This window comes from Lathamus discolor, chromosome 19 (genome assembly GCF_037157495.1).
Source record: "Lathamus discolor isolate bLatDis1 chromosome 19, bLatDis1.hap1, whole genome shotgun sequence".
Lineage (NCBI taxonomy): Eukaryota > Metazoa > Chordata > Aves > Psittaciformes > Psittacidae > Lathamus > Lathamus discolor.
The window spans coordinates 4,045,614-4,318,084 of record NC_088902.1 but is presented as its reverse complement, the minus strand read 5'-3'; the positions used below and the strand labels follow the sequence as shown (position 1 = coordinate 4,318,084).

Sequence of the window (272,471 nt, the reverse complement as noted above, 5' to 3'; positions counted from 1 at the left end):
TCCCCCGTCCTGAAGATGTGGTCCTTAAGGGGCACCCAGGTCCTAGAAGGGGCTCCCAGAAGGGCAGACTGGCAGAGCAGCAAGGTTCATGCATGGTGCAGTGCCTGTGCTGCTGCTTGATGGCCCTTCATGGCCCTTCACATCCCAGGGCAGAGAGGGGCTGGAGGTTCCCCTGCAGCCCCTGACCCACAGCCAGGCACGGAGGGAGCTGAGACAAGCCAGGAATGTGCTTCCCAGCAGCCTGAGACTGGGAAACTCTGGCTTGGAGCTGGTGCTCCCGGGAGCCCTGTGGCAAAGGTGATGGCCAGGGCTGAACCTCTGCAGGGCCCTCAGGAAAGCCAAGGTTTGGGAGCTGGTGTGGGATGTCCCTGCATGGCTTTGAGACAGGGCACCCGGGTCTCACAGCCACCAGCCTAGGGACAAGCAGAGCACCTCACGGTGAGGAAGACCCTGGGAGCAGGATCATAGGATCATGGAATGGTTTGGGTTGGAAGGGACCTTGAAGCTCCTGCAGCTCCAGCCCCTGCCACGGGCAGGGACCCCTTCCACTGGAGCAGCTTGCTCCAAGCCCCTGTGTCCAACCTGGCCTTGAGCACTGCCAGGGATGGGGCAGCCACAGCTTCTCTGGGCACCCTGTGCCAGCGCCTCAGCACCCTCACAGGGAAGAGCTTCTGCCTAAGAGCTCAGCTCAGTCTCCCCTCGGGCAGGTTCAAGCCATTCCCCTTGGCCTGTCCCTACAGGCCCTTGTCCCAAGCCCCTCTCCAGGTTTCCTGCAGCCCCTTTAGGCACTGGAGCTGCTCTAAGGTCTCCCCTTCAGGAGCCTTCCCATGCAATGGGACATTCCAGGTAACGGGAGCTCTGTCCTCCCCCTGCCTTTCAGCAAAAGAAATAAAACCACGAAAACCGAGCGGGAGGTACAAAAAACCCAACGAAACAGCAGTTTATTCATTTTACCTTCCCATGTGCACAGGAGGAAACCGCACGCACCTACTGAGTGCCTGCCTGGGCCGGCATCCCCCTGCTGCGGCTGACACAGAGCCCGTCTGTGCCTCCGCCACATCACTTCAGTCCAGCTGAGCATCACCACCTTGCACAATGCACGCTCTCCCAGGGGAACAGCTTAGTCATGAAAAAATACATCTGTACATTCATTCTGTGCTTTTTTTGGGGTGGTTTTTTTTTTTTGTCTTACATAAATTAGAAGCTACTTTTGGGGGAAAAGGCCTGGTTCTAGATACAGGCAGCCAGGAGGGAAGTGCAGAGTGGTCCTGGTGCCTGTCCCAAGTCCTCTCTGCCCTGAGGGCAAGCCATGGCCAGGTGAAGCTCCACAGTGTTCCCATCTTCTCTCGGCGGGTGCCCCACTGAGAAGCTGCAGCACAGGGGGGCCTCACCCACCCCACATGGAGCAAGGACAACGGTGGGCACCATCGCCATGGAGCGAGCAGGGACGAGGGAGAGCCCTGGGGATGGGATGAGGTCAGTCTGATCGCAGGGGAGGTGGTGCTGCTCTGCCTGGGCAGGAGGTGGGTGACAGCAGGAGAGCTGCTGGAGTCTCACTGTGGTGCCTGCTGCTTCTTGAACGTCTCCTGATTGCATTTGTCCAGGCTTGGGAGCAGCCAAAGTCGCTGCGAGTCCGGTTTTAGAGGTGTGAATCCAGCGAGGGATGCTTACAGTAACCTACCCCAGCCGGAACACCAGCGCTGGGCACCCCAGTGCCGACAGTCACCAGCAGGCACAAGCCTGCGCACCAAGGGTCACAGTTTCACCCCTGCATGGGGCAGCAGCTTCCAGATACAGCTGCAGGCAAAGGCTCCTGCCAAGGAGCCCAGCTTGGGGCTGGCCCTTGGGGCTTGTCAGCCCCCACAGCTTATCCAGGCCTCCTACAGCTCCTTGCTCCTGTTGAGCACCTCCTCCTCCTTCCAGCCGCTGGAGTTCTTCCCGAACTTGTACACCAGCCGTCGCCCATCCACCCGCTCCAGGATCTCCCGTTTGTAGTAATACCTGCAGGAGATGGAGGTGGAATCAGGGCTCTGGATGCAGCCTCACGTGCTCCGGGGGGGTCCAGGCTGAGGCCAGGTTTCCCCCAGGGCCAGGGGCAGGCACTCACCGCATGGCTCTGCTCAGTTTCTCATAGGTCATGCTGCTGTTCTTCTTCTTCTGACCCCAGAGCTGAGCCACCGCTTCCGAGCGCAGGAACTTGAAGATGCCCTCCTGCCGGTCCTCCCACTTCATCAGCCCCTCGTTCAGCTCCGGGTGGATCAGGATGTCCCGGATGAACTCCCACAGGTGGGTACCTCTTGGGGCTGGAAGAGGAGAGCAAGGTGTAGAGGAGGGGAGATCCTGCGGGGCCCTGTACCTTGGGGCTCCCTAAACCCCCTGCCAAGAGCCAGTGGACATTGCCCTTCCTCCCAACTCCCCCCCCCGCCCCATCATTGAGCCAAACTAGGGGGTCCACCTACAGTGCTTGCTCTTTCGGCTCTCCAGGCAGTCCCTGCTCTCCTTGCTGAGCTTTCGGGGCCGTCCCCGTTTCCTCTTGCCGTGTTTGCTGTCCCCTTTCTTGCTCGCTGCAAAGCCATCTGCGCACATAGAGAAAGGGACACGTTCGCCCACACAGAGCCCGCTGGGCATGGAGATGTCCTCCTCAGGGGCAGAAGCACAGGGGAGAGCTGGTTGGGGGAGAGATAAGGGGCTGCACACCCTGTTCAGCCCAAGAAACCATCCCCCTGAGAAGGTACCCCCACTCCCTCCAGCCCCATCCCACCATGCTTAAGGCTGCATGCTGTTCATTCACCAAACCACCTCCAGTATTCCAGGTACCACTGCCAGCTGGGATCAGTCAGGAGCAGAGCTTTCAGTGCCCAGGATCAATAGGGGAAGCCTTCACCCACCACTTCCCCTTCCCACCAAGCTCGCTGCTGCCCTGGTTACCCCAGCTCTGCCCCGGTTACCCCAGCTCTACCCCAGAGCCTGCACCATCAGTGTTTGATGCAGAGAAAGAGACCCTGGGTGCACAGAAAACCAGCCCCTTCCCTCCTTCCCAGTGTGAGGAGGGGCATTCAGGCGCTGTCCCTACAACCACTGGCAGATGGGATGTGCCCTGCTGGAAGAGCCCAGGAGGAAGCCGGCCCCGCAGCTCAATAACTCACCATCAGGGAAGAGCTTTGCTTCTGTGGGGTCAAGATCAAGGTCACTTCCACCGGAGTCCTGGGAGTTGGGGCTGTGGGACATGATGGGTCCTGCCAGGCAAAGGAACAACAGCTCACGTCCACCAGCTGCTGGCATCTGGGGGTGCTTCTCCCTGCCCAGGCCCCTGCAGCCAGCCTGGTACGAGAGCCAAGGCTGCCTTTGGCGGTAGGGGCAGTTCTCCACTCATCTTCCAGACCAGCACAAGCAAAGGGAACTCTTCCCTGGGCACAACTGACCTGAGACATCGGAGCTGCCTGGGGACATGGCATCAGGCAAGCAGGTGAAGTCTGCGCATAGGAAAGGGTTTGTGGGCTTCACGTCCTCCAGGGAGTCCTTGGCACAGGGATTTCCCAGCTCTGGAAGGGGCGGAGAAGGGAAGAAGGGGTTTAGCCCTGCCTGCACCGGCATCCTGGTCCCTGGGGAAAAGGCTTGGTGGGGGCCGCTCTCTTACCCAGGTGGCTGCCGTCCAGGAAGGGCTCTTTGGAAGTGGCATCCTCTTTTTCCAGTAAGTCAATGATCCAGTTCAGCTCGTCGGAGGCTGCAGAGGTGGGGTCTGGGATTAGCGATGCCGATTGCGTACGGGGCGAGTGGTGCTTACTGGGAGCTAAGCCCAGCCCTGCCTGGACTCTCATTTGTGCACCCACATCCCCCTGCGCAGCCTCCCCAGGGCAGCAGTGCCCAAGGGGGACAAGGTCCGGGGCTGGCGGGGGGGGGGTCTCAGCCTCACGCTTCCGGCTGGGTACGAAGGGGACGTTGGGGCACTCACTGATCTCATGCAGGCGGTCATAGAGCTCGTCCCCCAGGGGCCCGAAGATGAGGCGCATCTGGTCCCTGGTGCAGTGGCAGAGCGCGTGCCCGTCCATGTTGCAGCAGGAGAAGTCGATGGAGCTGGCATCGTACTTGTTCTTCTCCACATGGTAGCTGATCCATTCCAGCACCTGCACCTTGGTCCAGAAGTACGGGAGCTCACTGAACCACTCCGGTTTGTCTGCAAAGGATGGAAGGGGCAGGGCTCAGGTGCCAGCGCTGTGTGCCCAGCACGGGCTGCAGTTGGGCACCGGGTCCAATCCTGTGCTGATCACGCAGGGTCCACAGGCCCTGTGCTTGGAGGGTTACGGGACTGACAGGCACCTAGCGCCTGGGTTATCTTGCTGTGCCCTGCTCCTGTCCCTGTGTTGGGAGACAACAGCCAGCTCCCCCCATCCCTGGTTTTGATGCCATTGATCCTATCAGGTCCTTGCTGGGATGCGCCCTGCTCAGCTGCAGTGTTCCCCATGCCATCCCCAGGGCCATCCCATGACAGTCCCACTGGAAGAGTAGGATCCCTTATACCAGGGCTGTACTTCCAAACTGCTCTCCGGGTGAGTGCTGTCACCCTTGGTCCCTGGGATGCGCTGGGGGGTGAAGGCAATGATTCATTCACCTCCCATATGCATCTGATGCGCTCCAAGCACCTGCACCTTATGCCACCTAGGGTCTCCTACAGCAGCCTTTTACCCCACACACCCCTGAGGAAACTGAGGGATGGTGGAAACGACCTGCAAGGACCTTCCAATGCTCTTCCAAGGCTCCCTGCAGCCTCCCATGCCGGCTCCCCTGCGCAACCACCACCACTTCCCGGGTCCTACCTGTGCTCTGTGCCAGGGGCTGGCTGGTGGGGAGGCTCAGCCCCAGGGTGCTGTCCTCCCCAAGGTGTCCCAGCATGTCCAAGGTTGGCGGCATCTCATCCGGCTGGTACATGGCGCTGATGTAGTTGGACAAGATGTTGCTGAGCTCGCAAGATCCTGCCATCAGGCTCTGTACCGAGAGATGACAGTGAGCCCTGGGGAGGCAGCAGGACCCAAGGCACGGCGCTGGGTGAGTCCCGGCTCTCCCTCCCTCCACCCATCGTCATCTCTCAGGTCACTTCAGCAGAAGCACCCGCCCAGCACCTTGTGGCCAGGGTAGCGGCTGAGTCACCACCACCCCGGGGCCAGGAGCAAGGGAGGCCGAGCCAGAGCAAAGCAGGGACCCAGGACATGGGGTCACTGCAGCTGCAGAACGGCCCTGTCCCAGCCTGGCCACAGCAGCCCTGCTGGCAGGCAGCGTAAAGAGGCATTCCCGCAGGGAATGGTGCTGCGCAGCCCCTCCACGGGGATGGGTGCTGTGGGGCACGCAGCCATTGAGAGCGCCCAGCACCCTGCAGGGACTCCTGCGCCAGCAGCTCCAGTCCTCAACAAGCGGCACATCCCAGTAACTCTGCAGCCAGAAGGGGACCGAGCCCCTGCCTAAGCACTCGTTGGAAGAGCCAAATCTTGCTGTTTGCTTGTCAAAACTGAGGGGCCGGGGGGGCCCCCTCCAGGTTGCCTTCTTGCTGGCCCCGCAGAAGGGCTGGCAGCCGCGGTGGGACAACGAGCGTGCATTGAGATAACACCAAGTGCATCCCCCGGCGAGAAGAAAGATGCGCAAGGAAGGGAAGCAAAACCCATCCCAGGCTGGGGGGACATCGTCAGGCCCCGGACGAACGAGCTTTGGTACCTTCCGCGACGGCAATCCCGGGAGCAGCAGCTAATCCAGAGAGCAGCGAGGGAGGAGAGCGCGCCCTGCCCAGCCGCTAGGCACTGCTCATGGGCCGGGGGAGCCGGGTGCCGATGGGCAAGCCCTGCCCTCATCTCCTCTTTTATAGCACGGGCGGCGTAAGGATCCGGCGGCCCGAGGGGAATTCCAGCCCGAAACGTTCGTGCTGCCGGATCCAGGTGATTTGCATAACACGAAGCGCCGGGTCCCAGCCCAGCGCTGCCTTGCCGGGAAATCTGGGCTGGCCAGTTTAATCATTGCCAGAGCCGCGGCCCTGCCGCTGCCCAGGGTTTCACCCCCACGGGCGCTGCGGGCGGTTGGCTTCGCTGCTGGTTGTTTTCCTGCAGCACCAGGTTCCATGGGCTCCCGCTGCCAAGCAAAACAGAGCCGGCGGGGCCGGAGCAAGCCCCGGGGGCTGCGCTCCCTTCCCTGGGGCGCAAAGGCAGGAACGGCGCCCCTGGGTGCGGACAGAGCGGGGGCTCGCAGGGGGGCCTTGGCACAGTCGCATTCTCCCCAAAAGGGAGGACTCAGTGGCCAAGCCAGGCGCATCCCGGGAGCAGGGCTCAGGTGGGGTTAGGTCTGCACGGGAATGGAGCAGAGACCAGGTAGGCGGGGGTAGTGCTGCTCCCTGTGTTAGGATGGGTCAGGTTTTGCCACTGCAGAGCTGACAGCCCGTTCCCTGCCGTTTCACAGCCAGGGGCACCCACCAGGGGCACAGGCCAAGGGGCAAGGCAGGGTTGTGGGATGCATTTGGGGAATTATCCTCTGGCGGCGCTTGCCCCTCTGAGTCTTGGGCAGGGGCTGCGTTCATGCTGGTTTTAGCCCTGGGCTGGCAAAGAAGCCCGAGGCCAAGCCAAGCCAATAACTTGGCACCGGTTTCCCTGGTGCTGGTACTTTGCCAAACCAGCTACATCCATGCCACACACGGGCTGGTGCAAACCTAGGGGAGCAGGGCAGACCCTGCCATCACACAGCCACCCACCCTCATCACTTAAGGGTCTTTCCCAACCTAGTTGATTCTACAATTCAAACCGGTGCCTGGAAGCAAACCATCTCGTGCTGACAAGGCACTGACAGACTGTCGCAAACATGGATGCTCCACTTTGACCCATGGGTCAGCCAGGGCAGGATGGTTCTGTGCCCTGTGTCACCCCGGCCTGCCATGCGCGCCATGGCCCTGGGGCTGGCAGGGCCAGCGTACCAGCCAGGAGGCACCGGGTCACGCCAGCTCATCACCCGCCCCAGCTTCATTCCTCTGTGGCACAGTCACGAGTGCTGGGTGCTGCCAGGCCCTTTTGTTTCCTGGGCACAGCATCCCACAGCACACAGGGACATCCCCATGCCCATGAGCAGCCACTGCCATGGGGCAAGCCAAGACCACCAGGGAAAACACCAGCACCAGGCAGACACAGAGCCTTAAGGCTGTGTTCAGCTGGGAGCTGAGCCCAGGGCTCCACTGAGCCTGAGGACCTGGCTGGGCTTCCAGTGCTTGGGATTAGAAACCTGCCCCTGGGGAAGCTTTTTCCATGCCCTGTGTCTCTGGAGCAGAATGGGGCACCACAGCCCCTGAGCCACAGCCCCAGGGGTGATGGGGAGGCTGTGTAGCATTGAGGAGTCTCCTGCCCAAGCACCCATAACTCCCCCTGCACCCGGGGGGATCTGATCGGGTCCCTGTTGGGGCCCTCTGGCATGGGCTGCATCAGGCATTCCCTTTCCCCCATCTCCCTCGCTGCAGGCCTACAGGAGGTGCTGCAGTCAGTCCATGCACTCGGGCTATGCCAGCAACAGCAGAGGTGCCCTCGGTGGGTGACACCTCCTAACTCCTTACATGTGCCTGATGTGCTGGAGGCCCTCTGGGTCTTCCTGGGGCTCAGCCCATCCTCTTCCTTCCCCTTGTGCTTCGGAGCCAGGAGCTCAGTGGACCTGGGCAATTCTCCCCAGCACCCTGCTGACCTGGAGAAACAGCCTTCCTGCCCCTGATGGATGTGCCACAACCCAGGCCCAATAACGGGCCATGGGGAGATCATGGTGGGGAACACTCCCTTGATATGCTGAGAGCACAGGAGAGCAGAAGCCTCCCTTAGTGTGTCCCCAGAGCCACAGGCAGCAGCAAGCTGGTGGATGGTGCCCATGGGATGCTCTGCTGCCATGGAGCACCCACAGCACCGAGGGGCCAAGGGCAACTCCTCCTTGAGCCTGAGGATGGGTGACAGGCACTGCCATGGCCTTATTGCCAGAGCCAGTGGCTCCCAAGGTTGTGTCCCTGCTGTCCCCTTGCTGCTGGGCCAAGCTCCCAGGGCACCTTCAGGGATGTGGGGAACATGGCACTGGGTGCTGCTAGCCCAGGCCTGGCATCCTGCTGCAGCAAGAAAGAGGTGGTCATGAGTTTGGAGTGAGTTGGTGACACAAGGGCCGGCAAGGGAAGGTGCAGGTACTTTGGTGCGGTGTATGGCTGATTCACCGGGATGCTGCTCGTGTCACCTACCCCGCCAGCAGTAATTTGGCCCATGACACCAGCACAGTTGTTGCCCCACAGAGCCTGTTTGCCCAGGCAGTACCGTGGTGTGGCTGCCGGTCACACCAAGTGAGCCATGGCACAGGCTGAGGGTGCTGCAGGACCCTGTGCCAGGCACTGCCAGCCCTGCAGAGACACTGTCAGGGCCAGGCCTGCAGCATCCTCAGGATGAGCACTACAAGGTGGGTGTTGAGACCAGGGCCTGGGCCCCAGCTTTCACCCTGTGGTGTCAGCAGGGTGTGGGGTGCCCCATGTGGGGCTGAGGCTTGTGCCAGGAGGAACCGCGTCTGCGGTGGTCGATGCGGGCACAGCCCACGGCTCTGCTGCTCTGTCCAACCAGCACAACCAGCGGTGGTTGGACGGCAAAGAGAAAGGGGGGGGTGCTGGGGCTGTGGAGCAGGGGGTACAGCTCAGCTCCCTGCGGTACCTAGGGCAGGTTGGGTGCCTCCTGTCTTGGGGGTGCCAGCACCGGTCCCTGCTGGGTGCCCAGCGCACACCGCACGGTGCCGGCTCCGGCCCCGCTCCGCGTCCCCCAGCCCGAGGTCCGGCGGCTCCGCCGAGCCCTGCGGTCCGCGGTCGGCACTGCCGCCTACCGGCTGCCTTCGGAACGGCAGGGCCCGGCCCCCCGTGCCCCCGGAGCCAGCCCGGCTGGGTCTGTGCTTCCTCCAGCTCAGCCTTCAAGTACCCCCCAGTGCAATCGCATCTGCCCCGACTGCCTGGAGCCGCCGTGGGTGGAAGGATGCAGGGCACCCTCTCCCAACACGTCGGTTCACACAAGCCTGGAGCATTGTGTGCAGTTCTGGTGTCCTCAACGTAAAAAGGACATGGAACTGTTGGAACAAGTCCAGAGGAGGCCACGAGGATGCTCAGGGGCTGGAGCAGCTCCCGTATGAAGACAGGCTGAGAACATTGGGGCTGCTCAGCCTGGAGAAGAGAAGCTGCATGGAGACCTCAGAGCAGCTTCCAGTACTTGAAGGGGGCTATAGGGATGCTGGGGAGGGACTCTTCATGAGGGACTGCAGTGACAGGACAAGGGGTAATGGGTTCAAACTGAAACAGGGGAAGTTTAGATTGGATCTAAGGAGGAAATTCTTTCCTGTTAGGGTGGTGAGGCACTGGAATGGGTTGCCCAGGGAGGTTGTGAGTGCTCCATCCCTGGCGGTGTTCAAGGCCAGGTTGGATGAAGCCTTGGGTGGGATGGTTTAGTGTGAGGTGTCCCTGTCCATGGCAGGGGGGTTGGAACTGGATGATCTTGAGGTCCTTTCCAACCCTAACTATTCTATGATTCTATGTGATCAGCAGTTCCTGGCCGTGCTCTTCCCCTCTTCAAAGCCATCTTTGCCATTTCATCTCAGAACGTTTTACTTGCGAAGGCAAAAGAAGCAAGGAACAAACACAGCCATTGAACAAGCCATGTACATCATGAGACCGAAATAACTTACACTATTTACAGGAACACATCGAGGTATAAAGTACATGTACATGCCTTGTCCTCTGACATACCCAGGCTGCTGGGCTGGGCTGCATGACCCAGCAGAGACAAAAAACACACCTTCACAAGAGCTGACCTCTAGAGAACAGCTCTGAGCAAGCGAGGCACCTGCTGTTTGCAAACATGGGCAACGACAGGGGGTGATGGAACTGGTGACATGGTGCTGCACTGCCTGTGCCCTCCCCAGCACTGGGCTGGATGGTGCTGGGTGGTCCCAGGACATGTGGACCATGGCAGGTACGAGGGCAGAGCTGTTACAAGTGAGGGGACCAACCTCTGGGGACAGAAGGAAGGTGCAGGGCTTGCTTCTTTGGGGGTCTCCCTCCCATTTCCAGCTGGGGCACCAGCTCCTCTTCCCTCCCCAGGACAGTGAATGGGGCTCAGGGAGGGTGTTGCAGAATAGAGCAAAGCTCCTGTGAGCTTGCTTTCAGCAAGCCGGAGCCCTGTGCTCTGCAGGGGTTGTACCAGGACCAGCGTGGGACACGGGGAGGACTGGGACAGGGGCACTGGGAGAGCACCCTGGGGAGCAGGCACCGGTTCTGCAGCACCAAGGCAGCAGCTGAGGCCTAGGGAGGAAGAGCGGAGGGGACAGACCCCGGAGCCCAGCTCCTCACAGCTGGCCGGGCTGGGAGATGCAGCACCCGCGTGTCCTTTTGTGCCACAAGAGCTGCGAGTGGCAGGGACGGGGCAGTGCCCAGGCTGCCTGGGGGGCTCAGAGTGGTCTGGGGACCCTCGTGTGCAAAGCTCAGCTCTGAGCAGGAGCTGGCCCCTGAGTGCTGGAGTGGGGAGACCCATGGGGCAGGAGTCAGGGGACAGGAGCGGCGCGCAGTGATTTGAGGACGGGAAGGACCTCCCTGGACCGCAGGTATCAGAACACCCTCGGCACAAGCCAAGGCACTTCAGGGTGAAGCAAAACCAGGTGCACGGTGTGAAGGCAGCTCCAAATGGCCCCTTTCCAAACCCCATTGTGCCAGGGGAGGAGGGTGCAGCTCTGTGCCAGCTCCCCAGCCCCGAGTAAGCGATAATCTGGGGGCTCCAGGGGTACCCTGGTTTATGTTCAGTGTCTGGAACAGGACCTAGGTTCAACTCTGTGAGAGCAGGAGCAGGAATACAGGCTGAGCTGAGCCTTTCAGAGGTCTTTTCCCACCCCTCCAAGGGATAAGATGGACCGATTCCGGGCTGCCAGTCAGCTCAATAATAACGTCCAAAATGCCAAGCCTCAGTCCAAGCATCCCACCAGCAACGGGAGCAAAATCACAGCGGGGTTATCCCGGTGCAAAGGTGAAAGCTGGGAGCAGAGGGGAGAGCAGGATGCTGGTCCTGCTGCACTGGCTGGGAGGAGGCAGAGCACAGTGCGCAGCGCGCGGCTCGGGGTCCTGGTTTAAGCCCAGGCGGTAAAGCCGAACCACGCAGTCTACGACTCCCCCCCCCCCGGCCTTTCTTCCCCCCGCTCCCAGAGGGATGGGGGGGAGAATGGAAAGGATGTAACTCCCACAGGTTGAGATAAGAGCAGCCCCGTAACTACGGTATAACACAAATCACTGCTGCTGCCACCAATAATGATGATAAAGGAAACAACAAAGGAAGATAATACAATACCACCCGCGGACTGATACCGATACCCAGCCTGACCCAGCAGAGAACTAACTCTTCCAGGTAACTCTCCGTTACACCCCGGGCATGCCGTGCTGTGCTATGGAATACCCCTCTGGCTAGCTTGGGTCAGGTGTCCTGTCTCTGCTTCGTCCCGGCCTCCCCTTCTCCCTGGCAGAGCATGAGGCTCACAAAGTCCTTGGTCAGAGTAAACATCACCGAGCAGTGACTAAAACCATCGGGGTTATCAGCGCTGTTCCCAGGCTGAAAGCCAAAAACACAGCGCTGAACCGGCTACTGAGAAGGAGAAAAACCGACTGCTACTGCTGAACCCGGGACACTCAGAATCACAGAATCCCAAGGGTTGGAAGGGACCTCAAAAGATCATCTAGTCCAACCCCCCTGCAAGAGCAGGGTAACCTACAGTACATCACACAGGAACTTGTCCAGGCGGGCCTTGAATATCTCCAGTGTAGGAGACTCCACAACCCCCCTGGGCAACCTGTTCCAGTGCTCTGTCACTCTTACAGTAAAGAAGTTCTTCCTGATGTTAACGTGGAACTTCCTATGTTCCAGTTTACACCCATTGCCCCTTGTCCTAGCACTGGATATCACTGAAAAAAGCCTAGCTCCATCATCCTGACACCTACCCTTTACATATTTGTAAACATTGATGAGGTCACCCCTCAGTCTCCTCTTCTCCAAGCTGAAGAGACCCAGCTCCCTCAGCCTCTCCTCATAAGGGAGGTGTTCCACTCCCTTAATCATCTTTGTGGCTCTGCGCTGGACTCCTTCAAGCAATTCCCTGTCCTTCTTGAACAGAGGGGCCCAGAACTGGACGCAATATTCCAGATGCGGCCTCACCAAGGCTGAGTAGAGGGGGAGGAGAACCTCTCTTGACCTACTAACCACTCCCTTTCTAATGCACCCTAAGATGCCATTTGCCTTCTTGGCCACAAGAGCACATTGCTGGCTCATGGTCATCCTCCTATCCACCAGGACCCCCAGGTCCCTTTCCCCTTCACTACTTTCCAGCAGGTCACCCCCCAACCTGTGCTGGTACATGGGGTTGTTCTTCCCCAGATGCAAGACTCTACACTTGCCCTTGTTGAATTCCATCAAGTTTCTCCCCGCCCAACTCTCCAGCCTGTCCAGGTCTCGCTGAATGGCAGCACAGTCCTCTGGTGTGTCAGCCACTCCTCCCAGTTTTGTGTCATCAGCAAACTTGCTGAGGGTGCACTCAGTTCCCTCATCCAGGTCATTGATGAAAATATTAAACAGCACCGGTCCCAGCACCGACCCCTGAGGAACTCCACTAGTCACAGACCTCCAGCTAGATTCTGCGCCATTGACCACAACTCTCTGCCTTCTTCCTTTCAACCAGTTCTCGATCCACCTCACTACTTGATCGTCAAGCCCACACTTCCTTAGCTTATCTATGAGGATGCTGTGGGAGACAGTATCAAATGCCTTACTGAAATCAAGAAAAACTACATCTACCGCTCTACCATCATCCCTCCACCTAGTCACTTCCTCATAGAAGGCTATAAGGTTGGTCATACATGACTTCCCCCTCATAAAACCATGTTGGCTGTTCTTAATGACCCCCTCATCCTTGATATGCCTAGTGATGGAGTCAAGAATAAGTTGTCCCATCACCTTTCCAGGGATGGAGGTAAGGCTGACCGGTCTATAATTACCCGGGTCCTCCTTCTTGCCCTTCTTATAGACTGGGGTGACCTTTGCCATCCGCCAATCCTCAGGCACCTCTCCCGTCTCACACGGCCATGCAGTCAGCTGCAGGTGAGGATGTGTGGTCCAAGGACGAATTCAAGTGTGAAAACTCTAACAAGAGAAGGAAGAACTACCAGCACACACCCCCCGCAGCATCCCCAGAATGAAACGCAGTGATAAGAGCAAACAGCTTGCATCGTGGGGTAGCTAAACCTGAAAAACACACAAGAAACGCATGGGAAATGCCAGCCCACAGAGATGCTAAGACGTACACACACAGAGATAGGACCACAGTCACTCCTCCCTCTCTGAACCCATCTGAAGGCGACAGAAGCCTTGAAGCCCCTTAACATGCTGGTGGATAGAGCAATAAAATTGCTCAGCATCATCCCTGATTGACCGCTCAGTCCCGGGAAATTGAGACGTCTGAGATGCGAAGGCAGAAAAGCTGCTGCTGGGCATCACCTACAGAGGACACCAGCGCAGCCCCATCAGCGGGGCAATTCCCCTAAACCTCCATCTGTGCAGTGCACCTTGGGGAAGGGTTACAGTTAGGGTTAAGGGCTAGGATTAGGTTAGGGATAGAGTTAGGAGTTAGGGTAAGGGTTAGGGAGGTCTAAGGGGGACCCCGTACAGACTTGGGGAGTCAAGGGGGAGCCCAATACAGACGTAGGAGGGTTAAGGGGGGACCTACTGCAGAATCGTGGGGTTCAGGGGTGGACCATGCCCTTCCCAGGCCTGAGGAACCCCAATGCAGACTGGGGGTCCCCCCCCAGGACACGGGTGACCCCCGTGGAGCCTGGTGGGGGCCGCAGCCCCCCCCCCCAGGTAAGCAGCGGAGCCGTGCTGGGGCCCACTTTGGTAGTTGCCCCTTTAAGAGCAGCCGGGGCTCGGCCCTCGCGGAAGGGGCGTGGCCAGGAGGGCGCGGGAAGGGGGCGTTTTCCCGCGGTGGGGGGGTTGGGGGGGGGCACGGGAGGAGCGAGTGCGGCCATGGCGGTGTTGGGGTACTGGGACATCCGCGGGGTGAGCGCCGTGGGGGGGCTCTGGGGGTCCCCTGGGTCTTAAAGGGGGGCCCTCATGCACTTAGAGGGGGGCTCTGGGGGTTCCTCCTGTTCCTGGGGGGGGCCCATGCTCTTGCAGTGGGACTGTGGGGGTCCTCGTGCACTTAATGGGGGGCTCTGGGGGTCCCTCTGCTATTAGAGGGGGGCTGTGGTGGGACCCTTGAACTTGGCAGGAGGGGTGCAAGGGATCCCCTGAGTTACAAGGGGGGCCCCATGCACTTGGAGGGGTGCTCTGGGGTTCCTTCTGCTCCTGGAGGGGATTGTGGGAGTCCCCCTGCTCTTGGAGGGGGTTTTGGGGGTCCCCCTGGTTTTCTTGGTGGGGGCTCTGTGGTTCCCTTTGCTTATGGGGGGCTTCTAATGCACTTGGGGGGGCTCTGGGGTCCGCATGGTTTTGCAGGATGGGCTCTGGGGCTCCTCATGCACTTAGGGGGGGTCTCTGGGGGGGGTTGCAGCTCTCCCCCATCTGTGCCTCAGTTTCCCCATGCTGGGGGTGTATGGGGGGGGTCTCACTGATCGCTGCCCCCCCCCCCCCCCAGCTGGCCCACGCCATCCGCCTGCTGCTGGAGTACACAGAGACCCCCTACGAGGACAAGCTCTACAGCTGCGGGGAAGGTGAGGGGGGTCCGGGGGGGGCCCCATGTCAGCCTCAGGCCTTTGGGGGTACATGGGGCTACCCAACACCCCCAAACCCCTCCATGTCCTTGCAGCTCCTGACTATGACAAGAGCCAGTGGATCAATGAGAAGGAGAAACTGGGCCTGGACTTCCCCAATGTAGGTGGTGTTGCTGGGGGGGGGGGGGGGGATGGTTGGGGGGTGTTTTGGGGGGATGTGGCCTCATGTCCCAGTGCCCCCCCAGCTCCCCTACTTCATCGATGGGAAAGTGAAGCTGACGCAGAGCAACGCCATCCTGCGCTACATCGCCCGCAAGCACAAGATGTGTGAGTGCAGGGATGGGGTGGGGTTGGCTTGGTCTTAGACTTGGGTTGGGTTGGACTTGGATTTGGGTTGGGTTGGGCTTGGATTGGGATTGACTTGGAGAGGGGTTGGGCTTGGACTTGGATTTGGGGCTGGCCTTGGAGCTGGGATTGGGCTTGGATTGGGTTGGACTCGGTTGGGTTGAACTTGGAGTGGGGCTGGGCTTGGATTGGGATTGACGTGGAGAGGGGATGGGCTTGGCCTTGGAGTTGGGTTTGAGTTGGGCTTGATGTTGGGTTTGGGTTGGGGGCCCCCGTGCAGCACTCATGTCCCCGTCCCCCCCCATAGGCGGTGAGACGGAGGAGGAGATCCTGCGCGTGGACATGCTGGAGAACCAGGTCATGGATTTCCGCATGAGCCTGGTCATGGTCTGCTACAACCCCGACTTCGTGAGTGTCCCCGTGGTGCTGGGTGCCCCCCGGCGGGGTCCCCGTGTGGGGCAGGGGTCTCTGTCCCCTGCGGGCTCCTCTCCACCGCTGTCTCCTGCAGGAGAAGCTCAAGCCGGGTTACCTGGAGCAGCTCCCGGGGAAGCTGAAGCTCTTCTCCGGCTTCCTGGGGGACAGGAAGTGGTTTGCGGGCGAGAAGGTACGGCCGGGCCCCCGGGGGTGGCCGTGGGCTCAGGGGGTGGGGGGGGCTCTGTCCCCATGCCGGCCCTCACCGCATCCCCGTGGTCCCCAGCTCACCTTCGTGGACTTCCTCATGTTCGATGTGCTGGACCAGAACCGCATCTTCGAGCCCAAGTGCCTGGAGCCCTTCAAGAACCTCAAGGACTTCATGGAGCGCTTTGGGGTGAGCGGGGACACCCCGGGCATCGCCTTTCCCCCCTGGGGGAAGGACCCTGAGGGCACCCATGGGTTGGGGGTGCCCCACTGGGATGTGTTCCTGATGTTGCCTTTGTTTCCCCCCCCTCCATAGGCCCTGGAGAAGGTGGCTGCCTACATGAAGTCCAGCCGCTTCCTGAAGATGCCCATCAACAACAAGATGGCCAAGTGGGGCAACAAGAAGGAGTAGGGGCTCAGTGTGGGGCTAGGAGGGGGGGTCCAGCACCTCTCCCAGCACCTTCATCAGGGGGCAGGGGGGGCAGTGCTGACTTGAGGTCCTCCAACACAATAAAGTGCTTTAGTTGTGGCACCCTGAGCCCCCCAAGTGCTGTGGTGTTAGGATGGGGTGGCTGGGGGGGGGGGCTTGTACCCCCATTGTGGGGGTGAGTGGGGACATCCCTGCCCCATGGCCACTGTCACCCCCTTTGCGTGGGGGGGGGGGGGCAGAAGCTCAGCCCCATGGGGCTCTGGGGTTCCTCATGTGCTTAGTTGGGGGTCCTTATGCACTTAGAGGGGGGCTCTGGGGTTCCTCTGGCTCCTGGAGGGGGGGCTATAAGGGTTTCCATGCACTTAACAAGGGCCCTGGGGGTCCTCATGCCCCCACTTTGGGCATTGCTTGGTGGGTGCTGCCCATGATGGGGACCCAGAGGTGTCCCTTGGGTGCTGCTGTGCCCCCCCCCCCCGCCCTGCATGGTGCCCCCCAGCACACCCCACTGCCGTCACCCTTTTTATTTCCCATAGCAGGGACATTACACTTTGTGGGGTGCCCCCCCCCGCCCTCCACTTCCCTTGTGGGGGGGGCCAAGAACCTGATGGCGCAGCGGGGGTGTCCCAGCAGCTTTGTGTCATTGCGGGGGGACCTCTCCCCCAAAGGAGATGGGGGGGGACACCCCTGGGTGGGGGGAGTTGGGGTGCCCCCCTCGAGCCCCCCCCCAGTCCTGCAGTGCCTGTGGGGCTCCATCTTGGGGGTGCTCGGGGTCCATGGGAGGTCAGTCAGTGGGACCCATCTGCGGGGAAGGGGTTAGTGGGTGCTGGGGGCTATGGGGGGTGCAGGGGTTTATGGGGGGTGCAGGGGGGCTGTGGGGGGTGCAGGGGGCTTTAGGGGGTGCAGGGGGGCTATGGCGGGGGCGGGGGGCTATGGAGGTGCAGGAGGCTATGGGGGGTGCTGGGGGCTATGGGGGGTGCAGGGGTTTATGGGGGGTGCAGGGGGGCTATGGCGGGGGCAGGGGGTTATGGGGGTGCAGGGGGCTATGGAGGGTGCATTGGGTTATGGGGAGTGCAGAGGGTTATGGGGGTGCAGGGGCTATGGGGAGTGCAGGGGTTTATGGGGGTGCAGGGGGCTATGGGGGTGCAGGGGGGTGCAGGGGGCCTATGGGTGGTCAGGGGGTTATGGAGGTGCAGGGGCTATGGGGAGTGCAGGGGTTTATGGGGGTGCAGGGGGCTATGGGGGTGCAGGGGGGCTATGGAGAGTGCATTGGGTTATGGGGGGTGCTGGGGGCTATGGGGGTGCAGGGGGGTGCAGGGGCCTATGGGGGGTCAGGGGGTTATGGGGGTGCAGGGGCTATGGGGAGTGCAGGGGTTTATGGGGGTGCAGGGGGCTATGGGGGTGCAGGGGGGCTATGGAGGGTGCATTGGGTTATGGGGGTGCATTGGGCTATGGGGGTGCAGGGGTTATGGGGGTGCAGGGGGCTATGGGGGTGCAGGGGGTTATGGGGGTGCAGGGGTTATGGGGATGCAGGGGGGCTATGGCGGGTGCATTGGGCTATGGGGGTGCATTGGGCTATGGGGGTGCAGGGGTTATGGGGGTGCAGGGGCTATGGGGGTGCAGGGGCTATGGGGGTGCAGGGGGCTATGGGGGTGCAGGGGGTTATGGGGGTGCAGGGGTTATGGGGATGCAGGGGGGCTATGGCGGGTGCATTGGGCTATGGGGGTGCATTGGGCTATGGGGGTGCAGGGGTTATGGGGGTGCAGGGGTTATGGGGGTGCAGGGGCTATGGGGGTGCAGGGGGCTATGGGGAGTGCAGGGGTTTATGGGGGTGCAGGGGGCTATGGGGGTGCAGGGGGGCTATGGAGGGTGCATTGGGTTATGGGGGTGCAGGGGTTATGGGGGGGTCTCTCACCCCCAGCGCCGCGCGGGCCGGGGACAGCTTGAAGAGGAGGCGCCGCCACTCCTCGGGGCAGACGGCGCGGAGCTCGGCAGCGCTCATGGTCAGCAGCTGCTGCCCCCGCAGCGCCCCCAGGCACCGAACCGTGCTGCGGGGGGGGGGGATGGAAGGAAAGGGGGAGGGATGGGGGGGGGATGGAAGGAAGGAGACAGGGATGGACATGTGGAGACATAGGGATGGGGGGATGCAGAGGGAAGGGGTGAGCAGAGCCTGGCTCCCCACAATGGAGCCCCCAGGTTGGTTGTTGGGTGTTGGGGGGGGGGGGGGGGGGCAAGGCTCCACCTACATCCGGGAGAAGCCCTTGTCCTGCAGCCAGGCCGTCACCTCGGCGGGGGGGGAGTCGGGGTGCAGGCGGGGGACGCTGGTCTGGAGCGGGGGACACGGGGTGAGACCCCTGCGCCCCGTCCTGGAGCTGGGAGGGGAACGGGGGGCACCCACCTGGCTGTGCCCCCCCCAGAGGGGCTCCAGGATGTTGCTGGGGACGAAGCCCTTGTCCCCCCGGCCGTCCTGCACCAGCCACCACCTCCTCTGCTGGTCCAGGACCTGGGGTGCACGGTGACCATGGGGGACCCTTCCAGCCCCCATCATGCAGGGCGGGGGTCTCCAGTCCACCCTCCCCAGCAGCACCCATGGTGGGACCCCCCCCCTTGGTTCCTACCTGCAGCGTGTCCCCCATCCTGACGCTCAGCTCCTGCGGGTTCCTGCTCTGGAACTCATAGAGGGCTCGGACCAGCCCCTGCCCAGGGGAGGGGGCCCTGCAGAAGGATGGGGAGGGACCATGAGCACCCATCCAGGGGCTGGATGATGCCCTCAGCACCCTCAGCACCACTTACGCTTGGCCAGGATTGTCCCTGCGGCCGGTGTCCGGTGACGGTGTGTTGAGCAGGGAGAAGGGCGAGTGTGGGGTGTGAGATGGGGGCACTGAGGCCTGGTCCCCTCTGCGCTGTATCTGCTCCATGGCGGGGGGCAGCCACCCATCCGAGAAGACAGGGATGTAGCGGGGCACCAGCTCGCTATCGGGGTACTCTGCCCTGCAGCGGGCACAGGGGGGAGCCAAGTGAGTGCCGTGACCCCCAAACCAAGGCTGGACCCCCCCAAACCTCGGTGCTGGTGGCGCTGGACCCCACCTTGTCCTGTTCCAGGCTATGCCCAGGCTCTTCCATGTGCGGAAGTTGTCCTGGTCCAGGCTCCTCTCCAGCAGCTCCATCGCTTCGGGCACCAGCAGCGGCGACTCCACCGATGGGGCCAGGCTGGGGCTGGGGCAATGGGCGAGGACCTGCGGGGATGGGGCTGGAGCAGCACCCCCAGGGTGGGGGGGGGGGACACACCAATCCCCACCCTGCACACCCCTTTGGGGGGGGGGTGTTGGGTCCCTCTTTTGGGGGGGCACTCACAAAGGAGAGGGTGGTGAAGATGAGACTGAGCAGGTCCCGGGGGTCCGGCTCCTGCACGTGCTGGTGGGTCCGTCCCTGCATGGAGGGGGTGAGGGTGATCCCATAGAGCTCCAGCCCCATAGAATCCCCATTAAGGACACATCAGGGATGCCCACACGCCGTGGGGGTCACATCCAGCCCCATGGGACCTACCAAGAGGTTAAGGGTGTATTTCACCTTCTGGAAGAAGTCCGTGTAGTCACTTGTGGAGGGCAGGGCTGGAGGAGAAAGAAAAGGGGGGCTGGAACCGGGAGGGACCCCCGCAGGCCGCCCCACTGCAAGCCCTTCCTCATCACCTTTGTTCTTCTTCTTCTTCTTCTTCTTCAGTTCGGCGGTGCTGTCCATGCCCAGGGCTGCCCTCACCCGGTTCACAAAGAGCTCCAGGTCGCCCAGCACATGGTTGAGAACCTCCTATGGGAACAGGATGAGACCCGGTGGGTGCTGTGGGGCAACACTGGGGTGTCCCCATTGGAGGGGGCTGGAGGTGGGAGATGGGACTTACAACATCCCGGTCCACCTCGGACATGACCTGGCTCGAGGGGGTGGTCCATGGGGTGTTCTGGGTGTCCACCAGCCCTGGGTGAGAGCAGAGGGTCCCAGCTCTGCCCCCCATCACCTCCATTCCCCCCATGGGGATACGGAGGCACTGCAGAGCACACACACTCCCCCCCCCCCCCCCCCCAACTCACCGTGGTCCAGCCTGTGCTGGTCGGACACGAGGGCATCAGGCTGGGGGGGCTCTGACCGTCGCTCTGGGGCCAGGGGGGGACCCTGTGCATACGGGGGGGTTCGGCTGCTCCTGGGCAAGGAGGGATGGGAAAGGGGGAGCTGAGGGGGGGCTGAGGGGAGATGGAGCCCAGGGATGGGATACAGGGCGGCGGAGAGGGTATGGGGTGATGGGGGGTGCTGTGTCCATGGGGATGAGGGTAGATGGAACCCATGGATGGGATACAGGGGTGTGAGGGGGCATGGGGGTCACAGGGGGGGCTGTGTCCATGGGGATGGGGTGGGAAGGGGACTGAGTCCATAGGGATGTGGGGCGGGGATATGAGCCAGGAGCTGGGGTACCAAGGCAAAAGCGGGGGTTCACCCCCAGGAGGGTGGAGGGGTTCAGCACCCTTTGAGCTTATCCCCCCTCCCCATGGAGACCCCCATGTGGGGGTCAGCTTTGGGGGCACAGGGAGGGGGTGAACACCCCCGTGCCCCCCTTACCTGTGCCCATAGAGGCTCCTCTGCTCCCCCTTGCACTGCTTCACCAGCCTCTCCAGGCTGCTCTTCAGCTCCTCTGCCTGCCACAGAGCCAGCACCATCAACCCCAGCGCAGCCCGGGGCTACCCCCCCCTTAACCCCCGCCCCATGGGGGGGTCCCAGGGCTCACCCCCGTTCGGTCGCACTGGAAGAACAGGACGCTGGTGCCGGGGGGGCTCTGCTCCTGCACGGTGATGGCCAGCACGGAGCTGTAGCTGCCGATGGCCGGCGCGGCCGAGCAGCCCTGAACGCTGCCCAGTGCGTAGACATCCAGCTCCTCCTGCGGGGGGGAATGGGGTGCTCAGCCCCCCCCCCCCCCCCAGAATGGCCACTGGGGCCAAGGGGGTGCAGGGGCTATAGGGGTGCGATGGGGGATAATGGGGGTGGCAGGGTTAGGGGGGTATAACTGGGGAGACAGGAGGCTTTTGGGATGCTGAGTGTTCGGGGAGTGGCTGGGGAGAGGGGGTGGGTTGGAGGGGTGAGGGGGGGGGATGCAAGGGTTGAATAGGGTGTTAGGGACGTTGGGGGACAAATATGGGGGTATCAGAGATATGGGGATGCCAGAGCTGGGGGAGCATCGGATTTAGGGGGCAGAAAGGGTCAGAGTGGGTGTCAAGGCCCACAGGAGGTGGGTGCTAGGTTGGGGGTGCTGAAAGGCTGATGTGGGTGCTGGGGTGAAGGCGGGTACCGCGGTTAATGGGGTGCGATGGCAGCAGCAGGCGTTGGGGCCAAGGGTGTGCAAAGGGCCATTGGGGGGGGGATGCTGTGGTTATGGGGGTGCCAGAGCTGCTGGGGGACACCCGGATTTATGGGGGTGCTGAGTGCGGGGAGGTGCTGTGGCCAAGCTGGGTGCCCTGGCCATGGGGGGGGGGCCCATCTCCGGGGCTGCCCTGTGCTGGGGGTACCTTGCTCTCCACATCCCTCAGCACCAGCTGCTGGTCCTTGACCTGCAGGATGAGATCCTGCCCCCAGACCCGGCCCTGCGCCTCCAGCGCCCGCAGCCGCGCAACGCAGTCAGCGGCGCTGAGCAGGTCCCCGTCCAGCCGCGCCGTCAGCAGGTGCTGGGTGTGGGGGGGGCACGGCAATGGGGGTCAGTGGGGGGCAGCCGCCACCACCCCAGGGGCGGTTTGAGGGGGGTTTGGGGGGCTCACACCTCGACGTGGTGCTGGAAATCGCTCTGGGGCTTGAGCAGGGTCTGGCCGTAGTCCTTGCGCTGGTCTGCAGGGAGGTGTGGGGTGAGCGGTGGGGACAGCTTGGGGCCGGGGGGGGGGGGTTTGGGTGCTGCCCGCACTCACTGTAGATGCTTTTCCCCGTGGGGCGGGCGAAGCTGTTGGAGTGGCGCAGGGGGGAGCTCTCGTCGTGGTCCCTCCTGGATGGGACCGATGGAACTTTGTGCCCCACAGCGCGGTCCCCTCTGCCCCACAGCCCCCGGGGGGGGTCCCCAAGGCTGGGGTACCCGCACCCTCTGGGTACTCACCGCATCGGGGGCCTGCTCCAGCCCCCACCAAAGGGGTCTCCCATCCTGTGGGGGGCAGCGAGGGCCGCTCGATCCTGCCGCGGGGTCCTGAGCTGGGCATGGTCCCCGCGTCACCCCGAGCGTGTCCCCAGCCGCCTGCACCCCCCTCAGGACGGTGGCATCACCCCAGGCCCCCCATGGCCCCGTTCCCGTCCCCATGGGGTTCACGCAGCGCCCGGGGCCATTCCCCCCCCCCCCCCCCCCCCGTGCCCCTCGGTGGGGTCCCGGTCTCGGGGTGCCCGCGCTCACCCCAATCCCGGTGCCTCCGGGATCCGCGCTGGGAATTGCGCCCGGGAGCGTGGCACGGCGCTGACGTCGGCACCGCACCCGCGTGCTCTTTGCCCCCCGGCATCTGCCTCAAGGCAAAGGGCGGGGACAAAGGGGGGGCACAACCGGGGGGTGCAGCCGCCGCCACCCCGCTCCCCGCGGCCCCGCTGCCCGGCCCAGGGCTGCAGCTCCAGGAGCACCCAGGGGGTGGCATTAGGGAGGGTGCCCCCCCCCCGCCAACAGCCGGGCTGTGCCCCCACCCCGGGGATGAGCCTTGGTGACGTCCTGGGTGGCAGCACCCAGCCCCATGCCATAGCACCCAACTTTGTCCCATAGCACCCAACCCTGTCCCATAGCACCCAGCCCCGTGCCATAGCACCCAACCCTGTCCCATAGCACCCAACCCTGTCCCATAACACCCAGCCCCGTGCCATAGCACCCAACTTTGTCCCATAGCACCCAACCCTGTCCCATAGCACCCAGCCCCGTGCCATAGCACCCAACTTTGTCCCATAGCACCCAACCCTGTCCCATAACACCCAGCCCCGTGCCATAGCACCCAACTTTGTCCCATAGCACCCAACCCTGTCCCATAGCACCCAGCCCCGTCCCATAGCACCCAACCCTGTCCCATAGCACCCAACCCCGTGCCATAGCACCCAACCCCGTGCCATAGCACCAATCCCGTCCCATAGCACCCAACTCTGTCCCATAGCACCCAACTCTGTCCCATAGCACCCAGCCCCGTGCCATAGCACCCAGCCCCGTGCCATAGCACCCAACTTTGTCCCATAGCACCCAACCCTGTCCCATAGCACCCAACCCCGTGCCATAGCACCCAACCCCGTCCCATAGCACCAATCCCGTCCCATAGCACCCAACTCTGTCCCATAGCACCCAACTCTGTCCCATAGCACCCAACCCCGTCCCATAGCACCAATCCCGTCCCATAGCACCCAACTCTGTCCCATAGCACCCAACTCTGTCCCATAGCACCCAACCCCGTCCCATAGCACCAATCCCGTCCCATAGCACCCAACTCTGTCCCATAGCACCAACCCTGTCCCATAGTACCAATCCCGTCCCATAGCACCCAATCTTGTCCCATAGCTCCAATCCCATCCCATAGCACCAACCCCATCCCATAGCACCAATCCTGTCCCATAGCACCCAACCCCCTCCCATAGCACCCAACCTCATCCCATAGCACCCAGCCCTGCCCCATAGAGCTCTCTGCCCATGCCCAGCAGTAACCCTGGGCTCGTCCCAAAAGCTGGGTGCTGCTGATGGGATCATTCCGTGTTGTTGACCATGGCACCACAGACTGGGTTGGGTTGAAGGGTCCAGTTCCAACCCCCAGCCATGGGCGGTCACTCCCAGCCCTGGGTGTCCGCCCCTTCTCCATCCCCCTGCAGGGTCCATCTCTTGACACCCCCATGAGCATCAGGGACCTCTCTGCCCCTGGTCTGTTCCCCCTGGGGGACATGGGAGGGTTGTCACTGGCCTGGGGTCACATCCATGGGTCTGTCCTGCCCCAGCCCGATGTTCTGCGCTTTTAGGTTCATTTGGAGCCTTCTGGCTTCTCTGTGTTGGTCCTGAGGCCGCTTGGAGGGGTTGTGATAGTGGAGCTGGACTGTGAGCGCCGTGTCCCTAAGGGAGATGCAGGGTCCTGTCTGTGCCCCCCCGGTCCCCACAGGCCACCACCCCCGGCCTGACCCATCTCTCCATGTTCTTCCCAGACAAACCGGCTCCATCTCCGGGGGCCCCCTTCATCCTGCCCCTTTGGGGGTGTTTGGGGACCATCGGTGACCAGGCACGAGCAAAACCAGGGGATAAAGTGGGGGGGTGTGCTGGAAATGTCCATTAGGAGCCGGAAAGGGCGTGCAGGGGTTGGAGTCCTGCCTCAGTTCCCCCATTGCCCGCACGAACAGGGTGAAGTGGCCACCTGCGGCCACCAGGGGTCAGTAGGTACCCAGATGTGCAGCCCTCCCCCCGTAAGGCCCCAGATGTGCGGGGTCCCAGATGTGCCCGGTGCCGTCCCTGGTCCTGCTGCCACCGCTGACCCCAGCGTGGTCCCTGGCGCTGGGGACCTCTGGGCCAGCCTTATGGGAGCGGACACACACAAGTGGCTGCTGCTTTGTGGGTGTCCCATGGGACCCCATGGGAGGTTTGGGGTTACAGCACCCCCCAGTAGATACACTGCTGGGGAAGGGAACTGGGGGGGTCCCCTGACGTGGTCCTCCTGTTTCCCCCTTAGGGAGAGGGCACCCTGCCTGTGTGTTGGGGGGAGGTTTGGGGAGGTTCTCATCCTGCTCTGGAAGGGGTTTAAATCGCCTTTGGCATCCATTTAGGGTGCTGAGCGGCTGGAGGGTGCTGCTTCCCAGTTCACCCAGTGCCATCCCACCACCACGGGGTGCAGAGCTCCCTATGGGGAGCCATGGGGCAGGGAGCCGGGGTGCCGCGGCATCCCCAGCTCGGTGACACTCTGGATCCTTCCCGGTGACGGTCCCCAGCGCTGGGCGGGGGGGGGGCTTAAAGGAGCTGCGAGGAGAAAGCAAAGTCCCTGTGACCCCCATTAACACAAGTGAGCCCCAAACTGTGCACCCCGGGGTGCCCGCAGCACCCAATCCGTGTCCCAGGGGGACCCCGGCGCCCATTGCTCGGGCCCGGCCGTGCCTCAGTTTCCCCACCCGCATCCCGCTGCCTCCCCAGGCGTGGCCGCGGCGCTGGGGCTGCGTCAGGCTCCAGGAATCCGGCTCCTTCCCGGCTCTTTACGGCCCCCGCGGGGGTGGGAGGGCTGGATCCCACCCCCGGCAGCACCCGGGCCCATGAGCACCATTGCGCAGGGACAGGGGGCTCAGCCCACCCCTTCCCAGCTCCTCCCAGTCACCGCACTGGGTAGGCTGGGAACGGCGGCAGGGACATTGCACAGAGCCCCGGCTGCGTTTCTGTCCCACTCGATTCCCAGGCAGAGGTGACACCTCCATGTGCCCCCCACCCCCCCAGGCCCGGGTGTCCCCTCACCCTTCTACAGGCTCTGGAAGTCCTCAGGGGCCACCAACCCTCGGGAAGAGCCAGGAAGGGGCTCGGAGCCTTTCCCACCCCTCCAGCCCCAGAGTGATGCTGAACCCATTTCAGGTTTAGCCAACCCCAGCATCAAAATGGGCTATATCAGTGAGTGGATCCCAAAATGCTGTTCTGGGGAGGGAAATGGCCCCATCCTGCACCCCCTTTGGTGCTTTAGTGGGGAGGACACAGCTGGATGCCCTTCACCATTCATCTATCCATCCACCCATTCCTCCATCCCTCCATCCATCCATCCCTCCATTCATCCATCCACTCTTCCATCCGTCCGTGCACCCATCCCTCTCTCCCTCCCTCCATCCCTCCCTCCCTCCCTCCATCCATCCATCTATCCACCCATCCATCCATCCACCCATCCCTCCCTCCCTCCATTCATCCACCCATTCATCCACCCATCCATCCACCCATCCCTCCATCCATCCATCCCTCCATTCATCCATCCACCTGTCAGTCCATCCACCCATCCCTCCCTCCATCCATCCATCCATCTGTCCATCCGTCCATCCATCCATCCATGCCTCCATCCATCCATCCCTCCCTCCATCCACCCATCCCTCCATATGTCCATCCATCCATCCATCCATCCACCCATCCACCCATCCATCCATCCATCCCTCTCTCCATCCCTCTGTCCCTCCCTCCCTCCATCCATCCCTGCACCGGGGATGCAGGACCAGCTCCTACCCCAGGCCCACGGTGCAGCTCTGGGGGTCCCTGGCAGCACAGGGGACGCGTGGCTCCCCGTGGTGCTGCTCAGAGCGCTTGTGGCTCCGGGTGCTGGGAGCCGGCCAAGGGCACAAACCACCCCACGTCACCGCGGCCACCTACTGCTGGGGACGGGTTAACCCCCTGGGGCTGGGAGAGTGTTGGATCAGCCTCCCTGGGCTGAAGGAACGGCATGGCATGGCATGTTACGGCATGTTACGGCATGGAATAGCACAGCACCAGGGTTGGGATGTCTCTCTTGGTGATGCCCAAATCCACAAGCTGATGTCCCATCTATCTCAGCTGCTGTTTTGGGGTGACCCAGGGGAAGAGATGGAGGGGTGCTGGGTGGTGTCCTGCTGTCACCTGCCTGCCTGTGTCCCCCTTGGTCCATGGGCATCCTGCCATGGCACATCCCATCCCTGCCTGTGGTTTTAGATCCGTCTCCACTGAATAGGTGGGTGCCTGGAGGATGCTCCTGTGGGTGCTCGACCTGGGTCACATCCTGGCATGGTCACTGCAGGGGGACACCACAGAGCCATGCCCAGGGCCACCTCTGGGTCCCTTTGCTGTGGGGGCCGCGTTTCACCCTTCACCATTCCCAGAGGTCCCGGCTCGGTGCTGCCACCAAACCTCTTCCTTCCCTGGGAATTTCCTTGGAGTCACCCCAAGAGAGGCACCGGTCAGGGTCCCACCCCCCGCCTGGTGCCAGCAGCTCCATGGCACAGCCTGGTCCTTGCTGTTCTGGTTCATCCTGGTTTCAGGACTGCTGAATCCCATCTCTTCAGAGGAACAGGAAGCAATCTCTGGGGCTTTCTGAGCCCTGCAGTGACATCCATGGAGGATTTCCAGAAGCAGCACCCCAGGAGCTTCCTCCTTGGCTTTTAACCTGCTCCCTTCTCCCATTGCTGGAGGGCCTTGAGCTGTCATCACATCCACAGGCAGGGCAGGAGCCCCGAGACGCACATCTCATGGAATCATGGAATGGTTTGGGCTGGAAGGGAAGAGCTTGTGCCTAAGAGCTCATCTCAGCCTCCCCTCGGGCAGGTTCAAGCCATTGCCCTTGGCCTGTCCCTGCATCCCTTGTCCAAAGCCCCTCTCCAGGTTTCTCGCAGGTGGTGGGGAATGGCCACAATCCTGCAAAGCTCAGCTCCTTTTGCTGGTGGCCACCCCTGGATGTGCTCTGCTCCCCCCACGTCTCATCCTGGCAGCAGAGCCCGGCCACATCCTTGGGGAATTCCAGAGGCGCTGGGAGCTGGGAGCTGGAAGGGCCCCGGGAGCACATGGGTTTAATTAGAGGTGACGGGAGCCGGCAAGGAGCAGGTTGCAGCCTGTGTGGGGTGGGACATCCCGGGAAGCGCCGGAGCTGCTGCTTGGGCTTTCCCATGCTCCCGGTGCCAGGAGATGTGGCTGGGGATGGGAGAGGGCAGGGACCTCCAAAGTCATCCCTGCCTGTGGATGTGTCCCTATCCAGGGTGGGGAATTCATCCCTGCTGTGCAGTGCAGGGAAGCCTGGGCAGCCTGGGGACCACAAGGAGAGCTTGGAATGGGGTTTATCCTGCTCCGCTTTGGGCATTTGGGATGAATTCCCCCATGCGAAGAGCTGGAGTCTCCATTGCCCTGGTGCAGCCCTTCCATCCTGCTTCCCACCCTTTCCCTCCTCATCCTCAGTGCTCAAACCGTGGATGGACCTAACCCAAAAGCTTCCCACCGTGCCCTGCCAGAGCAGCACCCTCTCTAGCAGCAGGATCTGGCCCTTGGAGCTTCTCTTCATCCCTAAAACCCCACAAATCCAGGGGTGAGCAGAGCCCAGCCACCAAATCCCTTGTGCTGGGAGGCTGAGGGACCCAAGTGGGGCTTGGCACAGCAGCAAAGGGAGTTTGGGAAAGCTCAGGAGCCCCAGCTCTTCCCTGGAGGAAAAGGAGGGGAGTTTCTTTCCGGGATGGAGCTGACTGGGGACCAAACCCATCACTGTCAATGATGCTGAGATTTGCCATTAGATATGGAACCTGGGACCACGATGGAGAAGATGAAGAGGGAAGCGGACGGGCTCAAGTTGCTCAACCCCTGTTGTTCCCAGGGATGTTCACCCTTATCTGTGCAGGGATGTGCTGAAAGCAGCCGGGGAGGGGCCCATGGGGTGATGGCAGCGCATGATGCTGAGCTGGGGCAGATGTGGAGCCTGCAGCCAAAAAAGGCAGCAGTTTCCTTGGGTGATGAGTCAATGCCCAGGGAGGCCTCATGGGTGCTGGGATTGATCTGCTCGGGGGGGACCCCACTGGAGTCCCCGGCATAAGGACATGGAACAAGGAGCAAGTCCAGAGGAGGCCACGAGGATGCTCAGGGGCTGGAGCACCTCCTGTATGGAGCCAGGCTGAGAACACTGGGGCTGCTCAGCCTGGAGGAAGCCGAGTGGAGACCTCAGAGCAGCTTCCAGTGTCTGAAGGGGGCTACAGGGATGTTGGAGAGGGGCTCTTCATCAGGGACTGCAGCGACAGGACAAGGGGTGATGGGTTCAGACTGAAACAGGGGAAGTTCAGGTTGGATCTAAGGCAGAAGCTGTTCCCTGTGAGGGTGCTGAGGCGCTGGCACAGGGTGCCCAGAGAAGCTGTGGCTGCCCCATCCCTGGCAGTGCTCAAGGCCAGGTTGGACACAGGGGCTTGGAGCAAGCTGCTCCACTGGAAGGGGTCCCTGCCCGTGGCAGGGGTTGGAGCTGGAGGAGCTTTAAGCTCCCTTCAACCCAAACCATTCCATGGCCCGACGTAGCGGTGATGGGCACAGGGCGTGCTGCTGGGCACGGGCTCTGGCTGCGTTGTTTGATGGAAAAACCCCAGGGGAAGTTGTGAAAGGGCAGCAGTGAGGGGCTGGGGCAGAGGGGCCAAGGGCTGGGTGCGAAAGCCAAGGCAGGAGGTTCCCTGGGCCCTGCGGGAGGTGGGTTCCTCCTCACGTCACCGGATGTGTCCTCAGTGGTGTCTTGGGTTCTTCCTAGCCTGGGGTGGGAACTGGGTGAAAGGTGGTTGAAAAGGGAGAACTGGAGCAGGGTCATGAGGCTCTTGAAGCAAAACCGCACCTCCTGCTCGCTCCTGCCTTCAGGTGGCATCTCCCACACTTGCCCATGGTAGTCATGGGATGGGGTCCAAGTGCCCCAAGTCCCCATCACCACCACTTCCAGACCAACAGAGTCAGGACTTACTGGGACACAAACGGGGCTTTCCTGCAAAAGACACCTGTTTTCCTACTAGGAAATCCCTTTCCATCAATAAACACTTGAATGGAAATCGATTGCCCTTCACTTTTTCGGCTCTTGTGGGAAGCCGCCCAGGGAGTAGAAACCGTTGACTTGCCCATCCCATTCAACCTCCTTCTGCATCCTATTCAACGCAGTTCTGCTGGACCCCGGGAGGAATGGGTGGCCTGGGTGACATGGAGGTGTCCAAGACCATTTGCTGGCCAGCAAGAGGTAGAGCAGCTCCTAAAATTGCTGTGGAAGCTTTTGGAGTGGAGCATCCACACCTCTTCAGCTCTCTGGTCTCTTCCTAGCTGCAAGCTCCAGGCAGTATCTTCAGGATGAATCCAGCCAAAAGCTGGTGCCTTTGGAAGGTGTCTGCTGGCTGTGCCACCAATGGACATGGCAAAGGCAAAGGGATAGCGAAGCCAGGTGATTCACTGGTGGTTTTGGTATTAACTCATCCCTATGGGTCCCCAGGTCCCTCCTCAGCAAGGGCTGGAGATGGGAAGGCCTCTTACAGGGTACGAGGGAGCAGAGCATCTCTGAGCCACCTCTGCTGCTGGCAGATGGGGATGTCAATGGAGGAAGCTCTTGTCCCTGCCAGTGAGGGCTGGAATCTCTGCTTGGAAACATCAGCCTCCATTTCCATAAAGCCAAACAACAAAGCAGCCGGATTCTGCCTTCCCAGGGACATCGAGGGGAAAGCCCTGCTCTGTGGTGGCTCAGCCCCCAAAGGGGCACTCTGCAGGGTTCCATCCTCACCCTCACCCTCACCACCACCCTCACCATCACCCTCACCCTCACCCTCACCATCACCCTCACCATCACCCTCACCATCACCCTCACCCTCACCCTCACCATCACCCTCACCCTCACCATCACCATCACCCTCACTATCACCCTCACCATCACCCTCACGAGGAGTTTGGGGCTATTTGCTTTGGTTATTTACGGCTTTCCCCTTTTGTTTTCACTTTCAAGCAGCATCTTGTTGCTTGGGCAGGACCAGGATACACCCAGCCCCGGCATGCGGAAGAGCTGGAATAGGATTGAGGGTCCTGGATGACCTCCTGGGGTGCTCAGCACCCACCAGCATCCACATTGGGCCCCACACAAGAGACAGAGGCTCGGGAGGATGCGTTTGAGCAGGAGCCTGGGGTGCTGGAGGGGTTAAAGCTCAGCTCCCGGGAAGAGCCGGCTCCTTTCCAGCCTGAGTAAGCCCAAGGTCCTGCCAAACCCCGTCACCAAGGGCCGTTGGGGGGGGTTTGGGGCTGTAAACAGCTTCACACAACCCACGGGGCCGGCACCACGCTCAGCCCAGAGCTCCATAACGTTCATTAACCACGAGCTGGCCCCAGCCCCGGCCATGGAGGAGGCACCAGCGGCCCCGGTGCTGCTTTGGGGTCAGGTCTGGCACAGCCCCGGGGGGGGGATGCTGGGAGCTGTGGCCGCGGTGAGGAGCAGGAGCAGCGCCAGGCCAACCCATGGTGGTCACCACGAGCTGCCTGCGCTGGGCCACCCACCCGCCCCACCGCGCTGGGGGCATGGAGAGCAACCGGTTGCATCGCTCCAGAGGGGAAGGGATGCTCCACGTAGGATGGGCACAATGAGGAGCGATGGAGGGGGCATGGAGAGCAACCGGTTGCATCGCTCCAGAGGGGAAGGGATGCTCCACGTAGGATGGGCACAATGAGGAGCGATGGAGGGGGCATGGAGAGCAACCGGTTGCATCGCTCCAGAGGGGAAGGGATGCTCCACGTAGGATGGGCACAATGAGGAGCGATGGAGGGGGATGGAGGGGTTAAATTCCTCCTGGAAAGAGGCGGCTCTTTTCCAGCCTGAGTAAGCCCATCACCCTGCCAAGATCCTGCTGAAGGCCAGCACGGGGTTGTTTCGACTCAGGAGCGCTGCTCGATGCTTAATGCACCCACTGCAGGGGCATGGAGCACGGAATGCATCGCAGCAGAACCTGCCCTTAAGCTGGTGATGCCAGCACCCCAAAGTCCTGCAGGATCTGGCCTGGAAGAACACCCATCCCTGGCTGCAGCTCCGTGGCTCCATCCAGCAGCTCTGGCACAAGCTGCACTGTCATTATTTACAAAGGGGGGGGGGGGGGGGGGAAGTTTCGCCTTTGCTTCCCTTTATTTTGAAGTGTATTTGCCTTTATTTTGGATTTCTGACTCATCCCTCTCTGTTGCCGGGAGGAAACCAGGATACAAAGTGCCCCAGATAGCATCTGTATCAACTAAACCAAACCCTGCCCTGAATGCTCAGGGAGCGAAGTGAAGCAGTGGCTCTGCAGGGCTCTGGATCACCCCCCCCCCCCCATCCCATTCCTATGGAGGAAGGAAACTCAAATATTCCTCTTTTTTCCCCAAGCACAGCAGGTTTCTGGCTCTGATGCCCGTGGGGTGCTCCATAGGGATGCAGCACCCATACAGTGATGCCAAAACAGGGCATGAGGGGAGTTGGGGGGGATGCTCTGGAAGGGATGGGTGTCCTGGAGGGGAGGGTGTCACATGATGGGGATGCCCAGTTAATACTGGTGCTTGAGAGATGAGCTGGTCCTATTAATATGGGTGCCTGGTTCATAAGGGTGCCCCAGAGATGCTGCAGCCCCTGAAATCAGGGTGCCTTGAGGTGAGGGTGCCTCAGAGGTGACGTTGCCCTAGTACTGTGGGTGCTCTATTACTAAGGGTACCATGGGAGTAGGGATGCCCTGAGGATGAGGATGCTCAAGTGATGAGGGTGACCCATTATGGGTCCCTTTAAGATGAGGGCACGCTCATCTCTTGAGCACCCTCATCACTGCGGCGGGACTACGGGTCCCAACGTGGCTGCCCCATTAATCAGGGTGCCCCATTAATGAAGGTGCCCTATTAATGTGGGTGCCCCATTGCTAAGGGTGCCATAGATCAAGGATGCCCTGGAGATGAGGGTGCATGAGAAACGGGAGTGCCCCATTAAGGGTGCCTTGGAGATGAGGGTGTCCCATTAATGAGGGTGCCCCGTTAATGAGGGTGCCCAGGAGATGAGGGCTCCGAGTGCTTTTCCTTCCTGGAGAGGTTCTGATGAGTCTCTCCTCTCATGGTGGGTCAGGCAATGGGATGTTCCCTTGTTCCTTGTCCCTCCACCTTTGGGTGACTCAGCACCCAATCCCGTCTGGAATGTGTGGAGATCAGGGGAAAGCATCCCGAGAGCAGCACCCTGGGGATGTGTGGGGTGAGCAGCGCCTCCAGAAGCCCCGTCATCCCTGAGCCCATCACCATCCCCGTCCCCTGAGTCCATCCATCATCCCCGTCATCACTGAGTTCATCCCGCTGCTCAGCTCTGCAGCGAACCCGGATCTGCTTTTCCCTTTCCAAGGGGAAAACCACTTGGCTGATGCTGGGCTGATGCTCGGCCGCATCCTGCTCGGCTGCCTGCGCAGGGTGAGCCCTGAGAGCTGATAGAAACCAGCTGCCAAGTGTTGGTCCTGATATCAGGGAGGAGAAATTTCGCTCCCTGGATTAGCAGAAAGGTTCTGGAGGGATGGAGGAAGCTCGTTTGGCTCTTATCCCAATCCCAATCCATCGTCTTCTGCAATAGCAGCTCGGGTCCTGCTCGCTTCCTGTGCTGGGTGCTGTGCAAAGAGGAGCCAGCAGCTGGCAGGGGTTGAGCTTTATCTCTTCTTACATCCACCTCCTGGAGGAGATCCTGGTGCTGATGCTCCTGACCAGACCCAGCCTTTCCAGCAGCTTGGGGTAACTGAGGGGTCCCTGCTCCCAGTCCTGTCCAGGTCCTTGTGGCAGCCAGGGGGGATTTTGGCATCCTGGGGATGAAGGTGGGCTCCATCCCAGCGCTGTGCCGCTCTCTCCTTCTTTTCAATGGACATTCCCCCTCCTGCATCTTCCGATGGCTCCGGCATCAGCCCTGGGATGAGGATCCAGCCCTCCTTGTGTCAAGCCCTTGGGGACATCACCACGGGGGTGGGATGTGGAAACCACAAACGGTTCGGATGTGCTCATTACCCCAAACCTCACTTCCCCTGCCCTCGTTTCCCAACCCCAGCTCCAGTTTGCCTCTACATGCACCCAGGGTGTGCACTGGGTGCTGGTGGCTGGGGTGCAGCACCCATAGGTGCAGGGTGACGACCCCATCCACTGCTCAGGGTGGCCTTCAGGGGGTGGCTGTGCCCCTGTGCTGAGGCAGGCGTGGGTTTGGGGAGCAGCTCCAACACGGATGGGAGCAATGTCCCGGTGTCCATCCCCATGGCTTGGGATGCATGGGTCACTGGTGCTGTGGGTCCTTAGGAAAAGCTTGGGGAAAGGTTATTCTTGAAGAGAAAATAGGAACAGACAGATTTCCTCTTTTCCTTCCTCGTCGGAGGCACGTGGGGGTGAGCTCATGGAGCGCCTGCATCCCGCAGGACATGATTCCAGCTCCGCGTAATCCCATCCCCAGGGCCACGGCCAGGCTGGCCTTGGCAGGCTCTGGGCGAGTGATGGGGGAGGTTTCTCCTGCCTCTGCCCCCCTCCATCTCCACTTTCCTCTTGGTCAAGCCACCACATCCTGAGCCAGCCCTCGGGCTGTTTCCGTCGCTCCCGCCGGCTTTCCCGGAGTGGCTTTGGCATCCCAGAGGCCAATGTGGCTTTGCATGGAAAATCAGCCCCAGATGTGGCTGAGCTGCTGCCGCTGCAGGGCCATGAGCAGGGATGGGGAGGCCCAGGGAGGGCTTGGGGACATGGGGACAGCAGATGGGACATGAGAGCTGGAGGGGTTTATCCCACCCATTGGGGTCCTCTCTGCAGCCGGGTGCTCCCCAGGGATGGGAGATGGGGGCACCCTTGGGGACCATCACCGGGCCATGGAGGCTGAGCAAAGCCCTGGTACTGGGTCTGTGTGTAAGAGCCTGGCTTGGCCCTGCAGCCTGTGGCTCAGGTGCCCATGGGGCTGATCCTCTGCCGATTCCCATTCTGGGGCTGTTTCCTGGGAAGCGGGATCAGTTGCCAGCAGGAGGAAAGTCCCCATCACTGTGCCACCACCCTGCTGGCATTGCCACCAGGAGCTGTGCCCTGTCCTCTGCCAATGGCACAGCCATACCCGGGGTTCATCGTGGATTTTAACAGATAAAGGATGCTTGGGGACCCCTGGGGACACCACGGCCAAGGTCCCTGGACCTGCCCCTGTTTGGTGGAGGGCTCTGGGGCAGGAACCACACGTTAATCAAAAGAGGATGGAAAAACTCTTGTGGTTGCTTGGAATTGAAGCCTGGCAATGAGCAGACCACAGCAGCCTCCAGATGCGACAGCAGTGGCTGCGGGATGGAATTCCACTGGATTAGACTTAATTATGAGCCCTGATGGGGGGGTGACAGCAGCAGGCTGGATCTGCAGCGTCGCCAGGCTGGGGAAGCAGCGTGAAGCCCCTTCCCCATGGATCAGATGGAGTTTGAGGATGGATCAGCCCCAAAGCTCATGCTCAGGTGTCCTTGTTGAGCTGGGACTTGCCTGGCTCATCCCAGCCCCTAAATTTAAGCCTTTCCTTGGGGATCCTTGGTCTATCCCAATGCTTGGGGTGGGAGGAATCACGCCAGCTCACTCCACGTCTTGCAGACGCTCAGCATCTCAACCCTTGTCCTGCATCCTCCCCATGTGAAGACACGAAAGACGACCCAAACTCAGGGGCCAGGTGAGGGACCCCCATAGCATCACCCGCTCTCCATGGCCACAACCAGCCTCGGAGGTTCCTTATCATGGTTTCCTGCTCCGCAGCCTCCCGGGGCACCGTTTCCACCCGCGCCGTTGCGACACCGCGTTGCTCCACAGGGCTCTGCCGGGGCCACGGGGCCGGTTTTCCCGCAGGCCGGAGGGACGATGGGTGGAGATGCAGCGGCTCCTGCCAAGATGCATCAGCCTCTGTGCTCCTGCCGGGGGATGGAGGCTGTTTGTGCTGTCCCGGCGATGATACAATGCTCTTGGCGGAGGTGCTGACCCGGCGCCCGGGCACACGCGGTGCTATCGGCCTGGAGGAGGGGGCGCAGGGGTACCCAAAGCATCTTCTTCTCCAGGCATGAGCCACAGCCCCAGAACTGCTGTAGGACCCCATTTCTGACCGGTTTGCTGCTGTAGGACCCCATTTCTGACCAGTTTGTTGTTGTAGGACCCCATTTTGACCAGTTTGCTGCTGTAGAACCCCATTTCTGACCAGTTTGCTGCTGTAGGACCCCATTTTGACCAGTTTGCTGCTGTAGGACCCCATTTCTGACCAGTTTGTTTGTAGGACCCCATTTTGACCAGTTTGCTGCTGTAGGACCCTATTTTGACCAGTTTGCTGCTGTAGGACCCCATTTCTGACCAGTTTGCTGCTGTAGGACCCCATTTCTGACCAGTTTGTTGTTGTAGGACCCCATTTTGACCAGTTTGCTGCTGTAGGACCCCATTTCTGACCAGTTTGCTGCTGTAGGACCCCATTTCTGACCAGTTTGTTGTTGTAGGACCCCATTTTGACCAGTTTGCTGCTGTAGGACCCTATTTTGACCAGTTTGCTGCTGTAGGACCCCATTTCTGACCAGTTTTACTGCTTGCCTGCAAGAGCACCCCACTTTCCAGCCCTTCTCAACACCCTCCCCTCACATCCACAGTCCGGATGATGCTCCCCAGAGCGGGATGGGATGTCTGGTCCCTGGTTGAGCAGGGAATGGGGTCACCTGCTGGAAGGACCATTGGTTTTCGTGGGAAGAGCAGCAAATGCATCAAAGTTGGAGTCTCCAAGCACGTGCAATCAGCTGGAGAAAGTTCACCCCACTGCTGGGGAGCGCTCGGCTCTGCTCTGGGGTGGAGGTTGCGATGGATGGGGAAGAGGGTGAAGGTGTCAGGATGGGAAATGTCCCCTGGGTGGGAAGCTGAGGCTGTTGGAGCACCTCATCCAGCTGCGAGGGACATGGGAAAGGCCGGATTTAGCATTAGCGTTGGGAAGGGAGCGTGGGAGAGATGGGAGCAGGCTGTGCTCACCGGGAGATGCCAGCGTGATAGAGTCATGGAATCATGGAATGGTTTGGGTTGGAGGGGCCTTAAAGCTCCTGAGTTCCAACCCCTGCCATGGGCAGGGACCCCTTCCACTGGAGCAGCTTGCTCCAAGCCCCTGTGTCCAACCTGGCCTTGAGCACTGCCAGGGATGGGGCAGCCACAGCTTCTCTGGGCACCCTGTGCCAGCGCCTCAGCACCCTCACAGGGAACAGCTTCTGCCTAAGAGCTCAGCTCAGTCTCCCCTCTGGCAGCTCATTCTGGCTCTGCTCGGTCCTGGCGCGTCCCCTCTCGTGCTGCCGGACCCGGGCTGCTCTCGCAGTGTTTGTAACTCATTTATTCGGTTGCCCAGAGCCCAAAAGATGCTTTTAATAAACCCGGGTAGATTCCAGAGCGTTCCCAAGTGCAGAGCTTGGCTGGAGGAGTGCGAGTGAGGCTGCAGAGCTTGTTGCAACACCCCCAAACTCCCCTTCATCCCCTCATCTCCTCCCCCCTCCTCCCCCCCCCCCCCCCCCCAACCCTCGTAGTGTGTCCAAATCTCTTGTTTTCAGCCCCAAATGAGCTGCTCTGCCCCTAGCACCGGGCTGCCAGCACAGCGGAGCCCGCAGCACACGTGTGCACCAGCATCAACACACACGGCCCTGGCAGCTCCAAACTGAAATGAATCCCTGTGATGGGAATGGGATGGATCCAGTTGTGGAGCCACAGGGAGCTCTCACGGCCAAGGCTCCTTAGGGCTAAATCATGTCCGGTTTCCTTCAACCTGCCGTTGGCATCCCGCTATCCCTGGATAAAGGATGCTCCCGGAGCTCATCCCGGAGCTACAGGCAGGAGGGAGAAGCAGCTTCATGGTGCTAAACCCCTCTGCTGCTAATGAAAAACAGGCTCTGTGCAGCCAAACAGCTGATCCGTGGCCGTGGAGCTGAGTAATGCCTCGAATTCCTGGCAGGAGCTGCTTCCTTTCGGGAGGCGAGGGCTTCTTCCCCGGTCAGCAGGGCCCATGTGTCTCCTCTGAACCCCAATCTGGGACGGGTTGTGACCCCACTGTTTCTTGGGGATGGGAGCTGGCATCAGGGAATAGGATTATGGAGTTCTACATGCTGCATGGGTGGGTGGTGGTTTGTCCATGTGCTTATCCAGCGCATCTCATAGGTGTTTGTCTTGGTCTCCCTCCACCTGCAGTGAGGAAGATGATGGAGGTTGAGCCCCATTGTGCCTGCAGCACCCAGGGACCGGTTGTCGTCAGCCGGGTGTCACTTTGGCTCTCAGGGGTGTCCCTTCGGGTGGGCAGATGCAAAGAGGGAGCTCAGCAGCTCCAGGGCTGGATCCTGCACCGGGGTGAGCTGCTGCCGGGCCCCTCCTTCCCGGGTGGCACGTGGGGACCCGGGATGCAGCCGTGTGTGTCCGCAGTGGAGAGCGGGGCCAGTCGCTGATGTAAACCCTGCACTGCAGATAAACAACCAGCCCCGAGGGGAGGACAAACGGCTCCTCTGTTCCCGTGCGGGGCGGCTCCGGACCCAACCCGGAGCATCTCCATCACTTGGGGTTGGGGGCTCAAAACAGGCCCCTCCAGCCCCATGTTTGTGGGGGCTGCCCCATCAGCCTGGGGATGGAGCTGGGGAGCGGGGGGGGGGGGGGCACCCAATCTGGGGGGGGTAAACAGGGGATTTGGCACCTGGACACGTGCTGAGGTCAGGGATGATGCTGGCTCCATCCATCGCACAGCCGCAGGCCACGGAGGGGGTTTCGCAAGAGCAAGGGGTTGGCAGCAGCTTGTGCCCAGCCCTGGTGACAGCCAGAGACCCCCCAGCCCTCCCCAGGGGGGTGTCACCGGTGTCCCCATCCCAGGGCACTGAGGCCAGGCTTCTCTGGAGCGCTCCCAAGCCCTTTGCCCATTCCACCCCTGATCCTGGTTCTGATCCCCGCTAGTGCCTGGCTGCTCCAGGCGCAGCCCCTGGAACCTCCATGGATCAGCTCCATGCAGGTTGTGCTGGATGGTGGTAGGGTTGCACCATGAAGCACTGTGCCACGAGCACTGGCTGGCGCTGAGCTCCCTGTGTGGGGCTGAGCACGGGAGGGGGCACACTGGGAGCTGTAAATCTTCCCCATCACCCTGGTTCAGGGTATACAGTGGGTGCTGGGGTGCCCTGGGCACCCATGGATGCAGTGCACTGCAGTGTGGGCACATGGAGAGCAGCAGCTACTGCTGCCCCCCTGAACCTGCTGTAGGTGGGGGACTGCTGGTGGCACCCCCATGCCCCCAGACTCGATGGGTGCCGTCGGGCAGGCTCCCGGGAAGGATTTTGGCTCCGGCTCCAGCTCCGACCGCATTCCTCGGTGGAGGGAGGAGTGGAGCTGGAGCCTGGCATGACTCAACCCCGGCCACATGGCTGGGGACACGGCGGTGACCCATGGGGGGCACAACCCGTCCTTTGTCCCCCTGCCACTGGCATGGGTGACCCCTCCTTGGGCCAAGGGGTGAGCTTTGTCCTTGCCCTGGGACCCCTCTGTGTGAGCTGGGGGTGCCATGGTCCCTGCGAGCCCCCGTGGTGGAGGACGGCCGGATTCTGGGTTAGGATAACCCTAAAATGGGGCTTTCTCTGTGGACACCAGACGCATCCTGATGCTGTGGTTTCCTCACCCCAGCCAACAGCCATTGAATCCGGCCAGTGCTCCCCTTCGCATGGGTGCCAAGCCCATGGGGGACCCTAAATATGGGGATGCTCAGGAGAGTCCCAGTGTGGAGCCGGCAGCACGGGAGTGATGGAGAGGAGGAAGCGGGAGGGGGGGGGGGGGCGGTCACTGCGGGATGAAGGCTCCAGCCTCATCCTGCCGCCTGCTCCTGGTGCCGAGTCGCAGCGCTGGCAGCGCCGCCCGCATTCCGCTGCTCCGCAAGGGACCGGCTCGGGACATTCCCACGGGGATTTCCAGGCCGGGCACGCACCGGATCGTGCTGGTGCCGGGCGGGGGGGGAGCCGCGGTCCCGGCTCTGCCGCAGTGCTCCGGGGGGCAGACCCCGGCCCCGCGGTGAATCACAAGGCAGCAGCTGCAGGAGCTGCAGGAGCTGATTCAGAGCTCGCGGCGCTTTCTGCTGCAGAGAACTTTCTCCAAGAGGCCGCTCGCAGCCCGAGGCCGCGCAGCCGGGGGGGATCTGGGTGTGCTGCGGGTTCCCCCCCGCTGCGGTGCTCACTGGCCTGAAAACCACCCCCCTCAAATGGGGCACTGGGTTGGAATGTGCTCGTGCTCCCATTGGGGATGGGGAGAGGGGGCATTGCTGGAGCTGACGGACCAGTGGCACCTCTGGATCCCTGAGCAGGAGAGTCGAGGTCCAGGGATGCTCTAACCCCATCTAGGGATGCTCTAACCTCATCTAGGGATGCTCTAACCTCATCTAGGGATGCTCTAACCTCATCTAGGATGCTCTAACCTCGTCCTGGGATGATCTAAACTTGTCCTGGGATGCTCTAACCTTCTCCAGGGATGCTCTAACCTCATCAAGGGGTGCTCTAACCTTCTCCAGGGATGCTCTAACCTCATCAAGGGATGCTCTAACCTCATCCAGGATGCTCTAACCTCATCCAGGATGCTCTAACGTCGGATAAGGAGGAGATGCCACTGCAAGTGGGATGGTCCTGGTGGCTGGCCCAGGCCTTTCAGAGACGGAAGCATCCTGCATCCCTCTACCTGCATCCCTGCATAGGGCCAGCAGACATGGAGACCATCGCCCCGCCAGGATGTCCAGGAGCCTCTATGGCCTCATCCTGCCTTTCTCTGTCAGGGTGACAGCCACAGGTCTTGCAGATGGTCTTGCGGGACAGCAGCTCCCAGACGGTACTGGGGCTGTGACACTGCCACTGGTCCCAGTTTGTGACTGGGAGAGGCACAGCCAGGTTGTCCCCACCCCAAGTGCTGCCTGCCCAGCTTTCCCTGGCTGTGGTGCGGGCACTGTCACACGTCACCTCTCCATGCCTCTACTTGTGCCCCGTGACTCAGGGATTTGGGCAGGTTTGGGAAGGGAGGAGGGGCAAAAGCCATTTCCCTGCCAACAAAAAGCAGAGGCAGCTGCTGCTTGTCACATAGGGGTGAATTATTAATGCGGGCAGGACAGCGTCCCGTGTCCCGGCATCCCTCTGTCCCCCTCCGCGTGTCCCATGACTTGAGACGTGACACTTTTCCGGTCACTTACAAGGAGGAGGAGGAGGAGGAGTGAGCAGGAGATAAGGAGCGTGGTCCTCAGCCGGAATCAAAGGGCCCCACGCGCTGGCACGGGGTCCCCGTGAGTCACCCCTGGGGCTGGCGTCACCCGCTGTGTCCCGTGGGTGCCCACCCCGGGGTCCTCCCACTGCCAAAGCTCCCGGGACGGAGCGCTGTGGGACATGAAGATAATCCCTTGGAACTGGAGGGGGAAAAGGGGTTATTTTGTGAGTACATTTCCTTTTTAACCCCAGCACCCTTCCTCCCCCCGTCCCCATCATTGCCAGCATCGATGTTTATCTGTGTGCAGCTGCCCACGGGTGATAAGGACAGGCAGCACTCTCGTTGCTGCAGGTGTGATGCTGTTTTGGGGCTGTCACTACTGCCCCATCGCCGCATGGCTCCCAGCTCTTCCCACACCCCAAATCTCCATCATTCCCCCGCCAGGTCCCCAATCCCTCTGCTCAGCTCCGGGTTAGCTCAGCTCCAAGAAGAACCCTCAGCAGCTTCTGAGCCCCATCAGCGTTTCCGGCCCTGGGGAGCTGATGTTGCTGCTTCCTCGAAGCTCGGATGTGGTGGCTGCCACCGCCACGCGGCCCCGTGTCACTGCCCCCTCGCCACATCCAGTGGGGTTTGCAGCGTGGTTTGCCGTCAGGGTGACAAACACTTTGTCACCTCGTGGCCCCTGACGGGTTCCAGTTGCCTGCAAGCATGGGCAGCAAGTGGGGAAACCCCCAGGGCAGTGGATGCAGCCCTGCGCTTCCTTGCACATGGATCCATCCGTGCACCCGTGGAGCCCTTCGTGCACACCTGTGTAAATGGAGCTGCTTGTGCACACGTGGATCCATCTGTGCACGTGTGTGCATGTCTGTTCATGCATGCCCACACTAATGAACCTGCTTGAGCACATGCACACATGAATCCATCCGTGAACATGTGGTTTCATCCATGCACATGTGTGTGCACATGTCTGCTCATGCATGTCCCACACTAATGAAGCTGCTTGTGCACATGTGATTTGATCCACGCACATGGTTTCATCCACATGAAACCATGGATGCACATGTGGTTTCACCCATGCATATGCGAATCCATCCATGCACACATGGATCCACCCATGCACACGTGGATCTATCCATGCACATGTGGTTTCATCCATGCCCACATGGATCCATACATGCACTCGTGGATCTATCCATGCATATATGTGTGCACAGACCTGTTCATGCACACCCATGTAAATGGAGCTGCTTGTACACACATGGATCTGTCCATGCACACATATCCTTTGTGCACACCCATGCAGGCTTTATGTGTAGTTTACACACGTGTGCACACTGGAAAGGTGTTTGTGTGCACACACACAGTGAGGATGTGTGTGCATGCGCGCACATGTGCTGTCACGTGTTTGTGTGCATGTGTGCATGTACCCACGTGTGTGCACGCCCCAGTGCTGTGCATGCATACATGTGCTTGTGTGTGTGCTCACCCATAGGTACATGTGCCCAGGGGTGACCATACACATACACGTGCGCATACACATACACATGCACATATGTGCAAGACCAGGGGTTAATGTATGTATGTGTGGCGTGTGTGTGCATGGGTACCTGTGCCCAGAGGTGAGCACACACATGTGCAAGACCCAGGGCTGTGCATGTGTGCACATGGGTACACATGTCCAGGGGTGACCATACATGTACGAACATGTGCAAACCCCATGCGCATGCATGTGCATATGGCGCAGTGCAGCTATGGAGTGGGCGGGGCGCACTGTCGAGACGAGCCGAACCGAACCGAGCCGAGCCGAGCCGAGCCGATCCGAGGCGATCCGATTGCGACCGACCAGATCCGAAAGGAGCCAAATTGATCCGAGAAGAGGCCGACCCGATCCGAGGAGGGGACGAACTAAGCCGAGGTGAACCCGATCCGATCCGAGGAGGGGACGAACTAAGCCGAGGAGAACACGATCCGATCCGAATGGGGCCGACCCGATCCGAGTAGCGATCGACACGACCGGAGAGGGGCCGATCCGATCCGAGGAGGGGCCGATCCGATCCGAGGAGGGGCCGATCCGATCCGAGCGGGGCCGAGCGGGGCCGAGCGCCAGCCCATTCTCATAAACCACATGCTGCCGCGGCGCTATAAAGGGGAGCGCGGCGGCGGTGGTGGCTCAGCCCGGCCCCGCTCGGCCCCGCCGCCGCCTCGCCCGCTCCGCCCGGCCCCGCCGCAGCCCCGGCCCCACGGCAGCCCCCATGCCCCGCCTCGGAGCCAAGGTACGGCGGCCCCTCCCGTTATCCCGGCGCGGCGCCCGCTGCCGCCGGTGCGGGGTCCCCTCGTAACCCGGTCACGCCGCGGGACAGGGCAGAGCTCCGTGTCGGGAGCCGGAGCTCCCGGCGGGGGGATGCTCCAGCCCCGCCTCGGTTCATGGACCCGCGGGGTGAGGCTCCAGCCTCCTCCCGGTTCTCGGTTCCAGCCCCGGCTCCCGGAGCCGAGGGGTGAAGCCGCGGGTGCTCGGTTCCAGCCCGGTCTCGCTTCCCGGAGCCGGCGGGGGGAGGCCCCGGCTCCAGCCCGTCCCGTCCCGGCGGGGTGAGGCTCCGGCTAGCCGTGGCCGTGTCTCGGCGGTGGCATCTGGCAGCTTCACAAGAGGGGAGGATTTTGGACAACTTCCAAGGGAAATTCCCCCCCTCCATCACCCAGGCACCCTCTCAGTGCCGGTGCACCGGAGGGGGGCACACATCATCCCCCCACCCCGGGGGTCTGCTCCATCCCCACCTCGGGGGTCTTCATCCCGGGACAAGCCCCCGTTGCCCACCGTGATCCCGCCACGATTTGGGGCCTCCCCGCTTCGTTGCAGGGGGATTGGGAGGGGAATTTGGGGCGACGCCAGAGCTGCTGCATGGAAAGAGCCCGGCGGGTGCAGGCTCTGGAAGCTGGGGGGGTCCGGAGGGTGGGAAGAGGATTTTTGGGGATGGGTGGGTCGGTGCGTCAGGCGGCTCCCCGGAGCCGGGGTGGAGGAGAAGATGTGCAGGGGAGCTGGAGAAATGGTGTGGGAGAGCGGGATGAGGGCTGGATGGGGAATGTGGAAGTGGCTGAGAGCCACAGCCAGGCTTGTGCTCGCCAGGCTCCGGCCACGCAGCCCCTGCGCTGGGCACTGGGAAATTCCCTGCTGACCTGACGCTCCTAAAAATAGCAGGATAGGGATGGGAATGGGGCTGGAGGTTCATGGTGGGGTTATCCTGCTGGATCAGGGTCAAGTCCATCACAAAGGGGAGGGGGGGTGGGAAAGGGGGGTTAACGCCGCTCCAAGCCTTTGCTCTGCTATGCTCAGGTGTGCCTGCTCCGCTGCACCCTGCTCTCCTCCCTCCTCATCCTCCTGCTCTGCAGCATCCATGAGACGGAGCAGAACAGATACTGCCAGCAGATCATCACTGAGAGGCACCTGGCTGAGCTGGAGGAGCTGGTGAGTGGCCTCCTTGCACCCTGCCAAGGGATGGGGCACAAACCAGCCCTTATTTTGGGCAAATCTGCTGGTTTTCACCTCCGGCATCAAAATGATGGTACCCAGGAGCTGAGCATCCCTGGGCACGAGGGATAAGCGGATGCTGGGAGGGGGGGTGATTGTGCAGTTGTGCCTTGAGCACGGGCAGCTGTGGAAAAGTGCTGGTGGGATAAACGGAAGATGATGGGGAAGAAGCAGGAACGTGGCTGGGAACGGGGCTGGATGAGGCAGGAGCGATGGGGAAGCAGCGGAGGGGACGGGTGTTTTCCCGGCGGCTGCGCAGGGGTTAAGCGGAGGAATCCGGCTGCATTCCTGAGTCCAGCTGCTTGCCTGGAAGCTGGGCTGGCAACAGGGCTGTGGGTGGGTGGCAGGCAGCGAGGGGGGCCGCTGGCCAGGCGATGGATGGAGCCAGCCAGGCTGTGGCCATGGGTGCCTTTGGCGATGGGTGCCTTCCACCCTGCGTGGTCCATAGGGGCAGTGCTGGATGCTCACACCCATCCCACAGGGACACGGCTCCTCCTGGCCCCATCCCGGCTGCTGGGGCCGTATCTTGTGCTGGCCCTTGGCTCACCTCCGAGTGTGGGAATCATGCGGATGTTCAGGGGAGAGCCGGGAATCGGGGGCACGCAGGGATTTAACTCGTTGTCGCAGATTAAATTCCACTGTGCAGCGAGTGGGGTCCTTTACCCCGAGCCTGTAACCGCTGTGTCCGGGCTTGGTTTCACCTCTTCCTCTTCAGGCACTGAGCTGTAGTGCCAGGAGATGGCAGATAACGGCTTCTTCCTCTGCCCAAATTGTCCCTAGGGGGGGAGCCTTTGCTTTGTAATCCCATGGGATTGGAAGTGGATGCGTGCTTGCAGGGAGAAAGGGGATGGAGCAGGTTTGAATGGAACGGGTGGTTTTGCTGCTGGGGATTGCAGCCCCCTCCTCTTCCTGCTGGTGGAGGAGCCATCCCCTTGCTCCAGCCCCTACAGGATAATGGAGCAATTGTTTCCGGGCTGATATTCCAGGCTGGAATATCGGCCCGGAGATAGGGAGCTTGTGTTGGACCCCCTCATTGGAAAGGGTCATGGCATGGGGGGGGTTCCCCGCTGTGGTGTGATTCCCATGGGATGTGTGACCTCCTGCGTGGTGGGATGCTCTTTTGCAGCCTGACTTTAGCAGCGGGAGAATGAAGCAGGGCTCTGCTGGGATGCTGGGAGGAAGAGGAAGAGGAGGAGGAGGAAGAGAAGCAGGGTGGGAGGAGGAAGGCGTCCCTGCTACAGGGAGTCTGCTTATCCCTGTATGCAGGGATAAGCACCCAATGTGGTCACATCCTGCTCTGTCTTGCCAGGCTGACACCCAGATGCAGCACCCGGGCAGAGTCTCCTTCAAGTTCATCAACAAGATGCAGCTGGTGAGTGGCTCCTTGCTGGGGACACAAGGGGACAGGGACCAGGGCTGGCTGGTGCACAGGGGGGGCCTGGGTCCCCTGTCTCCCCTGTCCCCTCTCTCTTGTCCCCTTTTGTGGATGGCAGCCCAGGAGGGACCCATCCTGCCTGTAGGCAGCTATTGAGTCTCAGCTTGGGCAGCCTGCAGGGCATTTTGTGCCTCCGTGCCTCAGTTTCCCCAAGGTAGAGCAGGATGGGAGGTGCTGCTCTGCCCATCCCAGAACCAGTCTCACTTTGTGTGTGTGTGTGTGGGGGGTCTGTGTCCTCACAGAATGACTCCGTTTGCTACGTGAAAGCAGCTTTCCCTCTGCTGGGCAAGATCCTGGAGCGCACGGAGTTCAAGGAGAACTCCTCCAATGCCAAGAAGATGCAGATGGTGCGCAGGATGTACAGCCGCATCGACGAGAGCGTCGACCCCTGCATCAGGGAGGAGGATGAAGAGGAGAGGAAGGTGCGGTGTCCCATGTCAGATCCACGGGGGAATGGTCCGAGCCCTCATCCTTGGGTGAAAGGCTCGCTTGGGCAAAGCCTTGGGTGATGTGGTCAGTGTGAGGTGTCCCTGCCCATGGCAGGGGACTGGAACTGGATGGTCTTGAGGTCCTTTCCAACCCAAACCATCCTATGGTTCTCTAAATGGGGTGTCCAGAGCATCCTGGGGTGGGTGCATGGGCACAGGAAGCCATGGTTGGGGGGTCAAACCCTGCCCTGGGTGCAGTGTGGAACCCCGTGGTGGTGCCACCGGGTGCTCTGCATGGTAGCGGAGCTGATGCTGAGCACGGCTTCTTCCTTCAGCTCTCCCAGATGTGCTTCGAGGAGTTCACCACCTCCCCATACGAGATGCTGGTGCTGGTCAAGCACTTCTTCCAGGACATCAACCAGCTCCTGCAGAACCAGGAGACCTTCGAGCGGGATTGCAGCCAGGTCTACCGCAGGGCCTGCCTGGCACCCAGGAAAGCTGCAGCCTCCCCAGGTGAGCTCTGAGGCTTTGCCTCTGCCTGGTGCTGGGCTGGGGGGGCTCGGGCTCACCTGCATGGGGCAGCTTCACAGCCGCGTGTCCCCGTCCATGGGCACACGCGGGCGCCGTGGGCTCGTGTCTGCGTTGGTCCTGTCTCCGTCACCGTCCCCAAGGGGTGGTCTTGGTGTGTCCATGTTGAGCCAGGCTTGGGAGAAGGGGCTGGCAGCCCTTTGGAGGTGGGATTTGGGCTGAATCCTGCTGGAAACAAGATGCTGAGGGGTGTAAGGAAGCATCTCCATCGGCTTGGCTGGAGGCATCGGGCTTGGCTCCGTCTCAAAGCCCCAGTGCATGGGATGAGTGTTAACACGGAGGATGGAGGCGCTGGGACTCCTCTGCCACCGACGTGCTGCATGACCTCGGCTGTGTCACTCCGACTGCCCCGTGCCTCAGTTTCCCTTGACCAAGCCTTCAGGGAGAGTGTTTTGGGGTGGAAGAGCCCCTTGTTGCTGTCGTGTGTCTGCATGCCCGTGGAGGAGGTGCCTTGCTGTGTGCTGGAGCTGTGCCGTGTCCCTGACATTAAACGTGGCTGGCGGTCATGGATAACCCACTGCCATCGGCTCGGGGCACCCGGAGATGTGGGTTTGCTTCCTCCTGCCTGGTGCTTGTCATCTCTGTGCTGCCCCATCGTTCCCTGCCTGCTCCCTGCCTGCTCCCTGCCTCACCTTTGCTCTCCTGGCTCTGTTTTGGGTGGCTGTTTGACCTGATTCCCCACGGGGAGGGACGGGGACGCTGCCCCCGACCTTGGATCTGCTGGCTGGGCCCCTCTTGGAGGCTGGTGACCCCACGGCCGTCTCTTCTCTCTGCTTCTTTCAGGTGTGGGGACAGATCCTGACTGCAATTGCCTGTCCCCTGCCCTCCCTCCTGCCACCCAGCCCTCCCTCTCCGCTGCCACCCATGCCAGCAGCGAGGAGGCACCCGCTAGCACCCGGCTCCCTTACAGCCTCCTCCATGCCACCCTCACTGACTTAGACGCCCCATCACAGCCCCCCAGTAACGCGGACGGCGGCTCGGGGACCGGGGAGGTCCTGGCTGCCGGGGTAGGTGATGCTGCGTCGGTGCCATCCGTTGGGATGCAGCAGCCAGCTCCAGCCGACAGCACCGAAGCCATCCTGGATGCAGCCGGGACCATTGGCCTGGCAGCGTTGGACGTCCCCATCCTGCGTGGGGACAGAGAGCTGGTGGAAGGTGGCACCGGGACAGCGGCCGGTCCCCCCCTGCCGCGTCCAGCCCAGCAACAGGGAGCCTCCATCCTCCTCGGGACCAGCACCCCCAGCAGCGGCGGAGCCAGGATGGAGCCCATTCCCCAGCTCCGCTTCACCAGGATGGCCCCGGGGCTGCGGGACCGAGCTGCGGGGGGCCCCGGGGCGCGGGGCTGGGGGCTGAGCCGGCGGCAGGAGCCCCGGGATGGAGGCGCCGGGCCCAGCTTTGACTCTGGCTTTGTTCTGAGCACAGAGCAGCGCAGGAAGGAGCCGCCCGCCAGGGAGGGCCATCGGGAGCCCCTCGTCTACATGACGGTGGCCAGCGCGGTGGCCGTGCTGCTGGCCATGGGGGGGCTGCTCTTCTACAAGTACAGACCCAGGGTAAGGACCCCGCTGCGCCCCAGCAGCATCTCCTGCCTCGGTGACCCCACTTGGCTCTTGTTCTTTGTGGGCTGAGCCCCGCTTTCCTCATCCTGTCAAGATGGGTTCACACCAGTGGTGCTCCGGGGGGTGGGAGGGCGTTGTGTGGGTGCAATGAGAGCCCCCCCTCCATTGCAGCCCGTTCCCCATGGCTCATCTCCCCATTCCCCTTCCTTTCATTCAGGTCCTGGAGCGGCCACTGGAAGATGGAGACCGTGACCCCGAGGAGCCAGAGAGGAGGTGGGTGCGATGCCATCCTGCTTGGGGGGGGGGACTTTGGGGGCCCCTACCCTGCCCTAACACCCCCCCTCGGCATTCCCTTGCAGGGCACTGCAGGGAGCAAGGGAATGTCCAGACCTGGAGACTCAGGACCTCTGAGGTGAGCAGGGGCTGGATGGGACCTTGCTGAGCTCCACTCCAAGCCCATAGGGATGGCATCGAGCCCCTGGATCATCCCCAGTCTCGGCCATGGACAGGGAATTTTGGTTGCAGGCAGGGGATGGATGGGGATGGGAAGACCGGGAGAGTCCCAGGTCCGCGCCCCACTGCTGCCAGCTGTGGTTTTGCAGCCCATTAATCCATTACCAGCACTTCCTTAATATATAGAGTGTATTTCTTCCTGTGGTTTTGATGTGCTTCTCCCCACGCCGCCTTCCCTGGCTCCCACTCATCATTCCCTTCCTTCCCGCAGGGCCCGAGGCGGGATGTGAAGCTGCTCGGGGGCTGGATCCGGATGCTCCTTGCTGTGTGCAGGAAGGGTCGGCGCGCACTGGCCCCGCTGCGGTCCTGCCATGATGCTGACGCTCCCTCTTCCCTCGCCCCAGAGACTGCACAAACCTCCCTGGCAGGGACAAAAGGATGGGGGGGATGTGCCCCGAGCGGGACTCCCGGGCTCCGAAGGGATTCAGGATGGTGGCGGTGGCTGATGTGACGCCGCGGTGCTGAGCAGGACGCTGGAGGTGCTGGATGTGGGATGATGATGAGGATGGATCCTGCTTGGACATGGCCAGCGCTGGCTGAAGATGGAGGGGATCAGCTCCATGAATCTTCTCCCACCCCAGCATGGCGAGGCTTGGAGCATCATCCGTCACTTCATCCTGCCTTTCCCAAGGCTTCATCTGGAGCATCCTGGATGCTGGGGGGTGGCAGTCACCTGGACCCCCTCCAAGCTGCACAAGCCCAACTCGCAACTGCAACCCTCACACTGTGAATATTTAAAGCCCACCAGTGCCCGTGTCCCTGCATGGGGATGGGTTTGGGGGTGATGCTTGGCACCGTCCTGCTCCTCATCCTCCTGCCGCCGGAGCTCTGGCTCCGGTCCCGGTCCCGAGCTGGCCTCGGTGTGCTGCGAGGGGTTTATTTGTAATAGAGCAAATCAAAGTCTTTTATCCCACAGGAATATTTGAGAGGGGGCCCCTCCTGCCCCCTTGCAGGGTTCTTGCTGCGAGCTGGCCTCGCCTCCGACTGGATTTCCTCTTGTGACTGCGCTTTAAAGAAGGGAAATGGGGCTTGGGAATGACTTGGATCAATGGGGATGCATGGGATGGAGATGCCCAAGTTGGGGAGTGAGGGGCTTTTTGGCTCAGCCCCACTTCCTGGCTTTGGGAATAGCCCGGTTTGGGGTGCACCAGTCTTGGTGGTACCCAAACCAGTGGGGTTGGGCCGCATCCTGCATCCCTCTGGCCCCAAATGTGAAGCGTGGCCCGCGCTGCTCTTGGGTTTTGAAGTATTATTTTTATATGATGGAAGAAAACGTGGACAAAACCAAACTGTTTTTAAAGAAAGCATTACTATTAATTGTGGTTTATATATATATATATATATATATATGTATGTATGTATGTATGTGTGTGTATTTATGACTGCCAGAAGGAGGGGGTTCCAGTGCAAGGGACTTGGTGTAAATCGGGAGCAAAGCCCTGACTGCAGCAAGGAGGCTGTTGGTGGAAGCACTGATTTGCACCATGGGGAAACGGGGGGGGGATCTTGCCTTTAACCTGTTGTTGGATTTATTTTTGCCTTTTTATTTTCTCCTGGTTTTGATACGAGGAAATGTTGGAATATTTTATACAAAGTCATTTAAAGAAGTTTATTTAAAGAAAAGCATAGAAAGCAGCTTGTATATTTAATATTATTAATAATAAAAGGTGACGTGGAACGCTGTGTGAGTGGGGGAGCTGATGGGGGGGTGCAGTTTTGGGGCCCCTCATGGGGGGATGGCGCTAAAGGGAGGATGATGGGGTCCCCATGCCTTGGAATGTGTGGGAAGGGGGGATGGAGACCCTTCATTCCCACTCCAGGATGCTCCTGGGCTTGATCCAGCATCCAGGGTTGTGTCTCCTCTTGTGCTCTGTACCTAGGGGTACTTTGGTGTCTTGCAATGGGGAATCCATAGGGAAAGCTCCTGGAGCAGAGGGCTGGATGTGGCCAGCAGTGGGATAAGGGCTTGGGGTCACGCTCCCGCTTTCCTGTTGATCCAGGCAGGAGTTCATGGCCACCGGCATCAGGGCAGAGGGATGCATCCGGCTTTCCTGCCCCAGCCCACCCGCATCCTGCTGGCATTGGGGTGCTCCTGCCATGGGCTCCCCTTTCCCGATGTTGGGGCCCCCCAAAACCTCTTGTGGGCAGTTGGGAAGCAGCTGCTTAAAGCAAACACACCCTCAGCAGCGCTTCCTGAGAACACTTCACTTGAGAGGCAGTGCTGGAAGAGGCATTTCCGCCGGGAATGGGGGAGCCCTGCATCCCACCCCCTTTGCATGCACCCAGCATCTCCGGCGGGGGGATACCATAGAATGAGGGGCTTTCGACACCATCATGAGCCCCTGCCACGGTGTTGGGGTGCAGGGTTAACCCCACCGCATCGCTCCCATGGGATGGATGGGAAGGGCAGGATGGGACCCGGGAGCATTTTGTGGGTGCTGGGGCTGAGCTGTGTTTGCTGACAAACAGGATTCCTCGAGGGGAGCTGACTCAGCCCAGCCCTTCCTCTCCCCAGCAACAGCCGGGGGTTTCCCAGCTCCACATCCCCTTCCCAGGGAAGTGGGACCTATATATATCCCACTGGATTCAGGCCACGATCATTATGGTTGGATTTGGGGGGGGGGGGGGGGGGTGTATTTAAGGTCAGATGCTGCTCTTAGCAGTGGGCACAGGGCCCAGGCTTGGGGGCAGCTCCAGGTGGAAGCACAAGGGAGGGTGTTAACTCTGGAGCTGAATGATGGCTCCAGTGGAGCAGAGCTGGGAATGTCCCTGGGATATAAGGAGCAGTGATTCCCACCCATCCAAGTGTACCCCACAAACCCTCATTCTTGCCCTCCTCTGGCTGCTTCAAACAGCTTAAACCTGTGGAAGAACATGGACAATGGAGGAAAATAGGAAAACCCCATCTTGTTGCCCTAAGGTTCGGACCAGGAAGGTCCCTTTGCTTCTCATGTCCCCACATGGTGGCCTCTTCCCACCTCCTATTATGGGGGGGAGGGGGAGTAGAGAGGTTGCTCCCTGCCTTAACCAGCCCCCCTGCAATGTGGGGGGTAAAACCGGCTCTCAACCCCCCCTCATCAGAGACCCCATAGCCAGGGGAAGACCTGGAGCCTTATCCCTGTCCCCTCACTGGAGTTGGGTGCGGCGCAGAGGGTGGGGGCACCCTCGGTTGCCGCCTGGGGTCCAAAATGGGTGTTTGTGCCTTTAAATCTGCCAGGATGGGGTGAAAAAGGGTGATTTTGGTGCCGGGGCGGGGGGAGACGGGACACAGCAATGAGTGACTCCAGGACCTGCTCGGAGTGGGAGTGTGCAGCACGGGTGCCACGGGTGCCACAGATGGGGGGCACCCCCCATCCCCAAAGCCAGGGGGTCCCCCCCATCCCCAGTGCTTGCAGCATCGAGGGGTTGGGACCTCCCAGCTTCATCCCACTGCCCTGAGACCCCCCCCAAGCACCCCAAGAGGGTTCAGCCCACCCTAGGAAACGTCCGTCCCCCCCCCCCCCGGGCACCGCAGAGCTGCTGACGGGGCAGAAGTGCCCGGAAAGGGCCCCGGGGCCGCGGTTCGCGGGGCACAGCGAGTCCGGGACAGGGTTTGGCTGGAGGAGGTTGGTGGCCAGAGGCTGCTTTGCGGCCAGACGTAGTGATTTTGGTTAAAACCCGTTATCTGCGCCCCCCCTCCCCCCTCCCCGTGGGGTTTAACCCAAATGCTGACGTTTTCCCAGCTTGTATTTGAAGGGAATTCTACTGGGAAAGCAAAGGACAAGCAGGATCCGGACCGTCCGTGGTTGTCCTTTAGGGGTTTGGGGAGCAGGACGGGGTCAGGGCGCCCTGCGGGCAGGGTTGCTGCCTTCCTGCCTGTCCTGGCACAGGGACACAAGCCCATCCCAAAGCCCATTTGGGACATGAGGATGATGCTCGGAGAGGACAGATGGAGACATCTCAGTGGGGACAGATGCATGGGCTGGACAGACGGACACCCATCGGTGCCAGGAGCTGTGCCTGCTCCCTGCCTGCTCCCTGCCTGCATCCTGCCTGCACCCTGCCTGCTCCCCGCCTGCACCCTGCCTGCCCCCTACCTGCTCCCTACCTGCTCCCCACCTGTACCCCGCCTGTACTCTGCCTGCACCCTGCCTGCTCCCTACCTGCTCCCTACCTGCTCCTTTCCTGCTCCCTACCTGCTCCTTTCCTGCTCCCTACCTGCTCCTTTCCTGCTCCCTACCTGCTCCCTTCCTGCACCCTGCCTGCTCTCTGCCTGCACCCTGCCTGCTCCCTGCCTGCACCCTCTCTGCACTCTGCCTGCTGCCTACCTGCTCCCTACCTGCTCCCTGCCTGCACCCTGCCTGCACCCTGCCTTCTCCCTACCTGCACCCTGCCTGCACCCTTATGCTGCTGGAGGTGTGCTGGTGCTTTGAGGGTCCCCGCTGGGTGCAGCATCCCATGGAGTTGGGGTGGGGTCCCTGCCTCAAGCAGAGGGGCTGGTGTAGACCCCACGGTGGGGACCCCAGTGATGCTGATGCTGATGACGAGGAGGGGAGGAAGGCAGCCCTGCCCATGCCCAGCGCTCCAACCAGGAGCCGGGCTGGGTGGTTCCTGGAGCTCAGCTCCTGCCGCCATCCCGCCTGAGCTGGTTTTTCCTGCTGATTTCTCCATTTTCTGGAATTTTTACTTTCTTTTTTTCCGCCCCCCCTAGGATTTATTCCTCTTTCGTTGCATTATATTTTTTTTTCCACAGTTATTTTTACTTTCTTTCCTCGGAATTCCTTTCCTCTGATTTTCCTAGAAATCCTCCTCCTTTCGCTTTATGTGCCCTGGTTTGGCGCTGTTTTGATTTATTCCCTGCTTTTCCCACGGCTCCTCCTCCTCCTCCTCCCCCTCCCCCTCCCCCTCCTCCTCCTCCTCCTCCTCCTCCTCCTCCCCCCCCCCCGTCCCCCCTGTCCTCCACCGCCAGGGGGCGCCACGGAGCCTCGCCCTCTTCTCCCGTCGCCGCCGTGTGGCCTCACTTGCCCGGCGGGTGCGTGCTGACGTAGGGGCGCGCTGACGTCACGGCATCACGCCCCTGAAAACCGAGAGCGGCGGCCGCAGTCCTCGCCGCAGCGCGTTACCGGAGCGAGCCGAGCCGAGCCGAGCCGAAGCGCTCCGCCTGCCCGCCGTGCCCCGTTTCGCCCGGTACCGCGGGCGGCCGCGGCCCGCTCCGCCGCTGCCGCCTCCTTGCCCTCAGGATGTCGGTGCTGGAGCCCGCCGGCGGCGAGGAGGTGAAGCAGGCCAAGGAGGTGAAGGACGCCGAGAAGTATTCCTTCATGGCCACCGTCACCAAGGCCCCCAAGAAGGTACCGGCACCGGCACCGGTGGGAGCAGCCGCCGGTTTGGGGCTTGCAGCGGCGCTGGCAAGAGCAGCCCCATAGGGATGGGGGGGGGGTGGGAAAGCATGAGCGGGTCCGGTTTGGGGGTGACTGGGAAGGGGGGGGCTGTCCCCGTTCGGTGGGGGTTGGTACCGGCACGGTAGGACCGGATGGGGACCCCCCCCGCAACGTCCCGGTTCAGAGGGGCTGGGGCCAGGCCTGGCCCGGCGGAGGGTGCGGAGTGGAAGGGGGGGGTTTGGCTCTGGTGTGGGGGTGCCCGGGGGTCAGGGTGACCCCGGCAAGGGCACGGGGAGGTGGGGTCGGGGGGACCCGTCCCGGCGGTGGCTGCGCTCTGCGGTGGGGACGTGGAGGTGCTGCTGTGGGGGACTGAAGGGCAGCAGGAGGAAAGTGGGAGCTGGGAGCCCCCTTTGGGGTCTATGGGAGATGCTGATGGGAGCCCGTTTGGGTTGGGGATGCGCTCTCCTGAGTCACCTCTGCACCCTTTCAGCCTCGAAGAGCTCCCAGGAGCATCAAAGATGCTGCGCCCCACGGTGCTTGTGTAACCCTATGGGGTGCAATGGGGGAGCACTGGCTGTGGCAGGGTGCAGGACCCCCACTAACGTGGGTGAGTGCTCCTGGCTTGGTGTGGACCTGCAGGGCTTGGTAACTGCTTGGCACTGCTGCTGCCCTGGTCCTGGCAGTGGGGTGCGTTTGTGCTCCCAGTGCTGCACAGATCCTGCTGCGGCCGGAGGTTCCGCTGTGCTGAGCATCGCGTTCCCTCCGGGGCTGCAGCCGCTGCCTCCTTGGTGGAAGCAAAGGCAAAGCAGTCACAGTGGATGGGAACGTTCCGTTCCCTGGCGGAGCATCTCTCTTGTGGGGATGAAGGGAGCACCTGACCCCCATGGCTGGGTTGGGGGCATCTCTCCTCGCCCAGGCTCACGGCTGCTGCCAGGGAGCAGGAGCTGGATGTTCTCCCTGTGCCCCTGCCCTGTTTATCCAGGCTCTGGACATAGCCCGGAGGGAGGAGCAGAGGAATGTGAAGCTGGGATCTGCCTCATCCACTTGTGCTCAGCCCAGTTCAAACTCAGGGCCTGGTTTTACCTTTTCCTTACTGGTGTCTTCCTCAGAGCTCCCAGTGCGAGGCTGCAGCCTCAGCTGAGACGGGAGCGCAAACTTCACACCCTGGAGTATCTTATGGGGCCCAGATCTGTGTCCTGAACCCAGCTGGGATGTGTTTCTAGGTGGGAATCGGTCCAGCACCCTCAGAGGCAAAGTTTCCTCGTGGTTTTGGGGTTACTGGAGGCTTTATCGCCTTGAATTTGGTGCTATAAACGCAGGCAGGTCGCACACATGAGGAGCCTCAGACTCCGCAGCCTTTCCTGGCTGGGGGATGATGTTAAAGGTGCCCCAAGCAGCACAAGAGCTTGGGGCTCACAACAGCTGAAGCAGAGAGATGCTGGGGAGCTGTGATGTGGCTGAGGTCAAGGACAAAGTGCTTCTGGCCACTGTTCCTGCCTGGCTAGTTCCTGTGAATAGGCTGGGTAATAGCAGAGGCGTTGGCAGGAGGATAAAAGGAGGAGGAAGGGAGAATTCCCCTCCCGAGATAAGGTGTTGAGTGCCCCCAGCTCCCATCCCTTCAAAGCAGGATCCCGATTAAGCCATTAAAACTCCCGTTTTGATGCAAGTCAAAGTGACTTTTGTGCTCTCAGCGTGCTCCGAGGCCAGTGAAGAAGATGGCTGAGAGAGATGATTTTACAGCATCAAGGTAGCAGCAGCAGCTCCTGCCCTGGCTAAAAAGGCTTCTTGAACTTTGCTGATGCAGTTTGCATTTGGAGATGGGGAAGGTGGGAATGTGGCCAAGCTTAGTGCAGGCTCCATCTCCTCTGTGTGGCTGCTGCTCAATGGCTTTCCAAAGAGGAGCCCTCATTCATGCTGGTGCCTGGGGAAAGTGCCAGTGTGCAGTGGCAGAGCCGCCGTGTCCCGTGCCCAGCTCGGACCTCAGGGAGCATCTTGGATGTAGCTGGAGGCACGTTGGTGCATCGGGAGCACCCGGAGCGAGCCTGAGCGGCACAGCCATCCCAAGGGATTGCTGGCATCTTCGTGTCCTCTCTGGTCAGGGGCTTGGGTGAGGTGGAAAAGTGAGACAGCAAGAGGTAAGAGATGAAGAGATGAAATATGATCAACTCTGGGGTTAAGCAGGAGCTGCTGCAGTTGGGGTGGACGGAGCTGGAGCCTGTCTGCAGGAATGGGGTGGATTTGCCCTCAGGAACCAGGGTTCCCTGCTCTGCTCAAGCTCCTTTGTGGTCCGGGCAAGGTGATTCTTTGGAAGGGAGTGGGGTAAAGGCGGAGGCTGAGTGATGCTGAGCTCTCTCCTTCCTCCAGTGCGTGCCTCGGTGGTGCTTGGGTTAAGTGAATAGGGCAGTGGGAATGATGGGAGAGCTCAAGGGCCCGTTGTGCTCTTCCAGCTCCTCATGTGCCCTCACCTCTGCATCTGGGCATCCTTCCGCCTCCTTGGAGACTGGGTGCCCTTGGCAGCAGTTGCTTTCCTGATCCGTGTCAGTGCTGGAGCCTTCAACTCGGAGCTGAGCCGTGGGTGCCCTTGAGTGGGAAGGACCTAAAGCGGGTGCTGTCCCTGTCTGTCACTTCACCCGATCCCGTTGTGCCCTTGTCTCGTGGGGCTGCTGAGGTGCCTGGTGGGCTCCTGGGTGCTGGCAGACAGACAGACGGATGCTCTGCACACAGATCTGCTTACTCATGCAGCATGCCTGGAGCGAGAAATGGGCACAAGCCTTGACTTTGTTTTTGGGTGCGGAGCTACTCAGCACCTCCGTGCCCCCGGGAGCCTGGAGCCCGCAGGGGGTGTGTTTGAGTTGGTGTTGTGTCCCTGCGGATGCTGGCTCCGGAGGGATCCTGCCGAGGCTGCGTGGCAGGGAATGCTAATGCACAGTGCTGCAGCTCTGCAGGGGTAGGAGCCGTGCGCTGTTGGCATGGGGGTGGCAGGAGATGGGAGAGGGGGATGGAGCCCGTGGGGGGCTGGATGCCTTCTCCAGAGCATCCTTGCTGCTGCTGTGTGGTGCAGTCGCCTGCAGAGCTGCTCTCCTGCAGCCGGAGCAGTGTCTGACCTTGCTGCATCCCGCTGCTTCCCTGCCCTGCCACAGCCTCTTCCCAGAGCCCGGGTTTCTGCCCTGTTTTCCTCAGTCCCAAGGCATGTCTGGTCCCTGCAGCTCTGCCAGGCTGGGTGCGAACACCTCGCTCTGCAGGGGGGTGACACTGTCCTTGTACTAACAGAGCTCCTTGGTTTTCTTCTCTCTTCAAATTCATCCCTTCACCCATAAATCCTCCCCTTCCTCTGTGCTTGCCCGGGCCAGTGGCCACCAGCCACCTCCTCCCCTGCTTCCTGAGCCAGGTACCCTGCACCCAACTGTCCTTGCTTCCTTGCCCAGATCCTCTGTTCCTTTGCTTTCTCCCTCTCCTCCCGCTGTGGTTTTCCCTTCTCATGGTGAGATGCCCGGGCTGGGATGAGTCGAACGGCTCATCCCGCTTCATATGGACTGCCTGGGATGAGTCTGGCCTTTTTGGGGTGCAGGAAACCCTAAGCAGTGAACATGTTGTGGTTAGATGGTCACAAGCTGAGCTGGTCATACCTTGCCCCATGGGGAGAGCAGAAATGACTTCTTGGGGCTTGGAGCAGTTGGGGCACTGCCGGGGCTGTGTTAACAGCAGGGATTTCTGTTATAAGTCACTTTGGGGTCCATCCCATCACTGTGGCTTCCTGGAGGATCTCATGGCTGTCTGGTTGTCCTTGGCACCCAGTGCTGCTGCAAGGCCAGAAGATGCTTCATTAAGTTGCTGGACTGGAGAGCAGAAGAAAGGAGGCTTTGGGCTCTGACAGACTCAAGTCCTCACCATCCGTGCTGAGCCGTGTGGCTTTGGCTTCTCCATTCTCCCCCTCCTGCAGTCCCGTGAGGTAGGCTGGGTTTCCACTCCGCTCTGAAGGTGGGATGGATGTTCATTCTCCTCAGCCTCCAGAAGCAGCTCCTGTCATCTTTTGATGGTGTCGGTGTGGGGGCACCCATGTGAGCAGCGCCGCTTCTCCTGCGAGCCCCGTTGTGCTGGGTGCTGCCTCCTCCCCACGGGAGCAGCCAGGTCTGCAGCGTGGGAAGCGTGCTGGCAGCACAAGTGTTTGCTTTAGGCCTTTCCCCAAATGCAGCTTCTCTTTCTCCGCTGCGGCTCCAGCCTAGCACAATACTTCCTTTGGGACCTGGATGGTTTTCCCCCTGCTTTCCCGGCTGTGCTCCCTGCTTGGGATAGTTTTGCTCTGGAAAGCAGCTCTTTAAGGTCAAGTTGGAGTTGATCCTTCTGGATAAACAACTGCAGGGCTTTGCAGGTGAGGATCCTGCCCATGCTGTTCCTCTGAGGAGTGGGTGAGTGCCTTGGGCCGGGGTGTTTGAGCAGGGGAAGGGGTTTGCTGGTGCCTGGTTGTGTCTGTTATCATCAGGAGTTTGCAGAGGGTTGGTGCATTTCCTGCTGAGCCCTTTGATCAGGGCTGCTTATCTGGGGACTCTGACTCACCTTCACTCACCAGATGGTGGTGACATTCGAGGTGACGGTCCCCGGCCGGCTGCTGGCTCCAGGGAGCTGCAGGGAGCAAAGGACCTTGTGGGAATGCTTCTGCAGAGCGCACGGCCCCAGTGCTCGGCAGTACCATGGCTTGGATCTGTCACAGAATTCAAGAGTGGTTTGGGTTGAAGGGACCTCAAAGCTCCTCCAGCTCCAACCCCTGCCCCGGGCAGGGACCCCTTCCACTGGAGCAGCTTGCTCCAAGCCCCTGTGTCCAACCTGGCCTTGAGCACTGCCAGGGATGGGGCAGCCACAGCTTCTCTGGGCACCCTGTGCCAGCGCCTCAGCACCCTCACAGGGAAGAGCTTCTGCCCAAGAGCTCAGCTCAGTCTCCCCTCGGGCAGGTTAAAGCCATTCCCCTTGGCCTGTCCCTACAGGCCCTTGTCCCAAGCCCCTCTCCAGGTTCCCTGCAGCCCCTTTAGGCACTGGAGCTGCTCTCAGGTCTCCCCTTCAGGAGCCTTCTCTGACTCTAAAGTGGGGCTGGGAGCTGCTGGGGTGTCCCACCAAGGAGAAGCCTCTTGTTACCACCTCAGCAGGGTCTGCTGGAGCCTCTTAGCAAAGCCCTGGGGCACCCTGCTCAATGTTCCAAAGAGAAAGCTGCCTCTTGGGGTGTGTTTTGAGCCCATGGGAAAGCAGGATGTAGACGCTGGGGCTATTCATGCCTTGGGGAGGCTGCCCCGAGTGCCCTGTGTCACATTGAGCTGCTTGAACTGTGCATTTTAATTACACTTTGGGATCAATACGGTGGCCTTGGTAACAGGCTTATTGCTGCTGCAGAATCTGTTTACTTCAGGTTGGTGACAGCCAAAAGAACTGAGGTGGCCGAGGACATGATGTTCCAGCTCGTCAAAGAGGCGGCATTGTAATTGGGGTGAGCTCGGAGGTGGGTCCAGCTTCCCCTTGGCTGCCTCCTCTGGACCTGGAGTTCTCTGGCGGAGGAGCTGCCTTGATTGCAGAGCCCTGGGTTGGGTGGGGGCTGTAGGGACCTGGTTTATCTGCAAGGCGTGGGCATAGGGAGTGGGGAGCAGCCTGGAAAGGAGGTTCCTTGGGGCTTTGCCCTGCTGAAACGCGTGGTTTGGTTTCCTCCTGCCTGCCCTGGGGTGAGGCTCGACCCGCGCCTGCTGTTCTGTGCCTCTCCTCCTTTTGCCACTCTGCAGGGAGCCCATTCTTGCACCGTGGCGAGAGGCGCGTGTCCAGCCTGGAGTGAGCGCACCGGGGCCACCCCTGTTGACCTTGGAGCTGTCAGCCCCTCGTGGGCAGCACAGCCCACGTCTCCCTGCATTAACCAAGCCCTTCTCCAAACATCCTCCGAGCTCACCATTCCCACAGGGATGTCACTTCTTATCCCTCCTGCTCCATTTGAAACAAAGGGGCTGAACTGAGTCAACCCTGTTTGCAGGAAGGGGTTGGCTTTGCTCTGGCATGAGGAGGGTGATGTTTGTCCATCCCAGGAGTGATTCCTCTGAGGCCTGAGCAGTGAAGAGCCTAAACTGGAGCCCGGGGGTTCTCTCCTGCCTTGCCTTTAAGCAGACACATCAAAATCAAGGTGTTTTCCAGGGCCGCAGTGTGTTGGTGAATGAGAAATGGGCAGCTCCAGGTGACTGGAGATACCATTGTGAGGGGTTTGTGGGGGTCAGAGGGGGCATGGGGAGGATGTAATTCCGGTTTTCGTATTGCAGGGCTGCATTGCTGACAGGCTGCTCCTGTTTAGGCACTGGTCCTGCCGGGCATCTTCCCTTAGAGCTGGAACATCGGGATGGAGGGGCTGGTCCTGCTGTGGTTGTGAACATCAGTTCTGGGGGAGAAAAGGTGGCAAAAGGGGTCCTCAGGGTGCCAGGTAGATGGATTCCTGCCCCAAAACACAGGGGCTGCTGCAGTATCAGGCTTGGGGGTTTCAGACTGAGGCCTTTTGTGGCTGACCCTGGCTCCAGACCCATGTGGTGGAGCGGAATGAGCCCTGCCAGCTCCTCCAGGCCTCTTGTAGAGCCGTGGCTGTGGAGCAGCTTTCTAAGGGAGTTCAGATCAATGTTCCTGGAGGCTGCTTCCCCATCACCTGTGGCACTACCACGTTCCATGGGCTTCCCGCTCCGGCTCGGACCCTCGGTTTGCCCACAAGCCACTGCCAATGATGTAACCCCCAGTCCTGCCCATGCAACGCTCCCAGCGAGGTAATTCCTGTCAATACTCATTATCCTATTCCCATGAATCCGGAGGTGGGAAGTCTGGGATGTCTTTAAACAGGGTGTTTGAAGGTGGGATGTGATGCTTGCCCGTGCAGGCCTTGTGGGGTTATCCTAAGAGTTCACCACCATTAAGGATCCCAGGTAATCCCAGGGACTGGGCTTCTGCTGGTCCTTCAGTGAAGGAGATGCCTCTCTGTGTTAAAGCAGGAGTGAGCCTTTGCCTCAATGCCTGCAGTCCAAGGACGCGATTCCTTATCTGCTGGCAGGGAGCTTTCCCCACACCTTTGGCCTCAAGGTGTTCCTAAGGCAGTTGTTACTCCCCGTTACTGTTTAACAGCTGGGCACTCAAAATCCCATTTATTCCCCTTAATCCCACCTCCTGTTTGTTTTTCCTATGACTGGCATTTACAGCGCTTCCCATGATGACTGAACTCTTGCTGTGATTTCCAGCCTATTCACACTTGGAATGGGAATGAGCCCATTTCTTTCCTGGTGCTGCTTTTGTGCCGAGCTTTGGGATTGGTGTGGAAGTTCCTAATTCTCCTCCTGGCCTCACAGGGACTTCGGCTTGCGCCATTTCCCCAGGGCTTTACCCCGGCACTGCCAGTGGAGGATGGAGGCTGCAATCAGGGCTTGGCTGCTTTCCTGTGCCAGGACCGCAGTGCCCTCTATTTCCTTGTCAGGAGCAGTGTGAAGGATTCCAGGCCTGAGCTGCTGAGGTTCCTGCTCAGGGAGGTGTTGGGGAAAGAGCCAGGTGGGTCCCTGCCTCTCCTGGGAGAAAACCCTGCCCTGGGAGCTGCAGGCACAGAGCCAAGCAGTGGGCTCCAACCCACAGAGCAGAGCAGCGCCCTCAGGCTGCTCTTCCCAGCCCCAGTGCTGGGCTGCACCCCCAGAGTGGGCACAGGGCAGGGAGGGGATCCTGCCCCTCTGCTGTGCTCTGAGGAACCCCCCCTGCAGCCCTGATCCAGCTCTGGGGCAGCAGCACAAGAGGGACGTGGAGCTGCTGGACCGAGGGCAGAGGAGGCCACGGAGATGCTGCGAGGGCTGGAGCAGCTCTGCTCTGGAGCCAGGCTGAGAGAGCTGGGCTGGGGCAGCCTGGAGAAGAGAAGGCTCCTGAAGGGGAGACCTGAGAGCAGCTCCAGTGCCTGAAGGGGCTGCAGGGAACCTGGAGAGGGGCTTGGGACAAGGGCCTGTAGGGACAGGCCAAGGGGAATGGCTTGAACCTGCCCGAGGGGAGGCTGAGATGAGCTCTTAGGCAGAAGCTGTTCCCTGTGAGGGTGCTGAGGCGCTGGCACAGGGTGCCCAGAGAAGCTGTGGCTGCCCCATCCCTGGCAGTGCTCAAGGCCAGGTTGGACACAGGGGCTTGGAGCAAGCTGCTCCAGTGGAAGGGGTCCCTGCCTGTGGCAGGGGTTGGAGCTGGAGGAGCTGGACCCTGCCAACACAAACCAGGCTGGGATTCTAAAGGTTTGGGTTGGGGGATCCATCAGAAGTTCTGCTCTTCCCAAGGTCTCCCCTGGAGCAGAAGCAGGTCCTGCTCCTCTATGTAACTTTAGCCAGGGCTGTGCCACATCCAGCCATGTTCACCCTCTCTGGCATCCCTGCAGCATGGTGGGCCTGAGGCCATGGGCATTCCTAACTCACCTTGGGAGGGGGGAAAATGGGATTGGTTTAGGAATCACATCACCAAATCCACCTCAAGCCGCTCCCCTTGCTGGTGCTTCAGGGGTGCGGATGGTGAGTGGTCTGGGTGGAAGCCTTGGGAATCCCGGTGTTCTGAGTACCTGATTTTACCATTCCTTCAGTCCTTATGGAATGCTGTGGTCCAGAAATATCTTTCCAGGGCTGGGTAACCTCATGGGGACAGGAACCTGAAAACGCCACCCTGAAATCCCTGCGTGCTACAGGATCATAGAGCAGGAGCCGTGTCCCCTGGAGGGCTGGGGGCTGCGGCAGGATCCCTGCCCTGTGTCTAGACACTGTCCTGTGGGAATGGGGCTTGGCTTTCCCAGCCTGGCAGCAGGACGGGGGGGTCTGAGGACACCAAGTCCTCTGAACAAACCCAGTGCCTGGTAGCGGTGGGACTGGTGCCAGCGCTGGGGCCAGGCAGCAGGAACCTGCGGTGAGCAGGATTGGGATGGCTTCATCCCTCATCCCGAGGGCTTCGCCGTGGCAGGAGGCTGTGGGGAGCTCAGGAAGCCCTCCAGCGCCCGGGGGCTTGTGGAAGCGCTGAGGAGGTGGCACAAGCAAAGCTTCTTGTTGACCTAGAACAGGAGAAAAGGCTCCTGTTGGTTACCTCCGTGGGGGCCCTGGGCTGCCTCTTCCGCACTGGTTGCCAAGAGGGGAATTCAGCCACCTCGGCCTTTAGGAACAGCCAAGCTCAGGGTGCAGCACCCAGCGCCCTGCACGAAAGCAGCCCAAGCTCCCTGGGCGGCCCAGGCCTGCAGGTGATGACCCCCCCATCTCTGAAGGTGCCTGGCTCCAGGTCTGCAGAGCTCGGCCTCCAACCCCTCCCCAGCCGGTTTGGGCTCCAAGTCTGGCTGAGCTTCCAGGAATGACAGGGAAAGGGTGAGCCTAAAAGATGGGATAGACGAGGGCTGTGCCAGCGGCGTGGCACCTCTTACCCTGGGGGATGCGCAGAGCCTGCTTTGGGACCCCATTCCCAGCCCATTCCAGGCTTGAAGCGGGCTTCTTTCATGCTGTTGTGGCTGTGCCATCCCTCGTGCTGTCCCTAAGGGCAAATAATCATCAGAAAGGGTTTACAGGTACCCTATAGAATAGGTGGGAGCTCACTGAGGGTGGCTGCTCAGCTTTAAGGTGGTTTTGGGATGCACCAGGCAGTGCAGCCAAGCAAGATGGATAATACAGGTCTGAGTGTCCTCATTTGACCCTTTTCATGGGGTATGGGGCTGTATCAGCAAGGATGATGCTCCCTCCCATCCTGCCCACCCCGACCCAGCACTGGGAGGGGTGCTTTGAGCCCCGCTGTTGGGAAATGTCGTATCCGCATGGGAGTGGGTACGGACACACCGGGTTTCGCAAGGGGAGAAAATGTACTTCAGGCTTGGCAGGTATGGTGGGAGTGGGCAGGGAGCAGCGTTGCTGTGTGAGAGCTTGGCAGGAGATGTCGGATCCGGGTGTTTTCCTGTGGGATATCTCCCAGAAAACCCATTCGGTACCAAGCGAGGAGCTGCTTGTTTGACACGGGGCTGACCCAGGACCCTGGTCCCGTCTCCGCCTGGAAGGAGATGCTGATGCTGGCGAGCACCCCATTCCTGTTGCTCTGCAGAGGAGCGGGTGCTGCCTTCCTTTACCTCCTTGCTCAGGAATTGCTGCACTGGGAAAATATTTTCCTTGCTCTCAAACCCTCGTGCTCCACCCGATTGGAAAAGCTGCTTCCAGCAGGAAAAAGGCCGGGATGTGTTCGGTCCCGGTCCCAGTTACCCCTCACCCGCAGCTGGGGATCCCGTTCCTTGATTTCTATGACAAGCTGAAATCCCCCTAATCCCAGGGGATTTTCTCCCTTGCCTTAATGCAGCTCCGGAGCCCAGCACGTGGATGGGAACGCGGCCCACGGGCACCCACGTCGGTCACTTCGCACCCGCATCCTCCCTCCTCTTCCTCTCGGCTGCTTGCCGGATGCTCTGCTCATTTCCCAGGCTTGCAGGGGTTTGGTGTGTGAAGAATTCCTTGGATTTGGAAGCGGCTTGCAGTGGGTGATGATAATTTTAGACAGGGCAGATTGTGCTAAGCTCTGGAGTTCAGCTCAGCTCTGCTAAAGCCACACAGGGGATTACTGTGGTTAATTCAGCACTTGGCTTCTTTAGCAGTGATTTTTATCTCCCCCCCTCTTCAGATTCGAATCCCGCATTTCTGGAACTGCTGTTTCTCCTAAAAAGTGGAGGTCTGGAGCTGGCTCTGGGATAGCCCCTGAAGGGGATGATGGTGTCTGCTCTGTCTTGGTTGTCTTGATGGTGTGGATGCAGCATCTCTCCATTCGCAGCCTCTCCTTCCCATCACATCCCAGACCAGGTTTGCTCCATGAGGCCATCCAGATAGATGCTGTAAGCCAGGACAGACCCCCCTGGGTGGAGCAGCGAAACCTGGGTTAGCTGTTGGATTCACCTCTTCCCTGGAAACCTTTCCCTGGGATGGAGCCAATTCCTCAGCTGACACTTCAAGCTGGTTTAATGCCAGCAGCTGCTTTATGGGGCGTGTTTATGGTACCCTCTGCTTTGATGTGCTGCCAGAGGAAGAGGTGGGTGCAAAGGGTTGGGAATCCTGTATATTGAAATGACTTCTCTTTGTTTCTGCCTTCCCAGAGGTGCCTCTGACCCAGCACCCTGGGGATGCTGCTGCACCCTGAGGATGGTGCCTCCTAGAGCTGCTTCTGCGCCTCTGGGCTCTTGGTACCCTCTGGTTCCTCCTTCTGCACCCAACCACCTGCACCAGGTGCAAATGCAAACTTGCAAACTCCATTTAGCATTCCCATTCCTTCTGTTAATGCTTTAGTGGGATTCAAGCTCCCCATAGCCTGGCCCAGAACCCTGCCCCGTGTGCTGGGCTGCACCCCCAGAGCGTGAGCAGCAGCTCAGGGAGGGGATCCTGCCCCTCTGCTGTGCTCTGGGGAGACCCCCCCTGCAGCCCTGATCCAGCTCTGGGGCAGCAGCACAAGAGGGACGTGGAGCTGTTGGAGCGAGGCCAGGGGAGGCCATGGAGCTGCTGCGAGGGCTGGAGCAGCTCTGCTCTGGAGCCAGGCTGAGAGAGCTGGGCTGGGGCAGCCTGGAGAAGAGAAGGCTCCTGAAGGGGAGACCTGAGAGCAGCTCCAGTGCCTAAAGGGGCTGCAGGGAACCTGGAGAGGGGCTTGGGACAAGGGCCTGTAGGGACAGGCCAAGGGGAATGGCTTGAACCTGCCCAAGGGGAGACTGAGCTGAGCTCTTAGGCAGAAGCTGTTCCCTGTGAGGGTGCTGAGGCGCTGGCACAGGGTGCCCAGAGAAGCTGTGGCTGCCCCATCCCTGGCAGTGCTCAAGGCCAGGTTGGACACAGGGGCTTGGAGCAAGCTGCTCTATGGAAGGTGTCCCTGCCCGTGGCAGGGGTTGGACCTGAATGAGCTTTATGGTCCCTTCAATCCAAAGCAGTCTGGGAATCTATGGATTTGCACCAGAATGGCAGGGATGTCTGCTGGCTGTCTGGTTTGGGAAGCAGATATCCTGCTGTCATGTGTCCAGTACGGAGGAGATGGGTAAAAACCTTTCATCAGCATCACCCACAGAAATGCCTGGGATGTTTGGGTGAGCTGATGGATTTGAACTGGTGCTCGCCATTCCTGGAGGGGATGCTGGAATCGCTGCCATCACCCCCCATCACCCCAGATGTCTTCCTTGGGCTGAGCAGTGCCTTTCATGTCCCTGTTTCCCCTCCCGAGTGGTACCAACGCTGCTTTTAGCCCATCAGCTGGGTTTCTTCAGGAACCACGGCTCCATTCGCAGGCACACAAGTGCTGCAGCCACCCCAGCCTGCGCAGATCCCTCCTTTCTGGCCTGCATCATCTCAACTGCCTCGTTTCATTCCTCTCCCCTTGAAGGCTGCTTCCCACATCAAAGCTTTTGGGATGCTTGTGGCAGGGAAAACCCCTTCTGGAGGCCACTGGGGCTGTCTCTTTCCATCAGCTTCATTTCCCGAGGTCTCTTGGCTCCATGGGGGGGCTTTGTGAATCCCACTCCCCGCAATGACATCTCACCCCTGGGAAGTGGCGGAGTTAAATCCTGCAGGGATGTGATCAGAGGGAAGAGACCATGCTGGGGCCCTTTGTCAGGGTCTCCTGCATAGCAGCGGGATGGGGAGGGGGGCATCAGCCTGGGTTCCCTGCTGCTTTTCCCTGGTTCTCTTTCATCTCCAGCATCCTTCTCTTGCAGGAGCAGCACTGAGGTGCTTTGCTGGCTGCGCACAGGGCTTGAGGCAGCAGCTGAGCAGTTTGGGGCTGTTTTCCCCCTTCCTTTCAGCTCAGTGCACTTGAATTTGATGTGCTGGTGGTGGGTGCTGGAGCCTTGAGTTGCCTCTGGCTGAGGGAGGAAAGGGGGGGGGCTGGTTTCGGGCTTCTCTTACAATGGAAACATCTGTAATGCAGAGGAGCCTGAAAGCCAGCGCAAAGTCAATTGCTGCTTGTTGGAATGTTCTCTCTTGCCCAGTTTTTTTCCCCTCCCTGCTTTTAGTGTGCATTTTGGAAGGCTCCAGCGTGTTTTTAACCTGTGGGATGCTCCCTGGCCACAGCCTGGAAGCATCGGGGCTGGGAGGTTCTGCTGGGAACACCCCAGCTTCCCTGCTGCTCAGCTGCGGGCAGGATTCCATCAGGATCAGGTGGAGCAGGGGCTCTGCTTGCCCAGGCTGGAAGCGTGTTTGTGTCTCACCTCCTTGGAGGAGCCCCAGGGAGGCAGAGGTGGGCTCCAAGGGTGCTGGAAGCTTCGCTGGGTGCTCTCCTCATCCTCAGGTGTCGAATCTGCTTTACATGTTGGTGAGAAATGATCAGCCAGAGGAAGGGGCTTCAGCTGTGGCATCTGGAGCCACGGATCTGCTCCTTGTTGCATTGGGGATGCTCATTCCCGTGGCTCCAGCAGGGAGCGTGGATTAGAGGGACCCGGAGGTCCATGTAGCCTGGCAAGGGGATGTGCCACAAGGAGCATCTGCTGATTGAGCTCTTCTCTTCCTTTGCCCCTCTCAGCAAATCCAGTTTGCAGATGACATGCAGGAGTTCACCAAGTTCCCAACCAAGACGGGCCGGCGCTCCCTGTCCCGCTCCATCTCCCAGTCTTCCACTGACAGCTACAGCTCTGGTAGGTGCCAGGCTCCTGGTCCATGTTGGTCCTCTCCCAAATCCAGCGCTGGTGCTGCTCACACCATGTCAGGATGCTCCATGCTGTTGCGTTATACTGGGATGTGGAGGGGATGATTCGGGGGGCTCCTGAAGCTCAGGCGTGGATTACCAGGTGATTACAAGGCCAGGATGGAGCAACCTGCTCTAGTGGAAGGTTGGAATTGGATGAGCTTTAAGGTCCCTTCCAACCCAAAGCATTCCATGATTCTTGGATAACCCTGTTACCTCTGGGTTGTCCTAGAGAACCGGAGTGCAAAATCCCTGCTGGACATTTGCTTTCCTTAGGAGATGTGTGGTTTGAGCCACAAGTGTGGGAGCTGGGAAGTGAAGCAGCAGGAAGCTGAGGGGTAGGAGGTCCCCAGCTCCTGAGACTTGGGGTAACCCTGTTCCTCTCCTGCCTTTAGCTGCCTCCTACACGGACAGCTCTGATGATGAGGTGTCCCCCCGAGAGAAGCAGCAAACCAACTCCAAAGGCAGCAGCAACTTCTGCGTGAAGAACATCAAACAGGCAGAGTTTGGGCGCCGGGAGATCGAGATCGCTGAGCAAGGTACAAGAGGAGCTTGGAGGTTGTGGGTTTGGGTGCTGTGCTCTCTGGAGAGCAGGGGCTGAGCCAGGGCCATTCCCATACCTCATGCTGCAGCCTCAGCTCTCCTGCCTTCCCCCCCTGCCCCACATCAGCAGATATGAGGGGAAGAGCTGGCTGGGACACCACAAGCGATGTGTGGCATCCATTTCCTCACAGCAGCAGAGCTCGTGCTGGGTTTAATGTTCTGGTGGCTTTGAACAGAAACCTCGAGGGGCAAAGATCTTGCAACACCTTCTGAGACACGAAAACCAAGAGTCCCAGCCCCTTCCCCTGGGGCTTGTGGGGAGCTGAGTTTCCATTTCCAGTGGGTGATTGGGTAACTTTGCTGTCGGCTGCTTTTAGACACAAGCTGCCAAAGCCATAGAAGGGGAAGATAATCCAGGCACAACCAGAGCTGCTCTTCTGAGAAGGCTCCTTAAGGGGAGACGTTAGAGCAGCTTCAGTGCCTAAAGGGGCTGCAGGAAAGCTGGAGAGGGGCTTGGGACAAGGGCCTATAGGGACAGGCCAAGGGGAATGGCTTGAACCTGCCCGAGGGGAGACTGAGCTGAGCTCTTAGGCAAAAGCTGTTCCCTGCGAGGGTGCTGAGGCGCTGGCACAGGGTGCCCAGAGAAGCTGTGGCTGCCCCATCCCTGGCAGTGCTCAAGGCCAGGTTGGACACAGGGGCTTAGAGCAAGCTGCTCCAGTGGAAGGGGTCCCTGCCCGTGGCAGGGGCTGGAGCTGGAGGAGCTTTAAGACCCCTTCAATCCAAATCATTCTGAGTGCCAGCACTGTTCTTATCTTCTTTAGGTGCTTCTCCTCAGTGCTGCCCTGCTGCAGGGCTGGTGAGTGTCCTTGGCAGTGCCTGTGCCAGACCTCTCTCATTACGTGGTTAAGTGACAAATAACCCTGGTGGTTTGGTCCCGTTCTGGGCAGCCCGGCCAGGCCAGCCATGAGGAGCTTTACTCCTGGCTCTGTGACAACTGGAGCCATTGCTGTGGGGTGGATGTAGCTTTGAGACCCCAGAAAGAAGAGCAGGTGTGGACCAAGCCCACAGTAACCCCTCTCTCCCTCTTGCAGACATGTCTGCTCTCATCTCCCTCAGGAAACGAGCTCAAGGAGAGAAGCCTTTGGCTGGAGCTAAAATTGTCGGCTGCACCCACATCACGGCGCAGACTGCGGTGAGAGCAGGGTGATGTTTGATGGGTTCCTCGTGTCCCGGGGCTGTGCCTGGGTTGCTGTGCCCATCGCTGTTCCCTCAGGCCTGCTGCTCCCCCTCTGTCCTGCAGGTGCTGATCGAGACGCTGTGTGCGCTGGGAGCACAGTGCCGCTGGTCCGCCTGTAACATCTATTCCACCCAGAACGAAGTGGCGGCCGCCTTGGCAGAAGCTGGTGAGTGCAGCAGAGCCTGGTGGGGCAGGGCCCTTCCAGCTCCTCCTGGCCCTGCAGCCGTGTCCCTCGGGGCTGCTTTGAGGGGTGGTTTGGCCCAAATACCTGTCAGGGAAGGCAAAATAGGTCTGAGGCTGGTGGGGGCTGTGCTTTGAGCTCTGCGTGGCCCCTTGGCTCTGCTATCTGTGGCTTTCTTGAGTTGGCCAAGCAAGAGAGAGCTCTGCCAGACTCGGCTGGTGCCAAGGATGCTCCTCTTCTTCTAGGTGTTGCTGTGTTTGCCTGGAAGGGGGAGTCGGAGGATGACTTCTGGTGGTGCATTGACCGCTGTGTTAACATAGATGGCTGGCAGGCCAACATGGTAATGAGCCTCCTCCCAGCCCTTCCTCTCCCTCTGTGGAGTGGTCACTGGGTGCTCCTCACCCTTCCCTTGCTGGGGCTGTTCCTGGGCTTTGCAAAGGCCTCTGAGCCCCATCAAAGTGGGGATCCTGGAGAATGGCAGGAGCTGGGTTGGGGGTTGCAGGAGCTGCAGAGGTGATGTCCTGGGTCCCACCAGCTGCAGAGGTGATGTCCTGGGTCCCACCAGCTGCAGAGGTGATGTCCTGGGTCCCACCAGCTGCAGAGGTGATGTCCTGGGTCCCACCAGCTGCAGAGGTGATGTCCTAGGTCCCTCCAGCTGCAGAGGTGATGTCCTGGGTCCCTCCAGCTGCAGAGGTGATGTCCTGGGTCCCACCAGCTGCAGAGGTGATGTCCTGGGTCCCACCAGCTGCAGAGGTGATGTTCCACAGCCCAGCGGTGTGGAAGAAGAGCTGAGAAACCACAGGACCTCTTTCCCCCTAGGGTCTGCCCTATGGGAGCTGCCCCAACTGCTCCTCCCCAGAAGAGGGGGGGTCTCTGCAGGGACTATTTCCCTTGCTGGAAGCAGATGACACCTCAGTGCATGGGCCATGATCACTAATGGTGCAGTAGCACGTGTCAGTGGGCTGTGACAGCTCCTGCAGCCTTTCCTTTTGAGTCTTTGCTTTCAGGGCATGCATGTTGTGGCATCCTTCTGCTCTCAGTTAGTGCTGTTTATGGGCATGTTTCCAGGCTGCAGAGCAATAGCAGAGGCACAAAACCTTGTTAGGGTCCATCAGCTCCTCATGGGGGGTAAGAAATCCTCTATGCTTTGGAGGACACCCCAAGTCATTGGCAAGGGGAAGGCAGGAGTCCTGGCCCCAGTTCACTGCCCCACCAGCCCTCCATCGGTACCTGAAGGTGTTCTCCATCTCTTGTTCCCTGTTCTGTCTCCAGTAAGTGTGTTTCCCAGCGGAAGGCCTGACTGCTCCATGTTCTTCTCTAGATCCTGGATGATGGTGGGGACCTGACCCATTGGGTTTATAAGAAATACCCCAGTGTCTTCAAGAAGATCCGAGGGATTGTGGAGGAGAGCGTGACCGGCGTGCACAGGTAGGAGCTTTGGGAAGCATCATCTGGAGGTGGCTCCTTGGCTTGCTGCTGTCTGCTCTGACCTCCCTCTGCCCTCTTGCAGGCTGTACCAGCTCTCCAAGGCTGGGAAGTTGTGCGTCCCTGCCATGAATGTGAATGACTCTGTCACCAAGCAGAAGTTTGATAACTTGTACTGCTGCCGGGAGTCCATCCTGGACGGGTGAGTCCAGCCCTGCTTCACTCGAGCTGCACTTGGCTCTGCCTCCTCTGGAGCACACATCTGGCTCTTTGCTGCCTGGGGTCTTGCTGTTTGCTTGCAGGACCTGGGGATGGGGGCTTGTGCCATCAGCGGTGTGCGCTTGACTAATCCCAACACAGGTCTCTCTCTGTCCCCCAGCCTGAAGAGGACCACGGATGTGATGTTTGGAGGGAAGCAAGTGGTGGTTTGTGGTTATGGGGAGGTGAGTTTCGGAAGCAGCAGTGGGGGCTGTGAGTCAGCCTTTCCCTCAGCTCAGCAGCCTGCTGCTTCCCTCTGCAAAGGCCTCTTGCCCTTAATATAGGAGTAGATCAAACCTGGGAAGCAGTTACCATGCTTAGACCCTGCTGGGAGCCTGGAGAACAAGCCTCTCATTTCCCACTTTGCCTGCAGGTGATGGGGCTGCAAACCCCACGCTTCCTGGGAACACTGGCTTTGAATTCTAAGTACCCATGGGTGCTCCCATCTGCTGCCTCTGGACTGAGTCCAGCATCCAGCCTGGCTGTCACTGAGCCTGGGACACAGGAGGTGGGAGGGTCAGGCTGCAGCTCACTGGGAATAATCCTCTGGCAGAGGGGAATTGTATCCCCATCTTGCAAGTGAGGCTGCCCTGGCAGAGCGTGGAGCTGGGGGCTGCCACCTTCCCTCTATCTATGCACTGGCTGGGGGGTGTTTATCATCATCCCGTGCTGCACAGGGCCTGGCAAGAGCTGCAAATGCTCTTTCCATCAGGAATATGCTCACTGACCTCTTTGGACCCCAGTGGAGCCCAGCGCTGCTGCACCAAGAGGCTGCCCTGCCTCTCCCCCAGTGCTCTGGGGTGGTTTGTGAGGCTCCAACCAGGAGCTGTGCTGGGAGCTGGAGACTCCAGGGCCTGTCCCCACTGCTGCCGGACACCTTCAGACCCCGGGGGTGCTTCCACCCTCACCAGTGTCCCCGCTGGATATGGGTTTCAGCCCCAGTTAGCCCTGCCTGGCTCTGGTCAGTAGACCTGAGATTGGAGCTGGGTGATGTGAGCGGGTCTCTGGAGATGTTTCTTGCTGGTCAGAAGATGGGGCTGAGCGGGGTTCTGTGCAGGTGAGCGTGGTGTTAGTGTGGGTAAGTGATGTGGAGAAACAGGCTGCAGCTTAGCTTGGTAGGGAGGAGAAGGAGAGAGGCAGATTTGCTGGTCCAGGAGCTCTGCTCTCCCCATGCTGAGCATGGGATGGAGGCTCTGTCCCCCAGCAGGGCAGGGCAGCTCTGGATGCCACAGGAACCCTTTGGCTGGGGAAGTGTGCGCTGCTCCAGCCTGGCTTTAACCTGCTCTTGGGGGAGGGCTCAGAGGGGCTCCTGTGGGGCTGGGGCTGCACAGGCTTTGAGCATGTTGGTTTGGGAAGCTCCTGCCCATGCTGCAGGGCTGGTGGCCTCGCAGGGGGAGCTGAGGGGCCGCTCACCAGGTCCATCCCTGAGCTCCTGGCAGCAGGCACGTGGTCAGGGTGGGCTTTTCCCAGCCTGGGGTGCGCTGGGGCTGGTTTAGGGAAGCGATTGCAGCACCCAGTGTGTGCCATGCTCTGCTCCATGCTGAAGCTTTGCCCCGCAGGTCGGCAAAGGCTGCTGCGCTGCTCTGAAAGCCCTGGGAGCCATCGTCTATGTCACGGAGATCGACCCCATCTGCGCGCTCCAGGCCTGGTAAGATGTTGCATGAGCATTTCCTCTGCTGCTCCCTGCCCTCCTCCAGAGGTGTTGAAGGCCAGGTTGGACACAGGGGCTCAGAGCAAGCTGCTCCAGTGGAAGGGGTCCCTGCCCGTGGCAGGGGTTGGAGCTGGAGGAGTTTTAAGGGCCCTTCCAACCCATTCTGTGATTCCATGCATCTGGCATCCCTGGGGGTGTGGAAGGGTGGCCTGGCTGCTGTATGAGCAGGGGGGGATCAGGCTTCTCCTCCTTATTGTGGTCCCTCTCCCCCTCTTTTGCCAGCATGGACGGATTTCGGGTGGTGAAGCTGAGTGAAGTGATCCGTCAGGTGGATGTTGTCATCACCTGCACAGGTAGGGATGGGGAAGTTGGGGGGAGCCTTGGAGCAGGCTGAGGAGGAGCAGACATTCCCAAGTGGGTGTCTCAGGGGAGCTGGGGATGGAGGCTACATCATTGTCACCTGCTGCTTAGAGCAATAGCTCCGGCAGGAGCTTCTCCTCCCATCCCACCCCAGTCTGCTCTTTGGCCACAGTCCTCCTCAGCCCCTGGGAGAAGTGACACTGCAGCCGAGTGTCCCAAGGGAGTTTTGGGGTCTCCTGGTTAATTCATGGCACCAAAGATCAGCACTGGCCCCGTGTGCCTCTCTGAGGGCTTTCACCCTGGTGGAAGCTCATCTGCTCTTGCCCTAAGCTGAGCTTCTCCAACTTGAGTGCATGGAATGGCAAATCCAAGGGTTGATATTCCCCAGCCTTGGCTTCATCTGTGCCATCTCTGCCTGCAGGAAACAAGAACGTGGTGACCAGAGAGCACCTGGACCGGATGAAGAACAGTTGCATTGTGTGCAACATGGGCCACTCCAACACAGAGATCGATGTGGTGCGTCTGCCTCCCCCCTCCACTGCACCCACCCCCTGCCCCCCCACCCTGACCCCAGCCTCTCCTCCTGCTCTTGCAGACCAGCCTCCGGACCCCGGAGCTCACCTGGGAGCGGGTCCGTTCCCAAGTGGATCATGTCATCTGGCCGGATGGGAAGCGGGTGGTGCTGCTGGCTGAGGTGTGCTGAGAGCTGCGCCACGGTGTTGCTTTGGGTCTCCATCAGGGAATCGCTGCGTGCCACAGTTGGTAACAGGGATTGAACCAGGTGGAAAGGTGCCAGGACCAGAGATCAAGAAAGGGTTTCTTGACTTTCTTTTCACCCCTTTTCCTGGGGCATGGGAGGTACCACAAGTACCACAAGGTGCCATCTGGCTCTGTTCTTCCAAGCCTGGAGCCATCCCTATCAGCCACATGCCATCTGCTTCTGGCTCTGGCAGGGTTTCCCATGCAGCAAACTGGTTGGGAGTTTCCTCTTCCCACTGGAGCTCCTGTGGCAATAGGAGGGACTGGTTCTTTCTAGGACCACAGAATCTCCCTGCCTTAAAGCTTAAGGGCTAGGGTGGAAACTGAGGCAGAGTTTGAATGCTCTGGTCACGCAGGTGGGCCTGGAATCCCTGTGCTGTGGTTGCCCCCTGGCTCAGGAAGGGGATAGAGGCAAATCCTGTCTTGAGACTCGGTTTGGTTTAGTTTTGGAGGCAAGTTCAGCTCTTGGCAAACTCCTGCTGTCCCCTAGGGCCGGCTTCTGAACCTGAGCTGCTCCACGGTTCCCACCTTCGTGCTCTCCATCACGGCCACCACTCAGGTCTGTACCTGCAGGGCCGGGGCGAGGGGTGGAGGGTGCTCTGGGGCCTGGTATAAGCCTTAGGCTGGGGCTGGAAGAAGCTGGGAACATGCACTTGGATGGGTCCTTGGGATGGCACCAGTACCGGAGGTACCGTGGCTGCCACCTCTTGGCTGGGATGCAGTTGGTGATGGTGTGAGCTTGATGCCCTGGTTACAGCTGGGAGAGAGCTAAATCACTGAATCAGCCAGGTTGGAAAAGCCCTTTCAGCCCATCCAGTCCAACCCTTACCCCAGCACTGCCAAGGCCACCCCTAACCCATGGCACTGAGGCCTCGTCTCCACGCTGTGTGAGCACTTGCAGGGCCGGTGCCTGCAGCCCTGCCCTGGGCAGCCTGTTCCAATGCCTGAGCACCCTCTGGGGCAGGAATTGTTCCTCAGCTCCATCTAAACCTGCCCTGGTGCAGCTTGAGGCCGGTTCCTCTTGTCCCATCCCTTGTTCCTTGGGAGCAGAGCCCAGCCCCTCCTGGCTCCATCCTCTTGTCAGGCACCTGTAGGGAGCCATCAGGTCCCCCTGAGCCTTCTCTTCTCCAGACTGAGCCCCCCAGGTCCCTCAGCCGTTCCCCATCACACTTGGGCTCCAGGCCCTGCACCAGCTCCATTGCCCATCTCTAGGCCCACTCCAGCCCCTCAATTTCTCCTGTGGTGTGGGGCCCAGAGCTGAACACAGGATCCGAGGTGCAGCCTCACCAGTGCCCAGTGCAGGGGCACAATCCCTGCCCTGGCCCTGCTGCCGCACTGGCGCTGAAATACAGATTGTTATGTATTTATCTATCTATATTGATTTTAAAGCTTTCAAAGAAGATCATCACTAGATGAGCTTTAAGCTCCTTTCCAACCCTAACCATGCTGTGAGTCTCTGGAAAGAGCCAGGCTTCATGGCAGAGCTCCTGCTGGTCTGCAAGCCCCTGCAGAGCTCCCTTAGCCCAGGTTTAAGCTGACCTCAAAGCACGGCTTTGCTTTCTCTTTGGACTCCTGGATTTCTACCGCACAGCGTCCCCCCCCTGCCCGGGTGATTCTGGGGCTCTGGAGGTTGCCTGGGTGGGCGCAGCCTGCGCCTTGCACTGCTGCGGCTCTGCCTTTCCAAGGAAAGCGATGGCTAAATGGGGCTCTGAGGTCTGCAGGTGGTGGGAGCAACCCTGGGGCAGTGATGGGAGAGGCCTCCAGGGCTGGAAGCATGGTAGGGACCGATGGCTGGGAACGCCCATGCTGATGGTGAGAATTGCCTTGTCCTTGTGCTTGTGGGTCTAAACTGCTGGGGACCAGGGCTGTGTTTCAGGCCTGGCCCTTGGCTGTGAGGCAGCATTTGGGGCAGTGCAGTTCTGGTTCTGCTGCTGAGTGGCCGTGGGGTTTCGAGCAACACCACCAGGTTCAAAGCAGCAGCGGCAGCTGCAGGGTTTAGGGGAATTGGAGCTGTGCCTCTCTCCTCCATCCTCGGGCTCGGGTTTCCCTGAGGAGTTAAGCCCAGGTGCTGCAGAGGGGCTGGTGGGAGCTGTGTTCAGTGTGTGCAACCCTGGGGCAGCAGCACAAGAGGGACGTGGAGCTGCTGGAGCGAGGCCAGAGGAGGCCATGGAGATGCTGCGAGGGCTGGAGCAGCTCTGCTCTGGAGCCAGGCTGAGAGAGCTGGGCTGGGGCAGCCTGGAGAAGAGAAGGCTCCTGAAGGGGAGACCTGAGAGCAGCTCCAGTGCCTGAAGGGGCTGCAGGGAACCTGGAGAGGGGCTTGGGACAAGGGCCTGTAGGGATGGGATGAGAAGAAACAGCTTCCAACTGGAAGAGGGAAAAGTTGGATGAGATATTGGGAAGAAGCTCTTCATTATGAGGGTGGTGGGACAGTGGAATGGGTTGCCCAGAGAAGCTGTGGCTGCCCCATCCCTGGCAGTGCTCAAGGCCAGGTTGGACACAGGGGCTTGGAGCAAGCTGCTCCAGTGGAAGGGGTCCCTGCCCATGGCAGGGGTTGGAGCTGGAGGAGCTTTAAGGTCCCTTCAACCCAAACCATTCCATAGGTCTGTGTTCTCTGATCCTCTGACATTGGCAGTAGAATCTTGGAGACCCAGAGAGGGAGCTACCCTTGGCGGGGGCGGGCGGGGGGAAAGCTTTTCCCTCAGGGCATTTTGGAAGCAGCTTCTGGCCCCATGAGGCTCCCAAACCGTTCTCCCTGCTGCCCAGAGCTTTGTGCCACTGTGATGGCCGTCCCTGACTGTCCCCTGTGCTCTCTGCAGGCTCTGGCTCTGATTGAACTCTACAACGCTCCCGAGGGCCGGTACAAGCAGGACGTGTACCTGCTGCCCAAGAAGATGGGTGAGTGAAGGCAGCTGGGGCTGGATTAGCCCTTGGGTTGCCATGGGCAGGTTTGGATGGAGGGAGAAGCTCAAACCTGGGCTGGGAGAGGCTTCAGGAGTGGGAAGGCATCAGAAGCTGCAGCCGTGTAATCTGTGCGGGTTGGTTGATGTTCCTCAGTGTCCTCCAGCATGGCCAGCACCCCTTAGCCTGCAGCTCCCAGGTTTGCCATGCCTCCCTTGTGCCTTTTGGTGCACATCCAGCCCTGCTCAGCTCTGCCATAGGCTTACGTGAGGGTGAATCCATGGTGCTCGATGGCTCAGACCCACTGTGGTGCTATACAGTGAGTCCATGGAGCCCATCCATCAGCCCAGTAGTGTCAGCGGGTGCCGTGCACCCCCTGATCCCCCTTTTCCCCCTTGCCCAGATGAGTACGTTGCCAGCTTGCACCTGCCTTCCTTCGATGCCCACCTGACCGAGCTGACGGACGATCAGGCCAAATACCTGGGACTCAACAAGAACGGGCCTTTCAAACCCAATTACTACAGGTCGGTGGTGGCCAGGGCAGGGAGCTGCTGTGCCCCCATCTCATGGGTGCCTGGCTCCCAGGAGCCATGTCCCCAAGCAGCCAGGGCTTCACCATCGCCTCTCTTCTCTCCTAGATACTGATGGACCATACAGGAAGGACCAGACCACACAAGGCAACGTTAGAGAGATTATTTTTAAAGATCATTTTTATTTGGGTTTACTTTTTCCTTTTTTGTTTATTTTTAACCAACAAAAGAACCTGGTTTTACATTGACCAATGTGATTTTAAGGTCACTTTTTTTCCCTCCTTCCCCCCCCCCCCCGCGTTTTACCCTTTTATGTGCTCCCATCTCTGATCTTAGCAGCCAGCCTGGGGATGTGCTTCTTGCTTTCATGTGGCTGAAGCCACTCGTGGCTCCTGGGGAGGGTTTCCCCCTTTCCTGCTCCTTCCTGCAGCGATGGTTCTGGGTTATTTGTCACCTTTCCAGCCCGTGTTGCTCTCCGCGGGGGCCCTGCAGGTGCGGAGATGCTCTTTTGCCCTTCTCTTCTGTTTCTTTTCTTTGTGTGGATTATCTGCAACTTCTAAATTGCCTTAAAGAGCCCGGTTCTCGCTGCCGGAGCCCGGCTCCGAGCGCGGCTCGGGAGCAGAGCGGCGCCTGGTGGCCACCTCGAGTATAGGTCCCCAAGCCGTGGGGGCCCGAAGTGGCTCTGGGGAGGGGGAGTCCGCTGGTCCAGGGTGCTCATGTGAATCGGGATGGGGGCCGCTCGCCCAGCATTATCCTCATCTCTCCTAGGTTTGTGCTGTTGGGTTATAGCCAAACTGCACCTGAACTGAGTTAACCCCGTGGTTTAGTTTGGTTTTCCTTCCTCTTTTCCTTTTGGATCCTTAGGATGGAGATGGTTTGGAGGAGGGGAAGCAGCAGGGATGCAGCCCCGTCTCCCAGCAAGAAGCAGGGGATGGGTTGAAGGGTGGCTGTGATGGGGTTTATTATGGGGTGCTTCTGTTTGAGCTGGACACAGAGCTGAGCCTTTGCTGTAGCCCAGAGCCCGCTGCTCCCCAGCGCTGCCCCTGCCCTCTCGCAGTGCGTTTCAGCCGCTCTCATCACCGCCTTCCTCCCCTTCCTCATCCTCTCCAGTGACGTTTCTCTTCTCCATCTCTTGCCGCTTCCGGGGAGGTTTCTTTTGGCTTCTTCTCCCCAGTTTGCCTCTTTTGTGCTTTCCCCCAGCCCGAGAGCATGGAGGGAAGGAGGATCCCGGCTGCCAGCATCTCCCGGTACATGGATAATGGAGATGCTGTGGTCCCTTGAGGCTGCTCCTTCACCTCCAGCCACCCCATGCCTGGGTCCCTCGTTGGGGCTGTGCAGGTTTTGGGGTGCAAGGCTCCTTTGTGGATGGAGGAAAAGGGGAGGGATGCTCATGGCTTCGATCACCCTTTTCTTTTCCTCTCCACCTCCTTGTCCTTTGACTCTTCCCTCTCTGCCTGCCTGCTCCCCTCCTCGACTTGGGATTCACCTGCTTCCAAGGCTCCCTTCCACCTTCCAGCCTTCTTCCTGCTGGGATGGATTCGTGCAGGGAGGGACTGGGATCATTCCCCCTTGTCCTGTGCGGGGATCCCTGCATTGGGGGGGTCACAGCCCTCCATTCCCCCCCCCCATTAGGGTAGAGCCTTGGCTCCGTAAGGGCTCTGTCTCTATAAGCCATGTCACGGGGAGCCTGGGGCTGGCGGTGGCAGCGTTGGGCCGGGAGAGGTTTATTTTGTATATGAATGATTTTTAATGGATGCAATATTAATCCGTGCAGATGAGCAATAAATCATTAAACTCGAATTAAACTATTAGGAAAAACGAAGCACTTCGGCTCGTGGGAAGTTTGTTTTGGAAGAGGGAGAGCCCCATCCGAACCCTCTGAGCATCGCCGGGGGCCTGCATTTTGGGGCCTGACCCCCCTCTTCCCCCTTTTACTTGGGGTTTAAGCCCCATTGGGTCCCTCTGAGCGCTCTCTGTGGGGTCCGAGCCCCACAAGCACCTTCATTTGAGGGTTCACCGCCCTCTCCTTGGGGACAGACCCCTCCATCCCCTTCCTGCCACTCTCAACATGGCGGCCCCCAGGGGGCCCTAGGCAGGGCGGAAGCGCCGCTCCCAAGATGGCGGCGCCCAGCGCTGTGCCACGCCTAAGATGGCTGCGCAGGGGCGGAGCTCGCCCCCCGCCGGTCCCCGCGCTGCCCGTGCCCTCCGGGGGCGGGCGGAGCGCGGTTGTGACGCGGCCGCGGCGGCGGGGCCGGGGGGGGGGGGGGGGGCAGCGGGAGGAGCCACATCGCAGCCGTTCCGCGGGGCCCGGAGCTCCGCCGGTGCCACTCCCAACATGGCGGCGGCGCTACCCCGGCTCTCCCTGCCGCTCCCGCGAGAGGGAGGGGTGAGTCCTCGCGAGAGCTCGGCGCGCTGAGGGCGGCCGACATGGAGCCGGGGGGCGCGGGGCCGCTCCCGGGGAACAACAAGGCCCGCGGTGGGGCCGTGCCCCCCGCCAAGGGCCGCGACCTGGGCCGGCCGCCGCGGAAGGACTCCGAGGTCAGCGCCGCCGCCGCCGGGCCCGGCTCCGGCTCCGCGGGGGGGAGCGGGCGGCCTTTCCGGGCGGGGCGCGTCCTCCCCGCCGCGGGCCTGCCGGGGCTCCGGTACCGGGTCCCCTGGGGCCGGGCCTGGGCTCGCCTCGGCGCCGCTTTCCCGTTCCCTCAAGCCCGGGTCGGTTCGGCCTGTGCGGGGCACGGCCTCGCTCGGTTCCAGACCCGAGGGCCGTAGCGGGGCTGTGTGGGCCGGTCCCTGGAGCTGACTGAGCCCTCCATGGGGACACCGAGGTCCTGGGGGGGGGGGGGTTAGGTTGGAGGGTGTGAAGCTGCTTGATCCCGGGGGTTTTCCATCTGGTTTCCCTGTGGGGATGGCTCCAGAGCCGCCCGCTTCCATGGGTGTCCTCAGTAGGGTTGGGAATGCGCTCTGAGGAGGCTCCGGAGCCCTGGATGCCAGGGAATGGCTCCCAGCACCTTTCAGGAGCTGGCGCATTGGATCTGCCCCTTGCCCACGAGTGGGTACCCTGAGATCCAGGACTCGGTTACTGTGGGTCCGCCTGGGTGGCTTTAAGGGAGCAGCCGGTTTGTGCTCTGAGGTCCCGGATGGTTTCCCATCCCCGCTGAAGCTCTTCGGAGTGGTCTCATTCTCGCCATCCGCACCCATTGGTATCTCCGTGCTCAGCACCGGGGGGATGACCCCGGTTCTCCCAGCTCTGAGGCCTCCCTGCTCCTGCAGAGCCCTGAGGTTTGGCCACATCCCAGCTCCTGCCTCATTCCCTGCCCTTTGGGAGTGTTCGGAGCTGCTGCAGTGCCACCAGGGCAGCTCAATGCGGCTGCGGGTGCAGGAAGAGGAGGGTGGGAGTTGCCTTGGGAACATTGATGCGATTGTGGCTGCAGGTCTGGGGCTCTTAAACACAAGCTCCAGCCCTGCATTCCCGGGAGGATGAGGTGCGTTGGGAATGCCGCGGGGATCTGGGGGTTCCTGCAAGCCGCTGTCATTCAGCTGAGCTCTTCCTCTGCCTTCAGGGCTACTCGGAGTCCCCAGACCTGGAGTTTGAATATGCAGATACAGACAAGTGGGCAGCAGAGCTCTCTGGTAAGGAATTCATCTTGACGTACCAATGAACCAGCCGTGATTTTCTTTCCTGACAGGGATTGAAGGAGCTCTGACAACTCCAGCATCGCTCTGTTATTGCCTTTAAGCACCTTATTTGATGTCTGTAATGAATAGTTTCAGCCTTATGCTGGGTGTGGGGTTTGCTTTTCTCTCCTCTTGGGTAACACTGGACTCAGGGTGCAGAGGTGCACCTTGCTCTGCCAGCTCAGTGCAGGCTGCTGGAGGTTTTCCTCTGTGCTCTCCCTGCAGAGCTCTACAGCTACACAGAGGGCCCAGAGTTCCTGCTCAACCGCAAGTGCTTCGAGGAGGACTTCAGGATCCACAGTAAGACCCCTCTCTTGGACCTCCCTGGGGACGACAGCGCTCTCCCAAAGGAGGTGCAGGGCTTGACGCGTTAATGCTGCAGCCACGCACTGATAATCTTCCTGTGGTTTGTACTGGAGACATCATCAGTGGGCATGGGCTCATCCCAGAGCTCCGGCTGCCTCCAGCGCGGCTGGTGCTGTCTGAGGTGGTTCAACAGCGCCAGGCTGGCAGTGCTCTGGCAGCAGCGGGAGCATCCAGCTCGTTCCCATCAGCTCCACTTCAGATGGATGTGATTCATCTGATGGCTGATGGGAGGCAGGAGACAGGATCCCCGCGCCGCTCACTCCCCAGCATTGCTCCCAGGAGCACCTTGTGCCCTGGTTTCCATCCTGATGAATCCTCTCGTCCTGTTTGGTGTCTGCGTGCCCTCATCCTGCCCACTTTGCCTTTGCAGTGCGGGACAAGAAGTGGACGGAGCTGGACAGGAACCAGCACCGCACCCACGCCATGCGCCTGCTCGACGGGCTGGAGGTCACTGCCAGGGAGAAGAGGCTGAGGGTTGCTCGAGCCATCCTTTATGTTGCCCAAGGTGATGCTGGGCTCCTGCCCTTTTGATTCTCCCCATTGCTAAATCCAGCTGTCGGGCTGAGGACTAGGAACTTCAGCTGTTTAAAGTCATTCTCATTCTTTGCATTTCTGATTTCATGTAGGATGTTTGGAATGAAACTGGTTCTTATGGAAGTCACACGGTTAATGGGAGTTTGGTCTAGAATTTGACTGACTTCCCCATGCTGTCCTGGCTCTGCCAGGCCAACAGAGCAGCTCCATGCTCTGCGCCTGACTTTTTGCCTTAAGGCTGTGTTCTTTCCCCATGCAAAGTGCTCTGGTGGTGTGGAGGGCCTTGGGATCCATGTGGAGGTGGATGGGATCCAGAGAGGGTGTTGTTGCAGGCACGTTTGGGGAGTGTGGCTCTGAGGCCGAGGTGCAGGCTTGGATGAGGTACAACATCTTCCTGTTGCTGGAGGTGGGGACGTTCAATGCTTTGGTGGAGCTGCTGAACATGGAGATAGAGTGAGTATTGGGGGAAAGCACTTCAGAACTGGCCCTGGAGCTCCTTGGCTGGAGTTTTTCCAGTCTGTGGCAGTTTCATTCCTGGTCTGTCCATCGTAGAATCATGGAATGGTTTGGGGTGAAAGAACCCTAAAGCTCCTCCAGCTCCAACCCCTGCCACGGGCAGGGACCCCTTCCACTGGAGCAGCTTGCTCCAAGCCCCTGTGTCCAACCTGGCCTTGAGCACTGCCAGGGATGGGGCAGCCACAGCTTCTCTGGGCACCCTGTGCCAGCGCCTCAGCACCCTCACAGGGAACAGCTTCTGCCTAAGAGCTCAGCTCAGTCTCCCCTCGGGCAGGTTCAAGCCATTCCCCTTGGCCTGTCCCTACAGGCCCTTGTCCCAAGCCCCTCTCCAGGTTTCCTGCAGCCCCTTCAGGCACTGGAGCTGCTCTCAGGTCTCCCCTTCAGGAGCCTTCTCTTCAGGCTGCCCCAGCCCAGCTCTCTCAGCCAGGCTCCATAGATCTGATCTGATCCACATCCCTGATCTGATCCCTGCAGCCACTGGAATGACTCCTGTTGTTCCCAGTGGCTGCTTAGTGAAGGGTTATACCTGATTTATAAGAAATGCACTGAGCTCTGCTGCCCAGCAGCAAGCAGAGACCGCTCTGTTCCTCCTCCCTTGTCTGCACTGTGAACAGGAGACTCATTGCAGCAAGATCTGTCCCAGGGTTTGCCTCTGGTGTGTGTTTTGCTCGTGGCAGAGTTCAGATATGTCCAAAGGCCCCTCTGAGGCTGTTTTCCCTCCACAGCAACAGTGCAGCTTGCAGCAGCGCCGTGAGGAAACCAGCCATCTCCCTGGCTGACAGCACAGACCTGAGGTATGGAGCAAGGGCTGCGAGCTCTGGGTGTGAGGAGGGGCTCCAGTGGGTGCTGGTTTCTTTGGCAAGCTGGGACAGGCCAGAAGGCACTGGGGGATGTCCCAGGGTGGTTCCAGCTCCATGAGCAGCATCGCTGTGCTCCGCCTGCACTGCAGGTGTGTGGCTGCTTGGAGACATGAAAGCAGTAAAGCAGGGGGGAGTGAGAGCCTTTTCCCCAGTGCCTGAGCACTGATCCACTGGTGCAAGGGGTGCATGAAGCTGGCTGTGGTGCAGGCAGATCCACGTCCTCCGCGAGCTGTGGGTGCTGCTGGTGGCTCCGTCACCCATCCTCTGACCTGCTGCTGCTTGCAGGGTGCTGCTGAACATCATGTACCTGATCGTGGAGACTGTTCGGCAGGAGGCTGAGGGGGACAAGCCCGAGTGGAAGAGCATGAGACAGACCTTCCGAGCAGAGCTGGGTGAGGGCCAGGAGCTTGGGGGTGGTGGATGGAGGCAGCCAGGGCTGAAGAGATGGGGTTTGGCTCCAGGCCTCTGTTAATGGGGGCTGGCAGCACTGGGTTGGTTTCTGCTGGGCTGAACCTTGCTGGTGGGGGGCAGGGGGATGAGCAGAGGAAGCCAGCGGCCTGGAGGAGAGGAGCTGTCTGGGGTGAGATGAGGCTTCTGGAGATGGGCAGTGTGATGGTGCCGGTGGCTGGGATGAGGACAGGGATGAGGCTGTTGCTGCCATGTGATTCCAGGAGCCCCCCTGTACAACAACGAGCCTTTCTCTGTCATGCTCTTTGGGATGGTGACCAAGTTCTGCAGCGGCCACGCTCCTCACTTCCCTATGAAGAAGGTGCTGCTCCTGCTCTGGAAGACTGTGCTGGTAAGGAGAAGCTGTGCAGTGCTGACAGGTGCCTTGTGGTTTGCCAGTCTGCAGGGGAAGGAAGTTCTGCCCTCAGAGCTGGCTGCAATTGCTCCGTTCTCTTCAGCCAAGGAGTTAGACCCAGCCCCAGGTTTCACCTCATAGGGGAGCATTGAATAGCGGTGACTGGAGCCTGGATACCAGGAGTAGACCCAAAGCAAAGTCCTCATTGGGGATCTGCGTGAAAGAATCATAGAATCTATGACAGAGATGGTTTGGGTTGGAAGGGACCTTGAGATCATCCAGCTCCAACCCCTGCCATGGGCAGGGACCCCTTCCACTGGAGCAGCTTGCTCCAAGCCCCTGTGTCCAACCTGGCCTTGAACACTGCCAGGGATGGGGCAGCCACAGCTTCTCTGGGCACCCTGTGCCAGCGCCTCAGCACCCTCACAGGGAAGAGCTTCTGCCTTAAGAAAGAAAAGGTGCAAACATTTGAGCTGTGGGTGCCTGAACACCCTCCTGTCCCTTGTGCCTTTCACAATGACAGGAGCAGCACAGGGACAGTTTTACACCCTGGGGAAGGATTTGGGGCTCCTGGAGAGTGGCTTTGGGAAGGGCAGCTGGAGATAGCCCTGGTGTTAAGGAGCCCCTCATGCTCAGGGTGCTGTGGTCTCCTTTGTAGTGTACGCTGGGGGGCTTTGAGGAGCTGCAGAGCATGAAGGCAGAGAAGAGGGAGCTGCTGGGGCTGCCGCCACTGCCGGAGGACAGCATCAAGGTGATCCGGAACATGAGAGCTGCCTCCCCTCCTGCCTCTGCCTCTGACCTCATCGAGCAGCAGCAGAAGCGGGGCCGGCGTGAGCACAAGGTGGGGACAGTGACATAAATGAGAGGACAGTGCTCGGGCATTGGAGCAGCTTGGTCACCCCCCTTCTCTTCTCTCTCTAGGCCCTGATCAAGCAGGATAACCTCGATGCCTTCAATGAGCGGGATCCATACAAAGCTGACGACTCCCGTGAGGAAGAGGAGGAAAACGATGATGACAACAGCCTGGAGGGAGAGACCTTCCCCCTCGAACGGGATGAAGTGATGCCTCCCCCCACCCAGCACCCCCCCAGCGACCGCATCACCTGCCCCAAGGGGCTGCCCTGGGCCCCCAAGGTCCGGTGAGTCCCTGGGGCTGCCCTGTGGGGAGAGCTGGAGTGGAAAACGGGGGCTGTTAGATACTGAGGGTGTCAGCAGGGCTGTGGGGAAGGTGTTGGGGATGGGGTCACTTTGGTGGCTGTGCTTTGGTGGGGTGGACTTAGCATCATCTCTTGGGGGTGCTGAGTGATGGAGCTGAACATGAGCAGCTTGTGTCCAGGCAGCCAGGAAGTCCCCAGCATCCTGGCCTATACCAGCACCAGTGCGGCAGCAGGGCCAGGGCAGGGATTGTGCCCCTGCACTGGGCACTGGTGAGGCTGCACCTTGAATCCTGTGTTCAGCTCTGGGCCCCTCACTGCAAGAGAGACATTGAGGGGCTGGAGCGGGGCCAGAGAAGGGAATGGAGCTGGTGCAGGGCCTGGAGCACAGCGGTGATGGGGAACGGCTGAGGGACCTGGGGGGTTCAGATGGAGAAGAGAAGGCTCAGGGGGGACCTGATGGCTCCCTACAGGTGCCTGACAGGAGGATGGAGCCAGGAGGGGCTGGGCTCTGCTCCCAAGGAACAAGGGATGGGACAAGAGGAACCGGCCTCAAGCTGCACCAGGGCAGGTTTAGATGGAGCTGAGGAGCAATTCCTGCCCCAGAGGGTGCTCGGGCATTGGAACAGGCTGCCCAGGGCAGGGCTGCAGGCACCGGCCCTGGAGGTGTTCACACAGCGTGGAGACGAGGCCTCAGTGCCATGGATTAGGGGTGGCCTTGGCAGTGCTGGGGTAAGGGTTGGACTGGATGGGATTAAAGGGCTTTCCCAGCCTGGTTGATTCAGTGATTCCTTTATGCGGCCACAAGTCTTTTCCTGGGGCTGTGACTCTTTCCCTTTTCCCTTTGCTGCAGAGAGAAGGACATTGAGATGTTCCTGGAGTCCAGCCGCAGCAAGTTCATCGGCTACACACTTGGCAGGTGGGTTCCTGCAGAGCCAACCCCTGTCGGGGAGAGGCTGGGCCTTGGGGGGTTGTGGTGGGAGCTGCTAATGTGGGGGCTGCCATTGCCCAGTGCTTGGCAGAGGAGAAGTCCTGAGCTCACTGACTCCTTCTTGGGGTGGTGGTTGGTGGTCTCTGACCCAGCAGCTTTGCTCCTGCCTGCACCCAGCCTGGCTCTTCCCCTTCTCTCTAGTGACACCAACACCGTGGTGGGATTGCCCAGGCCCATCCATGAGAGCATCCGAACCCTGAAGCTGGTGAGTCCATTGAGGAGTTCCCCCAGCCCCTGCTGTTGTGTGGGTGCCACTTCTCCATCCCTCTGCTTCATTCACAGCTCGGCACCATAAGGTGCATTTTCCTCACCCTGCCCCACTTGCTCAGCCCTCTGGAGGGAGGAGCCTGGAGGTTTTGTCCCATCCCTGGTCTCCCAGACTCGATGAGCCCCTTTCCTTACTGGTTTCAGCCCTTTCTGACTGGAATTGCCACACCCTGCCCATCAGCATTGGTCAGGAATAACAGGGGGGGACTTAGAAGGATGATGGGATGGTGGCATCGAGGGGGTCCCATGGGGTGTCCCACTGCTCTCTCTCTGTGCAGCACAAGTACACATCCATTGCAGAGGTCCAAGTGCACATGGAAGATGAGTTCCTGCGCTCCCCGCTCTCTGGAGTGAGTGGGGATGAGGATGGGATGGAGATCCCAGGCGGGGGGCATTTGGTCCTGTCAGGACTTTGGCTTCTGGCAGGGCTGGGGGATTTGGTGCACTGGGGAGGGTGGGTTTTGAGGGGAGGCTCTGGGTGGGAGCTGGGGGTATCCTGCCCTTGGGGTGGGGGGTGCCCTGCCTGAGGCTGAGCTAGGCCCATGGCACCAATGGCAGCTCCTGGTCTTCTGGTCTTGTGTGGCACCAGGGTGAAGAAGAAGTGGAGCAAGTCCCTGCAGAGATCCTGTACCAGGGCCTGCTGCCGAGCCTGCCCCAGTACATGGTGAGCTGGGGAGCTCTGCGGGTCCCTGGGCTTGGTGGAGGTGACTTCCCTCCACTGCTCCATCCCTTTCCAGTGGTGCCCTCAGGCTCCCCCCCATACACACCCCTGTTACTCCTTGCTGCAGTGGGGCTCCCACCCCATTTCCCTTCTTTCCCTTCTCCCCAGATTGCTCTGCTGAAGATCCTCCTCGCTGCAGCCCCCACTTCCAAAGCCAAGACAGACTCCATCAATATCCTGGCAGATGTCTTGCCAGAGGAGATGCCGTGAGTGCCTGTGGGGAGTGAGCAGAGGTGTTGCTGGGAAGGGAAGGGGGAGCAGGAAGGGGAGGCAAAGGGAAGGGAAAGGGGGATGAGGAGGAGCCAGGCAGGGTGGTATGGTTTGGGCTGGGGCTGTGTTGGGGTTCTCCTGGGTGATTGCACCACCTTCTGCTCAGTGGGGTGCCAGGTGTTGGGTGCTGCTGCCAGGGGGTGGCAGGGCTGCCTGCAGACAGTGCCCCAGCCCAAGGAGCCCTGTGTCCCTTAGGACCACGGTGCTGCAGAGCATGAAGCTAGGGGTGGATGTGAATCGGCACAAGGAGATCATTGTCAAAGCCATTTCTGCTGTGCTGCTCCTCCTGCTCAAGCACTTCAAGCTGAACCACATCTACCAGGTGAGGTGGGAGAGTCCAGCCACCCTGCCTGGGGTTTTGGGGATGGACAGGACCCAAACTGAGTCCCCATTCCCTTGCCTTTGTCCCCAGTTTGAGTACATGGCCCAGCACCTCGTCTTTGCCAACTGCATCCCGCTCATCCTGAAGTTCTTCAACCAGAACATCATGTCCTACATCACTGCCAAAAACAGGTAAGAAAGGAAGCTGCCCACCTGTGTCCCTGCTTGCTTTCCCCCCTCGTCATCCCTCCTTGGCTGTGGGTGTAGGTGGACCTGGGGAAGTGCTCACAACAGCTTCCAACCCAAATCATTCCATGATCTCCAGTGGGTGGGAGGTGTGGGGCTGTTATCCCCAGGCTGGGTAGGATCTGGGGGAGCAGCACAACACCCTTCTTCCTGCAGCATTTCTGTCCTGGACTACCCATACTGTGTGGTGCACGAGCTGCCTGAGCTGACAGCAGAGAGCCTGGTGAGTCGCTCCTGGCACCCTTGGCTGCTCCCTGGAGGGGGGGAACATGGGTGCAGGGAGGCAGCAGGGCTCCAGCATCCACTCCTGCACTCAGTCCCTGGGACTTTGGGTGGTGTGGGTCTGGCAGACGTCTGCATGTTGAGCTGTACCCTTTGGGTATGGGTCTTCAGACCAGAACAGCCTCCCCTCATCTCTGTTCCCGTCTCCTGTGTGACTCCTGCCCTGCTTCCCCACAGGAAGCTGGAGACAACAACCAGTTCTGCTGGAGGAACCTCTTCTCCTGCATCAACCTCCTGCGCATCCTGAACAAGCTGACCAAGTGGAAGCACTCCCGCACCATGGTGAGGGTGGGGAGCCCACCGGGGCCCAGCCCAGCCACACTGGGCTCCTCAGGGTGCCTGGGCTGAGGATGCCTTGGGGTGTCCCTGGGGTACTTCAGGGAGCGAGAGGTTAGAAAAGGTGATCGGGGGGGGTGTGGGGTGTGTGCTCACTGCAGTGAGCAGTGCCACATGTGCAGAGGGGTGGTCCCAACAGAGGGACCTGGACATGCGTGAGAGGTGGCCAATGCCAACCTCATGGAGTTCAGCAGAGCCAAGTGCAAGGTCCTGCCCCTGGGTCAGGGCAATCCCAGGCACAGCCACAGGTTGGGCAGAGAAGAGACTGAGAGCAGCCTGAGGAGAAGGACTTGGGGGTGTTGGGTGACAAGAAGCTCTCCATGACCTGGCCCAGAGCCACCCCCCCCGTGCTGGGCTGCATCCCCAGAGCATGAGCAGCAGAGCAGGGAGGGGATCCTGCCCCTCTGCTGTGCTCTCTCGAGACCCCACTTGGAGCACTGTGTGCAGGTCTGGTGTTCCCAACACAAGGGATGTGGAGCTGTTGGAGCGAGGCCAGAGGAGGCCATGGAGCTGCTGCGAGGGCTGGAGCAGCTCTGCTCCGGAGCCAGGCTGAGAGAGCTGGGCTGGGGCAGCCTGGAGAAGAGAAGGCTCCTGAAGGGGAGACCTGAGAGCAGCTCCAGTGCCTAAAGGGGCTGCAGGGAACCTGGAGAGGGGCTTGGGACAAGGGCCTGTAGGGACAGGCCAAGGGGAATGGCTTGAACCTGCCTGAGGGGAGACTGAGATGAGCTCTTAGGCAGAAGCTCTTCCCTGTGAGGGTGCTGAGGCGCTGGCCCAGGGTGCCCAGAGAAGCTGTGGCTGCCCCATCCCTGGCAGTGCTCAAGGCCAGGTTGGACACAGGGGCTTGGAGCAAGCTGCTCCAGTGGAAGGGGTCCCTGCCTGTGGCAGGGGCTGGAGCTGCAGGAGCTTTAGGGTCTCTTCTAACCCAAAGCATTCCAGGATTCTATGTCACTCTGTCCCCTGCTGCCGGGGGCTGTCCCTGCAGATGCTGGTGGTGTTCAAGTCAGCCCCTATCCTGAAGCGGGCGCTGAAGGTGAAGCAGGCCATGATGCAGCTGTATGTGCTGAAGCTGCTCAAGGTCCAGACCAAGTACCTGGGCCGGCAGTGGAGGAAGAGCAACATGAAGACCATGTCAGCCATCTACCAGAAGGTGCGGCACCGTCTCAACGATGACTGGGCTTACGGCAATGGTATGTGAATCACAGGGACTGCAGAGCATCCCCTCAGCCAGGTCCTTGCTGCTCCAGGCAGGGGATTGTTTGCACCCAGAGCTGTCCCTTTGCTGCCTTTAGGGCTTGTGCAGCCTTTAGGCTGGGGTGTGGGGAGGGATTTTTCCTTTCCTGAGGGACATGGGCTGCCTGAAGGGCCCCAGTTCCCCTTCTAACACCTCTTTTCCCTGTGCCCAGACCTGGATGCTCGTCCATGGGATTTCCAGGCAGAGGAATGTGCTCTTCGTGCCAGCATTGAGCGCTTCAATTCGCGCCGCTACGACCGGGCCCACAGCAACCCTGATTTCCTGCCTGTGGACAACTGCCTGCAGAGCGTGCTGGGCCAGCGCGTGGACCTGCCCGAGGACTTCCAGGTCAACTACGACCTGTGGCTGGAGCGGGAGGTCTTCTCCCGACCCATCTCCTGGGAGGAGCTGCTGCAGTGATGGACACCGGGGAGGCCGGAGGGGGTTGCTTTGGGGAGAGGTCAAGGCTGCTGCTGAGGGGCAGGAGGATCGAAGCTTTGGGGGGGGGCTGTGGGTGCCTGGACCCCCCTGTGGTGGGCTTGGGAAGAGGCTGGAGCTGTGGGGTCCTCACCAAGACACCATCCTGCCCCTCTGCGTCCTTCCAGGCTGTGCCAGGCTCAACCCTGAGCCCAGCGTGAAGGTTTGGTGGAGGTTGTTCCCTATGGGGTGGGGGGGGACCTGTGTGCACCGCAGGAGGCAGCACCACCAGCACCCTCCTCCTGCCCCCCACCAGCCGGGGTCAAGAAGGGGGAACAGGCAGCGGGGTGAGGATCCCTTCGGTGCTGCTGGGGGTACACGGGGAGCAGAAGCTGGTGTGACAGGAGAACGGGGGGACCCTGCCCGGGCCCTGCCGGGCTTCGGGGTGCAGGGAGGCGGTGGAGACTGCAGTGTCCCCTCGCCCCGCTGGGGGGCGCGGGTGAGCTGTACGCATACATCTGGTCCTGATGCTGTCCGAGCGTGGGCTCTGTCTGTCCGGATGGATCCAGCGATGGTTCTGTCCTTGTCCCTGCTCCCTGCTCGTGTCCCGCTGCGGGGGGATGATTTGTCCCTGGAGATTGCTTTTCTATCTTGCAATGGGAGCTGGTGGCCTCGGGGCGGGGGGGGAGCTGCTCCCACAGGGATTTGTTGATCCCTGTCCCTGAATGTTCCCAGTTCTGTCCTGGGGTTTCTGACCCCGGCATGGTGCTAGTGTCACTGTGCTTTTCTTTGGCTTCTGCACCTCACAGAGGAGCTGAACGTCCAACCCCCCATCCCCAAGGCTTGGCCTTGCCATAGCTCACCTTTACTTGCAGTGCCTCAGTTTCCCTGGCAGAGGGCCCGCAGCTCCAGTGGGTGAAATCGGGGATATTCCCCCCTGGTTGGCCTGGGGAGAGGCAGGAGGAAGCTGCTTCCCTGCCCAGCTGGGCTGGTGTTTGCAGGCAGGGGGGGCTGGAGCAGCCCTGGTTTATCCCCCGTGGTCCTCCAGGAGTGAGCCCAGCCTGGGGGATGCTCAGCCCTCATCCTGCCCATGCTCCCATGGGCTCTGAAGGCAGGAGGCAGCAAACTCAGAAAAGCCACATTGGGGGGGGTGTTCCTTCAATGTGGGTGCCCCCAGGTGCTCAGAACCTGGTCCTGGTGTTGGGGGCCAGCCTGAGATGCTGTGGATGAGATGGGAGCATCCCACCTCGCTCCAAACCATTCCCAGCCCGCGGCTGTTGCAGCACAGCCGGAGCCAAAAGGAACTTCTTGAAGCTGTGCTTTATTGTTCCTAATGGATAACAAAACCCTCTCCAGAGGGAGGGAGCCAGAGCATGGAGTGCCCCAGGCTGGGGGGACACCCACTGGGTGCACAGCAGGGCTGGGGGGTACCTCCTGGGGGGGCACCCACTGTGTCTGTGCTGTGTCTTGAAGCTTTTGGGCTCCCTTTGGCTCCCCCTTTGACCCAAATGGGGCTGCCCTGGCAGGTTGGTGCCTCCCCGAGGGGGTCTGTGGTGCCCCCAGCACCCCAGTTAGGGCACCCAGGATGGTACCAATGTGGGGGTCCCATGTGCACCTCCTCACCTCATTGATCTGCGTGTCACAGGCTATGGGTACCCCCACGGGGCTTCAGCTCAGGTGTCTTCATCCCACCCCATCCTGGTTTATCTCTTGTGTCGGGGGCTCCGGGAGCTGGTGGCTGTGCTAGGGGGGCTGTTTCCTGTCCCAGAGCTGATCCCCATTCCAAGGGGGAGCAGAAAGGGCAGCCGATGGCTTGGGGGGGGGTGTCTTTGAGGCCTCAATGAACAGTTACCCCAGCACCCCCCCGAGCACCAGCATCTTGGGTGGGGGTCTTCCCACTATGGTTGGACTGGGTCATGAAGAGCCCAGTTTCTGCCAGTGCTGGTTGCACTGGGGAGGATGCAGTGGCCACATGGGCTGGAGAATGGGGTGCTACCCCCAGACCAATCTGGTCCCCCCTCAGGTTGGGCAGAGGGGACCCTGCTGCAACCCACCAGTATCTCCATCAGCTCCTGTGGTCTGAAGGTGCTTGGGCGGGGGGTGGGCGCTCAGCGTTTTAGAAGCCACTTTTAGGGTACCAAGCTCCAGTTCCAGCCCTATTGGGGGAAATTGGGTTTGGGGGTGACCTTCATCCCCCTATCGTCACCCAGGGGTATCCAACAGCGGGCTGGGATGCAGGAAAGCTCATGGAGATCAGGATGCACAGGGAGGGGGTAAGGGTGACCCCAGCAACCTGCTCCCAAACCCTGGTGCTGTTGGGGGGGGGGGCAGATGGTCCATGGATCCCATGGGATCATGTCGCCCAGTTCAGCAGGCTGCTGGTGGCCTCTTTGCTCTTCACCCTCAGCGGCACCAACGCAGGGGACTTGTAATCGTGTTCGGGTGCGGGCTCGAAGGGGGGGGTGCCCAGGCCCGGGGGGGGAAGGCCGTGCAGGGGGTAGAGGCCGGGATGGGGGCCGGGAGAGGTGGGAATGCCCATGAAGCCGGTGATGTTGCCGTGGGGATACGGGGACAGGCCGGGGGCCGGGATGCTCTCAGGGGGCAGGAGCCCCGGGGGGTTCCTGGGGCCGGAGCTGGGCCAGAGCCTGGGCTGGAGCTGGAAGAGACCAAGAGAGAAAAGCCCCAAGTGAGAGGAGGGGACCCCATTTCCCCCCCTCCACGACCCCCACCCGCGCCCATTGGATCCCCTTCATCCGCAGGGTGCGCTGCGAGGGATGCCTTTGCTTTGCTCTAATTGCCCCAGGGGGGTTGAATCCCGGTTGGAATCATCCCTCCTTTCCCCATGCAGGGATTTTGGCATTGGGGAAATGCATGGAGCAGAGATTTAAAGGATTTTTGTGCTTTTCAATGTTGGAAGGAGGGGAAAAAAAAAGGAGTTTAGCAGGAAAAGGGCAGGAAGCGCTGGGTGGATGTGGGACAGAGGTTTGGGGAGGGGGGGACCCCCCAAAACCTGCCTCAAAGGCTGTGTTCCGATGGGAAATGGAGGGGGATGTAAAGCAGCCTTGTCCCGAATGCGGCACAATGCGATGCTGCTTTTATTCCCCTCCTTTTCCATCCGGGCCCACGTGTTTTTCCCAAGGGTGGATGGAACCACGTGGAGAGAAGGGGCAAACACGGGTGATGGGGTTCATCCCACAGGGATCCCTGCCCGGGATGGGTGATGGGGGGCGGGAAGAGCTCTCACCTCCTGGATTTTCCCATAACGTTCCCGTTTGCGCCACTTGGCTCTTCGGTTCTGGAACCAGACCTGGGGATGGAGAAGGGGGCTGAGCTGAGGCATCTCGGGGGCAGATGGGCAGCTCCTGCCTTGATCCGTGCTCATCTTCCCGGCTGGAAAGGAGCCCTAATGCCATATCCCAGCATCCCGGTACACTGGAGGTGAATGGAGGAAGCTGCCCGTGTGCACAGCCCTGCTTGAGCTCACCAGCCATATAGTGTAGAGCTGTGGATGTATGTGGCCATATAAGATATGGCTGTATCCATATACTATGTGGATAATACCTTTTATCCCTCTTGGAAAACAAGTGCTCCTGCTCCGTGGATGCTGCTTCTCTCTTTTTTTGTCCTCCTGGGCCCTCTTTACCCCAGGTTTTGATGCAGATTGAGGCTCTTGGGGTCCTGTGTGGTCACTGTGACCCACCTGCATATCCCCCCTGTGCTGCTGGATGGGGCTGGGAACTGGTGCTGGATGCAGGCTGGGATGCAGGACTGGGATGCTGGACTGGGATGCAGGATCAGGATGAAGGACTGGGATGTAGGACCAGGATGCAGGGCCGGGATGCAGGACTGGGATGCAGGACTGGGATGTTGGACTGGGATGCAGGACTGGGATGCAGGACTGGGATGCAGGATCGGGATGAAAGACTTGGATGCGGGACTGGGATGCGGGACCGGGATGCAGGACCGGGATGCAGGACTGGGATGCAGGTCTGGGATGAAGGACCGGGATGCGGGACCGGAATGCAGGACTGGGATGCAGAACTGGGATGCAGGACCAGGATGCTTGCCCCAGAGCTCTCATGATTACACGTAATTGCATCTAAATCCACCCCAAAGCAGGGCTCCGGGGCTGTGGCCGGTGCCTTGTCCCCAGGTCCTGCCCCATGGGGGGGGCAGCACCCAGCACCCAATGGGTGCTCCCTGCTCACTACATGTCCCGCCTGCCTTCCCTTTCCTCCCTGCCGGGTGCCCCCTCCAGCTGCCTCTTCCCACTGGGAGTCTCAAACCACACGGAGATGCCTCTGGAAGGAGCTCACTGGTTTGGTGCCGGGGTGGTGAGGGAGGTCCTCATCCAGCCCCGCATCCTGGGGCGTGCTGAGCGGCTCCATCCCTGCGCTGGAAGGAGCTGAACTGGGGTTGAGGTGGGAAAGGGGTCTGGGATTGAGGGATGCACAGGGTGGGATCACATTAGGGCATGGTGTGGAGGGGGGGAGCTCCCAGATTCCCACCCCTCGGGTGCTGCAGAGAGGGGACAAGAGGAGAAGTGGAGGGAGCTTGGGTGAAGCCAGTGCCTGGGCTGCGATTTAGCATCATCCTCCGGGGAAAACCACCTTCCAGCAGGGAAAACATCCTCACCCATCCCAGTGAGAGCCGGGGGGGCCGGTACCTGCACCCTGGCTTCGGTCAGGTCCGTCTGCAGCGCCAGCTGCTCCCGGGCGTAGACATCGGGATAATGCGTCCTCTGGAAAACCTTCTCCAGCTCCTCCAGCTGGAACGTGCTGAAGGTCGTCCGGTTCCTGCGCTTCTTGCTCTTGCTCAGGGGCTCGGGGAGCTCGGGGACCCGGTGCAGGCTGCCCAAGGGGGGTCCCATTGCGCACCCCAGGTCCCCCGGGCCTTTAGGGAGCCCCCGGCCGGGCGCGGGCATCACCTGGTACCCACCTTTGCATCCCTTCTCACTGCCTGGCAGGGGAGAGGCACAGGATGGGGGTGTCAATGGTGCTGATGAAGCCAAGGCAGCCCCAACCCTCCCCTCCTGCCCCTGTATGGTCCCCATCACCCCAGCAGGGGGGTGGGATGTGGTCCCACAAGCACAATCCCTGCTCATGGGGGGAGCTGTGGGCAGGCAAGGTCACGGGGGGGGGGGGGCAGTGGGCTCTCGGGGGCTGATTTGGGGACCCTCTTGGATGCTGCCCTTAAGCTCTGGGTGAATGGGGGCTCCCACTCCAGCACTGATGCTGACAGTGCCCCCCCCAGCACACGTCGGTGCTGGGCCAGATCCAGACATACCCCCTCCTACGCCCCCCTCCTACGCCCCCCCAGGCTCTGTCCCATGGAGCATCTCCTTGCCCCTGGGCTGGCATTTCCCTATAGCTGAAACTTGGGAAACCAGCTGGAGAGGAGTGAACCCCCCCCCGAGCCCCCCCTTCTGCTGGAGGACTCCTCATCCCCCTGCAGAGCTGGGGCTTCTCCTCTCCCCTCGCTGCTGCTGCAGCTCAGGGGTGTCCAATGAAGTGGCTTCAAGGAGATAAATCACTGCCACACAGTGAGGGGTCACCTTTGTCCCCATGTGGGGACATAGGGATGCACACGGGTACCACAGCCGATGCTGGGTGCTGCTGGCACCCCAGGGAGATGAACCAGTGTGTGTGGGGGGAGTTAGCAGATGGGGGGGGGGGGGATGATTTGGGGTCCTCCAGCACTGAGGGGGTTCACCTGGCAAGGGGAGAACGTGACAATGCTGGGGGTCACCCTGGTCTCACCCCCAAGCACCAGCTCCAGCGACTTGGGCAAGGGGAGACCCCCTGGTTCCCTTGGAAGGGCAGGATCGGGCCCACGGCAGGGCCTGGGGCCACTGAGGGAGGAAAATCGGCTCCTTTGGGATGGATCCTCCCTCCCGGCCCATTTAACCACCACATCCTATTGGGGCGGGGGAATGGGGGTCCCCATCCCTATGGACCCAGGGCTTCAGCCCCTGCTGAGGCCTTTTCCAGACTTTTGGTTTTGATTTTTGGCTGTTTCCTAACGAAGGCGATTTGGGGGTTCCGGAAACAGCCGAGAGCCCGGCTCCAGCTGCTTCGGATTAGTGGGAAAACGTTCTTTGGGGGGAATTCTGGCAGCAGGAACTGCTCCCCATCCCCTCGCTACCGACCTGCCCAGTGCCCGGCAGTGGGTAACGGCGAAGGGATGAGGCCACATCGCTGTTTCCTGCCCGCTTTGTCCTCTGAAGGGCTGGGCCGCGGGATTTGGTGATACAAACCAAGTCCCAAAGGAGCCGAATGAAGGGAGAACGCCCAAATAGGACTAAAAACTGGGAAAACCGGACCGAAATAAAGCTAATCCCGCTGCACGAGGCATCGGGTTTGGGCTTTCTCCCCGTTTTCCAAGGCAATTCCTGAGCGACCCGCGGCATTGGAGACAAATAAATAAATGGCCTGAAAGAAGGAGAAAGACGGAAGGGAGCAGGATGCGGGCGCGTAGCTAAATAAACACGGCGGAGCAGGGGGACAAAGAGGATGGGGAAAGGGAATATAGTGCGGAATAGTGCAATTTCCACCCCAAAAGGTTCAGCGGCTCTGGGGATCTCGCAGCTGGAAAACAGCTGCCCCATTCCGGGGGGAAAGGAGAACTCAAAGGGATCATTGGCGACGGGATGGGGCATGGAAAAGGCTCCCGGGAACCGGGCAGGACGCAGCAGTAACCAGCGAAAGCTCCCCCCTGGACCCAGCAGCATCCCCGCCGTGCGCCGGGAGCAGGTAAGCGCGGCCGAGGGGACCGGCCCCGGTGCCCCCGGTACCCCCGGGGTGTTTTCTACCTGTTCCTCCCGGTTGGGAGCTGCGAGGGGGCTTTGCTGGGCCCCGCCTGGTTCCCGTTACACCCGCGGCGCTGCCTTGGTCTTCTGTTAAGGGGGGTAAAAGCCCCGTGGGACCGGGGAGCCCCCGACGGTCCCGGCCGGGAGGGGAAGTGCGAGGGAGCGCCGGGAGTTGTTCGGCCGCTGGAAGCCCCAGGGCAGCGCCTCGTCCCGCCGGGAACCGGGAGCGCTGGAGCTCCGGAGCCCTGCACCGGGCAGCGCCGTGCCCTGCGAGCCCCGGGTCCTGCCCGCTGAGGCCTTTCCAGCCTCCTCCGAGGGACGGAGCCGTTCTCCGGCCCCGCTAAAGGGCTCCGGGCCCTCCGGGAGCCGCCGTCGCGGCAGCGGGACCGGGGTCTCCGCCACCGCCTCTTTTCCCCTGGGTCCTGGGCGGTGGGGACGATCCCGGAGCCGCGAGTCTCTGTCGGGACACAGTCCCGGCCGCGCTACCCACGGGCGCATCGGCCCGGTCCTTGCCGGCTCCCCGCTCCCGTCGGGGGACGTCATCCGCGACCCGACGGGGCCGCATCGCGACTGCGGCCGCCTCGGTGAAGCCGGGGCCGCTCGGGAAGGGCTCAGGGCTGCGGGTCCCGGCAGCCACCGAGGGCAGCGGCAGGAGCGGGCCCGCGGGCAGGGGCAGAGAGGGAGGAAAGAAAAGCAGAAGGGGCCGAGGAAGAGGTCGGCGGCCCCGGGGTCCCCCATCCATCCCCCCCGCCGCTCGCCCCGGTACCTGCAGCCCCGGCCGGGTAAAGCGGCTTCCCATTGACGGCCATGGCGAGGGGCCCCGGGCCGGAGATCCCCCGGTACCGGGGCTCTGCCCGCTCCTGCGGACACCGGGCCAGGCGGGGGCCGAGCAGCGGCGGCCGCCGGAGGGGACCCAGGGGGAAGGCGTTGGGAGCCCGGGGCAGCCCCGGGGGGGGCCCGGCCCGGCGAGGCGGGGGGAAGGCCGGGCAGGCCGGTGCCTCCATGGCGCAGGTTGGAGGGGCCGGGGGGGGGCGGCCGGCGGGGAGCGGATTTTGTGCGGGGGCCCAGGGAGGAGGAGGAGGAGGAGGGGGGGGGGGGGCGGTGATGGGAAGGGAGGGATCGCCGAGCCCCCCCCCCTCCATGCACACCCCCACCCCCAGCCCGCTCCCCGCCAGTCACGTGCGTCCAACCACGGCCGCTTCGTTAACCCTCGGATCCCAAATCCCACCCCTCAATTGCCCCCAGCTCCTTCCCCCGGGGGGGCTCCGAGCAGAGCAGTAGCAGGGACCCCCCCCCCCCATACAGGGGCTGTGGGGGGAGCCCCCTCCTCCCCTCCCAGCGCTCCCAGTGTCTCCCAGCTACAGGAAATGCCCAGGGCCCTTCCTTCATTGGGAGCCTCATCCCAGCCGCTCCGAGCAGCCCAAAATCCCAATCCCGGGGAGAAACTCCCATGTTTTAGTCGCCCTCTGGGCTTTTCCCCTTCCCAAGTTTTCCTGAACCCATTTGTAGCCTTTTCCTCCCTCCAAGGCCCCGGTTGAGGCCTGGGCAGGTCAGTTCAGGGATGACCATTACCCTGGGACATGGGATCTGGGATCCTATGGTGCCATTTCCACCTTCCGAGCCGGGACTGGGCTCTCTTGGCTGGGTTTTGGTTGCTCTCAGCACCAGGGAGGTCCTATCCTGCTCCCTCTCTATTCCTGCTGCTGGGTCCCCCCATTCCAGCAGCCTGGCTTTGGCTTTTGCAGTGGGCACTGGAGATGGGGATGAAGGGATCGGAGCTTGCCTGGATCTTCTTTCTTCACCCTTTCACCTCCCTTTTTGCTCCTCCACATCCATCCACTCCGGAGCCGCTTTGGCTGCTCCTGGAAGCGGGCATTCGCCCGATGGACGCACAGCTCTGGGGGTGTTTGCGTGCAAAATGCTGGGGCACGTTTGGGAATTCCAAGGCTTGGTAGGAAGGAGAGAGGGGATTAAACAACAGGCATGGAGCAAGGAGCCGCTACCTGGGCTGTGGGGTGCCGGTTTCCACCTCCGGTTGCTGTTTTCCCTATTGCACAGCACAGGTTGTGGCTTTTAACTTCCAGCTCGTTCCTGGGCATCCCTCCTTTTCCTACAGGGAAACAGCCTACAGGTTTCAGGGCTGCAGGGGATGAACTACGAGGAAGCAGCACAAAGAGGAGAAGGAGCCGGCGGCTTGCAGGCGGGTGATGAACAGCAGAACAACGGGATAGCACCGACCATTAAACCCCTTTTTGCAGCGGGATGCTGCTTGTTTTGGCCGTGTTCTGTTACTCCAGGCACGGAGCAAACCCGGAATCACAAGACAAGCTTGTTCCAAAGAGCTTATGGGGAACATATAACCTGAGCCCGGTGTCTTGGCTGCAGTTGGTGCGATGTGGTTGCAGCGAAAGCCCCGCTTCTCGCAGGAGCGTCAGGCTTGTGGGGTGTAAATCACAGCTGGATTTTGCAGCTCCTGGTCTGGGAAATGGCACTGACAAGAGGAATAGCGGCTGGGATGCGCTCCTGGGATCAGACTGATTGAGGGGCTGGCTCTGGGATGCGGGGGTCTGAGCGTGCGGTGCCCCCTCCTCGCCCGTCCTGGGGATGAATGGTTCCCTCTGCATCCCGCAGCATTCCCGACGCCTTCCCTTGGCAGCAGCTGGAGCTGCCGAGGTTTTTCCCTGTTCGCAGCTGGCTGTGCGCTGTTAATTGTGGCTAAATAGGGGCTGTGAGTCCTGCGGCTCATGGCAGGTCATTAAACATTATCAAAGAGCAGAACTCCTGTAAAGGCTTCCATGTCCCTCTGCTGCTTTACTGCTGGCATTTAAGGGGGTTTAATAGCAGAGGGATGAGTCTCTCCATGTGTGCTGGTGGTGCAGAGGGGGACGGGGGGCTTGGTTTGGAATGTGCTGCTTTTCCAGGCTGGAGCCATCACCAGGACCCTCCTGGGCAGGTGGAAGAGAGCTTGGGAAGGTGGGAATGGGGTTTGTGAGACCCTGGCAGGGGTTGTTTTGTGGAGCTGCCGGTTGGTCCCTCTGGTGAGCAGGGATGGGGACAGGGACTTCTGGGGGCTCCTGAACCTGCCACCAACCCGTGGCGATGGAACCACCAAATGCAGCAGGAGGACTCCAATGGGATGCTCTGTGGGCACTCATCTTCTCTCTTTGGGTTCTCTCTTGCTTGCTGGAAGGAGGAATTGCTCCCCCACCCTCTTTGCATCCCATTGGCTTTCCTGGCCATCTCCAATGATCCCAGAGAGCTGCTTCTCCTCCTTTGGGATTGTGAGAGCTCAGCAGGAGGCCAGGAGGGTTTGCGTAGCTCTGTGGTTTCTATGAACATCCCTGCGCAGGCTTTGCAGCATTATCCAGAGCCTTGGGAATGCTGGTGGGGCACAGAGCAATGCCTAATGCCTGGGAATGGGAATGGGCTTCTCCTTCTTCAAGGACAAGGTCAAACAGGGTAGATGAGGACCAAGAGTGGCTGCTCTCCTGCTTGTGTCCCTTCCTCCAGGCTCTACATCCCATGGTGAGGACCTGCTGAGCCCAAGGGGAGACCCATCCCTGGCTGGTCTGCACCCATGTTGAGCGCCAACATGGTCTAATTTGTCTTGGGCACATCCCCGCATCTCACAGGGATAACAGCCTCAGCCCTGAGCAGCAAAGGGAATCTGTGCCCTCGCTTACGGTTGCTTTTTATTGCTGCAGAGCTATCAGGGTTCAATCCCCAACCCTTTCCCATCTGCACACCCTTCTCTGCTTTCCAAACATCCCAGAAAATCCTCCCATTCCTAATATCTGACTCACTGTAGAGCTCCATCCCAGCTACGGTTTGATCTCGCTTAGGAACATGCACATCCATGGCAGGAAAAAATGACTTTATTGATTCCTGTGGGGAATTCTCCTTCGCTGATCACAACCAGAGCCCCAACAGGGTCAGGTTTGTTCTGTAATGAGGTAGAAAATGGCCTCGCAAAATCACAGCCACAAACGTTCCCCCGCGTGTCATAATGATGCACAAGGGGTAGGGGACAACCTGTGGCACACACGTGCTTCATGTGTTTGCACATGTATTTACACACGCATATTTACATCTATAGACATGCATATTTATGTATATACGCATGCATCTTTTTATATATACATGCATATTTGCGTATAGACACACATTTGTATGCACATAGAATCATAGAACAGTTAGGGTTGGAAAGAGCCTTAAGATCATCCAGTTCCAACCCCCTGCGCATCTATATACACATGCACATTATATGCACATACACATTTATATGCACGTGCACATTTATATGCACATGAACATTTATATGCCCATACACATTTATATACATACTTATATACACATTTATATACATATTTATATACACAACCATATTGATATACTCATGCACATTTATAGCCACCCGGATAGATACACTGATAAATCAAGCCCATGCAATCGTACATGGTAATCCTGCACGCAAACACAATGCGTTTCTGCATTCCTCCCTCTTCCTACCACGTGGACGCAAAAATCATGTAGATTTGTGTCTCCGTTGCATCGAGATAGAGTGGAAATGGGATAAAAGACCTCAACTGGTATAAAATGATATTCCAATGGGATTGCGTGCACATCCCGGGCTGCTGCGCTGTGTTACAGCCCTGCGGACGTAGCGAGGAGGGAAACATCGGCTCTAAAAGCGCTGCCATTGAGGGGGATTTTCCTGGGGAAAAGAGTGAATCTGTTGGAATTCCAGTTTTCGGGGGGTTATTTCGGGTGTTAGCGAACTCTCTCTGCTCCTGTTTTCCTCCGGGTGCTGTTTTCCAGAGCAGCATTCCATGTTGGAGCGTGCTGTAAAGGACTGGTAGCGAGACCAAGCGAGGAAAGAAAACCCGCGAACACAAAGTGTGGCATTAAAGCTGAGCCTATTGCTTTGTTTTCCTTTGCATTTCATGGAGCGAGATGAAGGCGAAAGAAAATTCCCAATAAATCCAAGTGATTTGGGCTGGATTCAACCCAACGTAAAAACTCATATTATTTTGCAGCCGCTGAATAAATCCCCCAAGTGTTTATAAGGAATAAATCAGTTTAATTCCCTCAGGCTGCTTTAAACAAGGACCCAGCTCCTTCCTTGCAGTTGGGAACACGGGATGGATTTCTTCCACCACTTCATTTGGTCTTTATAAAGTGATTTTTCCAATGGGAAGCAGAAGGGATGGATCCTTTCTCCCAACGATTCTGATGCCTTTCCGAGGTGCCGATTGGCTTTCTGCTTCCACAAGGAAAGATTTGTGCTAAATCCATGTGTGGGATTTTCAGGCTGCTTCGGAAAGCACTTCAGGATGCCAAGTTCAGGCTTGTTTTTCCTTCCGTCTGCTCCAAATATATATATTGTACATATATGTATGTGTATATATATATATACATATATAAAAAGGGATGAGATGAAGCCTGGAAGTGCCAGCGGCTGGGATTTTTGGGAGATGCCAGGCTGGATGTGTGTTTATGGCATGAATCCCACTAAAATACATGGAGCTGGGAGCCGAAAGGGTCTTTGACTCCTAAAAATCTGATAGCAATTGCAAAATCAGGAATACATCAAGGGATTAAAGGGAATTCCAGCTTCGCTCTGTCAGGAAGCGATAGGACCCGAGTCAATTGGATTTCCTTTTAGAGTAACGCCGCAACGTGGCATAAATCTAACAGCACGAAATAAATGGATTCCCTTTGGATTTAATATGTACAGAGCCAGGAGCAGGATCCGGCCCCTGTATTAACAGAGCAGCTGGATAAATGGGTGTAAACCGGAGTAAGTTGGTGCTGGGTGGTGGTGCAGATTAATGCTGCCTGTGGGATGTACGGCTCCGCTGCCGGGGGAATCTGCTGCCATTGGAGGATTATTCCCCGTGACCCTGGGCTGAGTTTGGGCTTTGTATGGAAAATGGCTGGAAAATGGTGAAAATGGGGGGAAAAAAGGAGAAAAGGAGGGGATGTAGGGAATGTTCTTGGGGTGCTGGGCAGGGGGTTAAGCCCAGCTCCTGCCTGTGCAGTGAAGGATCAGGAATAGATCCAAGCCCTTCCAGGAACGAGCTTTGTAAAAGCAAACACGTTTGGATGCAGCTTTCCCTGCTTGTTTGGGATCAGGGAAGTGGGTCCCTGCACTGCGCCGGGGTCTCGAGCCCCCAGTTCCCTCCCAGCCATCACAGGGAAGCAGGACCTGCATCGTGCCCCCGGATACCCCCCTCCCTGGGGCTCCTTTGTGCCTCCAGCCGGGGCTTGGCCATCCTGAATTATCCCGGCTACGGCCCTGCTCCGCTGAGGAAACCCCCAAGCCCCTCCATTGGGATGTGCGAGCAGCGCACGGAGCTGGACAAAGCTCTTCCCCTCCCCACGGGATTGATGGATTTATTCACCTCATTCCCTAATGAGCCACTTCCAGATCCCAGTAAATTATACGCACCGGGACAGATGAAATCTTGCTCCATAAATCAGATGTGAGGCTTGACAAGTGCTGCCTGCATCATTATCCCGGTAAGCTCCGGAGATCCCAGGTTTCGCTGCCTCCTTTGCAAATCCCAATAAATCTGGGAGTAATCATCCCTGACAGAGAGCCAAGAAAAAAGCACCAGAAAACAGTCTGTTCCCTTAAAAGGTAAGTGGGAAATTTATAGCAGGGAAAGCAAAAGTTTCTCTGGAGAATCCGTAACAAACAGCGATGGAAGGAGCTCCCCGAGCCAGTGGGACGGCATCGCCTTGTGCTCACTGGGATAAATGTGTAGCAGCCCTTAAAAATTAGGGAATATTTTGTTATGGAAGCAGGAAGAGTGGAAAATGAGGGACTGTTTTTTTATGGAAGTGGAAAGAGTGAAATAAGGGGGAAAAAATTAAGCCAATTGTCTCCAAGCGTGCCCCGAAAGGGCAGTGCAGCCAGCGCGCCACAGTCCGCTGCCTTCTGGTTTGTGTTTAGCCTTTGGGAAAAAAATCCACTTTCCATTGAAAGCTCCTCTTTCCTTAAGGAAAAAAATTATTTCATGAACTGGCCGACACCTGAAAGTAATTGGGAATTTTGGTGGCTGGAGAGGGGGGAAGGAGCCATCACTGGGGACTCTGCAGGGAGGAGAGCTGCGTGTTCTCACTGCTGGTGCACTTGTACCACATCCACCCATCCCTCCCTCCATTCCTCCATCCATCCATCCTTCCATCCATCCATCCATCCATCCACACATCCATCCACCCATCCCTCCATCCATCCATCCATCCATCCATCCATCCATCCATCCATCCATTCATCCATCCACCCACCCCTCCATCCACGCCATCCATCCCTCCATCCATCCATCCATCCATCCATCCATCCATCCATCCATCCATCCATCCATCCATCCACTCATCCCTCCACCCATCCCAGTGGACGTGGTACAGGAGCTCACAGGTGTTTCAGGCTGTGTTTGCTGGTGGATGCTGGATGTGTTCTTCCCCTTCTGGTCCCATCAAGGAGACAATGCCAGGGGTCAAAGTGCTTCTCTTTCGGATGGGGAAACTGAGGCACGTAGCATTGACACGGGTGTTAAGGGTTGCAATCCCCCCCTGCTCCTCCTTGGCTGGTTTGTTGGTGGCTTGGTGATGCTTTGGTTGTCTTCACAACTGGAGGAAGCCAGGGGAGGTGAGGTTGACCCCAAGGAGTCACCTTCATGCATCTCAGGAGGGTGTTTTTTCCCCTCCTTACCTTGTGCATTCCACTCTTCCCAGCCATCGGCAGAACGTTCCCAGGAGTTCTTGTGTTTCCATAACAGGCTGATCCCTGTTCCTGTCAGGATGGATGAAAGGTGACAACGCTGAGAGCGCAGCGGGGGTTGTGTGAAAACCAGATGGGCTGTCAAAGGTTCTTCCTTCCCACAGCTTTACTGGGAAGCAAATCCAGCCTTTCCGGGTCTGCTGCTTTAAGGTGTGTGAGGGCCAGCTCGTGCAGGGAGAGGGAAGGAGCCAGGAAAGGGGAGATCAAAATGCTGAACTGCTCGGAGCGCTGGTTCATGGGCACCATGGTGTTATGGTCTGGGATGGATGGATGGATGGATGGAGGGATGGATGGATGGATGGATGGATGGATGGATGGATGGATGGATGGATGGAGGGATGGATGGAAGGAAGGATGGTTGGAGGGAAGGATGGAGGGAGGGGTGAATGGACGGATGGATGGATGGATGGAGGGAGGGATGGATGGATGGAGGAATGGATGGATGGAAGGATAGATGAGTAGATGCATGGTTTAGTGGGAGGTGTCCCTGCCCATGGCAGGGGGGTTGAAACTGGATGATCTTAAGGTCCTTTCCAACCCAAACTATTCTATGATTCTATGAAGGGATGAAAGGAGAGAGGGAGGAAAGGATGGATGGATTTTGTGCCCAGCCACCACTGTATTTCTGCAGAGCCTGGAGGGGTCCCAGCACCCAAACCCAACATGGGGTCCTCATCCGTGTCAACAGCATGAGCCAAACCAAACCCAGCACTGCTGGGAGGGACACGGAACAGATCCAGAGAGCTGAGCGGCCACCACTGGGGCTGACCCCATTGTTGTAGTGGCCATATCCACTTTGGGCAATGGTAAACCCCAAACCATCGTGTCGCACTGCCTTTAGTTCTCCAGGAGATGGGACCATGGGGCAGCCTTCCCCTCCATGGCCATGCTGTAGGCCTGGAGATAGGGCACAATTCCCGTCTCCTGGGTTTCTTCCCACCTTTTGCCATCAGCACCTCATCTCCGGTGCCCGGTGCTGTGTCCCCACCATGACCTCCCCTACCCGACCTAGAAGGCAAAAGGTTTCCTCTTTGCTCAGCCATTGCTGATAAGGAGAACCAGAAACAGCTTTGACCTTTCAACCGTGAGGAGCCTCAAGCTGTTCCCTCTCTCAAAGGTCCCTTGATAGGAAACAAAAACCTTGCCATTGACCTTTTAAGCAATTTCAGCCCTCAAAAAGCCTCAGACACCCCAAAACAGCTCAACTGAAGAGCACCGGCTGGTTTTAGCCCTGCTGAGGAACGGGGCCCACACGCGTAAGAGGTGTCTTGGGATGCTCCGTTGTCTGGAGCATGGCTCATCTGCTCTCTCCTTCCCTTTTGGCTGCTGCAGTGGAGACCCAGCGATGGGGTGCAAAGGCTTTAGCACCTCCTTTCGTCTTCTCTTAGAGTGAGAGACCCTGCTTTACCTCTGCCAGCCCCACGAGGAGCAGGACAGAGGGGAAGTGATGGCGCAGGTTTGCACGACACGGGCTTGTTGGGGAAGGCTGATTGAACCCCTGGGATAATGGACGTGCCTATGGAAGCAAATCTCCATCCTTGCTGGCTTTCCCAGCCCACAGCCGTGTGCTGACACCCTCTGGGTCACTGCCATCAGAGGCAGGTGATGGCTGGAGGTGTTGGAGCTCATTAATTGCTTTGAGCAAGTTAATTGGCATAAGCGCAACAGCGGGAGCCGGGGCTGCTTTGCAAAGGGGATCAGGCAGAATTCCCCTGGATTTGTGGATGTTCAGACCCTGGTAACTGGGTTAAGGCTCTTGGGAGCTTGTTCCCCTCACTGCAGCGTGGATGTGGGCTGCATCTGGCTGCAAGTGAGCCCATAGGGGAGACAGGAGCAGTGTGCAGTGGTACCCCCCCAAATACAGCCCTGCTTGAGCCTTTCCACACTGGTTTCTCTCCCTGCAATGGGTGTTTGATGCGAACAGCTCCATGGCGTGAATCCTGGGGCTGCCGCAGGTGATGGGGAGCTGAGCATCCCACAGGATCAGGCCCTAAACACCAGCAGGCTCCCTATATTTCCTCTGATATTAACCCTCCCTTTTCCCTGCTGTTGCTTAACCCCATTAATGGGATCTGAGCAGGTTCAAAGCCTTCGGAGCAGCAGGGGGGGAAGGTCAGTGCAATAAGTGGAGGCGACCTCTGCCAAGCTGGAGTAAAAGATGTTTTCCTCCTGCTTCCCAAACAGCCCACAGCATTTTCCAATTAAACCTCTGTGCCCAGAGTAGTTGGGAAGGAAGAAACAGCCAGGATCAGCCCTTTCTGCATGGAGGGGGGCAAAGGGGGCAGTTGCCTCCTAGAGCAGGTGGGAAGGGCTCAGCATCTGACCCCATGGTCTAAGGATGAGAGGATGCTCCAAGGGGGATCATCCAGAGAAATGAGATCACAGGGTCTGAAGCCTATAGGAAAGTCATCAAATCTGGGTAATTTAGGGGAAATTGGGTGTTTTGGGGGTTTGGCTGAGGGGAAAAATGTTTATAGGGTCTGGGCACCACATTCCATGGGCAGAATGGGCCATTCTGGGGGAAAAGTGGTGATTTGTGATGATCTTTCTTGATGCTGCTTCTTCAGAGCATCGTTGATGGGGGTTCCTCAGCCCAGCTGGGCTCTGCAGAGCCCCACAAACTGGAGTGAGGAGCTGGAGATGGGACCCATGTGGCAGAGGGAGCCAGGGATGTGCTGGGCACTTGGGAGGGACCCAGGTTTCTGGGTGCTCGGGTCTTGGGGAACCCTGTGCCGTTGGGGGGGCCTCCCTGTGAAGTGGTTTCATTGGGACATAAGTTCTTGGAGTACAGAGATGCTCACACAGGCCAAATGTTAGCAGCTTGAGTGACCATGACATTTGGGTCTAAAGCTGTTAATTTGACTAATATGGATTCCAGCGTTATTACCCCATTACACCCAGCACATAGTTACCCCATGAGCAGGATCTGACCTGCCCCAGCAGCTCCCCTTTGCCTCCCTCCTTCCTTCCCAGCAGCATCTCTGTAGCTCCATCCTTCCCTGCATCTTTCCTCCCTTCTGCCATAGAAGCCTGTAGAAGAGGAGGAAGAGGAAGAGGAGGAGGAGGATGAGGATGAGGATGAGGAGGACGAAGAGGAGGGCTGCCTGCCATGCTGGCTCATGTTTCCCACTACCCTATTGCATGTGTTCACCCCAGGACCTGCGTGGTGACGCAAGAAGGCAGGAGATGAGAAGCAATGGGCTTTTCTCCCACCCCCATTTTTGGGGCATGAGCAGGACCTGACCTGCACCAGCAGCTCCCCTTTGCCCCCCTCCTTCCTTCCCAACAGCATCCCTGTCTGTGCCTCCATCCTTCCCTGCTCCTGGGCTTTTCTCCAGCCCCACTGCTGCGAGGACACTGCTTGGGGGAGAGGAAGCAGGGTCCTGACCCTTCTCCTGGGGACACGTGGGACCCACCTCGTCCCCAGGATGGGGTTTAATGGATCCCACCTGGCTCCCAGGCACCAGGCGCCCACGGGGGGAAGCAGATCCAGGAACTCCAGCGGGGCACGGGGCTTCCCCAGACGCTGACCCCCCCCTCCTCTGCCGCACGGCGGAGTCACGGCTGTTGCTGGCCCAGCCCGGAGCCAGAGCAGCGCTCCCTGTGCCCCTGCTCCCCAGGGAGGGGATGCTCTGCTCCATCCTCTCAAACCGCAGCTGGGGACTTGCGGAGCCGGGCCGAGGACGGAATTGCCCGGGGAAGGTAAATCGGCCTCAGGGAGCTCTGCGGCTGCAGCAGCAGCTTCTGTTCCCTGTTTGCTGCAGCTCGGGGGGTTTGCTCTTCATCCCCATGCACAGCAGCATCCTCTGCCTGTTGGACCAAGGCTCAGGGACAGCTTTTGCACCATTCCCTCGCCCCTGTAGCATCCCCCAATGGATGCTCCCATCAGAGGTGATTTGGTGAGTGTGGGGATGCTTTTCCATGCAGGGAGGCACAGAGCCTTCTCTGTGTCCCTCTGACTCGCAGTAATTGCATTAGCTGGGCTCATTCAAAGGAGGCCAGAGCCCCGCGGCGTGGGACGCGCCGACGCTATCGCGGCTGCCTGGTCCTACAGGCTGCAATCCCTCCCCTCATTGATTCCAGCAGCGCCGTCTCCCAGCCCAGCCCAGCCCATTCCCCTTGGCTGTGCATGGAGGATTCATTCCCCCCTTCCCCTTTTAACCCATGAACAAAACCGCTGCTGGGGGAGAAGCGGAGCTCGAGGTGGGGAAGGTTCATCCCAGGAAGGAGTGAGGGGTTGTATCCAGCCCCAAAGGGGATGAAGGGGAAGCAGGAATTCCCTCCCTGGCTGCAAATGGGGCAGAAAGACCCTTTGCTATAGGGAGTAAAATGCATCTGCTCTGCAGGAGTCAAGTGCAGGAGTTTGTGCCTCACACGGGATCCATCATCCCAACACCCCTTTGCTTTGCTGGGGTCCCTCCACCCCAATGGGACCTGCTGTGACAACCCCTCTTCCCATGGGAAGCCCCCATCCAAGCAGCTGCATTTGGGATGCTGCTTTTTTCCAAGGCTCCTGCTGGCTCCTCAGGAATGTTCTAGGGCACCTGGAGGCAGAGCCCCTGTTTGTTGTTTTAATAGGGAGCAGACGGCTCTGCCGTGCCTCTCTTCCAAGGAGCTGCATGGGCTGGGAGGGAGGAAAAGCAGGGAAGATCCTGGCGGAGGGGCTCATGCGGACGGGCCCTTGGGGTTTCTTCTCTTGGAGGCTCCCTGCAAGCATCTTTCTTGCCTTCTCCTGCCATAGCAGCCTGTAGAAGAGGAGGATGAGGATGAGGAGGGCTCCCTGCCACTCTGGCTCATGTTTTCCCACTACCCTATTGCATGTGTTCACCCCAGGACCTGTGTGGTGATGCAAGGAGGTGAGGAGCATATCCCAAATGCACCCCGATTTGTTTTAACCTCCCCCTAGAGTGGGTGCCCCTGATGGGACCCGGGCTCCGCGTCTATCCCAGCAACAGCCAGTCTGGAGGCATCAAACCCCATCCTGGCTCCCAGGGCCTCCCATCAGCCCCAATTTCCTGCAGCCCCGGTGATAGGAGGCTGATCCTCAGCCACGGAAACCCAATGCCCCGGTGTCAGGGAACGCAGGTCCTGGGGGCTGTGGAAATGCAGCTGAGAATGAGCAGATCCTGCTGCTTTCCCTCCTGCGGGCTGCCAAGGCAAGAAACCCCTGCGGAGGATGGATGTGGGCTTAGTGCCGCTCTCCGGCGTTGTGGCTGGACTGCATCACTCTGACTCCTATCAGCAGCGCTGGGTTCTGCCCCAGGCACAACTGCACCCGATCCATAGCTGGGTGCCCAGCCTGGGTTAATGCCATCCCTCCCTTTTAGGCTTTGCTGTGGTTGCTGAAGTCCCAGAGACTCGTGGATCCCACCTGCTCCCTAGTAAGGTTTGAGGCAGGGGCTGCAGAACAAGGCTCTGTCTGTTTTGCCATCACTCTCCCCCTCGTTTGGGGATAATGTCCAAAACCAGGGAATAACCCCTAAAATCTCCCTCCCAAACTGGTCAAGAACCCACATGTGCTGAGGGTTTTGCACCTCGATGCTCTCAGCACAGGGTGGACCACAGGAGCTGAGTAATTCTGCCTCACTTATTCCCATCCTTTATGAACTCAGCTCAGGAGAGGTCCGTTCCCTGACCTCACTCCCATGCCTGCATCCTGGTGCTGCCATCTCTGCTCTGCTGGGTCTGGGGGCTTTGTCCTCCCAGCTAGTCTTGAATTTGGGGTGAATTTCTCCTTTTCCAGGTATTCCTGCACATTTTCCCTGCGTGTTTCTGCTGGAGCTGCCTGTCCCCGACCTGACCACCTTGAGGAGAGACCACCTCCAATTCCCAAACAGGAACTGATTCAGCTCTGGGGCTGTCCTATCCCGGATGCTGGTCCTGGAGGGCAAAAGGAAGGTGAGATGCTGAGGCAGAAACGCCAGACACCCCCAAAAGTGCCCTCTGCTGTAGATGGAGCATCGTGCTTGACGGGCTGTGAATCCAGAGCTGATGCACACCCACAATCACAGTGATTTATCAGAGCTGCTTTCTACATTGGTTTGTAGCCACGTGCCAGCCGCTGCAGCGATTGAACTAACCTGATTTTCATGTGGGATTCCTCATTTGGGAGGCCTGGAATTGGCTGCTCTGCTGCCAGTCCAGTCAGGCAGTTTAATTCCTTGAGGCTGGCTGTTCCCATGGGGTCGTGCATGGGTTAAAGAGGCTGCGTTTACCCTAGAGAGACGCTAGCTCGGGATATAGCTCCCAGCTTTGTCTTGCTTCCCCTGCTTGTAGCTTGTCTAAGAGGGGGTCCCTGCGCTTGGTCCTGTCCCTGTTGCTCTGGGGGCTCAAGGGCTCAGGGTTTATTTGCAGCGGGGAATTTGGGATGTGCATCATCCCTGCGCCTGGGTTAGGAACGTGGGGAGCACACGTGAATCCAGCCCCGGGGCCGCTGCAGGAGAAATCCTTGCAAAGCAGCCAAAATCTGCCTCGTTTTCCACCCAAATAAAGTCGGAGCCAGAGCATGGGCTGGATCCCGCGCAGCGCCGGCGCCTCGCAGCTGGCGTTTGCCAGGCTCCCACTGCGATCCCTTTGGACCAGCACTGGGGTAAGGAGGGCTCCGGGCATCGCATCCAGAGGGGATGGAGAGGCTGGGGGGGGGGAAGGGGGGACGGGACACTCCGGCTCCCTCAGAGCCTCACGGAGATGCTCCACTGCCACCTAGTGACAAGGGGACCCCGGAGAGGAAAGGTCGGTGGTGCCCAGGAGCTGTATTACAAACTGTGCCCTAAGCCCTGCTTTTCCTTAAGGGACCTAACGGGAGCAAGGTGCATCTTTGATACCCAACTCCTTCCAGCACCTTGGATGTGCCACGGCCTCCTGGAGCATCCCTCTGCCGCCTCCTCCCTCCCTTCCCTCATCCATGCAGTGGAACTGTTTAGTGTCTTTGGCTTAATCTACACATTGCAACCCAGTAGCACTGCGTGGCCCTGCAGTTTATCCTGCCACCCGGCTGCTAATGCTTCCCTCTGGGTGATTATAAAGCAGAACACTGCAAACCCCAGCCCTGTGCTGGAGGCAAAGGAAGAAACAGGGCAGGGGAGCCGTGTGTGTTAATAGCATCAACCCACTTCAATCCCACATTGCTCAGTGGCTGCTTAGCTCCATCATTCATCCTTCCACCAAGCTGTTAATGAGCCCGTAGTGGCTCTTAGCATACACGTGTGTGTAAAGCGGTGTGCGAAGCGGCTGTGTCATTCCCATTCCCTGCTTTTGGAAGGTGATTTCCCTCCCAGAACTGTTTTCCCAAACACATCACGCTCCTCAGGCTGCCACCTGAAATCACTGCAGGGTTATTCTGTAATTACCTTTGCTTATGGTAATCGTGTAATTGGCAGAGGCAATTACCTGGTGAAATGAGGTGGGAAGAGGGGCTGGATCCTGCTCCCAGTGCAGCTGCTCAGGGGGAAAACCAGCAGGGAGGTCCCTGCCCTTCTAAAGAGGGGTCCTGTGTGTTTGGTCCCATCCTGCTCGTGCAGCAGATGAAGATGTCCCTTCCCAAGCACCCTTTTCATAGACCACAGACTCGCTTGTGTTGGAAGGGACCCTAAAGCTCCTTCATCTCCAACCCCTGCCACGGGCAGGGACCCCTTCCACTGGAGCAGCTTGCTCCAAGCCCCTGTGTCCAACCTGGCCTTGAGCACTGCCAGGGATGGGGCAGCCACAGCTTCTCTGGGCACCCTGTGCCTGCGCCTCAGCACCTTCACAGGGAAGAGCTTCTGCCTAAGAGCTCAGCTCAATCTCCCCTCTGTTAGGACCAAAGGGTTTAAACTATCAGTCTCTCTCCCCAGCCTCACTTGTACCTTACCTGCCACATTCCTTGTGAGGGTCAGAACACCTCCAGGGGCTCTCCTTTAACCTCTTTCCTTCCTGTATTCCCAGGCAGATGTCGCAGTGCTTGCCCCATCCCCAGCCTGCCTCTGCTCCCTGTGATTTACATGGATAAACCCTTCTGGGATGCTGGAAAAAGGAGGTTGAGGTCCCAGGGATGGATGAGGCAGGGAGGGGAGGGCTCGGAGCAGAGTTTGCTCCAAGATTAAGGATCTGTCTTCCTTTTGATGCAGCTTTTTCTCCTTGGTGCTCTAAGCTGATTGCATTAAACTGCTTGGTGAGTGATCGCTTTGGATGTATCTTCCCAATTCCCTGGGCTGTTCCTTTGGGACAGGCTTTTGGAAAGGATCTGTCTGAATTCAGTGTCCAATGCGGACCTGCTGGCTCCCCCCTCAACACAGGGCACAGATTCAGCTCCCAGACCTACTCCATTGCCTTGAGCCTCTCACATCCACCAATGCCCCCAGGTCCATTCCCAGCTTTTGGCTTTTCCAGGATGATTTCACCCACCAGGGTTGGTGTCTGGCTCTGAGACCAAGTGCTCACAGAGGCCTGACCAGCTCATCACAGCTGGCACCCAGCATTTGGGTTTCAACACCCAGCTTTCCCAATGAAGAAAAGGAAACCCCAGGCACCACACATTCAATCTGCTGGCAGCACTAATCCTGTTTGTAAGACACATGGCTCCTGCGCCTGGATAAACCCCTAGAATTCCCAGTTAATGGGATCCATGGTGCTGGTGGGCAGATCCAGACCAGCAGGGGATTTGGGAAGCCTGAAGACTTCCCCAAAGGGCAAGCGATGCCCAGCCTGTAAATCAGTGCCAGCCACTAAGCCAATGGGCTTATGGATGCTCCATTGTGTGAGCAGATTCATGCAGTGCAGCCAATGGGCAGCTGGTGTTTTGCATATGTGATGAAGTAATAACTAGCAGCTGGGTTTTCCCTCCTACCCTGAGTCCCCAAATGGGGGATAAAAGGGTAGTGGGAAGCACAGTAGCTCCTTGTTGTTCTTTGTGTTATGGTAGGGCTGAGATAAAGACCTCATGGGCTATAGCCATTGCGATGAGGGGGACCCTCACCATGGCAGGGGCTGATGGCCTTGGCCACCAGCATGGTGCTGGCCCTCTGATGGGGGCTCCTGGTACAGAGAGATCCCACACCGAGGAGGGCAGGGGATGCCCCAAATTCCAGCTACTTTTGTGCCCATTCCAGCCAGTTGGCACCAGGTCGGCTCTGGTGGTTTTGGGTGTGGGGAAAGCAATGCTGCAGGGATGGCAACCCCTGAATGAGGGGATTTGGGGGGAGCCAGCAGGATGGCAGCCATGGGGAGAGTGAGGGCGGTGTCAGGAGGTGCAGATGGTACAGAGAGAGCTGCTGGGGGATAATTATAGCTCAGAGCAGAGCTCGGCAGCCCCAGGTGCACGTCCCCTTCTCAAGTGCTTCAATTGAGGAGGCTTTAAAGAGCTGCGAGGGATTGGGGCATCTGCCTCGTTCTGTAAAGCATCTGTGGCTGCTCCGAGCAGCTTTTCCTTCCCCTTCTCCAGTGTGGCTCTGCCGGAGGCTCCTGGTCCCAGCAGCTTGTTGGTGATGGAGCCCTGGCTGGTGCCAGCCTCAGCTCTGATGCTGCTTTCCCCAGCTCAGCCCTGCAAAACCCAGCTTGTTCCTTCCCCTCCATCACATTTGGGCTGCTCAGGGTCTGCGGCTCATCCTGCCCCATCCATGAGTGTTCCCTGTGGTCCAGGCTGGTGCTGGGGCTCCGTTCCCTTCCCTGGCAGCTCTTGCAGCAAAGCCGAGGCAGTGGAGCTGAAATGAGCCCAAGCAATTGCAAGCACCAGCAGCAGATGGTCGGTGCAGGCTGTCTCGCCTCCTCCTCCCTCTTCCTTTTCCTCATCCTCACTCCCAGCAACTCTTATTCTTGTTTTTACTGACTTATCCCACCCAGGAGTTCCCAACCCTTCCCCAAAGTGGGACTCCCCTTCCCATGCACTTCCACCTTTATTTCCACCCTGAATGGAGGTGCATGGTGCAAGCCCAACGCCTCATCCACTGAGCTCAGATATTCGGGTGAGGAGGCACCTTCATACGTGGGGAAACTGAGGCACGATGGGGATGGGGATCTCTGGTTCCACCCGACCTTCGCCATCCCCAGCTGCAGAGATGGAGTTTTGTGCTTTCGGCTCCAGCTTTGAGCATCTCCTGTAAACTGTAGCTAAAAAGCGAAGAGAAGGTTGAAACACCCATAGAATCAGCCTGGCTGGATGGATCCTGGTTTATCCATGCTCCTTCTGCATCTCCCACCCCTCCCCTTGCTTTACAGCCCTCAGCTTGTGCTCAGCCCCCCTTGGCTCTGCTTGGGGTTGAGTTTCCAAGTGGTGCAGCCGAAATGGAGCCACAAGCTCTGGTCTTTAACAGGACAGGGACTCAAGAGGCCACGGGCTTTGCATTCCCCTCTCCCCCTCATCCCCCCTTCCCAGAGGACCCGCATTCCTCCACGGTCCCTTTCTCAGCAGCGGTGGCTGTGCCATTGAGCCGAGGTTGAGCCCTGCAGCAGGAACCCTGCGCTCTATCCCGACCCATCGTGCTCTTTGGGGTTGGTTTCTCTCCTTGGTTCTCTCCTCACCTCCTCGGGGCCTCTTTGGCCTTGCCAGTTTTGTTGGGTGTCCAAATCTCCTCTGGGGTGGCAGCGGCTGAAGCCTGACCCGGACAATGGAACTCGCTGCTGTCTTGGCAGCGGCTCCGTATGCTCACAGCCGTGGGGATGCTGGGGGGGGGAGCGGGATGGGGATGAGCAGGCACTTGGATGGTTTCCCATGTGCAGGCTGAGCTGGATGCTTGTTTCCATTGGAAGATGCCCCAGGAGGTCCTGGAACGGCTGCTTTCGAGGTGTTCCTATGGGGGTATGGTTCGAGCTGGGATCGTGCTGTGCTGCGGCTGAAGCTCTGAGCATCGAACAGGGAGGAGAGTCTTGATTGCTGAGACCTTGGGAATTCTTTCCCTGATCCATCAAGCGTTGCTCGGTCTCAATGCTGGCTCCAGCTTCCTTTGGCTCCAGGCACTGCCGGAGCTTCAGGGGAAGGGATGGGGCGGGGGGGAACCCCAATTTCTCAGCTAGCACAGAAGGCTCTGGGCACTGGGGAAAAGGAGCAGAAACCAGGAAAACGGGAGGAAGGGACAGGTACAGAGCCAGACCCAGCCATCAGCCAGCCCTGCTCTGCCTGGAGGTACCCCCCATCACGCTGCATGGCTGGGATATCTCTGCTTCGAGGTAAGGAGCTCTAGGGAGGAACAGTCCCATTTCCCAGCCCCGTGCAAAGCTGCATCAAGCTGTGCCTTGGCTGAGAAATTCCCTTTCCCAACATCTTGCAAAGCTGCTGCAAATCCTGCCTCAGCGTAGGATGCTCAAAGCATGAGCCTGCATCCCTGGTGTGAGTTGGATGGGGCAGTGAAGCCACATTGGACCCACACAGCTCATCTCAGGAGATCTGACCAAGACAGCAATGCTCCTCAAAGCTCTCCAAGCCTGTTTCCTCCTCCTGGCACCCGTTGCAGCTGGGCTGGGTCTGTGCTGTTGGATGGGAGAGAAGAAGAATCAGCCCCAGAGGGCTAATGGGGAGGAGATGCCTTCGTTCGTGCCAGCTATAGTGAGGCAGCCTGGCTCTTCTTGATGGGAAAGGGCTCTAAAGGGGCTGAGCATCAGCTGCTTCTCCGCAGGGAAGCAGGGAGAGGCAGCTCCACGGGTGCCGGCTGGCTGGGAGCTCAGCGGGGAGGCTGAGGGATGACATCCAGGCTCTGCTCTCCAGCAGCGTTTCACTCACCTCAGGCCTGGCTCTGTCCTTACAGCGCAGTGAAACCCCCTCGTGTGGGGAGCTCCGAGGGCCGGGGGGCACAAGGGAGGGGAGCGCGGCTCATCCCAACCCACTTGTCTTCACGTGAATGATGGTTTCCAGCTGGAACGCTGGGATGGGGCTTTGATTACCAACATGAATCCTCCCAGTGACCTCTCCCAGCCCCAAGCCCTCCTGTGGCTTCCTGCTCCACTGGTACAGCTCCGATGGGAGCTGGAACCACCCCACCAGTGGGGGAAATGCATGGAAAGACCCATGGAAATGCCCATCTGGGTGATGTCCAGAGGGTTCCAAGAGAGAAATCCAGCTGCTCCAGAGGCCAGGGTAAGGAAATGGGCTCCTCCAGCCAGATGTTTTGAGCTCCTTTCAGGGGTGCTCGCAGCACATCCGAGGGTGGGTTTATGCCATGTACGGGGCACTGGGTATCCCCACAGCATCGCCATGGGCAGCCTGACTTTGGGCACCTCTGAGGAAGGACACGGAGATGCTTGTGCTGGCACCAAGATCCAGTGGGAAGTGCTGAGAGGCAGCTGGAGGTAACAATTCCTGGGAGCAGGGAAAAGACGGGTCAGGTCTTTGCCCCTTGCTGCTCTCCACCAGCCCTGCGTGAGCCCATACAGCTCGATGGGAGGTGAAGTGAGGCTCAGGTGAAGGTTTCAAGGGGCAGACAGTGGCTATTTGTGGGTTGAGACACGAGCGAGGACTCAGTGTGTGTCTGTGCTGCAGTGCTGCAAAGCTGCTGGAGCAATCCCATCCCTGCCCACATCCTTCTCCTTAGATGGCCCTATCCTGCTCCTGGAGGTGCTCAGGCCTGGGAGGTTTGGGGTTTGGAGGCTCACTTCTGGTCTGGGGCAGGATGCAGCAGCTCATTTGGAGCTGGGATGGAGGGGATGGGATGGGGTCTGGCTCCCAGCTGCATGCAGACCCTGGCAGGCTCAATGGGACTTGGCAAGGTATGGGGAGGATGAACCAACCACCCTGAGTGGCTCCATGTGATGCTCTGCTTCCTGCATCCTCCCTGTGGGGCTGATGTTCCCAGGTCCGGCTGCTGGGTGAACCGGGAATCTCAGCCTGTGGTTTTCCCACCTTTCCCTTGTTCTGCCGAAGGGGGTTATCAAACATCACCCCTCTCATCCTCAGCTCTGTTCAGGTGCTAAAGGGTGACCTGGCTGCAGGGAGGTGGCACTGCAGGGGACAGGGGCGCTCAGTGCCTGATGGAGGGAAGCTGAAGGGGAGATTTGGGAACTGTTTTGCCTGGAAAAGTGTGGAAAGCAGCATCCTGGGGAAGCAGGTGTGACGTCAAAGGCAGTGCTTAAAATATACCCAGGGCAAAAATCACATGGCAGCTGGTGAAAGAGGAGCCAGCGGGCTCCAGGCACTGAATCCCAAGGGATCATTGGGGCTCCGGTGGGAAGCATCCCCCAGCTGAAGCCGGTAGCTTTGATTTCTCCATTCCCTTATTCCAGCAGCTCCCTGGCCCTCGCCATGACCCGGGAGCTGCATTGCCAGCCTGGGCACAGTGGGAAGTGCTGGCTGGTTCCCATCTGCTCCCATCTGCATGGCCCGGGGTGGTGCTGAGTGACTTCTGTTGAAAGCAGCTACTGGTGGGGACTGGCTGGATGGGCTTTGGCTGCTTCTCATTAACTGAGCTACACAAGGATGCTGGGTGCCAAGTTGCTGGGGGCTACCTCCCCATGGGGGGATGATGAGCCCAGCCCTGCTGAGATCACGGAATGCTTTGTGTTGGAAGGGACCTTAAAGCTCCTCCATCTCCAACCCCTGCCACGGGCAGGGACCCCTTCCACTGGAGCAGCTTGCTCCAAGCCCCTGTGTCCAACCTGGCCTTGAGCACTGCCAGGGATGGGGCAGCCACAGCTTCTCTGGGCACCCTGGGCCAGCGCCTCAGCACCCTCACAGGGAAGAGCTTCTGCCTAAGAGCTCATCTCAGTCTCCCCTCGGGCAGGTTCAAGCCATTCCCCTTGGCCTGTCCCTACAGGCCCTTGTCCCAAGCCCCTCTCCAGGTTCCCTGCAGCCCCTTCAGGCACTGGAGCTGCTCTCAGGTCTCCCCTTCAGGAGCCTTCTCTTCTCCAGGCTGCCCCAGCCCAGCTCTCTCAGCCTGGCTCCAGAGCAGAGCTGCTCCAGCCCTCGCAGCAGCTCCATGGCCTCCTCTGGACTCACTTGATCGGGTCCAGAGATGCTCAAGAGCCCAGGATGTGCTGTTTCTCCCCAGGAGATGTGGGTTGTGATGAAATCCTCTGGTTTTGGTGCTTTGAGCCCTGTTGAGTCTGTCGGGCAGGTTTCAAAGTCAGGATGAGCACTGGAGGATCAAGCCATGCGCTGGTTTGGGCAGCATCAGACAGAGCAGTAGCAAACTCCCTCCCTGCTGGGCTGGGTGCTCCTTTTGGGACTAGGAGACACATGTCCCCACTCAGAGAAGCTGGCCCAGAAGCAGGCTGAGGTCTCTCCATATTCCAGCAGGAATAAGCAGTGCAGCCAGCAGTGGCCATGCAGTGGGATTTGAGGCTGAGCAGCCCTTTGAAGGCTTCTTGCTTTTAGTTCCAAGGACAGAATGCCAAAGGAATCTGCAGCTTCCCAGAGTCAGGCGCTGCGGCTGTCCCACATCCCACGCTCAGGCCTTTGTGCTGGGCAGGCTGGGCTGGATGTGTCCATCAGGGAGGGCATCCCTCTGCAAACCCTGCGGGGCAATGGCTCAGATGGAGAGAACAGAGAGCGAGGAGCATCACTTGGATAGGGGAGAAGCAGCAATATCAGTGAAGCTACACGGAAAACCTTCAAAACCCCTCCAAAAAGAGCCATCCAGAGGCACCTGGAGATGGAGCCCAGACTGAATCCACCCCATTGCACAACACAGGCATGGGAAGAAAATGAAGAGCAGAAGCCAGGAGCAGCAGCTCTTTCAAGCTGTCCCACTGTTAAGGAGCCCTTGCCCAGGGCGACGGGACATGGTTCTCATTCCTCTGCCTGTGCTGGGTTTTGTTATGTTCCCTTCTATTGTGCAGAGTCCCCTTTCTTCCCTGTGTGCTCGTCCCCTGGGGCTGAAGGGAGCAGCGTGGTTTTCTTCTTGTGCTCAGACACAGCTCATTGCCTCCTCCCAACCACCCTTGTGTTTGCCAGACACGATCCCCAGGCCAAAAATAGCTGCTCCCTGCTCCTTGCAGCACTGGGGAGAACCAGCCACCAGGTGAGTGCATGGAGGGCACCGGGGCTGGTTGCGTGGTGGTCACTAAGAGATGGGAGATGCTTCTTCTAAAGGCCGTTTTCTCCGTCATTCCTGAGGTTTCCAGCTGAGGCTGTCTGGCTTTGACCCCTCTCTTGAGGACGTGGTACCCTGTGGGGTTGTCATCCCAAGGAGGCTTGGGAGCCCTTGGAAGTGGCTCAGCGGTCACCAAGGTGTCCCTCTGCACCACCCTTGTGATGGGGAGGATGAGGAGGGCAAATCCTGGTTGGGATCCTGGCTGTGCCACCCCCTTACCTTGGGCACGTGCCATGGGATGGAGCTGGGAGCCTTGGGTGGAAAATGCTCTGTTAGAGCCAGAAATTCCTCTGCTTTGAGTCAGGCTGGGATCTGCTTTCCCAGGCTCTGCAGCTTTCCCTCCCTGTCAGCAGCATCCGATGGGCCCTGGCTCTGCAGGCAAACGCATGCTTAGAAACCAGAGGGCATTATCCCCTTTGCTTATTATCACTTGAATGTAGGTCAGCTTGACAGCTTAGGTGGAAAATCATCTTCTGGGTGCACTGACGGCACCACGCTCGCTGTCCTGTTAATCCCTACCCCATTAACATCCTGCTTTGGGGGAAAAAAACAGGCTTAGGAACCTTTTCACTAGCAAAGGAAGCACTAAAGTGAGTTACCGAGGCAGCCGCCTCCTCCCAAAGACCTGTGTCCAGGAGGGGTTTTGGGGGGAGACCGGTAAATGCATCTCCCCATGCTGGCAGCATCCTCATGATGCTTCAGCCTGAGCAGGGGAAGGATTCATTCATCCCTGTGCTCCCTGCAGATGTCCGTCCATCCCTGTTCTCCATCCATGCAGGCTTGGCTGTCTGTCCCTCCCTTCCCATAGCTCTGCCCAGGTGTGGCTGCAGCGTGTTTGGAATCGCAGGCTGCGCTGCATTCCTATTGGGAAGCGCCGCTCCGTCCTCACCCTCTCCATCCTTGATCTAAACCTTCCCGCTGGATTTTCCCTCCCCGAATGGCAACTTCCATCCTATTAAAAGCCTCCCCCATGCCGGGCCCCCTCCTTTGGACCAGTCCTAGGGATGAATGAATGGTTGGTGGCCCTGGGATGCCATTTCCATGGTGACAGATGGCAGCTGAAGTGCGGGATCAGGGTCACATGAGAGCAGCAGGAAATTCAGGTGGATATTTATAGGCTGCCGCTCCAGCGCTCTGGAATTGCGTCTGTCTCCGCGCGTGGTACCAGCCCTTCGCTGGCTCTCCGGGGCACTGCTCTTCCAGGAGAGACATTACTCATGCTCTGCTTTAACCCAGACTGTTCCTGCTGCTCCAGCTGGCGCTGGAAAAGTACCGGCCTTGGCTGCTCTTGGTTCAGCCCTGCTGCAGGCAGGGAGCACTCTGTGCCTCAGTTTACCACCCGGCAGCACGCTCTGGTGATGGGTGACCTGCCAAAGGGGGATGTTTAAAGCCATAGGGGAGGATCTGTGACACCTCAAGGTGCCATCGAGCCACCCGTGACACAGGAAGTGTCCATCCCCACCTCAAGCAGGCTCATCCCTGCTCCCCGCTGAGATGTGCAGGGGTGTGGAACGCCCGGTTCAGCCCCTCTTAATGAGGTTGCTTGATTTCCCTTTTCTTAAGACCCCCTTAAGGAGGTCACTGCATCTCCCTGTGTTTAATCTCTGGGTGTGCAGAGCGCTTTACACTGCTGGCATTTGCAGCCTGTGGGCTCTGCAGTTCCCCTTTCCCAGCACTCCCAAGCTCGCATCCATCCCTTCATGGAGACAGTGCCAGGATGCAATAAATATCCCTATCTTTGGAAACGAGGAGGGTTTTGTAGACATCAGAGCTGTTCCTCCATCACTGGGCTCTTGTCAGTGCATGTGACAAGCCTGATGCTCTGCACAGGGGTGGCTCTCACCTTGCAGCCAGGGAAGAATCCATCTCACACCAACCCTGCTTGGGGCTGAATTTCATGGATGGAGAAGTGCCTCCAACACCCTGTGATGTCTCCTGGCCCCTCTTCCCCTTGGCTTTGCCCCATGGCTCTGACTGCATCTGGATCCCTGGGCAGTCACAAGGGAGCAGAGCACGGAGCATCCCCATACAGGGCCTTTGGTCCCCATGGACATGACGTGATGTAGGGCACATTTCTCTCTCCCTGCTCGTTAATACCTGCCGTGGCCTGTTCCCTGCATGTCCCAAAGGGGAGAGCAGGAGACCTCATTGGTATCCCAGTGGCTTCAGGTTTCATCTTCTCAGCCTGGGTACTGCATCTCTGCCCTGCACTTCTGGTTCTCCTACCAAGCAGAAAGCAGGAATAAGCGAATCCCAGAATCCCAGCCTGGTTTGTGTGGGAAGAGACCTCAAAGCTCCTCCAGCTCCAGCCCCTGCCACGGGCAGGGACCCCTTCCACTGGAGCAGCTTGCTCCAAGCCCCTGTGTCCAACCTGGCCTTGAGCACTGCCAGGGATGGGGCAGCCACAGCTTCTCTGGGCACCCTGTGCCAGCGCCTCAGCACCTCACAGGGAACAGCTTCTGCCTAAGAGCTCAGCTCAGTCTCCCCTCGGGCAGGTTCAAGCCATTCCCCTTGGCCTGTCCCTACAGGCCCTTGTCCCAAGCCCCTCTCCAGGTTCCCTGCAGCCCCTTTAGGCACTGGAGCTGCTCTCAGGTCTCCCCTTCAGGAGCCTTCTCTTCATCTGAGATGTGCAGAGCCACAGCAGCAACAAGCTGAGACAGGCAACAAATCCTGGATGTGATGAGCCTCTTCCCCTTCAATTGCCACATTGAGCTGCCTTGTTCCTGCCCGGGATGGGCAAAGGTGCAGGTTTAATGAAGCGTGGCCTCATTTCTCCTGGGCGGGCAGGAGGGAGAGCTCCAAGCATCACCCGGGTGCTGGATCTTGGAGCAGGCACTGGCTGAGCTCCCAGGTAGCCGGGAGGATTGATCATTCTGTGTTTAATAGGCTGGAAAAGGAAACAGCTCCAAAGGCCAGTAATGTGCATAAATGTTGAGACCCAGGAGCCTGGTTTGGGCTGGACGCTGAATCCTCCATGGTTTGGCTCTTCCCAATGTGTTTTTCCTCCTGTCAAGGTTTCTCACAGGCTCAGGAGCTGGATACTGGTACCAGTATCCCGAGCACATCAGGTGTGCCTGGTTCTCTGTTAGCTGCAGCACACCTGCTGCATCCCAGCACCCTGAGTGAGTGGCAGTGATAAATTAAGGCTCAGAAGGTGGATTTGGGTTCTGCTTGCTCTGAAGACCTGTTTGTGCTGAAAGAAGGTGCGTTTTTGGCTTGGCGTTACCATATCCTATTGTGTTGGGGAATGAGACCCTTTTACCTTCACCATCAGCATTAAAGGTGGGTTCATAAATACAAACATCTCATCCTCTAAAGCTGGCTTACACACCCAGCTCAGCCTTGCTCTGGTCTGTGCTGCTCCTGGGCTCAGCTTTGGTGTGAGAGAGAAGTGGTGTGGCTGGAGATGTGGTGCCCTCTGAGCTCAGTGTTGGGTCTGGAATCCCTGAGTGTCACCAGGCTTTGGGCCAGCCCTGAACATCACTGGGCAGGTTCCACACTTGAGTTATGGGGAGCAGAATCTGGGTCCTGGCTGCTTCCTGTTGTCCCTGTGTGGTCTGAGACAAAGTGACCCCTCTGTATCCTTGAAGGGCTGCGAGGGCTGGAGCAGCTCTGCTCTGGAGCCAGGCTGAGAGAGCTGGGCTGGGGCAGCCTGGACAAGAGAAGGCTCCTGAAGGGGAGACCTGAGAGCAGCTCCAGTGCCTGAAGGGGCTGCAGGGAACCTGGAGAGGGGCTTGGGACAAGGGCCTGTAGGGACAGGCCAAGGGGAATGGCTTGAACCTGCCCGAGGGGAGACTGAGCTGAGCTCTTAGGCAGAAGCTGTTCCCTGTGAGGGTGCTGAGGCGCTGGCACAGGGTGCCCGGAGAAGCTGTGGCTGCCCCATCCCTGGCAGTGCTCAAGGCCAGGTTGGACACAGGGGCTTGGAGCAAGCTGCTCCAGTGGAAGGGGTCCCTGCCCATGGCAGGGCTTGGAGCTGGAGGAGCTTTAAGGTCCCTTCCCACACAAACCAGGCTGGGGTTCTATGATAGGGGTTCCCAAATCTCCAACCCTTCCCCATAGCCGCCCCCGGAGCCACTCTTTTGGGGCAGGGGACGTTATAAAGGGAGTTTTGCTTTTCCCCACAGCTCCGGGATGGACAAATCCAAACCCCTCCTTCTGCCTGGACTAGTTTCTGTTTATTTTTGCCTTTTTAATGCCCTAACCCTCATCAGAGTGAGATGTTGGGGTGGGGGGGAGGGGGTTGCCGGCACCCCAGCTTTGACGTGCAGCCCTGGTGACTCAAGCCTGCGTCAGGGGCTGCGTGTCCCTCATCAGTTATTGCTTTCTATTTTAAATTGCTTTTCCTTCCAGTCCTTTTTGTCTATTGGGGAGCCCTTCGGAGTTACCTCCCCTCCGGTGAACGGCAGCGGGGCCGGGCCGAGCCCAGCGCGCATCCGCCGAGCGGTGGCAGCGGAGGGCGGGTTGGGAGAGGGGGGGAAAGGGAAAGCGGCCGCCGGCTCCCCCAGCAGCAGCCTCCGGTCTCCCCGCAGCCTCCGGTCCCCTCGGGCAGCGTTTCCTTCTCGGCGGCCGCGGTTCCGCGCAGCACCGGGACCCAGGTACCGGCCCCGCCGTCGCCTCCTTTCCTCATCGAGGGCAGGAACCGGATCGATTTCTCCCGGGAATCTGCTCCGTTTCCTCCAGGATCTGCTCGGTTTCTCCCGGGAACGGGTCAGTTTCAGCCTCCCCGGGAGCCACCGGGCACCCGCCGCACCCCGAGGTAAGGATGCTCCTTCCGAGGGTCTCCGGTCTCGCCGAGCGCTGCCGGCTCTGTCCGTCCCCCACCCCACCGCTGCCCCTTGATGGGGGGGAGATGCCCAGGGACGGGCTGGGGAGGGGGTGGCAGTAGGGGGGACACCCAAGTGTGGAGGCATCGAGGGCTGTGGGGGGGATATTAAGAGACAGCAAATGGCTTGAGCCACCCTGGAGAGGTGGTGGTGGTGGGGGGAACCACAGGGGATGACACTGGCTGCTTGGCTGGGGTTGATGGGGGCTCACCCCCTTTGAGCCTGAGGATGGGTGGAAATGCAGCTTTCAGGTTGACCTTGACAATAACATTGGGAGAGGAGAAAGCATTTGGTTGCGATGAATATTTCATCCCTGGCCCCTCAAGTGTGTGTGTGTGGAGGGTTTATTTTCCCCTTCTTTTATTTCTATGCTGCTCCCTGAATGCAGGTGTCTGGTTCCAAGGCAGAAAAATGGGGTTTGGGGTCCTGGTTACTGGTACAATTCTTATTACTGGGTGTGGGGAGTTCTTATTCTCCTGTATTGCATTGCTGGAGGTGCGTGTTTTGGGCTGGCATCTTGGCCAGAGGCAGATTTACATCATTCCGGGGATGGGGGGCTTAAACCAGCTGAGAAATCTGCTCCCAGCTCTTTGGAAAGGACTTGGAAGGTGAAATCTTGCTTCTTGGATCATACCTTGTGTCTGAGGCACCTGGGCTTTGAATCCAGCAGGAGCTGATGCAACTATTTCTGATCGTGGTAGGAAAAATACCCCCAGAATGCCACAGCAGCGGAGTTATTCTTGGCAGGGCATAGAGCTTCTTGTGAATATTCCTCTGGAGGTGTCAGGACTAGGTCAAGGAACCTGGATGCTGCTTTGATGACAGCTCAGCTGCTTGGAAGGGCAGGAAAATGTGGGTCTGCGCTGTCCTCTGGGATGGATCGGAGGCGGCTGTTGAAGTCAATAGGAATAAAAGGGTTTGGCTTAAATCTGGAGTGACTCTGCTGGAGTTCTCCCCGAGCTGGAGTCACGAGGATGAAACTCACCCTTGATCAGGTGCTGCTCGATGCACACCCAGAGCAAACCATTGCCTTGGGAGGAGCCGCTCTGGTTTTACCCCTTCCTTGGGTCTATTTGGACTTGTTTGTTTACAACCGTAGCAGCAGCTTCATGAATTGCCAGAGGGAGAAGCAAGAGCTTGCAGAGGGCTCTGGGTACCACCCGGTTTGCTGCCTTTTAGGGTAAACCTGGCCTGGGATTGGGTTCAGTCGCTAACCTTCAGCTGGAGGGGGTGAGCTAAGAGGGATCTAACTGGGAAAAGATCATCTAGGGAATGAAAGGGAGCCCTGGAGCGCTCATATGACGGCTGTCATGCTATTGCAGCTGATGGAGGTTTTCATGCTACTAAATGAGTCACGGGAGGAGAGCAGATTCACCGAATCAATGTGCTCATGCACTTCGTGACAAGCCCAAGAGCTAGCTCCCCCTCCTCCAGTGCTGTTGTGTCTGTCTCATGACCCAGCAGCAAAACTGCTCTTCCCAAAGGTCTTTTTGGCATGTATTGAAGGGAAGAGTTGTTGTAATGTCACAGCATCCCCTGGGGCATAAACCCCCTGGAGCTGGGAGCGTGTGGTGCCACCTCTGCTTGTCTTTATGGGAGCTGGGGGGTTATTTATAACATCTGGGTGCTTTCACCGGTGAGAGCCGCTTGAGTAGGTGTAAGACAGAAGTGGAGGCAGCTCTGATTCATCAGCCAATGTGAACCACTCCTGTGTCACGATGCTAAAACAGACCTGGGTGTTTGCATGAGAAGGACACAGCCAAGAGCATCTCCAGCACCACCGGGTGCGTGGCACTGAGCTGCTCCTGGTCCCACACCATTGCGAGCTTGGTTCCAGCAAAGCTTCTTGTGGGTGCCCCTTTCCCCACTCACCCTGGGCTCTCCCATCAGGTCACGCTGACCCTTGTCAAGGGTTGTGCCTCTCCATGGGTGGGTGTAGGGGAGGGAGCACCCCAGGGTGCAGCTCGGTTGGTGGGATTGAGTCACCGCGTGTCACCCTGGGGGGTGATGAGAGCTGGTGCTGATTAACAGGGATCACTTGGAGAAAGGGAGAAGCCCCACTGAGCGCAGATGGCAAAACCCTTCCCTGTGGAGCCGGAGAGGATGAGCAGGGAGGAGCAAGCCCCAGCATGGAATAGATTTAAGATGGAGGCATCTTGGACCGGCCTTGGCTTCTGGAAGAGGGGTTTCATGGTAGTGGTTGCAGTAAGGTCCTTGGAGCAGGGCTGGGGGGATTGGAGCTGCAATGCTTGGGGCAAAAATCTCTGCTCATGGCTCAGAAGTGGAGTTTGGATGCTGCTGAGAGGGTCCTGCCCTTGGTTTCTTGCAGCTTGTAGGAGTGGGATACATCCCAAGGGACCTGCTCTGCCAGGGTGATCCTTGTCCCATCCCAGAGGCATTCCGGACTGCAGGGAGCAGCAGGTATGGGCCTGGAGCTGGTTTTCTCCTGATTTGGTCACAAAGGCAGGTTGTGCACCCAGAGTCCTCTTTGCTGCTTGGCTTTGCAGAGTATGGAGGGATGCAGGAGGGATGCGTGTTCCTTCCCTCTATCTCCCCTTCCCAGGCTCTCTGGCTTCCTGGGTGACCTTGTACCCATCCCTTCCCATCTGCAGCAAGCAGCCTGTTCCTGTGTGCAAGCTTTCCCTGTCCCTGTGGGTGTTAGGAGGATGTGGAGCTGTGAATGGATGCTCAGGTCTCCCAGTCCAAACCTGACAGTGGCCTTCCAGCTCCTGGAGGCCCTTTGCACTTCCCTCCCTTCCCTGCTCTGTAACCTTGATGGAGCGAGGATGCTTTTCAAGGAGCATCTTCCCCCTCTCCTTTAGGAGCTGCGGGGGTTTGCCTGGAAGCTGAGTGCAGCAGAGTCACAGCTCAAGGAGAGGTGTTGGGGTAGGGAGGCACCAGAAGAGAGTCCCTTTGGTTTCAATGTGAACTGTGAAGTCACCCAGTCTCAGCCTGTTTCTTCCTGCCTCAGTTTCCCCTTTATGGACTCAGTGTGTAAGTGTAGAAGCTGGATATAGGAGAGGAGAAATCTGCCCCTGTGCCCATCCTTCAGACCCAGAGCATGTTGGTGGCTGCTCTCCATCCCCATGCCCCCCCTGCCTGCTTCTGCACTCCCAGGCCTGGCTGAAAGCTTTGCTGACACGTTTCCAGCCTCCTTTGTTGCTCCCCAGCCACCTTCCCAAGAAAGCAAGGACAAGCTGAGGCAGGGCACATGGCTTGGAGCATCCTTGCTCTGCTGAATCCTCTGTGATGCTGCAGGCAGGGCTGGGAGATGCAATACCCTCAGCTCCCAGAGCTCTCCACTCATCCCAGATAGCAGTCTGTCCCCAGTGGCTGTTTCCATCTCCAGTTGGGATCGACAGGAGCCACAGGGTAGGGATTAAACCTCCTGGGTGTAGCAGAGCTTCTCCTTCTCTGCCCCTTCACTGGTGGGCTGAATCCAGCCTGTACCATGTTCCTTGAACCCGCTGCAATGGTTTACGCGCTAAGGGGCACAGTGATTGAGGGTTGGCTCTGAAAGACTCGAATCTGTCTTCTAAAGAGGAAGGAAGAACACACATAGAAGAGAATTCAGGTCACGAAGGCGAAGGAACGGAGCTGAATCTCCATCTGGCAGTGCCAGGGGTTTGCTATCTCTGCCCAGCGCAGCGAGCTCCTGCTCGTCAGCTGAGCCGCTGCTTCCTCGCAGGGTGGGTGTTATTTTTGGCGGATGAATTCCTGATCCAGTTCCCTTTCCAATGGAAGGAAGGAGTGGAAATACCTCTCCCGGGTGGATTCAGACCCTGCTTTCCCATCTGAGGGGTGCCGAGCTTGTGGGTGATGCAGGATGCTGGGGAATGCTGACCTCACTGCTCCCAGGATCGGGTCTCTGTGCTGTGTGTGCCAGTGGCTTTGTGCTGGTGTTGGCTGGGCTCCTGCCATGGTTATTGCCTGCTCTAGTTGAGTTCGGGTGCATCTTCCATGGGGAGGAAGGCTTGTACCTCTGCTCCTTCACTCTCATCCTCCAGTGCCATCCCAATGCCTAGAGAGCCCTTGCTCCACCCCAGGAGAGCAGCCAAGCATCCCAAATCCTTTGGGAATGTTGCTGTCATGGGTGTCCTCCAAGGTGCTGAAAGCCCCTGGGGCTTTAGAGGTGTTTGCAGAAACCTTCTCCTCGAGGACCTGCTGCCTCTTAGCTCCTAAGGATGCTGGGGGGGACCTAAACTGAGGATGGGGATAGGTGGAGGTCCAGGGAGAGGTGCTTTGGGGTCCATCCTGACCCCAGTGCGCTGGCCTGGCTCAGCATCCGTGGAGCTGGGCATCTCCAGGCTTTACTCCAAGAGGTTGAGCTGGTCCAGGGGAGCAGTTTGGGTTCTCCTTCCATGGGGCTCTGAGCTCTGGGGGCTCAGGGGCTCAGCCAGAACATCCCAGGTCTTCTAGGTTCTATCCTTAGTATAGGGAGAGATTTTTGCTGCAGAGGCTGAGTCCTCCTGAAGGTCTGAGTTGCCTTTGTTCAGAAGGAGGTGAAGTGGCTGCTGAGCAGCCAGGGAGCAGCAACCAGCTCGTGGGTGACTGAACCGGGTCTGCACCAATCCATAGAGAGCCTGGTTCAAAATCGATGGAAATCCCAGTGATTTCCTGGCAGCTGGATGAGGCCCTTCCCTCCCCTCTGTGTCTGTGTCCATCCTGGCTGAGGATGCTCCAGCCACGTGCCGGTAATTGCCACGATTGAGCTGTGAGTGCTTTATGTGAATGAGCCCTTGTTAGGAAATTAAACATTGCTGGCCCAGGCTTGAAGGAATAATTCAAACGGCTTCTCCGGAGGATCCGGATCCAGGGAAGATGCGGAGCCGACACCGTTGCCTGGCAACGGATGCAGCCGACGGCCAAAAATAGCTTTTTTAATAGGAACAGGGCCTGGCAAAGGGGGAACTTTCTTCAGGGGTGAAAAAACACCAAGGTGAAGGCGAGGGAGGGTGAGGATTCCCACTGCCAACGCTTTGCTTCCCTCCCGCTGCGGGATGGGACCGCTGCGTGCTGGTTGGGAATGAGCTTTGCTGCCCAGGCTGAACCTGCTGCTCTGAAATGGGCTGAATTGGGTCTAAAAGATGGATGTTGGGCCAAAGGGAAGAAGAGCTGGGATGGCTGTGGGAAATCATGGGAGAGTTGTACCTTGGTTCAGCAGAGGGGACAGCAGGAGGTCCATCCTGCATCACCCGTCCTGTAGCATCCATCCTGGTAGCCATCGGCTACCTGCTGAGGCTTGGCTGCTCCAAGGACTGTGTTGGTGTGTTATGTGACCTCCGAGATACCACCTGGGTCTTGTATGAGCTCTTAACTGAATGGTAAAGCCCTCAAGGTGAGGTGATGCTACAGCCCCTTTGGGTTGGGACAGGGCCCTCAGCACATCACCGTCACTCTTTCAAGGGCCAGTGATGAGCCTGGGGTCCTCTGGAAGGGGAGGAGAGAGGGAAGAAGCAAGCATGGCCCTTTGGGAGAATCATTTCTCCAAGACGTGGGGTTTCTGGTGGGGTTTCTTGTGTTTCCTCCCCCCCAGCTGGTGAAGCACCATGGTCCCTGCTAGGGATGGGAGCAGTCACTCACCCCCAGTCCTCCCAGTATGGAGAGGAAGCCCCAGTGGAAATGTGTGACCCACCACGCACATCCGCTCATCACCCACTATCCCTCCCTGGGTCCGAAACTTACCCTGCCTGGGCTCATCGCAGCTCTGCGCCCATGGGAACTGGTGCCATCGGTTTTGGGAATGAGGTGGGGTGGGCAAACTGGCACGAACTGGTGTAACCACACGGATGCTGCGGGCTTGGGGCTGGTACAGCTCTCCCTGGCCTGTGACCAAGGCTGGGAAGGTGGAGGAGCCGGGATGAGTGATGGCTTTGCCTTGGCGGCTGCTGTTTTGCAGCCGTTATCTGCTGTAAAGCTGCCTGGGAAGATTTAGCTGCAGATTCCCAGGTTTTTAAGTCACTCCTGATAAGGTCCAGGGACAGAGATACAGCCTGGGTGTTTGTCACCATCCCGTGAGTGCTTCCAAGCTGCTGTGGGGCTGAACTTGGGCTCTGCCTATGGGCCAGGAGGGAGGGACCAGTGTTGGATGTGGTATCAGCCCTTGTGGGGGATCAGCTGCCAGTCCAGGGTTGTTAGAGAGGAAAAGAGACATCATAGTGATGTGACCGGTTCCATCACTCACCACCAGCCCCTGCAGCCAAGGGAAATGCCCTCCTGTGGGTTGCAGGAGGTTCTTGCCCATGAATGTTGAACCACGGGGGTGCTCCTGGTCCATCAGGCATGAAGAAAGGGGTCCTTAGCATCCCTCAGTCCAAAGGGAGGTCCCCAAGGCATGGGGGTGATGGAGACCCTGGTCCCACCAGCAAGGCAAAACCATCTCTCCCTCTGTCAACCCCTTCCCCACCCAGGTCCTGCTGATGAAGAGGAGGTGAGGCCCGAGCTGTAGCTCACCTGGGTGCCATTCCCTGTGGGAAGTTCCTCTTCTCCCCTCGCCCCATCCCGCCCCTTGGGGCCGTGTGGAGCCATTCCGATGCCGAAGAACAGCAAAGTGACGCAGCGGGAGCACAGCAGCGAGCATGTCACTGAGTCAGTGGCCGACCTGCTGGCCCATGAGGAGCCCGTGGACTACAAACGCAGCGTCCTCAACGTGACGGGGGAGACCTGGGACAAGCAGAAGGATGGGGACGAGGAGCTGGATGCGGAGAACCGGCCGGCGTGGAACAGCAAGCTGCAGTATATCCTGGCGCAGATCGGCTACTCCGTGGGGCTGGGCAACGTCTGGCGCTTCCCCTACCTCTGCCAGAAGAATGGAGGAGGTGGGAGATGGGCTCAGCCCTTGGGAAGGGGATATGGCTCAGTCCTGCCTTGCTGCGCATCGGGGTGGGCATCCTGGGGCTTATCTGGGCTCTGTTGTGGGGTTTTGGGGGCTCTGAAGGAGGAAGGGGGCAGCCAGGGGCTGCTCAGTGCTGAGCATTCGTCCCTTCAGAGATGCAGACTCTTCCTGAAGGATTTCCACCCACCCACTCCAAAGTCAAGGGGAATCTCAGCCTGGAGCCAGGATTTCTTACTGCGGCCCCCATTTCCTGCTGGGGCAATTTGGACACTGGGGTTAAAATAAAGCAGGAAGGAGGAGTCCCACCACTTCCTGAAGCCACGTTGTGGAGGCTCCAGCACCTTCCCAAGCCCTTCTGCCAGCCACCCCATCCTCCCATCCCACCCCATGACCCCTCCTTGAGCAGGAGCAGCCCAGAGGGTCAGGTCTCTCCCAGCCATGCTGAGACCTGACACCCTTCATGACACTGATGGGTTGCTCATCCTTACTTCAAACCCAGTCCTCGGCCTTTACGATGATGAGAAGCAGCCTCAGTTAGATAGCATTGAATAGGACCAGGACCAGCCCGGCTTCCCCCTTTTCCCCTTGCACTTCCCTCATTCCCGGTGCTGCATCATTTGATGTGCCCCAGCCTGGGAGCCTGCAGTGCTCTCAATAATTAAAACATCTCTGGTGTCATCTTCAGGATGAGTCATTCTCCCAAAGGAAAACCTGTCCAGTCAGCACTTCCCCCCCCAGGGCTGCTCCCACCCCCATTCCCTCCCTTCCCGGCTGGCATGGAGCTGCGGTCAGCTCCTGCATCCCAGCATCACCCCAGCCACTGGCACAAGGCTCCCAGTGCCCTCAGTTAGGGTTGCTGGGTGGCCTGGAGGAGGTTGGAGGCAGGGCCTGGGGTAAATCCAGGCCTGGATGCGCCCTGATGGATTCATTACACAGCTCTCTGCATCTTCCAAGCAGGTTTTCCTGATTCAATGGGCTTAGGAGGCAGCTCAGACCCAGAGCTGGAGCTCCAGAGTCCTGCTGCTCTGTAAGCACTTAGCCCAGCCATGCCTCAGTTTCCCCACTGGCACAGCAGTGGAATTAGTGCTTACACCGAGGTCTCCGCTGCTCTGTGTGTCTGCGGGTTCTGGCTCGGCTTATGTTCCCAGGTTGGATTCATCCCGGTGGATCTGCTGTCTGCACTGGGGGAGCGTTAAGCAAGTGTTTTTAGGCAGGAGGGCAGATGTGATGAGAAGCGGGGACAGGGAATTGACCCTACAAGAGGCCTGAGGTCTGCTGCAGTGGAGGAAATGGGCAGAGGCTGGGACATGGAGTTGGAGCTGGGATCAGGTCTTCAAAAAGGCTTTACAAACAGCACTGACCATTGCCCGGGTCTATAGATAGAGAATCACAGAGTGGGTTGGGTGGGAAACGACCTTAAAGCTCATCGAGTCCAACCCCTGGCACATCAGCCACGGCCACCACCACATCCCAGGGCTGCTCGGCACACCCACAAGTGTCTGCCCAGCACTGCCCAGCTCCCTCATCCCTCTGCCTGGCACCAGCCTCACAGGACAGGAGCCAAGAGGGGTAAATATTGTGGGAAGAGAAGGCAGAAAGGCAGTGCCGGCCCCATGGGGTAGGGGAGGGGGTAACACTCGGCTAAAAGGGAAAGCTCAGCAATCTGCTGCTCAAGCCAGTTCTCTGTGCCTCAGTTTCCCCATTTATCAGTCTACCTATACCTGAAAGGGCAAGCAAGAAACCTGGGGAGGACAAGGGGAATGGCTTTAACCTGCCAGGGAGGATACTGAGGTGAGACAATAGGCAGAAGTTCTTCCAACCCAAACCATTCCATGATTCTCTCAATCCCAACCTGCTGGCTCATGACACTATTGCAGTGCCACTGCTTGGAGCAGCAGCATCTGCCACAGGTCCTGCCTGGAGCTGGGGGTGGTGGCTGCCACTGGGGCATAAATCCAGCTGGGAATTTGCCCAGCTCAGCCAGGGTCCTTCATGTGCCTGTGGATCACCTGCTGGTGGTGAGCTCCTGAGCCCGTTCCTCAGCTCCTGGCAGGAGCCGGAGCAATCCATCAGCCGGGCGCTGCAGCGTGAGTCATTGCAGCCTTTACGGTCATTGGGTTCTGCTTTGGGAGCTGCTAATTCCCCTTCAGCCTCCCGAATTAGGCAGAGATTAATTCTGCTCCTAGCAAGGCACCTAGCTCCATGCTGGTGGCACCGGGGTGCTGCTGCTGGGAATGTGGGGTGTCTATGGGGGGGGGGGGTGTTGATGCAGAGGGCTCGGCTGTGCTCTGACACGTGTGTGCCAGCAGGACCCGGGTGAACAGGGAGCTGCTCCCTGCTCGTGTACCCAAGACAGTCAGGACCACGTGCACGTCTCCATGGGCTGGCTCCTGGAGGTGTCTCCTTGTGTAGGGGGTGATGTGTATGCATGGATCCAGTGTCTTTGGGTGTGTTGGGGTCTATTCCACACGGGTTCATGTTGTATGGCAGGGGATGTTGCACACACTTTCCTTCCATGCACAAGTGTTTGCTCCTCTCCATGGCTGAATTCTCCTGCCCAAGCACTGATTTGCCTTCCCAGACCCATTGCAAATGAACTGATGGACCAGGCAGAGCCTCTCCCTCCATCCCTGGCTGCATGAGAGCAGGCAGAGGTGGGTCCATGCTGAGCTTTCTCTCCCCTGCCAGGTGCCTACCTGGTCCCATACCTGGTCCTGCTCATCATTATCGGGCTCCCCCTCTTCTTCCTGGAGCTGGCGGTGGGGCAGCGGATCCGCCGGGGCAGCATCGGCGTCTGGAATTACATCTGCCCGCGCCTGGGAGGCATTGGCTATGCCAGCTGCCTGGTGAGTGCACCCATGGGTGCCCTTGGACCCCTACCTCAGGGGGGATCTGCTGCAAATCTTGGGGTGGGGGAGCCTGGAAGCAAACCTTGAGGGGCCCCATGTGGAGGTTTGAGAGGGCAAAGGGAGTTTTTCCAGTTCCATTCATGGGTTTAGGGCTGGTTTGGGAATGGTTCTGGGTCCCCATCCAGCCAGAGGTGTCACTGCTCTGTGATTTGATACCATGTCCTTGTTCCTCCTCCAAGGTGTGTTTCTTTGTCGGTCTCTATTACAATGTCATCATCGGCTGGAGCATCTTCTACTTCTTTAAGTCCTTCCAGTACCCTCTTCCCTGGAGCGAGTGTCCCATTGTGAAGAACGGCTCCGTGGCTGGTAAGGGATGGCTGCTGGCAAGGGGGGAGCAGTCCCCAGGGCAGGGGGCTGTGGGACACTGGGGACACCTAATGTAAGCCACAGGTTGGGCACACTGGAGGTTGAGAGGTCTCCCAGGACATTGGGTGCTCTCCGGTCCAGCTGCCTTGATCATTTGGAGATGTTTTCCTTGGTCTGGGTCAGCCTTTCCCCCCCCCCCCACCCTTGGAGTCTGTCCCTGCTGATGGAGTTTGGGGATTCAGAGCTTGGGTCTCCAGGCTGCCTCAGTGCTCAGAGATGGGATCTGACGCAGGATCCTGGAGGGAGGCAGCAAGAGCTAAGCAGGGCTCACCTGGCTGCTCCATCAGAGCCTGACCAAGATGCTGATGGAGCTAATGGTGTTTAACAGCATCTGAGCATCTCCTTGGGACACTTTGGGATGTTTTATAGCACATGCAAATGTCTCTCCCTGTATTTAACGTCTCATTTGGGCTTTATGGCCCGTCTCCTCTTTTTCCTGCTAACAATGAGCCCATGAATTCCTGTCCCTCTCTGGCCAGCTCCAGCAGGTCTTTGACATTAGCTGAAGTTCATCCCCTAAGAGGTGGTGGTGACTCTCCCCCATGCCTATGCTTGGTTGCAGTTGTGGAGACTGAATGCGAGAGGAGCTCGGCCACCACCTACTTCTGGTATCGGGAGACCCTGGACATCTCCAACTCCATCTCGGAGAGCGGGGGGCTCAACTGGAAGATGACCCTGTGCCTGCTGGTGGCCTGGAGCCTTGTTGGCTTGGCCATGATCAAGGGCATCCAGTCCTCAGGAAAGGTGGGTATCGGTGGCCACCTGAGCCTGGCTGGGCTCTGTCTTCCTGGGCTGGGCAGAAACCTCCTGCCTGGACCACAGTCTCCTGCCCTGAGCTTGGTGGCTGGGCAATGCTGTGTCCCCTGGGATACTCCCACCCTCTCCAGAGTTGGGGCTTTCTCTGGGGGGATCCAGAACAAGATCAGAAGAGGGTGTAGGGAAGAGGCTCAGTCCAGCTGACACTTCCAGCCGCATCAGGGTAGCCAAGTCACCCGCCCAGCCCCTGCACGGGGGGGGGGGGCATCCGCTGTCTGATCCCTTGATGCACACCATCTCGAAGGATGCTCCTAGGATGCAGGGGGGAGAGCTGAGCCCTCCTTTGCATCGGGAGCACCAAGTCTCTGTGCAGGAGGAGCAGGGCAGGGAGGAGCAGAGGATGCTGTTGGCCTGCAGAGGCCACTGATGTTTCAAGCAAGGCTGCGTAAGCAGCGGGGTGGGATGCAGAAGGGTATGGTCTCCTGGGACACTTGAACATCCCTGTCTCCAGATGTGCTCTACAAAACATCTGGTGTGTTAGCAGGCAGCAGAGGGCAAGGAGACCTCTGCCCTGTGGCCCTGAGAGCAGGGGGATGGTAGTGAGCTGCAGAAGCAGGACCACAGCAGCAGGCGTTCCTTGGCCACGATAAAGTCCCATCTGCATCTGCCCATCATGCCAGGAAGCGAGAACATGCCTGGAACCTGCAGCCCTGCGGGAAGGGTATGGGGGTGCAGAGCTCTCCTTCCCTTGAGCATTCTGGGCACCAGCAGTTTGTGTTTCAGGGCTTTCCTGAGCCAACACCAGCATCTGCACATTCAGCAGCCCCAAGAGATGAAGTGTCTCCAAGCACAGTGCAAATCCACTTGAGCTTCAGCACTTACAGAATCATAGAATCAACCAGTTTGGAAAAGACCATTAATCCCATCCAGTCCAACCGTTCCCAGCACTGCCAAGGCCACCCCTAACCCATGGCACTGAGGCCTCGGCTCCATGGTGTGTGAACACTTGCAGGGACGGTGCCTGCAGCCCTGCCCTGGTAACATCCTGCACTGGGGAGTTCCACGGCTTAACCCTGCACTGCTGAGGAGCAGACCTCCTTTTGGGGAGGGGAAACCCCCGTTGTGCTGTCCTTGGGTTGGATGGGAGGTGGCTGAGCTCAGCCGATGAGGTCATGCCCACGTTGCACCCCTCTTGCCGTAGGTGATGTACTTCAGCTCACTCTTCCCCTACGTGGTGCTGGTTTGCTTCTTGGTGCGGGGACTTCTGCTGCGTGGGGCGGTGGATGGGATCATGCACATGTTCACACCCAAGGTGAGAGCCCCCAAGCCCAGCAGACTCTAAGCAGGTTCTCCTGGCTGGTCACAGCTTGTTCCCCTATTTCCCACCCCAAACCCCAGGGTACCAACCCCAAACTACATCATAGGTCCTGATATGGCATCAGGATGTACCAGCAGCACGCTAAGCACAGGGTATGGCCAGGACAGCCCAGAACCTTGTGAACTCACCACCCTGGGGCTGCTTTGAGCCTCAGCATCACTCCTGTCACTTTTAGGTACCCAGATGCCAGGATGGGGACACGGGGGTGGCCCAAGGTGGCCTATTAAAGACTTCATGGGAAGATGCTGGCTGGCAGCAAACCCTCTGTTGGTGGCATCATTAACGAGCTAATTAATGAATTAAGCAGAGATGTTGATGAATCACCTCAGCTGGTGTTAGAGCCTCTTAGAAGATATTAATAATGATCTCGTGGTGAATGATGCTCAGAGGCCTCCAGCTCTGGCTCGCAGGAGAGGGGGGATGTGGTTTGGGAGGCTAAACAAACCCAGCAGCCAAGATGTTTGATTTCAAGTGCTCCCTGCTCCGGAGGCAGGAGATGTCCAGGGGAGGATGGAGAACCATCACTGGGTGACACGTGGAGCCCTTAGGTGGAGGGACGGCGACACCAGCTCCCCATGGCTGCTGGGTAGTCCATTGGGAAGCTGTAGAGCTTTGCACTGGAAGGCTGGACATCCAGCTTGGGCTCTGGGGAAGATGGAGCACCCAAAGACATGGTCCGATCAAACCTTTCCCTGCCCATCTCCATGCCTCAGTTTCCCCCTCTGTGGGAAAGAGAAAAAGGACCTGTGAGAGATGGGTAATGCAAGACCTGAACGTGGTAAATCAAAGCAAGCCCATGGCTGCTCCCAAACCCACCTTTTAATTCAGCTCTGGCTCCACTGCGATGAGCTGTGGGGCCACCAAGCCACTTAACAACTTCTTCCTATGCCTTCCTTCCAAGCTGGACAAGATGCTGGACCCCCAGGTGTGGCGGGAGGCAGCTACACAGGTTTTCTTTGCCTTGGGGCTGGGCTTTGGGGGAGTCATCGCCTTCTCCAGCTACAACAAGCAGGACAACAACTGCCACTTTGACGCCACCCTTGTCTCCTTCATCAACTTCTTCACGTCCGTCCTGGCCACCCTGGTTGTGTTTGCTGTGCTGGGCTTCAAGGCCAACATCATGAATGAGAAATGCGTGGTGGAGTAAGATTTGATGCTTTTCTGTTTGGGGTGGGCAGGTCTTTGCTATTGGTGGTGGTGGTGGGTCTGGAGGCAATAGAGTAAGTGCTCTGGGGCTGGGTGATGCTGTGTTTTGTGGGACACAAAGTCCTGATGGTCAAGGCTTGGATCTCCAGGGATATAGCTGAGGGAGCTGGGCATTCAGCTCCTCCAGCCTAAAATCCAGCCCTAAAATGGGCTCTTAGTCTGCACATTGAGGGTAAATCCAACACATCTGGTCACATCACCAGGCTTTCCTCCCATTCCTGCACATCATAGGGTCTGCTTGTCTAAAGGGACCTGGTGAGCTGTACCTAGAAGCAGCTGGAGGAAGGTGAATTTCTGCACTTCGTGTTATCTCTAGACACTGAGCTGCATCCATAAAACATCTGGGCCATGCAGTGTGGAGTCCCAGAGCAGGAGATAAACCTGAGAAGGAAGCACAGGGAACCCATTCTCTGGTGGGCTCCCATCTGCATCCTCTGTCATGTGGCCTAAAGCACTGCTTACCTACAATAGAGGTCCTCTGACCGACACGTGTGTTACATGACCCAGGGAGGTTCATCCTGCCTGGAGTAAAGGGCTTGCAATGGTCAGGCCCCATCCTCTGCCCTGGCAGAAATGGGATATCTCTGGTGACCAGGCTCCTCTCCCCATTAGGAACGCTGAGAAGATCTTGGGCTACCTGAACACCAACGTGCTGAGCCACGACCTCATCCCACCCCACGTGAACTTCTCCCACCTCACAGCCAAAGACTACAACGAGATGTACAGGGTGATCATGACCGTGAAAGAGGCGCAGTTCAAAGAGCTGGGCTTGGACCCCTGCCTGTTGGAGGATGAACTCAACAAGGTACCTGGTGGCACTCTTGGGAGGACCCAGAGGTCACCTTCCCCATTGGCTCTCCCTGGTGGGAGCTGCTCCCCTTGTGTCACTCCTGGCACGTGGATTGGGAAAAACTATTTTTAGAGACCCTCCAGGGATGGGGATTCCCTGTGGTCTTGCCCAGCACACAGTGGTCCTTCCTGGGGTGGGGAAAAGCATGGTCCGTGGCAAGTCCAGTAGGGTCATCACCACTTCCAGGCTTGGATCCAGACTGGAGTTTTCTTTCCTTAAAGAATCCTAGAATCCCAGGTTGGAAGGACCTCAAGGGTCATCTGGTCCAACCTTTCTAGGCAAAGCATGACCCAGCACTCTGTGCAGCCGTAGTTCAGTGAGGCATGCAGGGGCTTGCAGGCTGACCTGGACATGTTCCTTCTCATCCTTTGGTCCTCTCTCCCCCTGAACAGTCGGTGCAAGGAACTGGCCTGGCCTTCATTGCCTTCACAGAAGCCATGACCCACTTCCCAGCCTCACCGTTTTGGTCCGTGATGTTCTTCCTGATGCTGATAAACCTGGGGTTGGGCAGCATGATCGGGACCATGTCAGGCATCACGACACCCATCATCGACACCTTCAAGGTGCGGAAGGAAGTGTTCACAGGTGAGGTCTTTTCTCCTGCAACCTCCTCGGGAAGGGGCGGAGGGTCCCTGTTGTCCTGGGGAGTTACTCCAGGGGAGTGTGGACATCGTGGCCATGTAACTGGACCCTGCTAATGCAGGGGATGGACCTCGTGGTGGAGGCCTTGGCTCCCCTTGGGGTGCTCTGACCGTGCCTGGTTGCTTCCCACAGTTGGCTCCTGCATCTTTGCCTTCGTGGTGGGACTGATCTTCGTGCAGCGCTCTGGGAATTACTTTGTCACCATGTTCGACGATTACTCAGCCACGCTGCCGCTCACGGTCGTGGTCATCCTGGAGAACATCGCCGTGGCCTGGATTTACGGCACCAAGAAGTAAGACATTTGTACAACAAGAATACTCTTGCTGTAACTCTTGGCTTTAATACAGTTGCTGTTAACATCTGGCTTTCAAAACCCTCCTTCCAGCTCTTTTCCATATGATTTCTTCCCCAAGAGGCCAGCTCTGATGGAGCAAATACTCCAGGAGAAGCTACCTTATAGGCAGCCATTTGGTTCACCTTGATTCTCTTGTCCTGCCCTAAGTGTAGCCCAGCCCCAGGAGCAAGTCCTTCTGCTGGGTATCTGCTGTTGGTTGTAGTGCTCTATCAGTTGCAATTACCCTTTTATGTGAGGTTTCCAGGTCCCTCTGGAAAGAGACCTTGTTCCCTTTAGTGCCTGTTCTTCCTGACCATGAGCTGGGGAGAGCAAAGGGGGCTCTGGCTAATGTTCAAATGGCCTTTTCCCTAGGAGGTTTCCAACTAATCCTGATGGACACTGGGATGCTTGTCTGGATCAGCTGAGTTTTTCTTCAGGCTCTACCTTGAGCATAATTTACAATGGGGGCTTCTGGAGGGGAATCTCTCACTTGTAGGTGGGGAATGCCATGGTTTCATCTCTTCTTGGCAGGTTCATGCAGGAGCTGACGGAAATGCTGGGTTTCCGGCCCTACCAGTTCTACTACTACACCTGGAAGTACGTCTCTCCCATCTGCATGGCCGTGCTCATGACTGCCAGCATCATTCAGCTGGGAGTCAGTCCCCCGGGCTACAGTGCGTGGATCAAAGAGGAGGTGAGCACAGATCCCTTCCCCACTGTCACCTCCCACTGTGGTCCAGGCTGAGCAGGGGGCAGCTGAGAGCTGCAGAGCACCCTGCTCATAGAATCATAGAATGGGTTGGGTTGGGAAGGACCTTGATCTCATCCAGTTCCAACCCCTGCCACGGGCAGGGACACCTTCCACTGGAGCAGCTTGCTCCAAGCCCCTGTGTCCAACCTGGCCTTGAACACTGCCAGGGATGGGGCAGCCACAGCTTCTCTGGGCACCCTGTGCCAGCGCCTCAGCACCCTCACAGTAAGGAACTTCACTGCTCTTCTCATTTCTCCTCTCCACTCCTGCTGGGAGAAATCCTGCCTGTGGCCACTCATCCTCTGCAAGCCATCAGGTTTGTCCACATTGCCCAGAAGCCTCCAGCCAGCTCTGATGTGAGAGCTTGGCTTTGGTTGGCTTCCACAGCTACACGTTGTGTGTAGGACCATGGCCTTTTCCTTGATTTGAACCCACCTTCTGACAGCTTCATGTGGTGCCCCTGAGGATGAGGTGTGGCAGCAGGAATTGTCTAGAGATGTTCTACCTGGTGTGCATCCCCTTTGCTGTAACAGCCCCTTGACACTGGTGTTTGTTTCTTCCAGGCTGCAGAGAAGTTCCTTTTCTACCCAACCTGGGCCATGGCCATCCTCATCTCTCTGATCATCCTGGCATCCCTCCCTCTGCCCCTGGTCTTCATCCTCCGGCAGTTCCACCTCGTGTCGGACGGCTCCAATGCCCTCTCTGTCACCTACAAGAAGGGCCGGATGATGAAGGACATCTCCAATTTGGAAGACAATGATGAGACCCGCTTCATCCTGAGCAAAGTGCCCAGCGAGACCCCGTCCCCCATGCCCACACACCGCTCCTACCTGGGTCCTGGGAGCAATTCCCCCATGGAAATGAGCAGTGCCCCCAATGGACGATATGGGAGCGGGTACATGCTGGCCAGCACCCCAGAATCCGAACTGTGATGGTTGCCTGTGGACCACCCCCACCGGGAGAGGAGGTCACTGGGGAGTGGATCCTGGCTGTCCAGGCAACAGGAAAATTACTTACTAAGGAAGATGAAGAAGAAACCCCTCTTAAAACCGTAACCAAAAGCAGCCATTTCTAGGACGACATCAGGAAGAAGGGATTGCAGGAGGGGCAGGACTCCTCCGACAACCCTGGGTGGAAAGGCAGGATCCCCCCGAGCCTTCGGGGATGGGAGGAGGAACAAGAGATGCTGCGATACCTTTCCAAGAGTTGTTCTCAATGCAGCTCAAACCTGAAGCAAAGAAGCTCTTCTAAGCAGCTGATGGTTGGAAAAAGGACCTGGAGGCAGGTGGAAAGCCAGCACACTTCCTCCTGTCCCAGCGCTCTTCCCTCCCACTCTGTTGTCCTTTAGCCGGGAGGAGTCATGGCCTTATTCCAACGAGCACAATTACCCATCGATGTTCGGAGCACAAAAGGTGCTGTTGCTGTCACCATCGTTGTTGTTGTTGTATCTCCTGTAGGTTTTTATAGCTGTGGACACACCTAAATAACCCCCACATTTTGACCAGGGTTGCCAGGGAGCAGCACGGGGCTGGCTGAGACATTGCAGGGTGTGAGACAGTGGATGGTGGACCCTTGGTATCTGTTGTGTTGCCACCAGCATGGGGACAGTGTCTGCGGGTTGTTGTGGGCCATGGAGGTGTCACATCCATGGGGTGCTCCATGGTTGGGCAGTTACTGTGCTGAGCGGCAGAAGGACCTCGGAGTGAAGGTGATTGAGATGGGCAAGCATGTAGGGTCTGAATGGGGCTCCCATGATGGGGGTCAGGAGTGCTCTCTTGGAGTTACTCCTGACATGTGGGGTGCTCTGCTGAACCAAACCCCTGGCATGGTGAGTGTCTCCTCCTGCCACACTCTTTAGATGTCCCAGAGGGACAAGCAGAGAAGCATCCAGCTTCTCCAGGGGCATCCAGCGCTACCACAGGCCTGGTTTAGCTCTCAGGAAACCACCTCCTGACTTACCTCCCTTGCACCCACCAGTGCAGTGACCTGGGCAGTGATTTGCTCTGGGCACGTCCTCATTTCTCATAGCTTCAAACCAGGAGGTCTCTAACACCTCCTGTCGCACCTCCACAGGAGCCCACCAGCCTTTGGATGGGGGTAACCAGCTCTTGGGGGCAGCAGGCATCTGCTGAGCAGCAGTTATTGGGAATCAATGGCAGGTCCTGGTGTCCCCGCTAGCTCTCGATCCAGGCTGGTGAGCCCTTGTTAGAGCCCAGGGGCTTCTATCATCCCCCATCCACATCGTCTGGGGACCAGACTGATGGGACCTCATGTTGGTTTTCCCCAGGCTCTCTAGGAAAGGTTGGGATCTCCCAGCTCCGAGTCTCTCCCACTGCGCCTGAGGGTCATTTCCTTGAATCCTACATGTAGCCAAGCATTGCTGTCAAGTATTAGGTGGCATCTTCCTTCTTTCCCAAACGGGACAGGAGAGCAGCAGCTTGTTTGCCCCCCTCTCTCCTCTCAGCATGTTACTATGGCCTCCAAAAGCTGAGGGAACTCCTCATCCTTGGTTCTGCTGGGCTTAGATCATGCATGATGGTGCTTCAAGCCAGTCTGAAGGCCAAGTCTGTGGGTGCTTGCCCATGAGCCCTTTCCTCCTCTGCTCTCATGTCAATGGCTTTTACTCCACCATGTTTCTCCTTTTGGCTGGGAGGTGAAGTCAGACGGTACCTTCTCTTGCCATCCCTGAGGCCAGGAGGTCCCCACAATGACGTTTCTCTTGTGAGTTGTGATCCTTTATAACCCTTGTCCATTGTCTTGGCTGGTGACCCTGAGACTCTTCCTGGACAATTAGCTCAGGCCCTTCATTAACTGTTTGCCCAGGGGGAAATGGAGACGTGGCCTGAACCAAAGCAGCTCAGTCTTGGATGGCTCTGAGAAGTGCCAGCCCTGTGTGGGCTCTCCTGCAGTGGTCCCCCCTTCACCATCCCCGCTGCTGCCTTTCTCCTTCCCCTGCCCATCAAACATTGTATCTGAATGGGAGAAGCACAAACCCTGTGGCATTTCCCCATCATTAGGCAGGATGTTCCCTCCCATCTCTTACTTCTCCCTCTGTCCCCATTTTCCTTCACCCAACCAGCAAGACAGAGGATGAGCCAAATCGTTGCCCAAAGTCACCTTCCCAATACCCCTAAGCACGGGGCTGGATTCCTACCACAGCTCCCATGGAGTTCACAGAGCAGGACACCAAAGGGCTTAGTCCCATCTGCTCCCATGGCATGATGCTCCTCAGACCCCGGGATGAAGGATCCAGCCCTCCATCTCTCCCATCATCATTCCCAAGCCAGCCAGGGAGGCGTTCGCTTTCCTCCCCTCTTCTTGCAGCATCAATAAGAGGGAAAGTCAATAAGAAGGTAACAACAGAAGCTCTATTATATAGATACATAAAGCATATACAGAGAGAGGAGATGGAATCATAACCTAGAGAGTCTCTATTTCTATTGTATATTTATTCTGTAAATGTTACTGTAAATGCTGTTAAATGACAAAACATATCCCAAAGTGGCCCGTGACCTATTTCCAGTCCCAGTGCTGTACAGATCCATTCTCATTGTATATTGGGACCTATTTCTACCTTTTGATTTCTCATGTGTGGCTCTTCCTTCCCCCCCCTTAGCCCAGGGCATCCATCAGCCCTGGGGCATCCAGCAGAGAGGAGGAGGAGGAAGGATGACACCTTCCTTTTTATCTGTGGCAATACTGTATTCCTTCATGGCATTTGCTCGGTGTTGGACGCGGGGTGTGGGGTTGGGGGGGGTGTGTGTTACAAGTGGAAGTGATCCGTGTCGTTGCCGTGTGAGCGTGCGCGTGTTGGTCCGTAGATGCCGTGTGTGTGTCCGTGTGGATGGGTTTGTTTGGGATTCACTTTCTTGCTGTCCTCGGTCACTTTTGGAGCCTGGAGGGGGGGAGTTTCTCCTGCTCACCAGGGCAGGTTCTCCCTCCACGCACCTCCTCGGGGTCCTGAGCTGCGGGTCGGGCTGATCCTCAGTAGCTTTTAGCCCTCGAAATCGCTTGTTCCCCTCTTTTTCCCCACAAAGGCACAGGGAATAGCTGCTACTTGTGAGCACAGGCACTTTTCAGTTCTCCTCCAGGCAGTGGGAGAAGGAAGGGGAACCACTGCTGATATTCCTGTCCTGCTCAGCTCCCAGCCTGGATCCCGTTGCTCAGAGCAGGATGGGGGGGGGGGGGGGGACGACAAGGATGTGCTGGGTGGATCAGGAGGGGTCAAACCACTGTCCCCTCCCTGGGGACAGAGCTGGGGAGGGGTTCAGTGGGTCTGGAGAGGGGATGGCTGGTGCTGGTGGTGCTGTGGGTCTGGGGGTTCATGCAGTCCCCACAGGGCTGGGTCTGGGATGCTCCATCCAGAGCATCGGATCTGCTGTCGGTGCTCTGGTGTGGCTGGAGCTGCCCTTCACCCGGATGGGGATGGCTGGAGATGGGTGTACTCTGCTCATTGGCACCATCCCTGGGTGTCCCTTGGCTCTTTCCCCCTCAAACCAGCCCCTGCTTCCCCCCCGGCCTTCTCCCAGACCCTGGTAGATCACGTTAAACCCCTCCATGGAGCAACCCCCAGTTCCTCCATGGAGCAACCCCCACTGCCTTCCTCTCATCCCCCATCCTGCCCCGAGCCTGGGTCTCACCCAGAAGAGCCGGGTGGCCTTGGTGGCCGGGGTGGGGGGGACCACACATGGCATCATGCAGGATGTGGCCACCTCCCCTGTGGGCAAGCACAACGCTGGTGAACCCCTCCTGTACAGGTAAAAGCACAGATCTCGTAGTAACTTGTCCCGTGTATCCTCGTAGCCGGTGTATTTACCACGCGTGCCGTGCCGGCCCGACTCCTCAGCAGTGGAGAGAACCCTGTAACAGATGTAATGGAGTCTGATTAAAGTCTCTTCTTACCAAACCCCTCTTCACCACGACTCTTCTCTGTCTCTGTTTCCTGTGGGGGCTCTCTGAGATTTGGGGTTGGAGAGAGCTAAAGCAATGGGCTCTTGGCACCCATGGGATCGATGTCTCTGTCCTTCCCTGGCCTGTCCATCGCCACTGGTTTCCCGTCTCCCCTCATCCTCTGATTTACTTTCTCCATCCAGCACCAGCCCCTGCAAGGGGCTCGCTCAGGATGCCTCAGGAGCATCGTGGAGGTGATCTTCCACCCTGGACCAGTTCAACCAGTGCACACTGGCACGCAAACTGCTAAGATGCAGCATCTACTCCTCTGCACAACACCTGGTTCTATTGCCGGTGGCCTATCTGGAGTACTGGGAGATACTGGGAGTCCGGAGATCCCCTCTGGAGAAGGACCAGGGATTTCCAGCAGCCCCAGGTGAGTTCAGCTCCTGGGTATCTGCTTAGGAACAGGCTTGGCTGAGAGTGCGGCTGCCTCTTCCCTCCCATCTTCTGTAGCTCATTTGGTAACTCCAGGGTTGAATCAGTCCTGGGGAGCATGAGAAAGGGGGGAAGAAACAGGATGGATGGGAGCAGATGAGATGCACCAGCACTGGAGATGCCATCAGGGTATCACTGTGGCTGTGACCTGAACTCATCCGTGCTGCGGTGGCAGCCATGAAGGAGCAGAGCAGGTTCCCTAAGCACCTCTGCACCATCTGGAGGTGTTGGTGTAGGACTGAGGTTGAGTGTGTGACAAGGGGTTGGAGCAGCAGCACTGGCCATGGTGGAGGCAGGAGGTGGCTTATGGGTTATCTCTGCCCAGGTCCAGGACCTGGCTTTGAGGGAGAACATCCCCCAGGCGTGATGACCAGGACACGTAGAGCAGCTCTGAGCCCCAGTGTGGCCCTGGTCTGTGGAGCAGGGATGGAGATGCTCCCAGCTCCTCCTCATCCTCAATGTGGTGGCACAGATGCAGGATTACAGGTGCTGCACCAATTGAGCCTGGCTCAGGCTCAGGGGGATACCTCAGGCTCTGTGGTACCTACACGTGGTGCTCACTGCTGTGCTGAGCTGTCCGGCCTCAGCCCACCCTTGTGCTCCCACTGCTGTGTGTGCTGGGTGGCTTTGGGCTTGGGAGGAGACTCAGATCCCGGACCCAGAGACCCTGAACAAGGCTCATTGTCCCCAGGCCACCCCACAGCTTGGAGGGACCTCGATTTGTTTGATCCCTCTTTCTGCCTGCAAAAGCAAACCCCAAGCAGCGCCTCTGCTGCATCCTTGGGGTTGCAGCTACCACAGGGATCTCAATGAGCTGCTGCCATGGAAAAGCCCTGGGGCAGGAGGTAAGTGGGGCAGGATCTGGCTTCATCCACCCCATAGAGTGCCAGGGGCTTGGAGTGGGTCTGGAGGGACCTGGTGCCACAAAACAGCTCTATGAGACAACCTGCAAAGGGTGATTCCAGCCCTTGTGGGGTGAGAAAAGAGACCCAGGTGTGAAATTTAAGCTGAAACCATGTGTTTGGGGGTTTATTCTTTAAATGATGTCTCATGACAGTGGGGCAGGGAACCTTCAGAGCCTCGTGAGAAGTGAAAGCTGCTGCTGTTGGATCAGGAGGTGGGTTTGGGGTGTCCCATCTCAAAACAGCTCTTGACCAGGGTACGGACACACGGTGGAGCCACTGACAGCACCGTGAAGCGGTTCCCTGAGCACCCCGGAAAGGAAAACCGAGCCAGTTATCCCGGCGCTTAAAGATGGGGAAACCGAGGCTCAGCAGGCTCATGACCCGTTCCCAGTCATTCCAAAGGCAGACGCTCACCACCCCCATCCCCGCTCCAGCGCAGCCTCCTCCTCCTGCCCCCAGGCCGTGTTTATGGAGCACAATTACATCAGTGATGCTGTGGATGGAGCCAGATTCGCCGCCGGACCGAGACGCCCTCGTCTGCTGTGGTTTTCCTTCGCCTTGGCTCCAGCGCAGTGGCAGGACCCACAAGGTGGCACTGTGCGAGAGCAGCAATGGGCGCCCGGCGCTGCGCTCTCCGAAGCACGCCGGGGTGCAGGCACTTCGTAGGGATCATGGGATGAGCCGGTTCCCCTTCCAGGCAGAGCATGGGGAGGGACAGGGCTGCAAACGGTGTCCAAGCACCCTTGTGCAGCCCAAATAGCCCTGTTCAGCTGGTGGTGAACAATTTAGTGGCAAAATCCCCCCAGCAGAGGTGGACCTTGCCTGCAGGTTGTGACGGATGCTCTGGGAAGATCCATCTTCCAAGGGAGCATCCCAAACGGTTGCTTGAGGCTCATCCCCTGGGGAGCTGCTCTGTAGCATCAGCACCTTGTGGTGCTGTGGGTGCCACCATCCACAGACCTGCGATGTGACCTGTCCCACCAAAAGCATGAAAGGAGCAGGGCAGAGGCCTTGACTGGAGCATCTAAGGGGTTGCTGAGGTTCAATGCATCTCTTTATGAGCAGAATCCTGAGCTGGAAGAACCTGCAGAGGTTGCTTTGTCCACCTGTACCTCAAAGCAGGATTGTCTCTCCCTGAAGCGAGCTGAAGTCCACCTTCCTCCTCCATCCCTCTATGGATGGGGATATGGCATGATCCCCAAACTCTCCTTTAGGCCATACAGCTCTTGGAGCATCCTGTGGCCCATTGTGCTGGCCTTGGTGTGCCAAGCTGTGGACATGTCCTCTGTGCAGGGCTCATGGTGCTGTGCTGGGTCAGGGGGAGAAACAGGGCAGAGACATGGGGGGGGGCACCCAGATGTCCCCTACCCATCCTCAGGACCCACCTGAGTGCTGTGGGACCCATCTGCTCTTCACTGCATCCCCCCTGTGGATGTTATCTGAGATGTCTTCACCTTCAGCCTTGCAGGAGGCCCCTGCAGAAGTGCTCCAAAAATGCCCTTTTTTATCAAAGCTCTTTCTATTTTCTCTCTTTTCCTTTCTGGGTTTTTTTTTTTTTTCTCATGGACATTAACAATCCGAAGGCATATTTCGAGAGCAGACAGCTTTGGGCGGGTGTTGCTGGCTTAAAGATCTCTTCCTTCCCCAGATACAACCCATTTGTCTGCCTGGCCACCTCCTCCCACCCCGGGATCAGCCACGCTTGGGTACACCAAGATCTCCATGGGATGAAAGCCACCGGGATGAAATATTAGCAGCAGGTCGCAGCATTCCTTCCCTCCCGGCCGAGCCCGCGCTCCAGGGATGAGGAGCTGAGCTGCAATGCCTGGCCGGTGATGCAAGGCTCCATCTTTCCAGCACGGTTTTCCCTGGGGCTCCGAGCTCTCCCGCTGGTGAAGCCCCGGGTGGTTTGGGTGTGGAGCTACACCAGCCTCCCCCCGCTCAGGATCCGGCCCTGGAAGCTGTTGCAGATACTCCTGGAGCAGGGCTTTCTTGGGGGTAAGATCTGAAGCGCGGCTCTCATGCCTCGTGGTGGTGGTTTTGGGTGGAGTTTTGCCCCCAGTCACCCCCCCCAACACCCCCAGTAAGGGGTGAGCTTGGCACTGAGGGGACAAACTGGGACAGGGGGTGAGGAGGGACTTTAGGGGATGCTCAGAGCCTGGGGAGGTGCAGAGGGGGATGCTGGAGTGGGGCAGCATCCCCCACTCACTGTCCCTTCACCCTGCACCAAAGACTCTGTTATCCAAGTGCTGACCCCCACGGTTCACCCCCTGACACCCCAATAGGGGGCCTGTGCTGGGCTTGGATCCCATCTGCAACCCCAAAGTACGCACCTGCACCCCGTCACCCTGGCAGCATGGGGCCCCTCCGGTCTTCACCGTGGTGACAGCCTTGTCCCCTGGGCCACCTCAGCTCTTCACCTCCTCCCCAGCCCCAGGAGATGGGGCTGAGCATCCCCAGAAGATGGGCTGAGCATCCCCAGCACCCCGGGGGTGCAAGACCCCCCCCCAAGGAGGAGGGTTTAGGGGAAGGGCCCCTGGTGCTGGGGTGGTTGGTACCCTGCTCCCAGCCTCGGGGTGCAGCCGTGGGGAAGGGGCATCTTCCACTCAAGAGCTGCAAGAGGACGAGGAGATGCTGAGGGAGGGTGATGGGAGGGAAGGGGGGGTCTGGTCTGTCCGCAGGCACCCGGCTCCCCACCGGCCACGGCTCCGCGCTCGGGGTCGGTCTCTCCTGACCTCCCGGTGAGCGAGGGATTGCGAGCCAGGGAGGGATGGGATCTGCTCGAGCCTCTGCCAAGAGCTGGCTCCGGATCCGCAGGCAGCTCCGGGCTGCATTTCCCCTCCGGCGCGAAGCGGAGCCGGGGTGTCCGGGGTTCACTCCTCGCTGACACCGAGCCCCGAGACCCTCACCCGCAGCCGCGGGGAGGTGAGCGGGGCCTGGGGGTGCGGGGGGCCGGGGGGGCCGGGGCGGAGGGATGCGGGGTGGAGGGAGGGATGCGGGATGGAGGAGCGTGGCGGGGAGGGAGGGATGGAGGGATGAAGGCGGGCGGGGGGCGCAGCGGGGGGCTGTGAAGCCGGGCGCTGGGGCTGGGTGGGGGTCCCCGGCCCCCCCGGCGGGGCGGTACCGGCTCCCGTAACCCCGCCGCTTGCTCCCAGATCTATAAAAGCCCCGGGGGGGGGGGGGGGGTGCGGCGGCGGCGCCGCTTCCCCCGCCGAGCCCCGGAGCTGCTCCCTCCGCCGAGCCGGGAGAGACCGCGGGGCGCAACAGGGCCCCCCCGGCCCGGCCACGCGTGAGCGCGGCCCCCGGCGCCGCAGCCCCCCCCGAGGGAAGGCAGGGCCGGGGTGGGGAAGGGGGGGGGACAGCGGGAGGGGAGGCGGAGGGGTCGCATCCATCCCCCCCCGGTCGGGAACCAGGAACGCGGCCCCCCCCCCCCCCCCCCAGCCGCCGTCCCCCCTCTCCCCGAGCGCGGCCCGGGGGGGGGGGGGGGGGGGGGCGGAGGGAGCGCGGAACCGGTGGAGCGGGAGGGGCGGGCGGCGGGGCCCCCCCGCGCCGGGCGCTGCAGGTACCGGAGGGGGGGACACGCTGCCCGGTGCGGATCGGGGCTCAACCCCCTGTATCCCTCCTCCCTCGGCCCGGCCTCGGCGACGGCAGCAGCGTCAGCAGCATCCTCAGGCGGGTCCGCATCCCCCGGGTCAGCCGCTGTGTCCCCCCCGCCCCGAGCCCCCTCCTGCCGCACTTGTTGCTGCCCGCTGGGGCTGGGCTGGCTCCTGGGGTTTAGGGCGGTTTTATTCGGGGTTGGGGGGTGGTTTTGTGGGGGGTGGAGGTTGCAGCCTCCCCTTGCTGTGCCCCCCAGCAGCCAGCGGTGTCCGGCTCGGCTCCAGCTTGCTCCCCTCTGAGGCCAGAGCCAAGGCTGAGCCCCACCTTTTCCCCCCTTCCCCAGTCCCATCTGTGCCCCCCATCTCCCGCCTCCGCCGACCCTCAGCTCCTCGCCCGGAGGAAGGGTGCGCGTAGCGTGCATCTCCCATCCACCGAAATCTATGATCAGCTCGGTGTGTGTCTCCTCCTACCGTGGACGCAAGTCTGGGAACAAACCACCCTCCAAAACATGCCTGAAGGAAGAGATGGGCAAGGGGGAAGATTCGGACAAGATTACCATCAATGTAGGGGGCACCCGGCATGAGACCTACAAAAGCACCCTACGGACTTTGCCGGGCACCCGCCTGGCCTGGTTGGCCGACCCCGATGCCCAGAGCAACTTTGACTTTGATGGGAAAAGCAATGAGTTCTTCTTCGACCGTCACCCCGGGATCTTCTCCTATGTGCTCAACTACTACCGCACCGGGAAGCTGCACTGCCCTGCGGACATCTGTGGACCCCTCTTCGAGGAGGAGCTGACCTACTGGGGCATCGATGAGACGGACGTGGAGCCGTGCTGCTGGATGACCTACCGCCAGCACCGCGATGCTGAAGAGGCCCTGGACATCTTCGAGAGTCCTGAGCCTGGTGGAGGGGCTGGGGGAGAGGAGCCTGAAGAGGAAGGGGGTAGGGAGATGGCCCTGCAACGCCTGGGCATGGATGACAGGCCCCCAGGTGCAGCGGGGGCTGCCGGAGGGGCTGGCTGCTGTCGGAATTGGCAGCCCAGGATGTGGGCGCTCTTTGAGGATCCCTACTCATCCAAGGCGGCAAGGGTAAGCTCCTGAAACACAGTGGGAAGGTGGGATGGGAAGATCCTGGGGTTGTGTCTTCGTCTCTCCATCCCCATGGGTGAGATGGACTTTGCTAGTGGGCCCCACCATAGCCATCCCCCTCCCACGATGGGGCACATGGGCCATACCTCATCCTACAGGACATCTCTTCCATCGTTTCCCCATCCCCTCCCAGTGCATCGCATTTGGTCTGAAACTGGGAGCAAACCCATCCCTTTCCCCCTTTGCCCGCCTCCTGGGCACACAGAGATGAGGGATTGTCAGGGAGAGTCCTTGGCAAGGCTGAGTCCTGCTGGAGTTTCAGGATGCTCCAGGACAGGCAGGGTTGCTTGGATTCCTCTCACTGGGTTGTGTGCAAAGCCACATCTAATGGTATGGAGTGGGGAGAAGGGTGCCTGCTGGCTCCCTTCAGGTCCTGAAGCAGATGGAATCCTCATGGTTATGCCTAGGGAGCTTGTGCTCCTCTTCTAGAGCATCAGCAGCGCCAGAGGACACCCTGTGCCTCTACACAAGCACCTTTCCCTGCACCCCACCAGCACCCTGGTCCCCGCACCCTGGTCCCCACCATCACCGCATCAATGCTGTCCACATGCAGCATGCGGTGCCCATCAGCAAGTGTGAGCACAGGCTCTGAGCCACAGTAACACACAAATACCGCCCCCCCCCCCCCCCCCCCATCTTCACACATCCCTGAGGACCAGGTACACCGGGTACACACACAGAGGAGCACGTACATGCACAGACACCCCCCCCCCCCCCATGACCCTCCTTGGCCATGCAGACAGTCCCTACCCACAGACACTGACACACTCAGGATGTATCCCACGTAACCAGGCGCATCCCTGGGCTCCCAGCCTGGCCTAGGCACTATTCTGTGCCTGTGTTTCCTCTCCCAGCTACTTTTAGATCATTCCCAAAGTGCTGCCCACTGACCCCCCCCCCATCCCCACCTATCCCATCCCCACCCCATCCCATCCCTGCATGTGTATCCCCCATCACACAGTTTATCAATCCACCACATGCACACATCAAGGCATTTGGGCTTGAAATGAATTCTGGATGTATTTAGAGGTGTAAAAAAAGCCCTCAATGGTAAGAAATCCTGCAGGCATTTCACACCCACCAACAGCACACAGGGCAGGGGGTCATTTTGTCAAGGCAGTGTTTTTGCTGCTAACACAAAAGCAACACACACACGCAGAGGATGCTCGGCCAGCAAGAGCTTAACTTGTTTTAAAGGGGTTACCTGATCCTTTGCCCATCCCTGAGGGCTCATCACCTCGGAGAGATGCTCTGAGTGGTGCAAAGCTCCAAATAAACCAGGGAAGAACCCCCAAAATAAACCCGAGCACAATAATTCAGCTCAGATTTTTCACACTGTTCTTTGGTTCTGCTTCTCCCGTGTGCTGAGCTGCTCTTGGAGAGGCATTTGCTTTAGCAGGAGTGTGTTGGAGGGAGCAGAGAGGGAACAGGTTGTGATGCGAGCCCTGGGTTGGAGTGGGACCAGTCTGCGCTGGGAGCTCCCCGCTTCCTTCTTCCTGCTCCAGGGTAAAGGCTTAGCTTAGTCCTGCCATGGGGATGGTGGCCTTGCAGTGGGATCCCCCACAGTCTCTTCTGTTCCTATTTCCCACTCTCAAATATCAGTATAGCTCTGCAATGGCTTAGAACTGCCTTGGCAAAGGGGAAACTGAGGCATGGAGCAGTGCATCCTGCCCAGTGCACCCAGTTAATGTGGGGAGCTGCTGCTGGCTTGGAGTCACCATCCCTCACTGGGATGCTCCGGAACCCATGAGCATCTCTGCGTGTGCAACTCTCATGGTGCTGCTGTGGTGTTTTGGGATGGCTGAAATGGCATTTCTTTAATGCTTCCCCATTTTAGAGTCTCCCTATTCCTTTCTGGGGCAGAAGGGGTGCTGCTGACCACCACGTTTGGCCTGCGGATGCATTGGAGAGCCGGTCTTCCCAAACCCTGCCAGCACTGGGCAGGAGAGCGGTACCAGGTCGTGTGTGTGAACACTCTCCCTCCGTGCTGACAGCAGTGACTCAAGGGCTGTGTATCTCCAATCCCCGCTCCTCCTTGTCCATGCAGCAGCCCCTTGAGCCCTGACTCAGTTGGCTCCTGGCTATTTCCATCTTTCCCTCCTTCCAGCTCCTCTCTCCCAGCACCTTCTGAGCTGGCAGCTGTGTGAGTGTATGGTTAGAAACTCTCCTCCCCAAGATTTTAGCCTCTTTTCCTTGCAGCATCAATCCCATGGGATCACTGGTTCCTGTGTCTCTTCCAGTCTCAGTGGAAATTTGGTCCCTAAACTCCCAGTTGGAGTTTAAAACTCCTTTTCTCCCCATGAAAAGCTGCCCTGGTTGTGATTTCACCTCTACTTCCAAGCTCTCCTCATTATCCCTTTGCAGCCCAGCTTGTGGGGTCCTGAATCTCACTTCCATTGGGAATTCCAGGCCAGTGACCCCCTCTAGGGTCATGGAACATCCATCTCAAACCGTTGAGCACATGTTGAGATCGTGTAGATCACCCGCAGGTTGTGGAGGGTTTCTTTGGTGAGACTTCCAGTGCTGTACTGGTGGTTACTTGATCTTGGAGCAGAGGCCAAAGCTGCACTAAGCCATCTCTGGTTGGATCCGCAGCTGACACAGAACTGGAGCAGCACCATTGACTTTGCAGGGGGACGATGGCTGGCACCGGCTGTGAACCTGATTCATCTATTTTTAGAGGCTGCTTTTGCTCCTGGGGCTAAATCAGTTCTCACCTCCACGGCTCATGCAGCAGTTGCTTCATTCCCACAGTGTTCCAGGGTCTTACTCTCTTCCTTGGTAATTTCTTTCCTCTTCCGTTGCCTTGAGTTGAAGTTTTTACTCTTCCAGTTTTCCTGTGCTTCCCCATCCAGGGAAACCTGGGAATGTTGCTCAGCCTTCTGCTGAAAAGTGGGTTATTTTGGCCATGTGTGGACATGTTTGTCTGCTTAAACTGGTCTTGCTTTGAGATCCCACTTTTTGGTTGGGTTTGCTTCCCAAATTGTGCACAGCTGATGGGTGAGGGCTGCTTTTGGAGCTGCCCCCAATGGAGCCACATCACAGCATGTGGTCCAGTGTGGTCTTATGTGAAGGGCACAGAGCATCTCAGCACATGCCCAAGCAGGTGTCTATCACCAGGGCTGGAGAATCATCTTCCAGAGGTTTCTCCATCAATTAGAGCCTGGCTTAAACTTTATTCCTAACTTAGAATCATGGAATGGTTTGCGTTGAAGGGACCTTAAAGCTCCTCCAGCTCCAACCCCTGCCACGGGCAGGGACCCCTTCCACTGGAGCAGCTTGCTCCAAGCTCCTGTGTCCAACCTGGCCTTGAGCACTGCCAGGGATGGGGCAGCCACAGCTTCTCTGGGCACCCTGTGCCAGCGCCTCAGCACCCTCACAGGGAAGAGCTTCTGCCTTAGATCCAACCTGAACTTCCCCTGTTTCACTTTGAACCCATCACCCCTTGTCCTATCACTACAGTCCCTGATGAAGAGCCCCTCTCCAGCATCCTTGTAGCCCCCTTCAGACCCTGGAAGCTGCTCTGAGGTCTCCCTGCAACTTCTCTTGTCCAGGCTGAGCAGCCCCAGTGTCCTCAGCCTGGCTCCACACAGGAGGTGCTCCAGCTCCCGATCACCCTTGTGGCCTCCTCTGGCCTTTCTCCAACAGCTCCATGTCCTCCTTATGTTGAGAGCACCAACACTGCACACAGTGCTGCAAGTGGGGGCTCATGAGAGCAGAGTAGATGGGCAGGATCCCCTCCTTCATCCTGCTGCTCCCACTCTGGGGATGCAGCCCAGGATACGTTTGGTTTCTGGGCTGTGAAAACCCTTGGAGGGCTGAAGCTCTCTGTGCTGCACCCACATGGGTTTGCCCTTGGGGACACCCCTCAAGGATGCTCCCGGCAGGCTCAGGGCTGCTGGCACATTGCTGCTGGTGGCCAGGGCTGGGTTTCTCTCAAGCGTGACTCAGGCTGTCTCTGCTGCTGATTCACTCCAGCCGAGGACCTGGGCTGTGTCTCGGTGCCGCTGCCTGCAGAACGCAGCCACTCGGGTGGCTTCGACTGCACAAGGTCACATCCTGCTCGGGTGTGTGAGCAGCAAAGGGTGCTGAGCGGGATCCGCTCAGGGAAGCCAAACCTGCCGCGCTTTTGTGCTGGAGGAAGGCAGAAGAAGAGCTTTGCTGATCGGAGTCTTTTCCTCGGGGGCTTTTGGGAGCAGATGGATAATGGACTCATCATGAGCTCATCCTGTCTGGGAAGGCTGAGCAGGATTGATAGGGGGACGACAAAGTGGTTTCTTTCTGACACAGCCTGAGGTTTCCATTGTGTGTTGCTGGCCCCTTCTCGCTCTCATCTGAGGCAAAGCAGGGAGAAGATGATGTAGAGGGATGGAGGTCTTCATCCAGTCCAACTGGGCTCACTGGTTGGACATAGGGGAGAAATGGGAGTATCCGGGAGACACCAGGCCCAGGCATCATCAGGTCGCTGACTTCTGCCTATCCTCTTGTCCTTGTCCTGCCCTCTCAGTGCTGGGAGCATTGGTGGGCACATCATCTACCCCTGACTCCTAGGGAGCAGGGAGGGGACAAAAGGGCCACCTCTGATACATCCAGACCCCAAACCTCACAGTTGTGAATGGTGTGAATGTCTCACCTTGGGGGGGGCATTGGTATGAAAGTGAGGGAAAGATCTTTGACTTAGTCCTCTCAAAGTCCCCTTTTAATGTGTGTTCCCAGTGAAGGCTTGCTCCAAACCCATGTGCTGCAGGTCTCCCTTCATCCCAACCCCTGGCATTTCTGGCACATCTCCAGCCACATCTGGAGCCCAGCACATCTTCCCATGCACCTATCATAACACTTGGAGAAAGGTTCTGGACTGATGGCCCCAGACACTGAGGTTTGCTGTCAACTCATGGGACAGTCCAGGGAACCCTCTTCATTTTCAGTCCTGACGCTTGGGGAAGTGGGGGGCAGCAGCTTAGCTCTGGGGTGTTTTGAGGCTGGTGCACTTGTTTTACTGATTGAGGACTTCTCCCATCCCTACTATTGCTATTCGCTAGCAGGGGTTAGAAGAGGTGGACCGAAGGCAGGTGACACCAGAGGTGTGTCTCAGGCTGCCCCAAAGTTGTTGTCAGGGTGGTTCATAATTGCTGCTCTCCTCCAAAGAGGAGAGGTTGTCCCGGATCAGGAGGGGTTGACCCAAATCAGCTAATGGCCCATGTGGTTTCTACTGCTGCAGGTAGTTGCTTTTGCCTCGCTTTTCTTCATCCTGGTCTCCATCACAACCTTCTGCCTGGAGACACACGAGGCCTTCAACATCGACGTCAACGTGACAGAGACCCTCGTGGTTGGCAACACCACGACCATCCTGCTGACACGTAAAGTGGAGACGGAGCCCATCCTCACCTACATCGAAGGGGTCTGTGTCCTGTGGTTCACCCTCGAGTTCCTGGTTCGCATCATCTGCTGTCCAGATAAGCTTCTCTTCGTTAAAAACCTGCTCAACATCATTGACTTTGTGGCCATCTTGCCCTTCTATCTAGAGGTAGGTCTCAGTGGCCTGTCCTCCAAAGCTGCCCGGGACGTACTGGGCTTCCTACGGGTGGTCCGTTTCGTCCGGATCCTCCGGATCTTCAAGCTGACCCGGCACTTTGTGGGTCTCCGGGTGCTGGGCCACACGCTCCGGGCCAGCACCAATGAATTCCTGCTCCTCATCATCTTCCTCGCTTTGGGGGTCTTGATTTTTGCCACTATGATCTACTATGCCGAGCGGATTGGAGCCAAGACGTCCGACCCCCGTGGGAGCGACCATACTCACTTTAAGAACATCCCCATTGGGTTCTGGTGGGCTGTGGTGACCATGACGACCCTGGGCTATGGCGACATGTACCCCAAGACCTGGTCGGGCATGGTGGTGGGGGCTCTCTGCGCGCTGGCTGGGGTGCTCACCATCGCCATGCCCGTGCCTGTCATTGTCAATAACTTTGGGATGTACTATTCATTGGCCATGGCCAAGCAGAAGCTGCCAAAGAAGAAGAAAAAGCATATACCCCGTCCGGCCCCGCTGGACTCCCCGACCTACTGCAAATCCGAGGAGAACTCCCCCCGGAACAGCACCCAGAGCGACACTTGCCCCTTGGCGGTAGAGGAGGGGGCAACTGAGAGGAAACGGTCAGGTGAGACCCCCAAAGTGGGGCAGAGGGAGGGGGAGACCTCCAGGAGGAGCCCCCAAGGCAATGTCTTTGGTTCCCTGTATCCCAGAGCCCCTGAGAGCTGCCCTGCTGCTGGATATACAGCCCCCAGCTCTTGGGTTGATGAGATCTTGGTGCAGAAAGGGCTGGGGCCCTTGGGTGTCTGGGTGTTGGGTGCTGTGTTGGTGGACCAGGGTGTTGCAGATTAAGATCAGGGGGGTAAAGGCCAAATAATGCTTTCCTGATGGCATAGATGAAATCTCGATAGTGTGATTCAAAGTGTCCCTACCCAGCCCATTTCCTCCTGCCACTGACAGAGGTCACTTTGCCCTCTTCCCATCTTAGCCTGGTAATGCCTTTGGGGTAGATTTTGTTTTGTTTCCTCCCACCATAAACCAGGACAAGCTTCAGCAAAAAGGATAAATCCGTGGATATTCCCTGGGACTTGACCCCACCTCCCCATTAATTTCTAGTAGATGCAGCATCCCTGCCTGGTAAAGTCAGCGCTGCTCCAAATCCTCTCTCTTTATGGTTTGGTCTCATGCATTGAGCTGAAGTTTGGGGTTTGGCCAGACTTTCCTTCAGGTCAGGAGAGTTAATTTGCAGCACGGAAACAGGAAAGACCCTGGTTGTGTCCTAAGTTGTGTCACATCAATGATGTGGCATTCACTGAGCTCAGCCCTGAGCAGCCACACATCTGGCCACATGTGTGTAGCAGTGATGGTCCTTCACCTGTGAGGACACAAGGAGCTACAAAGGCCCCGTAGCAGTTTTCCTTTACAAATCTCCCTTTTCCACATACCTACACATCCCAGCTGCTCTTGAGGAACAGGTCAACCCTATCCCTTCACTCCACCACCGATCCAGGAGCTCAGGCCAGACCCCGAGCATCGCATCCTCTCAGCTAACGAACCACAGAGTCAGATGCCATCAATTAACGCTTCACCACTAACCTGAGCAGCCCTTATCTCAGCTGTGGGAGTATTGGAGAGCTAATTCCCATCAAAGAGGTGGGTGGATCTCAAAGACCAGGGGTGTTTCTTCTCCGCTTGGCTTTGCAGGGTATATAACCCTCAGCAGGAGCAAAAGCTGCTCTTTGCTGCTTGGGTTGGGATCTAGCCTGGTCCTGCTCCCCTGGTCACTCTAAGTTGTCACGTCCAGGCTGGGAATGAGACCTGAATTTGTGGGTGTTGCTTTGGGCCATCTGCAAAGTGGTTTTCTGCTTCCTTGCATGGTCTAAGCAAACCCTTCTGTCCACCCCAAGCACCTCATCCTGTGGGTTTCTCGACTGCTGATGGGTCTCTGCCACCTTCTTGCAGACTCTAAGCAGAACGGTGAGGCCAATGTGGTGCTGTCAGATGAGGAGCAGCCACTGTCACCCACTGAAGAGGAGAAGCGGCCCATGCGGCGTTCCAGCACCCGGGATAAGAACAAGAAATCCTCCACGTGCTTCCTGCTGGCCACAGGTGACTTCTCCTGTGCGGCGGATGGAGGCATCCAGAAAGGTACGGCTTAGGTGGGAGGTGGAGGTTTGTTGCATTGACCCAAGACAGTGGTTCATGTCCATCTGCCTGCCTGGATGTTGTTCTCTGCTCCCCACATCCACTTGTCCTCCTGCCTCTCCATCTGCTTCATGTCCGTCCACCACCTCTCTCTATGCTAGCTCTATACTTCTGCTATTTGCTCCCCCAAGTTCTGATCCCCCAAGTTCCCCTCCCCTATTGTCACCATTTGGGGTCTGTGACCCCAGGCTGGTGGCACTGCCCTCCTTGGGGACAGCACTGTCCCTTTGCTCCTCAGTGCTCCAGCTTCTCCTGTCCTTCCAACTCTTCCCACTGGGCTTCAATCACCCATCTTAGGGTGGTGTGAAGGGGGCATCTGTCCTGGGGCTGGGACTGAAGGTGGTCGAAAGGCTTTCAGCAGGGAAAAGAATCCACAGGCTTTTCCCTTCCTTTTCCCCTCTGATGTCTTCTGGTGGGTTCGAGCGTGGGGAGCCGCGATGTGTCAAGTGCTGCCTTGCCAAAAGCACCGGGCTGCCAGCAGGGCTGTCTCCTCTGGGTTTGGAAAGTGAGAGTTAAGTGTTGAGGTTTCCAATGGGAAACTGTGGGGGAGAGGAGTCAGGAAAACACAAAACTCTTCTTTCTCATGACAAAGCAATCTCCTCTTCAGCCTGATCCCTTCAACCGGCCTCCAGCCTTCTCTGCCCCACCACTGAGCGTGCCCTGGGCCTGACTCCCAACACCCCAGCCCCCGGGAGGGTAAATCCAGTCCCCACCTTCACCCACAAGATCCAGCTGCACCCTCGAATGCTGGGATAACTCTTAAGACACAGCTCAGTTCTTTAGCTCTGTAGTTTGCTTCTGTGTCCAGGGTGGTGTGGGATGAAGACCTACCTCTACCTCCTTGGTACCATCACCCCAGTATCTCACAGGGAATGGGGCATGGGAGCTGGGACCAGGGAGGACAAAAGATGATGTGCAGCATCTCTGAGCTGCACATACAGGCCTGTTGGCTCGTGGTGGTGGTGTTTTGGAGACCCTCAAGGGTTTGTTGCTATAGCATTGCTTGGGATGGTAAAGGCAAGATGGGCTCTGGGACACAGGGAGCTGTTTGGGGGCAACCACATTTATTCCATTAGTAGAAGCAAATTGGTTGCTTCTTCAAGGGAAATCAAGAATTCCCTTTGGCATCCCTGCACAACCTCATCCCTTAGGAAGAGGGAAGAAACGCAAAGCTTTGCTCATCTTTGGGCAGGAGGGTGCTAGGCAAATATTGCCTTGAAATGCCTCATGTTTTTCCTGGAAGTGTCTTTTCCTGTGCAGTTCATCTCTTAATGCCTGCTAATGGAAAGGGGTGAGGGGGCTCTGGTCCTGCTCCAGTCTGGGGGGATGCTGAACTGGAAAGGATGAAGGAGAAGGATGAAAGGCAGTGCTGATCTTCATCCTTACAAGATACTCAAGTCAGGCTTCCCTTCAACTGAAGCATTTCAGCTTGGTCCTGCTGAAGTCAGAACAAGTAGAGTAGATCTAAGAGCTGAGGATCCAGTGCTGCTTTTGCTGGCCTCCCGAATCACATTAGTCAGTTGCAGGAGACCAGCAGGTTCTTCTCCTTGCCTGGTGGCAGCAGCTATTAAAAAATGCATTTTGGTGATCTTTCTTGGCTTGTTCTGGTGTCTTTCCTGCAAATGTCATCATTAAAACCAGATGTTGACATGGGTCACTTACCCCCACCTTGCTGAAATGGTCTTTCACCTGGAGAAAGGTGGATCTGGTGTCCAGAGTGGCATGAGTGATGCATGACACCTTTTGGGAAGAGGGAACCTCAATATCTGGGACCAGGGAGGGGAAGAGATGATGTGTTGTGTCTGAGCTGCATACCAAGCTCTGTTGGCTCGTGTTGTTGGTGCTTTGGAGGCCCTCAAAGGTTTGTTGCTGTAACATTGCTGGGGATGCTTGGGCTGTTGGGGATGGACTGGTGCGATGCTTCCAGGGAAGCTCAGGGATGATGTCTTCCCTGTGAGATGCTCCAGTGTGGTCAGGGTTAGTGGTGACCAGAGGTGATGAGCGGGGCAAAGCAGCCTCATGCGCCCAGCTGTCGGGAGCCATGGAAGAGCCTCTTCCCTCATCCTGATTTATCTCCTGCTGAGGCTGTTTGTTCTGGTACTGGGATGTTGGCAGCTCTGCAAATTGAGATGAGCTTGGTTCTGAGCCCGACTTGCTGATGGCCATCTGTCAGATCCTGGGACAGGTACTGATGTCTGTACAAGCTGTGGAAATCAGGAGCTGGAGTTGGTTCAGGAATATGCTGCAGATCTCAGCATCCATCATGGTTCAAGCCCAATTCCAGTGGTTGGTTTCACTGGAGCAGCTCAAAGAGAGAAGTTACCCCTGCCCACCACCCCTTGGACATGGGCCTTAGAGAAGATAAAGCTGAATTGCAGTGGATTGCTGTGTGGCATGTGTTTCTTGTCCCTCTTGCTGCTTCCTTGCTCCCTTGTTGCTGGTGACATATCCAGACCCTTTATTTCCCTTCAGTACTCAAGGTCTGCTCAGCAGTCCCCTAAAATGTGTCCTACTGGGGCCCAGACACATTGGGATGGGTCTGTCTTGGCACATGAGTCCCTGTCCTCTGCTTAGGTGGAGGGATATGGAGGTAGGATGAGTCCATCATCCCCCATGCCACTGAGACTGGTTATGATGCTCTAGGGAAAAGGTAGTGAGTGAAACCAGAGTGGACAAGGGGAATGGCTTGAACCTGCTTGAGGGGAGACTGAGATGAGCTCTTGGGCAGAAGCTGTTCCCTGTGAGGGTGCTGAGGCGCTGGCACAGGGTGCCCAGAGAAGCTGTGGCTGCCCCATCCCTGGCAGTGCTCAAGGCCAGGTTGGACACAGGGGCTTGGAGCAAGCTGCTCCAGTGGAAGGGGTCCCTGCCCGTGGCAGGGGCTGGAGCTGGAGGAGCTGTAAGGGCCCTTCCAACAAAAACCAATCTGGGATTCTGTGATTTCAAGAGGAGCCACAGGCAACGGGGTTACAGGGAAGGAAGGGGATTTACTCTCCTCCAGGTCAGCTCTTGCAGCACCTCCCTTTGACTGCACATTCAGCATGGCAACGTGGCAATTTTTGGCTTGGTTGCCAAACCCCAAAGCATCACACGGCTGATTTTTAGTCTGCTGCTTGCTATTAGTGCAGGGCTGTGACCAGCATGTGGCTTGAGCAGTGTGGGCTCGAGCGCGAGGATGCTCATGTGAGTGATGCTTGGGTTAGGGAGGGGGGAATGAAGCTAGGACAAGCCCACGTTTGCACGGGAACACACGTGTGAGTGCATGCACACACAGCTGAGCACCAGGCCGTTGTTATCAACAAGCACAGGCGTTCCTGGGCAATGCTTCTGCTTGCATTACCCTGTCCCCATCTGCTGCTGGCTCAAAGCATATGTGAGCGTGCACGTGCGAGCGGTTGCTGGTGGGCAACACGGCATTGCCCCACTGCTCTGCTCAGAAGATGCCTCTATACGGCTCCTTGGCAACAAACCCCTATATAAAGCAATTCCAGTGACCTCAGTTGGCACCTATGTGAGTTACTGGGATACCGGCTCCGTTAAGGAACAGCACTGGAGGCCATTAGCACAGCAACTCTCTAGTACTTTGCTTGAGTCCATGGTGGCAGCTGGCCCTGGGTTTGGTGGCATTGAGGACTGGAGCCCTGAGCTCCTTCCCAGCTGCTCCCATGAGTGTGGTTTAGGAATAAATTGAAGGAGAAGATGAAGTGTTGCGCTTGGGGCGGGTTTGCCCTCGGAGTCCTGTTACAGAGAGACCCTGGGGCAATCGAGCATCTTTGTGAAATGCCACCCCAAACTGCGATGCTCGAGACTTAATCAAACCTGGCAGCAGGACTTTGGCCCTGTTCCTATGCCCATTGCCATCCTTTTCTATGCAGTGATCTGAGCAAGAGGGCAAAGAGCATCCCTATAAAGTGCTCAATCACATCAGCGGGTCCTTGCATTGCCAGCAGGCCCTGTAACATCTCTCTGCCAAACTGATGTTGTTTGGGTGCTGGATCCATCCACAACCCCAAGCTTTCAGGGACCAGTTGCATCTTGGCACAATTGCTTCCCATTGTATGGACTCAGGGTGGCAGGGGAATGCGTGAGCTTTTCAAGAAGGCTCTGTGCTCCTTTGAAAAGAGCCAGGCTTGCGGAAGGATGAGCCCGAGAGAGGTTTTTGGGGGTTATTTGAGGAGCAACGGCTCCTTGCATCAGCTGCAAGCATCCTCAGTGGGAAACATCCCCTGCTCCCACCGGCTCAGTGCTGCGCTGGCTTCCCTCCTCACTTGCTGTGTGGATTCATGCCAAAAAGGAAATAAGGAAATTGCTCTTCTCTTCTCTGGGGCCTGATTCTGCTCTTGCTTCCAATGTGGGGAGAGGAAAAGCTTTGCTGAAGTCAGCAACAGGTTTAGGCAGGCAGCATTCCGTGCCCTGGACATGGGGGCTGGGTTATCCCTGACGGCTGCTGCGGCTGGGAAATGGTTAGGGAAAAGGTATTAAAAGGGGATAAAAACCAGATTTAAAGGGACAGGGCTCTGGAGCCTTTTGCAGACGATGCTCATGTCTCAGCATCCTCCTCGGGGGTGATGCCGTGAGCGTTAATCCCTGATCCAAGCCTAAAACCTCCTCAGCCGCTCCAGCTCCCACTGTCGGTGCCTTTGCATGGAAGCAGAACCTGAGGACGCGCCACGAAGTCCCCGGGGGGATGCGGGGCCGGTTTCCAAGCTCGGCACTGCCGAAGGGGCCATCCATCACCTTGTTTTTCTGCTGTCAGGGAGCCGCCTCCCTCCTTCCCCCCCCCCGACCGTGTCCACGCACCCGCTCGCTCCGGCGCTCGCTGGTGCTTGCAAGGAAGGCAAAGGCTCGGCTGGGTTCGCTCATCCCAGGAGGATGCAGCACGGTGCAGGGTGGTTGGGATCATCCCGGATGGGACCATCCTTATCTTTCCGTATCTGGGCAGCAGAGCTGTCCCTGCAAGCCGCAGCGATCCAGCTCTCGGGGCTCATGTCTTAACAGGGCTGCTGCAGAGACCTAAAAAGCCAATTTTCACTGCAAATAGGTAGTTTCTGTCCAGAAAGACAAGTGGCTTTTGACTTGTGAGAGCATTTGTTCTGGCTGTTGCTTTCCAATAAAAGCTGGAGCAATTTCTGGCTCTTTGTGGGGGGTGGGAAGGGCTCTTGTGCTTAAAGCAATAGAAATATCTGCTCTTTCATGCAGTTTCTCATGGAAAATCATGAGTGCATCTACCTGCTCCTTTCCATGCAGAAAGGTGTCAGCAGCAGCTTGCTGCTACAGCCGGCTTAAAAACGGGAGCCGGGGGAATAACTCCTTCCAAATCCCATGTTTGAGTTCTGCTGCTTTTCCCCATTTGCTTCAGCCCACAAACCCCCCAGATTCATTCCTCATTCAGAGCAATTTGGGAAACCAAACCCAACACCCCCAGGAACGGTTTGGTTTCCCAGCATCAGCGACTCCGGAGTCCTGGATTTGGCTGGCGCTGCTTGGGGGAGCTGAGGGCAAGGGAGGGGAAGGTCTGGATGATCCCAGAAGCTTGGCTGCCCTCAATAAACCCTTCTTGATTGCTCTTTCGGGGGTTGAATTGGGGTGCGGGGCTGGGCGATGCTCACCCTGGTGCTCTTTGCTTTCCGAGCCTTAGGAAGGAGGCTGCTCGGCTCTAACCTGTCCCGTTTTCTTCACCAAGGCTATGGAAAATCCCGGAGCCTAAGCAGCATAGATGGCGTGGCAGGATCCACGGTGGGCTTGGCTCCCCTCACGTCCCACTGCAGCTCTCCCTGTCCTCTGCGGCGTCCCTGCTCTCCCGTCCCCTCCATCCTCTAACGCGCCGCCCGGATCCCGCTTTGCCGTGTCGTGTCGCTCTGTCCCCCCCCTTCCCCGGTGACACCGGGTCTCCGCGGCGCTGCCCGTGCCCACAGGAGACCGAGCTGGGACATCTCCAGCCCTGAGAAGCGGGTTCTGATCCGATCCAGCCCTGCGCTGTCGCCGTGCTCCCCCTGCCTGGTTTGCAGGACGCGTAACGTCTCCGTTGAACTTGTCTCCTCTCCATGTGTTTGGGACAATCCCTGGAGCAGGTGGGGTTTTCCCTTCTCCCCCCTCCCCTTTACTCATCCTAAATAAACTGGGCCAACCCATGCGATTCCCTCTGGTGTCGAGCCCTCCTTCCCGTGGGCTGTTTGCGCTTGGGTTAAAGGGTGGTAGAGATGCAGGGAGGACGCGTTGACTCATGCAATTATAGATCATTGTGCTGGAAATGGCTGAGTTCGTATCATTTTAGGTCTCTTTAACTCCGAGTTTTAAAAACAGCTTCAGGTTTCTGGGGGCAACAGATGAATAAACCTCGATTCCCTGCCCAGCAGCAGCTCCCCTCTGTTTTGTGCCTTTTTCTGCCTAAATCACACTTGCTCCTTCCCTTCTTGTGTCTGCTTCTCTGTCCGACCCCAGGGATGGTTATGGGGTTCAGTGTGGCTTTGGCATCCATGAAAACCAGACCATGGAGGTTCTAGGGCCCTGGCCTGGGTGTGGGGAGAAAAAGTAGGTTGGGATAAAGGTTTGGCAAATAGATATGGATGATTCCATGAGGAGCTGGGAGGTGGTGGGGAGAGGAATATGGATCCCTAGGAGTGGTTGGGGAAGTGCCACTCCTGTTGAATAGTGGGAGAATGAGAGACTTGCAACAAAACAATGCCTACATGGATGGGAGGGATGCATCCTCTTTTGAGATGGATGCAGGGTGCTATGGAGAGAATCCCCATGGGGATGGGAGCTGGGTTTGAACTGGGTCATCCCCATTGTCAGCAGGATGTGGTTGAAGTGCCCAACTCCCTGGAGTACTGCTGCTTTTTGATCACGTGTTGGGTTTTGGGATGATTTTGAGTGATATTCCTGAACTGGAGCAAAACCTGCGGTCCCCTGAGTTCTGGCTCATTTCAGAGGTTCCCAGACTGGTTTGGGCTGGACAGGACCCTAAAGCTCCTCCAGCTCCAACCCCTGCCACAGGCAGGGACCCCTTCCACTGGAGCAGCTTGCTCCAAGCCCCTGTGTCCAACCTGGCCTTGAGCACTGCCAGGGATGGGGCAGCCACAGCTTCTCTGGGCACCCTGTGCCAGCGCCTCAGCACCCTCACAGGGAAGAGCTTCTGCCTAAGAGCTCAGCTCAGTCTCCCCTCGGGCAGGTTCAAGCCATTCCCCTTGGCCTGTCCCTGCAGGCCCTTGTCCCAAGCCCCTCTCCAGGTTTCCTGCAGCCCCTTTAGGCACTGGAGCTGCTCTCAGGTCTCCCCTTCAGGAGCCTTCTCTTCTCCAGGCTGCCCCAGCCCAGCTCTCTCAGCCTGGCTCCAGAGCAGAGCTGCTCCAGCCCTCGCAGCATCTCCATGGCCTCCTCTGCCCTCACTCCAACAGCTCCACGTCCCTCTTGTGCTGCTGTCCCAGCAGATCAGGGCTGCAGGGGGGGGTCTCCCCAGAGCACAGCAGAGGGGCAGGATCCCCCCCCTGCCTTGTGCTCACCCTGGGGATCAGCCCAGCACTGTTGGCAATAGAATTTCCAGCTCCATCATCCCAATTCTGCCTCTCTGGAGGCATCTGGGTCTTGGGTGGCTGAAGGGAGCTGGGTTGGTGGGTGCAGCCCTGCTCTTGACTGACTTCCTCCTGCTTTCTTGGCCTCTTTCCTTGCTCTGAGTGCATCCACCTCAGTGGTGCTGGAGCCTGGGGACTTTCAGTCAGAGGATGGGGAGCAAAGCTTACCTTTGGTTGTGTTTTAGAATAACAAAAGCCCCAGGAGCTTTCTGGGGCTCTTACCCTTCCCCTCCATCACGGCCAACCCAGAGCTGGTGCTCAGGGGATGCTGCAGTGTGAGGATCCCCTTGGTGGATGACTGCTCCCTGCACCTTGAAGGAGCTGAGCTGCATTTTGACAGATCCCATAGGCAGGATCCCCCTGCTCCTTCCCAGGCTCCCAGTGCCTCAGTTTCCCTCTGTTTAGACAACAGTGAACACCGGGAGCCTCCTGCAGTAAAACTCCTTGCAGGCACAGTGCAAGAGATGCTACACAAGGAGGAAGCGTTGAGTGCTTCATTTGGCTCGGTTTATTTCTTCCCTACTGAGTTGAAGGAGCTGCCAGGAGGAGCCAGTCACCACATCTCCAAAACACCCCCCTCCAAGCCCTACACGGGGCCAACAACAAGCACTTGCCTTTTATTTTGCTTTTCTTCTTTCCTCCCTGCCTTCCCCTGCCTCAGTGATGGGAGCAGAGCAGCCAGAGGTGAAAGGAAGCAGAAAAGCAGGCAAAACCCCTTGGTGCTGTGAGCTGGATTATGGGGTTTGATGGCGGCAGCTCAGCACCACATAGACCAGGTGCTGGAGCTGGATTCTGGTTGGATTCAGGGAGTAATTAGGATGAGCATCCATCCTCTGCCCAGGGTGTCCTGTGGTGGTTTCTGTGCCATGGTACTGATACACCCCTTGCCAGCAGCACCCGGGTTGATGATGTGCATTGGTGTAGCTGCATTCCTTGGATTTCTGTAATTAAAAGGTATTCCCACCTCTAACAGTTGGGCAGCTTTCCAGGCTCCTGAATCCCCCCAAACCCCCATGAACTGGGTGAAGGGGTGAGTAGGGTAGCACTGTACTGATGCTTATCTGGCACATCCTGCCCTTGGGAGCTGCTCCTCTCAAAGCAGGAGGAGCTGGAATAGCCCCAGCCCATGCAAGAGGGAAGGTCACCCTGGTTGCTTTCAGTGGTCTCTGAATCATAAATGATTTAACCAAGGTCATGCACTGACTTTGGGGATGAGCCAGGCATGAAAACCCTGCGCTGCTGCCCTGTCTCTTGCAGAAGCAGCACATCAAGAGCCTCAGACTTTGGGGTTGGAGTCTCTTGGAAGCAGAGGATTAACCCTGGGGCAGATCCACAGCCACAGGTCCCAAGAGATCCCATCCTCTCCTTTCCCAAAGCAGCTCATCCAAACACTGGGGCCGGTTGCTCCATGTGGAAAAACCTTCGGTGGACCCCCAAACCCCCTTCATTCCCCATCAGAGCGAAGAGGCTTGAGTGTGAGAGCTGACATGGAGCCGGTAGGAGGCAATTTTTAGCAGTGGCGTTATGCAACTCGGGAGAAGGGATGACTAATGTGCAAAAAGCTCCTCTAAACCAACCCAGCCCCGAATGGGAGACAGAGGGATTTCAGTGGGAGGCACCAAACTGTTGAGAAACCCATCGCATCTTGTCCCTCTTCCTCCCCGCCGCCTTCTGAGCAAGTGATTTGGGGGATGCAGGAGGGGGAAAACAGCATGTTGTTATTTTTAGGTGGGGTCTGGGTTGGTTTTGGGGGCGACTTGGCAGCGGTTAATCCCCTCTTGGATAGCACTCTGTGAGGAGCTGTAGCGGAACAGAAGAGCAGACCATTAAATATCTCTGGAGCTCAGGGTTTTATCTCAAACAGCGGCCAAAATTGGCTGCCTAGAGAATAGGATAAGAATAGAGCAAGAATATACGATACTTCCCCCGAATATCCTCCCAGCCACTAATCTATGTTTAGGGATCTGGCGAGGAGCACACGTTCCAGCTAAGGGGAAAAGCAGGGAGAGAAAGGAAGGGTGCTTGATTTATGCCCAAGTCCTAAAATGGCATTTAGCACCCCCCCCCCCCCGCCCCCCAAAAATCAACTGGTGTGCAGTGACTGTCGGGGCAGTGAGCTCACCAGCCTGGAGAAGAGGCTTTCCCATGGGATGGAGGGAGTGTGTTGGGTCTGATCTGCTGTTTTGTTCCCAGTGGGATGCTGTGATTGAGTAGGAACATGCGGATAAAGCATGGTGAATACCATATATATAGCATGGTGCCAGGTTGGACGGGGCTTGGAGCAAGCTGCTCTAGTGGAAGGTGTCCCTGCCCATGGCAGGGGGTTGGAACTGGATGAGCTTTAAGGTCCCTTCCAACTCAAACCAGTCTGATTCTATGATATATATGTGCCCCTTGCCCGTGTATAGTGTATTGCCCAGCAGTGTGGTACCAGGGGCAGTTTTAGTGCCCTGTAGTCCTCTTCCCATCATGGCGGCAGATGCACGTGATGCTCAACAGCAGGATCAGAGATGTTCCATTGGGATGATGTTGGTGTTGCTGCCCTGATGTTGAGTCCTTGCATCCCTCTCTGTGTGTGTCTGCTGAGCCCAGCAGCACTTTGGAACAACGATCCAGCCCCAGTGCACAGAGCAGTTGTGCAAGGAGTAACACCAGAGCAGCCTCGTCCTGTGGATTTGGAGGGATTTGGGGACAGTTTCCCCCTTCAGCAGCAGCTTTGCCCTTCTCTCTTCCTCCTGGAAGGCTCGGAGCCCCGGCGCTGCGTGGAGGCTGCGCTGCCATCCCGGGTTACATGCAAATATTAATTGTTATTGGTGCAACAACTGCTCTGTTTCTCAGGAGATGCCTGAAAGAGCTGAGGAAACAGAAAGGCCTGTCAGGCAGCCGGGCGGGAGGTGAAGATGTCAAGAGAGTAATTGCTCTACCCAGAAGCAGCCTGGTTCTGGCTTCCCCAGCACTGCCAGGAAAAATCCTCAGTGCTTATTTGATGACAATAAAACCCAATGTAGAATAAATAGCAACCCCATCCCTTGCCCATGCTGACGAGGAACAGGGAGAGCAGAGGCAGATGCAAAATAAGATGCAGTTGAGCTTATAAATAGGTGCCTCCCAGCTCCCAGTCTCTTACTTAACCTGGAGCAGACTCAGCCACAGATCCCAAGAGACCCCATCCTCTCCTTTTCCCCATGGGGCTCCCAAAGCAGCTCATCCAAACACGGGAGCTGGCTGCTTGGTGTGGAAAACCGTAAGGCCAGGTTGGATGGGGCTTTGTGCCCCAGCCTCCACTGGAGATGGGATTCTTATGCTTTTCCCCCATGAGAAGGTATATGGAGGCTTGGAAAATGTTTTGCTAACTGCTGGGGAGTGGATCATGCTCTTCCCCTCATGTGGGACAGGCTGGGGTATGGAATATGTCCTGGTGGCCATGGAACGTATAATCCTTTGGCTTTCTGTGGGAAGAGAATCAGCCCAATGGCAACACCGCGCCAACACAAGGCTGGGGACCAGCCCTTGGCTTGTGCAGATGATGTCCAAGGTGAGAGGTGGCTTTGTAAATGTGCAGCCCCCCAGGGTAGCATCTCTGGTCCTCACAGGTGCAGGTGGCCACTGGCTTTCGTTCCATCATCCTGACATCCTCCATTGTTATGTGGTCCATGGAGATGGGCATTGTGGGAGATGCAGATGTGGGCTGGGAGGTGTTTGACTCCCACAGTGGGATGCTCTGCCCCGTGAGGCACTGCTGGCTCTTCCAACCCCTCCTGTGTCAGAGGTGGAAGGAAATGGACCTGAAAAGTGTCCTGGGGTGGCCCAGGGAAGCCTTGGGGAGGTGACCATGGGAGCCATCCCCGCAGGAGTGTTTTGGTTTTTGGTGATTCCTCTTTCAGCAGCTCCTGAGCCTCTTGTCTGCAAACAATGTGGGGGGAAAGAAAAAGAAGGCAAAACCAGAAGCAAGTGCATTGGCAAAGCAAGAGGAGTTAATGTAGGACCTACCCAAACATTGTGCTGGAGCAGCTGGAGGCTGGCAGCCTGTGAATGCAGTGCTTGAGGGTGTTTGGGGAGATGCTTGTCAGGGGAAAGTGGGACTGTGTGAAACCCAGCAGTGTGTGCCTGCACCCCCAGAGCGAGCACAGCGCAGGGAGGGGATCCTGCCCCTCTGCTGTGCTCTGGGGAGACCCCCCCTGCAGCCCTGATCCAGCTCTGGGGCAGCAGCACAAGAGGGACGTGGAGCTGTTGGAGCGAGGCCAGAGGAGGCCATGGAGATGCTGCGAGGGCTGGAGCAGCTCTGCTCTGGAGCCAGGCTGAGAGAGCTGGGCTGGGGCAGCCTGGAGAAGAGAAGGCTCCTGAAGGGGAGACCTGAGAGCAGCTCCAGTGCCTGAAGGGGCTGCAGGAAACCTGGAGAGGGGCTTGGGACAAGGGCCTGTAGGGACAGGCCAAGGGGAATGGCTTGAGCCTGAGGAAGGTGCTGTGCACTGCAAGGATGCTCTCCGGGCTGGAACCTGCTGCTGGAGCTAGGAGCAATAAGGTGAGGCAGGAGGGCGGTTTTCCCGTGGTGGCTTTGTCTGGGGGGCAGTGATTTAACAACGAGAACAGAATCTCTCTGCTGTTGTTATTTATTTTTAGTGGTGCTAATTTTCTCCGGGGCTCGGAAGCTGCTTTCCAAGGCAGGTCCCTGGGGGCTGAGGGCAGCAGGGCTCGAGCTCACGCACAAAATGGCTTTGAACAGGGAGGAGATGGGAGTTAAAAGCCGAGTCGTGTCCCTGGATGATCAATCGACCTGATGGGGAGTGTTTCGAGCAGGCCACAGGCTCTGCCAAGAGCTTTTAGCTGCTCGCAGAAGTGATTGAACCAGGAGTGGGGAGGTTTTGCAGCAGCCGCTTCCTGCTGGTCCCTATATTGCTGCTGGGGGATGGTGATGGGTCTCCCAAACCAGTCCTTTTGGCAGCTGTATATGTGGGGACGTCTGCAAGCCCTGGGATTGAGGGACTTTTAATCCCAAGGGTTTTTCCCTGGATGTGTGGCTTTGCAAAGCCTCTGCATCTGGATGCTGCTCATCCAAGCTGTGCAGCGATGCTCAATAGGTGATGAGACCTTTCTTTTGGGGAAAATGAGATGTTTTCAGAGCTGTGTTTGGTGTTCAGAGGGGAAAGTTGGGTCAAAGCCCTGCTCAGGAGCTGGCGGGGGGGGGGGGGGTTGCAGCCAAATCCCTGGGTAGAAAGGGCAGCTCCATGCCTAATCGGGTGGATCAGGCACTGTCTCCCTCTCTGATGGCCCCTCGCCTGGAAGCTGGGTCCTGGCACATGGGGAGAGGCAGTGTTGTGACTCAGAGCTCCAATCAGTGGTAATTAATTCAATGATAACAAATGAGAGGGACAAGGAAAAACACTGTGGGATATTAATGCACCAGGCTTGGCTCTGGGACATCTGGCTCGGGAAGTTTTTGTCAAGAGCGGCTTTCTGCAGGAGAGGGCTGCAGCAGAGACAACTTCTTTCCTCTGCCCATCATATTGACCCCCAGAATCAGCCTGACTCCACGTTGTTTCCCAGGTTTCCATCTCTGGGTCCTTTCTGAGGCTTTGTAAAACATTTTTCCCGATATACGGACGGAATAGCAGCATTTTATCCCTCTGCAGAAAACCATTTCACTTTGTAGCTACCCTGGTTTCTTCACCCTGCAATGTTTGGTCCCCTGGAAGCTCAATCTCACTCTCGCTGTTCTGTTTCTCCACATCAGCTGATGAAAGCCGTGTCTAATGTGTTTAATCCTTGTGTCTTTAATTGCAGATACCTGCCAAGATGTCCTCTCTTCCAGTTACCCCCAGGGTGAGGTGGTCACCTTCTCCTGAGCTCTGGCTGGATGCAGGCAGCACCTCGGTGAGGGATGCCGTCCCTGAGGGATGCTGTCCCCAAGGGATGCTTTCTCAGAGGCAGAGGGATGCGTACCCTGAGGGATGCTGTCCCCAAGGTGGTGGGATGCTGTCCCTGAGGATGAGGGATGCTTTGCCCAAGGGATGCATTCCCCAAGGCTCCGGGATGCTCCCTCTGAGGCCAAGGGATGCTCTTCCTAAGGCTGAGCGATGCATTCCCCCAGGGATGCTCTCCTGGTGGCCGAGGGATGCATTCCCCAAGGGTGATGCTCTTGCCAACGCTGAGGGATGCTCTCCCTGAAGGAGATGCTCTCTCCAAGGACAAGGGATGCATTCTCCGAGGGAGTTGCTCTCCCTGAGGCTGAGGGATGCATTCCCCAAAGGAAATGCTCTCCCCAAGACTAAGGGATGCTCTCCCCAAGGAAGATGCTCTACCTGAGGCCAAGAGATGCTCTTCCCAAGGTCGGGACATGCATGCCCCCAGGGATGCTCTCCCAGAGGAGCTTTCCTTGCCCGCCACAGAAGTCCAAAGCTCCAGCCACCAGCTCTGTGGCCGGGGCAGGGGGTTGGCAGCCGGGTCCCCCCCCAAGAGGTGCTGCAGAGCCATGGGACCAGGTCGGGGTGCTGGGGGTGGCTCCGCTCCCCTGCCTGCTGCCAGCCCTGCCACATACACGCTGCCCATGTCCCCAGTGCACCCCCGGGCTGCCCCCTGTCCCTTGCCCGTTGCTTTCGGATGCACCTCGCTCCTCCGGCTCTGGAGCCTCACCGGGACATCACCATCCACGCTCTGACCCCTCCTTCATCACACAGCCGCTGGGGACTCTTCTCTGGGGCTTCAAAGGCTCCATTTGAGGTGCCATGAGCAGGTGGCTGCCCCATCACCCCCCTCCCATGGGTGCTCACCCCAAGGTGCAGACCCCAGAGGATGAAGGGGGTGAGTGGGTCTGTTGGGGCACAGGGATGGGGATGGGAAGCGATCGGTGGCTGAGGTGGAGTGAACCCAGCTGGCCTGGAAGGGTCAGTGTCTTTCTAATGCTGTTACATATCTCTGTGATCAAGGCAATACTACTCCCATTTCTGTCTGTCCTGTTCGCATGCCTCTACCTGTCCAACCGTACTAGAGTTCAAATAAAGACATCCGCGAGCTGAGTCAGCTCCTGTACCCCTCCTGCCGATGTGTTTCCTCACCATCAGCATCCTTTGTGCCCACAAAGCCCTGTCCCAACCCTGGGATGTCCCTGGCAGTGGGAATGGCGATTTCAGCAGTGGCGTTGCCTGGATGTTGTGGCCAAGCTCCTCACTTTATTGCACATCTTGGAGCAGAGCCCACTGGAAAACCCACAGCAGACTGGTTTCACCATCCACACAATATTCATTTGTTGAAGGAGAGGCTCTGCAGAGCTGACAAATGCATTGGCTCTGCCCGCTCTGACTATCAAAGATGAAATAATCGGCATTATGGCTGCAGCTGTGCCATCCTTAGGGTTCAGGGTGAACAGCACATTGAGGTGAATGGGCTGGTCCTCCCTGAGCTGGCTGGGTCTGGCCGCAGAGCCAAGCAGATGGCACTAAGCTGATCCATGGGTTAACATTTCACCCCAGTTTGGGGCTGGGATGCTCCTGGTGTCATCTTTTGACCAGCTCTGAGAGGCACAGCATCAGCCCCAGAGAGCCAAGGAGACCTGGAACAACTCCAGTGCTCCAACCCACTGCTGCAGTGAGTTGGAGGGACTTCAGCTGCCACCTCGAGGATGGAGATTTTGGGGCTTAACCTGTTGACAACAACAACGAGGGCACAAGGTCTTTTATCTGAGATCAGGAGAGGTTGGGATGGTTAAAACCAGGGGAGGGAACTGAGCAGCTGCCAGGGAACTGCAAAGAAAGCAGTCACAAATGTGAGCAATCAGTGGCTGGGGGCCAAAGAGCAATTAAAGCAAGAGGCCAGGAGCGAGATGCTTTGCCTCCGACTGTGGCTGCAGAGAGCCCTCATGAGAGCCCCACGGTGCTTCTCTGACTTGGCTGTGGTCATGGATGTACCCTTGGATCCTGGCTGACCAGGGATGCTCTGTCAAGTGATGCTGAACACCTGCATCCCCCCAGGATCAGGCTCATGCAGCATTTGGGGACTGCGGGTGCTTGGAGCATCTTGGGGTGCTCAGGACCTGCCAGGCTGCATGAGGGAACCTCAAGGGAACCAAAAGTTCTTTAGGAGCTTTTAGGGACAAGGTGGTTGGTACAAAGCTGGGTGGAGATCTCTCCTTTAGCAGGACAAGGTCCCTTCTCCATCCTGGACACAGCCTCTTCCCATCACCGTTTTGTACCACATCTGCTCCCCACTGACCCCTGGACCGAAAATGATCAGGAGGAAGAAACTGGTGGCTCAGGGGCCCCAGGGATCCCCCAAGCTTTCCATGGTGCCCATCTTCTTCCTCCTCCTTCTTTGCCTGTTGGCTTGGTGAGGGAGTTAAGTGCCCTTACACCCAACCCTGGGGCAACAGGATGAGAGTATTACAGCCACAGCCTAGATGTGGGGCAGGAGGGGGAGTGTGAAGTGCTACCAAACCTTCCTGAAGCTGCATGAAGGTGGATGTGAGCCTTCACCCCACAACGCTGCCGTGGGGTTTGAGTGCAGAAGGGGGGTGAAGCTCCCATCCCAGCCCCCCTCAGGTGGTGCAGAGCTTCCCTAGCTCTTGCTCTGGATGCTCCATCACTGGGCTGGGGCTGTGCACTCGGCAAGGTCAAAGGCACCCCAACTTCCCGATGGACCATGGAGACACAGGAAGGTTGTGGCGGGTGTGGGGATGGAGATGGGAGAGACCAGACCCATGGTGGGGGGGGGGGGAACCCTCTTGGGGGAGCACCAGGACCAGGCATAGAAGAGCATGGAGGGAGCAGAAAGCCCGAAGGGGAGCAGAACGTTCAGTTTGTTGATGCTTTTGCTGTTCCCATGAGGGCCTCAAACCAGATTTGGACCCAGCCATCCAGCTCCCCAGTGTTGGGGATGCTCCTGGTGTTCCCCATATCCCCAGCTCCTGCAACCCAGCCTGCGGCTGGTGAGGACCCAAATCCAAGCCATGAGGCTGCTCGTTTGGAGCCTCATGGTTGGAATTCGGGTGCTTTTGGCAAGAGCCCCCTCCTGGTCTGTGTTTCTTGGCTCTCCGTCCGTCTTGGTATAAATCCAGCACCAGCCAAGCAGGAGAAGTGGGATGAGGGATGGGGACAGAGCCTGACAACAGCCCCTTTCTTTTCCCAAATAAAAATCACCCTTTCCTCCATCTCCAGGAGCACTTCTGACTCTTTCCTTTGATTCTTGAAGCCAAGGAAAGACCAAGCAGAGATGGAGACACACAGAGCACGTGGGGACATGCAGCAGATAGGGAACATGGGCAGAAGGACAGGAGGATGGGGACAGGATTGCTGGGATTAGCCATTAAGTGCACTTAAAGGAATTTTGATCAGGGAAAGATGGCGCTGTCAATAAAAACAAGCAGGAGGCCCTGTGCTGGGGCTGTCACTGGAATCCAGGAAGTACAACCCAGAATGGCAGGATAGGAGGTGATGGGCACATGGGTTTTAAATTAGGAAAGTAGCTGCTGGGAAGGGATGGGACATGGCAGGGCAACAGCTCCCAGGGTTCTGTCCGTGCCAGGGATAACCAAGGGGCTGGATCTTGGATGGAGAGTGGTCCCCATCTGCAGTCAGGCCACCATTTGGGGTGCTGTCTGCAAGGGAGGTGATAAGGAAAGGGATGGAGGGTTTGGTCACTCATTGGGATGCTGGGTTCTCTGCAGGCAGCTCTCAGGGACTGATCTCCTGTGCCTCAGTTTCCTCTTTCATAGAATCCCAGCCTGGTTTGGGTTTGAACAGACCCTAAAGCTCCTCCAGCTCCAACCCCTGCCACAGGCAGGGACCCCTTCCACTGGAGCAGCTTGCTCCAAGCCCCTGTGTCCAACCTGGCCTTGAGCACTGCCAGGGATGGGGCAGCCACAGCTTCTCTGGGCACCCTGTGCCAGCGCCTCAGCACCCTCACAGGGAACAGCTTCTGCCTAAGAGCTCAGCTCAGGCTCCCTTCTGGCAATGAAGAGGCTTCATCACCCCTTGAAAACCGGCAGATTTGCTGGGTGGGGTATACAGAGAGCAGCTGCTTATGGGGTGCTGGGTGAAGGCAGCCGCAGGCTGTGGGATGAGCCCAGGATAAGGGCAGCAGGAACTGAGCATCCCCCCATAAGAAGATATTTATTTAGGAAGGGGGAAGGCTCCCATGGAGCCAGCTCCTCCTTCCTATTGAATACCTGTGGAAAGAGTAGGAGATGGCTTCCCTGCCCTAATCCCAGCTCTTAATTGAGGATACCTGTGCTTGCCACAGTCTGTGGGCTGCAGGACATGGAGCTGGGAGCACTGGAGACATGATAAACCCATCCTGGAGCAGCCTGTGAAGCTATCCAAGTTGATATTATTGGTTATGCCTTTGGAGCAGGGATAGTGAAGGTAAGAGAAATGATGCAAGGAGCATCCTTGCTCTGTTTGGGACCAGTGGGACCCTATGGAGCTTTATTTCCCCCATCCCCATTTCGCCTGGAGCATTGCCCCACTCCAAAGCACCTGGAACCAGTTTGCTGCTGGGAAGAGGGGCTCAGGGTTTGATCCGGGAGGCAGCTCAGTGCCCATTGACCTCAGTGTGGAGATTTACAGCCACTGGACTCAGCAGTGGTCCCTGGCTGCTGCATCCCTGTGTGTCCCTTTCCCATCAGTGACGCTTGAGGCTCTTAATCTAATAGGGCTGGCACTGAGGGTTTTGTTTTGGCAGGGAGGGATGGGGATGGTGGCGTTGAATGTGTCCAGTTCCCACTCTTTTAAGGTAAATGATGAGCTGTAATAAATAACTCAAGCCCAGAATGACGCTTCTTTACCATCAAGGAATGAATGAGACTCGCGGCCCATTTTTGGCTGAGCCACATGAACCATGCAGGGATTTATTTTGCTGTTCTGGCTTTTTAGAGCCAACAGCCTTAATCCCACCACTGCTGGAGGAAGCTCTTAGAACCCACAGAAAGTGAAATAAAAATGTTCTTTTCTTCCCCCATCCCTACTTTGTACTCTTGTAACATGTATTGAGAAAGCCGGATAAGCAGGGGAGAGCCTTAGGAGGGGATGTGGGGGGTGCTGGGGATGGCTGAGCCCTCAAATGGGTTTTACTGGGGAAATGGCTTCTCCCACTTTGGGCAGAGCAGGGGGGAACTTTCCCCTGCAAAACCCCATTTATCACCCACCCTAAATGCTCTGTCAGCTGGGAATGGCATTTCTCCTGCTTCTCCAGCTCTTGGTGGAAGCAACGGTTTAGAGCAGCATCCTGGGAATGCCGCCTGTTCCCAGCAGCTGGGCCAAAAGCAAAGGTGTAAATTCAGAGGTTTTCCATGAAAATCAACCCCAACTCTCCAGCCCCTCGCTGGGTGGGATGAGGCTCCACAAAGCCACTTGGATGGGGGCTCATCTCCCTCCCCTGAGCTTTTGAAAGCCTTTTAATGGGGGTAGGAGAGCTTCTGTGATGGGTGCAGGGGTTTGCTTTGGATGTGAAAGGTAATGCCTACCCCTCAGCATGGCTGGGGGAGCTGGGAGGTGTGGGTTCACTCCCAGCTTGCACACAAGTCCTAAGCAAGCAGGCTTGTGCCTCACTTTCCCCATCTGGGTGCTCCTTCCCAGGGCAGGATGTGCTGCTGGGACAAAGCCTCTGTAATGTAAAAGGAGGTCTGGGTGTCTTCTACAAAAGGCAGCTCCTGGAGTCAGCTGAGGACAGTCCTGGCTAACGGGGGGAGGAGACCAGCATCTCGCTTGCCTATTACGGTCCCAGTACCGCTGGGCTGACACAGGGCTGCAAGCACAGCAAGGGCGCTGGCAGCGATCACAGCCCTCATGGCCCGCACCCGGAGTCACCATGTGCTGGCCCTCCCCATCCTCTTCCCAAAGAGCAAGAAGGGAAAGCGCGGAGCCAGGTCACAGCTCACCAATGGGCAGCCAAAATCACCCCTTCCCCAGCTGGTCCCCAGGCTCCTCGCTGGGGACAGTTGGCTCCTTCCCTCCAGCCTGCATTGGCGCTATGTGTTGGGTTCGGCGTTCCAATGTATGCGCCAACTGCTTGGGGACCACAAACCCTCTGTTTTGCTGCTGTTACACCTGGAAAAGGACATCTCATAGAGGTGAAACAAAGCCTCAAGGACCCATGTGATGCACAGCTCCAAGTGCTCCTTCTCCTCCATCCCTGAAGTGCGGGATGCTCTCTTCCCCACCACACCGGTGCTCCCTATGGCATGGTGAAGGTTGAGACCCCACCATTCCCTCCCCTATGCCTGGTTTTTTTAGCTGATTCATGGAATTTCTGCTCTGGCAGCACCATGTTGCTTGAAGCTGTTTATGTGAGTTCAGGAGGCGACAGGAAGCTATTTTTAGCTCGCTGGGGAGCGGAGCAGGATTAAAATGCAGTCAGTGTTACAGACGCTGGGGCTGAATCAGTATTCCTGCACAAGCGTCTCCGTGCCAGCGTTTTCCGTTGAGTGTCTGAAAAGCCCAAGTTTCCATGGAGACCCAGCTCCAGGCAACCCGTTTCCCTTGCAAAAGGAGAAAGCAAAAAGCAGCAGGTAGGGAGCAGGCAAAGGGATGGCCAAACTCTGGCTGCAGGAGGAGGATGGTGGCTATAAATCCCAGTCCTTTCTCACCCAGGATGCAGGCGGGGGAGCAGGCATGTGGGTACCACGTTGTGAAATGCTGTTCAAAGGCGGTGGTTCTGTTGGCATCCCCCCTTGGTGGGATTTTGGGGGTTGGATGCGCTTTCTGGGTGGGGGGGTTGCTAAGCTGGTGGTGCAGGGTGGCAGGAGGTCTTGGCCTTGCTGTGAGGCAAAGGAGCGGTGTGGTGCTGGGGAGGAGATGGGTTTGGGTTTTCTGTCCTGGAATGGTGGGACCAGGAATTTACCCCCTATCTCCATCAGCAGATCCTCATACTCGTGCTGGGACCGCGTTCTCCTCTGCCTGGAGGCACCTCTAAGGGGCTTTGCCAGGGGCAGGTGGTCTCTAGCCCACAGTGTGAGAGCAGAAAAGCTCTAAGAGGACGTGAGGATTGAGAAGATTGCTTAGGATCACTCTGCAGAACCGTCCTGCCTTGGTTTGCCCATTGCTACGTTGGCCACAAGAGTCTCCATGGGGAAGAGATTGAACCATTGCCGTTCTCCTTTATCTTCTAGCTTGGCAAATCTTCCCTTTCCCACCTCCTGCTGCATCCATCTTGGAAATGTATGGGATTTCTCCTGCTTGTCTCCAGCACTGTTGCATGTTGAACCCATGGAGCTGGTCTCTGTTATATTGTCCCCAGAAGTGACGCCCTGCTTTGGGTGTGAGTTTTCCAAGCAAGCCTCATCCTTAAACACATTTAGATCCAAGCCGGAGCCTCCATTTCTTCCCAGTTGCTTTCCCTTTACTATGATGGGACTTCCATGAGGTGATCCAGCATGTAGAAACCTAGAAAACCCAGCCTGGGACTGCTTGCAGGTGCTGCAGTGGAGGCTGAAATGAAGCAGGTAGTCATGATGATATAAAGCACCAAGCAAGGGCCAGGTCTTGGATTTGGCCAGCCCATCACTGCATCCGTGCGTGGGGCTGCTGGACCTGCAAGGGCAGATCTATGGGTGATGTGTAACGTTGTGCAGCTGGGCTGGGATGGATCATCTCTGGAGGGATGAGCTGCTTCTGGGAGCAGAAGGGCTCCCCACATCCAGAGCTCCTGATGAGATCCCATCCTGCAGCAGGATCTGGTTGGCTTCACAGAGAGATGGAGCAGAGATTTCACCAGGCCACAGACAGATCAGAGCCACAAACCCCTGTTGCCATAGGGTACATTGAGGCCATGTCCTCTGCAACATGATTTGGTACTTGGATTTTTCAAACCCGAACAAATCTACCCAGTTTTCAAAGCTCGGTTGGTGCTTTTCCCATCCTTCACCTGGGGACGAAGAATGAAATCCCATCTGCAGCAAAACTGCTTCAGGTTCTCAAATGTGTTTTCATTACGCGGGAAATGGATGTTTCGAGCCCCATGTCCTCCGAGCAAGCTCCGAGTTGAGAAATGGTTCCAACCAAAATGCTCTTCACTGCGGCATTTTTCAGCCTGATTGATTCAGATTTTTGCCCAAGCAGTGAAAACGCTTCTTTTGATCTAGAAACTGTTGGCATTGGCTTTCTCTAATTGAAACCCATTTCTGCTTTCATCAATAATTGTTCTCCCATCTCTAGCCTGCACTCAGCATGACTGAAACAGCTCCTGTCCAATGGGTTATTCCAGGATTAGGAACAGGCGACACGATGAGCTTTCATCTCTGTTCATGGTGAATTTAGACAGACTTGTTCCTATTCAGGCTGTGTTCAAAAATTGTCTGTTTTCCTTGTTCTGCGGAATAAAAGAGGGAGAAAAGTCACATTTTGGCCCAGCTTTCTGGTTTTGTGCCATCTTGGAAATGGTGCCTTTCCCCGTGGTGTCAAAGGGGTGCTACTAGAAGGACTTTGGTGTCTGAGGCTCATGGTTGAGCTCTTGGATCTTGGCTTGGGCCAATGTTTGGCGTGGGTTAGTAGAGGGGTAATACCCTGGCACTTGTGTGGCAGGAGCATGGCAGGAGCTTCCCAAGGAGTCCATGTCCCTGGGCTTGGGGACCCTGTGCTGGGGCCATGTTCTTAACCCTGCCAGATGCTCAGTGGTAAAAAAAGGCATTTTCTCTTTGGATCTTGGAGCCTGCATGAAACAAATCACCTCCTATCACTGTTGGTTACCTGGGCTGCTCCATCACCAGCCCTTTGTGTTCTCCCAGGTGAGCAAGGCTTCACCTTTGCTTTCTGCTCAAGGAAAGTGCAATTTGTGGGACAGTCTGGAGCAAAAAGAGCCCAAAACAAACCCAAAACCCCAGGTATCTACTGCCTTGATGTCAGTGACCTGGCTCAGTTCTCCACAGGACTCATCTGGGAGAGCATGGATGACTTGCGTAGCTTCATCCCCAGCACCAATGGGAAGCAGGGATGGTCAGGCAGAGATCAGCGTTGTGTGGAGTGAGGAGATGTGTTATAACCCTGTTGCATTTAAGCCTTGATGGGGAAATATCACCCTATTTGCACCAGAGCATCATGTCCTCCCTTGTGCATGGAGACTGCAGGAGGTTTGGCCAAGGGGAAGAAGGGAGAAGCCTGAAGAGCAGCCTGCAGTAAGGATGCTGTGGTTGCTTCCAGCTGGAGTAAACACCATTTCCATCCAGACTGCAAGCAAAGGAAGGTCAATGGTGTCCAAACAGCTTTGCCAGGCTGTGGCGGCACCTCGCAGGGTCAGCATCCCCTTTGAATGTGTTCCCTTGGTCTCTCTCTGTGGAACCCCCACACTCCAGCCTCTGCTTTGCATTTATAGCTGCCATTGGCAGCTCTGTTTGTTATTTTCTGCTGTTCATGTCAAGAAAATAAAGCAGCAGCTGACACCATCTCACTGTTTGTGGAAGGAAACTATTTAGGGACATAACTAGTGGGTTTTGGAGAACTCACCATACCGGGAGAGCCGTGGTTCCTTCCAGCCTCGCATCTGCCCAGTTCCCTGCCAGCCAGCTCTGCTTAACAGGATGCTTTTAATGGGATGTTAATGACTCCAAAATAAATACCACGGAGCAATTTCAGAGCAGAATAATTGGGAATCAGCTGGAGCTGGAACCTGTTTGTGCTTCCCAAGTGCTTGTCACTCTTGGAGAAGGATGTCACATTCACTGGTTTAAACATGCCCTCGGTGCTGACTGGGGTGTTGAAAGCCGGTGTAAGCTGATGAGCTTGGCAGGGCTGGGTTTTGGGGGGAGAAATGGCCTTTTAAGAGGCTGGGGCTGAACTGAAACAACCCCTTCAGAGCAGCACTTCGGAAGCGATTAGGGAGAAGTTGGGAGAGGTGCAGGTTCTCCTCTTTGGTCTGGATTCTGGCTGTGATGGGGGAGAAACGTGCTGGCTCTGCACAGTGTAATGAATGCTCCCGTACCCCAGGAAATGATGGGTAGAAGTTGGGGGTGAATGGTAAGGAGCCCCCTCTGTGCCCCCATCCTCTGCTAAATCCCATCAGGAGAGACTGTGGGCTAACTGTACATGGTTGTGGAACTGCTGCTCTGCTCTCAGCAGCATCCACTGCTCCTTACTTGCAATTCATGGGCTTTTTGCTTCTAAATTTAGCCCTTTTGGGGCAGGATGGGTACGGAGAAAGGTTGATGGGGGGAGAAGGAGGGGAAGCATTTCTCTCTCCAGGTCTATTGTCTAATCAAAGGGAGGCCGACTTGAAAGGCTTCACAGTGCAGAGCTGACAGGGAACATGCATCATTAAAGATGTTCAAGTGCCTCCGTTCCCCAGCACCTCTTTGAAATCGCTGCTGCCTGCGCGGCCTCGGGGGGAGCCGCCTTGCGCCGCTGCCGCGTCCCCGTCCCAGGTACCACAGCAGGGCCCCGGCTCCTGCGAAAAGCAATTTGAATGCAGGAGCTCTCCAGGCTGCAGGCATCTCCCCGTCCCGAAAGGCAGCACCAGGAATTGTCTTGCTCGCACGTTTGCCCCTTTCCCCATTTCCCTCTGGACTTGCACTGGTACCGGCAAACGATCTGGGCATAAACCAGCCCGCTTTGGTCTCAGGGATGCTTTTCTCTCTCTCATATAAGAAAACAGGTTTGCCCTACAACAACCGTTCCCAGAAAGCCAGCAGGAGGGAGGTGATGCACGTGCTGGGGGTCAGCTCTTAAAGCTGCTTATTTGGGTCAGGACCCACTTCTCTACCCTCTGATTGGGGCATTATGGGGCCAGGATGCTCTGCCAAAGGATCTGCTGGTGGCTGCGAGGGAAGAGCTGTGGATGCGGAGGCTGGGAGGGAGCCGCAGGGGCTGTGGGTGCTCTCGGGCACTCGGAGAAGCGCGTAGAGCCCACACTGAGGATGCTGCTCCCGGCAAATCGATGCTAATCCCGTTGTCTCTGCTGCAGAGACGGCACCGCCCCGGCAGGCTGAGGCGGGGGCAGGCGGAGACACACGAGCCTGTAGATCAGGATGGTTCCTGTGTCTCCGGGGCACTTTGGGTCCCTCACTGCTGTTAAAAAGAGGTGCAATGGGGATACCCCAGCTTCCACAGTGGGCAGGGAGCTGCCTGTGCTGCTGAGGGCAAGTCTTTCACGGGCACAGTCCATGCCCATCCCTCTCAAAACCTCACCAGGAGGAAGGAAGAAAGAGAAGTTTCTTGGTGAGCCCCATCCCTCTTGCTCCTGGCTCTTCTTCCCATGTTTCCTTGCTGCTTTTCCCCTCTGGTTTTGCAGCCTGCAGGACAAACCCATCCCCTCAGCGGGAAGCCGCACCTCATCCCGCCTCAACACCCCACTGCTGACTGCATTTCCATGGAATCAGTATCTTCTGAGGCGCAAGAAGAGGCTTTTTCTGGGTTTCTCCCCCATATTTTCCCCTGTGGAGGATGCAGGTGGGTGGGTTTTGCCTGCTCTGATTGGAATTTGGGTCAGTGTGTCCTGCCTGGCTATCAGCCCTGCGAATCCCCGCGCTGAGCTGCTGCTTTGTGCTGATATGACACCGAGTGGCTCCCCAAGACCTCAGCCTCGGTGAGACCATGCACTCAGGGGGTTTCCTCCCATTAGGGGGAGAAAACTGCTGGGAGAGATGGGAATAGCAATTGGCATGAGGCCATTGCTCTGAGGCAGGTTCATGGTTGCAGGTGGGAGAGAAGCAAATCGCCAGCCACGGCTTCTGCCACCGAGTTTCAAGCCTGGGTCTTAACTCCCAGCCTCAGCTTTGATGTCCCAAATCCCGGCTGTTGACGTGCCCTGCCGCTTCCCAAAGGCTGCTTTGCCTTTTTCTTTGGCTGATGCTTATCTTTGTGGCTGGAGGAGACCATTGTGCTCCCTAACTTTGACTTCCTGCATTAGACGGGCCATAAAGTCCTGCGTGGTGCTGAGCCTTGCTATTAGCATTCATTGCTGCGGAGGGAACAGGCACTGCAAGCGCGGCTCCATGGGAGGGGGGAGCTTTTTAAAGCTATCACCTACGGCCATGCAACCTGTTATGAAAACTCTCTGCATAACCAGGATGGATTTGTTATGTGCGACAGGGGATGGGGGATAATTACAGGAAAATCACCATCTCTTGACTGATAAGAGCCTGATGGGCTTGTTCTGGGAATTAGGGGGTCAGCGCAGTTGTTGTAGGTGGTTTCCCCCCCTCCCAGGGTGGATTGGCAATCCAAGGTGCTGTGATTGCTTCCACAACTCCTGCCCAGCCCGGGGCTGGCTGCCTGGCTCTCCTCAGGGGCACAGGGAGCCGTGCTGGGTTAATGCCTGGCTAGGGAACAGCAGTGCGGAACACTTGATCATACCTTTGCCTGCTCGTTCTGCATTCACCACCGGCCTCTGGGGAGGGTTTTGGCTCAGCTCTGCCTCCTTTGCCCCTGCCGACCAGCGTGGCCAGGAGGGCACTGGTGGGTTTTAGCACTGGGAGCTCCAGCCTGGCCAGGACCTCGCTGTGGGATGGGTTTGATGGGTGTAAAATAGGACCTGTGTGGCTAAGCTTTGGGCCTGGGTGGAAGGCGAGAGCCAGGAGGTGCTTTGATATGGGGGAAGACCTCGAGGTGGGGAAGAGCTGGAAGCATGCTGAAGGCTTGGGTGGAGGTGCAGTCTGGGGAGCACTGCTTGGAGGGGAGTTTAGGAAGGGATTAATGGGCACCATGATCATTGGGATGTCCCCTAAGACACGAGGAGGAAGGGATTTAGCCTGGTACAGCACAGAAGCCACAGTCCCTTTGGTCTTTATCTCTCCCTTCTGCTCAGCAGCTTCCCCGTACCCCATCCCACCCCTCTCCTACCCACATCAGCCCCATTCTCTTGGTCAGGGCATCTCTTGCCCTGTAGTCCTTGGGGCACAGCACCACTGGGTGACCATGACATCGCCTCTAACTATGCCAGTACCTGCCCTTGGTCAACCCAACTGCCCAAGGTGAAGATCTCAAGAGCTTCTGCAAGACCAAACCGAGTAGCAAAGAGGTTTTGCTGCATTTAGGTATGGTCTTTTCCTCCCTCCTGCACAGAGAAGCTTGGGGAGGAGAAAAGACAAAAGGACCTGTGAAGCCTTTGGGGCTGAATCTAGGCTTTGGGCAGTGTGGGGACCTCACCTGCTGCTGGAGAAGGGCAGTGCAGGGATGGGAGACCAGGCTGACCTCATGGAGACATCCTCAGACTGGCTTCGCTCCTTTCTGACTTGGTTCAAATGAAGCCATCTGCCCCCATTAAAGGGTGAATTACCTCAGCTGCTGCCTGTGTCCCTGTGGGGACAGTGGTCAGAGGAGCAGGGGGAGCGGGTGGACGCTGCAGGGCTGCACCCCTGGCCCTGGATCCAGGTGAATGACACCCATGGAAGTGGGTGGCATCTCCCCTTCTGCATTGCAGGGATCAGCCCCAAGCAAACCGGAGCTGGTCACCTGGGAAGGTCACAGCCCGGCTCTGCTGGTCTTGGAGGAGGGTTAGGGACTGGTCTCTAATCCATCCAATCAAGCTGAGCGTGGTGTGACCTTCCTTGGCGTGTGCCCTTGGGAGTCCTTTTCCGGATGGCAGCGCCTGGTTGAGTGCGAGAGCTCTGACAGTGATGCCGCAGCTTGGAGGATGGGAGGGATGCAGGGGCCAGGATGGAGGCTCTGAAGCTACCATTGGGAACAGCAACCCAGGGAGGGCTGAAGCAGGACCTGGGTTAGCTCAGGGTGGGATTTATCTTGATTTCTGCCTCTGTAAGTGGTGCCTGCAGAGAGGGGAGATGCGCACTGCTCTGACGGCTGAGGGAGGAACTTCCCCCCATGGAGTTTAGCTTGGAAAGACCTTCCTGGTCCTCCAGGGATGGCTTCAGAGGAGAAGCCTGCTCTGGGTGAGCACCTCCAGTTGAGGTGGGGGCAGTGTGTTCCCTTTGGGCAATGTGGGGCCAGTAACAAACCCTGCTGTGGGTTCCCAGCTGGGTACCCTCACTGTGGACTGCATCCTCTGGAAGGATCCCAGATCCACCCTGTGTGAAATACAGATGCAGGAGTTGATGGAGCATCTCCAGGGCTGAATGTGCAACAGGACTTTCAAAGGACCTTGGCTGAGAAGTTTCATTTACAGCTCATGCAGCTTAGTTTGCTGTGAATGTGCCAAGCATGGTGGTTATTGCAGAGTGATGGTTACCAGCAGCCTCTACCTTGGGATCATTGGGATCACCAGGGAAGAGTAACTGGGGAGGGTCTTCGAGCTTTCTGGAGGGATTTGGAGCAAAATGGAAGCTCTCAGTGTCCTCAGCCCCTGGGATGTGTTTGATCCTGTGTGGATCCTGCCTCATGGGATGCTTGGGAGGACCCTGGTGGTTGAATCTCATCAGTGATACCCTGGGGCTGCTCACCCTGGGTGGTGCAGATGCAGGTTAAAATCCTGCCCTGGGGCTGAAGGAGCTCCCTGGGAGATGGGACCTCTGCAGGGATCCAATCTCTCCCTGGGATCCCCATTTCCTGCTTTCCTCAGTGCTCTTGTCTGGATTTTCGGAGGGAAGGCAGGGCTGGAAACGCCCCAGGGATGGGAATGCCACACAGAAGGAACAAGGAGCATTTCCCCCTTTCCTGTTCAAGCCTGCAATCCTGCTTCCCACTCTGGCCACCCAAAGGAGCCAGGCAAAATCTCCACAGCCACATTCCTTAGGGAATGCCCAAACCAAAGCAGTCGGGATCTGCTGCAGGGGGAGCTGGGATGGAGCTGGGAGTTAAGAGACAGATGGTGAGGGTGAGGGGCAGAGCCTGAAGGGCAAATCACACCTGCAGGGGAGATGAATGAGCTGGTGGCCGGAGATGAACAATGGTGGCATCCCAAGGGCATCAGTGGGAAGAGGATGGGGAAGGAGACAGTGGCAGAGAGGAAAGGGTTAACCCAGCAAACCAGTTTCTCCTCAGCAGCAAAGGTTTGGGGTTTCCACTCAGTTTTCTTTCCCTCCTGGCAGTGTTGAGGTGCAACAACCCCACATGTGTGTGTGTGCATATGGACACACAGCCCTTCCCCTAAGGAACACAACCCCTTCCATCTGCAGGGTCTGTGCGTGGCTCATGGCCAGGAGGCATCAGGGGCCTTGTCACCTCCAGCAATGGGTGATTATCCACGTGTGTCAGACAGGGGGAACTGAGGATGTGAAGCAGTGAAGTGCTTTGGCCGAGTGGAAGGTAAATTGGGGTTAGGGCTATGGGTGGCCCCACTGTTTGCTCGCGGCAAGCTGAGTGCAGCAGGGATGTGCCTTTGCTTTTGAGCAGGTTGGCCTAAAGCATCAGCACTGTGAGCACATCCCACCCTGGCCATGCAAGCTGAATCTAATCTGAGACTCCAGAGGGGCAAAAAGCTCCATTGGGTGCCTGGGCAGGGCTACAGACGGGAATATTCCACCCTGGTTGCTCTTGGCTGGTGATGAGCAGCATAATAATGATAAGAGGGATGGACCCTGATGTGCTTTGCCCCCAGCTGCTATTCTCAGCTGTGGCTGCTCTTTTTTGGGCTGGTTTTTGTCCTCAGCCAGTCAGGCACCCATCAACCAGACAGGAAAGATGAAAATGAGCTCCCGTCCTCTGCGGAGGAGAAGATCAGGGAGAGACAACGGAAGAAAAGTGAGGGAAATGAAGCAGAAATAGCTCCAGGGGTCATTTAAAAATATCCCCATGCCTCCCTTAAATACATCTTTAGTCAGGATTCATGGCCCGTGCTTGAGGGAGCTCCAGGCACCAAATGTGCAGAGTGGTTCTTGATAAAGACCCATGGCATCTAGCACAGCTTAGAGGGAAAGGAGGCTTGTGGGATGGAGATGAGGTTCCTCTCAACCACCCTCCTGTGCCCATCACCTGCACCCACACTGCATGAAGCCAGGCGTTGAGCCTTTTGGGTCTCTCAACCAAGGTTCTTTTCCATCGACAGCCCAAATCCAGGCTCCTGCTGATGGAGCAGGGCTGGCGTGCAGCCCTCTGATGGGCTCTCACCAGCCTGTGTGCAGCAGCTTTGCGCTGCCTCCGCCCTGTCCAGATGGTTTTCCTCCTTTGGGAGTAACCTGCCCTGGTCCCTCTGCCTGGGTGAGGACAGCCCAGCTTGGGTCCTTGTCCCCCATGAAGGCTGGGAGCCAACAAAGAGGTGTTGGACTGAGCCCAGCTCTTCTGGAAGTGAACTGCTGATGGACCAGACAGAGGGATAGAGAGGCACGGAATTCCATCTGTAACACAGTGCCCATGAGGAGCCATGAGTGGCAGGTTTGGTTCCACAGGAGGAAGAGCATGAAGCCACCACAGTGATGCTGCTCTGTGTATGAAGGAGCCAGCAGTAGCTCAATGTCCCTCACACTAGCTGGTCCATCAGCATTGAGATCCCAAAGTGTTTCACTGCTCCCAGTCCTTTAGAAGCAAGAAGATCCCCTTGTTCTTAGGAGCTAAAGACCCCTCTGGAGAGCAGCTCTCATTGCTCAGCTCCCAGCTCTACCCTCGGAGCTTCATGATCAGCCGGAGCCCATGAATTATTCACCACCCCTTGGTGTGGAGCATCCCATTACACCGCGGACAAGGGTCTCCTTGAGCAGCAAAGCCTTGCCCAGGGCTGTCAGTTGGAAACCCAAGACCTCAAGGGAGTTCAGCTCGCACGTTCCTTCCTCTACTCCAGCACTGCTCTGATGGCAAAGGCAGGCTGGGTTTTGACTTTGGAGCCCTGAATGAAGGTTGATGGGTGTCTCCTTACAGACCTGTAGGCTTTATTGATTGTCTCCTGCCTGAGTTTAGACCGTGTCCAGGTTGCAACTGCTCCCCTCGAGGTGACAAATGGAGCTGTCAGCCTATGGTGCAGTTTAATTGTCATCTTTCCCTCCTGCTAGTAGCATAAAGACGTGATGAACCTGTGCTGGAGTACCTGGGATGCACTGGTGGGCATTTGGTGCTTGGTGGGGGCATCGTCCATACCAGTCTGCCTGACACAGAAAACCCCCTCTGAAGACCCACAGTGTGGGGAAACTGAGGCACTGGAGCTGGATAGGAGGTGGGAAATCGCTCATGGGTGATGGAAGAGAAAGCAGTGTTGGGCTGCATGAGCATGGTAGGGATGGTGGGGTGGGAAGGGGGATAACTAGGGAAAAACCAGGGTGTTTTATGGTCGGCACGTGAGTCCTCCAGGCACCTTCTGGGCTCCTCGCATTTCAGCACAACACCTCTGTCATTTGGGAAGCAGTTGGAAGGGAGGGAAGATGTCGTGAAGACTTGGTCTCCACTCCCCTAGGGCTGCAGGTGAAGATGCCCTGAGGGGCCAGGAGAAGCTGTGCTGTTCGGTGGGACACTCTCTGCTCCCACTGCTGCTGGAGCACGGCACAGGGAAGAGCTGTGAGATGTGACAACCACCACCCTGAGGACTAAAGGAGAGGTGAGACCTCTGTGTTTCTGTGATGGTGGGAAACAAGGTTTGGATCCTTTCAGGTGCAGAAGAGAGGTGCAAGATGCCATCTCCTTGGTCCCCTGTGTGAGCACTGGGCTCTCACCGGCCCCTGCCCAGCTTCTCCCTTCCCTTGCGCAGTAGGAAGCAAAATTGGGCTCCTCTGAGCACAGGCAGTGATTGGAAGGCAAAGGAACCAGCTTGCAGATGGACTGGAGGTGATGCGAGCCAAACCACCTGAAGCCTACGGATATACACAGCTCCGCAGGGCTTTGCTTCGCTTCCTCGGGCTGCATCCCTGCAGGAGGAGCCCTGCCACGAGGGACCAGGGGCGGGCATCCAAAACCAGGTGCCTACATCCTGTAGAAACACCCGTGTGCTGAGCAGGGCCAATTCCCTCTGTACCTCGCGGGTTTATTCTTGCCTCTCCGATAATCTCTTGTCTCTCGGGTGGAAGCCGCAGCGTGGGGCCGGAGCCCATTCCTGAGCTGCCGTTGCCCTCTGCCGGCAGCGGGACGGGCAGGAGCGAGCAGAGCCGCGGGACGTGGTGCTGCGATCCCCGGGGCAGGAGGCTGGGGAGCACCGGGGGACCTGGGGCTGCTCCTTGTGAGGATGCTCCAGGAGGCCGATGGGGCGCAGGGATCACCCCGCAAAGTCCTTGGAGCAAAGGGAGCCTGGTTCAGGCAGTGGTTAACACCAGCACAGAGGGGAGGGTGAAGAGGCTTGAACTTGACCCCATCTCGCTGCCTGCGAGTGCTGGACGCTGCGCTCCCGGCTGCAGGAAGGAATCTGCTCTGTGCTGGCTTCCCTCGAGCTGCCCGTGGTCGGCTGCAAACCTCACCCCGCAGGGTGGGTGCTCTCCAGTTGGGTTTCTTGATCCTGCTGGAAAAGGCGAGGGCTGCGGTGCTGTGGGGATCAGCAGGAGAAGCGCTTTTGCCTCCCCTCCCCGGGTCAGAGTGTGCGAGAGCTCACGTCTGGGCTGGCAGCTCCCGTCCCGAGAGGGCTCTTGTGGCCTCCCCTAAGCGAAGCTAATGTATTCCAGCGTCTCTAATGGCCAGCTGGGAAGAAAGGCAGCTCGCCCGAATGCAGAGCTGCAACCAAGCAAGTCCCTCCCCAGCTGAGATGCTCGCAAACCTGCCTGTGTTGATGGGCTTTGGGATCCTGCCAGGGAGCTTCTCCTCCTCCATCATTGACCTGTTCCTCTGTGATCATAGAATCCCAGAATGGTTTTGAATGGAAGGGACCTTAAAGCTCCTCCAGCTCCAACCCCTGCCACGGGCAGGGACCCCTTCCACTGGAGCAGCTTGCTCCAAGCCCCTGTGTCCAACCTGGCCTTGAGCACTGCCAGGGATGGGGCAGCCACAGCTTCTCTGGGCACCCTGTGCCAGCGCCTCAGCACCCTCACAGGGAAGAGCTTCTGCCTTAGATCCAACCTGAACTTCCCCTGTTTCAACCTATCACCCTTTGTCCTATGGCTACAGTCCCTGATGAAGAGTCCCTCTTCTCTCATCTCCAGCCGGGATTTGCAAGGCAGATGCACAGTTAAATCCCCTGAGAGAATCCTTTTTTTGCAGGAAACCAGCAGGTTTCTTTGGTTTTGCAACACAACACAAGTGTCCTCCAGGATGAGCCCAGCTCTGCAGAGGGACCTGGATGCCCAACTCCCATGGCCACCAAATGTAATTAGATGTGTATATCTAGGCCAGGGGCTCAAGGGCCATCTGGCACCTTAATTATTCATACACATACATATAAGTGCAGACAGAGTGCTCTTTATCCGGCCTGGGCCTGGGGGGAGATTCCTGCTTACTCCAGGCCTTCTCTCATGGCCTGGCAAAGCACGACCCTCTCTGGTGCTGTGTTGCCTTTTCCCAGCGCCACAACCTGCTCCAAACCGCGAGTGCCACCAAACCAAGGCACTGCAGAGATCCACATTGATGCTGCCTGATGCAGAGGTGGAAAAAGCCAGAAGGAGAAGAGTTTCCCCTTGGAAGGAGCGGGTCGGGAGGCTTGGAATCAGATGAAGTGCCTATGAGGACATTGTCCCTGCAGGGATGTGCCCCAGCGCTCCCCCAAGGTGTCTTTTCCACCGTGACTCATCAGCTCAGGAATTCCAATGTCCGTCTTTTGCTCCCAACCAACCCCAGGCACCATGAGGAAGTGGCTGGAGGACCTTGGTCTCTATCAGTAGCTCTTTAAAAGTGATGCATTTCCTCCCAAGGCAGTGGAGCTCTGCCAGGTTTTATCAGATGTAACCTCAAAGATGAAGCTGAAACGCGGCAAAAGAAGGCTCTTGCTCTAGTGGAAGGTGCCCCTGCCCATGGCAGGGGATAGAACTGGATGAGCTTAAAGCCCTTTCCAACCCAAACCATTCCAAGGTTATGATAAGGTTCTCTGATCCACATCCACCTCATTGTTTCTGTCTTCCATATACCTGATGATAATCATCTCCACAGCACCTGTGTCATCGCGGGTCCATCTCTGTTACACCCATGGGGTTAAATCAGCGCTGTTACGTAGGAGGCTCTCGTTTTCAGCAGCTCAATATGGATTTCAAACACAATTTCTATCACTCCCAGCTCTATATTTAGCCACCAGCTATTTACCCACCACTGAAAAGCCACCCACAGCTTCAGGAGCCTCTGTGCCGTCGCTGTAAGAAGCAGATGATATGACAAGCAGAAATGCAGCCTAATGGACCGCTATTAAAACCAAATCGGATTCAGTTCTCCCTGTGTTGGATTGAGCCGGTCCTGGGGAGCGATCTTGTTTCCATGGGGTGACACAGAGGCGTGAGGACATTTCTCTCTGAGGCACAGCAAGGGAACATTGTGCTTTCTGCTCCATGCACTTCAAACCATTTAGGCTGTGATTATAAAACAGGGCTCAGGGGGGCTGAAGCATCGCTGGATAAATGAGGTTCTGCTGTAGCGCAGCTGCAGGGCTGTGTTTTCCTCCTCGAGTACTGCTGGAGTTCATAGATCACAGAACCCCAGACTGGTTCGGGTTGGAAGGGATCTTAAAGCTCCTCCAGCTCCAACCCCTGCCACGGGCAGGGACCCCTTCCACTGGAGCAGCTTGCTCCAAGCCCCTGTGTCCAACCTGGCCTTGAGCACTGCCAGGGATGGGGCAGCCACAGCTTCTCTGGGCACCCTGTGCCAGCGCCTCAGCACCCTCGCAGGGGTGATCCTTGATGCGTTCTGACGCAGAGCAAAGGGGCAGCTCTGCAGAGCAGCCCTGGAGGTGTGGAACTGGGGCTGGGGGGGGGGGGGGGGGGAATTGATGAATTTTGAGGGGATTGTCCATGATTTATGGGTCTTTTCAGCAGACTGAAACCAAACCTGTCCTTCCCCATCCCCCACCTCCTCCTGAGCTGCAGCTCCCGAGTGAAAACGGGAACGGATCGGTAGCGTTCTGTTCTAACGGCGAACGCTGCGAACGGTCTGAGCGCTTCGATGGAGGCTGCGCCCTGCGCCTCCTCCCCTGGCTCCCACACGCAGACCGGGCCCGGGCTCCCGCAGCAGCTCCGGGGCCGTTTGCAGCGCTGCGGGCTCAGCCCCGCCGGCCGCGGGGACGGGCGGACCCCGCAGCCCCCGCCCCGCTCCGCGCCGCAGCACGGCGCGGTCTGAGCCCGGCGCCCCTGCCGCACAGCCAGCTCTGCCGACGGACCGCCCCCTTCCCCGCGCTGACCAATCAGAGTCAGAGCAAGCGTGACTGATAGCAGCTTTAGCCTATCCCCAAGCGACTGACCGCATCCAATCAGGTGCCTGGGGAGATTTTTCTGGCCCAACGATAAGCGAAGGGCGGGGTTTGGGAGCGGCGTGGGCTTCAGCCAACCAGAGCAGCGCAAGGAAACGGATCGCTGACCAATGAGGAGAGGGGGCGGGGATAGGGAAGCTCGCGAGAGGTTGAGAGGGACGACGGGAACCCGCGGCAGAGTGAGCGGGCCAATGGGGAAGGGCGGGGCGGGGCCGCAGCACGGCTACAGCAACAGACAGGTAAGAGAGCCAATCAGAAGGAGGAAATAAGTTCTGCCCAATAGCCAATGAGCGGGGAAAGTCCTCCCACGGTCTGAACGTTGTGATTGGCAGCAAAAATCCCCCAATCAGAAGGCCGCGCCCTTTCTAACTGCCCAATGAGCGATCGGGGCGGGGACGAGTGTGAGGGCGGGCTCTTCCCGTCCCCTCCTCGCGGGCGCGCGAGGCCGGCCGGCGGAAAGACAGAGCGCTGAGCCAATCGGAGAGGGCGGAGCGAGGGGATGGGCGGGGCTTCGCTGCCGTGGGCCAATGAGAACGGCGGGCTGTCGCCGAGAGACCAATGGGAGCCGGGATGGGCTGGGCCCGCCGCGGCCGCGGCTTCCAAGATGGCGGCGGGTGCGTGAGCGCGGCGGTCAGTCAGTCGGTGAGGCCGCCGGCGGGAGCAGGGCCGGGGCCCCGCCGCCCGCCGCCATGAAGGGCAAGGAGCGCTCGCCCGCTAAAGCCAAGCGGTCGCGGGGCGGCGGCGGCGGCGAGGACTCGGCGTCCTCGTCCTCGTCGGCGCGGGGCGAGCGGAGCAGCAAGAAGCCGAGCGGCTCCGGCGGCTCCAACGGCAGCGCCGGGAAAGCGGCGGCACCGGCGGCCTCCAACGACAGCAACAGCGGGAGCAGCCGGCGGGCCCCACACCCGGACAAGGCCGGGCGCGCCGGCAGCCGCGAGTATGAGGCCGGGACGGCGGCGGGCGGCGGGGGCAGCCGGCACGGGTACGGCAGCGGGAAAGCGGCGGAGGCGTCGCGCAGCAGCAGCAGCAGCAGCCGCGGCGGAGGGGGTGAGTCCCGCGCCCCGGCAGCGGCCCCGTCCTCCTCCTCCTCCTCCGAGTCGGGCGGCGGCGAGTACAAGACGCTGAAGATCAGCGAGCTGGGCTCGGCGCTGAGCGACGAGGCGGTGGAGGACGGGCTCTTCCACGAGTTCAAGCGCTTCGGCGACGTGAGCGTCAAAATCAGCCGCCTCCCGCCCGGCACCGGCGCCGCCGACGAGCGTGTGGCCTTCGTGAACTTCCGCCGGCCCGAGGACGCCCGCGCCGCCAAACACGCCCGCGGCCGCCTCGTGCTCTACGACCGCCCGCTCAAAATCGAAGCCGTCTACGTGGGGAGCGGCGCGGGGAGCAGCCGGCGCCGCGGCAGCCGCTCCCCGGCGCTGCTGGATAAGGAGTCTCCCTATGGCACGGCAGCCGTAGGGGTGGCGGCGGCGGCGGCGGCAGCGGCCGTGCGGCACCCTCCGGCCGGGGCGACGCAGCGGGCGCTGTCCCCCGCGGGGAGCGGCGGGGCCCTGGGTTACCGAGACTACCGGCTGCAGCAGCTCGCCCTGGGCCGTTTGCCTCCTCCGCCCCCTCTGCCCAGGGAGCTGGAGAGGGAGAGGGATTACGGGGGTTTCTACGAAGCACGAGTGCGGCCAGCCTATGGGCTGGAGCGAGTGGCTGGTGTGGCGGCTGCCGGGGGCTTCCGTGGAGGAGGAGGAGGAGGTGCTGGAGCTGCTGGCGAGGAGGAGATCAGCCCCGAGGACGACCAGCGAGCCAACCGCACCTTGTTCCTGGGCAACCTGGACATCACCGTGAGCGAGTCCGATTTACGCCGAGCTTTTGATCGCTTCGGGGTCATCACTGAGGTGGACATCAAAAGGCCGGGGCGGGGGCAGACCAGCACCTATGGGTTTCTTAAGTTTGAAAACCTGGACATGGCGCACCGGGCCAAGTTGGCCATGTCAGGAAAGGTGCTTCTCCGCAACCCCATCAAGATTGGGTATGGTAAAGCCACTCCGACTACCAGGCTCTGGGTGGGTGGCCTTGGGCCCTGGGTGCCCCTTGCTGCCCTGGCCAGGGAGTTTGATCGGTTTGGCACCATTCGCACTATTGATTACCGCAAAGGTGATTCCTGGGCTTATATCCAGTATGAGAGCCTGGATGCGGCGCAGGCCGCGTGCACCCACATGCGTGGTTTTCCTTTGGGTGGGCCGGATCGCCGGCTCCGCGTAGACTTTGCCGACACCGAGCATCGGTACCAGCAGCCCTACCTGCAGCCTCTGCCCTTGCCACCTCCTGCTCATTACGAGCTTGTGGCGGAGGCGGCTGCTTTTGGGGCTCACCGGGGAGCCCCACCTGATCCTCTTCGGGGGGCCCGGGACAGGACGCCACCGTTGCTCTATAGAGACCGCGACAGAGACCTTTATCCCGAGACAGAGTGGGTGGCCCCCCCACCCCCTGTACGGGATAGGAGTAATCGGGCAGCTGCCTATGACCCACTGGAAAGCCTGGATCGCCGCCGGGATGGTTGGTCCTTGGAGCGGGACCGAGGGGAGAGGGAGTTGGGCAGTAGTAGTAGGGATCAGCCTAGGAAACGGAGACTGGCGGAGGATGGAGGCCGGCACTTGGACCGTTCTCCAGACAGCGAGCGCTCTTCTTCCTCCCGTAAGCGTCACTGTTTAACCACAACCTCCCCTCCGGACCGCAGCCCCGAGCTCCTTGGAGGGAGGGAGCGTTACAGTAGCGACCCTGAGCGCTCCTCCTCTCGCTTGCTCCTCTTGGAGCGGCCTTCTCCTGTCCGGGAATCTCGCAGGGGCAGCCTGGAGCGGGGGCAGAACGAAAAGCGCGACCGCAAGAATTCTGCCGAACGGGAGCGGAAACATCGCGCTTCCGCGGCAGCCGCCGCGCAGGAGTGCAAAAGTCCGGCCAAAAAGGATGAACGTGCTACGGAAGGAGGTGGTGGAGGGTCCCGCCTCAAACCTCCTCCTCAGAAACAGCAGCAGGACGGGGCGGCACAAGCTGGGGGAGCCTCTAAGCTGTGCTTGGCTTGGCAGGGGATGCTCCTGCTGAAGAACAGCAACTTCCCGTCCAACATGCATCTGCTTCAGGGGGACCTCGGTGTTGCCAGCAGCCTCCTCGTGGAGGGAGCAACTGGTGGGAAAGTGGCTCAGCTCAAGATCACCCAACGTCTTCGCCTGGACCAGCCCAAGCTGGATGAGGTCAATCGCCGCATCAAAGTGGCGGGTCCCAACGGCTACGCCATCCTTTTGGCTGTGCCTGGCGCATCAGACAACCGCTCTGCAGCCGGAGCTAGCGAGGCTGCCACCACCTCCACCCAGAGGCCACTCAGGAATCTGGTGTCCTATCTAAAGCAAAAGCAGGCTGCTGGGGTGATCAGCCTCCCTGTGGGGGGTAACAAAGACAAGGAGAACAGCGGGGTCCTGCACGCTTTTCCACCCTGCGATTTCTCCCAGCAATTCCTGGACTCCACGGCCAAGGCGCTGGCCAAATCAGAGGATGACTATCTGGTCATGGTCATTGTCCGTGGGGCATCCTAAGGCCCTCGTGTTCTCTGTACCCAACCCTGCCTCTTCTTCCACACAGACCCCTCCAGCGTGTGCCAGGTGCTATGGGATACAGCCTTAGCCAGCCCTGTTGTTGTTTTAAATTAGATCTTGGTTTGTAGGTGATTTTTTTTTTTCCCCCTGCCCGTTTTTCTGTTACTATGTTTTTTGTTTCTATAAAGTTAGAAGCCAGAAAGGTTGGATAGCTGTTAGCAAGAATAGGGTACTTTGGGAATCCCCTGGCGGTGGGGACAGCAGGGAGGCTCGGCCTGCTTTGATTTACAAAAAAACATAAAAAAATGAGAGAAAAAAAAAAAAAAGAGAAGTGGGGGTGGAAAGACCCAAATTCCCCTCTTCTTAATCTTGATTCGTGTCCTTTTTTCATTTCATGTATTTTAAAAGCTCATCCTCAGAGTTCCAAAACCTCAAAGACCAGATTTAAAGCACTCGATTGAAATGGGAAAAACCGCACGTCTTTACTAACAGACTGGTGTCATGGTTTTGTTTTGGAGTCCTTGAAATTCCATTGTGGCCTCAGGTCTGGCGGCCCCGTGGGGCACGCGCGATCCCTTTCCTGAGTGGTTTTCCCCTTGAGTTGCATGGCTCCAGGTTAATGTCCTCCAGGGGAGCAGCACCTGCTCTCGGGTACACTGCAGAACATTGAATTGCTCTTTATTGGGTGTGTGAGGATCTCATCCAGCCCCTCCAAATGCATGCACTGAAAGTATGCTTTCTTAACAAGGTGTATTCCTCCTATTGCCCTCAGTTCTGTTGTATCCCATAAATGCACTTTGGGTTTGTAGCAGTGGCAATGGTTGGTAAAGAGCTGAGGACTTTGTTACAAACCATGAATGTCTTGTGCTTCCTCTCATATGCAAGAAACAAGGAGGTGCTTTAAGAAATAAGTTTAGTTCTATTGTGGGCTTTTAGGTTTTACTGCCTTTTCCCCCCCCCTTTTCAAACAGTTGCAGGTACAGCAGGGTCTGGTTCCACAGTGCAAACTCTTGAGCAAGTGTGCTTCTCTCCAGAGATGGTTTTAATTCTGTGATAAGTTAATTACAGGAAAGTTCTCATTAACATTTTACCTCGTTGTTAATAGCAAGGAACTGCTGTCTGCTGGGGACTTTTCAGGTACAGTACAGTGGGCATTACATGAGGTTTTAGCATTTTATAGGCATCTGGAGGAAAATGGGGTTTAGCATCTTGGAGAAGTATTAAAAATACTCCAAGATGCTGAGGTTTGAACTCTCATTCCTGAGATTCTGGGAGGAAACTTTGCTTATCTTTTTCTAAAGAACTTAGTTCATTTTCTTGTGTGCTTTTCCCCACTCATTGGGCACTTTTCTTCAGCTGCCTTGGCCACTCTGCTGATACAGGCATGAAGAAGGGATCTAAATCCCTGTTGTTTTGTTCAACAACTGAGGGGATGTTGCAGCTGGCTTCCAAACTGCAGCGTAAATCTGACTGTATCTATTTACAGGCCTCCAAATTGTAATCTTGCACTTAAACCCAGAATGTAGCCTTGCACTTAGCCATGTTTTCAGAGACTTGGGCAGTGTAAAAGTGATGCTGTTTTACTCGGTCCATCCTCTGATGTATTCCTTGGGTAGCTGGTACCCTGTATTTTCTGTTTCAACTTGCACCTCAAAAATTGAGTTCAAAATGCAGAATGGTGCAAATAGCAGATGAAGGAAGAACTTGAATGTATTTTATGGGCACAACATGAAGTGTGACTGTACTTGCTTGATGTTCACTGTCACAAGATTAATTTCTGTGATAAGCTTTACTGAACCACTCGTCACAGAGTTCTTTGCTTTACGTGGGCTTCAGTTTCCTTTATCTGACTGAGAACTTGCACGTGGCAGCATATCTTGAAACCAGATTTTGATTTTATAGCTACTTTTCTTTTTCTATGGAAACACAAAAGCCTCATTTAATGCTCTTAAATGTTTGAGGGTAAACTCCAGGATTTCTGGTTTGTCCTTCAGTGTGAATGTAAATCGGTCTCAGAATTCAGCTGTTCATCTTACTATTAACAATGAGAGTTTATTCAAATGACACCGGTAACTCGGATAATGATTTGTTTTGGAAGATACAACTTATTTACCACTTGTTGCAAAGAATGTCTGTTTTAATTCGAGCAGGTGCCTGTTGTGTGCCAGCGGCTTATCACCACTGCTGCGAACTCACTCGAGGTACTGAGGGAGTTTTCTCATTCCATCTGACCCAAGTCACTTGCAAGCGTGGAGTTTTAAAGCCAACAAACTTGAACTGCTGGGAATTCAAATCTGCCCCAAACCAAAAAGTATAAAAGAAGCACTAATGTTGTTTGTGTTCAACATTTACACTTGCCAAGGACAGTGTTTGTTACGCTGATACACAGCAGGCACCCGCTTTTAAAACCCATAAAACTTGGGGTCAACATGGCTTGTCAAAGCAAACTCAGTGTGGGAACCCTTTTGGAAAGAGCATCCTAGGTGCACTTCCCTTTTTCCTTGTAAACTAGAGGTGGTTGTACCTGCCACGGGCTTTCATGAGTCCAAATTGGGCTGTGCCGGAGGGTAAGAAGGACCAGGCGAGGCTGTATTTGACTCCAGGTTTTCTGGTTCCCTACGGAGTACCTGCTTCTTTAAATCTGGTTTATTTGTGGTTGCTGCTCTGTTTTGTAAGCAAGGGTTTTAATACCCTTTGAGGGTTCTTAAATGTCCAAACCCAGTTGACTGGCAACATTTTGTTTTGCCAGTACTGAAGTTGACGTGCTGCCATCAAGGCTGGTGCAGCTTGGTTGGCTGTGCTCTTAGGCTCTGAAGTGTGCACCATTGGAGTAACTGTCCACTAAACGTTGGCTTGGCCAGGGCTGAACAGAAGTAGAAGTGTAATACCACTTGTGTATAGAGCAAAATGGATGTAGCAGACTTCAGCTCTCTCACTGTGTTCAGCATTTACATTGCTCTTAGCAGAGAGCTCAATGTTTCTTCCACCGTTGTGTGCAGCTGCTGTTCCGCTGTTTCATGCGTTTGTTGAATTAGTGTGGAAAAAGGATGTCCTTTTCCTGAATCATTTCATAGTTTTTGCTTTATGCTTTGGGGAAAGAACCTCAAATGACTCAGACTTTTGTTTAAGCTTTTATTACTGGGGGTTTTATTTTGCATTGGAAACTTTATGCAACTTCCTTGGCTGCCGGCCAGTGGCTTTGTTTGCTCCTGTCTCGTGTGCAGTCTGCTGTTCTCTGGGACTGCGGTGTGAACACTGATGTTACCCTCAACTCCAGAGGTTTCAGGCTTCTGGGTTACAAATAGCATCGTAGAGAGAAGGGTTTTACGTGCCAGGCCCACAAACCTCACCTTCTCTCTTATCAACAAGGATGTTAAAGGATTGAAGTGCTTTGGTGACTGGTGAGAGGAGAAAAGAGTTCTCTATTTCTTGCATTGGTTGAGGAACCATCTGGTTGATGGTAACTGAAGTGAAAGGCCTTAAAGTATTAATGGGGAGGAGTGACTCAAAATTATGAAGACAGGCTCAAAACTTCTGAGGACTCAGGGAAAAAATGGCTTGGGAAATCACAGTTCCTGGCTTTAAGCAAACCAGTGTTGAGGGCAGTGCTCCTGGGGAGTCTGCTGTGTGCCTGTTGAAGTGGAAGAAGTTCTTGCTGTGTGACTAACAGAGCTTTTGGGGTTCTTTCCCTTTTGTCTCCCCCCTTAGTGCTTTCTGCAGATAGCACCAAAGGACAGATAGTCCAGTGAGTTATAAACAGAACGATTGGGATGATGTTTTGCATTAGGCTTAAAGCAGACCGTATGGTTTGGAGAATGGTTCACGGAATATTCAACTTCCCACAGTTTTGATTGTGTGAAAATGATGGCTGAGAAATAGTACTTGAATAGTAACACTTTTAAATTCTATTAGGTGTGTTTTTGATATGACCTTTTCTTTCATATTGGAGTTTTCTGCCGTTAGAATTCCACAGCAAAACGAGAACAAAAGAAACATGGAACACTACATTTCCTATTTCTGTTGCAAAGTTGCCTTCAGGAGTTGGTCTTCTGAGGAAAGCCAACTGAATTATCCCCGGTTCCGTTGGGTTTTCTCCTGGTTAATTATTTTCGTGTGTCCCGTTAACTGTTACTGCAAGTTGAATAATCATCAGTACTGTAAGCCTAGTTTAACGTTTGTGCAAAAGGAAGCCCTGCACTACTTGTTCTGCATCTATACCTAGAAGGTGACTTCATTTCAAGGTTTTGTGCCCGTGGGTGGTATTGGTGCTTTCTGAAGTCCAAGTAGAATATTCAGAAAGGCCTCATAGCTCTTTATATTCATCTGTATAATGCAGGAAGGGGGAAAAAAGAAAAGAAACAAATCTGTTGTATACATTTGTATTGAAATAACATTTTCTTTCCTCCTACAAAGCAAAAGCTGGTGGACTGCAGACGACAACCGCATGGGATACCAAGCTCTAATGGACCTTTGGGAAGAGAAGCTGTGGCTTATGTGGAATTTACATGGGCCTCTTGATGGAAGAAAGCTTATCTGTTTAGTATTTGTGCATTTTACTAAAATGGCAGCTTTAAAAAAAAAAAAGTTGTGTATCTGCTATTGTGATGCCAATGCCCGTGTTTTAAGTGGAAAAAAAAAATGACCTCTTTGCTTTGTGCTGTGTACACAAGATTGCTGGAAAAGTAAAGGAATACCCTTTTTATGGCTCACACAGCTTAAAAGTAGCTGTCACTCAAAACATGCGCTCACAGTTGAGCTGATTTTGTTTCGTTCTAAATAAATTGTTTCTTTTGAGGAAAAGTTGGTTTTTCTGCCTGGAAGTGAATTGACGACAAACGTTGTGACCCCCTTTGTTTGCAGCGGAGGGGTTCCGTGCTGCTGCTGCTGCTCACTGCTTGATCTCATAGTTGTGGGTCTTGAGCGAGAAGCGACACTTTGGCCTTGACCAACCTCTTGTACCAGAGCGGAAGGAATCTAGTTGATTGTCGTGCCGTGGCCCCCCCCTTTGGCGGCAGTGAAAAAGGGGGTCACTTGCTGCTTTACTCCTCACCTTGACGGGGAAGCGGTGCTGATGCTGGCATGCAAGAAGCAGGGAAGCACCGCCCTGCATCTGAGAACGGTGGCCAAGTCTGGGGCTTCGCTGGTTCGAAGAGCTGGAGTTGCTGAATTTTAAGTTTGTGATTTCTTTTGTTCACCCACCATGTTTGGCTTTAGTTTTGATTCTGTCTTTTTTTGGTTGTTTTTGGTTGTTTTTTTTGGTTTTTGGTTTTTAAGTTTGAAGAGAAAAAAAAAAAAAAAGCCTTGCACGTTAAAAAAAAAAAAACAAAACGTTTTGCACCAAAATTGCCAAAAGAAAAAGAGAAATGAGTCCTTAAAAAAGTGTTTAAATGATGTTAAATAAAAGCCTTTCCTGACACGCGCGAGGCGCTCCTCCATCTCCTGGGGCTCTTCAAGTTATGCAGTGATGGGTTTAGTGCTGAATGGATGAAGAGTTCCTGAGAGCTAGAGTCGGTAATTTAAAAACCTTTGCGTTGGTGTCTCAGTGCCTTATTTTGACCGGTTTTGAAGCAAATGGTTCCACACGCCTTGGATGTGCATGCACCCTGATCGCGCCCCAGGTACGGCTGCGGCTTTGCTTGCAGTCACCTCCCTGTGTAGTACAGATGGTGAGAGGAGAAAAGAGGCGGCCTGACAATGTTGTGTGCTGTAGTTGCTGCGTTCTCCTGGTATTGGGGGCTCCTGAGGTGTGGAAGGCTGTTCCAGTGCAGGAGTACAACTCCATGTTGGCTACAGGAGACTTCGGGGCACGTTTGACAACTGCAGCTATCAAGAGGAAGCTAACACTGCTGCATCGTTGGCTTCAGAAACCTCTCGTGGTTATGCTGTCTGTTAGAATTAATGTGACATGCAGATGAAGACACCTTGAAATGCAAGCTTGCCCTTGATTGCCTTGACATACTTTAACCTCCTGTGGATAACGAACCTAGTGCTGTCCTGCAGCCATGCGGGACCATTGCTAGGCTGTGCCTTTCACCAAAAGGATGCCATGGTTGTGCTCTCCAAGGTTCCTGGGGCAGAGAGCTGTGTAAATCCCTAAAACAGGTAAGGGGGTTTAAGAGGTTGAACTGAATTGTAATGTAAAAGAAGATGGTTTTGTTGTTTGCCTTTTTGTCCTCTCGGTTCTCCAGTTTACTGACTGTTACTAACATACTTGCTTTGGATAATGTGCTGCTCCATCCTCTCTGGGGATGGGAATGAAGGAACCAACTCTTCAGTGTATCTTCTGTGTTTGCTTGGGGCATTCTTTGATGGATGGGGGGTTTCTCTGCCTACCTGGAGCAAGAAGCTGTGTGGGTGAATCCAGGTTTTCACTTGGCAAGCTAGAGCTCTTATTTTGACTTGATAAACTGCTTGAATTAACACTGCTTTAACCCAGAATGCTGTTCATAATTTGTATGTGTTGATATGGAAAGCCAAGCAATGCTGAGGCAAAGCTGTTGATGTGTTTATGGGGTGCTGGTATCAGCATTTATATGAAACGGTTGTAAATGGGAGCAGTTGTGGATGTTGCTGGTGATGAGGGGAGCGGGGAGGGGAGACTCATGCCTTTTCTTCTAGAAGTTGATGTTTGTAGTTAAAATTCACATGTTTGCAATGTATTTCCTGTTCTGTTGTAATGTGACCTCTGACTGCTATAATTTGAAGTGGTGTACAAAAGGTTTGGGTTTGGACATAACGGGAGGCATGTTTCAACCTCTAACTCAGCTGGGTGGTTGATGCCGACAAGAACTGAGTGATCTGTTCATGCATCCCAACTGCAGGAGGTGGTTTTGATGGGCTGGTTAGCTGCTTGGGCACTCTCCCACTTTTTGGGTATGCTTTGACTTGGATTTCACTGTGTGTTTCACCAGGAGATTGTTCCCTGTCTCCTTTGCATTATGTATTTATTCTGGAGACTTGGAGGTATCGTGGGATGTGGTGTGGGATGATTCTTCTGTGGTTGCTTTGTAATAGCGAGTTGTTTTTCATGTGCTGGCTCTGCCCCTCTGCCTTCTGAATTGGTCAGAGGGATGCGTCAGCTGGCAGGTAAAGCGAGGCTTTTGTTAAAACTGGTCTCTTTGAAGGGTTAAGTGCTCTATATGCATCGTATTAATTTGGCTAATGAGACTTCTGGGGAAAGTGAATTTATAAAGAGAGCCATTGAATTAACTGCACTGCGGTAGAAAGCAATGCAAATGGATTAGACGGGGAACCGGTTATTTGAATTCACACGTTGCTTTAGAGTTGTGCTTTTACCAGCCACGGCTGAATTAATAAGGAAGTTTAAGACATCAGATGGCCTAGATTCTGCTCTTTGCTAATAGCAAGCTTATGTTCGCCTCGTGCTGCTGGTTTACTAGGAAATGGCAAATGCTCTTTGAGGATACGCTCGCGGCATGCGTCCTGGTTTTTGGTGTGAGGCGCCTGCAGAAAGGCCAGGAAGAGGAGTGGAAAGTATCTTGGGCTGATGGCTTTGTGATTCCTGTTGTGTCTCCTTCTGTTAGTGTCTGGTAGCTGAGTGCCTGAGTGTAATTATAGCTGGCTTGAGAACTGGGTGAAGTAAACTCTTAAGGCAGAGTAAGCTGCTGAAGGGCTTGTGTGATGGGTTACCCGGGGCCGATTAACAAGAGCCTGCTGGTGTTTGTCCTATTTGCTCGTGACCTGATGGGTTTGAGGTGCCTCTAGAAAGAGCAGCGAACATGTACATGGGCGCACAAAGTTCTCCTTATTTCGCCCATCCTTTGTGTCCCCCTCCAGGGACGTGTTAATGAGATATGATTGAAAAATCAAGGTAGGGATGTGCCAAACGCACTGGTGTTGCTGTGGGTTGAGGGGTTGCCACCTCCCAGCTCAGCCCCTGTGCCTGTGCTGTTGTGTTGGAGCTCATGTGTGTTTTCCCAGGGTCAGGATGGGAGCACAGATTAGCTGATGAGCCATAGGTTAATTGTGGGTTATGATGTTTCACCTACTTATCTCCCTGCCTTGACCTTCATACCTAATTCTGCAATCGGATCTGAATATGAGTCTGTCGAGTTTTAGCTATCTTCAGTATTTCCTGTCCCCAGCTCTGGTGATAGGGCAGGTTGACTTACAGCAACACGTACTACTGACCCCAGCATCCTGCCCCGAACTGGCTCTTTTCCCTGTCATTGCTGCCATTGGTAGCAAGCGAGGTCTTGGATCTTGCAGTCTGTGTCTCCTTTCATGTGCAATGCTGTGTTCCAAGCCTGTAAAATCCTTTTAGGTACGCCTGAGGACACGCAGGGTGCAGAGGGATTTCTGGGCACGGGAAGCCAGTGAGGGTGGTTGTTAAGCTCTGGCTGCCAGTGCAGAGAACTCGGCCTTTGGGCTATGGTGGTGCAGCCTGCTTGGCCAAGGGGTTGGGTTTGGTTGGTGCCTGCAGTGTAGGCAGAGCCCAGCACCATTGCCAGCATGGGGTGCTTCAGCTCAGAGCCCAGCATCATTGCCAGCATGGGGTGCTTCAGCTCAGAGCCCAGCATCATTGCCAGCATGAGGTGCTTCAGCTCAGAGCTCAGCACCGTTGCCAGCATGAGGTGCTTCAGCTCAGAGCCCAGCACCATTGCCAGTCTGGGGTAATTCAGCTCAGAGCCCAGCACCATTGCCAGCCTGGGGTAATTCAGCTCAGAGCCCAGCACCATTGCCAGCCTGGGGTAATTCAGCTCAGAGCCCAGCACCATTGCCAGCCTGGGGTAATTCAGCTCAGAGCCCAGCACCATTGCCAGCCTGGGGTGCTTCAGCTCAGAGCTCAGCACCATTGCCAGCCTGGGCAGAGGTTTGGTGCAGGATGAGCTCTTCAAACACTGAGCTGCTGCCACTGAGGCTTGCGGGGACAGCCCAGTGAGGAAGGGAACGTTCTTGTTTCTGTGCTGCTCTTGCGTGGCTGAAGACAAGACTTCATGTCTCATACCTGCAGCTCAGCTCCCCGTGCACTCAGACACAGCAGCAGAGATGCCTTCCCAGCTGTCAGATATCCTTTACCAAGTGCCTTGGCTCTTTCTCCTTGCACACAGACGTGTGTCCCGGCAGCAGGTTGAGGCTGGTCCTGGGTACCCCATCCTTGCAACCACCCTTATCTCAGCCAGTGTGGCTGTAGCTCCCTTTCCTGCTTGATCAAAGGCTTGAGGGGCTGGGGATCAATGGAGATGCATTATATTAGTCACTGGGGTGTTGTACAGACACCAGCTCTCCTGAGCCAGAGTGCAGTCCTTGCCCAGTCGTGCCCACGTGAGGAATATCTGTAGGGGAAAGCCTTGCAAAGCTTGGTGCTGGATGAGGAGGCAAAGTCTGGCTCGCTTCAGAGATGGAGACTTTGACCCATGAGTTACTTCTGAACTTGTCTGTGGCCATGAGCAAGAGCTCCCATCTCCTCTGTGGTCACTGCAGGCTTAAAAGCTTTTCCATGAGGAGCTCGTAGCTAAAACCCAGCCCCAAAACCCCACTCCCCACCTCCTGTTGGAGGCTTTCATCTCCCGGGAGGTGAAGCTTTTCCAGTCAGCCTTTGCTGACTTTGAGCCTCACAACCTCTGCATCGCAGACACGGCTGCAGGATGGGGTCCAGGCAGGGAGGGAAAGAAGCACTGGGGAAAAAGAAGCCAAATGGTGCTGTTACCAGTGTGTGGAAGAGCAAGTAAAGAGCCAAACCCACGCATGCTATCTGCCAACCGCCTGGTTTCCTGCTGCTGGAAGCTCGTGTTGTCGTATCCTTACCCAGCCATTTTCAAGTGCTTTTTGCTTTCTTCCGTGGCTTAAGGTCAAAGCAGAGACCTCAGCAGTGTTGGTTGCTGGAGCCCCTGGTTTGGGGTGTGTTGTGTTCCACTACCCAAAACCAGACCTGCTGCAGCCATGAGAAAGCTTCTTGTTCTCCTTTAAAACCTGAGTTGTTTTCATCAGGAGCCTCTTACAAAGCTGCTGTTTCTCCAGCACCACCGTAGGCAAGAAGTCCTGCAGTGGGTTTGTGCATAAAGCATCTGAGGTGCTGAGAGCAATGCGAGATCCCAGGTGATGGGTTAGTCCCTAAACTTCTTGCCCCTTCTGTTGGAGCAAGGCCAGAGGAGGCCACGAGGATGCTCAGGGGGCTGGAGCACCTCCCATATGAAGACAGGCTGAGGAAGTTGGGGCTGTTCAGCCTGGAAAAGAGAAGGCTGCGTGGAGACCTCAGAGCAGCTTCCAGTGTCTGAAGGGGGCCTAGAGGGATCCTGGGGAGGGACTCTTCATCAGGGACTGTAGCGACAGGACAAGGGGTAATGGGTTAAAACTTAAACAGGAGAAGTTTAGATTGGATCTAAGGAGGAAATTCTTTACTGTGAGGGTGCTGAGGCACTGGAATGGGTTGCCCAGGGAGGTTGTGAATGCTCCATCCCTGGCAGTGTTCAAGGCCAGGTTGGATGAAGCCTTGGGTGCCATGGTTTAGTGTGAGGTGTCCCTGCCCATGGCAGGGGGGTTGGAACTGGATGATCTTGAGGTCCTTTCCAACCCTAACTATTCTATGATTCTATGGTCTCAGGCCTTGGAGCAGCTGTGTGGTTCCTGGTCAGCTCTCCAAGCTCATCTCCAAGCTGGGGTCATTTGAGTATCACAGAGATACTCAACATCCAGAGCTCCTGCATGGTGGAGGAATGATGGAAGGGATTCGAGCCCAGCCCTTGGAGGGCATTTTATCGCAAGATAATGGTTGTCACTTGTTACGTGTTAAACTTTGGGACCAGATCTGTGTTTAGTGCCTGCGTTTATCAGAGAGGAGCTGGGAGGAAGCCCAGGCCTTGGTTACCAGTGGGTTATTATCAAGGAGAGAGGCTGGCTATGAGAGCACGAGGCAGGGGAGGTTTATTTTGTCTACTGAGGAATGGCTCAATCTGTTCTAAAGCTCGACCCTGACTTTCAGTGACCCACAGCAGGTTTCCTCAAACACAGGGAGGAAAGGAGCCTGCAGCTCATAGCCAGGGCCCTCAGAGGTGTATGGTGACCGTATCAAATAAGACTATAGAAGAACTCCAGTGGGAGTTAAGGACTTAGGCAGCATGCTTCTGTATGTGACCTCTGGCTGCACCGGCTTCCATAGCTTTGATAGACCTCAGCTGAGATTTAGCAGCTTTATGTGAAATCAGTTGAAGATTGAGACCATGCAGTTGCCTGCCTCTAAATCAGTGCTGCCCAAATAGCTGCTGGGTGATGGAGGGTGACCAGGACAGGGCTGAGATGGCAGCAGAGTCCCAGTGCTTTTGCGTTATTCCCTTTCTGGCTACAGCTCTAGCTCCCAGAGCTGCCTCGCAGGATTATACCTTGGAATAAATCCCTGAATAAGGATGGAAAAGCACTTCGCCTCCCTGTAACTCCAAGGGAGGATGGTAGCCTTGCAGCAGAGTTGTTTGGATGAGGCAAACCCAGGTGTAACTTATTCCTTAACAGCACCAACGTGCGCTGGCATGAATCTTAGGGTTTTAAACCAACAAATCTATGTTTGGATGATTCCAAACCTGGTTTCTCCTCAGGCAGGCAGCCTGAGGAGCAAAAGAGGAGCTTGGGGTCTGGAAATGTTGCACCGAGTGATTCAGGGTGGAGTGCTGAGGTTGTCATCAGTTCTACAAGTTACTGTCTTGGAAAGATCTGTAGGAGGTTGTTATCCATTTCCTTCCAATACAAAGTGCAGGGGTGATGCTTGAGGTACATGCGGGTTGAGAAGCAGAAGGGCATCGCACCCTGTGCTCTTGGGCTTTCTCAGGAGCAGGACTGGGAGGGCGCTGCATTGTAACAGTCTTCCAGCGCCTAAAGGGGCTGCAGGAAACCCGGAGAGGGGCATGGGACAAGGGCCTGTAGGGACAGGCCAAGGGGAATGGCTTGAACCTGCCCAAGGGGAGACTGAGCTGAGCTCTTAGGCAGAAGCTGTTCCCTGTGAGGGTGCTGAGGCGCTGGCACAGGGTGCCCAGAGAAGCTGTGGCTGCCCCATCCCTGGCAGTGCTCAAGGCCAGGTTGGACACAGGGGCTTGGAGCAAGCTGCTCCAGTGGAAGGGGTCCCTGCCCGTGGCAGGGGCTGGAGCTGGAGGAGCTCTAAGTTCCCTTCCAGCACAAACCAGTCTGGGATTCTCTGATTCAAACAAAGCAATTTTCGTGCTGATGATCATATTAAGCCATTGCTGCTCGTTTTCTCTACCCTGTATTCTGCAGTTGAGTAAAGGAGCAGGCGCGAAAGGGATTTGCCAAGTGAACCTGAAAGATGACAGCTTTTAAACTTGTGTCCCAGCAATTGTGCATTTAGCCAAACAGCATGTGATGCTCTTCAATATGCAGAACTGGCTTTATGGAGTTATTTTGCAAGATGACTTCAGTGGGATAGAAAAATCTTCCTCCAGGCAGATGTTCCCATCCTCATCACTGCTTGTTTCTCTAATGTGTGTGTCGCATGTATTTTGCAAGTAAATAAATGCCTTTAGTTTTGAGCTGCGAAGAGAACTAAAGCATCTCTTCTGTGCTTCCTTTCTCAGCAAAAGGTATGAGAGGAAGGAAGTGTTATCTGACCACCAGATGTTATCCTGAGCCTGCTCCCTTGCAAGGATGAAGGCTCCAAGACTCTTCTCCCACTTCCCAGCTTGATGGTAGGACTGTGCAGGGCAGCTGGGAGGAGTTTCTCATTACAGGGACTGGTTTCCTCAACCTCTTTTGATAGGTAAGAAGAGTTAATCAGGGCTAGAGACAGGTGCTTTGCCTCTGCAGAGTTATGTTTTTGGCAAGAAAGGCTGGTGAAGCCCATCTGTGGGGTAAGGTGCTGTGGGGAACGGGAGCTCCTGAGTTATTTGCCCCTTTGCAGAAGGAAAGAGAAGGGTCCAAGCACCTGGGAAACCCGTTTTTCTCACTAAGGGTGAGGAATTGGTGGCATGTGTTAGTCTGGAGAGGTCAGGGACAATTCTCTCCTCCTTAAAACCTGGAGGTTTTGAAGGGAGCCCATTTGTTGGAGCAGATGGGATGGGAGCTGCGGACACCGCATCCCGCTGCTTGTCGTTCCTTGGTGACAAAAGAGGTGAAAATGTTAACAGAGCTTGTGTTGAAAGGAGGGTGGTGTTGAGCAGGGTGGCTTTATTTACAGGGAGATGAATTGATTAGAACATGGGGATAGGTGCTATAAATCATGTAGAGCAAGAGCAGCAGGGTAAGGATGTGGTGTGTCAGCTCTTGCTCTTCCCCGTGTTGCTTTGGTCACTGGGTCTCACATTATTAATAGCAAACCCCACTATTGAACTCAAATATGTGTTGGAGGGATGCAGAATGAGAGGGGGTTTAGGCTTTTGGATTGGAAAACATGAAGCCAAGTGTTCCTGAGAGTGTCTCTTACAGCAGCAAACCGGTGCTGCTGGTGGTCTTTGTTCAGTAGGAGAGTGATGAACTGTAATGTTTCATGAGGTGAAAATGGAAGCTTCATTCCAGCTTCAATCTCAGCTGAAGGCTTAGTGCAGGCTTGAGCCAGATGATGTATGGTACCCACACACCCCTCTTAAACAATCAGTGCCTTAAATGCTTCTTAAATAGTCACCTTAACCCCTGGTTGCTCCAAAAATGACCCACTACAGATCCCTGGCAGTGCTCAAGGCCAGGTTGGACACAGGGGCTTAGAGCAAGCTGCTCCAGTGGAAGGGGTCCTGCCCATGGCAGCGGTTGGAGCTGGAGGAGCTTTAAGGTCCCAGCTTCCAACCCAATCAGTCTGTGATTTGAGGATTCCTGTTGTGGATACAGATATTACCTGGTACAACTGAACTGTGCCCTGTGTTCGATGCAGTGGTTAAGGTGTCAAAAGACAACTTCTAAAGTGTTTGCTGCCTGTGGATTCTTGCAGGAGTTGGGAGAAGCTGTGAAGCAGCATGTGAAAACTTAACCTCTTTGTAGCACCGATGTTCCTCATCTACTGCAGATTGAAGGCTATTTTTTCCCCTCATTTGAGCAGCCTTGTGTCGTTGTGTAACTTCTCAATTCAGCCCATTCTCTGTGAGGAAACCTTCCTGCCTGCAGCAATGTTTTAGCTCCTTAATACCTCTATAATGTTCTGTAGCTTTTTATTAAATATAGCCCGCTTAATTTGGTGCTGGAAATAACCCATTTGACACTTTAAAAGAGTGTTTCTATAGGGAAACAACTCTCTTTATGTTTTAGTATTTAAGGGTAATGCCAGTGGCTGGGATAGTGAGGGACCTGGGGGGTTCAGTCTGGAGAAGAGAAGGCTCAGGGGGGACCTGATGGCTCCCTACAAGTGCCTGACAGGAGGATGGAGCCAGGAGGGGCTGGGCTCTGCTCCCAAGGAACAAGGGATGGGACAAGAGGAACCGGCCTCAAGCTGCCCCAGGGCAGGTTTAGATGGAGCTGAGGAGCAATTCCTGCCCCAGAGGGTGCTCAGGCATTGGAACAGGCTGCCCAGGGCAGGGCTGCAGGCACTGGCCCTGCAAGTGTTCACACAGCGTGGAGACGAGGCCTCAGTGCCATGGGTTAGGGGTGGCCTTGGCAGTGCTGGGGTAAGGGTTGGACTGGATGGGATTAAAGGGCTTTTCCAACCTGGTTGATTCTATGAGCCTATAAATCCCTTACGATATCCCAGATTAATATCAAATATCTGTTGGCAATGCAAATATCAGAATCTCACAAATGGAAAGGAAGTCGAAGCAGTGATTAGTTACAGCTTGCCATCAAATGAAACCCATAGGGTGCTGGTTGAATACAGGCTCAGTGTTGCTGCTTGGTTCTAGATGCATTGAACTGTATGTTCATTGAATCCCAGGGAACTGTTGATGACTGGGAGGGTGGGGAGGAGGGGAAGAGGGGTCTGAGAGATGGATGTGGCATTTAAGCTTTGTCATACTGTGGTGCTGGCTTTAACGAGAACTGGTTTTGCTTCCAGGTCCTCTGTGCTGTTGCAAATAACACGGTGCCTGGGAGAGTGAGTGGCCACGGTGCAGCATCCTTCTCGCAGAAAGAGGGCTTTGTGGGATGACTGCTCTCCATATCCTCATGGAAGTTTGATCCCTATCTCTGCCCTTGCTAATTATTCCTATGTGAATAGAATAAGCTAAAATCTCCTGCTGGTTTTGGCACCTTTGAGGTCCTCATCCCAAGAGGTGAGTCAGCTTTGCTCTCTTGTGGTGGCTGGGAGAGCTGGAGGGGTGGCTCTGCAGCCCTGGAACTGAGCTGTCAGGCTGAACACAGCAGGATTAAACCTGAGATACAGAAAGACATGGCTCAGGAGCAAAGTCCAAGTGAAGCCCGTGTCCATCTGGGCCATTGGCCTTATTTTCTCCCATCAAATAGTGCTTTACACAATGTATTTGTTGCATGGCTTTAATCACAGTTGCAGGAGGAATACCTGGATATACAAAGTAGGAATCTGTCATCCCAAAACTCTTACTTTTGCTGCTGTTTGTATTTCCTGGACCAGAAGATCCGTGCTGGCAGTCGCTTTCCCACTGTGGATGCTATCAAAGACCATCCATGGCAGAGGGTTGGACCTAGATGGTCTTTCCAGTCCCTTCCAACCCAAACCATTCCATGTTTCTATGCTTTACAATGTCCACCACAGAATCACCTCAGCCAAGCCTGGGGCTGTTGTTTGAGTTGGCTTTTTTTAGCTTCCATTTCTGGGCCGAAGGCTCAAAGAAGAAAGAAATGGGTGAGATGAGAGCACAGCCTCCAGCAAAGAGGAAAGAGCAGACGTACGTCTGCGTGTAGTCATAGAGCCACCCTGCAGGAGAAAAGAGCAGTGTTAAAGCTGTTGGATTTTTCTCGCCAAAACAAAAAGAGCTCATTCTGGGAGGTGGGTGGGAAGCAGGGATGCGTGCTCTCGGCTAAGAATGTTTCCTTGGAACTGTCTTAACTCTTCATGTGCTGCTGACTGTTACATCTTCTGCTGTTGGTATTAACCCTAACTTGTAGCTCATTCTTCCCAGAGCTGACTTCTGATCCTTGTAGTGCACACGGGTTTTAATGGGATTGAATTTCATCCCTGCCTTTTTATTCCTGTTTAAATAAGGGGGCCAAAAGTAACTGCTGCAGCAGATGGATAATCCCACTGGACTAATGAGATGCTTTGCATGTGTCGGTGTGTGCAACATCTGGGCTGCAAAGTCCACATCTTTCTTGTGAGCAGACCCAGTTTAAGGCAACCTGTCTAACAGGGGAGATCCCAGGCTGGGAGCTTGATGTGAGCTTGCTTTAAAGTAGCTTAGGGAGCACTTAAAAGGGAAAACTCAATTCCATAAAGGCTCGGGAATCGGTGAGGAGGCAGATTGCCTCTTCAAGTGACCTCCAAGGGTTTTGTTTAGCTATGGCATAGCATCTTGTGTCTAGACAATGCTGTTAAAGGGGGGTAAATCCTCTGTTTAAATCTAAAATAGACAAAGTGATGGGAATTGCTGTTACACCTGATAAAAACCTTTATATAGTCCCAAACTTGGCCTGGGATGGTTGGATGTGCGAGGTGGGATAACAGCTGAGCCAGATCTGCTGCTGGCATAAACTGCAGTTCCTCTGGGGACATCCGTGGACTCGCACGATTTACACAAGCAGCAGATCTGGCCCAAATCTGGGATTGTTAAAACCAGCTCTAGATAGGGAGGGATGTAACACAGACCCTGGAGATCCTGGTCTCAGCCGTGCGGGAGCATTGCTGCTTTGGGAGTGCCACAGCCCTCAGGAGGGGAGGAAACGGAGCCAGTGAAATCTGGGCATCGGTCACAGAGCAGAGGTGCAGTTGTTTTCCCTGCTGTAGATTTCCATGGCTGCAGGAAGGTTTTATGGGACAGAGGGGAGGCTGTGGCCGTGCTGCTCTGCCCAGGGCTCTGTTCCTGTTGGCTCCTGCCGCCCTCAGGGGAGTTCCAGCTCTGTTTCTTTTCTCAGGGATATCGTGTGAGCTGCGGCGGAGGCGAAGCTGGAGCTCACTGCTGGGAAAGAGGATCCCGTGGTGCTGGACGTGGGTGCTGCTGCCGTGACCCTGATGGTTTTGCAGTGGTTTGTTCTCCAGGGTGGGACCTGTGGTTGCTGTCTGAAGGTCTCTGGGATTTGGACAGGAAAAGGGCCTGGTCAAGGCCAGTTTGGACACAGGGGCTTGGAGCAGCCTGGTCTAGTGGAAGGTGTCCTTGCCTGTGGCAGGGGGGTTGGAACTGGGTGATCGTTTCCAAGCCAAACCATTCTGTGACACTAACATAGTCATTTGTAAGCGGTGCAGGACAACGCTCCAGCTGAGTTCTGATTTATTGTAATGATTTTTCAGTATCTTTCAGAATGGTTTGAAATGTGGAGGATTTGGGGGGGCTGTCAGAGCACCAGCATTGCCCCTCGCCACACAGCGATCACCTCATAGTGATCGCCTTCCACCACATCACACCCCAGCCTTTCAAAGCACCTCTGGTGCCTGTGCCTCCTTTCCTCATCCAAATGAGAAAATCATTCTTGCTGGAGGAAGCTGAGTTAGAAGCTCATGGTGGGCAAACTCCAGCAAAGCAGCAGTCTTGTCTTCCAGTACCTGAAGGAGCTACAGGAAAGCTGGAGAGGGGCTTTGGACAAGGGCCTGTAGGGACAGGCCAAGGGGAATGGCTTGAACCTGCCCGAGGGGAGACTGAGATGAGCTCTGAGGCAGAAGCTCTTCCCTGTGAGGGTGCTGAGGCGCTGGCACAGGGTGCCCAGAGAAGCTGTGGCTGCCCCATCCCTGGCAGTGCTCAAGGCCAGGTTGGACACAGGGGCTTGGAGCAAGCTGCTCCAGTGGAAGGGGTCCCTGCCCGTGGCAGGGGCTGGAGCTGGAGGAGCTTCAAGGTCCCTCCCAACTGAAATGAGTCTGGGATTCTGTGTTTAAATTGCGCTGCTGCTCTGCAGTCAGAAGTTTTGTTTATCCCTAAGCAGCAATACGTGGTGTGCGGATGCAGGTAACATTTAGACAAGGGCATCCCGATTCACGTGCCAGCACAGCTTTCAAATGACTCAGCCTCTAGGATGAGAAAGTTGGGGCTGTTCAGCCTGGAGAAGAGAAGCTGCGTGGAGACCTCAGAGCAGCTTCCAGTGTCTGAAGGGGGCCTATAGGGATGCTGGGGAGGGACTCTTCATCAGGGACTGTAGTGACAGGACAAGGGGTAACGGGTTCAAACTCAAACAGGGGAAGTTTAGATTGGTTATAAGGAAGAAGTTCTCTCCTGCTAGGGTGCTGAGGCACTGGCATGGGTTGCCCAGGGAGGTTGTGAGTGCTCCATCCCTGGCAGTGTTCAAAGCCAGGTTGGACGAAGCCTTGGGTGAGATGGTTTAGTGAGAGGTGTCCCTGCCCATGGCAGGGGGGTTGGAACTGGATGATTTTAAGGTCCTTTCCAACCCAAACTATTCTATGATTCTATGACTCCATCCCCTTTTGCCACCCAGATTTGCTGGGGCTGCTGTTTGGGTGGAATCTGGTTTGAGGTTGTGGGTGACAGGGTTTGTGAGGTACTGATTTACGCTGCTTTACAGAAATAAAACGTACTCATCTCTCCTTAGCTTGCCTGCGGCTGCCATATAACGTTTGTTCTGTCTTGTCCTGGTTTGGTTTGGTGTTTTTGAGCAGGGCAGAAGTATCCAGCAGTGCTGATGGGTGAGGAGCTGTGATGGAACCTTCAGACTCTTCACCCTGGGCTTTCAGTCAGGCTGCCTCCAGATTTAAGGGCTTGTACTTAAACAGATTTGCAGGTAAGTCACCTTTTGGTTGCAGTGTGATCAGGCTTTGTTCTAGTGTGCAAAATAAGCTTTTTTAACCTCGGTGGCTCTCATTATGCTTTGGGATTCACTGTTAGAACATTGTAATGCTAAGGGAAGATTTGAGGGAGGTCAGCAGCCATCAGAGGCACTAAACCCCAGGATCCCACATAGCATTTATATCTTGTTTGTACCCTGCAAGGAGCAGATCCTTTGGACACTTTGAGTTAGTAGCTGCTGGTCAGATTCAGTTTTCACACTTGATACTGTAATGGAAGAGGAAATTGCAGCATTTCTTTTGGATCACAACCCTAGATCCTGAGCTCTGCACTGGTTCCCTCTCACTCTGCCTGCAGGGAGGTGGATCAGTGAGAGTTTTCCTTCTTGGCTTTATCTGGCCTTTGTTTATCCCACCGGTATCAAGAAGACTGATTTCCATGGAAGGCTTTTTTGCAGGAAACCTGCTTGCTTTACAAAATGCAGACAGGGTGTTCACAGGGTGAGTGGTTGGCACTTTCCAAAGGGAAAAGGCTTGCAATTAGTGCAAATATATTGGAAGCGTATGAAAGTGTAACCGCTATGTTAGCATGTGTGATGCATGGATGAGAGAGAGCCCAGTTATTTAGCTCTTTTTATACTGTATGTTACTGTGTCAGGGAATTTACTGTGATGGTTGTACAGGGATTGCTTTTGGGTAGACATACATCTTGTATCAGTGGAAGAGCTATCCAATAGAGGCTATGGATCACTGTGACAGCGTAAAGCATGCTGTCAGTGAAACACTTTGGTTGCTTGAAATTGCATCCACATCGAGTTTTATATTGATTAGGGAAATCAATCTGGTAGTTTTTCCACATGCTTATGATAGAGCAGCGGTGCTAAACCTCTGCATGGAGCTGGGATTTACAGACTCCTTGGCAGCTGTGAGCAAAGTGCCTCTGCAGGCTTGGGGCAGCTGATAGCAGGGGCAGGAAGCAATGCATGAAGAACAAGTTGCCAGGTTCTATTCAGGATCTATTTGCTAGGTGGGTGACAGGACATCGTTCGCCCTGCTCTTTGACACTGCAGCTTGTCCTAGTTTGTTTGCATCAGGAGGACCTCAGAAGAGCTCAGTGGTGTTTCCAGTGATGAGGTGTGGCTGTGGAGGGTCATGAGGGAAAGGAAAAGCTTTGGTCCTGGCCAAGATGCCTGGAGGAGAACAAGCCCCTTGCTTGTAAGCAGAATCTGGAGCCTCACTTCTAAGCACTTGAAATCTGCCAGATACTGAGAACTGCCTTGGTTTTCTGGCAGAGAGAGAAAGGAAAAGCTTTTCATCCTCCTTATCTTTGGGCCTAGGAGCTCCTGTGGCTGAGCTGTGTAATCTTCAAAACGAGATTACAGAGACTTCTCCTTAGGTTTCAGTGCCTCTGCTTGAAATGGGACTGCTGCTGAGCCTGTCCTTGCTCTGCCTTCCTCTCCTCCAGTCCCTCTGTTCCAAGTTCAAGGTTATAATGTTCCGTTGGGGGTAAGATCCCTGGTGCTGTGGTTGTTACTCTTCTGCTGTGTTCAAACGTGGTGATGGGGATGTTTAGCTGCTCTTTTTCCATGCAGCTTTTTGCCAAACTAGTTGGGTTTTGTGAATTCCTGAACAAAATTTGTGTATAGAGAGAAACACCTGAAACATGGTTGTTTTTCACCCCCCACTTAGACAGAAGAACCATCCTTGGATGCACATGGGTAGAAGAGTGAGCCACCAGCGTGTCGTACCATGGGCTGTCTGTGGTGGGTATAATTGTACATCACGTAAGAGTTACCTGCTAGAGGAGGTCCTCCAACTGCTGCTATCCCAGCGAAGAAGGCTGCAAACCCCAAGTAGCTGTGGAGGTTTTGCACTCCCACAAGATCCACCTGTTTGCAAACCAACATGGGTAATTACTGAGCTCAAAGGACTCAATGTGTGAAAGCACAAGAGAGCATTTTAGTATTATTACTATTTTGACTGACGAGCATCCTCATCAGCTGCAGTTTTGAAAGGACTTTGCACCTCAAGGTCTCATCCAGCCTGGAATCCGCTCGCCTCCTTAAGGCCAGCATGGAAATGACTAGCATGGGAGATTCTTTTCTGCCTTCCAGCTGTTTGGGCAGCTCCTGGAACTAGTACCGCTGCTAAGGCTATGAGGAAGGTGTTTTAAACTCCGAATTACCCCCCCAGAAAGAAATACCAAATTATAATGAGCCTCCATATCCAGATCCTGTGTGTCTTATAGGTAATTCTGGGATTGGGAGTGGATATGCACAACCCTGTCTTAGCATTAGGAAGTGAATGGATTCATCCCGATACCTATGAGGTGGAGTGGTCTCCCTTAGAAAGGAGGATGTGGAAGGCAATTAAAGCCAGGCCATTACAAATCTGCAGTCAGTTCCCAGTGTTTCTGTTACATCTGGGCTGTGGATACTAATAAGTGGGGTGGTGAAAAGATCTGGGGCTCCAAAGGTGGGGAGAGCCCTCTCGGGCAGGTCTGGCTAATGCAGCTTTATGGAAGGGGGTTGGGATGATGTGGGAATACTGTTGGAAATGCCACGTCTGATGCTTTATTAACAAAACGTCCTACTCACCAGCACAGGGAGGACCAGAGCCATGAACCCACCGCAGAAAACAGCAAAGGCCACCACGTAGGTCATGAGCAACGGGAAGGTGGTGGCCAGAGGACAGAGCAGGTTAGTGATGCCGCTGAGGACAAGGTAAGCCGCGTGGTAGTGATACTTCTTGGTCCAGTTCTTGTCGGCCACCCAGCCTGAGAGGAGCTGACTGACCATCTCCATGATGCCTGTGGGGAAGAGGAATCCACCAGAGCCTCAAAGAAGACTTTATTTAGTCTCTACTTTGCTATTTCACACAAAACCGCTTCCCAATCCCACCCGCTTGCTGCAGGGATGTGACTGCAAAGGGCTGGAATGCTGGGAAGTTCCAGGAAGGTGATTTTAGACTGATGTAAAATTAATGTTTGAGGGTTGTTTTTTTCCCCTTCGCCTTGGTGCCTGCTATTGCCAAGTGCCCATGGGTACACCAGAGTGGTCTGTACAGGTTCAGTTAAGGGCTGTGTACTCAGTGGAAGACTCCACAATGCTCTTTAGTAAAACCAGGCAAGAGAAGCTTGCTCTTTGAGCTCTCTTTTGAGATGGAATAAAAACCGAATATTAAGAAGAAAGATGCTGATGAGATGGTAATATCTATAAGGAAGCCAAGGAGGACAAAAGCCCTTTTTTAAAGGCTCAGCAGACTTTTGATACTTGGTTTTTACATTTCTTGCTCCATTTGCTTATAAGCTAAAGATCAGAGGAGTGCTCACTGCCAGCTAATAGCTTGCTGACCACGGTGCCCTCCCACTCTTAATCCAAATGTCAGCCTAATTGCTGCCTTCTCCTTCTAGATGCCTTGACAGCATATGTCACTTCTAAATCTGATACAGAAGTTTATTTTTGTACAATAAAAACCTTTACAATGACTGAGGTTGGAGCTGCTTTCTTAACCCAGTGCGACTTTAATGTTAATCCCTACTTATCATCAGGCATGGTTGGGGTATTTTGAGGGGGTTTGGGTTGGTTTTCCCCCCGTTTAAGGGTGAAAATGCCAAATTCAAATGGCTACATCCAAGTTAATGTTGGTTTTTTCCCCCTAATACTGATTTTTTCTCTCTGCACACATTCCTGGCTCAAACTTGAGGTCTTTGAATGCCTGGATTCCGTGGCTTGTGGCTTTAGGCAAAGCAGGGCTGGTGGTGGGAAGGCTTTAGGAGGACAGATAGCACCTATGGATTTGGAAACGGGTTTGTTCCGTGCAGCGAGGGTGGGGGATCATCTAGCTTAGGCTGAGAGAACCACCCCCATGTGAGAGCGACTTGGTACATGTACAGAAGGCACCGTTATATTTACAGAAGGGGGGGTATAGGCTGAAGATTTATTCTGGGCCATATTTGGGATTATTTCTTGGCAAGCTTTGTGTTGCTTCTCTTTCCTATTTGAGTATCATTGTCATTATAAATGGCTTTAAAAGATTCTTTTTGCCTACCAGCCACTGAAACGAGGTAAGAGGCATCCATGCTGCTTATGCCCAGCGTCCTGGCTCTTGCTACCAAGTGGAAGGTGGGCACGAAGTAGGCCAGGTGGCAGAACAGAAAAGACCATGTGAAAATGTAGAAGATGGGATCCTTCAGTGGGGAGAAGTCGAGGAGAGGCTGAGCATCTCCTGTTTGGGTCCCTGGATGGGGTTTGTAGCTTCTCTTGGCCTCGGTGGCTGTTCCTGCTGAGCTCATGATGGGTTTCTTGACCCTTTCCGAAGTATTTACAGGAGCAGGGACATCTCTGCCGTGGGGCATCGTGAATCCCTCCGTGGTGGGAAGGTCCTGTGTGCTGTGAAGCTGTATTTCCTTGTGAGTGCTTCCATCTGAGCATCCACCGAGGGTTTCTGAATCCTTCTTTGCTGTTGAAGGCCCGCCATGGTCTTGACTTTGAGCAGGGGGGCGTCGAGGTGGCTGGGTGCTGACGGGGCGCAGCAGCATGCTGGAAGGCACGAGGTTTAACATGATGCCTCCGAAAACCAGGAGAGTACCTGAGAGAAGGCAGAAGATGCTATTTATTTTCCCTGGAATGGGAAGGAAGGAGCACAGCAGGAAATGAGCTTTTAGAACAGGGCTTAGCGTGCAGTGAACATGGAGAAAGCTCTGCTCTAAGGAGGAGGTATCTCTATACGCTGTTACTCCTGTTTTTTCCAGCTGGAAGTCCCTTCTGCTGTGATGCACACAACAAATCCAGAGCCACCTCTGGGATCTGGGAGCTTGGTTTGTTTCCCCTCATTAGGGAACGTGAGGTGGCCTGAAACTGTAGTCAAAACCAGGATTTTCAGTTCTGGTTTCGGTTTCTGAGGTGTCTGTTTTGACTTTAATGAGTGATTTAAGTGTTTCATCATTACCAGGATGTCCCCAAACTATCCTGGAAGAGCTGTTCCTCAGTGCATCCAATGCTAAGTTTTAAAAAGAGCCTCTAACCCTGCCCAGATATCCTCGAACGCCCTCTTAATGCTGATGAATTAGAAGAAATGGGAGCTGGGCTCACCTTGCCAGCCATAAAAGTCGATGAGAAGCTGAGTGAATGGTGCTATGAGGAACGTCAGCCCCATCCCAGAGCGGGCGATGGCGTTGGAGAAGGCCAGCCTTGCCCTGCAGCGCTTGGCCGTCATCACCGCGGCTGCCTGGTAGAGGCAGGCGAAGCCCATACCTGTGGTGAGGGACAGAAATGAGATGTTCCTGCCCCAAAATGGAACTGTTTCTATTGTGAGCTTTAGGGATTCAACATCAAAACAGCCCAAGATCATTGTCCACAGAGTGGAGGGTTCATGGGCTGAAAGGGGGGGACTTCTGCTGGTGCAGTCAGTGGAGAGCAAGGTTTCATGCATGGTATTTAGCGTATGGGGGTATTGAGGCTGTGCACTGTTAGTAAGGGGCTTAACAGGCCAGAATTCATACTGGGTCCAGAAAAAAATCAAGGTTAGTTGAACTTAGTGTGTTGAAACTGGTATTTTATGCTCCTGAGCATGAAGCTTTGGCGTTTCACACAGCATCCCATGGGAAGGAGCTGGGGATGCTCTAATAAGTAGTAAAGGAACTGCCCGGTGTGATGTTAAAGGAGCTGCTTTTACTCATAGTGCCCGGGGAAATCTGTGCCCGAGTCACAGGCTGCTCACCCAGGAGGAGTCCCATGGAGACGCAGAGGAAGGGGACGCTGGTGGCCTGTGTGCTGAGCAGGCAGCCCCCGGCCACCACGGCGGCCCCGGCGATGGAGGTCGGCCGCTCGCCCAGCTTCCTGCAGACCACGGCCACGAGCGGGGCTGGAAGGGGAAGGAGGGACAAAGCTCAGGCTGAAGACGACAAAAGGGCTTGGGGACATGTATTGGGATCCAGTGCCTTAGGAAGTGTCCATCTGCCACCTTGGGACAGTGGGAGGGCAGGGACCCCTTCCACTGGAGCAGCTTGCTCCAAGCCCCTGTGTCCAACCTGGCCTTGAGCACTGCCAGGGATGGGGCAGCCACAGCTTCTCTGGGCACCCTGTGCCAGCGCCTCAGCACCCTCACAGGGAAGAGCTTCTGCCTAAGAGCTCATCTCAGCCTCCCCTCGGGCAGGTTCAAGCCATTCCCCTTGGCCTGTCCCTGCAGGCCCTTGTCCCAAGCCCCTCTCCAGCTTTCCTGCAGCCCCTTTAGGCACTGGAGCTGCTCTGTGGTCTCCCTGGACTTACTCCAACAGCTCCACGTCCTTCTTATGTTGGAGGATGTGTTAATGCTCAGGACAGGATTAATTTGGGATGGGTTATTATTCAGGAGAGCAGACAAGAGGCTTTGTAACCTGGGAGCTCAGGGGTCAGGGCAGGGGAAGGAGTCAAAGCCCAAACAGAGTCTGTTTCCTGATGCACACTGTGCTCAGCCATTGGGAGTTACTCAGGGACTTCCTTGGAGGTGCCAGCATTGGTGTTAAAGGTGAGGCTTGGCTCTGGGCGTGGACAATAAACCTGTTACAGCAAGGTGTCATGGCACACACGATCCCCATCCTTGGACCATGCACACATGGGCATCAGCCATGTCCAGGATGTCGCAGTCTGGGATGGAAATGGGATCCACAGGGCATCCTCAGTGCCCACGTATCAAAGCAAATGGGCTTGAGGTTGGGACGCTGCTCCAATCCCTACAGATTCCAGCTCACCTCCTAAGAAGCGCAGTGAGGACATGATGGAGCCTATCCAGCTGATCTGCTCAGAGGAGCCCCCCACCTCCTCTTGGAAAGCCACGAAGAAAATCCCAAAGGTCTTGAGCATCCCCATCACGAGTACATTGACCTGGATTGGAAGCAGATGCAGGTGAGATGCCATAAACAGGAGGAAAAGCTTTTCCTTCCTCCTTCCTTGTGCAGATAACTTGTGTTTTAAGGAGAACCAAGGTGGGACACATGAAATGGTGTGTGATGGGGAGTACCAGGGGTGTGGAATACCAGTTGGTGGCCACGCTGCAGTTTCATCTTAGACCCTCAAAACCACCTTGTGTGCAAACAGGCAGTCCCAAAGAAAGAGAACAAAATAACACCAGAGCCCAACTTTTAACACTGAAAATGAACCTAAATGGGGCTTATTACTACTGAAGGTGTTGGGCAGGGTGGGGATGGACATCAGCCAGGGCAGGTTCCCAGGCTTGCCCTGCCACAGGGCAAAGGACGGTTTGTGTCCTTGATGTTAACTCCCTCTTTCCCCCCTGGTAGTGGGTGGTTAATGATTGGCAGGGAGTTACTTTGGATGGAGTGGAAGTAGGGAGAGTTTTCCTGCGCTTCCCAGCTTTCTGAGCTGGGGGGATGGTGTCTTCCTCATGGATGTGCTATTAGAGCCTGTGGCAGGGAGAATTAGTGCCTTTAAGAGGTGTTAAAAGTGCCTGGCCCTCCCAGGAGAGAGGAATAGCATGTGTGCTGCCTGCACCCAGTGCTGCTCTGGGGACCCATCTCAGCTCCAGTCCTTCACTGCCCCAAGGTGGGATCTTGCCCTTACCAAAGGCACTGTTGGGTTTGTCACCCCAGTGCTGGTGTGTATGAGTAGGGAAGACTCATCTGAGCACTGCAAGCTGCCTTTAGGTGCAGGGCTGTGGGTTGGGCACCCTCATGTAGATCCCCTTCATAGGGGAAGGTGTCTGCTCAGCCCCGGTGTGATGGGTGATGGTGCTCGGGCTAGCAAAGCACAGCTGATTTCTGCCCTTCCCTTGGTGGGCTCAGCCTGCCCCATCCTCTGCTCCATCAAGGTCTTTCTATCTGCCCCAGCTCCAGGAGGGTTTGGTTGAGTTTGTTCTCTGCTTACCAGGAAGAAGTGGAACACCACTCCCCAAGCACACCCTTCATCCGCAGCTTCAGCCTCTGGGCAATTCCCAGCTGCAGGAGCCTCCGGCTCTTCCACCTTCCTTTCTCCTGGGAATGAGAATTCCAGGACACATTAACACGTTGCTCTGTTGCTGTTCCCGTGGAGGCATCAGGTGCCTTTGAACCCTGCAGCTTCGCTGGTAATGGGGCAGGCACTGGCGCTTTGCATTCAGCTTGTGAAAGCTGTTGGGGGTGGGTGAAGCTTTCACCAACCTTTTGGCCACCAGATGGGAAGTTGCACATTTGCTGCCTGCAAACAGCTTAATATCCTTCCTCTTTCCCCCCACATTACTGGAGCCACTTTGGCTTTAAGGGATTTTAAGAGACAAGCACCTTTCAGATGCCTTAGGGTAGATGGTGTAGTTGGTTTGTGCCGAAAGCTGGGGGGTCACCGCCTACCTGTGTCCATCTTTGAGCTCTTGTGGGAAGCTCTCCCTGCCCTGTCCTTCTCTGCTTATCTGCCTTCCATCCTCCTGCCCATCCCACACCTCTGGCTGCAGCAGGATCCTGCCTCAGGGACCAGCTGGATCCTAAAGGAGTCGGGGTTGATGAACCTGAAATGTTTCCTTACCCCCTTGCTGCTCCATGCTGGAAAATCCTCCCCAAAACAGGCGCTTGCAGAGAGGAATCGTCTCTTCATTTGCTCCAGAAACTAAATCCCCCCTTCCTTTGGTGCTCCAAAGCCTGGGCTTTCATTCACCTCCAGTGAGGACGATAGTGTCCGACCTTCCCAGTGAGCCCCGCAGCGGGACACGGAGCCCGACAAGCGCTGGGGCTGAGTGGACAGAGCCCGTCCTCCTCCTCCTGTCTGGAGGCAGAGCCCAGCTAGCAGGGCCTCGAGGCCAGGAGTCCCTCCCCTTCCCTGGCCAGGAGCAGGAAGCTCGGAACTTTGGGAGCAGAAATCCTGCTGGGAGAAAAGAGGAAGGGTTGGAGCTCCAGGAAGAGCCCTGGATCTTGCTGAGCAGAGCAAGAGGTGGCAGTGGTGGCTGCAGGGGAGCAGAGCCCCATCCCTGCCTGTCCTGCACAAGCCTTGGTCTGGGAAACTGCATCGTTTGGGATGGGGTAACTCTGGAAAGCTCTAGATTTCCCAGCCAAGATGCTGGGCAGTGGAGCGGAGCAGCCGCCCGAGCGGAGCTGTAGCTTGGCAGGATTGGAGTTGGCTCCGTGCCTCTCCTGTAAACACGCACCAGCTCCTGGGTAAACAGAGCCCTCACGCTTCCTCCCCCCCGCGTCGCGGGTGACCCATCACCCCCATCAGCATTCCCGAGGCTAGATAAGCTTGTGGGATCGTGATGGGGATCTCTGCTCCCTCCCTCGGCAGGGGGGGCACGGCTCCAGCTTGCAGGAGGAGCCAGGATCCGGCAGAGCCTGTGGAGGCTCTGTCCCTATAGCAGGACTTTCAATACGTGCATTAAGCTTTTAAGTGAACTGGGGGTTGCAGGGAGCGTGATTTAAGCACAGCAGTGACTGTGAGATTGTGAATGCCGCTGATAAACAGAGCTGCTCCTAGCAGCAGAGTCCCAGCAGCGTGACCACCCTTTTATCTGGGAGCCAGCCCCATTTCCTGGCTCTCGTGCTCTGCTGTGGAGCTTCCCCTTCACTGCACGCACGAGCACAGCTGCAGGCCAGCTCCCTTCCACTGCCTCACACACAGGAAGCTTTTGAGTGTAGTGTTCCAAGGGGAAAGCCTTTGTGCAGGATTGTTTCCCTGCACCATTTCAAATGCCGGAATCTCTAAGAGGGAGAGAGGTCTGGATTTATGAGGATGTTGTCAACATCCATTAACAGTTCACGAGGGGACCAGGCAGCCAGGACCACCATGTGTAGGGCTGAACTTCAATCCAAGGCACAGTAAGCAAGTAACTTACACACTGGATGTGTAACTAGAGGAGGGTAAACATTTCCAGGGAGAAATTCCTTGGGAAGTGTTTGCACCTTGTCTGTTGGAGGAGCCTCTACTACTCCCAAGTCTTGGTGCACTATTGCTGCCCTCCAGCGAAATGCTAGTGAAGAAGGGAGTGGGAGAAATCACCTCACTTGGCTTTGGAATCAGGGCAAAGCCATGGCCATGGTTTTCACAGCTGGAACAAAGGGAAGCAAAGGTGTTTTTGCAGGTCATTTATTGATTCCTCCAACAACTAAAGCCACGCACACAAATACACCCTGTAGTATCTGATCATTACACAAGCTTGGTGAGTGACCCACATTTCATCCTCAGCAGCACAAGTGCTAAAAGTGTGAGTTAGAGACCCCGATAGCTGCAGAAGGAGCTGGTTCAGTGGAGAGGGGGAACCTTCAGCCCAGGTTTGGTACTGCAGGCGTGTTCTGGGCTCGAGCAGCAGAGGAGGGAGGTTGTCCAGTGAGGAGGAGCTGGGCCAGGGGTGGGAATGATGCGCTGCACAGGTTCCTGGTGGTCAGGACGCCAGCTTATGGACTGCTACGGTGATGCTGTCGTGCTTCTGGATCATGATGTTCCTAGATCAAGAAAAGTGCTGGGATAAGGAGGAGCCAACTTGGGTTGGAGAAGGGACAGGGGTATCAGTCAGTGGCTGCAGCACCTCCAGCTCAGCACTAGACCTATGGTTGCTGCGTCTTTTCTGCTGGAGAAGTCTTTGCCTACAACAATAACTGGCTCCAGGGCTGGCTTTGTTATTGTGGGGATCCCAAGTGCGGAAGAAAATAGAGCTGCAGTAACCACCACCCCTGAAAGGTTTCTTACTGCTACTGCAGTTCCTGCTGCTTGAGCTCCCATGAATGTAGAGACTTCTAGATCCTGCCCTCTGCTCTTGTGATACCCCACTTACAGCACTGTGTGCAGTTCTGATGCCCTCAGCCTATGGAAGACATGGAGCTGCTGGAGCAAGGCCAGAGGAGGCCACAAGGATGACCAGGGGCTGGAGCACCTCTCGTATGGAGCCAGGCTGAGAACACTGGGGCTGCTCAGCCTGGACAAGAGAAGCTGTGGGGAGACCTGAGAGCAGCTTCCAGGGTCTGAAGGGGGCTACAAGGATGCTGGGGAGGGACTCTTCATCAGGGACTGCAGTGACAGGACAAGGGGTGATGGGTTCAGACTGAAACAGGGGAAGTTCAGGTTGGATCTTAGGCAGAAGCTCTTCCCTGTGAGGGTGCTGAGGCGCTGGCACAGGGTGCCCAGAGGAGCTGTGGCTGCCCCATCCCTGGCAGTGCTCAAGGCCAGGTTGGACACAGGGGCTTGGAGCAAGCTGCTCCAGTGGAAGGGGTCCCTGCCTGTGGCAGGGGTTGGAGCTGGAGGAGCTTTAACGTCCCTTCCAACACAAACCAGGCTGGGATTCTAATTCCCATGCCCATGGCAGTCAGTACCTTCCCCCATGGCTTCAGAGTTCCCCCAGCTCAGCTCAGCATGAGGAGAGCCCCAGAGCAGACAGGGGGAAAAGCGGCAGCCCCTGGCTGGGAACTCACCCGCTGTCCGACTCCAGGCACACCACGGGGGTGTCGGTCGGGTCAGAGGTGAGCTTGGCTGCCTGCTGCGCAAGCACAGAGATGACACCAGCGTGCTCATCCGAGAGGGTTCCTCTGCCTGCAAGGGGTGGGAGACGTTGGCTGAAGCCACATCCATCAGGAACAACAGCGCTTCCCCACTGGGAGAGGGTTGGATTAAGTGACCTTTACAGACCCCTTCCAACCCAAACCATTCCATGTGCCTCCACATAAACAGATCCCCTCCGGAGCTGTGGGGGCCGCTCCCGCCTCCCTTGACAGCCCATGCAGCATCTCCCCGCGTTGGTGCCCTCGAGCCACCGGAAGCCTGAATCCCAGCGGCAGAACGAGCTGGCTCTGGCTCCTCTCAGTGTACGGCGGGGGGTGAGTGCCGTGGGGCTGGGGGGGCCCTGGGGGGCACGCAAAGGCGGGTGCGAGGCTGCAGCAGGACCGGGCCCAGTGTGCTCAAAGCACGGGGGCCCGGTACCCCCACACCGGGCAAGGCCCAGCACCGCCAGCCCCTGCTCTCCGGTGGGGCTCGGGTACTCACAGCCCAGGTTGAGCCCCTGCGAGTCCGTGCACAGGACGCCCACCACGGCCGGGCTCTTCATGCTGCGGGGGGAACAGACACAGGGCGGTGAGGGCAGGCCGGCCGCGGCCCTCCTCCTGCCCCGGTGCGGCTCCACAGGCCCGGCCCCAGCCGCCCCCACCCCCCCGGTCCCCGGCGGGTCCCCGCGGGCCCTGCGCCGCTCCCCCCGGCCCCGGTGCGGCTCCAGCGGCCCTGCCCCGGCCCGTACGTGTCCTCCAAGTGCTGCTCCAGCGTCCCCTCCATCTTGCCGCGCCCCTTCACTTCCGCCCTCCCTGCCAGTGGCGTCACTCACGTAGACGGCGGCTCCGCAGGCCCAAAAGGCCTCGCGGCGCAAAGCCGCTCGCTCGGCCGCGTGGTGCGGGCAGCCGGGGTGCGCCCCAAGCAGCTCCCGACCTTCTGGCGCGGAGCCTCCCGCGGTCCGTGCGATGAAGCAGCCGCTTCAGGCTCCGACGTGAGCCAGGCTGGGGGCTGGATGCAAACCCGGACACTGCACCCCCCGGGCGGCCTTCCCCGGGCTGCTCTTCGGTGCGGTTCTTGGGGTTTGGTTTTTTTTCTTCCCTTTTTTTCCAGCTTAATGCTCCCGAGCGGGGTTTATTCGTGTTTCCCTCCCGCCGCGCAGCAGCGCTGGGGTTTGAACAGCAAAATGCAACTGCAGTGGTGGATAAATGGCCCTGCACAGGCTTCCCCAGGCGGAGCATCCTCTCACAGCTGGACCACAGTGAGGGATGCAGGGACACGGGGGCACAGGCTGTCCCCGCTGACGGAGCCGCCCCTGCGGTCCTGATCCAGCTCTGGGGCAGCAGCACAAGAGGGACCTGGAGCTGCTGGAGCAAGGCCAGAGGAGGCCATGGAGATGCTGCGAGGGCTGGAGCAGCTCTGCTCTGGAGCCAGGCTGAGAGAGCTGGGCTGGGGCAGCCTGGACAAGAGAAGGCTCCTGAAGGGGAGACCTGAGAGCAGCTCCAGTGCCTAAAGGGGCTGCAGGGAACCTGGAGAGGGGCTTGGGACAAGGGCCTGCAGGGACAGGCCAAGGGGAATGGCTTGAACCTGCCCGAGGAGAGACTGAGCTGAGCTCTTAGGCAGAAGCTGTTCCCTGTGAGGGTGCTGAGGCGCTGGCACAGGGTGCCCAGAGAAGCTGTGGCTGCCCCATCCCTGGCAATGCTCAAGGCCAGGTTGGACACAGGGGCTTGGAGCAAGCTGCTCCAGTGGAAGGGGTCCCTGCCCGTGGCAGGGGTTGGAGCTGGAGGAGCTTTGAGGTCCCTTCCAACCCAAACCACTCCATGATTCTATGATTTACAGCAGGAAGGGCCACTCTGGACCGATGCCTACAGAGCCGGGGTGGGGGGATCAGGACTCCCACCCTGTTTCCATGAGGCAGGAGGTGTTCGAAGTGATGCCCAGCCCGGCTTTCCTGCCAGGAGCCTCCCCCCAGAAAGCAGCCCCGCTGCCAGCAGAGAGTAGGAGGTAATTTATGGTGGCTGCATCGCAGAGCTCGGCGGCGCTAATAAAGTGCCAGCTAAAGCCGTTCCCGGGTGCGCCTGGCAATAGATCTTGCCTTGTCAGGTTGGCAAATTAAAATGTTATTGATGGGGGAGGTGCAGCAGCAGCTTTGATTTATTCATTATTCTCAATTCTATTTTTCTTTCTCCTTCATCCAGCTGGAAGCTCTTTTGGGCAGCACCGGGAGCCCCAGTCCCCACTGTCCAGTGGCTCCCCACTGCATCCCACCCTGTTGGATGGGCTTAGATTCCCTCTCTTGTTTTACTCTTTTTCTCCCCAAGACAGGGCAAAAATGTGCCCTACAGAGGCCTGGGGCTGCATCCTCCCTGCCCCATCAGCACCTTCCCAAGGAAACCTCCCAAAACAGTGCTGCGGACAGCTGGATCTGTGGCAGGAGGGGCTCTGGGGAGAACTGGGGTTACTTAGTTCACGCCAGAGTGGAGGAGACTTTAGGGAAGCAGCCACATCAGAAGCAGTGCTGCTCTCTGGGCAGAGAAGTGATTAAATAGACAATTTAGCACTGGACTGATCCTCTACAAAAGAAACTCAGCAGAAAAGGCTGATTTTAAACCATGTGCTTCGGAGCAAACCCCTATTTCAAATCCCAACCCATCACCTTGGGCCATGTTTCCCCTCTGGCTGCTCCTGGTCCCTAATTTGCCTCCAAAGAGCAGATCCGGCGGGGAGCAACCCCAAAATCAGGCTTGGGGGTGTTTTTTCCTCATTGGGAAAAGCCAGAAGGGAATATATTTATAAACTCATAATGCTGATGGAGAGCCCTGATACTATGGGGATGGAACATGGCAAAGCAGGGCTGGAAAAATCCATCTTGCTGGGTCAGAACTGCAAGCTCAGCTTAATTTTGGGGGGAAAAATGGAGTTTTGCTTCCTGTTCTTGTGCAAAGGGTCTTAGGCATGAGCTCTGCTTGCATGGCCCTGGCCAGCACAGCTCTGGCCATTGGGAACTTGGTCTGCAAGTCCCAGTCAAATCCAGGCTGGACAGTGGGGTACCACTCACTATATGTTGGCCATGGAAAAGCAAAGGGGCCACATGGGAGGAACCGGCTCCAGCTCCATGGGGACATCGCATCTCAGAGGCTGCTGAGGTTTCATGCTTCTCTCTAACTAGATGGATGTGACTCTTGGGCCAGTGTGTGCTTTTGCCGAGGACCCCATCCCCATCTCATCCCTTGCATCCTTCCAGGATGTACGAATTGAAAAAGAAGCTGGAAATTCCATCTTTTCCTGCTTTTTTAGCCACTTTAGCAATCCCTGGTCTTATTCCCTTATGCTCCCAGGAGATGCACCAAATGCAATTTGAGACATGGGGGATAGACACTTCAAACTATAAATCAACATATTTACACATTAGCTTCTGATTCAAACACACCCTCGTTACTTAAAAAAGATATTATTCCCTCTCTGCCTTCTTTTATCCTCACAAATAAATGCAGCCCAACCTCTGTTTCTACAGGATATTTATCACAGAGGCACATTATTACCCATTGTGCTCTTATGAGCCCACAAGTAGCAGGCTAACTTTAGTCTTGTGTGCTCTTTTAGCTGAACAATCACAAAGTCTTAATTCAATTCTCAAGTACACCCGTCAAGGGATAAATATGGATATAGAGGTGGACTTGGAAAATCCAGCTGTGTTGGCTTGGCTGAAAAATAACCCTGGGATGTGGCTGTGGGTGGGAGAGGTGGGGTTTTTTCCCTTATTAATATTTCTCTTCCACCGTTAGAGATTCAGGTCTCATCTGCTTCTTCTGAGATCATCGAGGGGGGGAAAAAGCCCAGGGTGGTGGAGCTGGAAGGGGTTATATAGGGCGGGTGGTGCGGGGCTGCTGCAGAGCTTGGTGGCGCAGGGGAGACGGCTCCTGCCCCGGCACCATGGGCTGGATCCTGCAGACCCTCTGCTTGCTCCTGCTCATCTCCTCCTGCCCCTGCGCTGTTATAACCGGGGTAAGTGCCGCTTCCATCCCCTACCTGGGAGAGTCCTTGTTTATTTCGATTATCTTGGGAATGAAGGCAGGAATTAATGCTTTTCAGTGCTTTGGTTTGGGTGCTTTTCCGCAGTTTATTACCTGGGTTTCCAGCACAGGGATGCTGTTCCACAGCCAACCCCAGCCCGTGTCAGTGTAAAGTCACACCACTGAGCTGCTCTTTCTGCTTCTCAGCACTGTATCAACCCTGCATGTGGGAAAACAGGGCGTTTGAGGAAGTTTTCCGGCAGGGAAAAAGTGCTGTATCTTTACATGCATCCTCCAGAGCACATTCCCAACTGGGACAAGGGCTCGAGCACCCCAAATCGTCTTTCTCCCTCCTAAATTTAGGGAAGTGATGATAAGAGAGGGGAAGTGTGGGGATGCAAAGGAGAGAGGCAGCGCTGTGTTAATGGGCTGCTGGGGCTCAGCGTGTCCCAAAGCTCAGAGCTGCGGGGCAAGCGCTGGACCGAGGTGATGCCAAAAGCAAGAGGAGTGGCGAGTTCTGGGGACAGGATCCAGGCTTTTGTGGTCCCTCAGGAGTCCGGATGCTGGTTTCAGCAAAGCCAGGCTTGGATGAATCCCTGCCTTTTACCCTGGTCAGCAGAAAATCTTCTGTTTAAAACCAAGACAAAGTGTTTGTATCCCGGCTTCTCTCTGCCTCCCGGCTTTTCCCAACTGGGGGGAATTCTGTGGTTGACTTTGACTGGCTCTTGGCTCCTTTTTCCCCTCACAATCAGACCTCTTTCTTTCAAGCCTGTGATTCTCTTTGGCTGGATCTGCCCAGCCTGGAGCTGCGAAGCCAAGCTGGGGGCAGCCACCTCCATCCAGGGCCAGATAGAGCTGGGCTATCATTTCCAGGGCTTAAATGGCTCATTTTGAATAACCAGAGAGAAGAGGCTGCATATGCAGGTCCTGGCTTGCCTGCAGCCCCTATCAGCCCCCATCAGTCCCCCTGGCTTTGCAGGTGAGGGTCCATCATTGCTGAGATTTGATTTTCAATAGTATTTGGTTCTGACAAGGTGCTTCGGATGCTCGAGGAGAATTAAATTCCCTTCAGGAAAGGGCAGGCCCTACAAAACCCCCTTATTGCCTCCCTGTGAGAGAGCAGCACCCTAAAATCGTGTTCTTTCCATTGCTCTCATGGTCTTTTCCGCAGTTGCTATTCCCACACCTCTTTTTCCATATGAGCCATGGACTTGTGGCTGAGAGCTCCTGCGATAGCGGTACCCTAAGGAAGGGGCGATCCCATTTGGGATTTGGATGAGCCCCATCAGTTCTTCCTGTGCTACCATGAGGAGAATGGGTTGGAGCAGGGCTTGGGGGTGCAATGAGCTGCTCTTGTGATGGCCAACACAGCCTGGGGAGCAAAATGGGACCTGTTTCTTGCTTGGTGTTCCCCCATCCACCTCTTCTGAACATCCTCATGGGCTTCCAGGCGTGGTGGTGAGCTGGTGCAGCATTTGCATCTGTGCCTCAGTTTCCCCATCCCAGGGGAAGATGTTTCTGATTCCCATTTTCCACCTGCCTTGGGTGGAAGAGGCTGAGTCATTGGCATTATTCTCTATTAACAAAAAAAGCCCCCAGAATGGGCATTTGCATTATTTAGCAGGTTTTAAAGGCTCAGGCGGGTGATGTCTGTACACGATGGACAAGGAGCTTATCCTCAGCGCCGCTGCTCTAACTTGGCACCAATTCTGCTTTTAAGTTGTGCAGCTGCAAACTTTTTCCCTGTGTCCTGGCCCCGCATGCACCAGGGACATCCCCGTTCACTCTGCAAACCCCAGCACCACAACCCCTGCCCTGCCCCAAAACCTCCCCAGCTCAACCCTAAATGGGAACCACAACCCCTTCTCCCTTAAATCCCCAGCCAGGGCTTACACCCAGGGTCATTTCTCCCCTGGCCCCTTCCGGAACTGGGAGAGGGATGTTTTCCCAGGAGATTCCACTCACACCATCCCTCTCCCCAGGCCTGCGAGCGGGACCTGCAGTGCGGCAGCGGGACCTGCTGCGCCGTCAGCCTGTGGCTGCGGGGGCTGCGGATGTGCACCCCCCTGGGGCAGGAGGGGGACGAGTGCCACCCCTTCAGTCACAAGGTACCAGCATGGGGATGCTCAGTGGGGCTGGGGTGGGGGATAAGGGCTGGGAAAAGGGGGTTGGTGTTGGGTGGGGTGGATTTGGGATGAAGCACTGGGCAGCAGCAGCAGGGTCTCTTCATCAGGGATTGTAGTGATAGGACAAGGGGTGATGGGTTCAAACTGAAACAGGGGAAGTTCAGGTTGGATCTAAGGTTTCTTCCTTAGATCACAGGTTCTTCCCTGAGAGGGTGCTGAGGCGCTGGCACAGGGTGCCCAGAGAAGCTGTGGCTGCCCCATCCCTGGCAGTGCTCAAGGCCAGGTTGGACACAGGGGCTTGGAGCAAGCTGCTCCAGTGGAAGGGGTCCCTGCCCATGGCAGGGGTTGGAGCTGGAGGAGCTCAAGGTCCCTTCCAACCCAAACCATTCTATGGTTCCATGCTCATGGTGGTTCCTTACCTCAGATAGCATTCAGAACAGCTGCTGCCTGTACAAACTTCCCTGCTTTCAGGGTTCCACCGTCATTGCCTACATGGCTTTCATAACATCCTGCACCTCTGGTTTTCCTTTCAAGGGGCAGATTTGTGGACAAAGATTATTCAGATCTACCACACGTTGCCTGAACGAATGTCTGCTAAAGGAGTTTTGAGAACTGATTAGCTGTTGGCAAGGGCCTCAAGGAACAAAACAAAGAGATGCTTCATAGCAGGACAAGTAGGAACAAAAGAGCTGGTTTCAGCCTCTGAAGTATTTTGAGCACCCTCCTGCCTGTCTGTTCCAGCCTTAATCCTCAGGATGCCCCATGGGTGCTGCAGACCTTGACTCAGAGCTGGGACCGAGCTGCCTGGCCCACTCGTTTCAAAGAAAAGCACAAGCCACGCTGCTCCAAATTGAGTTGTAAATGCTCTGCCAAGCGTGGCAAAGCCAAGTTAATGCCTCAGAGCTGCCCAGCGCTATGATTTCTGTCTGATAAGAACCCCCAGCGCACTGGGATTAGCCCAAAGCGCGGTGCTGCTGCAATCCCTCATCCGTGGGGATTTAGCAGCAGCATCCCAGCCTTGCGGGGATCATCCCTCTTCGTGCTCTTGTATTGATTTGGCATGGTGGGAGCAAGATTGAAGGATGCTGAGGCTCCTGCTCACACGAGGAAGGAGCGAAAGGTTTCAGAGGGATCAGGGATTCATTGCAGGCATATCCCTATTGAACCTCTGAGAAGAGCCAGAGATTTTCTCAGGGCTTTGATCCCATTTGATACGGTTCTGGCTGAGCCCCGACCTCCTCATCTCTCCCGTCTCTCTCCACAGGTCCCTTTCTTCGGGAAGCGCCAGCACCACACCTGCCCCTGTTCACCCAACCTCATCTGCTCCAGGTTCCTCGACAGCCGCTACCGCTGCTCCGTCAACTTCAAGAACATTGATTTTTAGGGTGATGCTCCTCGTTCTCCATCCATAAGCCCCCAGCACCCATTTCTTGCCCTCTTCCATGGCCATTGGGTCCCCACGTAGTGCCAGGCAACCTTAAAAGTGCTTTCCCAAGGTAGAAAGTGTTGTTATAAACTGTATGTTATATAGGGAAACTGAGGCACGGTCAGGCCAAACTGCTGTGACATGTGGCTCTGCCCCAGCCTGGAGCAGATTCTGACTCCAGCATCCTCTGGATTGAAGGACAGTGTGCATGTGCCAAACGTCTGTGCCCCCAGAAATCCCTTTCATAAGGGATTTGCAATTCCTACTGGATAAATCATTTCTGTAATGATAATTTCTATTGTGATATTGCCCAACCATGTCTTATCCATGTGTTTCTTCCCTGGAAGCAGCTCTTCAAGCTGGCAATGAATGATCTAATATAGCCTGCAATTAAAAGCAACCACAGTCAAGCAGCTGTGGGGAATTAAGGAATGGGTTTTCCCAAAGTTCCAGCAGTGCAGTGTGTTTGGCAGAGGCTGAGGCAGGGTGCCAGATGCGGGTCTTCGGGATCTTTTGGCCTCAGCATCTGCCTGTGGCTCAGGCACCGTACGAGGTCTGGAGGCTTCTCTGTGTCAGCTGAATTTGAGAAGAGAATGGGCTACTCAAGTTACCTCACCAATAAAAGCGATCCCAGACACGTGCTTTCAGTTTCCCCTTTAAATATATACTGGGAAAAACTTGTGTATCATCACTTGAGCTTCTCTCCTGCTTCTTATAGCAACCCCTGCAAGAATAAACGCAAAGAAATAAATAAGAATAATCAGCATTTACCGCTGATTCCCAAACAAAATCCCTCAGAACAACCTGATCCGTTTCCTTTAAAGCAATGCTTGAACACAAAACTTCTTCTGGGGCTTTGAATGTGCTCAGTGTTACCTCTGGAAAGCCCTTGGGGTTCGGTGCTGGGAGCTGTGGCACCCCTCTCTGGGCCCTCCCTGTCTGGGGGGTTTGAGTGGATTTTGGTTCTAGAGCAGCAACAGTTTCTATTTCTAAAGACCCCAAAGACCCCCAAATGCATGCGTGTGGCAGATGCTGGGTTATCCTGGGGAGTGAAGTAGCTGAGATTTGGTGTTTGATGCTGGGTGAAAGCTGTCCTGCCCTTGTTTCTCCCTCCAGGAATACTCTACATTCAGTGACAATAAACCACCGCAATGACCAGGTTCATTCTATTTAGGTGGGTTTTTACACATCAGAAGATTTGCTGCTTCTTTACAAAAGAGGAATCCTGCAGTGGGGATGCTGCAGCTGCCCTGGCCCATTGCTCAGCACTGGGACCATGGTAGAAGTGTTTGGGGGATGCCAGGGGATGCCAAATAGAAAAGGATTCCCCACAGCAATACGGGGGGAAGAAGTCAGGAAAATCATGGAATCCCAGAGTGGTTTGGGTTGAAGGGACCTTAAAGCTCCTCCAGCTCCAACCCCTGCCATAGGCAGGGACCCCTTCCACTGGAGCAGCTTGCTCCAAGCCCCTGTGCCCAACCTGGCCTTGAGCACTGCCAGAAAAGCACAATATTTCATAACAGTGTTAAAAAAATCTATAGTTTCATGGTTTGGGTTTCTTTTATTAAGCTGATTACTTTGTGCCCTCCCAGCATGAGATTTTTACACATCCACAGCTGCGTATGTGTGGAAGTGATGTCTCATTTCAGTTCCCATAGTTAAGAACAATCCAGTCACACTTAGTTGTTTCTCCATAAAGAATCTCTATTAAATGCCCCTTTCCCAGTAATGAACCACTATGAGATGGCCTGGAAACAACAGCTAATCCTCACTGATGGTCTTTACTGCTATGCAAAACAACAGCCAAAACCCAATATATTTATCTGATGTTCATTTTTGCTCACAATGGTCAGAATGGTTCCTTCTCTAATTTGGTTTCATTGCTTTGATGCAGGAGATTGACAAGGAAATTACCTCCATCCATAGAAAACCCTATTAAAATCTGAGTTTGGTTCTTTCCTCCTCTGCAGCTGCAATGAACGCACTCAGCAGGTGACCAGGAGGGAGATCCAAGAGTCCAATAGTCCTTGCTGCTGCTTCATTTCTCCTGTGCTGAGGGTTAAAGGGCTGTTTGCATTCTTTATTGATAAATGAGGCTCCATCACCGATGGGGATGGGAGGTTGCTTACCTGATGTGGACAGTGATGCAGAGGGAGAGATCCAGAGGTCACATAGCGCTGGAGGGTGGGAATCCCTCATGCCCAAGCACAAGAGGGACCCAAGCCTGGATTTTGGGCAGATGAGGCTTTACCTCAGCTCCACCACAGGAATTTTCTCATTGTTATGAGCAAGAAATGAGCCTGATGCAGTGGGAACTATGCTTCTGAGGGTCAGCAACGCATGGACCAGCCCCTGCCAGGATAGACAAGACACAGCAGAAGCACCCAAGGGCTGTAGCTGTCCTGTCGATGAGTGGAATGGGAGAGGGAAGCTGTGTCCTTATTCCAGGCAGGACCAACAGCCTGGATGCTGTTGGGAGGCAGTTTCTACACTCTCCTGGCATGTCTATTCTGCACTGGTGCCAAGAGTCCCTGGCAAATGCCATCCTGCAATGGGCTTCCTCCATGAGAGCATCCCTCATGGCCAAAGCATGCCTGCCCACATCTGCGTTTACACACGCAATAAAGAAACAAACCAGCTAAAAGCTTCCAAGCAGGAATTAGAGAGGGGGAAACACATACTGGGACTGGCTACATCCCGGGAAATGTCTATCCTGGAGTGCCATCTCGTGGCTGCGCTGCCAACACCGTGCTCCTGTACCCTGAGGAAGCGCAGAAATAGCTCCCTGGTGGCAAAAGGATGCTCCAGGGCTTGCTTGGAAATAGCAGCTCAAAGGAGGAGGGAGACGCTTCTAAGTGACAAATACTTCACGTGTGACCAGAGTCCAACGTGCTCCAGGGATAAAAAGCAGCCAGGGCATCATTCTGATAAAGCAAAGAGGGTTTCTTTTGTCTTCTTTTCAGCTTTTTCTATGGCAGCACAGAATTTCAAGTGGGAATTCAGCCTGTGTGTGTGCTGGATGACATGACAGATTGGCTCATTAGGGCTTGACTCAAGAATAGCACAGTTACTAAGAGATTTCTATGGATTTCATTGAGCTTTGAGCTTTGGGCCTCTATTTAGGAAGGTGCTAAGCTGCAAATTGTGTGGGATAATGGATTTTCTGGCAGGTTTTTGTCAAGCACCAGCTGAGTGTTGGCACTGGGTATTCATAGCCTGGTTTTCCTCCTCTTCACTTTAGGATGAACTAGAAACAAGCTATGGTAGCTGGAGAATTTTAATGCCTCTGACCCTGTCCTCATAGAATAAACCAGGGATCCCCCTCATGCCTGGCCTCATGCAATGGACAGTGTGAGCCAAACTGCTCGGAAGCCCCTGCAATGGAGTTCTGGAGCTCTAGAATGTCCCATGTCTCAACCCAGCCCCATGATTTCCAGCATGGAGCAGCACAAAGCCAAGGACAAAAAGCTGAGTCCAAATAAACAGGATTTTCTGCATGCCAGACTTTGAAGCATCTATTCTTTTATTTGAGAATAAAGTTTACAAGTTAATGAGAATCAGGTTGTCCATCCATCCATCTGTCCATCCGTCCATCCATCCATCCATCCGTCCGTCTGTCCATCCATCCATCCATCCGTCCACCCATCCATCCATCCATCCATCCATCCATTCCAGCATCATTTCAGTCCCTGTTTGCTAGGGGAGCAGAAGTAGTATCGATGAGCTCATTGCTGACCAGGCTGAGCTCTAAAAAATATCAAAGAATGAGTAAATTCAAGCTTTCTGGAGGAAAAGAAGAAAGAACCTGTGTGAAATAGAAATGGTGACGTGGCGGAGCTTCTAGAGGGGATTGAGGGATGAATGGAGAGGAGCTGAATGTCTCAGGGTGCTGCTCTCCAGCTGTGCCCAGATGTGCGTCCTCCAGCTGTCCCCACAGATGATGAGAACTTGAAAATGATGGCAAGGAGATGAAACAGCTCTCACAGCTCCTGTTCCTGGCCGGGATGACACTGTGGGGTTTGTAAGATGAGGAAGAGGATGGTGGAAGGATGGGGAAAAGCTCAGGTAAAAAGGGGGATTTGTCTCTCCTGAAGGAGTTGTGCTGGTCATGACCCAGGTCCATCTCTCTGGGGTACAAAAGACCTCGTTGCAGAAAGCCAGCCCACAAAAAACCCAACCCAACCCCCAGATAACAAGCCTCCTGGCCCAGGATTGCAGGATTTCTGCGTGGGAAAAAATCCCAGCAAGGCCAAAGTCATGTTTTCCAACAGAGCAGGAATAAACCCCAAATATAAACCCCATCTTTCACCACTCTGTTCTGAATGAAACTGCAAAGCAGAGATGCCGCACACTGTGTAACGATCATATTGAATCTTTAGGAGATGAGACATCGAGTATAGCAGATGTGGGATATAAAAGCGGATGTGTAGACACTGCTTGAGAAGCTGTGATTTTAATGTAGGCAGAAACATCATCAAAAGCCAAGTGAAACAGTGAAGCTGGAACAAAATGTTTTTGGAAGGAAACCTGCTGGCATTAGAGGGAACGGCAAAATGATCTGGTGCTGGTTTCTCCCTTCCGAAGTGCTGATGGAAACGTGCATGGTGCAGAGAACCACAAGTGCCTTTTCATGGTGGGAAGCTGAGCTGTCGGGATACATCCGCCCTCATTGCTCTTTGCCCCATTTGCAGCAACATAAGTGACAATCAAAGCCACCAGGGCTTTGTACACCAGCTAACCCCTGAGCCGAGCATTTGTTGCAGGAGAAATCCCCTTTCCTCTCTCAAAACTCAGTCTTCCCTCAGAAATCCCATTGAGCCGTGGTGTCCTGGACCTTCCTTGGTGGCTGTGCCACCAGGACTGGTCACCATCCCTCTCCTCCTCATCCCCTCACCTGGTTGCTTGTCTCCATCCATCACTGCTATGCCAACAGGATGATGTAGGCAGGAAGACCAAGAAACTTGTCCAGCTACAAATACAACTGTAATTTATTCTATTCACCAGCTAAGATTTCAGCCAGAGCATTCCCAAGTCTGGGAATTAGTCAGCGCTCCGGATCCTAAGTGGTGGGTGGGGAGAAACTATGTTAAATGGATTAAAATAGCAGGGAGCTGGACCCACCTTCATCCAGCTGGGTGCCACCGAGCATTTAATGTCATTTTGCCCTTATTCCTCCTCTGATAAATGGGGGAATTCTGTGTAGATGGGGAGCTCCACTCTGAAGCCACAGACAGAGAAGGTAAAAGTGGATGAGCATCAAATTAACAAAAACCAGACTGACGGGCAGGGCAGAGAGATAAGAAAGATGGTGTTTATTTGAACAGCCACAGGAAATCAGAGATTGAAAAATGCCTAGAGAAAAAAAAAATAGAAGAAAATAAGCAGCAGCACGTTTGGTTTTAAAAAAGAAAGAAATCACAGCATGCAGATGGGTTATTCCTTATCCAGCCAATCCCCACACACAGAGCCCAGTCCCATCATGGCCTCAAGCATCATTTTTTGGCCTTGTCTCGAGGGTAACCCCCATTGGTCTTATTGAGGGACTCCATGCTGCCGTTGCCCGTCACCACGCTGGTGAGGATTCGTTCCACCTCCCCGGGCAGGATTTGCTTCTCTTCGTTCTCCGTCTCCCTGTGGTAGAAATAGTTGAAGTTCGAGACGATGACAGGGACGGGCAGTGCAATGGTCAATACCCCTGCAATGGCGCACAGAGTCCCCACGATCTTCCCACCCAAGGTGGTGGGACACATGTCTCCATAGCCAACAGTCGTCATCGTGACCACGGCCCACCAGAAGCCATCAGGGATGCTGGAGAAGTGGGACTGTGGCTCATCCACTTCTGCGAAGTAGACGGCACTGGAGAAGAGGATGACGCCGATGAAGAGGAAGAAGATGAGCAAGCCCAGCTCCCGCATGCTGGCCTTGAGGGTCTGCCCCAGGATCTGCAGCCCCTTGGAGTGCCGGGACAGCTTGAAGATACGGAAGACCCTGACCAGCCGGATGATCCGCAGGATGGCCAAGGACATGTTCTGCTGCCCATTGAGTTCGCTCTGCTGGATCAGCTCAGTGGTGAGCGTCACAAAGTAGGGAATGATGGACACGATGTCGATGATGTTCATGATGTTCCTAAAGAATTCGGTCTTGCTGGGGCACACGATGAACCGGACAAAGAGCTCGAAGGAGAACCAGATGATGCAGGCAGTCTCTATGACGAAGAAAGGGTCTGTGAAGGTACTGTGGGCCAGCAAGGTGTCCGTCAGATTCTTGGAAAGCTCCTGGGTGGACTTAAACTCCCTTTCCTCCCTGAACTCCGGCAAGGTCTCCATGCAGAAGATTATGATGGAGATGACAATGACCAGGACGGAGACCAAAGCTACACCCCTGGCTGCACTGGAGCTTTCAGGGTACTCAAAGAGCAGCCAAAATTGCCTATGAAAGTCATTAGTTGGTAAGAGGGTCTCAGGGTCTTTGATGAACCCTTCATCCTCCCTGAACTGGTCCATGGCTTCATCACCCAGCTCATAGAAGGTGATTTCATCAGCAAAGACATCAATGGGGACGTTGGCAGGGCGCCGTATTTTCCCACCAGACTGGTAATAGTACAGGATCCCATCAAAACTGGGCCTGTTCCTATCAAAGAAATACTCATTCCTCATGGAGTCGAAGTAACGCATCCTCTTTTCCGGGTCCCCGAGCAAGGTCTCAGGGAACTGGTTGAGGGTCTTGAGCCGCGTCTCAAACCTCAGCCCAGCGATGTTAATGATGACTCGTTGGTCCCCCTCATCCATACCCACCCTCTCCCCCACCAGATGCTCACTGAACTCGGCGGAGAACCTGGAGAAGATGGTCTCATTGTTGGCGTTTTCGCTGTTGATGAGGATGCGCAGGTTGGAGAGGAGGTTGGCGCAGCTGGGGTGGCCTTTCCGCGCCTGGCTGGCGGGGCTGAGGTCGTTTGAATAACAGGGATCCTCCACAATCTGATCAGCGTTGTCAAAACTGACTAGTGCCACCTCCATCTCCTTCCAACTGGACACGTCCATCATACACTAATCAGATTAGCAGCATAAATCCCCGGATCGGATGCCGGCAGCTTGCGTCTTTCCCACGCTATGAGGATCTGCAAGTGAACGGACAGGGAGACAGAGCTGAATTGGGCAGATGCATCACTTGGCTCAGCTAAAAGGAATAAACCAAACCCGAGATCAGAAAGCCTTGTGTTTTTTAATGGAAACATACATTTCATTGACTGCCCAAAGCAAGTTGTTCACCTCTGGATCCTTCAAGCCCCTTTTGGCATGGCTTCATTATCATCGTGAAACCTCCCAATACCATGTACAGTACCCAAGGGTAAAAGGTCAGGCAGCAGCAGAGGCTGGGGGTGAACCCAGGTGTCCCACCCAGCCTTTCCCCAGCAATCCCAGCCCTGCAAAGCAAGGGGTCATTTCAGGCATGTCCGGTTGTGGATCCAGAGCTTGGAGCAGGATTTGGAGGTGTTAAACGTGGGGGTTCTGGTTAACAGCAGCCCTGCTGCAGCTGGGAGAGGCACAGGGTCAAACCCCAGGAGGTCCTTGACATGTTGCAGCTGGGTCAACCGATGTTCAGAAAGCAATTCCCAAACTAGGAGCCATAGTGGGATCTGGGGAGTGCAGCCCAGGAGGCAGGCAGGTCAGGAGGACAAGGACATGTCCACCAGCCTTGCAGAACCCCTTTGATCTGTGTGAAGAGGGGTAAGAGCTGGGGTAAGAACCCCTCATCTTGATCCAGCCTTGGGCTGCGCAGAGGATGGGGTGATGTCCTCCAGAGCTCTTCCATGCCTCCTGCATGGCAGACCTGATATTCCCAGCCACAGGAAGGAGATGAGGACTGAAGACTCAGGTCACTTGGAGAGCATTTTTCGGGCCGCAGGGTGGATTTTTAACCAGACCAGCTCCAACAGCAACAGACACCATGTCCCCAAATACTCCTGGGCGCACGGCTCCCCTTCATGCTGCTGCTGTTGTACTGAACTTGAAGGCAAAGTCAAAGAAGAGCCCAGGGACCAGGCCAAGTTACAGAGCTGGGAAATTACCTTTCCTGCCTCAGGGAGAAGCATGAAGAGAAATTAGATGTTAATGGGGAACAGTTCTGGGGAGAATTGCCCCAAAATGCACTTTCCAAGTTAAATCCAAGCCCCTGATTTATTTCCTTTCCAGCTCTTTTTCCCCAGAAATATCTTTTGCAGCCAGGAGAACCCCCAGAAGGACCCCCAGAGCTGCTCTGTGTGACCGCTCATCACCAAGGGCACCCTGGCTCTCTTCCCCTGCCAAGTTCAGGGACTGGGAATGAAAAAACCCAAATGCCCAAGAATAGCAACACAATTTAGGCCACGTCTGCAAGGAGCAGCAGTGGTGCTGGGGCTGGTCCTGCGACGCGGATGCTCCTTCCCCTTTCCCCAGAAGCAGACTCATCCCTCCTTGCTGGTGCACTGCAGGTGGGGTTGGGTAGGATGAGCTAGAAACCCGAATCTGCTGCAGAAGTAGGGGGTAACATCCTGGCTTGCTAAAAATCCTCCCTCTTGTGCTTTCAGCATTGCAACCCCAGAAGCAAAACTTCACACAGGAGTCAGGACCCATATCCCAGACAAGGGCTCAACCTTACTCTTTCCTTAGCAGAGTCATGAAATTCTGGATTTGGGGACAAATCCCACAGTTTATCATAAGCTACTTAAAGGTCACATTTCTTTGCTTAAAATAAAGCCACGGAGCATGGTTGTTCTTAGGCATCCGTCTCTATAAAGCTGCTTCTGGCTGGTCTTCCGACAATTTTCCTACTTGGACACATGTAGAGAGGAGCATTTGGGATGACAGAGCAGAAATTAAGCCTGGAGGAAGCCGAGGCAGTGTGGGTTTGCCCCCCAAAGGAACCTTCTGTAAAGCTGAAGGGCCCAAATGACTTTGAGACCGAGTCCTCCAGCCCCAGCAATGTCCTCTCAGGGCTGCCCACAGTGCAGCAGCTCCCCATGAAGCTGGATTCAATTCAGGCTTGACTTTACTCTGTAGAGAAGTTGTTGCGGGCAGGATGAGATCATCCAGAGCAGTGCTGGGTGCAGAAAGTGCAACACAACCTTGGCAGGGAGACAGCAACCGAGAGCTGCAGATAACCCATGTTTCAGCCCCCATGTAGCATCAGGAGGCAGGCAAAGGGATACTCAGGTAAGACCAGCCCAAACAAAGCTCTTTTGAGGGGAAAAACAAGCATTAAAGGAAAGAAAGGAAAAGCAGCACATACAGAATCATAGAATCATATCCTTCCCTTCTCATGTTCGTAGTTTTAATATAAACTCCCAAAGATGATGTTTAAATCAGAAAAAAACCCAAAACCCAAAACATAAAGAAAAATAGGTTTGAATGAGGAGAACGGGAGTGCTCAGTGTTGGGCTGATGGGTGAGGTGACCTGTCCCACCACACAACTCACCACACTCAGTCCTGATGGGACAACCCCGAGGGGACCACGTGCCCTGGAGCTTCTCTCCACAGCAAAGCAAAGTTAGAGCAGCTAAAGCTGACCATGGTACCACATCCTAAGCACTTTGAGCATTAAATGTGCTTAACTCTGAATACAGCCCCCTGGCCCTGCGGCCAAGACAAGTTCCCAGCCCTTGCTTTGTGGGATGAGACTTTTGGTCACAGAAGAACTTGTGTTTGTCTTGAAATGCGGTTTTGCTCTGGAGCCTCGGTGCACATCAAACTGAGCCCTCCCAGCACCATCCCTAGTGAGGAAACTGAGGCACAGAGCTACGAGGGGACAATTTGCATGTCCTGGACAGGGCTGAGGGTGTAAAGTTGTGCTCATCCCTCCTGCTGGGACACAGAGAGGTGCTTTTTAGCTCTGTTTCAAGCTGCCCAAGGGATGCAGGGCAATGATTTGCCTTTCCTTGCCTTCAGAGCCCCAAACCATGCTGATATCTGCCTGTCCCCATCACCAGAAGCAGGTCCCCCACCTGCCCCCAAGCCCCCAGACCACCCTTTCCATGTCATTTTTACTTCAGTCCAATATTAACAGTGCTGCCTGAAGTCACAAAACACCCTCCCGATGCTTTGCAATGCACGCTCCAGGGTCTGACAGAGGCTTGAACCAGAAAGTTGCCTCGTTTCCTCCTAAATCACCTAACATCTGCTTCCCAGAATCTGATTAACTAATACCCTTCAGCTGAAATCCCTGCCTGGGGAAAACAATGTACAAAACACATCTGAGACGGAGAGAGAGCAAAAGAGAAAGGTCGTTTTGAGGGAGAGATGGTGTTTTGCCCACCGCATCCCAAGTAAATCGGGGCTCTGGTTCCCACCAGCCCCTCTGCAACCATCAAATCCTCAATGTCTGCAGTTCCCTTCTGCTTGCCACCCATCATCCCTTCAGCCCCGCACTCCTGGGGTGAACAATGGCCATTTCCAAGGTTATTCCAGAAAATGCGAGATGCTGAGCATCTCTTCCAACCCGTCTCCTCCCCATCACCTCTGTAGTGGGATGAGAACAGAGGTGATTCCTTCTGTAGCCCTCCCACACCATCACCTATGGGGACTTACCCGCACAAGGCATGGAAGTGCCACTGCTCTCTGCATCTGGGAAGAGAGTTATTAAACACACATACGGATGTGTAGGAAAAGCGGAGATGGAAAAAAAAAGTCCAGCCATACCCTTGAAAGGTCCCTTTGGGATAACGCAAGCAATGTCATTTAAAAGGCTCTTCTCTATTTGATTCAGTGTATAATTGGCAGCCCAGCACGACAGGGATGAGCTTTAGCAGGCACAGAGGCAGGATCCGGAGTGGTTCGGAGCCTCGGCCCCACCATCGCCCTGGGAGCCCTAAAACAAGCCGGGGATCCATTGGGAAAGGAGATTGGTGGGGCGCAGGGGACACCCTATCCCCGTGCCCTGCTTGCCCAGGGCGGGGGAATCCAGCCACCCACCTCCTGCCCCCACCCGCTCGCCCACGAGCGAGATGGGGGAGGATGTGTCCTTCTGGCGGATGCCACCTTTAATCCCCAATAATGCTCCGGATGGTCCAGAGGGGACACGTCTTGTCCGTGACGTGGTGAGGTCTGAGCCGGTCCCCAGGAGGGAGGTGGAGAGGGGGGACAGGGACCCGCAGAGCACAGGCACCGGGGGAGGGATTTACAGCAGGATATAGAGCCCTGTTTATTGTTAATATATAACAATGATGTTAAAAAGAGGAGGGGAGGGGAAAGCCCAAGGGTTGGAGCATCCCCCGTTGCCCACCTACCTCCTGCCTGTGGCCGTGGGTACAGCGGGCTCATTTCCAGGAGGGGACGGTCCCGGTGCCTCTGCCACGTGGGACATATCCGTCCCACCCCTGGGTGATGGGACCAGCTGCAGCAGCAGGACCAGGCAGCATTAGTGGGGGACAAGGGACAAGGAAGGGAGGGGACATGCCCCTTCCTCATGCCTGGCTGCCGGCCGGCCTCTGGCTCAGAGCGCAGGGCTGCCCGGCTTATATCCTCCAGGAATAAATAGACGCAGAGATGCCCTGGGTGGATGGGACTGGGCAGGTTGGCACCATTCACTGGAATAACTGGGAAACATTTTGATTTCATTTCCCCATTTTTAGTTTCTTTCCTTCCCGAAGCTCGCTGTGCTCACAGGCAGCCTCACCTTGGCTGCTTCAATTCCACTTGGGAACTGGGTTTCACCTTCTACCTTCACCCAGGCTACCCTTCTATCCTCCTCAACTTCCTCATCCTTCATCTCTTCCTTCCAGGCATCTGCATTTGGGGAAGGCAAAGGAGGAGATGGCACATTTCTACCTGCATGCTTCAGCCTGAATTCCTCCATGGTGACGCTCCTTTGCTCTTGAGGGACCCGATCACCTCAATTTCCCTCCCTCCAGCATCCTTTTCTGTCCTCTGAGCTATTTCTCCCCCTGCGATGTTAATGAGCCCATTAAACAGCCCTATCCTGGAGGACAGCCTGGGACCTGCCAGCTTGGAGCATCTTATACTCATCTCCAGCCATCTGCGATGGAAAGGGGACACGACAGTATGCAGACCTTTGATCAGGCCCTTCAGGGCTGGTTTATCATTTCATATACCCCCTTCTGCACCCCTGTGTACTACAGCCCTTAGATTTATCCATTCTAGTGAGCAGCCGGAGATCTGCTAACAAAAGGGCATTAAACTGATATTCCTGGCACCTAAATTCAGCCTGTGTCCAGCTCACCTCCAAACCCAGGCTGGGAGGGGTTTGACCACAGGGTGATGGTGTTTGTAGGCAAAACCTGACCTCTTTTGGGTCTGTCGGCCCCAGATCTCCCTGGCACTAACCAGGATCAGATCCTGCACCCGGTCAGAGAGCATCCATGGCTGAGAGAAACGTGGAGTGTGAAAACCATCCACAGGAGCTGATGATCAGGGCTGAGAAGTGAGCTTAGCAGAAACCTGCTGTTAATAGGAATATCCCTGAAGTCAAAGCAGGGTTTGTGGTCCAGGGGAGACAGGTACAGGGGGAGATGCCCGGAATAACATCATTGCCTCTGAGAAACAGGGCAGTTACACAACTCCCTCATCTCTGGAGGTTTTGGCTACACCCTGGACACCCTTGGGAAGGTTTTGCCTTTAACCAAGGTGACTTTAACACCCTTTTGCCTCAAGGATTTGAATATCCCCAGAAGCCTGGCTGCCCTCTGCTCTCCTGCATTTCTTTCCCTCTAATCCTCTGCTCTGTGCTCCTGGCTCCGCCGGGATTTACCCAACAGACAAATTTGGCCCCTGAGGGTGTCCCGCATCCAGGATGGACAGGCTTGCAGTAAGTGCTGGTGTGGGATTGCTGCCTCCACACTCACTGCTGCTGGAGGAGAGACAAAGGCACCCCACAGCCTGTCCTGCTGCAAGAAGAAAGGGGTTTTATTTGCAGCAGGTCCCTAAATTACTGCTTGGACCCGTGTTTGCACAGAGAGCTTAATTTTCCCAGTGGGGAATAGGGCAGAGAACACCCCTTTCTCCTATGATCTGACCTGGGAGGAACTGGAGCAGAGTGGGAAGAAGGAGATGACAAAAGGGGGGTGCAGACCCCATCACTGCTCCCATGGAACAAGGCAAAGACAATGGATTGGATTTTTCCCTCATTCTCAGTCCAAATGATGCTCACAGAGACTGCAGTGTGTGGGTTCCGCTCTGCACCAGGCACGTACTTCGCTCCACAGAGCAATTTACTGCAGTAATGAGCCCCTGCTCATTTTCCTCTTAGCAGAACTCATTAGCTGGGGTTCAGCATTGAGTTCACCTACGTGGCTCTTGGATGGAACTGGGCAGGGACCATTCCCGGAAGGAAAACAGGGAGTTTCTTGGTTTGCTGCTAGGGAAGATCCTGCAGAAGTTTATGGCTCATCTCCCTCCTCGGGAGAGATGGTTGCAAAATGAGTCCTGTAAACTCAAGGCAAACGTGTGCAGCTGGGAGGGAATAAGCAGGAGGGGAGATGCTGGGAGTTTATGAATGATAAAATCATGGAAAGAATAATTCAAACCTCTGAGGGGATGAGGGGGTCTGGTAAAAGCTGCCCCTGCTTTCAAGTCCTCAGTGTGGGAAATGGAAGAGGCCAGATTACACTGCAATGACACAGGGGCACAGAGTGAGCTCCATAGCACCAAAGGAGCTCAGAGCTCAGGAGCAGCCTGGTCTGAGCCCCCTCTACAAGCCCTTTGCTGTCAAAAGGAAAGGTTAAAGTGTCTCTATAGGCAAGGGGGAAGCAGGATGAGCCCAACATTGAAACCTACAAATCGTACCAGCAAAGATACAATGAGCCTGAACCAGCTCCTGTGAGCTACTTCCACCTCTGTGCCTCAGTTTCCCCAGGGCTGGTGATGTTCTGTACATCCAAGCAGGAGCCCTGCAGGAAAAGATGCACAGGAGGAAGATCCCAAACTAGATTCCTGGTGCTGGGATGGAGAGGTCCCTTGCTGCTGACCCCCATGTCCAGCCGGACCCCTTTAATCCTCCCCACTTTCCATACTTCATTCTGATTTTTCCACCCATATTTCTTTATGTTGAAAGAAATCAGATTAACAGAGAGCCCGGTACACGCAGTACGCGCCATGAGACAGATGAAACCGTTCTGATACCCAGCCATAGAGCCCAAAATTAATCAGCTATGGATTAACCGGGTCAGGATGTAATTTAATAACAAGTGAGGGTGAATTCCTGCTGGGAGGGAGCCGGCGTGGTCCCACACCGGGTGCACCACCAAAGCTGCTGCAGCTCGACACAAGTAGCAGGGAAAGCCAGATGGGGTGGAATGAGCTCTGCAAAGGGAGCTGGTGAGAGCCTGGGTCCAAGCCAGGCTTTGCTGCAGCTGAGCCCTCCTCATCTTCCCAGTGCTCGGAGGTGCGGTTTTAGCCTGATTCAGGAAAAGGTTTAAATGGGGTTTTGACTACAGGGGGCTGGGGTGGCTTTGAGGATGCTGAGCTGGCTTTCTAGAGGCTGGAGGTCTGCTCTCCACTGGGATTCACAAAGTAATTGTAGCTGCAAAGTGTTTGACATGCTTTAGGATGGACAGATGGACACAAAGCACTTTTGAAGTGCTTTGATTAGCCTGTGCCAGAAGAGATGCAGGGAAGTGCATGGAGTGACCTCTTTCCCCCCCGCCAGAGCATCCCGGCTCCATCCGGGCGCCGGGATGGGGATGGGGAGGCAGCCATCCTCCCTGCTCTCACCCTCCTGCTTACCGTGGCTGTAACGCGATAAAGACAATTCGATCCCGGATCGATGGGAAACTTTCCCGCTTTCCCAGCCTGTCCAAAAGCACTGGGATAGAGGCAGAGCCTGACCCAGCGTCCAGAGCTCAGCGCTGTAACCTCAGTCTGCTCCTAGCGACAAAGAAATGACTTTGTCCCCCCCTTCAAAATCCGCACTGGCAGCAAACCCTGTGAGGAGGTTGTTGGCCAGAGCCAAAAATGGATATAGGTATAAATGGAAAGCAATAGGAAGCCGCTAATCGGGTCAGACGGATACCCGCATTGATCCCAATTTCTGCAACAGCAGCAGCTACAAAGAGCTGGTGGCAGGTTTGGGGTCCTGGTGTCACGCAGGGCTGGTGGGATTGTGTGTGGAGGCACTGCAGAGATCAGGGCATTCTCTCAACCCACCACCCCACAGTCCTGTCCAGAGCCAGCAGCAAAAGCTGCTTAAGACTTAAACTGTCTTAAACTGATTGGGATGATGCCAGTGGGACCCTCCTGGCAAAGCCAGGTTCCTCCTCACAGCTCACACCCAGCGATTGGGAGCGCTTCACCTTCCCTTTTCATCCAAGGACAAGCTAAACTTCTCCTCTGGTCACCATCACCCATAAAATACCCCATAGAAAAGGAGAGCAGCATCCAACTGCCCCAAACCTCCCCACCAAACCCTCCTCTCCTCCACCCCCAACTTTACCCCGCTACAAAGAAGAAGGGAGCAACAAACCCAGCTTTTGCATCATCCTCATCCTCCTCCAGCGCATGGGGTTCCCGGTCCCCCTGTCTCCATCCTCCTCTTCCTTCAGCTCTGGTGGCTGGGAGCTGCCCGGTGGTGCTGCCCCTTTGCCTCTCGTGGGCGCATGGCACCGGGATGCTCGTCCCTCTCCTGCGCTGGGTGGAAAGGCGATGCCAGTACCCACGTGAGCCCAGTGGGACTCCTTGTCCTCATTCTCCTTGTGCCTGAAATGGGTTTTTGCTCCCTCACTGGATCCTGCCCACCAGCAGCAGCCGCATCCAGGACCCCAATCCACCACTTCCGTGTCTGCAAATACATGCACGGCCTTTGCTTTCTGAGTGAGGGTGAGGAAGGAGAAGCCCAGAGTGGAGGAAGAGGAGATGATGTGCAGATGTGACCCTTTCTGTCCTCTCCCTGCAGAGCTGCTCACTGGGGTGCTCTGCCAAATGCAGCCAGAACAGTGCTGGCTTCACAGGGACCTCTTCATTTGCACCCACTTGAAAGGGGATTGAAGCAGGAAAAACAGGACCCTCCAGTGCTCTCACCACCAACACTGAAGTACCACATGGGTGGAGGCACCCAGGGCTCCTCCGTCCATGGATCCCTTTGCTTGGGCACTTCCTTGGCTGCTGCCAACATCTGGGTCTGACTTTGCTCCAGTGCATGGGAAAATCTTCTCTTCCTGGGAGCCTGTGATTGCCATTAAGGAAGCTCCCAAACTGCTGAAGCTTTGGGAGCAGGAACTGCCCCCCTGTGTGCTTTTTCCATCCCATTTTTATATGGGCAGGGGTGCCTGTTCCTCTGTGAACCTCTTCAGGGGGGTCACACCTTGCCCATACAATGCTGGCCAATACAGCCAAGAGCAGCCCCAGTCAGGGACAGAGCAGAGGTTGCTGGATTCAGCCATAGCCTCTCACGTAGTCCAAAGAGCCATCTTGTTAGCATCACGTTCAGTGAAGGCATCTCAGCTGCCTTTGCAAGCCCCTGCCTGCTTTGCCAGTAGGATTTGGTGCAACTGCAGCTATTTCCCTTTCCATCTCTTTCCCCCGCCCCTGCAGAGGTCATTGCCTTCCTTCCCTGCCTCAAAACTTCACAAGCAAAGGCAAAACCAAGAGCATCACTCTAGAAAGGCACTTAGCACACAGGAATGGGGTGGGTACCAGCCGGAGCATATCTTGACTGACCTCCAAAAGCTGTCCCCAGCCCTCACCTGCATCCCAAATCCTCCTGCCAGCAGCTTGGGATGCTGAGCCTTTCCCTCAAGCTTTATTCCACCTTGTGTAACTGGGGCAGGCTTCCACGCTGTGCTGTTGAATTGGAAAAGAACTGGAGATCAGCCTGTGCTGAGCCCTTTCAGCAGCATCCCGGCAGTGGGGATGTGCAAGGTCAGGGTCTCCCAGAGGTGCAGCTCAAGAAGAACCCCAAGGAATTGCAAAGAAAACAATATCCTGGAAAATTAGGCCTGGAAAATCTCCCCCAGGATGGAGGGAAAAGGAGATCTCAAAGCTCAGCCAAAGCAAAAAGCTGCCCCTTGGGGTCACCTTCCCCTGGCATCCCCAAGCTCCTCATGGGAAGTTGGAGCTGATTTTGTCTTGGAACAATTTCCCGATCTCCTTCCCATGACCTCTGAAAATGGATATGGACGAGCCCCACAGCAGCCAAGCCCTGAGGGGTGTAGGGCTGCCCAATGATGGGGTGTCCCAGTCCCCCCTCTGCACCCAGGGCAGTACTGAAGTGACCATGGCAAAGCTTTGGCTTTCCCAGCTGCATATCCAGAGCTGAATCTCATCTTGGGAATACAGTGGGAAAGCGTTTATGGGGCACAAAAGCACGATCTTGGCCGTAAAGGCTGCAGTTTGAAGCCACTTTGAGGTTGGAGGAGTTGCAAAGGAAACAGCTCAGCTGAGGAAGCCAAACTGCACAGCTCTGGGAATCAGCAAAACCATCATTTTTGACCTGATAAAGATCAGCTTTTGTTTGGATGAGGCTTTGCTTTCATGGAAATTGGTACAGTCCCTATAGAGGTTGCCTCTCCCTGGGACCATGACTCTCATCACACATCAAACTACTCTTAGGACTTTAAGGAGTAACCCTAGGCTCGTGCTTGCTTGAACCCAAATGCTATGCTAACCAAGGCAAGGCTCTTTGGGCCCTTCCGTGTCCTTCCAGTCAACCACTACTCCCAGTGACTGGTTTTCCATGGGCTTCTTCATTAGTGCTTGGAGGTCAGAAATGTCTGTTAGTGCGAGAGCTGCAGTGAGCCAGCACCAGGAGCAGCTCTGTCTGCATTCCTGCACCAACCCACAAGACCAGGGCAGATGACCTAAACCAGACGCTCTGAAAATCACGTTATTCTTCACCACTAAATACAAACAGTACTGAATCCACTGGATCTAGAAGCTGTTCTGGCCCCATATTCCCAACAACCCTCCCCACACCCTTCTCTGCATCACTTGGGTAAGCGCAGCACAGCTTTTGCGCAGTGGGGAAAACCATACTCAGTCCCTTGGGATCACCTAAAACATCCCTTTTCTTTCCAGGTGAGACCAAGCCAACTTAGAAAGAAAGATCCCATTAACTATTATCATTGCAGCCTGAGCCTGATGTCATTCCCTTGAGCATCTCATCCCCTCCCCACTGAATTCACCCCAATAGAACAGATGCTCCCGCTGCTGTTTCAGGTTTTAAGTGACTATTTGGCAGCCACAGATTTCAGCCTGTCAGAAATCCTGATGAATTATTTCACTCCAGGTCCTTACGGTTTAATTCGAGCAGGCTGAAGGCAACTAATATTTCCTCACTGTGTTTCTTTAATGTTTCTTGCATACGCTCCAATAGAGCAGATTGCAACGGCTCATGATTTTCTAATGGAAGACTTTGCAAAGCATTCAAACCCATTAAAAAGATCACAGCTGAGAGTAACTACTTTATTTAAGTCTTGGAAGAGAAACAAAGGCTGTAAATGCCCAAAGCAGAGTGTATCTGTCTGGGTTCAGGCACAAACCCAAGAGCATCCAAACCTCCTGTATCAGCACAACTTGGTATAAACCCATGAGCCAAGCACCATTTTAAGTTGGAAGATAAATGGAAACCTTTTCAACCAGGCGATTCTTCCACATCCTAGTGATAATAAAGTCAAATAAAAGGATTGGCTTAATATAGGTGGGAACTTGCCATGGGTGTTGGGCTCCGTTACATTTCCATTATAGCATTAATGCTGTACAGACTTGTATAAGCCCAGTAAAAAAGATTAAAACCAGTCACTCACCTGCAGCCTCGTTCCACCAGCCTCAATTACAGCCCTTCCTCAAGCAATAGGAGTATCTTGGGGTGGTTACAGACGTGGTCGATGCCTGCGCGGCTCTGACACACAGGTAAGGATTAGAAAGAGTTTGCCTCAGGAAAGACTCAGATTCGGAAATCCTACACCCTGGTGTAACCCTACCTTATCTTGCTGTCCTTGGCTTTAAAGGAAACACGGGGAAGAAACACGGTGCTGCAGGCTGGGCTGTGGTGCATCTTCACACGCAGGGATAACAACTGCCCTGAACAAACCCAAACTCTTTAGCAACCAGGCACAAGAGAGGGGTTGTACAACCGCAAGAGCTCAGCTCCTGAGCTGAACCCCCGCAAGTGATAGCTTCATTACCTGGGAGCAGATTTGTCCCTGTCATTTTCCATGGGCAATGTCCATATGGGATGAGGGGTTCCATTTGACATTAAGAGCTTCCCAACCTGGTATCTACACCTGTTTTAGGAAGCAACATTCACATTTTAAGACTAAAAGGCACCAAAGAGTCCAGCAGCTCTTACAGGCCCAGACATGGGCTGTAGTCCAGTCTCTTGGTCCCACCAAGGCACAATGTTGCCTCAATAGGAGCTGCATGGCTTCAGGCTTGGGTCTTGGCCTCACTGCTCTTCCTGTGCAATGCCGTGGGGACCAGTTGACTTGTGCTCCTTCCATGCCTCAAGGAGGTCCTGGGTGCCTTTCAAGTGGTGAAAAGGCACTGAGCATCCCACACTGTGGGCATACCCAAAAGGAAGCCCCGCATTTAGCTCTGAGCAGCATCAGGCAATGCCAAGGAAGAGCTGATGTACCCCAAGGTCTCAGAAGGGTCTTCCCCTTAGCAAAGTCCCACCTTGTTCCCTGAGCCACCAAGAACCAGCTGTAGGAGACTTTGCCTGCTCTGAGGGGTCCTTCCAAGCCTATGGTGTGGTGTCCTGGTCATCTTTATCCCAGGGGCACACAGGACGTGTGTTAAACCCATCTATCTTCTGCTTGGTGAGGAGGATGGGAGGAAGGTGCAGGCTGGAGGCTGCAGGGTAGCCATGAGTTTGTTGACCAGGATAGATGGATCTCCACCACTGCTTGTTGTATTGAGCATCTTGGTATCAGCTATCGCATCCAGTCCTGAAGTAATCATGGGCAGCAGGCAGTGGAAGGAAAGGTCCATGGCTTGCCCTTGTCATTAGCTTGGCCATTCTGCTTTAAGCCAACTGACAAGGAGGCCCTAAAGACTTTCCTCATCCTTCAAGCACCACTCAAAGCCCTGCCTGCCCAGTATCCCTAGGAGATGGCACTGCCTCCTGGGTGTTTCCCAGAGGTTCCTGTTACACTGCAGTAATGGGGAATCGCATTAATTATGTGTTCAGCTGAATGGTGGTAACGAAGGCACGGGACATATCAAGAATCATGTTAGCATGGCAAGTAGCGCAGGAACACCCAGAAAGGGTGATGCTCCACAGAAAGGCCTGAAGTTGTTACAAGGACGTCAGGAGACTTGATACAAAAGGCCAGCTTATTAATAGCTAATGGGCAAATAAATTATGTACCCACTTGGGTGGATTGTGTTTCTCCCTCCTCGCTGCACCCTGCCATCACCTCCTTTCTCCCTGGCTTCTGTCCTACTTGGTTCTTTCTTCTCCTTTATTTCCCTGCTTTGCAGGACTTGGGTGTGTTTGCTCATCACTGAGTGTTCCAAAGATGCAGCACTGAATTCCAGCCTGTCCCCAGGGTCTTGGCTGCCCACATCCATCCAGAGAGGCACCGCCGGTCACCCCAAGCCCTCTCCAGGATACCTCCTCCATCGCGCCAGGGCTGCTCGCGCTCCCAGAGATCATTTGATGCCCTGGAAATGCCCAACCTGAAAAGAAAAGCTCCAGGCAGCAGAACAAAAGCTCCTGGCTGTGGCTGGATGGGACCTGCCCTGCCTGCCATCTGCAGCCCTGCAGGAGCAGCCCCAGCTCCCATGGTGCAGGCAGCCAAGTGCCAGCGGCTCTACACTGGCCACATTCCAGCAGGTCATTGGCAGGCAGAGAAGGAAGGGGAAGGCTGAGTGAAAAGGGGGAGAACAGGGGGGTTGCTTCATGCACTCAGGACTTGGGGTCCCCAAAGGCACAAAAACCCAGATCTCGAGAAGGGAAAGCTGAGACTAACTCAGTAAAAGGAGGTTTGGGGACCTCACTGCTCCCTCACCACTCAGCTGATGCTCCCAGCTCTGTAAAGCCCAGGGAGGGCATGGATCTGCCTTGTCTGCGCATCCTTGGCCGGGATAACACGGCAGCAGGTTTGAGCCTGGGTTGCTGGCAGGCTGGGACTGCCACTCGCTCCTGCTGCAACAGGGGTAGCACAGAATCACAGAATGAACTGGGTTGGAAAAGCCCTTTAATCCCATCCAGTCCAACCCTTACCCCAGCACTGCCAAGGCCACCCCTAACCCATGGCACTGAGGCCTCGTCTCCACGCTGTGTGAACACTTGCAGGGCCGGTGCCTGCAGCCCTGCCCTGGGCAGCCTGTTCCAATGCCTGAGCACCCTCTGGGGCAGGAATTGTTCCTCAGCTCCATCTAAACCTGCCCTGGGGCAGCTTGAGGCTGTTTCCTCAGAATTGCCCCTCTCACCTTCCCAAGCCCCGTTTCCCCTCTGGTTAATGGGCAGCACTCTGACACTGACAATCTGCTGACACTGCACCCAGTGTGGTCCTTCCCATCAGACGCTCCTTCCCTGAGCTCTAAATGCTGTTTGTGAGCCCACTTACAGCTGTCTTAGTGGAAGCTGAAGTCTGTTGGAGTACATGCTTAGTTCAACATCTCAGAGGCCACCACACCACCCCTGTGCTTTGGGACTGGCTCCCATCAGCAAGAGGACCACAGGAAATAAGGGATACTCATACAGGTTACCCCTCCGCTATTGCTTTGAGTTGGGGATCTCAGGCAGGGCTGCAGTCCAGTCCCATCCCCAATACTCTTAGGAGGTGAAGAGCATTTAGGGCAGAGCCAGGAGCAGCATCCCAGTCTCTGGACCAGCTCTTTAACCAGAGGATGATGGTCCCACCATCACTGCCCCTGCACCCCGAGGCCCCTTTCCCAGCACATCCCCTTCTCTAATCTTTCATTATCACTTTCTCTGCCCACTCTGATTTCACCAGGCTGTGCTATGCAATCCTTCAGGCAGGGGTGGTGTTGGGCAATCTGATCCCCACCTCCTCATCAGGCTGTCTGTAAACACTGTCACTAATCACCTTGGACGCTGTGCTGACCCCGATGAAGTTCCACCCAGTGGGGCTTCATTGCCCAACTCGATGTGGCCCCATCAATAGGCAGGCTCCTGTTCTATGCCTGTTACCTTCTGGGCGTGTTTGCATAAGCCTGACCCACGTCACAGCAGCTCCTGGTCACTGAAATCAGGCTATTCTGTATCAGTAATAAGAAACTTGCACCACCTCTGACCACTGCATGTATCTGCTCACACTGTTGCTTCCTCCCTGAGGAGAGCAGCATCTCACCCCAGCATCCGTGAATTATGACAGCAAAACTTTCATCTCCAGCCCTTATTTAACCCCCACAACAGCCTCCTCTGTGAAGAGGCCTTCCCTTGTCCATCTTCTATCAGCCAAAGGATGAGGAACCATAAAACCATAGAATGCTTCGTGTTGGAAGGGACCTTAAAGCTCATCCAGTTCCAACCCCATCTCTCAGCCTGGCTCCAGAGCAGAGCTGCTCCAGCCCTCGCAGCATCTCCACGGCCTCCTCTGCCCTCGCTCCAACAGCTCCACGTCCCTCTTGTGCTGCTGCCCCAGAGCTGGATCAGGGCTGCAGCGGGGGTGCTCCCCAGAGGGGCAGGATCCCCTCTCTCAGATCAGCTGCAAAGGGAGGAGGAGATGCTCTCACCCGCCTTGTCTCTGTCATGGGACAGTGCAGGGATTTAGACGTGGATGTGTCACATTTTGGGGTCAAGCAGAGGAGAAGGAGATGGTTGCTTGTCAGACAATCAGGGAAGAAAAAAGACACGGATGGAAAAGAAAAGGCTGCAGGAGGTAGCAGTGAAATGCTTCTCCTTTGGTGCCCGGAAAACAAGGGAGCAAGGAAGGAAAGTCTGAAGTCAGGACCTCTGCTAGATCCTTTCTTCTTCTGGCACACGATGGAGCCAGCCAGGAGGAAGGTGAGGAGATGGCTCTGGTGCCCTGGTTGTAACTGACCTCATCCAAAGGCAAAACTCCCTCCCGCGAGGTGCTGAGAACAAGTATAACACAATGTCCATCCCAGGTGGATATTCCTGCTTTGCAGAGACAGAAGACCAAGCATGACACTGCTTTGTTGCCTCAAAACCCTGTCCAAAGTGAGGTTAAAGATGGGGAAACAGGGACAGAACACACAGGAGGACTGAGCTGCCAGCACCTCCCTTCTCACCAGGTGAGGGAGGTGCAGGTCTGCTCCCTCCCCTCCTCTTTCCATCCACAGCTTGAGCAGCTCTGCTTGTTCAGGTTACTCCATCCGAGCCTCCGAATCAGGTCCCTGCAGCAGCTAAAGCCTGGTAACGTCAGGAAGCTCTTGCTGGTGTCTCCAAAGCAGCAGTGCCTGCTCTGTGGTTACAGGGTCTCGCTGGCTAAGGCAGGCTCGGTGACACCGTGTTCTGACAGCACACCACAACATCTGTTTCCATCTCAGCAGGACGGGGGACAACTGACCCCAGAACCTCATGGTCCCCAGGACCTGGTGGCTGCAATCAGGCCCTGCTCCCTCTCTGCCCAAACCCAGGGCTGTGCTGCTGATGAAGTGAAGCCCCCAGGTCCCATCCTCTGCAGCAGGGATGGACAGGACAAGGCAAATTGATCCAAAACAAAATGATCCTGCAGGTCTTGGCAGGTGGCCACAGTTAGTATGTAAGAAGATGTATATTGTTATATATATAACAAACAATATATAACAGTAGTTATATAGCAATAGAACAGTGCAAGTGGGTGCAGTGTAACAGCTCCAGCCAGAAGAGGACAGTGGTGCATATGTTTTATTTAGGGATGTGCTTCCTATGAGCACAGACGGACCAAGAAGGATTTTAAGGGCTTTAGTTCCTCTCTTCACTATTACAATCACCCATTTCAATGCACACAAAAGGGTATGAAAGGGTTCAATGCTATTTCCAGTGACAAAACCCCGTCTGGTTGTGGGTATGAAGCTGTTGCTCTAAAAGATGCTTAATGGGACATTGGCTGCAGCAGGTCTCAGTGAGATGCTGAGTGGCTGGGGGGATGCATGCAATGAAGTCTGAACCTGGGAACAAAAATACTTGGTGTTTTGGGGGAAAACTTTCATCTCAAATGAAAATAGGATTTATAGGGTTGGTTTGAAAGGTGAAAGCTGCTTCAGGTGGTGCCATTGTTTTCCAAGGGAGGAGAAAAAGTGAGTGCAAGAGGTTGTGTGTACATATCTATATCCTCCTCTACCTGCACATGTATGGAGTCAAAAGAGGGCAGGGAGGAGATGGGGGCTTTGGTGGTGGATACCAAGGTTTGCATCATCCAGGACAATGTAGGCAGTGGAAGGATTTCATTTGCCCTCTTCGAGCCTCCCCAGCCTGTTCACCTGCTGCAAAATCCCCACTTTCTGCTGGTTTAGAGCTCAAATGGGCTCATGGCAGAGCTGGGGAAAAGGCAGGACCTCTTCTTGGTGACTTCTGTTAAATCATGAACCACAGAACCCCAGCTTGGTTTGGGTTGAAGGGAACTTAAAGCTCCTCCAGCTCCAACCCCTGCCACGGGCAGGGACCCCTTCCACTGGAGCAGCTTGCTCCAAGCCCCTGTGTCCAACCTGGCCTTGAGCACTGCCAGGGATGGGGCAGCCACAGCTTCTCTGGGCACCCTGTGCCAGCGCCTCAGCACCCTCACAGGGAACAGCTTCTGCCTAAGAGCTCAGCTCAGTCTCCCCTCGGGCAGGTTAAATAGACCTCACTCCTGTGATGGAGACAGAGATGCTGGAAGCAAAAGGCAAAGACCTGGTTCAGGAATGGCCGGGATGGAGATGAGGTACAAGGGTGTTTTTTTTTTTTCCCTCTGCAAAATTTACCCTCTTTGAGGTGAAAAATGGAAAAAAACCCCTCATCCTCTCAGCACCTTCATGTGGTCCCTTGGGCAGTGAGGGGCTACACTTGGACCTCTCAAACACAGCTACATTCCTCAGGAGCAATTAGACACTTGTGCTCAGCTCAATGAAGTCTGAACCCAACAGGGTAAAATGCTAAAAAAAAAGCATTTTCTGTAATGAAAAGGTGTTTGCTCCTAACCCCAGGTGGCTCCTGGGGGCTGGTTTCTCATTATTGACCCAAAACGGTCCCCTCCATCCCTCCTCCTGCTCCCGCCGGCTCAGCAGGCAGCCCCGCACCCCCACTTCGACAGTGTGTGCCCTGGTACAAGGCAGCCAAATTGGCTGGTGTAAAACAAAACAACCCACAGAAACCCACCTCTCCTCATCCCTTCCATTAACAAACCCTCTTCCCCCTCCCTGGATCCTGCAGGGGAGGAAGATGCAGACAGGAGCTGCCAGAAATCTGTCACAACATCCCCAGTGCTGCTGCATGAGGAGCATGGATCCACACCTTCAGACAGTCACATCTTGGGTTCGATTTCCACCTAACAACCTAAACACAGCCCCTCCTCCCCTGTAAGCTCTGCCTGGCCTCACTCACCTGCTTTAACCCCACAACAGCATGTGTCTGGCCGGCCCAGTAGCACCAGCAGCCCCAGAGATGGTCTCAGACTGGTTTAGCTTTACCAAAGGCAGGGGGAGCTGCTCACCAGGTTATCAGCCTCAGGTGCCCAACTATCCCCCAGCTTTGGAAGGCCGTGGCTCCCCCGATGATGCTAACGAACAGGTTTTCCTGCTGGTTGGGACAAGATGTGCTGGTTGGGCTGAAAATCTGGGTGAAAATCTAGGAACTGGGCAGGGAATAGGAAGGAAAAAGAGCAGCACCCATGGTGTTGAGCACCCTGTTTGGGTCTGGATCCAGCGCTGGTTGCAGCATCCTCCCTCCCCATTCCAAACTGCTTTACTAAGGGGGTGAAAAGGTGTGATGAAGATGCTAGACCATCACTGGGAGATGCTGGGCCATAGCTGAGGGTTGCCCCATCTTCTCTGCCCCACCGATCACACACAGGGACAGGTTCACGCAGAACCAGGCAGGGCTCTGCATCACAGTCCCCAAGATACACATCCCTGGAGATGTGATATGGGAACGGTCTGGAGATACTGTCCCCATCCCCATCCTCCTCCATGGGCAGTGGATGTTGATCCCTTCTGGAGCATCCTGGAGCAGACGATCCCTGTTTGCACCCATAAAACTGCAAGATATGCTGCACCCTCAGAGACATGAACTTTGGGGAGCCTCCAGAAGCAAGTCCCAAGGGGGAAATAGCTCCCTGGATTGTTCCCTCTCCAGCACTGGAATTTTTCTGCTGGGTTTAAGGAGAAACTCTCCTTTTATCCCAACATTACTCACCTTGATGGCAGCCCACACCCAACCCTGCCGCTATCCCCCCAGCTCCTGGGCGCTCCTTGTACTTGGACCTAAGTGTTTAAGGCCAGGCTGGATGGGGCTTGGAGCAGCCTGCTCTAGTGGAAGGTGACCCTGCAGGGGTTTGCACCTGGGTGATCTTAAGGTCCTTTCCAACCCAAACCAGAAATCCCTGGTTTGGGGCCAGCAGCCATTAATTCTCCTTCAGGAGCAAGGAAATAATTGTGGGTCTTTCCCAGGGAAGGGATAGCCTTTGGTTACGAGGCTGAGCAAACCCTTGGTGGATGCTTCGGAATTCCTCTCCTCCTCAGATGAGCTCCTCACACCTGATTTCTCCATCCACTAAGTAGGAATGAGGCCTCTCTCCTGCCTCACTGGCACGACACAGCCCTTGCTGGGATATCTCCATGGGACTCCTTCCACAGAATCATTTAAAGTGTGCTTTTATTACCATCATGGCTGAATAACCTCATAGGAAGCCTCAGTGATGGTACATGGCCCCAGTGATGGTACACGACCACACTGATGGTACACGGCCACAGTGATGGTACACGGCCACAGTGATGGTACACGGCCACAGTGATGGTACATGACCACAGTGATGGAACATGGCCCCAGTGATGGTACATGACTACAGTGGTGGTACATGGCCCCAGTGATAGTACATGGCCACAATGATAATACATGACCACAGTGATGGTACATGGCCCCAGTGATGGTACATGGCCACAGTGATGGTACATGGCCCTAGCGGTGGTACATGACCACAGTGATGGTACATGGCCCCAGTGATGGTACATGGCCATAGTGATGGTACATGTCCACAGTGATGGTACATGGCCCCAGTGATGGTACATGGCCCCAGTGATGGTACATGGCCCCAGTGATGGTACATGACCACAGTGATGGAACATGGCCACAGTGACAGTATATGGCCCCAATGATGGTACATGGCCCCAGTGATGGTACATGACCACAGTGATGGTACATGGCCAAAGTAATGGTACATGGCCCCAGTGATGGTACATGGCCCCAGTGATGGTACATGACCACAGTGATGATGCCCACTCATTCACAAACAGGGAAACTCAGCTTTTCCCATCTGCAAAAAAACAGGGCATCCTCTGTTTGCATCCTCCTGAGTCCCTGCTGGTGCTGCTCCATAACAGCACCCAGGTATTGGGATGTGAGTCCAAATGCTCCCTTCTCTAGCCTTTCATTTCCCCCTGGAGTGAGGTATACAAGCAAACACCCTCCAGGGAAAACTTAAAGTTCCCATGGTGCCACCAGTTACAAACCTGATCTCTCAAAGCTTGATATAGTGGCTGCTTCAGACACGGGGAAACTGAGGCACAGAGGCATCATCCTGAAGGGGCTGAGGGAGCTGAGCCTGGGGCAAGAAGGGTGCAACCCCTATGACTCCAGCTGTGGAACCAACAGGCCAAATCCTAACATAGGGTATCTGCAATAGTTCTGGCTGGCCTCTGCACCAGGGGTGACTCAAAAGGGGAGTTTTGAGGCTGAATAATGGGAAAGTGCCTGGCTCCTCCCACAAGGGACCCTGTGGAATCGAGGGGCAGGGATGTCCTGCTCCATGCTTCATCCCTCTGCACAGGGCAGTTCGCAGGGCTGGGCTGTAGGACAGCACTCTGCCATCACAGGCAGGATGCTCCTAGCTCTTCTGCATGGCCATAGTGGTGGGACTGGTCCAGCACCAGGCTCAGGCTTATTTTGATACAAATAAGATGCCACCAGCTTGAGAACAAGCCCTGATCCCAGACTGAGGACACACAGGGTTGTGGTGTGGGTCTTTTTTCCCCCAGTGTGTTTCTTCCCCATTCTTTCTCCAAAACCTGCCTCCATATCACCTGCTCCCCTTTGGACCTGAAATGGAGTCAAAACCCATCCACAGGCTGGTGGGAGTTGATCCTGCTGGGGAGAAGCTGCCAGGGGCAGAAAGGCAAAGAGGATTTTCCATCCTCCTTTTGCAGCTGAGGTTTTGAACACTTACTTTTGCCCCAGAGGTGTGATTGAAGCCCTTGATTCCACAGAAAGTGTCTTGCAGGGGGTTTGTCCTCCATTCTGCGAGCATCCTTGGGGTAAATTGCTTAGGGGTTGTCCTGGGTTCAGCAGTAGCAGTTATTTTTCTCCTTAGTAGCTAGTGCAGTGCTGTGCTTTGATTTTTTGGGCTGGGAACAGTGCTGATAACGCCGATGTTTTCAGTTGCTGCTCAAATGTTTGGTCTGGCCAGGGACTTTGTGAGCCTCATGCTCTGCCGGGGACAAGGGGAGGCCAGGAGGAAGCAGAGACAGGACACCTGACCCAAACTGACCAAAGAGGTATTCCATACCACAGCACGGCATGGCCAGGATGTAACAGAGAGTTACCCGGAAGGGCTGGGACTGCAGGGTTGGACGAGGTATCGGTCGGTGCTCGGCTGGGGGGAGTGGGGCGAGTTATGGGTCGGCTGGTGCTGAGGTGTTGTATTCTCTTCACTTGTTATTCCCTTTATCATTATTATCACTGGTGGTAGCAGCAGAGATTTGTGTTATACCTTAGTTACTGAACTGTTCTTATCTCAGCCCGTGGGAGTTGCATTCTTTCCGATTCTCCTCTCTGTCCCTCCAGGAGCAGGGGGAGGGCAAGAAGCAGGGAAGTGAGCGGACGGGCTGTGTGGTTGGGCTTAAACCAAGACAGGGGTGAACAGGAGCATGGTGGGCTTTGCAGCATATTCCTCGATTGCTGGAAACCACTTGTGCGAACAGTGTTACCTGTGGGAAATCGCTCTCTTCTGAGCCCCAGGCTGGGTTACAAGACCACCCCGCGCCAGGGATGCCCAAAGTGATGGCAGCTCAGTGGGACACAGACCCAGGGACACACAGGCTTGAGGACAAGCCTGGAGCCAGGACTTACACCACACATGGGGCTCTGAAGGTGCTGCAGCATCGCCTGCACCCTGAGACCTTGTCGTGGTTTGAACCCAACCACAAACCTCGTCCACTCACTCCCCCCTTCTTGCCCTCCCCCTGCTTCTGGAGGGACGGAGAGGAGAATCAAAAAGAATGCAACTCCCACGGGTTGAGATAAGAACAGTTTAGTAACTAAGGTATAACATAGATCACTACTGCTACCACCAATAATAATAATGATAAAAGAAATAACAAGAGGAAAGAATACAACACCTTAACACCAGCCGACCAATAACTCGCCCCACTCCCCCCAGCCAAGCACCGACCGATACCTCTTCCAACCCTGCAGTCCCTCTACCCCTTCCGGGTCCTTCCCGTTACATCCTGGGCATGACGTGCTGTGGTATGGAATACCTCTTTGGTCAGTTTGGGTCAGGTGTCCTGTCTCTGCTCCCTCCCAGCCTCCCCTCCTCCCTGGCAGAGCATGAGGCTCAGAAAGTCCTTGGCCACACCAAACATTCGAGCAGCAACTGAAAACATCGGCGTTATCACCACTGCTCCAAGGCCAAAAGATCAAAACACAGCACTGTACTAGCTCCTAAGAAGGAGAAAACTGACTGCTGCTGCTCAAACCAGGACAGACCTCCAATGTGCTCTGCACCAACACATCCTCATGATGCACCAGCCCTGTGCCACTTACAAAGGCATGCAAAGAGGGGAAAAATGCATTTTGCATGAGTGCCAAGTTCAGCTCGCTGTGCTCCACAACACGCAATCCCAGCCTGGTTTGTGTTGGAAGGGACCTTAAAGCTCCTCCAGCTCCAACCCCTGCCACGGGCAGGGACCCCTTCCACTGGAGCAGCTTGCTCCAAGCCCCTGTGTCCAACCTGGCCTTGAGCACTGCCAGGGATGGGGCAGCCACAGCTTCTCTGGGCACCCTGTGCCAGCGCCTCAGCACCCTCACAGGGAACAGCTTCTGCCTTAGATCCAACCTGAACTTCCCCTGTTTCAGTTTGAACCCATCACCCCTTGGCCTATCACTGCAGTCCCTAATGAAGAGCCCCTCTCCAGCATCCTTTCAGCCCCCTTCAGATATAGGAAGGCTGCTTCCAAGAAATGGGTAGTTTAGAAAGGGATGAATTTCCACTGTAGGGAAGCAGGAACATTTTATCTAAAGGAGTATCCAAGTGACATGGTTCAACTTTTGGCACCCACCTTCCCTCCCCTCTGCTGGCTAAAAACCTCAGTGGAATTTCACATGAATTTCTGATTGCCAAAGAAGGGATCAGCAAATCCTCTGTGCTCCAGTCTGCAGCTCCCTGCGCTCTGCTTCCCACCTGGAAAACCAGGAAGCAACCATTGACATTAAAATAACACATGGCCCTGTGCCATCTCCCAGCTCCTGGTGCAGCATCCAGCTGAAGGGCTGGATATTTACCTCATCCCAATGGATTGGGAACATCTGGGAGATCACTGCAGGAATCAGGGATCACCTCCAGGGACAAACCGTCTCCCGGCACTAGTTTTATTTCATTCTTATTCCCAGCATGTAGGAGAACAGCACGTCCCTGGGAAGCTGCTGTGAGCCCGAGCATCTCCTCCTGCTCCAGCATCACTTCGGTGTTTTGCAACCTTTCCCATAGGAATGGCTTGGAGCAGTTACTGCCACTGTGCCTGCAGAGCCATGGTGCTCCTGGGTCCTCAGCTGCTTGTCCCTTGCTGGCCATGTTGTCTGCCCCAAGCGCAGTGAGCCTGCATGTCCCCAGGGCTCTGCTTTGTGTTCCCTTGGGGGATGCACTGAGCTGCTGAAGCCCTGGGCATCCTCTTCCTGGAGATTTCAGTGGTTTTCGCCAGGATTGGGGTTTTCCAGCTTTGCAAGAGCAGTTTTAAATCCATCGAGCACCCTTTGCTCTTGCATCTCTCCCTGCACCAGCCTGCGGATATGAACACGAGCTCATGGTCCTGTTACAACTCCTCCTGGTGAGGTTCTGTTTGCAGCCAACCTTCACCATCCTCCAGTGAAAAGGGGCTTTACTGCTGGCTGCATCCCTTGCCCCACACCCTGTTGTGATGTCCCAGCCACTGAGCTGGAACCAGGGAGCAGGGACCAGCCACCACCAACAGCTCCCACCCATGCCAAGGCTTAGACCTACAGCCCCATTGCCGCAGTGGCTTTGAGGCCACCCTTGGACAAGAACCAGGCCCATGGTACTTCTATGGAGCCTGACCCTATAATCCTTCTGTTAAAGGAGGATTTCTTTATGCCCCATCCCTGGCAGTGTTCAAGGCCAGGTTGGATGGGGCTTGGAGCAAGCTGCTCTAGTGGAAGGTGTCCCTGTCCGTGGCAGGGGTTGGAACTGGATGAGCTTCAAGGTCCTTTCTAACCCAAACCATTCTATGATTCTAAGATTCTAAGACAATATCTGGTCTGGAAATAGCTTTCCTGCCCCTGGAGGCTCTTTGTGGGGGTTTTCCTCCCTAGAATTAGAGTAAATGAAGAGTTTGGGACACCAACGTATTTTACAGCTTGTTGCTCTTAAGCCAAACATTTCACTCAGGTTTAACCTTTTAAAAGCCTTTTCCCAACCAACTTGACATTTGAAACAAAAAAGACTTTCGTTTTCCCAATGGGATGCTTTGAAATCTTCCAGTCTTTTTCCTCACCTACATTCCCAAGCCAAGATATTAATCTAAACAATATGCTTCCCACAACAGCAACAAAAAGCATCCAGTCTATGAGTCATCACCATTCTGTGAAATAAAGGAAACACTTCCCCATCTCGCTGCTCAGGAATGCTCTGATCTCTGCACCAACCAAAGCAGTTGTGGAGGGTCCTGGCCATGTGTGTGGGGTTTTGGGTGGAGGTGCAGGTTCAGGTCATCTGGGCAGGGTTTACTCCTTCCCCTGAGGTTAGTGGATCTGCAGCCTGCTTGGCATCACAGGCTTTGCCTGGCTGGCTTATTCCACCCATCCCTGGAGATTCTGGAGCCTGTAAAGGGGCAGGAGATAGTGCAGATGAGCTAAGCACTGATATGCAGATCAACTGGGGATGTTTTCCCAGCTCTTGTTTGTTCTCCCCTCTTCTGGAAATGAAGAGAGAGGGAAACGTCCATGCACAGTAGGGATTTACCAGCCCGTATGGACTGAAGCACCCCATGGAGGGACATCACCCTCTTTCAGCCCAGGGACCACACTGAGTGCAGTAGAGCCCACAGACAGCTCAGACACTTCACTATGGGACCAGGCTCAAACTGTCCCTAAAGCCCCAGGGCTGATGGGGGGGAACCCACTGGGCACTGGGGCATCAGCCATGGGGCTTCACTGTACAAGGTGTGGGAGCAGAATGACATGGGGTGCTGGGTGATGTTGCTGAGGGTGGATGAGGTGGCTTCAGAGAAACAGAGAGAGATGAGGGGTGACAAAGAGAAAATGGGCAGATGAAACTTGGCTGATCAATACCCTGCAGAAGGCCGCGGGAAGGCTGGCGGGTTCGCGCTGTACTGAGTGGTTTATAGATTTCCTCTAAATAGGAAGATGCAGGTACTGTTGTTCCACATTGGGAAAGGTACAAACCTGGCCTAGGGGAACAAGGGCATAGGCAGGGACTGCTGGCTTGACCCTCTCCTCCTTTCTCCCCCAGCAAGCACATTTAGCAGCAGGCGAGGGGTGAATGGGGAGAGACACCCCAATAAATGCTCCTTCCCACCCAGAATAAAACACCTTATAACCACTGATGGTGTCTTGTTGCAGGGGATGGGGTTTTAAAGCACCCAAAAGACACCAAGCATACTTTCTGGGAGAGTTTGTGCTACATGGACCTGCCCGAGACATTGCAGGACAAAGAAAAGAGGCAGAACAGCCGTCCCTGCAGTGCATGAGGCTAGGGTGGCTTGTAGCCATCATCCTGCCTTAATGTACCCCCCACCTTGGCCAAGTCCCAGCGGTGAGGACTCCAGATTGGGCACATCCATCCCAGTAACACATCCTCTTCCTCCCACTCCAGGGGTCTGGAGTGGGACCCCACAGTTAAGTGGGCAAGGATAAAACCAGCACTATGTCTAAGCAACATGGGGAGGAAAAAGGATGAAGAAGATATTTTTTTAATGCTTAAACCACTCCCACCTCATCCCAAGAGGAATTGCGCCCTGGTACCATCTAGAAGAGTTTGGAGAAGTTTCCATTTAAGCCAACAAAGGGTCAGGGTGAGAGGCTGGAGTCGGAGGCAAGTGACTAATCAATCACTCATCATTTATTTATAAGGATGGCAGATGCGAGCGTGAGCTAGCCGCTGAAGACAGCAGGCAGCTACGGCCATTGCTGGGGGATTTGGGAGGGAAAATGGACAACCAAGGCAATAGATTCAGGGAAAGGTCGTATCTGGAGGGTCAGATCAATAGGGGGAAGAACCGTATGAGACTTCTTGTCTCTCCTAAGGCTACTAAAAACCTCCCCATTGTTCCCATGAACTAAGCAGGGAGTGGCTTTGCTTCATCCCCAGGACATGCTGAGGTAGTTCTTCGCTCCTGAGACACTTGGGTTCAGTGTGATCTCCTTGCAGATGCCTCATCAAGTCCTTCACAGTGTCTTTTGCTTCTCTGTTGGGCATGGAAATCCTCTCATAGACTGGATGGAGAGGACACATCTATTTGGTTTGGGAATGTGTAGCTATGAGGCAGTTTCCATGGGCATAGCCTTCAGCTGGTGTTAAGACAGCAAGGAAGAGAGGGTACCCTGAGAAACAACATCCTGTAGATCTTACTTGGCATTCTGCATGTAAACACATGCCAAATATTCAGGCAGAGTCTGGTCTCTCCCATGGGACCCAAACACATGAGCATCCCCACTCCCATGGGACTCGGGTACCTCCAACCCTCACTATCACCCTCCTGCAGCAAAATTCCACCCTTGATGAGGCCAGGGAAGCAGCACCAGGATCTCCAGGCATTTTAAAGGCCATTAACTGCTAATGTATGGCCTGAGCCTCATCAGGCATGAAGTTGGAGTAAATCCAGGGGTATGTGCAGGGTCAGGGCCCTGGGGCCGTGGGAGGGGGGATGCTGGCAGCACTGGGAACCAAAGCCAGGCTGAGCTGCGTGGCTGGGGATGAACCTGCTCTATAGCATAGAAAATACAGTGCCATGAATCCCTGTTAACCCTTGCATACCTATGGGACCTTGGTGATCCTCTGGGATCCTCTTGCAGCACCAGAAACCACTCCTATGAGCAGTGATGACTCCAGGGTACAAGATGATCTACATTTGATGTGAGGAAAGACAGCATCTACTGGAACCTGGAACTCCTTGACTCATCTCCCACATGTCTTACTCTCTCCATACAGGCATTCCCAGGAGAACTTCATGGGGTCTTGCTGCCAAGAGTACCGCCATGGTCAGCAGGGACAAAGAGGCCTTCCTCCATGTCAATCATCCAGCTTAATTTAGATATCTGCCTTCAGGCGAGAAGAATAATTGTCTTTAAAAGACCCATTTCTCTGTGTTCATGGAGAAAGGAGTCAGGGAAACAAGCTCTGATGGAGCAGAGATGCCCACTGTTGGTGCAAGGGATGCCACGCTGCAGAGCCAAATGAGGACCCTGCATCCCTTACTGCTCCCCAAGCCCCTTCCCCATGCGATTGCTCAGGCTTGTGGTACCCATGACATCGTGCTGGCTGGACATCCAACCTGTCTGCACTTGGCAAGAGCTTGCCTTTGGAAACCACCCGGCCAAGACATGAGCAGGCACCGTGCCACCGCAGCAGACGGTGGGAGCGTGGGCAGCCGGGAAAGCACATCCTAGCACACCAAGAGCACACAGCCCAGAAAAGAGCATCCAGAGGGGTCTTCTCTCTCGTCCATAGCCATGAAAGGCACCAGCTGAAAGAGCAGGGGGAGATGTCCTTATGGATCCACTATGAAAATAATGGATCCAGGCATGGAGCTGGTGGTGGGAAGCAGTTACAGTCATGTGAACCGCACATCTCAGCACTGCTCTGCCTGGGCATGCATCAAAGCCATCCCATCCCACACAGCTCCTGACAGTTAGGTCTTAATAAGGGTCTTTCAGGCAGCAGTGCACTGGAAATCCACGTGGCATCCCTTGCACTAACAGTGAGCATCTCTGGTGCATCTGAGCTTGTTTCCCTGACTCCTTCCCCCAAGAATGCAGAGAAATGGGTTCTTTAAAGGCATGTCTCTTCTGGCCCCAAGGCAAGAGGCTAAATTAAGCTGATGAATCATGCAGAGGAGTTTCTCTCTGCTGACCATAACAGGGCTCCCAACACCCAGACCGAATGGAGAGGTTCTCTTGGGAATGCCTCTGTCAGCATGAGATTCCCCAGGGCAAGGGGGACCCTGGCTCTAAGGCTCTTTGCTCCCAAAGAGCACCACCAGGTGACATATCCCCAGCTCCTGGCCACAGGGGTTGGTGCAGGGTGAGAGGGTCATCTCTGCCCTGAGCGGGATGAGGACAGGGATCAATAGGACAGTCATCTTCCTGTGCATCAGCAGCCTCTTGGAATAGATTTAATACACTAAAACACATTCCCCCAATTTTCTATTTCTGGCAAATGAATGTCTAATCCTTGAGCCGCGATGCTGCAGCTTTGTGCTGAGCCGGCGCTTCTGCTGCTGCTGCTGGGGAGGGAGAGGACGAGCTTGCAGGAGCCACAGACACGGCAGTGAAATGGAGCTTCCCCCAGGCCCCTGCCAGTGAGAAGTCACCTCAGCAAACCCTCTCCCTCCAGCCGAGCATCCCAGTGGCATCCCATTTATCCTGCACAGCACCACAGCAATGCCGGCGTTGTGGTCAAAGGTGCTTTTGCTTCTCTTTCTGGTTCTGCCGGGGGTGGTTTTCTTCTAGTGATAACTCTCACCATGGTCAAGGTGCCACCATTCCACCTGGGTACTACTTGAGTTAAACCCATGAGCTATTTTCCCATATAGCATCATCACTAAAGCTGAACTAGGGCATGGAGGGGAAAGGATCTAAAACCAGTGCTCACTGGGATTTAATGGAGGTATTTACACATCCATGCATACCAAACACGTCCCATGGTCGTGGGCTGGGCTGGGGTACACTCATGCCAACCAATGCAGAGGAGATTCTTTAATGCTGAAGGAGGGGAATGACAAAGGCAACCAAAACCCCATGTCCCACACATGGTGGGGGGGCTACACACAGTGGGGAGCCCCTAAGCTGAGGCTGAGCTTGCTGCAACACCCCTCACACAACAGCACCCATATGCTGCTTGATGTCAAACCCTGGCTCCTTCCAACACAGGCTGAATGCCAGCAGCACCCGGGAGCATTCCTGCTTTGGAGCGCTCCCAGGGCCCCCAAAACCAAGGCACAGGCACCCACTGCCTTTGGGCTGGGCTTCTGCTCTGTTCGACGCAGTGTTTTCACCAAGCTGGTGAAGTGGTAAATGCTCCATCCCTGGCAGTGTTCAAGGCCAGGCTGGCAGAGCCTTGAGC

At 56.5% G+C, this 272,471-nt stretch overlaps 14 protein-coding genes and 1 long non-coding RNA gene across 26 annotated transcripts; 9 read left to right on the top strand and 6 right to left on the bottom strand.

The window, feature by feature from the left end:
* Positions 1-910: 910 nt before the first annotated feature.
* On the bottom strand, positions 911-5,832 carry ELF3 (E74 like ETS transcription factor 3). The gene is made up of 9 exons (XM_065698479.1): positions 5,704-5,832; positions 4,815-4,983; positions 3,953-4,174; positions 3,638-3,724; positions 3,423-3,542; positions 3,147-3,236; positions 2,460-2,576; positions 2,108-2,303; positions 911-2,001 (listed from the first exon to the last, which is right to left on the bottom strand). Exons 2-9 carry the CDS (start codon positions 4,975-4,977, stop codon positions 1,881-1,883), a joined length of 1,116 nt encoding a protein of 371 aa, XP_065554551.1. The 5' UTR covers positions 4,978-4,983; positions 5,704-5,832; the 3' UTR covers positions 911-1,880.
* Positions 5,833-14,016: 8,184 nt separating this feature from the next.
* Positions 14,017-16,244, top strand: LOC136023582 (glutathione S-transferase Mu 3-like). The gene is made up of 8 exons (XM_065698165.1): positions 14,017-14,099; positions 14,674-14,749; positions 14,845-14,909; positions 14,995-15,076; positions 15,402-15,502; positions 15,603-15,698; positions 15,792-15,902; positions 16,029-16,244. Exons 1-8 carry the CDS (start codon positions 14,067-14,069, stop codon positions 16,122-16,124), a joined length of 660 nt encoding a protein of 219 aa, XP_065554237.1. The 5' UTR covers positions 14,017-14,066; the 3' UTR covers positions 16,125-16,244.
* Positions 16,245-16,837: 593 nt separating this feature from the next.
* Positions 16,838-22,653, bottom strand: EPS8L3 (EPS8 signaling adaptor L3). Of its 2 annotated transcripts, XM_065698233.1 has the most exons (19): positions 22,546-22,653; positions 22,258-22,349; positions 22,076-22,149; positions 21,934-21,998; positions 21,686-21,841; positions 20,911-21,060; positions 20,745-20,821; positions 20,222-20,331; positions 20,035-20,108; positions 19,829-19,943; positions 19,686-19,750; positions 19,494-19,568; positions 19,227-19,375; positions 18,933-19,130; positions 18,758-18,854; positions 18,538-18,642; positions 18,386-18,465; positions 18,055-18,187; positions 16,838-16,941 (listed from the first exon to the last, which is right to left on the bottom strand). In XM_065698233.1, the coding sequence occupies exons 2-19, from the start codon at positions 22,299-22,301 to the stop codon at positions 16,924-16,926; spliced, it is 1,785 nt and encodes a 594-aa protein (XP_065554305.1). In that variant the 5' UTR covers positions 22,302-22,349; positions 22,546-22,653; the 3' UTR covers positions 16,838-16,923. The 2 variants fall into 2 exon arrangements, with proteins under 2 accessions (XP_065554305.1, XP_065554304.1); XM_065698232.1 differs by having other exon boundaries at positions 18,386-18,642.
* Positions 22,654-42,936: 20,283 nt separating this feature from the next.
* Positions 42,937-50,503, top strand: CSF1 (colony stimulating factor 1). Of its 2 annotated transcripts, none has more exons than XM_065698334.1 (9): positions 42,937-43,055; positions 44,111-44,242; positions 45,615-45,677; positions 45,983-46,162; positions 46,504-46,681; positions 48,179-48,306; positions 48,530-48,585; positions 48,672-48,724; positions 49,037-50,503. In XM_065698334.1, the coding sequence occupies exons 1-8, from the start codon at positions 43,035-43,037 to the stop codon at positions 48,721-48,723; spliced, it is 810 nt and encodes a 269-aa protein (XP_065554406.1). In that variant the 5' UTR covers positions 42,937-43,034; the 3' UTR covers position 48,724; positions 49,037-50,503. The 2 variants fall into 2 exon arrangements, with proteins under 2 accessions (XP_065554406.1, XP_065554405.1); XM_065698333.1 differs by having other exon boundaries at positions 42,939-43,055; positions 47,540-48,306.
* A 3,354-nt stretch (positions 50,504-53,857) lies between these two features.
* On the top strand, positions 53,858-79,508 carry AHCYL1 (adenosylhomocysteinase like 1). Its single transcript, XM_065698283.1, has 17 exons — positions 53,858-54,152; positions 67,683-67,794; positions 68,240-68,383; positions 69,479-69,579; positions 69,688-69,790; positions 70,051-70,145; positions 71,127-71,233; positions 71,316-71,432; positions 71,610-71,673; positions 73,048-73,136; positions 73,422-73,492; positions 73,921-74,015; positions 74,095-74,193; positions 74,749-74,817; positions 77,075-77,153; positions 77,560-77,680; positions 77,795-79,508. Exons 1-17 carry the CDS (start codon positions 54,045-54,047, stop codon positions 77,799-77,801), a joined length of 1,581 nt encoding a protein of 526 aa, XP_065554355.1. The 5' UTR covers positions 53,858-54,044; the 3' UTR covers positions 77,802-79,508.
* Positions 79,509-80,061: 553 nt separating this feature from the next.
* Positions 80,062-91,205, top strand: STRIP1 (striatin interacting protein 1). The gene is made up of 21 exons (XM_065698345.1): positions 80,062-80,224; positions 81,244-81,313; positions 81,584-81,658; positions 82,095-82,229; positions 82,591-82,711; positions 83,500-83,568; positions 83,920-84,026; positions 84,306-84,433; positions 85,095-85,277; positions 85,358-85,575; positions 86,444-86,509; positions 86,723-86,786; positions 87,127-87,198; positions 87,438-87,512; positions 87,678-87,775; positions 88,035-88,161; positions 88,252-88,352; positions 88,563-88,629; positions 88,866-88,970; positions 90,007-90,211; positions 90,428-91,205. The coding sequence occupies exons 1-21, from the start codon at positions 80,114-80,116 to the stop codon at positions 90,673-90,675; spliced, it is 2,445 nt and encodes an 814-aa protein (XP_065554417.1). The 5' UTR covers positions 80,062-80,113; the 3' UTR covers positions 90,676-91,205.
* Positions 91,206-93,025: 1,820 nt separating this feature from the next.
* Positions 93,026-98,499, bottom strand: ALX3 (ALX homeobox 3). Its single transcript, XM_065698346.1, has 4 exons — positions 98,247-98,499; positions 95,339-95,631; positions 93,917-93,979; positions 93,026-93,328 (listed from the first exon to the last, which is right to left on the bottom strand). Exons 1-4 carry the CDS (start codon positions 98,482-98,484, stop codon positions 93,026-93,028), a joined length of 897 nt encoding a protein of 298 aa, XP_065554418.1. The 5' UTR covers positions 98,485-98,499.
* A 24,941-nt stretch (positions 98,500-123,440) lies between these two features.
* On the top strand, positions 123,441-142,865 carry SLC6A17 (solute carrier family 6 member 17). 5 transcript variants are annotated; one of them, XM_065698533.1, is made up of 13 exons: positions 124,786-125,015; positions 127,412-127,503; positions 131,493-131,900; positions 134,606-134,763; positions 135,006-135,132; positions 135,755-135,936; positions 137,150-137,260; positions 138,228-138,469; positions 139,145-139,337; positions 139,775-139,967; positions 140,157-140,316; positions 140,890-141,052; positions 141,673-142,865. In XM_065698533.1, exons 3-13 carry the CDS (start codon positions 131,615-131,617, stop codon positions 142,039-142,041), a joined length of 2,184 nt encoding a protein of 727 aa, XP_065554605.1. In that variant the 5' UTR covers positions 124,786-125,015; positions 127,412-127,503; positions 131,493-131,614; the 3' UTR covers positions 142,042-142,865. The 5 variants fall into 5 exon arrangements, with proteins under 5 accessions (XP_065554606.1, XP_065554607.1, XP_065554605.1 ...); XM_065698534.1 differs by lacking the exons at positions 124,786-125,015; positions 127,412-127,503 and adding an exon at positions 123,441-123,541; XM_065698535.1 differs by lacking the exon at positions 127,412-127,503 and having other exon boundaries at positions 124,780-124,854.
* Positions 142,866-150,240: 7,375 nt separating this feature from the next.
* On the top strand, positions 150,241-174,451 carry KCNC4 (potassium voltage-gated channel subfamily C member 4). Of its 4 annotated transcripts, XR_010616639.1 has the most exons (6): positions 150,241-150,327; positions 151,343-152,090; positions 157,369-158,305; positions 159,640-159,825; positions 160,490-160,578; positions 165,563-165,630. XR_010616639.1 is itself a non-coding variant. In XM_065698143.1 (5 exons), the coding sequence occupies exons 2-5, from the start codon at positions 151,440-151,442 to the stop codon at positions 173,288-173,290; spliced, it is 1,836 nt and encodes a 611-aa protein (XP_065554215.1). In that variant the 5' UTR covers positions 150,241-150,327; positions 151,343-151,439; the 3' UTR covers positions 173,291-174,451. The 4 variants fall into 4 exon arrangements, 3 of the variants coding, with proteins under 3 accessions (XP_065554215.1, XP_065554214.1, XP_065554216.1); XM_065698143.1 differs by lacking the exons at positions 160,490-160,578; positions 165,563-165,630 and adding an exon at positions 173,229-174,451; XM_065698142.1 differs by lacking the exon at positions 160,490-160,578 and having other exon boundaries at positions 165,563-165,964.
* A 20,711-nt stretch (positions 174,452-195,162) lies between these two features.
* RBM15 (RNA binding motif protein 15) lies at positions 195,163-202,918 on the top strand. The gene has a single exon (XM_065698014.1). It carries the CDS (start codon positions 195,236-195,238, stop codon positions 198,116-198,118), a length of 2,883 nt encoding a protein of 960 aa, XP_065554086.1. The 5' UTR covers positions 195,163-195,235; the 3' UTR covers positions 198,119-202,918.
* A 10,558-nt stretch (positions 202,919-213,476) lies between these two features.
* On the bottom strand, positions 213,477-225,656 carry SLC16A4 (solute carrier family 16 member 4). 2 transcript variants are annotated; one of them, XM_065698015.1, is made up of 9 exons: positions 225,350-225,656; positions 224,720-224,826; positions 223,588-223,720; positions 222,579-222,722; positions 221,951-222,112; positions 220,908-221,447; positions 219,455-219,666; positions 218,653-218,746; positions 213,477-213,890 (listed from the first exon to the last, which is right to left on the bottom strand). In XM_065698015.1, exons 1-9 carry the CDS (start codon positions 225,363-225,365, stop codon positions 213,736-213,738), a joined length of 1,563 nt encoding a protein of 520 aa, XP_065554087.1. In that variant the 5' UTR covers positions 225,366-225,656; the 3' UTR covers positions 213,477-213,735. The 2 variants fall into 2 exon arrangements, with proteins under 2 accessions (XP_065554087.1, XP_065554089.1); XM_065698017.1 differs by having other exon boundaries at positions 224,720-224,823.
* On the top strand, positions 215,793-220,344 carry LOC136023530 (uncharacterized). The gene is made up of 2 exons (XR_010616630.1): positions 215,793-216,853; positions 218,547-220,344. It is a non-coding gene; the product is annotated as an uncharacterized LOC136023530 (long non-coding RNA).
* A 1,225-nt stretch (positions 225,657-226,881) lies between the features above and the next one.
* LAMTOR5 (late endosomal/lysosomal adaptor, MAPK and MTOR activator 5) lies at positions 226,882-229,139 on the bottom strand. Of its 2 annotated transcripts, XM_065698151.1 has the most exons (4): positions 229,032-229,137; positions 228,785-228,846; positions 228,217-228,334; positions 226,882-227,253 (listed from the first exon to the last, which is right to left on the bottom strand). In XM_065698151.1, the coding sequence occupies exons 1-4, from the start codon at positions 229,064-229,066 to the stop codon at positions 227,193-227,195; spliced, it is 276 nt and encodes a 91-aa protein (XP_065554223.1). In that variant the 5' UTR covers positions 229,067-229,137; the 3' UTR covers positions 226,882-227,192. The 2 variants fall into 2 exon arrangements, with proteins under 2 accessions (XP_065554223.1, XP_065554222.1); XM_065698150.1 differs by lacking the exons at positions 226,882-227,253; positions 228,217-228,334 and adding an exon at positions 228,341-228,644 and having other exon boundaries at positions 229,032-229,139.
* Positions 229,140-232,213: 3,074 nt separating this feature from the next.
* Positions 232,214-235,986, top strand: PROK1 (prokineticin 1). The gene is made up of 3 exons (XM_065698368.1): positions 232,214-232,285; positions 234,276-234,401; positions 235,684-235,986. Exons 1-3 carry the CDS (start codon positions 232,214-232,216, stop codon positions 235,801-235,803), a joined length of 318 nt encoding a protein of 105 aa, XP_065554440.1. The 3' UTR covers positions 235,804-235,986.
* A 5,351-nt stretch (positions 235,987-241,337) lies between these two features.
* KCNA10 (potassium voltage-gated channel subfamily A member 10) lies at positions 241,338-242,888 on the bottom strand. The gene has a single exon (XM_065698235.1). The coding sequence runs from the start codon at positions 242,886-242,888 to the stop codon at positions 241,338-241,340; it is 1,551 nt and encodes a 516-aa protein (XP_065554307.1).
* Between the last annotated feature and the right edge of the window lie 29,583 nt (positions 242,889-272,471).

Excerpts from the sequence above, each read along its gene's own strand:
- ELF3 (XM_065698479.1), bottom strand. The coding sequence starts at position 4,977 with ATGGCAGGATCTTGCGAGCTCAGCAACATCTTGTCCAACTACATCAGC. Across the intron at positions 3,725-3,952 it reads TGACCGCCTGCATGAGATCA|CCTCCGACGAGCTGAACTGG; the intron begins GTGAGTGCCCCA and ends CCACCTCTGCAG. Across the intron at positions 2,577-3,146 it reads AGCAAAGCTCTTCCCTGATG|ATGGCTTTGCAGCGAGCAAG; the intron begins GTGAGTTATTGA and ends CTATGTGCGCAG.
- LOC136023582 (XM_065698165.1), top strand. The coding sequence starts at position 14,067 with ATGGCGGTGTTGGGGTACTGGGACATCCGCGGG. Across the intron at positions 14,910-14,994 it reads TGGGCCTGGACTTCCCCAAT|CTCCCCTACTTCATCGATGG; the intron begins GTAGGTGGTGTT and ends GTGCCCCCCCAG. Across the intron at positions 15,903-16,028 it reads ACTTCATGGAGCGCTTTGGG|GCCCTGGAGAAGGTGGCTGC; the intron begins GTGAGCGGGGAC and ends CCCCCTCCATAG.
- EPS8L3 (XM_065698232.1), bottom strand. The coding sequence starts at position 22,301 with ATGGGAGACCCCTTTGGTGGGGGCTGGAGCAGGCCCCCGATGCG. Across the intron at positions 19,376-19,493 it reads TCTTCACCACCCTCTCCTTT|GTCCTCGCCCATTGCCCCAG; the intron begins GTGAGTGCCCCC and ends CCATCCCCGCAG. Across the intron at positions 18,855-18,932 it reads AGGGACAATCCTGGCCAAGC|GGCCCCCTCCCCTGGGCAGG; the intron begins GTAAGTGGTGCT and ends ATCCTTCTGCAG.
- CSF1 (XM_065698333.1), top strand. The coding sequence starts at position 43,035 with ATGCCCCGCCTCGGAGCCAAG. Across the intron at positions 46,163-46,503 it reads AGGATGAAGAGGAGAGGAAG|CTCTCCCAGATGTGCTTCGA; the intron begins GTGCGGTGTCCC and ends TTCTTCCTTCAG. Across the intron at positions 48,307-48,529 it reads TCTACAAGTACAGACCCAGG|GTCCTGGAGCGGCCACTGGA; the intron begins GTAAGGACCCCG and ends CCTTTCATTCAG.
- AHCYL1 (XM_065698283.1), top strand. The coding sequence starts at position 54,045 with ATGTCGGTGCTGGAGCCCGCCGGCGGCGAGGAGGTGAAGCAGGCCAAG. Across the intron at positions 68,384-69,478 it reads GATCGAGATCGCTGAGCAAG|ACATGTCTGCTCTCATCTCC; the intron begins GTACAAGAGGAG and ends TCCCTCTTGCAG. Across the intron at positions 73,137-73,421 it reads ATCTGCGCGCTCCAGGCCTG|CATGGACGGATTTCGGGTGG; the intron begins GTAAGATGTTGC and ends CTCTTTTGCCAG.
- STRIP1 (XM_065698345.1), top strand. The coding sequence starts at position 80,114 with ATGGAGCCGGGGGGCGCGGGGCCGCTCCCGGGGAACAACAAGGCCCGC. Across the intron at positions 82,712-83,499 it reads CTGCTGAACATGGAGATAGA|CAACAGTGCAGCTTGCAGCA; the intron begins GTGAGTATTGGG and ends TTCCCTCCACAG. Across the intron at positions 86,510-86,722 it reads ATCGGCTACACACTTGGCAG|TGACACCAACACCGTGGTGG; the intron begins GTGGGTTCCTGC and ends CCTTCTCTCTAG.
- ALX3 (XM_065698346.1), bottom strand. The coding sequence starts at position 98,484 with ATGGAGGCACCGGCCTGCCCGGCCTTCCCCCCGCCTCGCCGGGCCGGG. Across the intron at positions 95,632-98,246 it reads TTACCCGGCCGGGGCTGCAG|GCAGTGAGAAGGGATGCAAA; the intron begins GTACCGGGGCGA and ends CTCCCCTGCCAG. Across the intron at positions 93,329-93,916 it reads GTTATGGGAAAATCCAGGAG|CTCCAGCCCAGGCTCTGGCC; the intron begins GTGAGAGCTCTT and ends GGTCTCTTCCAG.
- SLC6A17 (XM_065698534.1), top strand. The coding sequence starts at position 131,615 with ATGCCGAAGAACAGCAAAGTGACGCAGCGGGAGCACAGCAGCGAGCAT. Across the intron at positions 138,470-139,144 it reads AATGAGAAATGCGTGGTGGA|GAACGCTGAGAAGATCTTGG; the intron begins GTAAGATTTGAT and ends TCTCCCCATTAG. Across the intron at positions 141,053-141,672 it reads GTGCGTGGATCAAAGAGGAG|GCTGCAGAGAAGTTCCTTTT; the intron begins GTGAGCACAGAT and ends TGTTTCTTCCAG.
- KCNC4 (XM_065698142.1), top strand. The coding sequence starts at position 151,440 with ATGATCAGCTCGGTGTGTGTCTCCTCCTACCGTGGACGCAAGTCTGGG. Across the intron at positions 158,306-159,639 it reads AACTGAGAGGAAACGGTCAG|ACTCTAAGCAGAACGGTGAG; the intron begins GTGAGACCCCCA and ends ACCTTCTTGCAG. Across the intron at positions 159,826-165,562 it reads GGATGGAGGCATCCAGAAAG|GCTATGGAAAATCCCGGAGC; the intron begins GTACGGCTTAGG and ends TTCTTCACCAAG.
- RBM15 (XM_065698014.1), top strand. The coding sequence starts at position 195,236 with ATGAAGGGCAAGGAGCGCTCGCCCGCTAAAGCCAAGCGGTCGCGGGGC.
- SLC16A4 (XM_065698015.1), bottom strand. Across the intron at positions 222,723-223,587 it reads CTCACTGCGCTTCTTAGGAG|CCCCGCTCGTGGCCGTGGTC; the intron begins GTGAGCTGGAAT and ends TTCCCCTTCCAG. Across the intron at positions 221,448-221,950 it reads CGACTTTTATGGCTGGCAAG|GTACTCTCCTGGTTTTCGGA; the intron begins GTGAGCCCAGCT and ends GCCTTCTCTCAG.
- LAMTOR5 (XM_065698150.1), bottom strand. The coding sequence starts at position 229,066 with ATGGAGGGGACGCTGGAGCAGCACTTGGAGGACAC. Across the intron at positions 228,847-229,031 it reads GAGCAGCACTTGGAGGACAC|CATGAAGAGCCCGGCCGTGG; the intron begins GTACGGGCCGGG and ends TTCCCCCCGCAG. Across the intron at positions 228,645-228,784 it reads GCAGGGGCTCAACCTGGGCT|GGCCCCCCCAGCCCCACGGC; the intron begins GTGAGTACCCGA and ends CGTGCCCCCCAG.
- PROK1 (XM_065698368.1), top strand. The coding sequence starts at position 232,214 with ATGGGCTGGATCCTGCAGACCCTCTGCTTGCTCCTGCTCATCTCCTCC. Across the intron at positions 232,286-234,275 it reads CCTGCGCTGTTATAACCGGG|GCCTGCGAGCGGGACCTGCA; the intron begins GTAAGTGCCGCT and ends CCCTCTCCCCAG. Across the intron at positions 234,402-235,683 it reads GCCACCCCTTCAGTCACAAG|GTCCCTTTCTTCGGGAAGCG; the intron begins GTACCAGCATGG and ends CTCTCTCCACAG.
- KCNA10 (XM_065698235.1), bottom strand. The coding sequence starts at position 242,888 with ATGATGGACGTGTCCAGTTGGAAGGAGATGGAGGTGGCACTAGTCAGT.